Genomic DNA, 288,358 nt, shown 5'->3' with positions numbered 1-288,358 from the left:
CAAACAAAATAGGGTATAAATATCCTATTAAATGTATTGCATTTGTGTTTATCACTGAATCCTCTTTAAAATTCAGACAAATATTTTATATTACCCAGTATTGCCAAGTATTACCCACTAAAACCCAGTAAAACCCGGGTTTTCCCAGTATTTCCCACTGGGCTGGGCAATACTCATAAAACCCGGGTATTTGCCAACCCTGTCTCTATACATGAAAGTTCAAGGCTAAGGTACATAACTATACTTTTCTGAGACTTAAGTTCCCGTGTGGATGATGAATAAATTAGAGGCTGCCAGACTTCTGCTACTTCAAGGTGACAGGCTGCCAGACTTCTGTTACATCAAGGTGACAAGCTTCCAGACTTCTGTTACTTCTAGGTGACAGGCTGGCAGACTTCTGTTACATCAAGGTGACAGGCTAGCAGACTTCTGTTACATCAAGGTGACAGGCTGCCAGACTTCTGTTACATCAAGGTGACAGGCTGCTAGACTTCTGTCACTTCTAAGTGACAGGCTGGCAGACTTCTGTTACATCAAGATGACAGGCTGGCAGACTTCTGTTACATCAAGGTGACAGGCTAGCAGACTTCTGTTACTTCTAGGTGACAGGCTGGTAGACTTCTGTTACATCAAAAACTTTTAATCACTATGAGTTACTATTTGTAGACGCCGCCTACGCCAAAGGAATGTAGGATAGTTATGTCTTGCTTTTTAGACAAAAGTAGAAGCTCAACAAAAATCACATCTCTATATATAATACATGAAAGTTTAAGGTTGAGGTACATAGATATATTTTTCTGAGACTTAAGTTCCTGTGTGGATGATGAATAAATTACAGGGAATTCAGCCTCACCGTAATAACTATTTTATTATGTAGTGATAATATGTTATTACAATGGTATTACAGTTATATATATACATATAATCTTCATCCATTTGTTTATCATTGTATTCTACTATTCTTATACTATGCTAGTGCATGGTGGACATGAACTTCTGTAATAATTCTTTTTCTAATAGATTCGATTGGAGTAGCTATTTCATTTTTTCCTGCATTTGTAGCAAACTACGTTCTTGAAATATTCTTCTGCATGCGTTAACACAAATTCACTGTATTCTTAATTTGTTATTGATGCATATATTTCTCACGACAAAATTAACATCTGCATATCATTTATCTATATTCTTAAAATTTAAGATAAGGAATGTTATTTTGCACTAAATAATATCCGTGTAATTATACAAAACATGTTCGGTTATCAGTGAAAATTAATAGTCACGTGGTAAGAAATGTCTGTGGCAACATAATACTAGAATTCCCTTATGGTCATCAGCTGTAAAAATTGAGAGTTGTCTTTCTTGGTCACATTTAATCAGGTTAAAAAAGAAAATTCAAAATGGTTTGAATAGAGGAACTAGTGGAGATGTTTATTTTCATCTAGAGTTTCTCTGTTACTACATTGCAGTTTTTGAAGTTTAAATTTTCTTCATGTCCACTCATGTAGTTCTAATTTAAGCTTGTGCAATCTAAATTTTCAACACAATTTATTCAATATAAAAACAACACTTTTGGGATTGAAATTAAGGATGATTTGTGTAAATTTGATCAGCACGATTGAGATACCTTACATTCTTTTAATCATTTCAATTAAAAATTGAGTTAGAAAAGGAGTACTTCACCATATTTTGACAAATATTCAGAACAAGTGTTTCTCAACATACTATAATATACTTCCCCTCACCCAGCCTATCCATCCAAGTCCCTGGACTTCCCCCTCTCTCTCTCATCTTCTACCAAGCCCAAATTTTGTGAGCTGCTGTTTTCTCCCCCAACAAGAAAAGGAGTACTTCACCATATTTTGACAAATATTCAGAACAAGTGTTTCTCAACATACTATAATATACCAGAGCAGTGTGCCAATACTGACACCAATACATAACTTACTTCCCCTCACCCAGCCCATCCTACTTCCCCTCACCCAGCCTATCCATCCAAGTCCCTGGACTTCCCTCTCTCTCTCTCATCTTCTACCAAGCCCAAATTTTGTGAGCTGCTGTTTTCTCCGCCTCCTCAATCAAACCTCCCTTGATACCAGTCCTTGGCTTTCCCCAACACCTCCCTACTTTCCCCAAGTCCCAGGATAAGAAGAGATCTGCTGTATTGTTGGGCAAGGGGACAAAGAAAGAATAAATGAAAGATATAACATCAGCAAGCCAGCATAGCTATACATGTTATGTTGTCAATGCAGTGCTAATGGTTGTGTATGGTTGCTGTGATTGCATGCTGAGTGTGTCAGGTTAAATAATATTATACTGACTTGCCATTGTTAATCTCTATTTTTGTAAAACGTTTTAGAATGAGCAAGTTTTGTATTCATGTTGTATTCACATTATAATAATGGAATTTAATTAATAGGCCAAACATAATTGCTAAATATGAAAAAAGAAATTGTTCCTTCAACCAGCCCAAAAAAAATCTAAATTCTAAAATATAATTGTTGGGTGAAGTAGAATTTTTAATTGACATATTTAGGTAAGGGGATCTTGGACAATTAATGGTACATTGAACTTAATATTTCCAGTATGCATTTTTTTTTTTAAGTATTTGAGGACTTTTTGAACTACTGTTATTTCAAACACAGAAAGTAAGGAACATTTAAAAAAAAAATGAAACGATTGTTTTTATTTCTGTCTTTTTATCTTAACTGATATGGCTATATATTTGTTTGCTGTCTTTATGTTTTTAATGACAGGAGAGGAAGAATAAATATAATCCTTTAAATCAATAACATTTTTAATAATTCGTCTTAATGTTAAAACTATGCTTATTTCAAGAAACACAAGTTTAAATTTTGGACTGCATAGTTTACTGTCCACAGAAAGATATTTTAAAACCACTTAATTTTTTTTTTAATTGCAAAAGTGGATATATCTTTTAAGAAATGTTGGGTTATTTTAGGCTTTGAAAAAAAATGTACATGCAGTTAAATTGAATCTTTTAAAGTGTTCAGTTACATATAGTTAATAGTTTAAAATAGGAATGAGTTGCCATTAATATCTTTATATCATTATAAACCTAAAGTGGGGAGAACATTTTATTTCTTTATTCAAACCATTAATTTTTCTTATTTGTTGAGAACTAAAGATAAATAATTATTTTTAATTGAAGCAAGTTTAAAAAGTCATTTAACATTAACATTTAATGGATTTAAGATACAATTGACCTTTAACCTGTGCTTGCTCTAATGACAAGTAATGTGGCATTCTGAAATAAGGCCAATCTAATCTTTGACCCTGCACTAAAGTATTTTTATAATCATTCTACAAAAGATGCAACATTGACCTTGACTTTTGACTTTGACCTGGAAAATCCAATTTGACCATTAGCATAAGTTTTATCATTCATTGTTATGTTGACCTTTACCTTAATAGACCTTAAAACTTCTATCTGTTCACACAAGTTAATATCTGACCACTTTCGAGTTTGTCCATCACTGGAAAAAAACTCGTCAATTATGCCTCTATGACGTTATTTACCAGATAGAGGGGATTGCCTGTATCCCTGCACTAATAAATTACATCAAGCGTCTTAGCGATCGTCATTGTGCAGGATAAACTAGAAATAATGTTTGTTTGGTAGGTACTTGATCATGATTCCCTAATGACAGCAGTGCTGATTGTCAATTATAAGAATTCAATTTGCCAAATAAATCGTGCAAAATAGCATCATTGTTTTCCAACCGATTGCTCCAACAATTTGGAACAGAAGTGACGATGCCCCTAAATGCACGAAATATGTTCACTGAAACCAAAGTTTTTGATGGAAATGCCTCAAACTCAAAAGTTGTCTATTGGACTTAAAAAAGATGATTGTAAAATATAATATAACTTACCATGGAGAAACTTTCTTTGAAGTCTTCATTTACCTTCAGCTACATGTTGTACTACCACATCATTTTCTGTGTTATTTTGATATTTACTATGTAGTCTCTTTGAATTCACTAGTTGAGCCTGAAAAACATTTAAAAACCATTAGAGGATATAATTTTGATCAATCAAACTAGGTTAAGATGTGAAATGTCTTTAAAATATCCCCAAACTTTGCACTATAAATTTAGTCTTTGTATGAGTATCATATATATTCTTGTCACTGTATGAGCATCATATATATTCTTGTCACTGTATGAGCATCATATATATTCTTGTCACTGTATGAGCATCATATATATTCTTGTCACTGTATGGACATCATATATATTCTTGTCACTGTATGGACATCATATATATTCTTGTCACTGTATGGAGCATCATATATATTCTTGTCATTGTATGAACATCATATATATTCTTGACAAGAATATATATCCTTGTTTTCAAAATTCCAATAGGGAACATACCTTTTATAATTGTATAAGTAAACCAATTGTTCAGACGTTTCGGCCATTGGCCTTCTTCAGTTATTTATTATTCCTCTAAACTACATGGCTGACGAAAAAAGAAATGTCAGCCATGTAGTTTAGAGGAATAATAAATAACTGAAGAAGGCCAATGGCCGAAACGTCTGAACAATTGGTTTACTTATACAATTATAAAAGAATATATATGATGGTCATATAAAGACTCAGAGGAAAATAATTGTAAATAGATCTAAATGAAACAATCGTATCTGCAATTAAAATGCAGATCATCCAAATAATGCAAAAACTCATGAGAAAGTCTGAATATCAAAAAAGTGAATAATTTAATAGTTGTGAACAATCTATCATTACAAATGGACTTCAATTCATATTTCTCCCCATCTTTACCCTTCAAAAGAACTATCCCAGAAGTTGTTGATTGAATATAATCTGCATATTTCCAAAATGTTAATGTGAATTTATGATGACATGTGCTAAACTTCTAATTTACTATGGGCTTTGCTCACTGTTGAAGGCCATATGCTGACCTATAGATGTTACTTTTTGTGTCATTTGATCTCTTGTTGAGAATGGTCTCAATAGCACATCTTTTTTTATATGCACAACCTCTAGCATTAAAATAAAGAATAAATTTCTTCAAAGAAGTAAATTTTCTTTTTTTTCTTTTCAAAAATAAAATATGCCTCTATGAAGAAAACGATTAAAGTAGAAACAGTTATCTGAAAATGTTTAGATATAAATGAAATATTTTCTTCATAATCATAATATCAATGTTACATCCTTTTTTTACCATTTTTCTAAAAGTATATAAAGTTCCAGGATACAAGTCTCAAAAGTTCTTTATTAAACATGATGTAGCAAATCATCTACCATGCATCCATTACAGCTTGTAAGTTACCTCTCTAAAAAGCAATACACTAGCTACCATTATCCATACAGCTTGTCAGGAGTCTTTCAAAACAGCAGTGCATCAGCTAGCTCTTTTTACATATTAGTTCTTTCAGTGGTTGATCTACTAAAAGAAATGATTTAAGATATCATTGCATACATAGAACAAGAATGCACACACTGAAATGTCTCGCCTTCTATACTAATCATTGATATTATGTTGATAGTCCTAAGTATAAAGCTAAGCTTTATTACAACTGTCACATAAACTTAACATTAACCAAGATAACTAAACAAAGACCAATGAACCTTGAAAATGAGGTCAAGGTCAGATGAACCAAGCCAGGCAGACATGTACAGCTAACAATGCTTCTTTACAACATATATAGTTGACCCATTACTTATAGTTTAAGAAAAATAGACCAAAACACAAAAACTTAACACTGTGCAATGAACCGTGAAAATGAGGTCACAGTCAAATAAAACCAGCGCAACTGACATGAAGATCATAAAATATTTCCATACACCAAATATAGTTGACCTATGGCATACAGTATTAGATAAAAAGACCAAAACTCAAAACTTAACTTTGACCACTGAACCATGAAAATGAGGTCAAGGTCACATGACATCTGCCCGCTAGACATGTACACCTTACAATCATTCCATACAACAAATATGGTAGACCTATTGCATAAAGTATGAGAAAAACAGACCAAAACACAAAAACTTAACTATAACCACTGAACCATGAAAATGAGGTCAAGGTCAGATGACACCTGCCAGTTGGACATGTACACCTTCCAGTCCTTCCATACACCAAATATACTAGCCCTATTGCTTATAGTATCTGAGATATGGACTTGACCACCAAAACTTAACCTTGTTCACTGATCCATGAAATGAGGTCAAGGTCAAGTGAAAACTGTCTGACGAGCATGAGGACCTTGCAAGGTACGCACATACCAAATATAGTTATCCTATTACTTATAATGAGAGAATTCAACATTACAAAAATTCTGAACTTTTTTTTCAAGTGGTCACTGAACCATGAAAATGAGGTCAAGGTCATTGGACATGTGACTGACGGAAACTTCGTAACATGAGGCCTCTATATAAAAAGTATGAAGCATCCAGGTCTTTCACCTTCTAAAATATAAACCTTTTAAGAAGTAGAGGCATCTATATACAAAGTATGAAGCATCCAGGTCTTTCACCTTCTAAAATATAAACCTTTTATTGCGAACCCTATCTTAGTTTTCCATAGATTCACCTGCAAGTTACCTGTCGATTTAAACTTTTGGCAGTTCTATTGTCCCATCTAACAAATACAACAGGTATTGTTCTCTGTGAAGTTTATTCACTGGGACCTTTAAATTTCTTCTAGGAGAAATATATCACTCATTGATTAATTTACCTGACCAAAAAATTACCTTCTTTTTTTATTGAAATACTTCTATAAACTCACATAAACTGTATGCAATATTATATTTATTCAATATATCATTAATATATTTTCAATCTGTTCAATATAAAATCTGGTTTAATAATAAAAAGTTTATTTCAGACACATTTTTTAGTATTTTCCTATGAATTTACATGTTTTTTTTGTTGTTGTTCATTTATAGACTTATGTTTATAAAGACCTTAATTTAAAAATAATAATATTCATATTTTTAATTATCAAACACACAAAAATATTGAATATTTGATCAGAAATCAACTTTTTATTTTTGAATCAGTATTAATATTGAACACATTAAAAACGAGTTATTGGTATTGAATAAATACAACACCACATGCAGTTTTGTGAGTCCTTACTTAGTATTGGTATAAGTATTTTTTCATCATTGACAGTTCAATTTTTTGTTCAGGTAAATTAATCAATGAGTGATATATTTCTCTTGGAAGAAATTTAAAGGTCCCAGTGAATAAACTACACAGAGAACAATACCTGTTGTATTTGTTAGATGGGACAATAGAACTGCCAAAAGTTTAAATTGACAGGTAACTTGCAGGTGAATCTATGGAAAACTATCATAGGGTTCGCAATAAGAAGTTAGCTAACACCGTCGCCGTAGCCGCCGCCAGATCACTATCCCTATGTCGAGCTTTCTGCAACAAAAGTTGCAGGCTCGACAAAAACTACCTTGACCAAAAACTTTAACCTGAAACTCCCACTTTCATTTTCTATGTTCAGTGGACCATGAAATTGGGGTCAAAAGTCTGATTTGGCTTTCAAATTAGAAAGATCATATCATAAGCAACAAGTGATACTTGTCGAAGGCACGACAAAAATACTGAACTCAATTTTTTTTATTTTATTTGTACTCCTTATAAACAACTTGTCTCCATCTTTCTGAACATATAACCTGTACATGTATGTGTGACCATAAAAAAAAATACAGACTTTTAGCCTCCGTTTGTCTCTGAATTCACAATGTCCATCTTGCCCCCCAAACATATGAACACTATAATTCTAGACCTCAGTTTTGTATTAGAAATTAGTTCGAACTCACTCCATTACTCCAGGAGAAATACTGTAGAAACAAATCTTAATCACAATTAATAGAGCAATAAATAAATAGCTGTTTCGTTATATATTACCTGTGAAATAGAGCAATTGAAGTTTTTATTTTTTGGCGCAAATGAAACATAACCTTGTGGTGCAAATGAAAGATAGGATTTTTCAAAAATTGGAGCAAATGCAATGCGCCCACAATCCCCTTAAAACTATATAATATTATAAAGAAATTAGAATCCATAACAACTGTCTTCATTATTTAATCACTTTTCAGCTGAGACACAGTTGTCAATTCTGATTTAAAATTAAAAAAAAACTAAAATGATTTAGGGAGCTACCATTTGATTTTTATGGGGGGGCTAGGATGAAAAATTTTGTACTGCATTTTTTTTTAGCTGTAATCTCTGTCCTGCCTTTTTATTTTTCACTCTAATCGGTCCTGCCTTTTTTTTTTATTAGTTTATCCTGACTTTTTTTACCTAAATTGTCGTCCTGACTTTTTTTTTTTTGCAAGTGTCACATCCTGCCTTTTTTTTAACTCAAAACTCCTGTCCTGCCAATTTTTTTCAAATTTCATCCTAGCCCCCCCATAAAAATCAAATGGTAGCTACCTTACTTTATGTAGAAAAAAAGTATTTTGTCACTACTAACACACATGCTTTGTTTACTATGTATTATATGCATGTCTAAATTCTCTTCCACAGATTATGAGATAAGACACTAATTTGTAAATTCAAAATGATTTCATGCTAAATAAAGCACTATTTATCCTTGTACTCTCATATTTGGCAATTTGATGACTGATAGATATAGGATTATTGCATGCAGTGCTAGCATTGATTTCCTTAAAACAAGTTTATAAATGTAGTTATTGGTTAAGACAAGTATAAATATGGCCAAAATAAAGTACACCTTTTAGGGTGCGCTCGACTTTAGTGACTCAGCACGAGGTGTTTTGGATTTACAGGTTCCTCAGAACTTTTTGTAAACACTAGCACATCATAGAAAATCAAGTGAGTAATTTATGTTTCAAATTTTATAACAAAAATCTCTGTATTAAAGGCTGTGGATTTTCTATAAAAATCTTGATTTATTTGCCACAAAGTCCTCTTTTTCTATCAAATGCAATGAAACAGTAAAATATAATGCTTTGCATCAAGTTTCCCCTTGGAACATGTACTAAATGGGCTATCTCTATTATTTATTATATCTTTAGTTTTGATACAATTGAGGTTTGAAAAATTTGTACAAAAATGGCTACAGAAGGGTACATTAACCTTAAGACATTGCAATAATAATATGAAACTTTGTACTACAAAAATTCACATTAAGGGTAAGATAAATCAGATAAAACCATTTTCTTTTCTATGACATGTTATTTCAAATCGATTCACACATGCTTACCGGTCTACTCGAATCGAGAAATCCACTTTGGTTGAACCACATACTAATTACAATAACATTATGCATATTGAATGAGGATATCTTCTCTTTAATCTTTTTCATAAATGGATTTTTAATAAAGTGATTACAAGTTTTCGACAGACAACTAAAATTGACATTCGGAAATTTCCGATTCAGTTTAACATCAGAAACATATATATGTCTCTGGTAACATTTAAACTTGATATTTATACTGCGTAACAAATCTAGGTCATAACGTTATTTATAAATAAAGAATAAAACCTACCTTTTTGACGAAACGTTCAAAACAAATGTGTGAACAGCTATTCAGTGTAATGTGTTATAGCAAAATAGATTCATCCGCAAGAGTTGAAAAATTTGAACTATAGAAAACCCGCCGAAAAGTGGCCAATAAAAAACCAGAATGCAATTGATTTAGGGAGCTACCATTTGATTTTTATGGGGGGGGTTAGGATGAAAAATTTTATCCTGCCTTTTTTTTTAACTGTAATCTCTGTCCTGCCTTTTTTATTTTTCAGTCTGTTCGGTCCTGCCTTTTTTTTTTAGTTTATCCTGACTTTTTTTTACCTAAATTGTCGTCCTGACTTTTTTTTTTGCAAGTGTCTCATCCTGCCTTTTTTTTTTAACTCAAAAGTCCTGTCCTGCCTATTTTTTTCAAATTTCATCCTAGCCTCCCCCCCCCCCCCCCCGCCATAAAAATCAAATGGTAGCTCCCTTAGTGAATCGTGAAAGGGAGGCCATAAGGGGTTTACCGACCAGTTAATAATACATTTATTTAAATGACAAAAAAAGGGGGGAGAAATGGACAAATATGATAGAGAATAGAGAATAATGGAGTGCTAAAATATAAACTGAATTATTGGGAAAATGGCGAAATTAAAGAAATAGAAAAATTGAGAGCCGTGGTGTAGTGGCTAGTGCATCGGAATACTAACACAAAGGTTCCTGGTGCGATTCCCGTTTGGGATGAAAACTTTCAGGAACTCAATTTTCGGCTCTCCCTTGCCACCATCTGCGAGTATGGTCTTGAGGAAACGATGATAGTCCGTCGGAAGGGGATGATAAATGGCTGACCGGTGTTAAGATAGAGCCATACCTCTTGCACGTTAAAGACACCCTTGTAGATTTCGAAAAAGAGTAGGCTAATGCCGCTCGTGACAAGGCAGCACTCGCACCCGCAAAGTGGTCAGGGATTAATATGAGTTGCAAAACTTGTTTCCCAATCCACTATAAATAAATATGTTTAAACTAAACTGAATAGAAAAATTAAGAAAATTAAAGAATAAAATAAAGGAGTAGTTCACGGTAAGGCCCCTTTTTGGCCTCAAAATATAGCAGTTTTAGAAAATCGTTTAGATATTTATTGCAAAGTAGAATGCTTCTGCTACATAAATATGGGCTGTTTTTGACAAAACAATGCACATATATCGGGTACTAGCATCATTTAGTCATGCTAAATTACTGAAATCTTCACAACTGTAGCATTTTAGTTAAATTTTAGACGGTTTCCGTCTGAAATGAAAGTGGCCGCATTCGTGTTCATTCATAATATTGAAATGTAAGTTGTATTTGATGATAATACATAATACATATAAAGGTTGAGGATGAACACGGATGCGGGCCACTTTCATTTTTGACAAAAATCATCTGAAAAGTGACGATTTTTGGCATAATTGATAGATTTTTCCTATTTAAGCTTGAATCGGGGCGTTTTAAATGACTTATTAAGTTCATATCTTCCCCATTAACTAATTGAATCAATTGAAATAGACACTTAAGTGTTTAGAAAGTGTCTGAAATCTTTCGTTAGATGAACTTGAAAATTGAGGCCGAAATCGGGCCTTACCGGGCCTTACCGGACCTACTCCTTTATCATTTACAGAAAAGAACATTAGCAACTCCAAATTCTACTGATTACAGAAAAGAGCAATGTCCAGATTAAGTGCTTTATTGATTCATTATATAATCAAACATTTCCCCCACAAACAGGGGTGGGGGTGGGGATGGCTCGAATCGTCCTCTATTTCCATCTTTGTGAAGGCTACTTCTTATAGTTAGACAAAACTTAGCGAAAACACGACTTTAATATTGGAGAAGTGCTTCGAAATATCATAAATTTACACCATTTATTGTTTATGTGTGATTTTTTCTTTCATTAACACTATTTATTAGATTTCGGTTAATTCTAAATATAATTCGGCTTCAGTCGGAGTTACCAAGTTTATCGTCACTGTAAATTTTATAAAAACGAATGAAGCATGCATTCAGTTGCACCATTATGGGAATGCTTCAACTAAGGGAACGCCGGGCCATTCAACTTATAAAAAAAAGGGGGTATGTTTTTTCCTCAAAATATATTCTAACCCCTAATTTAAAGAAAAAAAATGTTCAGCAGATGACAAAAATACAAATACTGTGAATCCAGATTTCACCTTTTTAAGTGTTAAATTAAAAAAAAATATAAGCGTTAATTGAAAACTTTGACACAAATAAACAACATACAACTGCCTTGAAGTAAAGTGCTCTGAAACCTACAATGAGGCAAATCATTGCACCTTCTGATCAAAAAGAATAGCTGAACTTTTAATAAAAAGAAGAAAGAATACATTTTGTCCGCATATCTGTCACCGGGGAAACTAGGTGACTTGTAAGGTCGTGTAACAAAAGCCTGACTGAATGGCCTCTTGTTACTGAAACTGTGTGATGCACCTGATCACACAACGAATGATTGCTGTGAATAGCAATGAGAACTCTGGAACTGAAACTCTGGTGAAACCTAACTTTTGAGACTCTGGAACTAGCGATGAATAAACCAATAATTCAGCATGGAATACTAATACTTTTATTACAGATGGACTGTGTTCAGTGTAAAGTCCTGAGTCCGAATCTTGCTTATAGAAATTATAAACAAGTATTTATACACAATTGAATTAACAAGTATAGACATAACAAATAACAATTAATTTGAGTGATATTGTTCACTGACAAAGATTAAACTATTTTTAGAACTTGAAGAATAGATATTAAATGATAATCTGATTATGACAATTAAGAACATACATTATGAATAAGGTAAAATGTCACTAATTAGCTAACAGATTAAAACATGTCACTCAATGTCCGAACTAAGAATTAAATTGCATATCAAAGCATGTTGATTTTAAGTCCTTGAAACGAAATGTAAATAGAAACGAAAATATAAAATAAAATGAATTATAAAACACAGAGAATTAAAGTCTAAAATATCAAAATTGAGAATTTTATATTAAAGTCCAAAATATTAAACTGAAGCTGCTTTTTCCACTGTCACATATGCCTCTCCTCCCAATTAAGTCCGTCCTCGGACTTAGCACTATCTGAAGCGGCCTCCTCTGCGGTTGTTATAGTGTCTGTTGTTGTTATTGGGACGCTGTTGGTTTTGACGGGATACAAGATGGAGTTCGTGGTTAAGGTCCTGAAGTTGAAAAGTCAATTGAGAAATCGAGTCCGCTTGAAAATTTACCTTTGAACATAGGTCTGCTTTTTCTTTTTCTAACGCTTGTTTTTCATTTTTCAATGATTGGATTTCATCCGAAAATTCGGTCGAACGCATATAGTAAAGATCTTGCACCATTTTAACAGTCCCGTCTTTTTCGATTACTTGGTCCTTTAATTCTTGAATTTGATCCACATATTCCTGTACGTTTATGCGCGAAGCACTTTCTTCTTTCTGTTGACGCAGGTTTTCAAGTTCTTGCTTGAACTGGTCTCTTTCTGATACGATGATTTGCGTATTCTTTAATTGAATTTTGAGTGCCTCGATGCACTTTTGCTGTTCTATATTTGTATTCTTTTCCTTGAAAATTTTCTGCTTCACACTTTTTAATTCTGTTTTGAGCACATTTGAAATATCCAAATATTGAATGAACGGTGAATTACGCATACCAGAGAATGGTAAAGCACGGATAAAATTTTTACACTGAATATAGCTGTTTATCCTAGCTGTATCGCGCTCTTTCTGTTTTCTGGATTTCACACTAACTGATTTACTTTTGCTGTCCTTTGTAACTTTAGAAAAACACTTACTAGAATAATGTCCGAATTTTCCGCACGAATAACATCTCTGATTGATAGAGTTACAAATATAATGTTTGTGAAATTTGCCACACCTCCCACATGCTGGACTATAACCTGACTGGATATTCCATGGTCTCCATTGTGGTCGAAAGCTGTACTCCATCACTGAATATTGTCTACGCAACATGTCTGGGGAACTCGCTTGGCTGCTTGAGGTCTCTGGATCGTGTGCTGAGCATAGAAGTCAGCACGCCGTCGTCGTCCACCAATCTGTCACCGGGGAAACTAGGTGACTTGTAAGGTCGTGTAACAAAAGCCTGACTGAATGGCCTCTTGTTACTGAAACTGTGTGATGCACCTGATCACACAACGAATGATTGCTGTGAATAGCAATGAGAACTCTGGAACTGAAACTCTGGTGAAACCTAACTTTTGAGACTCTGGAACTAGCGATGAATAAACCAATAATTCAGCATGGAATACTAATACTTTTATTACAGATGGACTGTGTTCAGTGTAAAGTCCTGAGTCCGAATGATCAATCTTGCTTATAGAAATTATAAACAAGTATTTATACACAATTGAATTAACAAGTATAGACATAACAAATAACAATTAATTTGAGTGATATTGTTCACTGACAAAGATTAAACTATTTTTAGAACTTGAAGAATAGATATTAAATGATAATCTGATTATGACAATTAAGAACATACATTATGAATAAGGTAAAATGTCACTAATTAGCTAACAGATTAAAACATGTCACTCAATGTCCGAACTAAGAATTAAATTGCATATCAAAGCATGTTGATTTTAAGTCCTTGAAACGAAATGTAAATAGAAACGAAAATATAAAATAAAATGAATTATAAAACACAGAGAATTAAAGTCTAAAATATCAAAATTGAGAATTTTATATTAAAGTCCAAAATATTAAACTGAAGCTGCTTTTTCCACTGTCACATAAACACCAAAAAATATCACCAGAAATATGTTTAATAAAGATCAAACAGTTAAACTTTTGAACTTTTATATTTCAGTTGTCACAAAAGAAACAAATACTTATTGTTAAATGTAAGAGATAAACTAGTCCTAATAAATGTGCCCGGGCGGACAAATATTAACATTACAAAAATGTCCATGGTTAAAGAATTTACTAGTATATTGAGTCCGATGTCAGTAGTTTATGTCCCCAGACTAGTTTTCCTAGGAATTCATGCCCAGATAACAACGTCCATGTTCTTATTTTACTGAGAAAAATGTGAAATTAAAGAAATGATTTACACGTAAAAATGCAATTTCGCCCTTATAGGGATGAGGCGCTGCAAATTTAGCACTTAAAAACTTACAAATTGATCCACATACTTACATGGATGCAAGTTAGTTGTATTTTAAAAGACATAATCATATATCAACTAATTAATGATCATTATTTAATGTTTTTTTCTGCCTTTAGTCGACTTTAAAAAAAATTGGTTGTCAGGTGGAATTTTCAAAAAGTTGAAAAAAAAATTAAACATCCAATTAGGTATTTAGTGGAAGGGCAGACTAAACATTTTCAGATTTTAAAGACTAAAATTCCTAGACAACTCATACGTTAGAATTAAGTTTTTTTGAAGTCGTGCATTTTTTTAAGGTCTGTCGTCGAGTACTTTTAGTAACAATTTGATATTCGAACACACCTACTCTGTTTTTATGACTCATCGTAAAGGTATTTCGCTTGACCCACACATTACATTTTTTAGTACTGTGAGTTTTGAATCATAATAAATAAACCTGTAGCCTAAATGTGTAAAACTAATAATATCTAAAGCTAGATGACGTATTAACTATTTTAAACACGCCTGAACATAATAAGATGTACTCGACTTTTCATTTTTGATGAACTAATTGCCAATTCAAAGGATTGTTTAAAAAAAATAAAGCCGCGGTGGGGGGGGGGGGGGGGGGGGGGGGGGGCAAAGAGGCAACTTCAGATGTATTCTTCTGATGTTTCAGTCTTGTTGAAATGTTGAAATCTCATTCCGAATTTTTCCAAAACTTATGATACAAGTAGAAAATATCAACGAATTTATAAAATTTTCTTTTGTGGCATTTAAAAAAAACTATTGAATTTAGCCTCAAATCTGAATTATTTGAGTATTGATATTTTTGATATATCACAGTATTCGTGTTTCTTGCTACAAAATGCATGCCCTAAGGCTATACTTTTTTTTCACCAGAATCACGCGCGTAGCTTTATTTATATTTGTGGCAAAACGCTGCCCAGGGGTGTAAGTACAATAATTTTGGAGAACAGATTTTTTTTCAATCTAGATAAATCAAAAAAAATAAATTAAAAAAAGTGTTATGTATGTTGGTGTTTGTTTTTTCTTTTTTTTTTTTGCATTTCTGTGTTTCTGATGTTTCGTTGTTTTCCTCATATAGTTAATGTGTTTCCCTCTCGGTTTTGGTTTGTAATCCGGATTTGTTTTATCTTAATCGGTTTATGACGTTTGAAAATCGATATACAACTGGTGCCCAGTGGCGAAGCTGTGTCATTTCAACGTGTACACCCTAACCGTAAACCTCGGCTAGGGGTCTAAGGACCACAAGTGGCTCCAGGTCAGAGCAACGGCTGGTAGTGTGTTCGATGGTACGAAGACCACGAAAGCTAACGAGTTATCGAGAATGAAATACCATTCCGGTCATTTAAACTCATTTATAATAAAATACTTTAGATTTTAAATGATGTAAAATGATAATTGCGTACAAAGTCCGTTATACTGAAAATGAACCAAAAAAAATATTTTCAAAATTTTGCTTCATACATAAAATCATAAAACGCTTCTGATTAAATTTCTTTAAATTCGATGAAGGTTTGACAAAGTATCTGACGTGTAACAAACTTTAACACCGGACTGAAACTACTTGTTAACTGCAAAAAGTCCCTTTATCAATAAAGTACGGGAAAATTTTATAATTCGGTGTTATGTAAAAATGGTTTATTTTCACTTGATGAGAGAAATGGTACTTTAAAAAAAAATCTATACATTGAGATTTTCTTTTCTCTGCCGGTGTATTTGTCATTAGAGAATTCCATTTGTGACTTCTACTCTATTTGCTAGCAAATCTCATGGCAGATGAAGAAAACCAAAGAGCATTCAGTGGAATTAAACAGATATATCATGCTTACAAGGGTTATTTGCAAAAAATACCTGTTAAGAGGTAAAAAAAGGTAAAAAAAAGTACCCTTGCCTAATGGATCTGGAAACTATTTTACCTCTGAACCGGTAAGTTTGACAAAAAACCCTTGTAAGCATGATATATTTGTATATATTTCATCACTATGCTCTGGATACTCTTTTGATCATAAAGAATTTCTATCAAACTTTCGTAAAATTTCACGAAAACTTACTCACAAACTGAACTAAATATTGACGCCTACGACGAAATTTAGGATCGCTATGTCACAGACTCAACCAAAATGCAAACCACATATATATATCGAATCTCAGCAGATAAGGAACAGCTTTAAACAGAAGGAAAGAGAGTAGAATCACAGTGGCGGATCCAGATATTTTCATAAGTGGGGGCCCACTGACTGACATAAGAGGGGGCCCGCTCCAGTCATGCTTCAATGATTCCCTATATAAGCAACAATTTTTTTTTCCAAAAAAGGGGGGCGGTCCCCATGCCCCCCCCCCCCCTAAATCCGCCTCTGAATCAGACTTTGACAGAACAAAAATATGATACCATTTGGTTGAAAAGTTAATTGTGTCACTTTTATTCGCAATTACAAGCCATTGAAGAAAGAATTACAAGGCTTGAGTGCTTTTAATCAGTTCTTTTTATTTAGATTAAAATAAAAAAAAAATATAAAAATTCAAGTGTACGCCCGGGCGTTTTGACGTAAACGTAGCTACGCGCAGTCTGTTTTACTTGATGTTAATAATCCTACTTCTACGTAGAAGAAATGGCTATATATATTTTTTCTATCTTTTCTGACTAAATTATGTCAACTGCACGTCTCACATGTATAGTTTAATGAACCTTCGTTTCATGTCGTCAGAGGTACTCAATCTACATTCCTTTTTTCCGGTATTACGTAAATGTATGCACTTACATTTTTTTCACCTTCCGAGAAGGAAATATAAATGAAAAAAAAAACAATTTGACAAAATGTGCATGCATACAATTCATGTTGGTAACAGTTTCGTCCAAATTTTTCGCCAGTCATGCGTGAATTTCTGATATAGAGAGCCTATATTTAGAAATGCATATATATTGAGTGTCTTAGTCACTTCTGTTATTATGTACATGTATTTTACCTGTAAGTGTATTGACCTCTAATGTAAGGATTGAAATCTATTAATATATGCCTGACATACATAAAGTGACAAAAGTTGAATATTGTAGACAAATTTGTAATTTCCTTCCTAGAAAATTTTAATAACAGATCATAATAAAATTAAAAACCAATTGTTCTCTGAACAATTGAAGGTCTTTCCACCTATCTATTTTGATATTAAAATATTAAAAATCAGTCTAAAATGTCAGTTCATATGGCTTTATGGTGTATAGATATGAATTTAAAGCAAAGGTCAAAATCTAGAACGTCAAATTAACCTATGACCTTGACCTCAATTTCAAGGTCACAAACTTAGGATCTCTAATATGTATGGTTAATAAGTTATATCACTTTACACATAATTTTAGATATGATAGGGGCAAAAACTCCCATTCATTGTCTAGGCACCCTTTCAACTAAAATTATTAAGTTACGACATGTCGCAAATATCAATTTAGTCAAAATAATTTGTCGATATCTTATACGGTTTCTGGAAATGAGTGGAAATAAGCCTAATTCAAAAATAAGAATATGACCTTGACCTTTGACCTTGACCTAATTTTAATTTTTTTGGACCAAGGACCTCAAATCAAAAGATCCTAGGTCTCTATCACTTATGGTGTTCCAGTTTTAAATACATTCCAAAATTTCAGATACAAAAGGGGAAATAACTCTCATATGGAGCGTTCATATTGCTTCGGTCGAAATTGGACAAATCATGTGAAGGATATAACGAGCAATTTTATTAAATAAATTTGTCGTAATCTTTTACGGTTGCGAAGGAGTTGTGGACACAAAGAAAACAGTTTTGGGGAGATAACTCCTACAAAGAAAAGTATTCAGTTACGCAGGGTTAATTTCAAAAGCGCATAAACTGTTCGATATTATATACCAAATATCTAAGCGACATATTGCGAAACAAATATTTATCGCAAGAACAAAATTAGGCGGAAGAAAAAAAAAATAATCAGAAGAGAAACAATAGGTCTTTCCACAGAAAAGTGGAAAGACCTAATAAGAAAGAACATGTGAAGATATGATAAGTCCTTATTTTTGTTTCCACGTAAAAGAGTCTGCCAGGTGGTCTAATATAATTAAAATATAGATCTCTGATTTCGTTATGCTACATATGAGTATAACGAACTCAAATCAGAGATTTATAATTTAATTATATTGCCAGTTGCTCTTTCATTTCTGTATGCTTATTTTTTTTTTACAAATTAGTTAATATTTCTCTAATCTTTATTGTTCTATCAAGTATTTTCTACTCTAAAAATATTAACTCGAGTTAAATAGATATGAATATTAGTGAGATTGCATTTACGTTCAAGGAATTTTCCTATATATATATATATGTCGTGTACAAGTTGCAATTTTGTACAGGTTATAACATGTACAAAAGTTTTGTACATGTTATAATTTGTACAATGCCAAAATACAAGTTATAACATGTACACAAGTACCTCGTACATGTTATAACATGTACAAAATATTGCTTAAAAATGGTTTTAACCTGTACAAAATTTAAGAAATAATAATAAAGCAGAATATACATTCACGATTGAAATTTATCAAATAATAAAGAACAATAATCAAATGCAAAAGAAGGTTCATTATTTACACTATGCATAAAACACCTCATTTTCATACATTTAGAACAAGACAGAGACATGTGACACCTTTGAGTTGCACAAAACTTTCATTCGTCTATATTTAAACCTACCAGACTTACAACTGCCTTTCTTACACTGACAATGCACAAAACTTTGCCCTCCAATTAATGATATCTTACGCACCATCTCTCTCACACTCATATCACTCATTGGGACTTCAGACACATTTAAAGCTGCATTTCCAAGAAATTGAACCTGTTTGTTTACTCCAGTTGTCCAACTAAGGTCTTAGTTCCAATTTTATAGCCACCATGTTCATTAATATTCATCAACATGCCGTCTGTTATGTTTTTTTCTCATCGGCAGGGCCCATATCAATAACAGGAATGGGAATGATAACGCTTTGGGAGAGAACAGTTAATCTAGTATTTGATTTTTTGGCAAGGCTTCAGCTATTACCTACTAACCTGAAAAAGCCCTCTTTCGTTCACGTTTGATATCAATATTTGAAATTTTCGATAAACCCTCACTGGTATTGACAGCAGGAATATCACCACCTAAAAGCGCCCTCTTTTGAGGAAGTATAGCAGTAGATGGTCATGCTGATACTTCCTCACCAACTATGTTAGCATCAATTCATTCAATTACCATTATTTCAACTGTTTGTACATTGTTGTCCATTCAATTCACCGTCAGTTTCAGTGTTTGTGTCAGTATTAATGTCCGTCTCTGACATTGTTTTGTCAGTTTCAATTTAAGTGTCGATATGTTCTGTCTCGGTAAAGGGGTCTTCACTATCAGTATTATTGGATACAGAACGTGCTTCAAATATTGCTTCTAAGTCTTCTTCTGTTTGAATACCAGGTAAGAATACAGAATAATGTTTATTGACAACATGACTTGTTGTGTATTTTAAAGTCTTTAAGATATTAAGTTATTTTAAAAACTTTTAAACTGGTCATTAACTGTATCAAAAAGACACTATCATGAATGGACAATATAAAAAAAAATATGAAAATATCATTGAGGTTGATGGCATGTGTTATAATATTAGAAACATACACATGTATTTTTTTCTTCTTCATTTTGTACAAGTTAAAACCGGTTTTAAGCAATATTTCGTACATGTTATAACATGTATGAGGTACTTTTGTACATGTTATAACTTGTATTGTGGCATTGTACAAATTATAACATGTACAAAAGTTTTGTACATGTTATAACCTGTACAAAATCGCAACTTGTACACGACATATATATATATATATATACAAGGCTGTTAGGGAGACCAACTGAGGAGAAGGTGGACAATATAAGACACTGTATGGCCTTCGCCAATGAGCAAACAATGTCTGTATATAAACTATAAAAGACCCAACATAATAACTTGATTGTGCAAAAAATCAAGACACACGGTCTTCTATTAGCTAACACAAATTTACATATTTGCGTACTGTCATAAAAAGACACATTTTGAGATATTGGTATCAGTATTAAGCGCTTAGCCTTAAAAAGGAATGTTGCTGCAACGTCTATATCTTTCAAGAAAAATGGCAATTAATCGTGTTAAAATATTATCATTATGAGTAAAACTGGGGATCGTATAAAGTTGCGTCAAACTATATGTAAAAATGCCAAACCTTTTAATTTCAACATGGTTGTGACATCACAATGACATCCCAACTCACGTGATACTAAGATTTTGTATTTTCAAGGGCAAATAATCGTTTATATATATATATTTATCACATATTTGTTACGAATACGTCTGGTTTTGCATATGCAATAACCTCAAAATTGCCCGGGGCAAAAAAGAGCATATTGATATTGTGCCCTGATTCTAAATGACGTGACGTCACTGCGTCCTTAACGACACGTTTGTGATAAAATGTTTAAGATTTTACCTTTTATTTTTCATTAAATTGTTATAATTGACCTTTTTTTCTCTTTTCTGCAGAAATTAAAGATGTGATAAAAAGATTATAACATGTCTTTTCCATATTGGCCCTGGTATCATCCCTCGACCCATATCGGCCTTCGGCTAAAGCCTCGAGGCCGATATGGGAGTCTCGGGATGATACCAGGGCCAATATGGAAAAGGGCATGTTATAATCTATACATACGAGTCATATATATATATATATATACGACTTCATGCCTTATATATCATGTACTTTAGTACGCCGCTAGATTAAAACTGACGAGGAAAGGTAACACACGGCCAGCGAAAGCTCTTTTTTTGAGAGCCCAGGTGGTCGTGTGGTCTAGCGGGACGGCTGCAGTGCAGGCGATTTAGTGTCACGATATCACAGTATCATGGGTTCGAATCCCGGCGAGGGAATTCGAAGAACCAAAAATTTGCGACAGCAAATTTACAGATCTAACATTGTTGGGTTGATGTTTAGACGAGTTGTATATATGTTCCAGACCGTATGAGTATTTGGACCGTACGCGTATGGTCTGGACCGTATGCGTACTTTTTCGAAATACTCATACGGTCGGACCGTACGCGTACGGTCTGACTAATATCAAGGAGTTGGTTAATTGTACAAGATACAAATACATATAACAGATCAACATAACTTAACTCTCAAATAAATAGAAAAAAAATCAATTGTAACTGAAATTGAAATAAAAACTTTATATTTTAACTATTTAAAATGTTTGTATAGATGTAACCCATATAATCCAATAACATGTATGGTCAGCTCATACTGGACCATACGCGTATACTCATACGGTCCGACCGTACGCGTATGGTCGGACCGTACGAGTATACGTATACGGTCTGGACCGTACGCGTACGGTCCAAATACTCATATGGTCTGGAACATATATACATTATGTACACAGCCATGTACCACCATCATTGATGGCGATCCGATGGATACATCTGTTGTAGAGTTGTCACTGACTCAGACGTACTTATATATATACGAGTCATATATACATATATATATATACAACTCGTCTATATATATATATATATATATACGAGTCTAAATTGAAAACTACGTTCAAACCTATGATTGCGTTGGATAAAAAACGGAATTTTTATACGAATGCATGTAAAACAAATTTCGTTGTAGAAGGGTCTAAAAACAGCATAAACAACATTTTTCAAAAGACCAAAAAAGTGAAAAAAGTATATATAAACAAAACTCATTTGACTAACAGGTCGAACAACTGATGTTCTTTAACCCTGCTGACTGCCATTTGCGATTGCCAAATAAAATTTATCACAAGATTTAATAAAATATATATATATATATATATTATATGTAGTCTAAATTTTATAAATGTTTTCGTCATAGTATACTTAAATTAACGTGTATGGGAGCAACCTTTTAACTTTAACAAAAAAAGGGGTGTATATAGGTTAAAGTGTATGGGAGCAACCATTTAACGTTAACAAAAAAAAGGGGGTGTATATAGGTTTTTGTCTAAGTTAAAAAAAAAATCTACCTTATCAATCAAATTTATCTTTTTCAAAATTTCACACTAAAGGATTGTGGAAAATCAGGATTCAAAATATTTTTATTTGTCATCTGCTTGACCACAATATTAGAGAAGAGCGGCTTAATTTGTTTTTGTAAATAACCGTTCTAGAAAATTGCATTATTTATATATAATGGAGAGAGAAAATAAACTCTTTGTTTATATATTTGTTCATTTATCTATACATGTAGTATAACGAAATCAGAGATCTATATTTTTATTAGATTGTTCATTTTTTTTTATTGAAAATGTTTATATGTGAAATAAAACAATAAATCACAGTGGAGTGGCAGGGCAGATAGTCATCTCTTTAGAAAAATCCACAAATATGTTCTTAGTACAGATAGTCATCTCTTTAGAAAACATCCACAACTATGTTCTTAGTACAAATAGTTCAATCAGTCTTCTTCCTACTATTTTTTAATAAAGTCGGAGTGGTTTCGGACAAAGGAAGCCTTTTAACAATTTAAACGTTATAGACTTGCATATTTTCTCCTCATTATAAAGGTACATTAACTTTCTAATTAGATATTTCAGTAAATAGAGTTGACTAAAAAAATAATTCTATCTTAAATGTTTTGGTATTTCGAATATTTGAGATGCTTCATCACTAGAACAAGATTTATTCTTTATAATATATCTGGAAACTATCCTTATATATGTATTTAAATAGGGACTTTGTTTATTACCAAATTCTTCGTTGACTCAGAAATAAGCAGTGTTATGGATTCTCGCGATTTGAATTAGAAAGAAAAAGGCATGCATGCTTAATTTCCCTGTATTTGTTTTAGTCACAGGGTTTAAATCTGGAAGTTGTGAAAGTCTACTGGAATTTGAATATTAAGAAGTCTGTTCCGTTTATTTCAAACAATTTTCAACAATTTAAATATTTCCCAGAGTTCTCGAAATCATTTTTCACCTGGAAAATCTGAAGGTTCTCAATATTATTTTTGCTGCAAAGTACAACAATTTACACCGCGTCCTTCACATAAATTTGGTCAAAACCTCGGACCACCACTGTTCGAGAACTCTGCAGTTTGCTGTTGAGGGTATTATCCCTAGATTTTTTTGCTTGCTTTTTGTGAAATGAGGACGTCACAAACCAGAATGCAATTATAATGTATCCGAAAGAAAATGTACAGTTTTTTTTTTATTTCCAACAGAATGTATTTTAGTTTTGATTAAGAATGTGCTTTGAACGTAACAATCTGAAAGACATCATACTGTAGCACCCTACCCAGAAACCTTATTCTGATTTCAAGCCGATCAACCTTTGTTGTGACTGCTAAATGCTGCATGCATATGCTTATCGCAGTGACCCAGTAAGGAACATGTCAGAATTTTTAAGTTTTGCATTGAATAGAACCAATGCTGCCAGTGACATCTTTGAACCTAACAAATACTGGTTTTTGTCATGACAATTGATTCCGAGAACGTAAGAATAGATAACAGAGTAGAATACAATACCTTTTTATTACTTGTCACAATGCCAAAACCACTGATTAATTAAGCAATTTAGTTACAGTGGTAATGGAATATCTCAAAGTGGTTTGAAGCTATAGCATATTAGTTCTAATATATCAGGAATAGTAAAGCGACTTTATTAACTTCGAGAACAGTATGACACAAGTTGTTGACCTTCTACTGAATTAAAAAGTAAGGATATAAAGCGAATATGTGTTGTAAAACATTGTTAAAGTAGGGATATTTCCGCAATAATTAAACAAGTGTTGATACATCTTAATCATATTCACCAATATAATCCCCCTTTTACTTGTGTTTATCTGTATAATAAAAGCACACACACACACACACACATGTAATTGTACTATGTGTAAATGTAATGGTACTGTGGATACATGTAATGTTATCTGGTGTAAATATAATTGTACTGTGTGTAAATATAATTGTATCGTTTGTAAATGTAATGGCACTGTGCGTAAATGTAATGCACAGTACTATTACATTTACGCAGTATAACATGACTGTGCGTAAATGTAATAGTACTGTGCATACATGTAATGATGTGTAGTGTGTAAATGTAATAGTACTGTGCATACATGTAATGATGTGTAGTGTGTAAATGTTATAGTACTGTGCATACAAGTAATGATGTGTAGTGTGTAAATGTAATGGTACTGTGGATACATGTAATGGTGTGTACTGTGCATACATGTAATGATGTGTAGTGTGTAAATGTAATGGTACTGTGGATACATGTAATGGTGTGTACTGTGCATACATGTAATGATGTGTAGTGTGTGAATGTAATGGCACCGTGCGTTAATTTCACGGAACTGTGTTCAAATAGAATTGTATCGTTTGTAAATGTCATGGTACTGTGCGTAAATGTAATGGTATACTATGGGTTAATGTAATGGTATCGTGTTAAAATGCAATGGTAGCTGCGCGTTTATGTTATAATATAATGTGTGTATATGTAATGTTAACTTGTAAAAAAAGTTATGGTAGTGTGCAGTAAATGTAATTGTAAAATCGCTAATGGATTATTCACTTGCAAGTTAATAATTCGACCTCATTGAATACGTATTGTAGTGAAGTTTAATTGCACCCCTTGGCTAGGGATGGACTACGCCGTCCTAAGCGTGATTAACCATTCAAAAGAAAAAGTCAACATTGGAAGTGAAACAAAAATATTGCAACGATATTTATATGTATGAAATATCAAGTACTAATATTAAGATAAACCGGACACGAGCATAATATTATATTATATATACAGAGATTAAGTATGACAATTGTATTGTGTGATAATATTCTTTATTTCATGCATTTTTAAAAGTAGTTTCCCCCAAATGCCGTATTGCTTTTTAGATTTTTGTTTATCGATTAGAACCGCATTATTCCCTTATCCATATACCCAATAAAATTGAGAATGGAAATGGGGAATGTGTCAAAGAGACAACAACCCGACCAAATAAAAAACAACAGCAGAGGGTCACCAACAGGTCTTCAATGTAGCGAGAAATTCCCGCACCCGGAGGCGTCCTTCAGCTGGCCCCTAAACAAATATATACTAGTCCAGTGATAATGAACGCCATACTAATTTCCAAATTGTACACAAGAAACTAAAATTAAAATAATACAAGACTAACAAAGGCCAGAGGGTCCTGACTTGGGACAGGCGCAAAAAATGCGGCGGGGGCATAACAATACGCACATTAAAATTCAGTTCAAGAGAAGTCCGAGTCTGATGTCAGAAGATGTAACCAAAGAAAATAAACAAAATAACAATAATACATAAATAACAACAGACTACTAGCAGTTAACTGACATGCCAGCTCCAGACTTCAATTAAACTGACTGAAAGATTATGATTTCATCATATGAACATCAGGCACAATCCTTCCCGTTAGGGGTTTAGTATCATACCATCATAACATATATGAGAAGAACATAACCCGTGTCATGCCAACAACTGTTTTTAGAATAAATGTCTTTAGTTCCGATGCAAAGACCAATGTCTATCCCCATTAAACAGTTCTAGGTGGCTTAAATATTATACAAAACATTATTATGTTTTTTTTAAGAACTTCTTGATTATTTTATCGGAAAGTCTCTTTAGATAATATACCCGGGTGGTATATTGCATTTAGTGCTCTTCTGAAATGTGTATGTTGTGTGTCTGTCTTTTTATATTTCTTGATTCTGATTATTCGACTTCTGTTCCACTGAATTTTTTTTATATGGTCTGATATATGACAGGTGTTATCCATTCGTTTGATTTGTAGAACCGCATTAATGATTTTGACATTTGACTTTCCTTTTTGAATTTCCCTCGGAGTTCAGTATTTTTTTTAATTTTTCTTGTTTAGTTGTGCCGTGTTATCGATTTTTAAGATCTACCCGAGATAGTCACTACATTTGTTTAACCGTATTTGTATCCACCGAGGATATTAGTCTACTCATGTACATATAAGGAATGGTTCGACACTTGTTCATAAAGCTGAATGGTAACACGTATACAGACAATTTATAAAGAAATGACGCAATCAGTCACTTCCTGCTTGACAGTACTTTGAATTCCCTAAATACCCACTGAGTCAAGGTCTACTGACGAGTGGGATTAAACATTGTATGACATCACATACAACATTTTCTTCTAATAAAATAGTCCCCCCCCCCCCCAACAAAAAAATGAAGGAAAAAATGAAAAAAGTTAGGCAAAACACGTCAAAATAGTATTCACTAAGACTTTTAACTGCCAACCATCATCTAATGTAAAAATGGTGTCGGACCAATTGGTTGTCTTGGAAATCTGGAATAAGGTTGGTCGCGGTTAGCGTTAACTTTGTATAATGCTTTTTTACTTCAATAGATAAATCTGTTTTGAACAATTAAATCGTATAGATTGCACCGAAAGTATAAATTTGACAAAGCCTGTGATGTCACTTGTGTACTTCGCATTATTCATCTATATATTTTTGGTCACTTTGTTCTTAAATCTTCAAAATTGCTTAGAACAGCAAAGATAAAATCTAGGACCTTTCACACCAAGAACACTACATGCAAAGTACATCCGTTATAATTTTTTTCGTGTTTCCGGATAAACAATGTTTCCCTTTCTCAAGTAGTTTCTCAAGATTGTATCATATAGATAGCGAGAAGTATTGTTAACCAATAATATATGTTATTTCCTGATTGCATCCGTCTTTTGAATTCTAGCCAAATTCCTCAGAAATTTAAAATTTTTATTTCTTTTTTTTGCATTTTTCGTATATCTCAACTCCTTAACCTAGCGAACTAACATTTTGTATTGACTCAGTTAAACCGCTTTTGTGGTTACTTGGTAGCTTGCTCGAGAGCCGATATTTGCTGGTTTGGTCCATATATATAGGTCAAACAAAGATAAAAAAAAAAAAATAGTCGTGTTTTCTGAAACGATAAACATGCAGCATTTTTTGTGTACGAACAAAGACGGTTCGTAGTCATAATTATATGTCCTAATGGTTAATGTAGCATGTGCATATAATATGTTGTCCTCCTTTATATGCATTTAACTTCTAATGCACTACATTAAGGAGAATTAGAACAAAAAAACAATCAATCAAATAGTTTTGTCTCAATCATTTACTAGAACACTTATTGTTGTCTCAATCATTTACTAGAACACTTAGTTTTGTCTCAATCATTTACTAGAACACTTAGTTTTGTCTCAATCATTTACTAGAACACTTAGTTTTGTCTCAATCATTTACTAGAACACTTATTGTTGTCTCAATCATTTACTAGAACACTTAGTTTTGTCTCAATCATTTACTAGAACACTTATTGTTGTCTCAATCATTTACTAGAACACTTAGTTTTGTCTCAATCATTTACTAGAACACTTATTGTTGTCTCAATCATTTACTAGAACACTTAGTTTTGTCTCAATCATTTACTAGAACACTTATTGTTGTCTCAATCATTTACTAGAACACTTAGTTTTGTCTCAATCATTTACTAGAACACTTTGATTTGTCTCAATCATTTACTAGAACCCTTAGTTTTGTCTCGATCATTTACTAGAACACTTTCAGTTCCAAAGACGAAAAAAACTTGGTCATATAAAACATGTGGAGCAGGATATGCTTACCCTGAGAACACCTGAGATCGTCCCAAGTTGTTGGTGGGTTTCGTATTGTTTAGTCTTTAGTTTTCTATGTTGTGTTTTGTGTACTGTTGTTTTTTTTTTTTTTTTTTTTTTTTTTATCTTTTTATCTTTTTTAGTCATGGCGTTGTTAGTTTATTTTCGACTGAATGTCTATTTGGTACCTTTCGTCTCTCTTTAATAAACACGTGCACACACATAAAGTCAGATTCTTAACGTCTGTAGAGACAACTGTAGGCTTAAGAGACTTTCGTGCGTACAAAAATAGTACATATTACTTCTTTTCGGTGCAACAAAGGATTCTCAGTACAAGATTTTTGAATATTTTGTTTTCTCGTACTTGTTGATAGAATCATACTACTAGTAATCAATCTAATTACAAATTCAGATCTATCACAACTAGTGTGGTCGTATTATCAGGACAAAGACATCTGAGCTCTATATTTTAATTAGATTGTCTTACTAACTATCCTGCGAACTAGTCTTTTGTTAAGCTATATAACAGACCAACCATTCATCTTATGTAAGTGGGTTTTTTTGTTTTGCTTGTTTGCTTATGTTTTTAAAATAAATTGACTGTGTCTACAATTTCTTTTAAAAGTAATTAAAAAAAATATTTTCTATTGGAGAAAGAATATTTAAAAATATCTCTTGTGTATTATTGAATTACTATTTTTTTTATCAAAGCAAAAACATTGTTTGGTCCCAAGTGGTCGGTGACTTAGTCCCTATCGTTTCAATTGGTTGATGTTGTTGTTGACGAAGAAGAAAAGGAAACATTGTAACACTCTTGAAAGATACCATGCAGCCACTTAATTTACTACACCAGATAATCGTTTCGTCTTTATGTGACTCACCAGAGGCGCTCAAATCCAAACAATTGGAAGGCCTCATCAACTACGAGTTTTAAGAGCATGAAAGACACTAAATTTCGAAAGCATTATGACAAATCCGGTTAAGTCTCTCTAAAGGCTAAAGGATGGGGTTAGAAAATATAAATGTTCGAGTTATAAAAAAACCAATTATTAACAGTAAAATTACCAACAAATAGACCGTTTCAATGATATTTCCTTTCTGCACGGGAGTGTTGAATTCCCTGCTGGTTATATTCTCTCTATGGAAACGTCCACTAGCAGCAGAATATAGACATTTAAAAAAGATTAAAATGTCTTCAATTATAAAATAGAATAGCAATGTCATGTCGTTTAATAATATGACCTTTCTGTTCGCAGTAAAAAAAACCAAGGGCTTTAAGAAACTCAGTTTGAATCTCAAAATTCCAGGAAATACTTTTTTAAGATATATAATTCCAGGAAATACTATTTTAAGATATATAATTCCAGGAAATACTTTTTCTGATTTATGTAAGTCCAGGAAATACTTTTTTAAGATATATAATTCCAGGAAATACTTTTTCTGATTTATATAAGTCCAGGAAATACTTTTCAAAACCTAAAATTGGTGAACTTTTTTCTAAAACAAAAATAAATTATTAAACAGTGACATATCATATTCACTTGAAGACGTGCTAATGATTTGCTACATTTAACCTTTTTTAATGAAGCTCTCATAACTATCTCACCGAACAATCCTGCTCAACATTCGTTAAACAACTATATATGTTGGCTCGGTTCAAGAAATACTTTAGGCCCATTTTAGATCTAAGGGTCCAACAGAACAGCTTTTATTCGCAAAAACCCTAGTCAACCTATGTTTCTTACGTTATGCTAAAAAATATAACGTTTAATTTATTGGCCTAACCGATGAAATCACCTTTGTGGTCAACCGGGCACTGGTTGGCCTAACCATGGAAGCAATATTACTTCCATGGCCTAACCGATGAAATCACCTATGTGGTCAATAGGGCCCTGGTGTGACATGATCTTAAAAAATAAGGAATCGAGAGTATGAAAGCCAACGAGACAACTACCTATGTCAGAGTTCAATGACGTGGATGCAATTATTATAGGTCACCGAACGGCATTCAACACTGAGAAAACCCCATACCATATTGTCAGCTATATAAGGGTCCAAAGTGACAAATTTTAAATAAGTCATTCATTTTTACATAAATTAGGCAGTTAGTTTTCTGGTTTGAATTGTTTAACATTATCATTTCGGGATCTTTTATAGCTGACTATGCGGTGTGGGGTTTGCTCATTGTTGAAGGCCGTACGGTGGCCTATGGTAGTTAATTTCTGTGCCATTTGGTCTCTTGTGGAGAGTTGTCTCGTTGGCAATCATACCACATCTTTTTTATATTCGAGGAAGCAAATATTCCAGTTTAGATGAATACAAGACAATCAATGAAAAAAAAATCCTTTTTTTTATGACAAACATGAACTCATGACAACCACGCATGCACTAAATTACAAGCTCCTGGCTTTGGAGAGTACCACAATTTATATGGACATTGGTGGATTTAAACATATTTTTGAGTGTCCAACTTTCCGTATTTAGGGCAGTTGTGTAACGACACAACAGTATAAGCAGGTGGTTACACATCTAGTGTCGACATAGTTTTAAATGATGTCATTGATAGAAGTCTCGTATTTAAAAAAAAACAACATACAATATGTACACATCAGACTGAGAGCCTTACAATGCATGTTTGAAGCACGCCTCCGGGTGCGGTATTTTCTCGCTGTATTTAAAACCCATTGGTGCATGCCTTTGGCTGTTTTCTGCTCTTTGGTCGGGTTGTTGTTGCTTTGACATATTCGCAATTTTATTGTAAATGATGTAAAAAAATATCTGAAATATAAAGTGAAACGAAAAAAAAAACTTCGTTATTCTTTTTACATCAAGTAAAAAAACAAAAAATGATGTATCATTTTGAAAGATACCGTGAATTTAATTCTATCGGAAATTCACTATTATCCGGCGGACACTAGAACACAAATTTCTAATTGATTTTTTTTTTATTAATAAAAAAATAAGTAAAGATCATACAAAATTTAAATTTGAATTTAATTATAAATATTGCAAATATGTTTTTTTGGCAGACTGTTGGAAAGTAACAGGATAAAATTATTACGAAAAGTAGATTGACTATAGTCACGTGACTATAGTACAAATTGAACTGTCAATAATTTTTTGAATACTAGGATTTTTGGTGTAGGGTTAGCCATGCATTTTTCTTTCAAAGATTGATTAATAAGCTAACACCTGCAAAGTCAGAACACGACAGTTAACCGTCTTCTGTGATTTACTCATACGACTTTTAACCCTTTTGATTTTCCTGGTAACCAATATCTTAAGTGTTACATTTTGTTTTGTATTGAACAACTAGAGGCTCTTAAGAGCCTGTGTCGCTCACCTTGGTCTATGTGCATATTAAACAAGGGACACAGATAAATTCATGACAAAATTGTGTTTTGGTGATCATGATGTGTTTGTAGATATTACTTTACTGGACATTCTTCTTGCTACAATTATCTCTATCTATAATGAACTTGGCCCAGTAATAACAGTGGAAAATATATTCTAACCAGATGTTCCGCAGGGCGCAGCTTTATACGACCGCATAGGTTGAACCCTGAACGGTTGGGGCAAGTATGGACACAACATTCAAGCTGGATTCAGCTCTAAATTTGGATTGTGATTAAATAGTTGACACAGCATAGGTTTTGGACACAGAATGAATGTGGTCTAATGAACTTAAAATATGTTTTTGGTCTTTGAGCAATCACTATGCTGTTGAATATTAATCCTCTCAAAAAAATGTTTGAAGAAATTTTCTTTTTATTTATGAAATCTGAAATGAGAAAAATTAACCCCCCCCCCATTTTTTTTCACATCCCCCTTTCCCTTTTTTTAAAAACTGATCTCAATTCAAATTTCTAATGGAGTTTGCAACAATAACTACTCATTTAAATACATCATAAAATATTAAAATGTATCAAAAAGTGCTTGTTATCACTGAATGGTAAAGAGTGTTTTAATTTATCAGTTGGTAGTAAAAGTGAATATACATTGTGCATTGTATAAAACAATGATTTAAGTTGATTCAACTACTATTCTGGACAAAGAAAGATAACTCCAATCAATTGAAAATTTCCTGCTGTTGCACAATATTGTGCAATTAGATATTTCTTGCTATTGCGCAATACTGTGCAATTGAAAATATTTGCTATTCACAATGCTGTGCAATTGAAGATTTCTTGCTATTGCACAATACTGTGCAATTGAACATTTTTTGCTATTGCACAATACTGTGCAATTGAAGATTTCTTGCTATTGCTGAATACTGTGCAATTGAAAATTTCTTGCTATTGCACAATACTTAATATAATAATTTTGGATCCTGATTTGAACCAACTTGAAAACTGGGCCCATAATCAAAAATCTAAGTACATGATTAAATTCAGCATATCAAAAAAGCCAAAGAATTCAATTTTTATTAAAAACAAACTTAGTTTAATTTTGGACCCTTTGGTATTTAATGTAGACCAATTTGAAAACGGGACTAAAAATTAAGAATCAACATATACAGTTAGATTTGGCATATCAAACCTTTTGTGGTTATAAACCTTGTGTTAAAATTTCATGGATTTCTATTCACTTTTACTAAAGTTAGAGTGCGAAAACTAAAAGTATTCGGACGACGACGACGACGACGCCAACGTGATAGCAATATACGACGAAAAATTAAAATTTATGAAAATGGTTAAAAAATGACTATAAAGGGCAATAACTCCTTAAGGGGTAAACTGACAGTTTTGGTCATGTTGACTTATTTGTAGATCTTACTTTGCTGAACATTATTGCTGTTTACAGTTTATCTCTATCTATTATAATATTCAAGATAATAACCAAAAAACTGCAAAATTTGCCTAAAATTACTAATTCTGGGGCAGCAACCCAACAACAGGTTGTCCGATTTGTATGGAAATTTAAGGGCAGATAGATCATGATTTAATAGATTATTTAACACCATGTCAGATTTGCTCTAAATGCTTTGGTTTTAGAGTTATAAGCCAAAATCTACATTTTACCCCGATGTTCTATTTTTAGCGATGGCGACCATCTTGGTTGGTTGGCAGGGTCACGCCACACATTTATTAAACTAGATACCCCAATGATGACTGTGGCCAAGTTTGGATTAACTTGGCCCAGTAGTTTCAGAGGAGAAGATTTTTGTAAAAGATTACTAATAGTTATCAAAGATACCAGGATTATAATTTAGTACGCCAGTTGCGCGTTTCGTCTGCATAAGACTCATCATTGACGCTCATATCGAAATAGTTAAATTGCCAAACAAGTACAAAATTGAAGAGCAATGATGATCCAAAATTCCAAAAAGTTGTGCCAAATACGGCTAAGGTAATCTATGCCTGGGATAAGAAAATCCTTAGTTTTTCGAAAAATGCAAAGTTTTGTAAACAGGAAATTTATAAAAATGACCACATAATTGATATTCATGTCAACACCGAAGTGCTGACTACTGGGCTGGTGATACCCTCGGGGAAGAAACGTCCACCAGCAGTGGCATCGACCCATTGGTGTTAATAGTTATCAAAGATACCAGGATTATAATTTAGTACGCCAGACGCGCGTTTCGTCTGCATAAGACTCATCAGTGACGCTCCTATTTACGAATTATGGTTAAAAAATGACTATAAATGGCAATAACTCCTAAAGGGGTCAACTGACCATTTCGGTCATGTTGACTTATTTGTAAATCTTACTTTGCTGAACATTATTGCTGTTTACAGTTTATCTCTATCTATAATAATATTCAAGATAATAACCAAAAATAGAAAAATTTCCTTAAAATTACCAATTTAGGGGCAGCAACCCAACAACGGGTTGTCCGATTCAGCTGAGCAGATAGATCTGGACCTGAAAACAATTTTACCCCATGTCAGATTTGCTCTAAATGCTTTGGTTTTTGAGTTATAAGCCAAAAACTGCATTTTACCCCTATGTTCTATTTTTAGCCATGGCGGCCATCTTGGTTGGTTGGCCGGGTCACCGGACACATTTTTTAAACTAGATACCCCAATGATGACTGTGGCCAAGTTTGGTTTAATTTGGCCCAGTAGTTTCAGAGGAGAAGATTTTTGAAAAAGTTAACGACGACGGACGACAGACGCCGGACGCAAAGTGATGGGAAAAGCTCACTTGGCCCTTCGGACCAGGTGAGCTAAAAAAAGAGAAAAAGGAAGATACTTAAAGGATAACCAAGCTCATAAGTCGAAGACAAACTAACAACGACATAGCAAAACAATTTGGAAAACGATCAAAAGACAAACAAGTCTTCAAAATACAACATTTAAAATTAAAGGATTAGCAACACGAACCCTCGGAGCTTTAAGCAGTCTCGCATCTTCTACTGTTAGGTTGCCATTTATATAAGCTAGGAAAAGCATAATTGATTTGTTTACTTTTATTCTACCGTATTTAATACGGTGCATTACATTTAATAATCATGACTTGCACTTGGCTATTGTATACAGAATTTTAAAAAAATAGATAATTTTCTTATCCTTCATTGTTTTGGGGTTCTAGAGAATCGGTGTTTTGGTAGTGAATCGCAAACATATGTAAAAAAAAAAGTGTTAATTAAATGTGGTTTTGTTTTAATTAGGCGAATATTTATGTTACTAGGAAAATTGTAATAAAATCTATGCGATATAATGATTTGAAACAAATTGTCCCTCTGTGAACTGCAGAAAATCGTCTAATGGAGTCCCAACTCCATTTACAATTGCAGGGCCTCTGACAAGTACCCAAGTTATCGTGGCTGGTCCCATCTGGTGATTGTTAGGCAGTGCGTCCCTCCGATATTACTGCTAAAAACGATAAAAACATTGAGTAGGCAATATCAAATAATGATTCCGGACGTTATAATTCCATCACATTCTAATAAAAAAATATATTTTTGATTTCGCGATCCTCCGATAAGAGACGAGCACGCGAGTCTCTACTTGTGTTTAAAAAAATATTAAAACGCTGCATGCAAATATAGTTCACTAAATTGATTTGAATAAAAAGAGATGTGGGTATTTGTCAACCAGACAGAGAAATCCCAAAATTGAGACACATATAGAGATCAACATTTGTACGGATTTCAACGATAGAAAGTCACGGTGTCTACACAATATGTCTTAGAAATTAGCCGTTTAACAAAGATATACCATCGACGCTAACGAAACGACTGAAAACGACAAAATATAAGCAACAAAATAACTGCTGACAAGGTTCCTGTTTTGTGAACAAATTGCGCGGTTGTGTTTATTCCTGATATCCTATAAACTCCTATTTCAAAATTTGGGAAAATGGATAGTCAAAAGGTGCTACTTTCCGCCGAACTGCAAAAATGCAGAATTTATTAAATTGCAGAAATTGCCGGCGTAATGTCACATGAAACTTCAATTTCTTTTAAAGTTGAATATGTTAATTAATATACTTATAATATATATATTTATATACTATTAATATGACAACTTGTTTAACACTTTTATCATGTATTGTATGTTTATTTTCACTTGTGTATTATATTTTTTTATTTTAGTTTTTACTTTAAACAAGTGTACGCGACTTTCTTGTAAAAGAAATCCTTTAAATTATCGAAATCTTCAAAAATGTACTTATATTGGATTATTTTCTTTTCATAAATTAACTCAGCCCGTATGCAGTGATTTTAACTATTGAGATTGTGACCTCTCGCTAGAAATTAGGCCACCGCACAGTGCAAACTGTTTCATTTTATTTTAAGTATATTGCATATAAGGATTGCTAAAGCAGTCATACTTAAAGTCTTTGGTTAAGGCCGTTAATCTGCCATCACCTTTTTACTTTCCTCAGGATCTTCATATTATGTGTGTCCACTTCACGTGTATCAGCGACTAGACTCGCACTGTCGCGAACCCTGGTTTATGGCAAGCCGTTTTGCTGTTTATTCTTACTTCAAGATATCTCATAAACTTTATAAGAAATCTTATATAGTTTATAAGATATCTCATCTAGTTTATCAGATATCTTATCAGATATCTCATATAATTTATCAGATATCTTATATAATTGTCTTTATAAGATATCTCATAAACTATATAAAATATATCTTATAAACTACATGAAATATCTTATAAACTATATAAGATATCTTTATAAATTATATTTAAGATATCTTATATAAAAATTGTTTATAAGATATCTCATATACTTTATAAAGATATCTTATAAACTTTAGAAGATATCTTATAAGAAGTACGATGTAAATCAATATTTTGCTCGCTATTTAGTACCTCCTCGTGTGGTTTAGAAATAACATTAAATCGGTTTGGCCAAAATAGCGGAATCTATAACCGTCATTTCAAGATATCAATTGCTAATTCGTTTTCTTATTAGAACTGAATGACTGGTTGAAATTCTCACTATACCATTTCAACGATTTAATTTGATTTATATAAACTTAGAATGTCTCGAATACACAATTTCTTACTACCTTTCAATATTTCCCCAATAGGCCCCATTCAGGCAATACACACGGAAGTTATGTTAGGATGCGCAGTACTGACATTGCGCATAATATGCAAATCACCCGTGACAACAAATACGTCAGCAGGTGCCCCTTCGGTGCTGTGTGCATCAAGTAGCTCAAATTCTACCTGACTATGTTTTGATTTTGTATTGGAATGTTTACATATGTGTATTTGGTGTCACGATGAAAACAATAGTAAATCGTAAACTTTGGAATGTAAATTTTAATTGGATGATTGCATGATTGTTGAAATTTTAGGATAATTATTATAAATCTGTGTAAGACGTCAGTGCCTTAACTTAGCTCGTTTGATATCCAAAATGGACGTTCAACCTGTGGATATAGATCCAAACTTTGAGCCACAAACTAGAGTCAGGAGTAACACATGGCCATGCAGGCCACGGGAGGTTATAGCCGATGCTCAGTGTTCACCTGTGTCGGACGAATCCGTATCGGGGGATCCACATAAACCGGAGAATAATGGTCTAAAAACAAAATCATCTTCACGTCGAAATGCATGGGGAAATCTCTCTTACGCTGACCTAATTACTAAAGCTATTCAAAATTCACCAGAGCAGAGGTTGACCTTGTCTCAGATTTATGACTGGATGGTGCAAAATGTTCCATATTTCAAAGACAAAGGTGACAGCACCAGCTCAGCTGGTTGGAAGGTTTGTATCATTGTTTACATTTGTGGAGTTTATTTTTAATTATTAGCAAAACACGTGGGAGACTGCGCATTGTTTACATTTTACAACTTAATGTCCACCTGTGAAATGAAGCAGATAATTGGTCGGTAATCAGATTTGTCAGTATTATGTAATTTGTTAATTAATAATATACATGTGTATTGAATAAGGGGGCGTGTCCTATGTCAGATAAGTAATTAGATGTTAGATATTCTGATCATTATCCAACCACACAAGATAAATGTTTTATACATGTACATTGTTCTTCTAAATTCAGTGTTATTTTGATGCATTTGTTTTTTGTTGCCTTGGTTGATATTGGTGTTTTTAGTAAAAAAAAAGTAATGAACACAGAAATTGAACTGTCTTTAATTTTAATTGTGACAAATAATCATTTTTTACAGTTTGACATACAATTGCAAAAAATTAAAATGAGTTATAAATATTTGTTTGGGATAATTACACATGTATAAAGTCCCAAATTGACCTGAATTTATAGAAATAAATTTTTGTGTCTCAATCTTAAGACTTAGATTTTATGTTATTACAAATAAACACGTAGCTCTTTCATATTGACTGAAAGAATTAAAATGACTTGATTGTGATAGATCCTTATTTTTCAAAAATCAAAGAAAAAATTTGTTTACAGTCTTCACGGTTAGCCACTAGTCCAATGCCCCAAACTAGTAAAAAAAAAATCGGGACTGGTGAAAATTTTCAGAATTTTATAGTCTTGTACAAAGACTTAATTAGGCCAACTAAAATTAATTAGTAGAATATCATCTAGATTTTTGAAAAATAGGGGTGGGTGGGAGAATTTTATATTTTTTGTGCCGTCGTTGTTGTTTGTGAAGTAAATGATAACGATCACATTTGGATAAACACATAACAAACACATCTTGGGCAGAATATAATATCAAATTCATAAAATAAACAAGACAATAAGAAAAAATATGTTTTATTTTACTATGAAAGATTGTTTTTATTAATAAAATGAAACATTTCTGTACTGAAGTTTTCTTAAACTTCGTAATGGCGTAACTTCCGGCTTCATTTCCTGTAAAAAAATATATGAAATTATTTCAAAATATTCGATTGTACATGGTTTTCACACATTTTCCATGAATATTCCTATCCAATTAGCCGATATATTCTAATAACCGATATTCGATTATCCGATGTATTTTGACTGAAATGTTTAGGGAATGGTTCGGTGTTTTGAAATAATATTACAATAGCCGATATATATTCGATTAACCGATATCTGATTAGGTGGAGTCTACTGTACCATCTTTGACTCAATGCATATAATGGAATAAAACAATTGCCAAGGAAAAAGGATTTTCTGAACTCATGCATGCAAGGGAATAACTATATCCAGCAACTCGCTGCAGACTGAGAATTTACCGAACTCTTGCATGCAAGGGAATAACTATATCCAGCAACTTGCTGAGACTGAGAATTTACCGAACTCATGCATGCAAGGGAATAACTATATCCAGCAACTCCCTACAGACTGAGAGTTTACCATATCCCAGGGGTCTTAGTCACTTACATGTATATAACAATATTTCAAATATGGCGATTGCAAAATGAGTCAGTGAAAAAGTAAATTGATTAAAATTAAAATCTTTTTAAGAAATGTTTAATAAATATTAAACAAGAGGAATTTATGTACATATCAGATAGATACCGGTATATAATATATATGTAATTAAAGAATTTAGTACAACTGAAAGCTGTGGCATTCTTATACGGTCCTAGAACCTGACTGACACAATCGAATGATTTGGCAGTCTAACATTATTTTTGTCTATGAGGAACTCCTCCGACTTACTACTTTTGGCACAGACTGCATGTTCAGAACCTAGTCAGGAACCTGTAATTATGTAATTGCGATTTGTTACTGTTTATATGTATCATAATTTTACTTTCGTTTTTACATAAATGAGCAGGGATCTCCATACATGTAGATGAAAATTGAACGATGGAGGAACTTTCCCCATTACAAACCGTGTCTACGCTGTACAGTGTAGCGCGATCGGAAGTATTTTTTCCCTTCATACAAGGAATGGTGAACATGCTAATTCATTGATTATTAAAATTATTTTTATTTGAATTTTCAAGTATCAATATTTTCATTTATTGCTGTTTTTAACCATTCAAATGCCAAGTCTTCATGGTCCCCCCTTAGTCGAGAATGACCAAAAGCTGTCATGAAGGTCCCCATGTAGATTTCTTGTATTTTTGGTAATTGTTATGGGGGTTAAAAATCATATGATGTGGAGCTTATTTTTCATGGACACTGTCAAATTCGGAACCCATTACCGGTATGGCTGATTTGCAGCATCAACAAAACGATTCGTACAGGTTATGTAAAAGGTTAAAGAGATTTGTAAAGCAAGCATTGACAAATGAAAAGATTTTTAATTACTTTATCTGGCAAATTGATGCTGTGCAACATGCATCTTTCGAGTCTGAATAGAAACCGGAAACGCGGATGTATCAATTTGATTGTAATATACGAAATGAATTCAGAATTACGATACGATATTTCTTTACAGGAAATATTTAAGTTTTTACTTTTAAACTTAGTACTCGAGTTGTTTGCGATGAAATAATATTTACTGTTTTGCGTCTTATTTTGTACTTCTTAAAAAAGGGGGATTCTGATTGCGTAAGTCAAAATAAAGCACGTGTTCGACTTGTTAAACTGTTTTCTTTGTAACTGGATTATTAATATATTTATTAATCTTAATTATCATAATCATTTGCTGAAACTTAGTTGATTAATTCGACAAATGGATCGTCTATCCTCAGATAGTATTCTCCTGTCTGGTTTGTTGATCTACCTGTACAAGCTCAGGTACAAGTGATTAGCGATTTTAATCCGGATATCTCTCAGGTGTTAGAACTGTATTGGATTATAACACAAAAAGCCTAAGGGTTATGCAATTACATGCATTTGATTATAATTGATAAAAAAAATGGCGTTGGGCTACAAAAAACGATGAAGTTTTGAACGATTGCGGAAGACAATTTAACGATGGCGCAAGACAATTAAACGATGGCACGAGTCATTTGATGATGGCGCAAGACATTTGAACGATGGCGGGGCGCCATCGTTAAACAGGCCACGGAGATCCCTGAATATGGTTGTTGAATTTATTGTTTGATTATAATCCTGGTACCTTTGTCGATAAATATTGGCTGACTAGCAATCATATATACCACTTCTATTTATTTTATACATAATTTGTTTTTAAAGTTGCATAAAAAGAAGATGATGTGGTATGATTATCAATGACGCAACTATTCACCAGATGACAATCGACAACATGTGGATGTAAATGTAGTTAAGCACCAAGAGGTCATCTTACAACCTTCAATAATCAGCAAAAACCATACCACATAACAAGCTACGTATACACGAATAAAAGGCCCAGACATGATGAAATGTACAACAATTTAAACCAGATTTATGTAATACACTATAAACTGGAAATGTGATGTAGTAAGTTTCGAAGAGTTCCTCAAATTAAGAGTTAAGGAGAGGGGTTGGATTTCATCTTGATAATGTGGTATCTTCTATATAAACATGGCAAAATGTGATCTTTTTTAATTTGAAGTCCATAGCTGAAGATGTCCCAGTGAAATTTATACTGAACTGAACATGAAAATTGATGAAAGATAGCAATTTAAGAGCTGATGCTTGATATTTTGGGTATATTTAGTAAAGGTACTTTATTGATGTCTCATCTGAAGTCACCCTTGCAATTTTAAAGAATGATGGGTATTAAAATAATTTCTTGTCAGAGATATACATGTACATGTATGGTGGGTAGTTGTGGATCAGGGTTTAATTTATGGTTACTAGCTATAGGCCAAAAATATATATCGAGTCTTGATCACCTGCAGGTTCTAGTAATATACAAACAACTTTATAAGAGGTTTGTCAGTTATAATCTGTCAGTGTTCAAAGAGACGATAGGTTTAAATATAGTGTGTTTTATTATTTTAATCAATTCTGTGGCATATTTGGAGGAAAGAGTTACTATCTGTGGCAGATGTCAGAGGAAAGTAGCTAGGGTCAGTTGGGAAACTCTAATAACACACAAGTTTTAAATGGCCTTGTGCCATTTTGCATAATCCAATTCAGAAAGGTAAAATGAAACAGATTCATGACGCTTTATTTACTTTTGTATTTATTATATTTAAAAGAGTGGTCACATTATGTTTCCAGTTGTTTGAAAAGTACATACATGTACTTTGCAATTGAGGTTTAAGCCAAATACACAGGTATAATACCACACTTTTAAAATACCTGATTAGCATATAGGTCAATGGTATTAAAAATCTTTTCTAATAATAATCCATTAAAAGGTGGATTGAAATTTGAATTATTACTATATATATAGATAAAACTGGATTCATGCCAATAGTTATATAGACACTCTTATAAAATATAGTTATCTATTGTAATCTTGAAATAGATACAAGCTTTTTTCAAGGTTAATGACAATAATGAATACTGAATGGGTCTTTTAAAAGGTTTGAATTATTAAAACCGTTGTTTAGAAGTGATTATGTTCTTGTTTCATACTAGTACATTAATGTAGTGCAAGGATGACAGTTTAACTGCATTAAATAGGGGCAGAATGTAGGCCAACCCCAAATGAATTAAATAAAAAGCTGAAGTATCAAGAATCTTAAGTTTCTCCTTAGATTTTTTTTACCCAATTCTTGCATGATTGTTTACAGTTTTCCTTAATATAAGCTTGTGGGACAAATGGTCCATAATTAATTTGTCATATTAAGGTGGTTCGTGGGTACAAAAATTTCAGCAAAAAATTAAACCTGTATTTTTTCATTACACATTTTATTTATTACACTATTAGTTATTACTTTATGATATGGTACAAAGATCAACCCCAAAAAACGATTCAGTTTGGCCCCAGATGACTTTTAAAATGTTTATATCATTGAAAAAGCTCCAAATTATCTCCCTTTGGTGCAAAAATGCCATTTTTTGGCATTCAATTTGAAATATCTTTTTTAACTCATCGTTGACCTATATTTTTTATTATTGTTTTCAAATAAGCTGTACACAAACTAAATAATTGGAAAATTTAAGTAATTTCTGTCATTAGGTTATTTTTTTATTTCGATATTATCTCTATTTCTCCTATTAGCTCAACAGAAAAATAGGACATTAACAAACATGTATGCTTCTTCCGGAGGCAGACTGTGTGCTTAAATGAACGGTGACCCTATTTTTTTTATTTCAGTTTTCTTTTGTATATGATAAAGTTCATTTATGAAAAAATATAGCGAAGTCCTATATAAGAAAAAAAAAATTATACCCCTTAAACCTTGAATTCGTGTGACCTTTAATTTTTTCCTTACATGTACCAAAATATATATACACCATGCTTGATGTTAGTGTTGATTTCACTTTCATTACCAATGAATTACAGAGGATTCATTTAGGAGATAACTGTATTGTATTTTAAGCTCCGACAGCATCAATTAGGGATTTGATGGTCGCAAATTAAGTTTACTGGTGACGCGTTAGCGGAGACAGTAAACAGGTATTTGCTACCATCAAATCCCCAATTGATGCCGTCGAAGCTTAAAATACAATATTGTTATCTCCATTCTAATGAAACTGACAAAAAACAACGTTAAAACATGTAATTAAAATCTGTGATATGCCGTCTGCGCTGGCGCATACGTCCAATAGCATCAATTGTCAAAAAAAAAAGTGACGTTGTCCAATCAAAATGAACATTACAAACGATGTTGAATTAGAATTGTTTTTGACAGTACTAATAACTGTGAATTATATTATTATTTATAATTGTATTCTAAATTAGATATTTGATATCACATTTCATAATTCTAGCATATTTGTATTCTGTTGAGCACTGATATTAGCTGAAATTGAATGAAATCCTCCCCCCCCCCCCCCCCCCCCCCCCTTCCCACAAAATCATAAAAAAAATGGTATCCTACAAATAATGAATCAACAGTATGTAAATATGTTTAAAATCATCCTAAATGCCTCACTTTTCCAGCTGAAGTCCCAAAAAAGCAAAATTAAGGTACAAGTGAAATCCTCTGAAGTTTCATCTGCCATGAGTTTTGATAAAGAAATTACCATACATGGGACTATTTAAAGTTCTACAAGTGTATCATTTTCATTTATGCTTAAACAACCACTATGAACAGATTATTAGATTTGATGTCACTCTTTTGTTACATGACCTATATACCCTGTAACCATGTCACTGTTAAGTAGTTACAAATTTACAAGGAAATGTATACATGTATATTAAAAAAAGTATTAGTAGGGTATTGTGCATGTGGTACAAGCTTAGGGAAGCTTAGATTTCAAGTCTCAATAGTAAAAGGAAGTAAGGTAACTTTGGATTGACTAAGAAGGTGAAATTTTAATTTTCAAAAAATCTGACTCTAAGTTGCAATGATTTCTTGAAATGAAAATTGAATAGAATTTACCTTGAGTATTCAATTTTTAGGTTGACTGTTAGAAGCTTAAGGTCAAGGGTCAAGGTCAGTTTCTAAAAAATTGTTCCAAGTATGTAATTCTTCAAAAGCCTAGTTTTTACACGAAGATGGAATCACTCAGACCACTCAGGAGAACCAGTCTACTATTTTTATATGACCGCTAAACTTAAACAAATTTTGGTGGTACAATGTATATTGCTATCAGGTTGTCATTGTCGTCAGCGTAGTCTGAAGACAGATGGTTTCTGGATAATAACTTTAGTATAAGTAAATAGAAATCAATAAAAGTTTAACACAAGGTTTATAACCACTAAAGGAAGGTTGGGATTGATTTTGGGGGTTATAGTCACAACTGTTTAGGAATTAATTTAGGGGTCTAAAAGACAATAACTTGTGTTAAAGTGTATGAATCTCTCTGAAGTTACATGTATAACTCAAGTTTCCATACTACAAAGGGATGGTTAGGATTGACTATGTATGTCATTTTATATTCTAAAACTTTTATGATATATTGAAATGGGTAATTATTGTTGCAAACTCAATAGTTTGAATTGAGATACTGCCCGCAACTCGAGGTAAACAAATTTTTTTTGGAATAAGGGAAAGGAGAGTGGTGAAAAAAATTGGAGGAGGGGAGGGGACAATTTTTCTTATTTCAGATTTCAGAAATTAAAAGAAAATTTCTTCAAATATTCAACAGCAGATATAATATTTCACAAACTAAAAAAAACCAGGGTAAAATGAATTATATTTTTTTTGGGGGGAAGGGCCAATTCTCAACAGCAAAGTGTATTGCACGAAAGCAAAAAATTGAAATAAATTCAAATCATATAACCAATTTGAAGTTCTTCGACTACAGTTATTCTGTGTCAGAAACCTGTTATGTGTCAAAAATTTAATTACAATCCAAATTCAGACCTGTATCAAGTGTGGATATATGTGTCCACTTTGGCCCCAACTTTTTAGGGTTGGACATCTGCGGTCTTTATCCAGCTGCACTCATGTGTATGTCCCCCCCCCCCCCCCCCCCGACTGTATTTTGCATAGACCTTTTATCTATGATATATTTATTTTTGCCTGATCATGAATAAATGTCAGACAACGATCCTCTCATGGTTTGATGTATGTAAGGTGATCAATAAGACTACCTCTTGTTACTTGAGTCTTCTTTGTTTGAGAAACTGGTACCAGTTAGGAGCTGGATTAATTTAATCAGCCTCTTTAACTCTTGTTGGAAAAATAAACATGAAGAAGTCAGAAATAAATTCATGAAAATTGTAATTGATAATTGTTTAATCTAATCAGAACAAGTACTTTGTATATTATATGGAAATTTTGGCTATTCAAGGTTGAGGTTACTGATTATAAACATTAGCTGATTAAAGAGAATTGCAACAAGTGAGCATTTTGAGAGAGCTGGTGATGAGATAAGAAAAAAATGATGGACATTAAAGACAACTGAGTTAATTAGAGCTTAGGGTGGCGAGAGAGTTTATTGACAGTGTAGACATGGTAGAGGGGGGATAGGACCTTTATCAGGACTCCAGGATCGGGTGTTTTTAAGCTGGGGATTTCAGGATTGACCCATTCGGTATCCGGTTATTCTTCTTTCGAATTTTTTGGGATGTTGGGGTTTAAATTTATTTTAAGTCGGGACCTCAGGATTTCGTGTTTTTAAGTCAGGGATTTCAGAATCAGGACCCCTCCTACCCCCCTCTTCAGTGTAGAATTATACAGAGAAAATGAGAACTCAAAAAGAACTGTAGCTGACAGAACTAAAATGGTAGAAGAAAAATTAGAAATTTAATCTAATATAATTAGATAAACTTTATTGGCTTCTAATTCCAATAATGACACGTTTTAAATGTGTTATATGCCCCTGCTGCTGCAGAGTGAGCATCAAGTTTTACCCTTATCTGTCTGTATGTATGTCCATACCTACCAAAATAAGTTTCCGTTCTCTTAACTAAAGTTGCTTCAACCAAATATTATGAAACTTATAGGCAATGCTACCACCAAACACAAATCAAGTCTAATTTTGGTGGTGTAACTTATGCTTATCATGAGTTATTTCCCTTTGTAAAAAGACAATTTATTCAAGCAGGCATCAGTGTCCTATGGACATTTATTTCTTTTATTATGAAGAGTAACCCCCAATTGCTGTCAGTTACTGCACCTTTCCAAATTTTCCTTTGTGATTTTTGTTTTGGATTTGGGACCATAACAAAATGACCTGGCACAACATAATTGTAGTTTTTGCAAGAATTGTTGTGTTACTGCTTTTATTAACCCTTGCCATGCGGGGGCCGTAATATTACAGCCGTACCAAGACCACCATTATTTGGCACCAATGGTGCACAATACATTTGGAGGACATCGTAATGCCATTTAATTCGAGGTGTATGCATGATTCCCCAATCCTTCACTATTGATTGTCATGGTTCTCACTTTTAATGTTCATTTTGAGCTCAAATACAAACTTCATAAAATTGAAATCGAACAAAATTGTTTTTTTTAGAGGGGTGGGCTTACTTTTGAGGTCTGAAGCACAGAGTTATGAGGACTGAAACCTTGACAAATAGTGTTAACCTGAAGGCATATAACTACTGATCGTGTTAATTATCAAAATACGCCATGAAAAACAGCTACTTCTGGTTGCAAGTCCAGTTAAAGTTCAAAATCTGAAAAAAATAATTTTCTGAATTTTGGTGCAAATGACCTTCTTTAGACAGATGTTCCCAGATCAGTTTTACTCCGACCTAACAAATGTTGTAATAAATTGTTCACTGGGGTCCACTCTACATGTAAACTACAGTTTGATGCATCTATTAGCATCCCTCAGACTTCCAGGTTGAGAAAAAGAACAAAAAATGTCAAAATTGACGCTTTTTGCACATGAGGACCAACTTTGGGGCAAATACCTACCCACCCATTCCAGCCTCCTCACCCCGACCTCCCCATTCCGTGATTTCCTATCTCAGATTTAAAGCAATCAATATGCATCAGCATGATCCCATCAGGGTACAGCTCATTTGCATATATTTTGCATATTTTTGCAAATACTCGAAATTTAGACAATTTCTTAGAACAATTTAGCATGGGAAGGGTTAATTACATCTGGTAGATACTCAAATGACAATCCTTGGAATTATATAAATTATTATGCCAATCACAGGTTTGTTTCTTTAATTTGGTTGCAAGTGGATTCAAAACACAACTTATTCCATGAAAAACTTAATAATTTGTGCTCCCTTATGACTGATTTTATATATAAAATTTACTGTCAGTTAATTTGGGACTCTTTTTTTAAAACAGTTTGTAACACTATTAACTTCAGTCAGAATGAGTCCTCTGTAGAAACCAGTTAAAATTTAGAAGAAAAAAATAATTGGAACTACATACAATCTTTCTTTTTGTCAAATAACCTTGGCCTGATGTGTGTATCCTTGAACAATTTTAAAAAGTTGTGTTTTGAATCCACTTGTCCAACCATAATTAAGAAATAAACAGTTGATTGTCATAATCCTAGGAACAAGTGTTACTTTTAGATTATAATTTGATCCAGCTTATGTGGCTGGTGATAATATTACTATAAATAGTACAATTATGTAATCACAGGAATTGTCATTTGAGTATCTTCTAGATAAAAATAGCCACTACCAACATTACTACAGCATAATAAAAATAGAAATTACATTGTCACTGGTGATTACTGATTATTTGGCATCATGGAACAAGTTTTGCTACCGGCTACTGTTATTTTTTAAGCAAATGGCAACCTTCATTTTTCCATTCCCCTGGGTTCTTGATTTTGTTTAGTTATAAAAATATATGTATTAATTTTGTTGTTAAACTTAGTTTTTCATATGTGACTTTTTGTGTTTATCTACTCGTTGGTCGGGTTGTTGTCTCTTTGACAGATTCCCCATTTCCATTCTCAGTAGCAATTTTGTTTATGGGTTGCTACATGTATACCCTATCATCCTATAATCGGTAATGGATCAGGGGAAATACACCCTCTCTCAATCTAATTGTGGGATTCAGACACACATGTATTCAACATTCAGAAGTATTTTTATGCAGGATTTATTGATGTATTGATTGTATATTTGGCTTTTGTTACCAAAAATTGAAAAAAGAGGTAGGATGAATCTCCTCTGTTCTTCTTTCACTCACAGGGCTTATAGCATAAAGTTAATTCTAAAAAGTCAAAATAAAACACTTTTAACGGGAGTGTGTACCGTAATTAAGTTGTTGTGGTTGATTACTGTCTTGATCTGTGATAGTAGTTTGTTTTGTCATACTACATGTAGTGGTCTGTAATAGTAGTTTATTTTGTCATACTACATGTAGTGGTCTGTAATAGTAGTTTATTTTGTCATACTACATGTAGTGGTCTGTAATAGTAGTTTATTTTGTCATACTACATGTAGTGGTCTGTAATAGTAGTTTATTTTGTCATACTACACGTAGTGGTCTGTAATAGTACCAGTAATTTTTTTTGTCATACTACATGTAGTGGTCTGTAATAGTAGTTTATTTTGTCATACTACATGTAGTGGTCTGTAATAGTACCAGTAATTTTTTTTGTCATACTACATGTAGTGGTCTGTAATAGTAGTTTATTTTGTCATACTACATGTAGTGATCTGTAATAGTAGTTTATTTTGTCATACTACATGTAGTAAATAAGACTGGCCATGTGAGATTTAGTAAAGATTCAAAAGCCTTGAAATAAATTCACGAAAAACTGGTTGTTTCTCGTTGTTTTAGGTCGAACTTTGCTTGATGGGGTGATGAAAGAGAGATGTCAAATTTTTAACAACTGATGCATCTTTATAGTATATATTAGGATAGCATGAGATCATCTTTTGGACTTAAACTTAAATTAAAAAGATTGTAAGAGGCTAAGAAATGTATTTCTACAATTTAATTAAATTTTTATTCAAAAGCAATACAGATGGTAGACAAAAGTAAACAACATAATGACAACTTATGACAATATAAGTATACTAATTGTAAGATATTTATATATGGCATAGTGTGACATTAATAATTTGATGAGTATATAATATTTACATGATTACATAATGCAGAAATTTTGCGCTTATCTAAATTATCCTTGACAATTAAGTTATATAACATGTAATATAAATAGTGACATTATTCTGTGTAGATCTCAGAGAAATGATTGCATTTTCCTCGGAGCTTTCATGTATGGATACAGGGTTTGAGGTAAGAAGGGTTCTTTCAAAGGGAATAGGGAGTTAAGTATGTATAAGGAGAGTGTCATGCCCTTAATTAGGATTTTGAAGAATAATTAAACTAAATCTTTGATTGTCCCATGTATATATTTAATATATACTAGGTGACTTTTTGCAAGACAAAATTAATGTCTTAAGCAACCATACCAAATTTGTTTCTTTTCACCCAAGGAGCTGTTAAAACCTTTTGTATTCGAAGAAGTTTTTTATGCATTATCTACGTATTCGATTTATATTTTTTCAAAATTCTTGTTTTTCTCTAATATGCATGGTCATTCAGAAAAATGGATATGGACTGCAATGATTTATAAAATATTTCTATATAATAAACATTAAACAGGTATAGAGGGATATTAGCAAAGATTAGGGCAGATTAAAAGACATTTCATGTATATTCATATTTCATTTTATGGACTGCAGATCACTCTATACAATATGTGGTATACCGTATGAGGGTTATTTTCGAGGTTGTAAAATTTAACGATTTTCATTGATTAAGGTATACAAAATATTGTGGCGGTTATTATTTTGGCAGATATCAAATTTTTCCGACGTAGTCAGTATAGTTTCGGTTTGTGCCCTTTGAACTTAAGGACGCTTAACTATGGCAACAGAATACCCATGCTGAAAAATCCTTCTTGTGATTGGACAAAATGCTGTCACGGTGGGTGATTTGGTTGTGTTTGAAAAAACGTCTCGTTAATTATATCGTGATGGAAAGCAAGTGAAAAACTATAAATATTTCAACTAGATCTTACAAAGATTTATATTTTTATTAAAATAATTGTTTCTCCAATAGCTCTTTGCATCCATGACAGCTGTTTATTCGGGACAATTATATAATTTTTAATGTAAACTTTGTTGTACGAATGTACATGACTTTCAGAACGCACCTACGCATGTGAGATTTCTGCGGGTTTTGGTGAATGTTAACAGAAAGATACGAGTACTGAGAATATTGAACACAAACAGAGAAAACGTTATTTAAATGGTATCTTTGTGCTTCTGAAGGTTATCGAAATGATAGTTTTAAACATATACTCAAATTTAAATACGTCGGATATCTTTTTTTAAGGATAGTTCTTGTTATCAATACCTTTGCATGTACACCTTTAATTTGGAGGAATTTATTTTTGGCGATTTTCTTCTGTCCTTGAAAATAAGTGAAAATTTACAACTCGCAAAAATAACCAGCTATACGGCAATTGCCACAATTCTGTTTCAGTGTTATATGTAAATGTATACTAATGGTCAATATAACTTCAATTTCTACAAAATGAAGTTATTTGAAGCACATAAACATGATATAAAGATGAAGTGATAAAAAACTGATTTGAAATGAGTACAAAAGAAATGTGAAGGTCTTTAGTAAAACATATTCTTTATAAATCTTGACATGTTCTTTGGAAAGAGTCCAGGTATGGGGAATAGAAATCAATGGCGTTTTATATATTATTTAATTGTGTTGCACACCATGCATGTAATTTATCATGTTCACTGTTCATTGACCTACTGTTACCTGTTGAATAAGTATTAAGTCTAAATGTAGAAGTTGTAAGAACAATTGTGAAAAAATGTTCTTTAATTGATTTTATAACTATTCTTATAGCTAATTGACATATATACATTGCCCCCAGGCATTTGCAAGGATGTACAACTTCACAATGTTATAATAGTTGGAATGGGTTTACATGTACATTTTACATGCATATGATATCTATACAATATGTAATTTAAAACTCAGAATTGGTTTAGTTTGACCTATTTTATTACATATTTAAGATCCCCTTTCATGGAGGGATATAATACTTTATTCACCATGTCATCTTGTTAGTCACCCTCCTTCTGTATTATGGAAAGATCTGATATTTGGTAAAAAAACTTTTAAGAAAAGATGTAGAGTGTAAATGATTTTCCGATCTACTACTAGGCAGTCATTTTCATAGTTTCACTTTGGTCAATATCTAAAACTTATAAGGATAACCTTTGAATGACATCACATGCAACACCTTGAACTGATTGTTTTATCCATGTACAGATGTAAATACCGTTTTATATGCAAGACTTTCTTTCCATTTTATTTCTAAGAAGACTGTGTTAGCTGATGTTTAAAAATCTAAATCTAACAGTTACAATGCAAACAGAACTTCGACTTTAACAGTATTTATTTGTTTTCGAGGGGGCCGGGGGAGCCTTCAAGGGGTGTACAAACTCCTCAAACCCAGTGACTACAGGTTTGAATAGTAGGGGACGTTTGCCACACCTACAACAGTAGGGGTCATTATGTCAATATAATGTGACTGTGAAAAAATATATATTTAAGCAAAATTAGAGTAAATGTATGAATTGACCCAGATCTTTTAGGTCACTGAACATGGAAATGTGAAAGGTTACAACAGGTTAATGTTTTTGGTCAAGGTAGTTGTTAGACCATGAAGTTATGGTCACACCAACTTGAAACTTTATACAACTGAATATTATGATGTACATATGTTCACTCTTGAAATACATAAAATCAGATTTGTGGTTCACCATAATATGAAAATGAAATAGATTCTGGTAGGCACTCATTCTTGTTATAACTGAGTGTGTAATATAGGGTTAAACAACTTTTAAACAGATTTTGAATCTGGATATATTGCAAGGAATATGTTTCAGTCATCAGTCAAATTTCAGTTATTTTGCTTCTGACAAGAAAATTCTAAAGTTACATGACTTTGTAAGAGCTGGTTAAAAAAGACCAATTTAAAGAGGCTGGGGTGTAAATTCTAGTGACTTTTGATGATTTTTAGATAGTAATTGTCTTGTCTGTGACCATAGTTTATAAAGGATGCAAGACTAAGACTTGCACTTTGTGTCATTTCCTTTTAAATAAAGTATCAGCAATTGTTAGAGTTGGTGAAGTGTTCAAACAAGCAGACATATCTCTGTGTATACAGTTTATTCAATTCAAGGTAAAAACATTTCTGATATAAAAAAAATGTAGTAATGATGAAATTGTGTCTGATAAAATGTACTTGTGGTGGCCTTGCCAACAGAATTAGTATCTCATTAATCATTGTCATGTCATTACACTTTCCGTATACACATCTCAATGTAAAAATTTCTCCTTGAATGAACAAAAAAAAAAAGCTGTGAAGATCCATAGTCAAAATGATAATGGCTTATTCTTTTTATACATTTTGCTTTGCTCAGTCATTTTGTCAGTTGTAAAAGACTATTTGAGGTTCACCTTGCAAAATATTTGCAATGAGTTGATTTAAAGATTGAGGCAGTCACTGGTAAGGTGAATTGGGATATATTTGAAATTAAATTCTAATTCGTAAACTCAAACAAACATAAAATATTTATCAAATGACCACAAACTCTTACATGGGAGACACCTCTTGCAGAGACAAGCGCACATTTTAGTATAAATATGAGTATAATATTATGGAAAGTTCATATAAATATGCAGTAATTAAGCAGCTTGTACATGTACTGGTTTCCCCATACTAGTGGTCTACAAATCTGAAAATAAACAATATAAGGCCAAAAATAAAATATTGTTTCTTTCTCTTACCTGACCGACCCGGTAAAATCACCACAACCCGAAAAATTTGATTGGCCATTCTTGTTCACTATTTTTATGCGACCGCTAAAATTGAAAATTTTTTGGTCGTATATTGGTATCACGTTGGCGTTGTCGGCGACAGCAGCGTCTGAAGACTTTTGGTTTTCACACTATAACTTTAGTATTAGTGAATAGAAACACAAGGTTTATGACCATAAAAGGAAGGTTGGGATAGATTTTGGAAGTTTTGGTCCCAACAGTTTGTAAATTAGGGGCCAAAAAGGGCCCAAATAAGCATTTTCTTGGTTTTCGCACTATAACTTTAGTTAATTAAATAGAAATTTTAAAAACACAAGGTTTATGACCATAAAAGGAAGGTTGGGATTGATTTTGGGAGTTTTGGTCCCAACAGTTTAGGAATAAGGGGCCCAAAGGTTCAAGAATTAAACATTGTTTGAATTCCTCAAAAATTGAATAATTGGATTTCTTTGATATGCCGAATCTAACTGTGTACCGTATGTAGACTTAATTTTTGTTCTCATTTTCAAATTAGTCTACATTAATTAAGGTCCAAAGGCTCCAAAATTAAACTAAGTTTGATTTTAACAAAAATTGAATTCTTGGTGTTGTTTGATATGCTGAATTTAAACATGTACTTAGATTTTTTATTATGGGCCCAGTTTTCAAGTTGGTCCAAATCGTGGTCCAAAATTAAAACTTTGTTTGATTTCAACAAAAATTGAATCCTTGGGGTTCTTAGATATGCAGGTATTAAGCAGCTTGTACATGTACTGGTTTCCCCATACTAGTGGGGGTTGGTCATTCACTGATAAAATAGAAGGGGTCGGTCATTTTAACATTAAAATCTAAACCTGTATTTATATTTTTGATTATAGGCCCTGAGTTTTCAAGTTGGTCCAAATTGCGGTCCAAAATTAAACTTGTTTGATTTCAACAAAAATTGTATATATGGGGTTCTTTGATATATGCTTAATCTAACCATGTATTTAGAGTTTTGATGTTTGTGCCCGGTTATCAGACATGGTCCCAATAGTTTAGGAATAAGGGGCCAAAAAGGGGGCCCAAATTAAGCCTTTTTGTAATTTTCAAACAATAACTTGTGTTTAAGTGTATGAATCTCTCTGAAATTATACCACAAGTTTCCATACCATGAAGGGATGGTTAGTAATGACTTTGGAGGGTTATGGCTCAAATTTTTTTGGAATTAGTGGCAAAAAAGGGGAAAAACTAGGTTTTTCTGGTCCATGGACAATTAAGACAATTGAAAAGCAGTGTACTGAGGGAGGTAATTCAAAAACAGTTATCATACAATGTTGGATATGTTCGGATTTACCTCTCTTACACTACATGTAAATTATGTGTAAAGAAATGTCAGATTTTGGACTTATTGCAAAAAAAAGGGGGATGGCAGTAGTTTTCAAATTTATTTCTCAAATTCCCAATTTTTAAAATATTGCATAATAGATTTGTAAGATCTTCACATTTGTTTTTGTGTCAGAAAAAGGTTGGATTTTCCAGTTTTTGGACCATACACTTAAATTTCTTAAATTTAAATAAATGAATTCAGCAGTTCTCATAAAACTTAAGTGAATTATTTGTATATCTATTGATGTAGGCTCCCTTTGGATTTTTTATTTCTGATATGACATTAAGAAGTTATTAAACTTAAACTTTATACTTTCAAAACATTATGGGGGGGGGAGGGATAATATCATGCGCTCATGGTGCAGCTGTTTATTAACAATTGTTATTAACAATTGTAGATTCATGGAGTATATATCAAAGGCAGTAGTCTTCTTCTCTGTTGAAACTTGTACAACAAAAATAGAAGAGGTCGGTCATTCACTGATAAAAAGAGGGAGATTTTTAACATTAACTTTTATCTAATCTACCTATGTTGACCTTTAAATGACCAGTGTAGCAATAAAACTTGGCAGGTGAATGTGTGAATGGTCATTATCACAAAAACCAGATTTCTCAATAAGTAGATTTACCATTGAACATGTTGAAAGTTTAAAGGCATATATGACATATAGAAATCAATAAAAAAGGTTATATATATAGGTATTTATAAATAAGGAAATTATTAAGAATATAATTATTTGATTTGATCTGTTTTACAGGTAATTGTTGAACTTGGTTTCTTCTAAATTTTGTGTGGTGTATGAGGGTAAAGATGGGATGTCATTGATTTCTGTAAAATTCTGTAGTTCTTTACATCATTTTTGTCTATTCTCTATTAATTTTACCTTCTTTGTTCCCCCCCCCCCCCCCCCCCCCCCCAATGCCATTATTCCTTTTTCATTATTTTATACCTTAACTTTTACTATTCTCTCAAATGTTATGTTTTTGGTACATTTTTATATACAATTTGAACATTATTCAACCTTACCATACCCACTTGTATTGCTTAAATAGAATGAACACTTCATAAGGCCAAACAAAAGTAGGTTTGTGGTTTACAGTGTTCATCTTGTGAAAAATCGGGTAGGTAGGTTGAATAAGATGGAGTTCTTACTTATTTCAATTTTGAATCTTCAGGATATAGGGAAACGAGCAGTTTTTTATACAATTCACTTCAAAAAGTATCAACAAAATTACATTTTACTCTTAATTGGCCTATAAATGCAAAATAAATTAAGGATATTTGTATCAATCCTTGACACTAAAACTGTACACTCATTGAAAACAAAAGCTGTGGCACAGTGCTGTTATTGCTGCTTTTCAACTGAATTCAAATGACCAGTTTGACCACTAATAGCTTCAAAGAGATATAAGAAGATGTGGTATGAGTATGATAGACATGTTAGCAAACAAATCAAAATTAAAATACAAAATTATAGAAAACATTTCTTAATTATCAGTAGTGTATTCCAGACCTTTTATTATATACACATAGATGCCAACCCCCTTTTGACACAATCAGTAACAAACTATCAAATTTTCCGTATTTTTGAAAAGTTTTCAGTAATCATTCATAAACGTGCATTTACCAATAAAAATTACTGACGAGTGGTTGCAAAGTGATGTACACTAAAATTTGTCATTTAACATGTTGTCTGTAGTATGTATTCCATTCATTAATTTACAGATGTTCTCGACTCAAACATTTTTGTTTTGTCAAGGAGAAGTAGAGAAAGGGGGAAAGCTACTTAATAAAATGCAAGTTTGTCTTTTCGGAAGTCAGTTAGTTACCCAACAATAGGTTGATAACTCCCGAGAAACCGGAAGCATTACATTGGCGTTTCCTAAATACTGGACCAGGACGGAAAAGTAATGATAAAAATCCGCGTTTTACAAAATTGAACGTCGATGATTGGGAATCCGTAACTATTCGACTTTGACCGTAATACTAGCGTAGTTTTTATCGCAAAATCGGAAAAACTACGGAAAAATCGTAATGGTTGGCATCTATGTATACAAGCCATTCTAAATTATTTAAAAAAATGTCAGATAGCTAGTCTATCACAATATGCTTCTTGTAAATCTGTCTAAAACTGGCAAATGTCAGTATCCCCAGTACATTAGGGTAAAATGAGTTTGGAAAATTACATTAAGATGTAGAAATGGAAAAAAAAGTAAGTCAATATTTGAAAATTAGATAATCAGGTCCCTAGTGCTCTATGCTATCTTAGAACTTAGAAATTTTCTCACCATCAAACTGATCAATATAGGAAGCAATAAGTCTACTCCTCTATGTCACTATACAGATGTAATTATCCTCAGTGTCTCGTTTCTTCACAGTTTAGATGACAGCTGTCTGATTGGTGGAGAAGGATTTCATACAACATGTACAATGCTCATTTTGATTAGGTCTTGGTAGTAAATTTGTTTCAACTTGGGAAAGAAGAGACTTTATTTTGTTCTTTCGATTAAAAGTTAATAGAATATAAGTTACTACATGTATATAACTGGAACATAAACATGTAATATGTGCCTTACAATATTTCTGTTCTAGAAAAATGGCCTATACAGACACCAAGCAAACAGAATTAGTTATGATAGTCTTAATTATGAAAATGATAAACATTCAACCTCTTTTGTTCCTTATTACATCATTTGTTATTAAATTTAATTTGTGTTCTTTTCTCTTTCTAGAATTCGATTCGACACAATTTGTCCCTACACAGTCGATTTATGAGAATTCAAAATGAAGGGACTGGTAAGAGCTCATGGTGGGTTCTCAACCCAGATGCTAAACCTGGGAAAACACCTCGCCGACGAGCAGGTAGTATGGAAACTAAAAGTTATGAAAAAAGACGCGGTCGTGTTAAAAAGAAGGTTGAAGCTGTCAGAGCAGCCATGGAAAATATCATGAATGGTTCACCTTCTGGAGATGACTTTTTAAGTGATTCACCGCTTGGCTTTCAACTTAGCCCTGAATTCAGACCTCGGGCAAGTTCTAATGCAAGTAGTTGTGGACGATTGTCACCTATTCAGGCAGCTCATGAACCCGATCTCCATGACAGTCAAGTGCCACCTATGTCCCCCATTCCTTGGGGTTCTGAATTTGACTCTATAGATGACACAATTGGTCAGTATGATGACCAGTTAGTTGACACTTTAGTAGGAAGTATGAAGTTGTGTGAGTCTACCAAGATTGGATTGGGTAGCGATAATAACATTGGTAACGTTGAACAGAATGACATTGAAATGAGCTTCGATGGAACTGTGCCCTTGACACAGTTACTGTCCAGTAGTTCTGATAGGATTAACTTAACTAACGTGCCCTTGTCCCAGTTTAATCAAAGTGCCAACAGAGACACAGCTCAGTATCGTAACCTTCCAGCCCCTCCTGCATATCCCGGTGATTCTATGCGAAGAAGTCCACTACAACAGCAGCCAAGTCTGGAACAGTTAGGTTTACAAAATGGAGGCTCATTTGATTTAGGCCTCCAGAGACAAAACAGTGGTAATTTAGGTATGAATTACGGAGGTCAGCAAAATTCTATGTATACACAGCAAGATTATAATCAGATTCCACGGATGAATTCACAATTGAGTCAACAGTTGAGTCAATTAAATGTGAATACGCAACAACAGATGCAGTCACCTGCTCGTTCCCCACAACAATCACATCAACAAATCAGTCCTAATTACGGCAACCAACGCAGCTACGGGTCTCCTCAGCAGCAGTCTCCGCAGAACAAACAAATTTCAAATCAGCTTCAGAATCAGGCACAGCAACAACAACAAGCAGGTGAAAGATCTCTTCTTCAACGTTGTTTAGAAGCACCCTCAGATTCACTTCTCAGAGCCGCCTTAACACAAAAAAACACTCAGGGTTTCATTAATATGTCAGATAATCTGCCAAATACATCAATGTATAATAATACTGGATATGAAAATCGTCAGATCATGTCACCGGGATTGCAGCTAAATAATAACGGGCTCAATAATAATCTTATAAACATGCCTTTACAACCAAACAGGGTTGGGATGATGAATACATCGGCTGGGAACATGCAGATTTCACAGCAACAAATGCCTGTACAACAAACAATGCAGGTTCAAAAACCAAACTCGTCAAATTCGCTTAATGAAATAGAAGCAGATTTCTTTGAACCTCAAGGCTTTGATATGGAACAGATGCTTCAACATGAGCTCAGTTTAGAGGGAAATCTTGATTTCAATTTTGACCCTACCTCAAATAATACAGATACAAGCCAAAATTTAGTACGATGATGTTATAGATCTATAGTTTAGCTCCAAAGGTTGGAAATTTAGAAAGATTATGAAAAAAAAATGTTATGGAAATGTTTCGTGTGATATTGTTTTTGTTTTGTTTGTTAAAGATCGTCATGTTGTTGTGATATAAATACTTGTTACTGATGAAGTTTCGGTAATTATTGGCAGCATTGGTCAAGCTTGAGCTGTCCAAATACCCAAAAGACAGACAGGAAAGCAGGTCTTCGTAAAATAAATCAAAGTACACATGTTTAACATAACAGAATTGGTTCACTGAGCCTTATATGGATATGTTATATTTTAGTTGTAACTGCATATAAATATATATAAGAAAGTCATGTGATAGCTATTTGATAAATGATTGATTTTAAATGTTTTTCATGGTAGTGATTCTATTGAATGAATGAGTTCATCTGTCATTTTTCTCATCAGATTTTTTTCTAATTTACAATGAGAAATTTTTATGCTTTGATTTTAATAATTGATAAGAGACATAAATTGGTTTGCAAAGTAATCTATATTTATAAAATTTTAAATACTTTTCATCATTTTCCAATAGATATGAATTTCAATGCTCCTATTTTAATACATATTGCAAGAGTCGGCTGTTGTGAAATGTCATTAACAGACGAGTTCTATAGTGTGCAATGCTTCGGAAAGTTTATTGAACTGATCTCTAATGTAGGTCATTGACAGTATCTGCCGAAAGGGGAGTCAAATTGGATTATTTTGTCAATCTTATAATGCATTCTGTCAGTTTAAGTCAAGTATACCGAGCTAGAACAGCTTTTTAAGCATGCATCAATACTAAAATACCTGCATAGCCAAATTGAGATGGATAAGCATATATTTAGGTCATAAACTGCCAACGACCTAAATCATTTATTCTGGTAAAATCTATATAAAGTCAATTTTGCCCAGTCTCAACACAAGGGTTTACTGTAGAAGCTATTGATTATTGTGGAAAAGTTAAAAGAATCGTATTTGAAGTGGGACTTAGGAAACGGCTGAATTGCTAGCTATTAGCATGATTTTAATCTTAGCGATATGAATCAGATTAGAATAAAATTTGTATTACGAAAAGGTGTAAATTGGGATATTCTGAGGGGTAAAACAGTATCAATAAAATTAATTGTAAATGCATTTAAATAATTTTATTGCTAAAAACATTTAAATAGCAAGTTTGTAAGAATAAAATGCAATGCTGTAAGAAACAATATTTTGGCACCTGAATTATTGGAAACTGATTATTTTTTAGTTCACAGAAAAAAATGAAGATCAATAAATGAAATATATTATAGAAGAATTTGTCAAAATTTTGCTGTTTTTTTTTTATTATATTGTTAAAAATTACACTTGAAATGACTGTCTGATGATTTTCTTTCCTTTTAGTTGAAATAGCATTTTGAGGTCTATTTAAGGTGTTGGTTAACAGTTGATGTGAAAGTAAGAATTTACCACCTGTTTTAATTCACAAGTTTTTCAGACATGTGAGTGACCCTGTAGTTGATAATAGTCAATAAACACATAGTCAAATAACTTTTATTGTTGCAATGATTCTGATTTTTCGCCTGCAGCCTCATAACTAAAACGTTAAATTTTCCTTTTCATGATAGCTGTAGATCATCAGAGGTGTTCAAGGGTGTGTTTGAAACAAATTTTTTTCCTTGACAAAAAACAAATTGAAGGTAAAAACCAAGTTGTCAAACTAAATTTTTTTTTTCTTAATTTAAATGGATGAAGTGACAAACGATGAATATCACCTGTTTTTCAAGATGTCTTTTTTTGTGTATTATGATGAATTATAATTGCACTTTTGCAAATAAATTGTATTCCAAAACTTCACTCTGTACATAATGAAAAATGATACTCAAAAACAAGACTAGAAGTACATGTGCACCGATTCCTTTTGTTACAGAGAAATCTGATAATGATGTTAGGCTATGTGAACATTGCAGCATTTTCAAGCAGGGACTTTTATAGATGTACTTTATGTTCGTTTATTTTCTGAAAATGGCAGTTTGAAAAACTTAATGGGCATTGTTATTTGTGTGATTTTGTACTCTTAATTTATTTTTGTAACATGAGAAAGACTTTAAAAGCAGGGCTTAGTCTCTAAAAAACCTGTCTTTCTTATTAACTATTAAAATAAAATTTTCTACCGTATGAACTTAATGTAAGAGTACTTGAACATGTATTCACTTATAACTTAACCTGTTGATTAGGAAGTATTATTATGATTGGAAAAAAAATCTATTTTGTTACTCAGTCAGCTCTGCTATTTTGGTCATTATCTGGGAAGATTGTACATATAAAGTAATTACATTGCACCATTTTTCAAAGTTCATGTCTCAATTAATGGATGCCCAAAGCTAGTTAAATTACTGTTGTGAGATTCACATTAGAAGTTGAAGTCTGTAATATAATCGATCGTAAGCCAACTTTTACAGCATTATATTCTGTCGAAAGATCATTTGTCTGATGGAAGTGAAATAAATTTTCAAAGACACTTATTATTAGTTGGAATTTCTCTCTTACAACGGTTGGAATTGAAATGTGTAAATTTTGTTAAGAAGTCGGTTAATATTCTTAAAGTTCTGCACTAACATGACTAAGATTTTAATTAGAATTTACTAAGAGCGTATTTATCAAATATTTCATTCTAGTTAATTCTAGTTTTAACAGTATTCTGAGAAAAGTACTTAATTAAATACCAGTGAATGTAATTTTCATTTTTTTTTAAATTGAATTTTGAGATGGTTTTCTTCTATCATGTTTATCATTTATTTTTCACTTTAATTTTATATCTATATTTTAAAAACTATGTTTTTTGTACAGAGTTTGCAATGGGGTTGAATAGTCCATTTCTAATTACTGATTTGACTCTGTTTACACACTTTAAATGAATTACTTCCCTTTTGGAATCGTAGACTGGTCCCATACCGGACAAAATTGGCTTTTGCTATTATAAAGCATAGCAAATTGAAAGTGGTGTATCGGCGGTTCAACTAATTTTTCACTTAAAACAATTTCTGATGACAAAAGTATTTAGCTTAACAACAAATTAATGTAATTGAAAGATTTGAAAACCTTAAAGATTACTTACATTACGCACAGGTAAATTTGCTCTTTCTGCTAGCTCTCCATTGTACATAAAAATTAATGTTCCTCATAAGGGAGACAACTTAAAAGGGATCTCTAATAACAGGGTCAATTGACGTAATTGGCAAAATAGCCTATTGTGATAAGTCTGTTCTGTGAACATTCAGTCCACTGGTCATTTACTTTTTATGAGTCAAATGTAAAATTCACTTGACAGTCAATAATCATATGAAAAAAATTGTAATATTCTGTCTAGATTTTTAATCTCACATTTTAAGGTGTTCTTTCCAAAATCTGTCAGTTCTTTCAGCCTAAAATTTATATCTCTTTAAAATGAAAGAAGTGTTTCAACTAGAGTGTAATATGAGTATATTTTTACAGGTTTTAAATAAGAGAAATTGAAACTGATTATGTGATGATAACAGATAAGATTTATGGCATGTATTTATTAAGTGATTCAGACTACTGGTACAAGGTAGAAAGTACACATAGTTAAAGGGGTTTTCTGCTCTAACTGTAATCAAAGTCTTTTATATTCTTTATCTTCAGTAGTATTGTTAAATGCTTCACAAGAGAACCTTGTATGTTTTTTGGCAAAACTAATTTAAGTTTGAGAATCTTATTTTGATACAGTACTTTTTATAAACATTTTTTAATCTTCATGCATCCACTATGAAAATCTGAATATCGGTGAAATTCATGAATTGTCTGGTTTGATTGGCTCCTTGGGGTTTACCACAACCAATCATTCATTAGAAAATTTATGTAGAAAACTGCAATTTTCTTTCCATGGATTAAGATAACAAATTAAAATCCGCAAATAGAAAATAAACTTTTAGAAAGATGCATCTTCAACCAGCTAAAAGTAGTGCATTTATGGTAATAAAATATTTCACATTGTAAAGTTATGAACAGGGAAATATTCATCAAATTTTAATCAGTTAAAATGCATCAATCAGGGGAATTAATTAAAAGGAGGAAACAGATCACCTAATCAGTTGTCAAAGCTTTTATTAGATATTTTGTCATATATTGATAGCATATTGTCTGGCTCTTGAAAGACAATTTTAGTCTATAGAATGTTGTGAATGCAGTCATTGAGACATGTATACAGATATCCATTAAGCCTAGTTAAATAGAGTCAATTCACATTGTAGAATTGCAGGAGAGGTCCCTCCTGTAACTTGTGCTGAACAAATATTTGCCCTGGAAGATTTGTTAATATGTTCTGCAATTTTAAGTGTTTTACAAGCAGAAAAATCTATAATTGCTGAGTAATAAAACTGCAAATGATTTTTTTTTTCATATTTAAATTAACCTCGAATCATTAAAGTACAATTACGTTGAAATTACTTTAACAGAAATAAAATTTCCTTGGATCAGATTAAGATTTAATGTTTTTTTGTGAGGATAGTTACAATGAAATTTATTTGTGAATGTACAGGGTTAAACAGGATGTAAAAGTTTTTATTAAAAGTACATTTTTTTCTATTAAGCCTTATGGTTAAAAACTCTGTAAGGTCATAAATGAGTTAAAATGGCAAGATTATGTAACATTCCTTCTTCAGTACAACTTGCATGGATTCGTCATTTCAAACCATCCATGATAGCAGTAAGCAAAGATTGGCCAATGGGACAAACTTCTGTTAAATTCTCTACCCCAATCTTGTATAGATTGAGATTATCAAAATTTGGAAAAAGCAATTTGAGCTTTTGAAATCAATATTTTAAAATTCAACTGTCAATTACTGATATTCAGATTTTATAAGTACATACTGGATGTTAAAAACTTCAGAACGTAAAACTTTTAATTACAACAAGGAACATGTAAACCTCCTTATGAAGCATCTAACACAGCTTCTGAAAGATGGACAAATGAAGGACTTTCTTCACTATATTTTCCCAACTCTTAAAAATTAGCTTAAATTTAGATATGTTACACTCCCTTTTGATGATGGAAACTGCTGTAATTCTGTAAAACTTTCTGAATTTTCATCTGAAAGTGATGGGTACAGATTGTAATCTTAAGGCGGAAAATTTGTTTAATAGAATATTACAATAAGGTATAAAATAGAATAGTTTAGCAATTATCAACCTATATTGATCCAACTACTTTAGGATGATTCTTGACTTTAGAACATGTCACTGTATCAAGTGTATGTGTTTGTCATGTTTACAATGTTTAATATTAATTGCCAATCATCATACAGAAATTTGCTGTATAAATGATAAAAAGATAAGAAGGGGCTTGAGGCACATTAATTTTTTCATTGTTCAATTTTGTAATCAAGGACATGCTGTTCTTTACACAAGCATTCATTGTGTAACAGCATCTTGCCTGGGAGGATGTCACTTTATCTTTGCCAAGTGCTAATGACACCATCATTGTTGTGCAAGGTATCAATAGTTATACAATAACGTCATTTCTTAGAATGGAAAAGTCAGCCTTTAATGATGTTCAATTAGCTCAGTGAAGAAAAAAAATACATGGATTTTGGCGCTGAATGTCATTTAATATTATTGATTTGATAGCTATGATCAGGAGAAATATATTCAATTCACTGCATATTGTATAACATAGAAATTTGCCTCAGGGGATATTGGTATTCATAATTTTCTCATATTTTATAATCAGTTTTGTAGAGGAATAATAAATAGTTAAATGTAAAGCGAGATTTGTATGATTTTGACTCATCAATTTTTAAATAAAAATAAGGGAACTGTCTTATTTAAAACCATCATGTTAAATGTTACATGTTTAAAAGTTTTGTGGTTTTTATCTCACTCCTGATAAAGGTGTTAAACAAAGTACACAAACCTTGAATACTTTCATCCTTTAAACTATGTATTTACATTATAATGTCCAGAAATAAGAACATAAAAGTCCGCTAAGAAAAGGATGGCCAGTTTGAACCATATCATAAGTAGATAACTTTATGACTTCTGAATAAGTCATCTGACAGAATCGTTTTAATTTAAATGCTGTAAATAGTAGAAAAATCTAATATGAAGATTTATTCAATTTAATTTACAATAATATCTATGTTGACAGTTATAACTTTAACTTTGTTGAATTCCTTGGAAGCAGTCTAGTGTTGGTTTTTCAAAAACATATTATTGTGATCGAAGCTTAAATATTTTTTTTTTACAAATTCATTCCATCAAAATCCAAAAGCCTTGGGCAAGTCAGATTTTCTGTCAATATGAACAGTATGTACCCTAAACAGTGCAGGCAGTCATCTCTAAAATGTTTAAGATTAAATTTGCTTGGTCATACTTAATTCAAGTTCAATTTTATATATTTTTTTATATTCCCACTGACATGAGCAGCTTCAGGTACTTAAAACATTTTAAGCATTATTAAGGATACTATAATGTTGATATTTCGCATTAAGACTTAAAAAAAATATACACAGTATTGTCATGGGTTAAGTTGCAGATACTTTTGATATAAATTGTATGATGTAGTACTTGTATGAAAACATGAATTTCGGAATAACATGTTGCATTAATTGTCTGTCATTTTGTCCATTTGCAATATCAATTACATTTTAAAAAGAGTAAGGACTGTTTTGGAAGAATAAAACATGAAATTTCTTTAATTTGAACACTTTTCTGTTTTAAAAAATATGAATATTGAGAAAAATAACATGTCATTCTAATTATTATTACAGCTTTTTATCAGTTTTATTATTTTGTTTTGTTGTTTGTTTATTTAAATACCAATTCTTATTTAGTGCTTGTTTATTTTTTTTGCTCAATTATACTAGGGGAGGTTACTCTATCTTTATTCAGATGTGCACTTTGTTATCTACCTTGATAAAGGGAAGGCTGTGATTTTAAAATTGTCCGGTGAAGAATAGATTTAACAACATCAATATTTTAAATGATCAGCCTGTTAAGTTTGAAATATATTATATATATATATAGGTAAAACATAGAAAAATGACAGGAGGTCAAGGGCACTATAACACATTTTTTATTGAAAAAATGATGAAGTATCTACTTTTATCTTCTTTACATCTATTCTCTATCTTATTGTTGTCTTCCCTCTTTGTATGACTTTTTCATGATTATGTTTTTGTGCATTGTCATTTTTATTAATTCATGAATGGTCAGTGCTTGTAAGTGTGGAACATTTTAATTTGTATATAGATTGCAGCTTGTATAATTTTATATTCATTTTGCTGTTTTACACATAATATTCATATTTTCTGTATATTTTTGTTTGTTGTATTATAGTGCAATGTTTTTTTTTCTCTTTTTTTATATTAAATTTCTAATTTTTAAACCTAAATGGCATGGGATTTAGAATTGTTTTGTAAAATCTTGATGTTCATTGAACATTTTTATAGCCATTAAAAATGTACTTAATAATAGTTTATTCATTTCTGGTAAACAAATTGATATTTTGTAAAATTTCAAGGTTTTGATAATGATTTTATTAATTTATTTTAGATAACAAAAACAATCATTTTCATCTTGTAATATTTAACATTCTAACAACACATTTTTTTGAAATCAATTAAACAAAATTTGAATTTATACAATTGAAAATTAGCTTAGTATATTCTATTCTTGTTTTAAAAAATATCAATAGGAAAGCTGATTGTATTGTCTCTTTATTTGCTCAATTTATTATGTGCACAGATTTATCAGGAAATTCTGATTGTGAAACTGCTTTTTCTGTTCTCATTAAGGATTCACATTTATTCATGACCTCCCAGAACAATAGCAATAGTCTAATTTTCACATTTTTCATTTTGTTTGATTGTCAAGTTGATTTATGTTATATAGGGCTTAATAATAAATTATTGAAGATATTGCAGCAATGTTATTGTAAGTTTTTTCATCTGTTTGAACTTTGAAGAAATGTACAAGTTCAAAGGTCAAGAAAGGTTCCGTAACTACATGTTCTTCATTAAAAAGTGCAAAAGTAAGAGGTGTGGAAAGTGTTAAGACGATCAGAGATTATTTAAAATCAAGTTTTACACAGACTTTCTTCCTGTCCATGTACTTTCCTTCTAGTACCATGAGATATATGGGGAAAATTGATCATGTAATAGATATTTCTGATTTCTGTATCTATTGTATTTTTTTTGTTGCAGTGTTTTTATTGTTTAAATTTTATCTAGTGATGAGGATGGTACCAAAGTCTATTATAGAAAATGTTTTACCAGTTATCTCTCCTGATTTTATAGAAAAATGTTGAACTCAAATTATTTTATAAATAATACACTGCATTTTGAAATACCATTGAAAGGTTTTGTTTTTATTATTACAGAATATCACAGATTGATTTATTTTTGCAACTCAAAACTTAAATCTGCAGGAAATTATTTAAACCCAAACCATATTGATTTTGTAAAGCAACCGTTTTTGATGTTCTGGTAAGTTTCTTTAATGTTTTCAAAATGTGTAAATACACTGGTACTTTCAGTCTTCAAAGCTGATCACAGGAGTACTAAAATGCCTGGCCTGTTTTACTTGGACATAGAGATAAGCTAGAATCACAGGCTAAAATGGAATCTGTCAAGTCTTACCACTAGAACAAGTGTCAAAAAGTCTTGTCATTCCTACCTGTTGTAAGTGAATTCCCTTTCAATGGTATTTTTAGATACAGAGTAAGTTTGTTACTAATTGTATTAGATTGTTCAAAATAAATTAATCATACATTGAATTTAAGTACTAAATCTGTCATATCAATTGTTGTCATTTTTGTTACAGATTTTGTAAAAAGAAATATATATATATATATATGCATTAAATTTTTGTTTTTGTTTGAACAGTCAATACTTCATTCAACTGATTACCGGTACTAATGATTTTTTTGCATTAAGTAACAATTACTAAAATAAAGGATGTATTTATAGTGTACAGATCATGCTACTCATTCAAACTACTACTTGTTTAAAAATACTGTTAAACGTTCGTTATCTTCAAATTATGAATATGAATATGATTTAATTTGATTCTTTGCCACCAATTTTCACAGTTGAATTAAATGAGTTTGAATTGTATTGGACTGTAAAATATTGTTAATCATTTACAGAGGATTGAAAGAGTTCATGAAATGAATATTCAGAAGTAAATTACCTAGAAATGATAAAAATCACAAAATTTGTAATAATTAATGGACTTTCAATGGGATTTTTAAGCAAGTTGTATCATTAGAAATTGAAATCTGTTAAACATTTTCATAATATTAATGAACAATTTGTGCCAGTAAATTAATCCTATTCCAGCTGTAAAAGTCAGATTGTCTCCCTTTAGCACTTTTTAGGTATTTGTGAAGTTACCTTCCCATAATCATAATGTTGTTAAGTCAAAATAAATTGTATGTAATAGTTTATGTTCATCAGGATATTATTGGCGTATGTTTCTAACTTTTGAAAAAGAAAAAGTGACACATCAAACACAGAAAAATGACAAAAACATTATTTACAAAGTAGTTTTAAGAATCTTATTATTCACCAATTTGACCCCAATATATATTAAAAAAAAAGATGAATGTTATATAAAGCTTCCTTTGCCCATAAGTTTAAAATATTTGATTATATTTCCTAGACACTTTTGAAATTACATTTTTCTCAGAAGTCATGAACAAGTTCAGCTGTCCAAAAGTACAAATTGTCTCATTTTTGAAAGCTACACAATTACTTAATCATACTAAATGGACAAAATGCTAGGCTGGAGGTTAGTGTTGTGATCAATTGTTATTGTTTCATTGTTAAAATCTGTATCATTTTAGCCCTTTGTTGTTTATTTTCATTGTGAATATTCATAGTCTATTTTGAGAAAAAAGTTGTTAAAAATTCATAACTAATTAAAATGTATACCTTGATTATTTCTAATAGAAATACAGTTCAATTAAATCAACTAAGTGGGATTTCAGCCTCTTTTAAAACATTTTTGTGTGCTATGTCAGATTTTGTATCGGTTGCTTTTTGATAAAATATTTGTTCGGTTGTTATCGAACAGATAAAATTTTTTTTTTACTGAAAGCAAGAAACTGAAGAAGCAAAATAATTTTCTGTTTTGTCATCAAGCAAACACCTGCTTTATTCAGAATCTGTTAAGAACAAGATAGTGATAATTATTTCACAGTTTCAAATGTTATAAATGTAATTATATCCACCTCCCAGATTGTATAATTTGTTAGTCTTTTTATTGCACTTTTTCCAACATTGACTGTAAAAAACATCTTCGCTTGGTGGGGTGAACTTTTATTTTAACCTTAAAGATGAACAGTTTCTTCATCTATGCTTGGTGGGGTGATCTTTAGCTTTATTACATGTTAACATATTCAGCTACTTTAACACACCGTTTTTCTTCGAACTCTTCCAAGGTACAATCATATGAGCATTTTATGTCATTTTAAAATTCATAAATTTGCATGTTTAAATGCACATGATGGATTTACTAGTAGATTTTTCTTGATCTTGAAACATTTAAATGCAAACTGTTCAGGTTTTGCTTTTCTTGAAAGTGGCAAATACGCAATTTCATTCTTTACATATTACAAGACATATTGTGTAATTTAATGTGTGAAATTAATGGTAATTTTACTCTGAAGGAGGGGGCAGGTGATGATAACATTGAAATCCCACTTAGTTATTACTTATAGGCGATAGAAAAAATGGTTGATTTTGATTGGTTGTTATTTTTGGCTGCTGTTATATATACCTGGGCCTTTCATTGTGCACTCATTGTACAGTTAATGATCAAGATAGATATCTATATATTATGCTATTATCTGTGTAAATTTTACAAAGATTACTTGTGGAAAGTAAAATAATGTAAAATAATTGTCTTCTATTCATTTTTGCCAGAAAACATACCTGTGATGAAATGAGACAGCAATCCAACAACAATTAAAGAAAAAAAAATGAGGTGTTGAAGGCAAATCTTTGTTGATCTGAATTGATTCCCCTTCTATTCTAGACTTGATGTGATAAAGAGCTTATAAAATAGAAGATGTATGGTTACCAATGAGACAACTCCCCACAAGAGACCAAATGACAAGAAATCAACAGCTATAGGTCTTTAACAATGAGCAAAGCACATCAACATAGTCAGCTATAAGAGGCCCCAAATTACAAATGTAAAACAATTGAAATGAGAAAATTAGCAGCATAATTAATGTACAGAAAAATGAATGGAAAACAAATATGTAACAGCATCAATCTACAACCACTAAAATACTGGCTCCAGATTCAGGACAGACACATGCACATAGAATGTGGCAGGGGTTAAACAAGTTCGCAGGATCCCAACCTAACCTGGAACAGTGGTGTAACAGTACAACATAAGAACGAACTATAAAAATCAGCTGAAAAAGGCTTATCTCATCGGATCATGAGATTGATACAAATAGAAATACATATAACAAAAAAAAAGAGTGGACATGGCCTGTAACTTGTACATCCCAACAACAAAAAGACACTCTTAAGGAAGTTTGCTACTCAGTTTCAAAATAACAAGCTTGTCATTACACTAGTATATATTGATAGGGGTTTAATGAAGGAACCAAAAAAGCAAAACATAAATATAGGTCAATGCGCTTATTTTCGAGATATTAGCCTTTGAAAATTGGGTGGGAAAATGATCTCTTTTGATTTTTCATTGCTTTATCATTGACAAGTTAAAGCTCTCAAAAACTATTAAAAAATAACAACGATTTTATAAGTCTTTTACAGATGGTTTATAATCATGCATACAAAAGATTTATAAAAAGAAAAATGGGGGTCAATGGGCAAATTTTTTAAGGCATTCAAATGGATAAAACCAAAGGATTCCGAAAATTTGTAAAAAATCCAAAAACATGACAAGCGAACATCCTTAAGTACAGATCTGAGAGTACTTGCCATTACTGACATCTTAGCATGTTTTATGGGAACTTGTCAATTGTTGACTTCTAGATATCCTGTTCCATTTAATTATGTTGGGTTACTGTCTTGTTATTATGTATAAAGTTCATCAAACTGTCTTGACTAGTAGCAAAATCTGTGTAAAGCACAATTCAACTGAGGAAACATCTGACATTCCCTTATTTCCAAAATTAACAGATAAACAGTTGAAAATTAACAGTTGTAGTCGACACAGTTCCTTACTTGAGACATGCATATCAATGTGTGTAGCTATAGGTTCACCACTCTCCTGCTTAATTCAAATCAATAGAATTAAAAGGTGGAGAAAACAGACTATAAAAACTTATCAAAATATGTCGGACTTTTTATTTGGTATACCAGATGTCTGCATTAAGTCTTCAGTGGCTCTTGAATCAAAAGCATTATGAATTAGAATCTATACTATTAAGGCATGCCTACTATTAAACGAGAAGACCTCATTTTTGGTGTCGCTTCTCTTCTTTCCAGAATAAATTAATCAACACGCCTCTGTGTCCTATAGGTACAGTGCATAGTCGCATTTGTCATCCATTCATATGATTATTCAGATTGAGTTGTTTTAGGAGAAAAACGAGAAAAAAGGCATCCGGATATTGTCCCGTCATTGTGTGAAATTTTAAGTCAGATTAGACTTCCGGTTTGCGTTTTTCTGTATACTTTGAACATACATATACTACGAATAAAGTGTATTTTCAGAATTTTATCTGCTATCATTTTCAAGTTTACTATCCACGGCGGTCACAGAGTTTATTAAATAGAGAGGGTCTGTATACTATATCAATGATCACCATGGATCGATTAGTAAACTTAGAATTGAAAGTAAATACGCTTTATTTATATAGTAATGAATGTTCATAATATACAGATAAGCGCTAAAATTATTCATGTGAACTTTTGATACTTTTTTTTGAAATTCTCCAGTCATTAAATCTTTTACAAAATTCATTGATTACATAAAAAAAGAAGATGTGGTATGATTGCCATGTTGAGACAACTCTCCACAAGAGACCAAAATGACACAGAAATTAACAACTATAGGTAACCGTACGGCCTTCAACAAAGAGCAAAACCCATACCGCATACTCAGCTTCTAAAGGCCCGAAATGACAATGTAAAACAATGCAAACAAGAAAACTAGCGGCCTAATTTATGTACAAAAAATGAACGAAAAACAAATATGTAACACATAAACAAACGACAAACACTGAAATACAGGCTCCTTACTTAAATAAATGTTCATAACCTACTAAATGTATGTTCATATTGAAATTGATAGAAAACCAAAAATTGGGAACTTTGGAAATAAAGGTGGAGGGTAAAAAAAAAAATTTCCTGTCCCCAATAACCTTTGACTTATGATACTTTTGCTGAAATTCTCCAGTCGTTCTGTATTTTACAAAATTCTTCCAACAACACTTTACATACTTTAAACTACGCTCTGAATGCCCGCGATTTCGCGGGTGTGTTCTAGTATCATTGAAAACAAGAAATTTTCAATAGTTCTTTCAGATATCTGGCTATGGCCATTTTTCTTGGGATAGAAATCCTTTGGGCTCATAGTATGCTTTTAACTTTTTATGAACAGTAAATTCTGAATTGGAAAGAATCCAGGATATTTCACACCTAAGCTGGAATGCTGAGTTCCAACAAAACATGTAAAATAGTGTCTCAAAGGAATTTCTCACAATATGTTCTGCACTGAATAAACTTTGTTGTGATGGATAAATGTAAAATAACTGAAAAATCTTGTCTATACAGTTACACTTAACTAAAATGTTATAATAAGTAAAGCTTATGCTGAGATAAATCATGACATTATAATTGTTTGTGCAACCTAAGCATTTTTCACAATATTGTAAATAAAAAGATTACGAAAACACACCAAAGAGACAGGCACCAAACAACACAAATTGAAGCCTACAAGTTATCGCTTTATATAGTTATGGTACGTATGGAACTTCAGTGCTGAGATATCTTATATACTACATGTATATGCAAATTACAATGTAATCGAATTATTGAGAAATGACGATTTGACAGCAACACAATAACATACGTCTGCCATTAATTAACAGTTTAGTAACACTTTGTATTGATATTTCGTTATTGCTTTCCGACTTAGTAGAAACAAATATCAATTTGACACTATGGACATAATTATAGAAATAGAAATGGATAAATAAAATGATCTTTTTGCCCTTTTTCAAAGCACTGTTAGCAGGTGACATTATAGGAGTCATCAATCTGTTAGTGTTGATGATGTCATGCTTTAATGTGGAATTAATATAATTCAAAGTTATTTTAAATGTTTAGCTCAACAATTTTAATGGAAGTTATGCCGTAGCAAATAAACTGTTGACACAGAGACATGTCACGTATATGTAAATTGATGGTAAAAAAAATGTTGAAATTGAAATTGCAATATTTTTACATGTCAAACATTCAAAGTCTATGAACAATGACCAAAGTGCAGGGCCAAATAATCACAATGGAAATAAGATATCCTAATACACCAAATATCACCAGTGATACTTCTTATACTTGCAAAATCACAAACATTAACCTGAAAAACTCAACATACCATGACTGAAGGGACAGGGCAAAATAATCTCCAAATAAGATTTCTCATTGGCAATCATATTTCATCTTCTTTAAAAAAAAAATAGATTCCATAACTTTACATATCTAAAATTTGACAAAAAACAAAGATGAATCTACTAGTGAACCACCAAAATATCAGAACATAATTTTTCAGAAAATCATAAAATATAACTGTATCTGGTGTCAATATAAAATTTTAGACTGGAGCCAAAATCTCATCTCTTTGTGCAATCCATACATCAGATTTTTTGAGTGGCTCATTAATAGATTTGTATTTGTTTTTTGCCAAATTTTAATAAAATGCTTTGTTGAGCGCAGCCTGATACGACCGCAGATATTGAACCCTGAACAGTTGGGGCAAATTTGGACACAATATTCAAGTTGATACTGTCTGAATTTGGATTGTGATCAAATTTTGACATAATATAGGTTACTGACACAAAATAAATTTGCTCCAAGATGTTACAAATCTATTGCACATTACTGTGCAATTGATGATTTCTTCTTGAAAATTTTCAAAAATTCGAAATTTGAAAAATTTGAAAAAACTCAATCCCAGCCTTTCCTTTGAAGTATGGTCCCTTGAAGTATAATCCAGAGAGATCCATACACTTAAACACAAGTTATTGTCTGGAAACTAGAAAAATGCTTCTTTTTTTGCCCTAATTCCTACATGTTTTGGGCAATTAACCCAAAACTCAATCCCAGCCTTCCCTTTGTTATATAGAACCTTGTGGTACAATGTCAGAGAGATCTATACGCTTGCACACAAGTAAATTGTCCGGAAACTAGAACAAATACTTGCTTTTATGCCCCTTAACTCCTAAACTGTTTGCCCCATAATACTTTAAATAAATCCCAACCTTCTCTTTGTGGTATTAAACATTGTTGTACAATTGTTATTGTACATGCTATTGTCCTGAAACAAGATAAATGCTTGTTTTTGGCCCCTTATTCCTAAATGCTTGGGACCATCATCCCAAAACTGTTTGCTCCACAACACTTAAAATAAATCCCAACCTTCCTTTTGTGGTATTGAACCTTCTTAACAAATTTTATAGAGATCCATTCACTTAAACTAAAGTTATTGTCGGGAAACCAATGTGTCTTCTGTGTCTTCGAACAAGAACGCAGACGATGACAACATCATACCATTATATGATCCCAAATTTTTTTTGGCGGTCGTATAAAAATGTTAAACATGTTTAATCCCACCTCATTCTTTACATGCATGTCTGAAGTCAGGAGACTGTAATCCAGTGGTTGCTGTGTAAAACATTTGTTTTTGTTCATTAATTTGTACATAAATAGGCATTTTCTCATTTGAATTGTGTTATGTTTGCTATTTCAGGGCTTTTTAGAACTAAATATGTGGTGTGGGCTTTTCTCCATGTTGAAGGCCATATGGTGACTATAGACTATTAGTTGTTAATTTCTGTGTCATTTATTTGGTCTCCAACCAAATTATATTCAATTTATTCCACAAGCAATCATTTTCTTGCTTATATTTCGGAGAAAAGCCATACTAAAAATAACAGGAAATGTCTCATTGGCAATCATACCACATCTTTTTACTTTTATAATAAACATCACTTAGGAATCATCTGATTCAGAGAGAATGCTGGTTAGAAACAGAAACATTGCCCAAAGAAAACTTATCACAATAAGTCACCTTTTAAATAGAATAATGTCATAATTTACCTTATAATATTGGATAAAAGTAGAGTATATACATGTACAATTAAAAGACTGTGAAGAAAGTACATGTAACCCTCAGAATCCATTATTCATTACACTTCAACAACAGTGTTAAGTTTCAAGTAAGTCACCTTAGGATTATTGTCTTAGTGTGTGGTGCACAACATCATCATTTTTAAAATCTGATAGTTGAAAGTCCCAAAACTCTGGAATAACTAACCATAAAATTTAACTACAACATGAAGTCTCAAATAAAAAAAAATCCAAGCATACTTAAGCTAGTGTGCGATATTCAAAAATTGCCCAAAACTTTATGGTTCAAGTCACATAATTCTGGAACAACAAACTGATAATTTTTCAAAATTAGCAGGAAGCTTTTTTATATTTCATACAATACTTGAACACACCATTCTATATAGTCATTGAACAGTGTAGAGAGATAGACAACAGTATACCATAATAAACTTGTTATTTCCCTCCCTCTTCCCTTGCCAATAAATTATCACCTGATGTTTATATTGTCATAAGCAAAATAATGAGTATTACTAGTGAGAGCATAAACAGATAACCCTTCTGAAGCTCTCAGGTTCACTACTGACTTTTAATTTGTGCAGCTAATTTTTATTTTTTATCTGTAATGCTTTAAAATGTTTTAAATAAAAATAAAAGTGCAAAAATAAAATTAACAAATGTTTCTTACTGCATGCACAGCATGTATAACTGCAGTTTTATATACATTAGTACATGTATAGTCACATCTGTTATACATTTAACCTTTAAATTAGTATATTTATATCAACAAAACACTACATTTTATATTCTTTTCTATGTAACAGATTTGACACTGCACATGTAAGAGACAGTATTTTAAGAAACTGTTTGTCTTTTGATAAACATGCTGTTCCTGGCTGGTCCAAAGGTAGTGATCTGAAAATATAAAGTACAAATACTAATAGAGTAAGTACAAATACTAATATAGTAAGTACAAATATTAATAGAGTAAGTTCCAATACTAAAATAGAAAGAACAAATATTAATATAGTAAGTACAAATATTAATATAGTAAGTACACATATTAATAGAGTAAGTACAAATAATATTAATACAGTAAGTGCAAATGCTAAAATAGAAAGTACAAATACTATAAAAATAGAAAGTACAAATACTAAAACAGAAAATACAAATACTAAAATAGAAGGTAAAAATACTAAAATAATAAGTACAAATACTAAGATATTAAACTACAAATGGGTCAATAACTTTAATTGTTTTTGCATAGGCGGTAATGGGAGCATTTTTGTAGCTCAGTCCATATCGTAAACTTGGATATGTATGATAGCTCGTTTCGAAGCTGTGACATTTTAACATGTGTGGCAAAGTTTTAGGGGTACCAAGTGAGATTACTTTTTCCGTAAATTTTCAAACCCTAACATACTTTAGTGATGCGACTCCTCGTGTTAAAAAATATTTTTAACGAAATAAGTTCTTTGAAAATTTAATACTTTGAACACATTTAAAGTCATATGAAACCTCAAATTGAAAGAAAATATGCATATGTTTATTTAAAACTAAATGGATAGTTTTCATTATACAACTTATGTACATATACTTTTTTCTGAGGAAAATTCTTTAATTTGTCCACATATAGAAGAAGTTTACTTATTTTTAATTGCTTGCTGCCAGGAAGCAATTCGCCGACATTTTCCGTATGCATAGTGACCTAAGCGTGACCCTCCTCGTAAAAAAACGGTTTTAGCAATACGCATGAATCTGTCATTAAAATAAACAATTGATTGTATATGTTAAACACGTGCTAAATACCCATGCTTTTCGTTGATTATTTACTATAAGGTGACAATCGGTAAACTTCGGCTTCAAAACACGACATTTTAATGAGTAGTCATATTTGTTAAATCATAACAGACAGATAGAAAAAAAATTGACGATTATACGATATATTTGCGTAAAAAATGATAAAATCGTGCACAGAGGACTAAGTTTATGATATATATGTTGTATACAAGTTGTAATGTTGTACAAATTATAATTTGTACAGCATTTTTGTACAAGTTATCAGTGTTTTATGACCTGCTTGATGCAAGCACACAGTCTTTTGCTTTGCATATTTCTGTCAATTTTTCACAACTTCATGATACAGTCTAATACTGAGCATTGATACATAAACATTATAAGACCTCACAAAGATTTTGTATCGATATGAATATGGTATAAGGAAAAAAATAAAATTAGAATTTAAACCATTCAGGTATCCTCATTTCAAGTTTGAAGGCAAGGAGAATAGCACTAAATGTTAGGTTGACGTATATTTTTTTGAATTTAAAACATTACACTGGTACATTTTATAAGTTAAACCTGTATCACCTGTTGCAAGAAGGTAGGTGGTAAAATATAACTTATACAAAAACCTTGTACAAATTATAATTTGTACAAACTTACATTTTGTACACAACATATACATGCATTGGTTCAAGAATTGGATGAACATTATTTTTCACCAGCCACTCGTTTCTAATAGCTCCATAGTTTTTACACATTTATTTTATATTCCTCTACTTAACTAATCACTACAAATGGTTAAGCTCAGTCATTTGTAAACAAGAATGTGACCTAAGTACAAGGATGCCCAATCCGCACTAAAATCTCTAATTTGGCATTAAAATTAGAAAGGTCATATCATATTAATATTTGTACTTAGTATAAAATTCAAGAAATCATATAATAAAGTACACAAAGTGGTACATCTAAAAATGACAATAATGGTAGGTAGTAGTAACTTTAGTCAATTGTTCATGTACAAGTCAAAATAGATTTATTAAATTAAACGTGTTCTTTTATTTGACTGTTTGACTGTTTGACTGTTAGTCTTGAACAGCGGTATACTACTGTTGCCTTTATTTTATACAAGCGAGAGGTTTAGCTTGCTATAAATCCAGGCTGAATCCACATTTTTTTGCATAAGAAAATACCTGTACCAAGTCAGGAATATGACAATTGTTATCCTTTCGTTTAATGTGTTTGAGTTTTTGATTGTGCCATTAGCTTAAGGACTTTCCATTTAGAATTTTCCTTGGATTTCGTTATATTTGCTATTTAACTTCCTACTTATTATTTACAGAGTTTTATGTACTGTAAATTCAGAAATTAAAGTGTGCATTTATTTTGAAACTTTTTGAGAATGGACAAAAAAGCAAGATTAATTATGGTGATTTCAGGAATAATCTGCATACAGATACATGTTTTTATCCTGCAATTGGGTGTCGTACTATACAGATACAGCCCTACAGATATCGCTATGCTGTATCTGTATACTATACAGATATCACTTTAAAGCTCCGCCCACTGCCGGACTGAGTATTGTTTGAACCTGTGTGACCTCAGAATGTGTATTCCAGTTGCATTCCAATGACGATGACAATTGTCGATTTCTAAACTTGAATGTGTATGATTGTGTTACAAAATCAACCATGTCAATTTCAGCATGCATGTTTAGTGAATGTCAAGTCTGAAGCGTAGGACAACTCGTACACTTCTGTTTCAAATTTGTCAATGTTTTGTCATTTGTTTTTACTGTTGAAATTAGTTGTTATGTTAAAATAGATAATTATTCACCTGGAGCGATGTATTATTGTTGACCATTCGAGATCCTTTTTTGCGAACCCGTCTTCAGCGTAATGTGTGATTTTGTTATTACTACGCGGGCCTCAAGGGATTACAAATCGAAAATAAATGCTAAATATGTTAGTTTTTGTGTCTTTCAAAACACAAACAATATACAGAATAAATTTCAGGATAAAGACAATAACTGTTTAGTGTCTTTAAATATCAGCTGTATTTGTACTCGGCTCGAAACAGGTGTAGTAGCTCGCTAAAAGCTCGCATACACCTTGTTTCCTAGCCTCGTACAAATACAGCTGATATTTAAAGACACTAAACAGTTATTGTCTATGTATATGTATCAAGTTAATATGTGGAAAAGAAATCTCTATACAGTAAGTGACTCACTGTCCATATTCTAACTCTGTGAGTCTTGGCTCTTAGCATTATGACAGACAGATGAAGATATGCATGGTTAAGTGTAAAAGGGGGCATAAAAAGTTGGATGCGAAAAAAAAAAAATATTACATGTTATTTATCACAGCTGAACTTACTTGGTAGGTATTTTGTTATGGTCTTCTAATCTTTCCAATGCTGAAAAGCAAAATCAACTTCATTGTACAAAACAATTTTTAATTTAAGTAAAGACCAGAGATTGCTGCAATTAAAGACCTGCCGACTTTTCTAGTCTTTTCTTTCTTGTAAATGACTACCAGTACTACTACTGTACTATTGTGTCTTATTTCTGATGCCAGGAATCCATAATGTGTATTTATGTGTAGTTGTCAACTATATAGAATTAAATGGGAGCCAAATATATGGAAATTTTCTTTAAAGATATTTGGATATGTAAGATAGTGAACAGATATTTAAAGAGTGCTGGAAGATACCAAAGAGATATTCAAACTTATAAGTCAAATACAAATTACTATGCTATGGCAAAAAAAAACCAAGTTAAACTGATGATACCCCTGCCACAACTGGATAATTCTAATAGTATTAAAATATGTAAGTTATTCATAAAAAAACCTGATACCAAATTTCAGAAATCCTTGTAATGTAGTTCCTTAGAAAACTGTGATGATTTCTTTTTAACTTGTATGTAATGTGTAAAATGATGTTAGCATAAACAGGAAGTTGTTGAGTGAAGAATCTGAAAACACATTACAGGGTATAGCCGACTCTGACATGACCAAAAATATTCATGGGACAGACAGACAGATGGCCAGACAGATATGAAACAGTTGACCATCATTTTTTTTAAAGCAGGGTATAATAATGAAAAGACTTAAACAGTAGTCTACAAAACTTAACAAAGAAAACTAAATACTAAATAAAGCAAACATAAACCTCACCAAAATTGTGAAAGGGTACAGATTCTTCTAACAGTGGTTTGATTTACCTGGTTTATTTGCTCATAGATAGGCATTGCATATCTAAATACCAAAGTTCTGCTTGTACTGGTTTAAAGCATATATATATGTATTACCTTGACAAGAGGGATCCTCAATAATGATTGGTGGTAGACTAAATTTTTCCACCACAACTGTTTGTGTTGCTTTATCGGTCACCTACAAGAAAAGTCAGGCATTTTATATTTTGTCAAAACTTATAAACAAAATAAATTTTATTACTTATTCAGACAATTAATTTAACTAGAAATATTCAGAATATATTTGAATTATTAATTGATTGTTGCTTTTTTAAACATTCAGTGGCAACAATTTCATACATTGATTGATGTTTTAATACCACTTTTAAGGGAATACGATACAGTAGCAGGGGCAGATAATAATGTTTTCAAAACTTTTCGTGTTGTTTTCGCGACGTTGGTAACCAGAAGGTTGTAATTTCACGATGTTTCTAATAAGAACGTTAACATTTCGCGACGTCGCTTTAAATGAAGTCATATTTTCGCGGAATATTCACTGACGTCATAATCAGGTTGCGCGAATTTCAAAAAAGTACCTGCTAAAAAAGCGGCCATGTTGTTTCTAAAAGACGGCGAAATCCGCTGAAGAGGAATGAGATCAAAGGAAATACTGGAGATGAACAAAAATAAATCAAATACAACTTTGCATGACGAATTGAAAAGAAAAGGTAAAAGACACAGAAGAGAGTTCTGACAGTATAACATGGAAAGACGGAAGAAAAATTGTGGAGCTTTTTAGTCTGGCAAAAGCACTGAATAACTGCCAAAACTGTACGGCCAAACAGAATCCGTTCAACGTACTAAGAGAAAGAAAAATTGCAAGGATTTCGGAGCTATCCTACTATTCGTTGCTTAAACTATAACAGGCTGAATAACATTTTAACAAATAAGACACATTACGGAACAAAAGAACCTGCTATTTTTGACATCAGCACAAACATGACAAAAGCTGCAATAGCTAATTATGAGTATAGATTTTATATAGATTGGACCGTTGGTTTTCCCGTTTGAATGGTTTTACACTAGTAATTTTTAGGGCCCTTTATAGCTTGCTGTTTGGTGTGAGCCAAGGATCCGTGTTGAAGGCCGTACCTTGACCTATAATGGTTTACTTTTATAAATTGTTACCTGGATTGAGAGTTGCCTCATTGCCACTCATACCACATCTTCTATATATCTATTAATATCTGCTTAATGTCCAGGGGCAAATATTTATATTTTTTATATCCTTTTTTTATTATGAAAAGGTTCCTGTCCAAATTCCGTTTCGTAAATGTTTAGCCTCATGTTTAGCACAAATGTTTAGCGATTTTATGAATAACCATCTTATGAATTTTTATGATAAGTATCAACGCTTTGGAAAACACCTTCATATACTTGACAGCGTAGTCGTGTACGGCGGGAATGATTACACGACGTTGGTGCGATTAAAACTTTATATAACGTAATTTAGCGCCATACTGACAGACGTCGTAAAAATTTAAGGTATATGGCTTTTATTGAAAAAACAAGCACATGGACCCATATTTTTTTCTTTTGGAATCAATCAAGTACTGTTTCAAGAAAACTCCCCCAAAATTTCAAGAAAAAATCAACGATCAATTTTTTTCTGCACTTCCCAAAAGACGCAAAAATATGGTCAATTTCTTCATTTCGCATATATCAATCTAAATCCGGAAAATGATAATTTGGTTTAACCTTAAACTTGTTCCAGCATGTAGCTGCCATGGATCAAGGGAACGCTTTACAAAAAACCCGGTTAAGTTATGACTTTTTGTTCAAAAGTATTGTTACTTTCTTTAAAAGTCATTATTTATGAATTTTCGGGAATTTTCTTCCAAATATGCAAATTTCGAACCAAATTATCTCAAAAAGTAAGTCATGAAGGTACTTTTTTCTTTTCATATTTGGAAAGTACACATTAAAATTGACCTACTATCAAAATTTTAGGAAAAAATCAACGACGGATCTCTACTGTATCGTATGCCCTTAAGCACCATTTTCAGACTGTTTCGTGATGGACAGTTTCTATTGGTGGAGGGAGCTGGAGTGCCAGGAGAAAACCACTGACCTTCAATAGGAAAACTTGCAATTCTAGTCAATTAAGGTTGGAATCAAGTTGACCCGCACGAGCTGGATTCAAACTCACAACCACAGTGTTGCCTGGCTAGTGATTACAGAATGCAACTACTTTTTGCAATGTTAAAGTAAGAGTTATATTGAGTACTTATAGTAGCCGCATCTTGGATATGTGTTTATTTTAATTCAGAATATTATCTTTTTTAGATTTGCAAACATAAAGTAAAAAATCAAAGCCAATGCTGACTTCTAAACAAATTCTGTGATTTTTCCAGGGGAGATAACTAAATGTACGTAGTTTTTAATTCTATAAAAACCCTCATAATTATATGCGAAGTTCGTCAACATTTCAAAATTCTGTCCTATCAATTAGGATTTAACCTAATTCAGCGAGTACTTTTAAGGTACTTTGTATTCATTAGTAGATATATTTTTGATCAGTTACCTACCCCGCCCATCCCTTATTTTTTATTACTGGTACTGTACTAGTGAGTTATTTTTATTTTTATTACAAATTTAACTTACCAGTATGTGGGTTATTTTGGAAGGGCCCGCAAATTTGTATACTTTATTTCATGTATATGTATAAATTATTTGTTAATTAAATGAACTTGTACAATAATTTTCAGCAAAATAAAAATTACCAGTAATATTGTAACATAGCAAGAAAATAAGACTACAAATACCTTTTTTGTCTACAAAGTATTTGATCTAAATAAATCACGTGAAAGTGATTATGTTCTGAAAGATATTTTTTGTTTGTTTTTTATTTGCCGATGACTGATTTTTTTCAATAAGAAATTGTGAAAGTTAAAACCTTCATTTCTAAAAATATGCATTTTTTTTTCAAATGAATTTTGAAACTAATTGTTGAACTTTATTTAAAAAAAATCAAAGAAACTATGTCAATTATTTCTACGTCCATCATCAATTAAAAGTTTATCTTCAAAGGCTTAACACTAGACTTTAATTTGATGTCCAGATATGTGGAATATCTAATCATATATATGAACTGCAGTCATTTTTCTTGGGTATCATTTTTTGTGGATTGAGGAAAACTTTCATTTTTGTGGATATTTGAATTCATGGTTTGACAAATCTTTGCATGCAAAGCCTATTGAAAGTTAGTAGTTTGTTGAACATTTGAACTGGTGGGTTACCCTTACCCATGAAAGTTAGTATCCAACAAATAATGATGAATCCACAGTATCCCATATATTTTCTCTTTTATAATCACCTCAACAGAACTGGGATCTGTGTCTGCTATACAACATTTATCATCATAGGTTTTGGATGCTTTCTTTATGATTTGTCTAACATGCATCCCTTGTTCAGTTAAAAGTTCCTCATATCTATTCCTAAAGAATCTATCTAAAAAAATGTCAATATATTAATCACTAGCAATACAATAAGGTTTATACATAACACTACACTTTTCCTCATTACTTCCCTAGATCTTGACAGACTTAACGTTTGTGTTGCTCAGTTTTCTTATGAAGTATTTCATGCACTTTTTTGCTTTTTTGATGTCATACATTTATTGCCATGACCATGTCAATTTCTCTTTGCCTTAATATGAGTTTCGGATGTCCTCTTGGTATTTTCCAATTTGTATCATGGTAAAAAAAACCAACTGAAAGCAATGCTATCATTAACTAATCTGGCTTATATAAAGTTCATTAAAATTTCCCACCCACTACTGGACCATATGAAGATTATAAGCTGTAATTACAGAAGAGGATTTAGTTACTGTCAAAAGGTATAATCTTTCTAATGGTATAATCTGTGGAATGTGAAGCTTTATTAGAATATTTTTTTTATTGTACTGCTTTTAAAATAAATCTCCCCTAATGAGCCCAAGCTTAAATTTAGCAACATTCTCCTGTAGGCATACCACCATGGTACCATGTTAATAAGTTTTAAAATAGAATGTGTTATAAATGATATGATTGTATTTTAGGGGAGCCATACTTTTTAAAAGCTATGGTGATATTTCATAATAAATAATGGTGGGAACATTGTAATAAATACATGTAGGCTTGCCTTTTGGCAATCTGATCAAAATCAGATTTTTTTGCCCTGTCCGATTTGTATGTTGCTGGTGAAAGTTCTGAAAACATCCTAATTGAAGTCTTGATTAAATAGCTTTTTATGCATTTTTTTAATCAGCCAATCATTTTGAGTGACAACATGGCATTTTGATTATTAACACAATTGGTTGAAAGTTTTGCTGATTTATTGTGTAATCAACTGACATCAGGAGCCTGTAATCGAGTGGTTGATGTATGCTGCTGTGTTACATATTTGTTTTCATTCTTTCTTTTTGTACATTAATTAGGCCATTAGTTTTTTCTCGTTTGAAAATTTAACATTTGTGATTTCAGGGCCTTTTATAGCCGACTATGCGGTATGGGTTTAGTCTTGTATTATTTTAATTTTAGTTTCTTGTGTACAATTTGGTTATAAGTATGGCGTTTATTATCACTGCACTAGTATATATTTGTTTAGGGGCCAGCTGAAGGACGGCTCCGGGTGCGGGAATTTCTTGCTACATTGAAGACCTGTTGGTGACCTTCTGCTGTTGTTTTTTATTCTATGGTCGGGTTGTTGTCTCTTTGACACATTCCCCATTTCAATTCTCAATTTTATTAGCTCATTGTTGAAGGCTGTAGTCACCTATTGGTGTTAATTTCTGTGTCTTTTTGTCTCTTGCGAAGAGTTGTCTCATTGGCAAATATACCAAATTATATCATATTTATATTATAAAACATGAATAAACCACAAAACTATATTGTCTTGCTCAGTTGAGAAATGTTTACCATACGGTTAGGATTACCATGGTAACCATGTCAGGAAATTAAATAATTAAACAAAATTGAAAATATTTTGCATTTTACAGATAATTTTTGTTCTATAGTAAAAAATACCAAAATTTTGAAAGGCAAAGATTTGATTGGATGATAGAAAGTTACTAAACACCACCTCTTATGGGATTGACTTAGTCTAACATGGACAACAAACAAATAGAGTGAAGCAAAGTGAAAGTTCTGATTCTAAACAGATAAGCCTCTAGGTATCAACCTTTTATCAGTATTTTATGGAAATTGTTAAGATAGGAGCATGTGGAGCAGGATCTGCTTCCCCTTCTAGAGCACCTGAGATCAACTCGGTTTATGGTAGGGTCCTTGTTGCTCAGTTTTTGATAAAAAAATTTATGTTGTGTATTGTGTACTGTTGTTTGTCTTTTGATCATTTTCCTTTTCTTTGTCATGGTATTGTCATTGTGCGGTCAACTATTAAGTTTGAATGTCCCTTTGGTATCTTTTGCATATCTTTTACAAAGTCAGAATTAAAATTACCAAAATGAAACAGTAAATCTTCCATTTCATCATCCCCATCAAAACAGTCTTCAGCATACTCAACATCTGTGAAATTTATATTCTGTCCACTGTCTGTCTTTAATGAAAATATATCTCAGTCAACATACATTTTTCATATACATGTACATGTATACATATTATTAGAAATACATAAATACTCAAGATAAGCATGTTTTACAAAAAAGTGCAGGACAAGTACAATTCTCATGAAAATGTATCTATAAGTCAATATTGTATAAAGCTTATGTAACCAAATAAATTGCTTTGCTCAGCACAGCTGGATACAACAGCAGAGGGTCAACCCTGAACAGTTGGGACGAAAATGGGCACAATATAAGCACTTGATACAGGTCTGAATTTGGATTGTGATGATGTGATCATATATTTAACACATAATAGGTTTGACTTTCTGACACAGAAAAACTGTTGTCAAAGAACTTAGAATTGGTTTATATGATTTCAATTTATATTCATTTTTTTTTTGCTTTTGTGCAATACACTTTGCTGTTGCGAATTGACCATTTTTTCTTTTAATTTCTGAAATCTGACATGAGAAAAAAATTTCCCTCACACAATTTCTGGCTTTTTTCTCATTGTTGAAGGTAATACAATGGGCTATAATTGCTTACTAAAACTTAATTTTTTTTCTCCGGTGGATATTTGTCTAAAATAATAGCAATCATACCAGATCCCATTTTATTTTCAATAAACAATCGTAAAATAAATATTAAATAATGACATTTCCATACAACCTAAATTTCAGAAATAACTATTAAAATCTTTCTGACGATTATCAACAAATATCTTTCAGAACCAACATTTGAAAACTACTTACTAGTTCAAAGTCAACCAGTACACCAGTATAGTTTTTACAGTTCAAGTATGATGGTAACATTTATTTTCTCCAGTGGTTTGATTTTGTATGACCATGACATGAAAATATTTTTTTCTCACTTTCCTCAGAATGATTTTTAAGCTGTTTTTTTTATATACATCTTTATGAAACTGTTTACTGTTACAATTTTTTTTAAGGTCAAGACTGAGTGCACACTTATCTTTTCAACCTCAGTTACATACTGAATTATATAACTATAGTTCCAAGCTGTAAGCCTTTTGTTCAATGGTGTGTATTGTCTTTCTAATATTTGTGTTTGTTAAATAATTTATCCTGTAAGCAGTCTGTTATAAATTAGTTCATATTTTGATTTTCAGTAGCATTTATGTTTTACTTTTAGGTAAGGGTCTATTCTATGACCATATTAGCCTAGTTTTACAATCATTGAAAAAATATCCCCATCGAGAATGGTATGTACAAATCAATAATAGTGATTGAAGGGAGCACTTTAAAATAGTTTAATGCAATAATAAATTTAAAAAGTAGTGAAAAAATAACAACTCGCTAAGTATATAAATGAATATTTTTTTCACCTTACAGTAGTTCCACTGAAAACTGTGTTATAAAACAATACCACTATATCTGTTCCTATTGGAACAAATTTTCTGTTATCTTTATTCTGTTCAGAGATGGGTCCGATTACATTCAATGTAATTGATTAAATTACAATTACTTTGTCATTTGTACGATTAAATTAAATTAATGATTACATCATTTCTGAAAGTATATGATTAAATTAATGATTACATTGGCAAAGTAATCATGATTACATCTGATTACAATGAATTTAAAAACAAAACATTTTGAATGATGACTTGATGTGAATGATAAACATTCAAAATAACTATAGCATTTTTGAGAAAGTATTTTATTTGGTTCAATTATAAAAGGATAATTTCAAATTAACTAAACTTCATCTATTTAAATAAACACCAAATTTCACTACATATATAAACATTACACTTTATCACAAATGATCTCTGAATTATTTTGTATAAAATTTAATAAAGATATATCATAATCAAGTGTTTTTTGTTTGTCTTCTGACCTCTTTCATAATTTATATATATATAAATATATGTATTCCAAGCTGCAGTTTATGGAAGTTTAAATATGGATGAAATAAAGTAACCAGTTAAAACTATGTTAAATTTTAATAGAAATGTTTAATCAAATTGTAAAAAATATGTAAGTAATAAAAATCATTGCATTTTACATGTCCAGTCCAAATACAAAAAAAATTAAACAACATATTTGTCCAACTTTTAATTTAGTTTGTGCTAATTAGATAAATTTTCATGTCTGATTTATCTTTTATCATATATATTTCCCTACAGCTATACTCAATTGGTAATTGCAATAAAAACAAACCTTAATTAGTCTCCTACTTGACAATTCAAAAATCACAAAAATCAACAAAAGATTTTCATTTAGGGTTAAAGAAAAGTATTATTTGAATATATAACAGTTATTATCAAATATTGATATGAAGATTATTATAAAACGATGAATATACATGTATGTACAATATCTTTTACCAAGATAAAAGGTATATGATTGTATTAAATGTCTCTGCTTAGGCTAGTGATGACTTTTCAATACTGTAACAGTTTATTTTTTACTGAAGTAGACATGCTTAAAGTAACCAAACCATTTTAGTATGTTAAAAATTTATCAAATATGAATAACAAAGAGGTTCATTTAATGACCAAAAACACAATTTTAGATTTTTTTCATTGTAATCAGAATGTAATCAAAATGTAATCATGATTACAGGGTATTTTGAAAAGTAATTGATTAAATTAAATTACATTTAATCAGATTTTTGGCTGATTAATGATTACACAAATTACTTGAAAAATTGTAATCAATTACAGCTGATTAATGATTACAATTACAATTACCCCAAGTCTGATTCTGTTAGGAAAAAATACAGTAATCTTTGTTCCAGTGGTAGTATTTGTTCCTGAGGAAATAATGTTACAGAAAATTTCTTCTACTTCTAACTAAAATTATGAAGGAAATTCTATTTCATAACGAACATATTCAAACTATTAACAGAGCTTCTGGTATAATAATGAATGAACAGTATTAGATCTAACCTGTGATCCCTGTTGACAGCTACTGCATGCACTATGACTAGAATATCCCATATCTGTATCTCCAGGATCTAATGGTACAGAGAATGTTGGACACCATGGCTGTGTCCCTGACCCACTTGGGTATTGGTGCTGTTTTGGATCATGTTGATTAGAATCCTCATCAAGATCTAAACTAAAGTCATCAGAACATACATTGTTGTTTTTGTCTTGGTCCATGTTTGAAGAAAACTGAAAAAAATATTTAATTAAAATTCATGACAATGTCACAGTTCATATGGCACTTCTTTTGTTTGTTGATAAAGTTTGATTTGGTCAGTTTTTATAGATATCCCCTGTTTGAATTTACCTTCAGTATTTTTGGTATACTTTTCACGTTTGATTACAATGTTGACAGTGGTTAAGAAATGTTGACACCTGGACTTCTCTGTTTGGACAATTAACTGGACTTATGTTGAAAGCCCATCTCATTGTCTTTCCACATCTTCTTATTAAATACTAGAAGTGAAGTTTAATCCACACAAGGCTGAATTTTAGGTGGAGACTTGATAAGTTAAGACAATGTGCAGAATTATGATTTGAAAATGTGAAGGTACATAAACTCTTATTAGTGGTTCTATTGTAGTATCCAGTCCCTATTATGCTTTGATTTTAAAGTACAACATTTTTCAAAGTAATTTCGAACATATTAAAGAAGTATAGTAGAAAAAGTGAATAAGATAAGACAAGTTATCTTTTTTTTCAATAATTTTGTCTGGCAAGGAATCTCATTAGCACTAAACTACTATGTGTATAACCTTTATAGTATTTAATTACAAAAAGGTTAAATAAAACTACAGGGTATAAGATGTAACTTAAGTGTTAATGATTACACTTTCGTAAAGAACAGATAATCATTATAACTCTTAAGGTAAGCATCTTCAAAGGTGCTTTAATATTGACATTAGACATTTTATATAATTTGCACCTATGATGTCAACCAACATCAAACGTCACAAGTTTATTAGCATTTCATTTTATCTAAGTACATGGTGTAAGTATAACGTCACAAACTTTGTTGAAATTCTAACTGCCTTTTATAGACATTCACACTGTACAAAACTGTTCTTGTTGATCAGTCTTTATAGACTTCTTTGTCTTATAGTCGTTAATAGTTTTTTTTGCCCCCTTTTTTTTGTTTCTCTTAGAATTATGAGTTTTAAATTGTTTCTCTGGTACACGAAGTGATCTCATTTTGAAACTTTAAGAAACATTGGTGTCCAAAATAAAATAAAAAATACATAAAATTATCTCCCTTATTCAATTATTTCCCATAGTACCTCTTTTGGATGTAAACTATCAGACACATCTTGTTGGGTCTCTGTTTCAAGTTGTAAAACATCCTTATCATCTTCAATTAAATCACATGAGTTATAAGTTGGTTGGTGTTGACTGCTTACCTCTATCTGAAAGCAAACCAGAAATTTTAAAGATGTTATATCCATTTATACATTTCATGTAAAGTTCCACTTTTCGTAGTCAAATCTACCTAATATATAGTCTATGTAATTTTATCATATTTTACTGTTGCTTTTATAATTTTTCATGTAAGGATTCATTGTTACTTTAAAAAAATATGCATAGTAGTCAACAGAATTCAAATATTTTTAATTAAGAATTACACAGTGTACAAGCGGACAGTGACACAAAACGGAAGTTGCTGATCTGTCCGACGGCGATCGGCTCGTTGTTTTTCAAAAAAATATAGAATATCAACACAAAGTGTCCCATAATGGATTGTTCAGCAGCTCAAGGTAAGTGAATAACTACAATGATGTATTTTTGACCATTTAAAGCTTATTTTATACTTTTAGCATCAACCGTCTTTTTAAAATAACTCCTGATCATGAAGAGGGGTCAAAATTTTGCGATTTTTCGAGTCATAAATCTTAACAAAACTCCGAAAATTCAAACATTTTCAAGATTTTTAATCGATACATAGTTGAATAATCATATTCCGCATACACACACAAAAGTTTGGTTCATTTTTTTTTATTATATTGTCACAATTGAATCTTTTCTATTCAAAGTGTACTGTCCGCCTCGTTGCCACCGTATGTTTTCATACTGTCCGATTCGTTGGTCATATTCATGATCGATATCTTAAGCAAAAGTAAGATTGAAACATGCAATTTATCCACATTCATGACCGATTTCCTAGGAAATATCAACATTTATAAAATGTTACTGATTATTACATATAAAAAGCATTGTTAATGCATGCACATGAAAATTTAATATACGTTTCTCTAGTTTGTTTTAGGAAAATGGGGCACGTAGGTGATTTTTATGGTATATTTATTCATACATTCATGTGGAACATTGTTATTTTTATCACTTAAAAACATAAATAGGGGTAATAACTTTTCATGAAAAATACAACCATGCAACAAAAGTTATTTCTAGGCCTTTTATAGCTGACTATGCGGTATGGGCTTTGCTCATTGTTGAAGGCCGTACGGTGACCTATAGTTGTTCATTTCTGTGTCATTTAATTTGTTCTCTTGTTTAGAGTTGTCTCATTGGCAATTACACCAAATCTTCTTTTTTATATTTATAAACGTTTGACACAGAAAATCAAAACAATAGTTTTTTACACGCAGTTTGCGTCTAATTTCACCAATAATCAAACAAATCTCATGGCTTGGAATTCAAGTCAAAAAGAATCAATTGAAAAGTTACGGTGTACTTGAATGGTCCATGAGTTTGTTTTCCTATTGCCTTAGTAGAGGTAAGAATACTTATATACACACATTTAACATGAAGTATGCGGCGAAGCCTTTCTTGTTAAATTTTTTATCATAACTTGCATTTATTCTGTATGAGTTATTATTCAATTCTTATATGTACAAATCATCGATTAAATAAATTAATATGAATACATTCACGTTACTTAATACATGTATTTGTAATCGCTTAGGCAGTTGCGGATCCAGGCGGTCGGGGGTCCGGGGTTGGGAACCCTAGTTACTTTTTTTTTTAATCTTTCATCTGGGTATGAATTCTCTCTAAACAATTTGCACGAAAACAAGCATGTTGTACAACTATAAGGATTACTAGTACTCATCATGTATATCTGAAAATATAAGCAAAACATTATTTAATTGATGTTCTTAAGTGCGCTGCATCACTCACTATCATCTACTGTTGTTTTAAAATAACTTTTAAACAAGAATGTGACCATAGTACACGGATGCCCCACTCGCACTATCGTTTTCTATGTTCATTAGGCCGTAAAATTGGATCAAAACTCTAATTTTGCATTAAATTAGAAAGATCATGTCATAGGGAACATGTGTACTGAATTCACCATGCATTTATTAGAATATTATATCGGTAGAGAATCTAACAAAAAGGTCCGCAAACGATGAATACGAGCAGCAGACATGAGTAAAGGTTCTGGAAGAGTGACCAATGTCCCCCTTTAATTGACACGAGATCCAAGCTGAATATATAATCTATAAATATTTTCCATATATAATCATAGACAGTATCTGTGTTGAATAAAGTTTAAATGTGGATAAATTGCATGAACCAAACTTTTGTGTGTGTATGCGGAATATGATTATTCAACTATGTATCGATTAAAAATCTTGAAAATGTTTGAATTTTCGGAGTTTTGTTAAGATTTATGACTCGAAAAATCGCAAAATTTTGACCCCTCTTCATGATCAGGAGTTATTTTAAAAAGACGGTTGATGCTAAAAGTATAAAATAAGCTTTAAATGGTCAAAAATACATCATTGTAGTTATTCACTTACCTTGAGCTGCTGAACAATCCATTATGGGACACTTTGTGTTGATATTCTATATTTTTTTGAAAAACAACGAGCCGATCGCCGTCGGACAGATCAGCAACTTCCGTTTTGTGTCACTGTCCGCTTGTACACTGTGAATTAGGAAAATTGAAAATTGTACATAGAGCAAAGAGAAGGTATGATATGGTCAATATTTTGGTTCCTTGAAGTAAAATACCACAAAGTAGTATAATCATAACAAATCTCATTATGTTTACAAATACATCACCACACTCTGAAAAATATATACATTTATCTAAATTAAATCTTACAGCACATTTGTGTTTTCTGCCTAATTGTGACTTCCTGTTGGATTAAATGTGCTGTTAACCTCATAGCCAAAATAGATCCATAAGAAAGTCGAGTATGATCTGGCAAGTAAAAAACATATAGCTACTTTATTTGCCTTATTATATAATGTCTGCAATTCAATAAAAAATATATGTTGAAACTGAAATAGCGGCAGTGCACTTAAAATATTATGCTAAAACAACTGCATAAAAAATAAAATCACAAATCTAGTTTATGTTCTGCCATTGAATACCTTTACATCACTACATTCCATTGAATTTTTATCATGCGAGTGTTCTGCAGCACCCTTTTCATTTGGTAAATCTGCCTCCATCATTCCCTCTAAAGCAGTGTATGGTACAACTTGTTCTGAACTGAAACAAAAAGACCTGATGAGAACTAGAATGTGTCTACTAAATAGCTAATATAATTATACTCCTTGTCTTATCAGAAGCCTGTGTAAATCTTTAATTTGTAATTTATACATTATTGTGTGCAACTGATTATATCATTAAAACAAATATGCTTGAAACTGAGATATAAAGTATGAATACATATCAATTATGATATTTTTAACTTGCCCTATACAAATATATGTTGATATATATTATGAGCATGAGCTTCTCAAACAGCAGAACTGGTTTATTTGCATGATGTTTGAGAACGCAGTCAGATTTTTTCAGATTTTTTTTTTTCAAAACCACATATTTTCTAGAAATATTTTTTTCGCTCCCTAAAGATTATTTTTTAGTCAATTTAAAATCTATACGAAATAGTTCATGCAGTAAAAGAAAAAACAAAAATTAGTTTTTTTAAAGAGAGCCAAATTTTTGGTGCAGATCACACCATCTTCTTTGATATATTTATACACAATATTAAAGTAGTTTCATCATCCAGTATTATGCCACTTGTTATGTTAACTTTTGTTATTACATTGATGCTTCAATTACATGTACATGTACCTGTTAAATGTTTTCTGTGAATGAAAGTTGTCAGGAAAGGGCATTATGTAATGCGGTCATGTAGCTTACAACCTGAAAAAATAGTGATGTAAAACATGTACTGGGCCAGTTTAAACTGGTCTTAATTTATACATATACAATGTAATTCAAATTTAAACTGATCAGTGAAAAAATCAATTACTGTAAAAGTGCTGTGATTTTTTTTAACCAAATAATGATACTTTTGTGGTACATGTGGTAGGTATATTTCTTAACAAAATATGTTTCTTTAAAAAAAAAAATTTTGTCGACAGTCATGACAGTTACACCTGGGATCAACCCAGATTTTAATTCATGTTAGTAGGGTAATTGGTGTTGCTCAGTCTTAAGTTTTCTACGTTGTGGTTCACTTCTCAGTTGTTTATTTGTTTTGTGCTATGGCATTGACAGTCTGTTTTGTGCTATGGCATTGACAGTTTGTTTTGAACTTATATGTATGAGTTTGAATATCCTTTTTTTATCTTTTGCCTCCTTGTTTTCTAAGAACTATCCTGACTATCATTGATTAACTTAAATTCATTTTTCAATATCTCTTAAAATAAAATTCATTTTTCAATATCTCTTATAATAAAATTCATTTTTCAATTTCTCTTAAAACAAAATAAAATTTGAAGACAATATAACATTATGTAGATTCATATTATAGTTAGTCTTAGATACATGTATAAAACATTTGTTCACTTAATTAACAGGAATACTTCCTATATGTAGGCTTTTAGAAGTTGTAGGAACAAATGTCTTTGTGTAAAAAATATTTTAAAGTTATGAAATATTCTTATTTTCTGGAGAAAGAGTGGTATGGATGGGTTGTTTCAAAGACTTTTGAAGGAAGGACCACATTCTGTTATTAAAATAGGGAACAGCCATGAGCTTCACAAAAACTCTTTTGACTTAAAAATGGTGTCTACATGAATAGGTCTAACAATACTAAAGAATACTTATGAATGCAGTTGAAGACATTTATATATATAAACTACATTTTCTTTCAAAAAGTCCAGTTCAAAAACATATCCTAGTGTTATCGGTTCTCAATAGTGTAACAAACTTTTGCTCCGAGGGCCAGTTCAAAGCTGAGACATTTTCACATATGTGGTTAAATTTCTGGGTACAAAGTCAGATTACTTTTTCCGTTAATTAATAAACTCCGAGTATCCTTTTGTAATGCGACTCCTCATGGTAAAATTTCCCATTTTCAACACAATAAGATCTTTGAAAAATTTAATACTTTGAACACATTTAATAGCGCCATAGTTTTACAAATGTACACATTTATTCTGTGTTCCCCTACTTTCTAAATTAACACAAATGGTTAAGCTCAGTAACTTGTTTATCATAGAAAAGTGTCAAATATCACTACACAGTGATTTTTTGTTTAAACGTGACTTTTGAGTTCCTCATTTCAAGGCACATTAGGAATATTGTCATAGTTCTTGATAGTTGTGAAAAGTATAGTATGGCAGGAACATATATATTGAAGGGACTTGACACTACCTGATTGTAGTCGATTTTATCGTCAGGGCCAAAGTTAATACAGATACGATACGGAAATGAACAAGTGTTTAAAACAGATTCGCTGTTATCCTTATAATTTCTAATATTATCAATTTTATGTAACTAGTTTTATCGTGATGCAAGTGCATCAAACTTGTATTCTGTCAATTCAAATTTGATAAAATCGCAAGCATTTGATCACAGAAGTGTGAAAAATGCAAAACCAGGTAATAAAAAAATGGCGGCCTTTGTCGCGATGATTTACAAATTCTGAAACTATTAAACAGCACTTCACATCAAATATATCAAACTTATTTTGGTAATTTTTTATGACAAAATAACTAAATGATAAAACTTGTATCTATTTTTGATCAGAGTTATGTAAAATTGAGAATGGAAATGGGGAATGTGTCAAAGAGACAACAACCCGACCAAAAAAAAAAACAACAGCAGAGGGTCACCAACAGGTCTTCAATGTAGCGAGAAATTCCCGCACCCGGAGGCGTCCTTCAGCTGGCCCCTAAACAAATATATACTAGTCCAGTGATAATGAACGCCATACTAATTTCCAAATTGTACACAAGAAACTAAAATTAAAATAATACAAGACTAACAAAGGCCAGAGGCTCCTGAATTGGGACAGGCGCAAAAATGCGGCGGGTTAAACATGTTTGTGAGATCTCAACCCTCCCCCTATACCTCTAACCAATGTAGAAAAGTAAACGCATAACAATACGCACATTAAAATTCAGTTCAAGAGAAGTCCGAGTCTGATGTCAGAAGATGTAACCAAAGAAAATAAACAAAATGACAATAATACATAAATAACAACAGACTACTAGCAGTTAACTGACATGCCAGCTCCAGACTTCAATTAAACTGACTGAAAGATTATGATTTCATCATATGAACATCAGGCACAATCCTTCCCGTTAGGGGTTTAGTATCATACCATCATAACATATATGAGAAGAACATAACCCGTGTCATGCCAACAACTGTTTTTAGAATAAATGCGTTTAGTTCCGATGCAAAGACCTTATCAGTGACTCAATATTAACGCCAAAATATGCAATCTTTAATGACTTGACAACAGTATCGTAATTATATCCCTTCTTAATAAGTCTATTCAAAGGTTTTGTAAGTTTCTGAGGTGAATACTGACACCTTTGTGCTTTATAAAGAATATTTCCATAAAAAATTGGATGTGAAATACCTGAACGTATTAGAAGTCTGCATGTTGAGCTATATTTACGAATGATGTCTTTATACCGATGATAAAATTTAGTAAAAGTTTTGACTAGTTTGTGATATCGAAAACCCTGGTGTAATAATTTTTCAGTAATACATAAATTTCTCTGGTTAAAATCTAAAACATTGTTACATACACGAGCGAATCGTACAAGTTGAGATATATAAACACCGTAAGCTGGTGACAAGGGAATGTCACCATCTAAAAACGGATAATTAACGATAGGAAATGAAAAATCATCCCTTTTATCATAAATTTTAGTATTCAGCTTTCCATTAGTGATATAGATATCAAGATCGAGAAAAGGGCAGTGGTCATTGTTAGTATTAGCTTTATTTAAAGTAAGTTCAACAGGATAAATTTCATTAATATACATACTGAAGTCGTCATTATTGAGAGCCAAAATATCATCCAAATATCTAAAAGTATTATTAAATTTGTTTATCAGATGTTGTTTCGATGGGTCTTTGCATATTTTTGTCATAAATTGTAACTCATAACAATACAAAACAAGAGGCTGTCACAACGACAGCAAACCGGATTTATTAATATTTTTTTGTGTCCTGGCAATATCACAAGAACCATTACTGATGAATGGTGAAAGTGAAAATCGTCAATATCAAATTTGACCTCCATTTTGTCATCAGTATCAACATATTAAAATTTGAAAAGCTTAGATTGAATGGTTCATGAGTAAATGCAACAACGTGAATGGAAACGCCATTTCACAATCTTTCAAGAACCATAACGTCTGAACGGTAAAAGTCAAAATCGTCATTATTGAACTTGACCTCTATTTTGTCATCAGTAACAACATATTAAAATTTCAAAAGCTTTGGTTGAATGGTTCATGAGAAAATGCACGGACATGACTGGAAACTCCATTTTTTAATCTTTCAAGAACCATAACTCCTGAACGGTAAAAGTCAAAATCGTCATTATTTAACTTGACCTCTATTTTGTCATCAGTAACAACATATTAAAATTTGGGAAGCTTTGGTAGAACAGTTCATGTGTAAATGCACGGACACAACTGGAAACTCCATTTTTCAATCTTTCAAGAACCATAACTCCTGAACGGTAAAAGTCAAAATCGTCATTATTGAACTTGACCTCCATTTTGTCATCAGTAACAACATATTAAAATTTGGGAAGCTTTGGTAGAACAGTTCATGCGTAAATGCACGGACACAACTGGAAACTCCATTTTTCAATCTTTCAAGAACCATAACTCCTGAATGGTAAGAGTCAAAATCGCCATTATTGAACTTGACCTTCATTTAGTTGTCAGTAACAATATATTAAAATTTTAAAAGCTTTGGTTGTACGGTTCATGAGTTAATGCACGGACAACATTTGATTGCCGCCCGCCCGACCGCCCGGCGTACATCCCCAAATCAATAACCGACATTTTTGTCACAAAAATCCGGTTAAAAAGGTCCCCAATAAGTGGTGCACAGTTAGTCCCCATTGGAATTCCGATAATCTGACGATATCCCCAAAGCGAACAAAAATGTTATCTAGTAAAAATTCAAGAGCATATATAGTATCAAAGCATGTCCAATTAACATAGGTTTTTTGTTTATTGCTACTAAAAAATGACCTAAAAGAGTTTGAACATATATATTCACATTCTGATTTTTTGAATGCCCATTTAATTAGGTGTGTGAATTTTTTCTTAATGAGAATGTGAGGCAATGTGGTATACAGGGTAGAAAAATCAAAACTTTGAACAGATTCAAAATCACCAATATAAGCATGCAATTTATCAAGTACTTCCAACGAGTTCTTGACACTCCAAAAGTAATTTATTCCACTATTTTCGAAGGCCTTATTTGAACAATTTATTATCAGGTTTTTAATTGTACCAAGTGTGCTGGTAAGAAGAATAGACAATTTAGTAGTTGAACAATGGCTTGAAGACGAAATAAATCTATATTTGTAAGGGGTTTTGTGTAGCTTCGGAAGCCAATACATAGTTGGAACTTTCATTGTATTTAGCTCTGCTTGTAAAGCGGTGGCTAAAAGTTTATGTTTGTTACAGATTTCGTTTTCTGAAAATGGAGTCAGTTGGAATGTTGGTGAATTGGTGATTTCCTTTTTCAGAACCTCAATGTAAAATTTACGTCAAACAATAATAATATTATTAGCAGCTTTATCGGCCGGGACAAAAACAAATTCCTTGGCTAGTTCTTTTAGTTTATGTTTGATACGAGAAATAGGTTTATTGTGGTTATTGTTAATAGTAAAATGTTCTTTAAAATGTTGAATACGTATATCAACTATCTTCATTACTGAATTAAAAAAAGAGTCCAAAGATTTTTTGTCAGCTTTTTTCCGTTTTATCCATTTCATACAGTAAGTATGGAGTGAGTCGTGGATGATATTACGACACTCATTCCAATTAATAATAGACGGGGGAAGATATTTAGGTCCTTTACTGAAGAAGGATTTTAACTCTCGGTCTTGAACGATGTTAAGATCTCCTGTTATAACATGGGAAATGGGTCCATAAATATATTCGGAATTACTGCAATTACATGAAGTAGGTGTATTTTCACTGATATTAACATCTTTACACAATTGACTATAATTAAACACAAATTTCCGGGTAGATTTCTTGTAAATATAACAAATAAGAGGTAGCTCAGTATTGTCAAAATATCAAGGAATTTGTTCTTTAACAGAATGATCGTTAAATATACCGGCAATATTTACAAAATCAAAGCCTTTATTGACATACTTAATTTTAATAAAATGTTTTTTATGATCTTCAGGGCGATCAATTTTGGGAAATAATTTAGAATAACAATATGCCATAATAATTTGAACAATTTCATACTTAGGACTGCTATATGAAATTGTGCTGCAATCCTCCAAAATTTTATTTAACTTATTAACCGGTAACGAACAGAGTTTAGTTAACAGATAATGTCTGCCGTTGTTTTTTGAAATAGAAATTAGGTCCGAAATATTGGTATGATTGGCCCGAAATTTTATGTAGTTTATTTATTGAGTAGTTCCTATGATATTTCAGTCAGACGCTATCAAAATCCAAAAATCTAGGGAAGTCTTGTAGAGTCCGAGATTTTATCAATTCTATACTGAAAAGCATATCAGATTCATTTCCTGTTAGATAAACTGTTCCCAGAGTATGGTCAGCATGTCAGATATACATTTGTAAAAAGAACATTTAAAATTACGCAAATTGAAGAAAAGTATTCATTAACTATCATTTGTCTCTAGATACATATTTTGTTAATGAATTTTAGCCTTATCGATCAATCAACGCAGCTTTAACCAATACATCTATCCTAGAAATTATCACTGAAGGACCAAAATATGCATTGAATATTTATATTGTTAGTACCTCTGAGCCAGTGACAACTCTACAACAGATTTATCCATCGGATCACCAGCAGTGATGGTGATACATGGCTGGCTGTGTACATTATGTATACAACTCGTCTAAACATCAACCCAACAATGTTAGATCTGTAAATTTGCTTTCGCAAAATTTTTGTTCTTCCCTTGCCAGGATTTGAACACATGCTACTGAGATATCGTGACACCAAATTGTAAATATATATTTTAGATGAGGGTTCGACGATTTACAGAAAAGAGCGATGATTTACAGAAAAGTACTGAAAAGAACCAAAAAGAACCGAAAAGGACCGAAATGAAAATCAATGTTTTTTTGTAATCGAAGGAAATTAGAAAGTTGCAAATCATTGAAAACCTTATACTGTGACAGGACTTATTTTAACTTACATGTGAAAAAAAATTATTCACTAAGGGCTCCTAGTAATTTGTTGGGGCCCCTTTATAGCTTGTTGTCAGTTGGTGTGAGCCAAGGCTTCCTGTTGAAGACCGTACTTTGACCTATAATATTTAACTTGTTCAAATTATGACTTGGATAGAGGGTTGTCACACCTTCTTACATCTACGTAAACAAATATTTAAAAAAATGATAAGATTAAAATCCTTGATGAAAAATAAATAATAATTTAGCATACATATATTAAAAAATATTACTAAAAAAACAAGTTATATTGTTTCTTTTTTGTAAGTTCACATATCCCAATAAATGCACAATCTAAATTTGAAATATAATTACGAAGAATTGTTAACAATATAAAAAAACCGTGTATATATACATTGTTTTAACTTTACATAATAAATATATCCTCTTTTCGGTTCTTTTCGGTCCTTTTCTGTAAATCGTTGGACCGTTTAGATGATTTTAAATTATTGAACCAATTCTTATCATTCAGCACTTTTTTGAGTGATTTTGGCTGTGAATATTTTATAAAATTGTTTAAAGGTTCATCATAACCTTTTAGCTAATATGGCTGTAATTACACCAAATTTTACTCAGATGAACCTTAAAATCTGGAAAAAACCTGTGTACAAGTCCTTTGTAGAACCTTAAAATTGAATAATGCTATAGTAATTCTGTATTCTGTGATATATAGTAACCTCAGTCTTCAATCTCAGCCTTGGGTAACGATAATTTAATGGTGTTCTCTGTAACAGGCAAGATGTAAAAATCTGGAAAAAAAACTGTTTACAACAAGTCCTTTGTAAAACCTTAAAATTGAATAATGCATTAAACAATTACAATATGTTTTCCCTTGGATGACGATAATTTGATGGTATTATTTGTAAGGCAAGATGTAAAGTGACAGTAAGTTTTAAAGTTTTGTTGCTGCTGCTGCAAGAAGCTGCCATTCGTAGTCATTGTAATGTTTGGAATAATAGTCTGTCACTCTGAATAAAAAAACCACTTATACGACCTGGACGAAATGACATTTGGCGGGAAATTTATTCATCCTCTGCATAAATAATACTCTGCATCAAAGTACTGTACAAGTCTCAAACAACACACACACGTTTAAATTCACAAATTAAGCACCATACACATCACAAGTACAATATGTAAAATATTCATTAACTGTGCGTATCGAGATCTTTTGTAAATAATGACACAGGCAGTGAATGTTCACAGTTTATTAGCTCAGATTCAAGGTAAAAAGACATAAGATACAGTGTAGAGGGGGGATAGGAGGGGTCCTGATCCCGAAATCCCGGACTTATAAAAACGAAATCCCGAGGTCCCGAATTTAAATAAAGTAAATCCCGACGTCCCGAAATCCGATAAAAAGGATTCCCGGATCCCGAAAGGGTCAATCCCGAAATCCCGAGCTTAAAAACACCCGATCCCGGAGTCCCGATAAAGGTCCTATCCCCCCTCAGTGTATGTGTTTTCAAAATTTCACTCAACTGGGTTTATTGTGCAAGCTTATTTTAAACAGTAAACTCGTATACAAATAATTAAAATAGTAATACTGCAAAGAAATGGGTTTTCGTGTGTAAACGTATTTTTCATTCATAATCTGTCTCACGACATTATACCCCGCTAGCTCGGCCGTTTACGTTACTGGTAGAGAGGGTTCTGCCTGTGCTTTCGCTCCAGGACTTCTGACAGCATACTGACAATACAACGAAACAGTAAATTCAATAAATGACAGGTATGCGAAACCTAAAAAATGACCAGTGATGATGATTTGCCAAGCAATGTATTTGCTCATATAACAAATGACCGAAATTCATAAAACAGTTTAAAATTTAATAGACAAAGACAATATAAATACATAAATATCGCAGTATATCCATGTGAAATTATCAATTCAGAATTTCAGTACATTTTCGAACTTCACCTTTTTGGACAAACGATGCGGTGAAAAATACAACAATGTACCCATTACAAGTTTACCAATTCAAAGAAGCGTTTGGGCTTAGTGCTATCTAATTGAATAAAATAATATGATACTAGAATTTTGAGGTGTCCGTTTTCTTAAAATATTGAGAGCTGTACACTAGTCGTCTTTAACTAAAATATTATCCAATCAATCAATCAAGTTGTGACGTCAACCTTCAGAGACATAAAAAATATACCCACTGGTTCCCACCGACTTTGTTAGACTAGGTCATGAACCTCATTATTCTAATACTAGGGAACAAAAATCGATCCAGTAAAAAAATCATCGCATTTCTCTATACCTGTACTTATTCAATTAGATAGCACTAAGCCCAAACGCTTCTTTGAATTGGTAAACTTGTAATGGGTACATTGTATTTTTCACCACATGTTTGTCCTAAAAGGTGAAGTTCGAAAATGTACTGAAATTCTGAATTGATAATTTCACATGGATATACTGCGATATTTATGTATTTATATTATCTTTGTCTATTAAATGTTAAACTGTTTTATGAATTTCGGTCATTTGTTATATATATTTAATTTTCAATCCAACCAGAGCAATGTCTGAAAATGTTTTTCAATATCATTGACCAGTTCAAGATCCAAAACCAAAACATGCGATAATACAAAATATTTCAGAGTAAGGCACGAACAATTCCGTAGATTAATGACCGTTACTCCAAAATACCCCTCGGATTAACCATCTGTCTAAATATCGCTATCAAAATGAACTCCATCTCTTTATAAACCCGAAATCATAAAATATCTAGCTAGTGTACTATTCCCTCTATTTATTCTGGAACAGAAACGTAATTTAATATTTTAGAACTGTTTGACTACGAAACCGAAAAGAAATATATCAAATGTAAAGAAATAAATATTTAAGTCAAACATCGAAATACAAAATAAAATGAAATTTAAAGGTCAACTTACCAGTATGAAAGTTTTCCCCAATTTAAAGAAATACTGCCCTGACGAGGTTTAAATATCCAAGTCTGGACATTGAGTTCAAGCACGAGATAAACAATCCCCACGTAAAAGTGACCGGACAACTATAGTTATATATAGTATCTAAAAATAGAAAAAGGGGAATTTACAATGACCCACAAACGTTAAAATACTTATAATAGGAGTGTATAAATGCCCTCAATTTACTGTCTTTAAACATTAAATGACAGGAGAAAGATACCAAAGGGACATTCAAACTCGCAAGTTGAAAATAAAATGACAGCGTCATGTCTAAAAAAAAACACACAAAAAAACTGAAGGACAAACAGACAAACAATAGTACACAAAACATTTATAAGTATAAAGTAAAGGTAGCAATACACAGTTAAAAGTTTAATTTCAAATTATGGCCATGGTGGATTTTTTAAATATGAAAGTTTTTGTACAATAAAACAGATTGTTAGTTAGTCAAAGAATATTGTAGACTTCCAAATAGGTTTATATGAACATTTAGATTGTTTTATCATGTTTTATAGGCCATTTTCTCATTGACAATCAGTATTTTCCTATCTGCAGGCCTCGACAATAACGCTTGTTTGATTGTCCGGTACCAGAGGGAAAAAAGGTCGGACAAGTAAAAGCTGTATCAAGCTTGTCCGTCGGGACAAGTACAATTATTCAGCAGAAAATAAATTTAATCCAACTTTGATGAACAAAGTAATTATAAACAAAAAACAAATATTTATTTGACATGTTTCTGCATTCTGTTTATTCAAATGCAAAACCTTTTTCTTCAACATGTTTACTTGCAATCGTTATTTTTTAAACTGGTTCTTTGTCAGGTACTTTTTAACAGGTAAAAGGTATATACTATTCTGGGAAACCAGTCTTACTGATTCTAATCAATGATGTGCCTTGTAGATAAGGTAACTTTACAGGACAGTTTGTCACCTCGACAGGTTTAGCTCCAAGTTTAATAGACAGTTTTGCTCCGTAGGAGACATATTTAGTAGACATGATTGACAGTTTGGCGAGGCTGGAGACATTTCGGGACCATGACAAATCAGTACATCATTTTGCTACCTTATTCCGTTCCTTATAACAAATACCATACTGGTAATTTTTTCACATAATTTTTTTTTTTATTTTATACCATAAAATTCACAAAATCATATTTGATCAGAAGTAGAAAAAACAATACTGACAATATGGTGACCTATAGTTGTTAATTTCTGTGTAATTTGGTCTCTTGCAGAGAGTTGTCTCATTGGCAATCAAACTTTATCTTCTTTTTATTGATTGCATTTCAATAAACTTTTTTCAAATTAAAAAAAAACCAGGATACTAATCCAATGAGTGTACACGCCTATCAGATGGTGCCTCATGTTTAAAGTCTGATGAGACTGGCATTGATGAAAAACTAAAACCTAAGTCCTGTGATGTCATGACTAGATTCAGTTGTACTTGACTCATATTTTTTAAAAGTATTTCAAATCAAAAGAAATACATCAAATCCTGCCTATTGTTTAAATTCGTTTTATTCCTTTAATCAACTAAAAATGTAAAAAGGTTATTTTTAATAGAAATTTTTTGGACAAGTAACAATTTCATTCGGACAAGTAAATTTTGGTATTTACTAAGTGTCCTACAGGACAAGTTAGAAAAAAAAGTTGTTGTAGATGTCTGAACTATACCGCCCATAGGTCTAGAAATTATTGTAGTGTTTTTCAACAAAGATTTATCGCTCAATCTTTTCAATTCAATTTTATGGAAAAACGAGCAGAAATGCATATGCATTTTTTTGGACCACTTGATAGATAAATGTCTATGGTTTCAGGAAAGGTATCACTCTAACTGATTGAAATTCAGTAATAATAGTCTTTAAGACCCTGGCATAGATGACTTTCGATTCTTACACTTTCCAGTACTTTTCCTACGTCACTTACATGTACGTTACAACGTCTCTATAAGATGAACTCATTTTTAGGCAGTAAAGCTGCCTTATGCGAGCACCCTAGATTTGTGTTCTATCCAATAAATGCTGAAATACGTGCCATTGTTAATAATTAGCTGGATATTATGTTATCAATAACTAATTGAACATTTTTTTCATACTTTTAATTCTGGATTACAAAAAATATGACCAGAAAAACCTTAAATGATCGTCGAATTACCCAAAAGTTTTGAAGTTGCACATAGGAAGTAGAGCACATTAGGAATCCTTATGCAGTTTATTATCCCCTGAGCTTTTGGCTAAGATGTCAAAGAACAAATGTATGAAATATTTAATCGACGAAAATCTCTAGAGACAAGTAGTTTATATTTCCCAAATGGCAAAAGTCGTAGGAATATTGTTTGTCGTCAATACGTAGTCAACTACGTCAGTATTGTTCATGCTGTTGGCGGCAATTTTAAATAAGAAGACAAAATTTTCGTATCTTTTCAATTTGGAGGCAGGGGTTCAAATTAGCGGTGATCCGAGGTCCGTGACCTTCCACTTTTGCAGTCAGACTTTCGACTTGGTTACTAGCTACGCCCGCCATGCCCGACGGACATCCCACTTGAAAGAAAATAAAAAATAACTTTGCAAACCTTTTTACCAAAGTCTCGAAATAAACGATCTCAAAACTTATTTTCATCATTATCATTCATGACAGCGATGTTCATTTTGTTCAACCGCTAGCTTTATACAGAAAATCGCCGAGAAATAATGTCTAAATTCGAGTAAAATCGTATCGGACAGCTGACAAAAACAACATTGAAAACAAAATGGATGCCATTTACAATATCGGATCCGATTCCGGAAGCATAATAAGGATAATTCCGGGTTTTGGCGATCAACCTAATATAAATCCAGACAGGTGACAAAATACATCTATGCATGGTAAATATAAACACTAGAATTGAAAACAAAAAGATATATGTAAAAGAAAGAAAGAGCGGAAGATATTTTGAACAGAAACTAAAAATTACTTTTTGACAAATTTTAATGTCAAAATCCAATACAATGTGACAGCTGGGAACAGTATATCTAACAATATATATGTTCCTGGTGACAGTATAATTTTTTTTATCAGTGATTAATGTTGATAATGCATGTTAGATGCTTTTAAAGGGTAAATGTATTACTGCAATTTCAATGGGTATTTTTTTTTCTCAATTTTGATGGGCCAGTTAAAATAGCTGGAAGTTTCTAACTTTATTTTCACAAATACACCTATTTGCGGCCAAGCTTAGCGAAAGGTCATGCGACAAAATCAGTCAAACAAACTTTATTAGATTAACTCTTTAAGGAACGATCGTTTTCATTGGTTAATTCAAATCTTCGATCCACACCTGTGAAAATAGAACACACGTACTATAACGTTGAATGGACTGATCAATATTCACGTAGCTGGTCAAGGTCGTTTAAAGCTTCCATCGTCGTATTCGCGTACATGAATGTGTTCTTGATTTTCCAATCACAATTCTAGCTTTTATAAATGTGCATGTGAAATTCATTGGTTTTATAAATTTCTGCAATTGATAGTAAAATTGTAAACTTTAAAATCTTAACAGTTTTCACATCGAAATATTAAATTCAAATGTCTCCTCTGGATCAAGGGATGACATCAAAAGTTCAATGTAGGATAAAAAACTCAATTCACATATTTTTTTCATTGACTTCCCCCTCCCCCCAAGTTGCTCATCCTGCCTTTTCGTTTACTCAATGGACTCGATGAATTAGCGTTGTACTTGAAAAATGAAACCGTACTTTACTACAAACACTTTTCATATTCTTTGCCAAGTTTTTGTAATTCGACATAGGATAGTGATTTTTTTTCTGATTCCGTTTACTTGAGAAAAAAAATTCCGAAATTGTAAGTTAGTTCATAACATGTAACCAACCATGCTTTGTTATGAAAAAAAACGGAGATGGCAAACCATGGCACAGGGGAATTAAATGTAGTTGATAAACTCCAACGATATACTTCATGAGGTTTTGCTATTCTCGGTTGAAAAACGAACGTAAATTGTATATTCATAATTGTAAATATGTTCATGTAAATACTTTTTTTTACAATCAGTTTTAAAAAAAAGTCTTTATTCATTAAATGTATTGATAAAAAGGTGAGTTTCTTCTTGCACATGCATTAAGTTTACCTTAATTTCTTGATATTTTGTTTATCAGTTTATCATACATGTTTCGTTTTGTATTTCATTTTAAATACGAATACATACTACACATATACTTGAGCGGATAGTTCAACAATGTTATGCAGCTCTATTCTTACAGTATAAAATTAAAAGATAAATGTTCATCCATTTAAAATCGAAAACAGTACATTTATATTTAAAAAAGAAGATGTGGTATGATTGCCAAAGAGACAACTCTCCACAAGAGACCAAAATAACACAGAAATTAATAACTATAGATCACCGTACGGCTTTCAATAATGAGCAAAGTCAGCTATAAAAGGCCCCGAAATGACAATGTAAAACAATTCAAACGAGAATTGTTCCTTATAAACTACGACATTTCTCACAAGTATTAATTTATTATTTAGTTCAACACATGCAAAAGAAATAATCTTCGCCGATGTAACATTTCAATTTATTACAACAACATGCCTTCACTGAATTCATTCAGGTGCACAAATGATCAATTAAAGTTATTTTGTTTCAATCTTTGGGGGACAATTTCCTCCGTTTACAATACGCTTATAGCTACTGTGTGTATGTTTTATAGCATGAAAATAATAAAAGAGGAATGTCAGTGCAACCCATCATTAATTATTGTAATGGATCAGTATTATGAGATACGTATGATAAGTGACTACGACATTGTTAGGATTATAACCTATCGTCAGTATGAAAGAAATTAAAAGTAGTTCATATATTCACCCGTATAAAAGCGGCACATGTATTTTATTTTATCCTTATATTTCTCATTATGCGGTACAAGATAATTGAGTTGCTGCATGCATAAAGAACTTAGAATATTACTTAATACAAAATATCAGTATAATATTTCGACCCCACTATTTGAAGTTCACAAAATATTTATTTAATTCTGTTGACCAAATGTTTGTAAACTATACAAATCCTTGTTTTTACGTTCGTAGCACTATGGTACACTCCATTGTCCGTCACCTGTGTCAATTCACGTGCAAACTGACTACATTGCTGTTGTTTTTTTATCTTTCGGCCAATGAAATGAGACGTTACAAATTGTTTGTTTATGATACGCCAGAATGTTATCAATGAACTATCAAACGCTTAACTTCACTGCATTTCACTGTATATATAGTGCAACTAGATTATATGATACCTGAATGCAAGCAAATTATATGATATATGGGTGGAGTCCTTTAGGCCACTCTACCCCCTCCTGTTTGATAACTTTGAAATGGATGAGATCCCCACCCCTCAACTATATCCATTCATGTGTGGGACTATATAACTAGTCAAATGAAATATAGGGGAAGTCCCTAGGGTCACCCCACCCTCTCCTATTTGAAAATTTGATAACGGTTGAGATCCCCACCCCTAAACCATATATATTCATGTATGGGAAAATAAAAAAAAGTCAAATGAAATACAGGGGGAGTCCCTGGGGTCATCCCACCCCTCCTGTTTGGGAACTTTGAAACAGTCGAGATCCCCACCCCTAAACCATTTGTATTCATGTATGGGACAATATAATAAATTAAATGAAATATAGGGGGAGTCCCCGCAGTCACCCAACCCCTCCTGTTTGAGAACTAGGAAAAGGTCAAGATCCCCACCCATAAACAAGATATATATTCATGAATGTGACAATATAACAAATCAAATGAAATATAGGGGGAGTCCCTGGGTGTCACCCCACCTTTCCTGTTTGAGAACTTGGAAACAGTCAAGATCCCCACCCCTAAACCATATATATTCATGTGTGGGACAACATAACAAATCATATGAAATATAGGTAGAGTTCGTGGGGCCACTCTTTCCCTTCCTGTTTGAGAATTTGAAAACGGTCGAGATCCCCACCCTTAAACAATATATATTCATGTATGGGACAATATAACAAATCAAATGAATTACAAATGTATAGGGGGAGTCCCTAGGGTCACTGTACACCCTCTTGTTTGAGAACTTGGAAACAGTCGAGATCCTCACCCCTTAACCATACATACTCATGGAAGGGACTATATAACAAATCAAATGAAATATAGGGGGAGTCCCTGCGGTCACCCACCCCTCCTGTTTGAGAAATTGGAAATAGTTGAGATCCCCACCTCTAAATTAAATGAAATATAGGGGGTGTCCCTGTGGTCATCCCACCCCTCCTGTTTGAGAACTTGGAAACAGTCGAGATCCCCACCTTTAAATTGAACCATATACATGTACATTCATGTATGGGACAAAAGAACTAATCAAATGAAATATAGGGAGAGTCCTTAGGGTCACCATACCCCCTTCTGTTTGATAACTTTGAAACAGATGAGATCCCCACCCCTCAACCATATATATTCATGCATGGGACAATACAAAAAAATCAAATGAAATAAAGAAGTAGTCCCTAGGGTCACCCACCCCTCTTGTGTGTGTTTTGAGAACTTGTAAAAGATTGAGATACCAACTACTTTACCATAGTCATTCCAATTTGTCATTTCAAAAAGATTGAATGACATACAAGGTCAATCTCATAGGCGTCACATATGAATATCACTTTGCTAGACATAACCAATGTGTACTAGACTTTGCCCAATGTCAGGCGACCATGGGAATGAATAATTATGGGAGACTTTGTAACAGCATTATATGTTACAACGATTTCTTGTTTATTATAAAATTTTATTGATTGAAAAAAAATAGTAGGTTTAAAGAATTTACCTTAATTCTATTTTGAATTATTTCTGGTCCTATAAAAATTTTAATTTTAATATGGCTCATTTTTAAAGAAAACATATCTTTCAAGCCCAAGAATGTTTGACCAACTGTTTTATAATTACCTGTAATTCTATTCCAAACTTAGACATCATGGACTTGGGGTGAAGGTGGGGGTCATTTACATTTACTATGGGCAGGTCAGTCAGACCTCACCTTTGATCCCAGTAGTAGTACACATTTGTCTGATTTGTGTCTCATAACTTTTGTACTGTAGAACACCAACTCAGTTTTCTTTCCAGTGAAGCAAATCCATTCATAATTTTACAAGCTCGTATTAAAGTCAACTTGAACTACTAACAGTCAACTAATACCAACGTTAACTATCAACTAGAACAACTGCAATCATTGCAAACTTGTACCACTGCAGACTCGTGACCATGAAAAAAATATACTTGATATATGTGTTGCTTTTGATAACCTTAATAAAATATGAATTATTTGCCTTAATGATTAATTCATTAAATGAACATAAATGTGTTTAATGTTTTTATTTTAAAAAAGCAACATTACCACAGATTTCATAATTATGTTTGCTTTGGTTTTTGGTTGACTGCCTACAGCGCTTACAGTGCTTTGATTTATTGTACGATGTGTACAACTACAGGATTGACCTTAGATTAAGCATTTTAACTTAATAAAAAACAACTGAAGATCAATGAAGATTGCTATATAATTTAATTCGACAGTCTAAAAAAAGCTTTTCAAAATACTAAAAACAAAGTTTGCTGACAATTTTACAGGTCATTACTTGTTCTTATTAAACCTTGTAAGAACATAAAACATGTAAAATAGTTTAAAATTCTTCACAGCTAAATGTGTAGTAAAATGATATTATTATTATATTTTTTTTTAGCTCTTTTGAAGGAAATTTGTAGAGATGAATGCAGTGAGAATAGCCAGTTTCATAACTATGCTGAGACAGCTATTGGTATTGCTGAAAAAATTCATGATGTGGATTCAGCCATACTTAAATCCATGAAAGCCGATTCAATGGTTAGTGATCACTTTAAATGCTGCAGTTATTGATGGTTTTTATTAACCCAGAAAAAAAATTCCTGGAGTCACTTTAATTGTCCGTATGTAAGAAATGGTTTCCCTGTGATAACTTGAGATTTTGGTGCTTATAAATGGGAATAAAACCATAGCTGCAAACCTTTGTTTAAATTATGTTGTGCCAAAATACTTGTAAATTCATGGCTGGTCTTTTTGCCCTTAAAATCAGGCTGTTTACTTGGAAATTTTGTTATATTTACAATGCATGTTTAATTTTGGTAAATTTACACTTCATAGCTTGATGCAATATTTATCAGTTTATGTTCATGACAAATACAATCATGACAATTGACAATATGGATTCAGTATAATATTTTTTTTATAATTTTATTCTACAGATATGGAACTTTAAACTTTAGATTATATGTTAAACAATTGGGTGCATTATCATGATTATGCACTGACTGGGCAGTTAGTTTTATTTTTCTGAAATTTTTTACACTTTGTTATCAGACTATAAGGTTAGGGATTGGTTCATTTACAAAAACTATATGGTGACCTGTAGTTGTTTACATCTTTATGAAAATGTGGAATGAGTGTGCCAAGGAGACAACTCTCCATCATGTCATAATGTATTTATAAAGTTAACAATTATAGGTCAAAGTACAGTCTTCAACACTTGTCTAAGTCTTTTTGAATAGAAGTTATCAAATTAGCAATCATACATTTGTGCTTTTAATGAATTATTTTTGCTAAATGTATTTTACTATTTTTTTTCTATAAATAAATTGTAACTATTTTTGACATTCTTTATATTTAAACAGATACTGGTCCAACATGGAAACTACAGGTTTTATTTTATTTTTTCAGTTAGAAAATGCTGCTGTCAATTTATGGAACTTTGCAGTTGGTTTAAAAACCAAAGGAACACTGTCTGGCCTATCTAATGCAAAATGTAAGGTTGATATCTTCTGTTGCTATGGGTATAATTTTAGTAGATTTTATAGTCTAGGCTAAGAAAAGAATGTGTTGCCACTGAAAACTGAAAAAGTGACAGTTACTGTACATACATGTAAGGGTAACAGGATAGTTACTGTACATAAGGGTAAAAGGATAATTAAGAAATAATTCATGGAAGCCATAGATTGTTGGAAATTTACACATGGCCTGGGCCGTGATATTCGAATTTTATCCTGAGCGTTAGCGAGGGATAAAATTAACGAATATCACGGCCCAGGCCATGTGTAAATTTCCAACAATCTATGGCTTCCATGAATTATTTCGATTCTAATAGGACAAATACGGTCATTAAAAAACTGAAGCGAGGGAGGGTATGCTGTGTGTGTGGCTGTTCTTTTTTACTCCCTGTTAGATAAAGCTCAAATATCTTTATAAATATGTAGCTTGCGAAGTTTATTTCTAGAATAACTGGTAGAAAAAATCATTTTAATTCTTTAAATTCTCAAACCCAACATTTGCCATTTTTAATTTACATGTTTTTCTCGTAAGCTTCCGTCAAATCCAAAGTCGACATTTTGTAACTAAGGAGACGCCATGTTGACTTGCTGAAATGAGTAAATATGCGAAAAATGCAATAGAATAGAAAATAAAACAAAACCTACCTCAAAAATTAGTTTTAATACAATAGCATACGAATTCCGATGGTTCACGTAACAGAAAACATTCAACTTTAGCGGTTTCATTTGTATGACGTCATGTTTTGAAATGACTTAAACGCGCCAAAAAGATTAATAAACTTTCGCGGAATTTTATTTTATTTTTATTTTGTTGATTTCCCCGAGCTCTTGTGCATTACTTCCATTTATTATGCATACGAATAAGAATAAAAGTTATTTTGTCTTTTTTTAATTGCACTTTTTAAAACAATAAAATCGGCAAAGGGCCTGCAAATAGGTTCCAATACATGTAGATTTACGTGGGAAGTATATTGTAACAGCTATTACTATGTATATCTCTGAGTCTGCGCTAAGTATATTTTATCGAGAATTTTATCACAGTGTTGTTCACAAAGCTAAAGAAGCACGTCATATTAGAATTAGGCAACATTTATAACTTTTTATTTGAACTGAAACATTGTTTTTGTAGAAGATGTAATTTATTTGATTTTTTTTAATCAATTTATACTATAAACCATTTTATTTTACATGGATATTTTATTTTGCGTTTAGCCCTTGGCCTTTCTAACTTATTTCACAACAATTTAGTTTCAATTTTCAAATTTGTTAGATGTAGATAAATAAGGAAATTTCCCAGTTTTACATGTTTAAAAGTAATTTATTTGCGTCATTTCACTACTGGGAAAAGTTGCAAAATTAAACGCTCCCAAAAATTAGTCACAGGACAAAGATGTTAGTCACTACAACTTAGCAAATACTAAATCAGTATCAACAAAAGTATGGTAGAATGTGTTGAATGTTTAATTATGGATCTTTGATTCCTTAATTTTCAAACTCTTGGTTTTTGATGAACCTGATAACTTATATTTATAAGAAAGGTGCACAGGAACTAATACCTATATATTTTTAATGTTACTTAATGTTCCTTTCTACCATTGTTAATAATATCTATCCAGTACTGACTGTCTACATTTCTATTACAGTAAGATATATATCTTTGCTGCTGGTTGATTCTTATATTGGTGAAGATGCAGATGAGACCATTGTTAAGAAAAAAATTATGGTATAACATGTAGATTCATTTTTTATGAAAATTATATAGATTCACATGAAATTAATATATATATATATTTCCTTGATATCAAATAGAAAAGGTACTGATTATCAGGTTATCTGCTTTTAGTTTTATTTTTTAAGAAATGGCTGGGAATTTTATTATGTTTTTTTTTTTATGGCAAATGAGATAAGCAAACAAGATCCTCCTCAATCTCTGCCTAGTTTCAAACACAATGCTATAAACCACAACACACACAGTCTGTTTCATGTCCTCAGACACATAAACCACAACACACACAGTCTGTTTCATGTCCTCAGACACATAAACCACAACACACACAGTCTGTTTCATGTCCTCAGACACATAAACCACAACACACACATTCTGTTTCATGTCCTCAGACACATAAACCACAACACACACAGTCTGTTTCATGTCCTCAGACACATAAACCACAACACACAGAGTCTGTTTCATGTCCTCAGACACATAAACCACAACACACACAATCTGTTTCATGTCCTCAGACACATAAACCACAACACACAGAGTCTGTTTCATGTCCTCAGACACATAAACCACAACACACACAGTCTGTTTCATGTCCTCAGACACATAAACCACAACACACACAGTCTGTTTCATGTCCTCAGACACATAAACCACAACACACACAGTCTGTTTCATGTCCTCAGACACATAAACCACAACACACACAGTCTGTTTCATGTCCTCAGACACATAAACCACAACACACAGAGTCTGTTTCATGTCCTCAGACACATAAACCACAACACACACAATCTGTTTCATGTCCTCAGACACATAAACCACAACACACAGAGTCTGTTTCATGTCCTCAGACACATAAACCACAACACACACAGTCTGTTTCATGTCCTCAGACACATAAACCACAACACACACAGTCTGTTTCATGTCCTCAGACACATAAACCACAACACACACAATCTGTTTCATGTCCTCAGACACATAAACCACAACACACAGAGTCTGTTTCATGTCCTCAGACACATAAACCACAACACACACAATCTGTTTCATGTCCTCAGACACATAAACCACAACACACAGAGTCTGTTTCATGTCCTCAGACACATAAACCACAACACACAGAGTCTGTTTCATGTCCTCAGACACATAAACCACAACACACACAGTCTGTTTCATGTCCTCAGACACATAAACCACAACACACACAATCTGTTTCATGTCCTCAGACACATAAACCACAACACACAGAGTCTGTTTCATGTCCTCAGACACATAAACCACAACACACAGAGTCTGTTTCATGTCCTCAGACACATAAACCACAACACACAGAGTCTGTTTCATGTCCTCAGACACATAAACCACAACACACACAGTCTGTTTCATGTCCTCAGACACATAAACCACAACACACAGAGTCTGTTTCATGTCCTCTGACACATAAACCACAACACACAGAGTCTGTTTCATGTCCTCAGACACATAAACCACAACACACAGAGTCTGTTTCATGTCCTCTGACACATAAACCACAACACACAGAGTCTGTTTCATGTCCTCAGACACATAAACCACAACACACAGAGTCTGTTTCATGTCCTCAGACACATAAACCACAACACACACGGTCTGTTTCATGTCCTCAGACACATAAACCACAACACACACGGTCTGTTTCATGTCCTCAGACACATAAACCACAACACACACAGTCTGTTTCATGTCCTCAGACACATAAACCACAACACACACAGTCTGTTTCATGTCCTCAGACACATAAACCACAACACACAGAGTCTGTTTCATGTCCTCAGACACATAAACCACAACACACAGAGTCTGTTTCATGTCCTCAGACACATAAACCACAACACACACAATCTGTTTCATGTCCTCAGACACATAAACCACAACACACAGAGTCTGTTTCATGTCCTCAGACACATAAACCACAACACACACAATCTGTTTCATGTCCTCAGACACATAAACCACAACACACAGAGTCTGTTTCATGTCCTCTGACACATAAACCACAACACACACAGTCTGTTTCATGTCCTCTGACACATAAACCACAACACACAGAGTCTGTTTCATGTCCTCTGACACATAAACCACAACACACAGAGTCTGTTTCATGTCCTCAGACACATAAACCACAACACACAGAGTCTGTTTCATGTCCTCAGACACATAAACCACAACACACAGAGTCTGTTTCATGTCCTCAGACACATAAACCACAACACACACAGTCTGTTTCATGTCCTCAGACACATAAACCACAACACACACAATCTGTTTCATGTCCTCAGACACATAAACCACAACACACAGAGTCTGTTTCATGTCCTCAGACACATAAACCACAACACACACAATCTGTTTCATGTCCTCAGACACATAAACCACAACACACAGAGTCTGTTTCATGTCCTCTGACACATAAACCACAACACACACAGTCTGTTTCATGTCCTCTGACACATAAACCACAACACACAGAGTCTGTTTCATGTCCTCTGACACATAAACCACAACACACAGAGTCTGTTTCATGTCCTCAGACACATAAACCACAACACACACAGTCTGTTTCATGTCCTCAGACACATAAACCACAACACACAGAGTCTGTTTCATGTCCTCAGACACATAACCCACAACACACACAGTCTGTTTCATGTCCTCAGACACATAAACTACAACACACAGAGTCCGTTTCATGTCCTCAGACACATTCTCCTTTAATTTTCTTCACATTTTTATAGCACAAAACATTTTATGTTACTTTTCATTTAATTATTGTTTATAACATAATAATTTGATTTTGGATGTAACGCTTTTTCTGATTGGCTGACATTGTTATGTTTATCAGCTCATAGACATAATTTTGTCATGTGACCCTGTGGCCCTGACGTCATCAACGTTTTTTCATGGTTTACTCCGGTTTAAGGAGGTAGACCTAGGTTAAGGGAAATAACTCTTAAAATCATCAGTACGTTTATGTCAACCATTTTTTAAGAATATATTCTAAGCTTCTAGGTTACATAGATTATTTTCAATCTGTTTCAGGTAAATGCTTAAAATACATGGATGAACTTGACTTTTACAAACGCTTAACTGATTTAAAGAGTTATCTCCCTGAACCAAGGTCTACCCCCTTAAAATGGAATTTAGAATTAAATTATAAGAAATGTCAGACTGTAATATTTTCTCTGTCAATTCGCAATAACAAACTACGCGGGTTATTCAGTATGCACCACATTTTTGATGTTATTTCTTCATAGATTATTATTCTAATTCAAAAATTATTACAGTCATTCTTTAAATATTAAAATATTTAATGACACTTTTTTATATAATTTTCAGATGGGTATCAAAACAGCAAGAGGATGGCTTGGTAGGTTTTATTATATGCAGCTTAAAAATTATAACAGTAGCTATTAAAATAGAAAAAAAACAGATATGACTAATGAAAGAATGAAATATTAAATCCCAACAAAAAGTAACTTGTGGTCTTGAAAATATGACATACTTGTTAAAATAGTAAAATTTCAAAATGGTAAAGGATGTTTTATTACAATATTAATGGTATCAAAGGGAATGCATTTTGAAAATGGAGTAACTATCTACAGAAGCACTTTTAGAATTCAGACTTAAAGTTTCATCGTACAAAGTGGGATTTGTCACTTGGATACAACTCTTCTTATGATACATTAGGTATTTATATTTGGAAATATTGTTTCTTGTTTAAAATGTTTTTTTTTAAATTTTTGGGTAAAGATTGCAGGAAATGCACTATGTTAATGACTTGATATCTAAATCTTCCAGGGCTGAGTATCACTACCTTTTTCATGCACAAAATATAGTGTATTGATCCTAACATTCTATACATCCTATCCATTTTAATATTCCAGAAATTTATGGATATAATATATGCTCAGATATTCAAAACACAAAACGTTGTTACACCTGTTAAGAAAATTACACAACTTTTGCAAGGTTCAGGAATCTAATTATAATATAAAACACACCCAAACTGAATGAAAAATAAAGCATATTCCTGACTTGGTACAGGCATTTCCTTATGTAGAAAATGGTGGATTAAACCTGGTTTTATAGCTAGCTAAACCTCACTTTTACATGACCAACATGCTATAAATATATAAAATCAAGGTTTGACATTTCATTTTTTAACCGGATTTTTGTGTCAAAAATGTCAGTTATTGATTTTGGGATGTACGACGGGCGGGCGGCAACCAAATGTTGTCCGTGCATTTACTCATGAAGTGTTCAACCAAACCTTTTAAAATTTTAATATGTTTTTACTGACAACATAACGGAGGTCAAGTTCAATAATGACATAGGGATAGTGATCCGGCGGCGGCTACGGCGGCTACGGCGGCGGCGTTAGCTAACTTTTTAAAAGCTTTATATTTTAGAGGGTGGAAGACCTGGATGCTTCATACTTTGTATATAGATGCCTCATGTTACGAAGTTTCCGTCAGTCACATGTCAAATGTCCTTGACCTCATTTTTATGGTTCAGTGACCACTTGAAAAAAAAGTTCAGATTTTTTGTAATGTTGAATTCTCTCTTATCATAAGTAATAGGATAATTATATTTGGTATATGCGTACCTTGCAAGGTCCTCATGCCCGTCAGACAGTTTTCACTTGACCTCGACCTCATTTCATGGATCAGTGAACAAGGTTAAGTTTTGGTGGTCAAGTCCATATCTCAGATACTATAAGCAATAGGTCTAGTATATTCGGTGTATGGAAGGACTGTAAGGTGTACATGTCCAACTGGCAGGTGTCATCTGACCTTGACCTCATTTTCATGGTTCAGTGGTTATAGTTAAGTTTTTGTGTTTTGGTCTGTTTTTCTCATACTTTATGCAATAGATCTACTATATTTGTTGTATGGAATGATTGTAAGATGTACATGTCTAGCGGGCAGATGTCATCTGACCTTGAGCACATTTTCATGGTTGAGTGGTCAAAGTTAAGTTTTTGAGTTTTGGTCTTTTTATCTAATACTATATGCCATAGGTCAACTATATTTGGTGTATTGAAATATTTTATGATCTATATGTCAGTCCCGCAGGTTTTATTTGACCTCGTCCTCATTTTCACGGTTCATTGCTCAGTGTTAAGTTTTTGTGTTTTGGTCTATTTTTCTTAAACTATAAGTAATAGGTCAACTATATTTGTTGTATGGAAGCATTGTTAGCTGTACATGTCTGCCTGGCATGGTTCATCTGACCTTGACCTCATTTTCATGGTTCATTGGTCTTTGTTTAGTTATCTTGGTTAAGGCTAAGTTTATGTGACAGTTTTTAATAAAGTTTTATACTTAGGACTATCAACATAATATCAATAATTAGTAAAGAAGGCGAGACATTTCAGCGTGTGCACTCTTGTACTTTTACTGTTCAGGAGTTACGGTTCTTGAAAGTTTAAAAAATGTTGTGTCCGTGCATTTACTCATGAACCTTTCAACCAAACCTTTTCATTTTTAGCTCACCTGTCCCGAAGGGACAAGTGAGCTTATGCCATCACTTGGCGTCCGTCGTCTGTCGTCGTAAACTATTTCAAGAATCTTCTCCTCTGAAACTACTGGGCCAAATACTTCCAAACTTTAACTGAATGTTCCTTAGGGTATCTAATTTATAAATTGTATCCGAAGTTTTGATCTATCAACAAACATGGTCGCCATTGCTAAAAATAGAACATAGGGGTCAAATGCAGTTTTTGGCTTATAACTCAAAAACCAAAGCATTTAGAGCAAATCTGACATGGGGTAATATTGTTTATCAGGTCAAGATCTATCTGCCCTGAAATTTTCAGATGAATCAGACAACCCGTTGTTGGGTTGCTGCCCCTGAATTGGTAATTTTAAGGAAATTTTGCTGTTTTTGGTTATTATCTTGAATATTATTATAGATAGAGATAAACTGTAAACAGGAATAATGTTCAGCAAAGTAAGATTTACAAATAAGTCAACATGACGGAAATGGTCAGTTGACCCCTTTAGGAGTTATTGTCCTTTATAGTCAATTTTTAACCATTTTTTGTAAATCTTAGTAATCTTTTACAAAAATCTCCTCCTCTGAAACTACTGGGCCAAATACTTCCAAACTTTAACTGAATGTTCCTTAGGGTATCTAGTTTGTAAATTGTATCCGAAGTTATGATCTATCAACAAACATGGTCGCCATTGCTAAAAATAGAACATAGGGGTCAAATGCAGTTTTTGGCTTATAACTCAAAAACCAAAGCATTTAGAGCAAATCTGACGTTGGGTAATATTGTTTATCAGGTCAAGATCTATCTGCCCTGAAATTTTCAGATGAATCAGACAACCTGTTGTTGGGTTGCTGCCCCTGAATTGGTAATTTTAAGGAAATTTTGCTGTTTTTGGTTATTATCTTGAATATTATTATAGATAGAGATAAACTGTAAACAGGAATAATGTTCAGCAAAGTAAGATTTACAAATAAGTCAACATGACGGAAATGGTCAGTTGACCCCTTTAGGAGTTATTGCCCTTTATAGTCAATTTTTAACCATTTTTCGTAAATCTTAGTAATCTTTTACAAAAATCTTCTCCTCTGAAACTACTGGGCCAAATACTTCCAAACTTTAACTGAATGTTCCTTAGGGTATCTAGTTTGTAAATTGTATCCGAAGTTATGATCTATCAACAAACATGGTCGCCATTGCTAAAAATAGAACATAGGGGTCAAATGCAGTTTTTGGCTTATAACTCAAAAACTAAAGCATTTAGAGCAAATCTGAAGTTGGGTAATAATGTTTATCAGGTCAAGATCTATCTGCCCTGAAATTTTCAGATGAATCAGACAACCTGTTGTTGGGTTGCTGCCCCTGAATTGATAATTTTAAGGAAATTTTGCTGTTTTTGTTTATTATCTTGAATATAATTATAGATAGAAATAAACTGTAAACAGCAATAATGTTCAGCAAAGTAAGATCTTCAATTAAGTCAATTTGACCAAAATTGTCAATTGATCCCTTAAGGAGTTATTGCCCTTTAAAGACTTTTTTCACAATTTGTTCATCATGTTGACTTACTTTAAAAAATCTTCTCCTTTGAAACTGCTGTATCAATTTCAGCCATACTTAAGCTAAATGAGTTTCAGAGTATCTAGTATAAATTTTATATTTTATTTCCTTGTATGTCAAGAAACATAGCTCCTATGGCTAAAATAGAACATAGGAGAAAATGATTATTTTTTTTGGCTTTTGAAGAAAATAGGACGATCCAAAAAACATTTAAATAAATTGAAAAGCCAAAATAATCATTGATGAGAGATTTAACCAAAAGAATTAAGGTGAGCGATTCAGGCTCTTGAGAGCCTCTTGTTTTAGATATTTTCGAAATCCTAGGTAGATGGACTTAGTAATTTTTTCTTACTTTATGCATTAAGGGCACACAGTTTGATTTTTTCTTACTTTATGCATTAAGGGCACACAGTTTGTCCTGCTAGAGGGTCATTTTCTATCTAGTTTATATGTTGTTATTGTTGACAACATGGAAGTCAAGTTTGATATTGATAATCATAAATTTTACCTATTAGGAGTTTTGGTCCTTGTAACATTGATAAATGCCAGAACACAAATAAATGTTAAATAATCCGGTTTACTGTCATTTTGACAGCTCTTGTTTTATTTTGGATATACAAATGCTGTGCTATTATATGTTTGATTGAATAACCCTCACATATTGAATGTTAGTGAATTAGAATTCTATTGTTTTTCATTTCAGACGCTGGTAATACTAAGCTAGCTGCTATTACATTGCAGATAGCAGATCAGGTATAATATTTGGATTGACTATATTTACTTTGGTAGTTTTATTATCATGTTAAAGCTTTGCCTGCACACAATTTGCATTTGAAAGGCTTCCCTCTAATAAAATTAAGAAATGTATTCAATGAATTTTTGTTATAACATGTTCAGTTTACAACAGCAGAAACCAGCATATAATGCACATTTACATTAATAAACCCAAATGAGTGTGTTTTATCTGTTGTGAGCTGTAATTTACATGTGACAACTCTTGTGTAGCTTTTTACTTGAGTGAAAAAATATCTTCATAATAGACAAAAATACATATTATAACTAAGGGCTATTCCAGAAAAAAATGTATGGGGGTGTTGGACGGCAGTTGATCTTTTTTTGCATGGGTGATGGGGGGAGGAGGAATTGAAATTGTGTGGGTAGTTGTTCTCTTACATAACTTAATTAGATGGGTGGTTGTACCTAAAGAGAACAAAATCTCTTTTTCAGTTGATAAAACCTTTAAATATCAATAGAAAACATGTTTTATTCTGCGATTTTGTTTACTTTTTGCGCATGTTAAATCCGTTGGATAATGCCCGAGCGTTTCGAATGGAACTATATATGCATATCGGTGCTCCTAAAAGAGAGAGAGATTCGAAGTGTCAGAGTAGTAACTGGTTTCCAAAATTTCTTTTTCAACTGTTCTCCCCGATATGACATGTTCGGTTACCAGATTGTTTACCTCATGGAAACAGCATGGCAGATGTTATCGCATTTTGTTCCTGGCTACAATTCAATGGATTAGGGAAATTTGAGGACTTTTATTCTCAAATGAAAGAGATTTCATCAATGTTGAGAATTTGATTGGGGTCAGCTCTGATGAAAGAAGGGCATACATTAGGAAAAGGGAAGATAAAAAGGAGGATTCAGTGAAAGACTCAAATTAAGAAAGCATTCTCACATCGTTTGTTAGGAAAGCTGACAGTTATAGAACTTTAAAAAGTACTTGAGAAGTTCAATGTTTCATACACACGACAACAGAAGAATTGAGCTGACATTCATAAATTAGTAAACAAGGAGCTAGAAAACAGAAATCTAAAAGAAGATGACTTATTTGAATAAATTTGTTTAACACAATATCCAACATTATTTAACATCTGACAGCAGAAGATAAGGTTGCATGGGTTTATTTACATGGGTTTACAATACACATGTTTACCAGATAAAAAAGGAAATTTTTTATTGCTGTTTTTCATCTTGATGGCTTTCACAATTTTACAAAAAAAACTGTTAAAACCAAACTTTAATTGTCAACATTCCTACAGACAAAGTTAACAAAGTTGTTTTTCGTTCATTTTTTTACATAAATAAGGCTGTTAGTTTTCTCGTTTGAATTGTTTAACATTGTCTTATCTGGGCCTTTTATAGCTGACTATGCGGTATGACCTTTTTTCATTGTTGAAGGCCCTATGGTGACCTATAAGTGTTAATGTCTGTGTCATTTTGTACTTTTTGGGATAGTTGTCTCATTTGCAATCATACCACATCTTCTTATTTATATTTGAATGTATATAGTAATCACCCAGTGCTTTGGTCTGTTTGTGAATGTAAGCTTTTAAGTACCATTCTTAAACCATATATGATCAATGAAACTTTGCATTTGTCTTATACCACCTGAAGATGTGCATCTGGCAAACTAATCCTGGTCCAATGCATCCAAGGGGAGATAACTTATAGTGTGCAAACCCAACTCCTCCATATGAGACTTGTAACTGAATTTATACATATGTGAACAATATGACAGATGTCACATGTTGGGCAGGATCTTACCCTTCCAGAGCACCTGAGATAACAATGTTTTTGGGGTACATGTTGCTCTGTTTCCATTTTCTGGTTGTGTTATATGTGGATTTCTGTTGATATCTTTTCACATTTTGTTTTCTTTATTTGCAATGGCTTGGCACAGCTATTTTTTTCCACATTTGAGTTTGATTGACCCTTTTGGAATTTATTGCCTGCCTCTCTTTATGCTGGGTTATATTCTGTTACAGTGTTCCACCTGTACTTAGGTACATGTAGTTGAAATTATTATTAAAAAGTTGAATTGAATATTTCCAAAATCCTTGAGCAGAAGGTCCACACCACTTAAATCATTTGAAATTAATGAAAATATACCACAGCTTTTAAAGAAATCACATCAGACAACAGCAATACAAAAAAACATTTAGAGGGTACTCAAACACTGTTTTAAATAATAAATGCAATATGATAGTTTTATATACAGATATATAGTTGTTTATTTTCATGACACTGACAGTGACTAGTACAAAACACATTTATGCACAAATCTGCAATAAAAGTTATTTTTAATGCCAAGAGTATCAGGACAAAATATAAAATGTTAAGCTTGAAATAAAATTGAGAGTGGAAATGGGGAATGTATCAAATAGACAACAACCCGACCATAGAAAAAATAACAGCAGAAGGTCACCAACAGGTCTTTAATGTAACGAGAAAATCCCGCACCCGGTGGCGTCCTTCAGCTGGCCCCTAAACAAATATATACTAGTTCAGTGATAATGAATGCCATACTAATATCCAAATTGTACACAAGAAACTAAAATTAAAATAATACAAGACTAACAAAGACCAGAGGCTTCTGACTTGGGACAGGTGCAAAAAAACCTAGTCACCAATAATTTATATCAAATATCTGATATTGTCAAAAGTGCAAAAAAACTTAAGAATTTGAAAACTTGTTAACATATATACTGTCATCAATATAGCCACTTTCTGGTATCAAAATGCATATAGTTTTGGTTGCTAATTTGTGAACGTGAAAAAGCTAGCTTTTATTTTCAAAAATAATATGGGTAGTGGGGTCAAACTGAAAATGAATTGTATGGGTAGTTGTCCCATGATGAAATGTAATTTAGTGGGTGATGGGTATAAAAATAAAGTGCCTTCCAACCCCCCCATACATTTTTTTCTGGAATAGCCCTAAGATTAATACATGTGATTGTTGAATTTATTCAATATCAATAATGTAATGCAATTTGTTCAATATAAACACTAATTCAATTATAAATGTTGATTTTTAACAAAACTTTAAGCTTTGTTCTTATTGAAATTTGCATTTTTTTGTTGTTTTCGTTTAGTAATAAAAATCATTTATGAAAGCCTTGAATTAAGCATTTATCAGTTTTAATTTGTCAAACACGAAAAAAAATTAAAATAATCAGTTTTCCAGCACTTTTTTGTCATTCTTGAAGATATTGATAATCAGTGAACAGTTTTTTTCATGACAGGTCACAGTTGGAGTTTGAAATTTGTATCGGTCTGATGATTTTGTACAGAATAATGGTCTTTGGAAAATTCCCTCAGAAATTTAATTCAGTTTTCTACACTTTTTTCATCATGATTGAAGATATTTACTTGATATTTGTTATATAGTTTATACTATGACAAGTTATAGATCAAGTTAGAATTTTGTCTTAAGGGGGCTCGCGGGTCTAAATGAAATTTTTTATTTAATATAGGATTTCTCTATATTTTTCTATAAATGAACTTTATCTTATACTTAATAGAAAAATGAAATAAAAAAATGGGGTCACCGTTCATTTACGCTCACAATCTGCCTTCGAAAGGAGCATACATTTTTGTTAATGTCCTTTTTTTCTGTTGAACTAATAGGAGAAATAGCGGCAATATCGAAATAAAAAAAGAACTAAATTACAGAAATCGCTAAAACTTTACAATTATTTAGTCTATGTACAGCTTATTCGAAAACAACAATAAAAAATATAGGTCACCGATGAGTTAAAAAAGATATTTCAATTTTTATGCCAAAAAATGGCATTTTTGCACCAAAGGGAGATAATTTGAAGCTTTTTCAATGACATCTACATTTTAAAAGTCCGCTGGGGCCAACACGAATTGATTTTATGGAATGATTTTTGTACCATATGATAAAGTAACAGCTACTTAAGGTAATCAATAAAATTTGTAATGAAAAATTAATTTTTAATTTTTTTCTGAAAATCTTATACCCGCGAGCCTCCTTAATACAATGAATTTTTAACTGGTAGGGGACTATGTAATGCAATGCAGTTCTATATATAGATTCAATATGCTTTTATATATACATGTAGTAGAAAATACCTGCAACATCACAGATCCCTGACCATAAAAGTACCTACGCCTTATTCACATTATTTTTAGGCTGGATTTTTAGTATTCGTATTCTCATCTGATTGATTATAAGGTGCATAGTTTTCTCTTATCAAAATATTTGTTTGAACCTGTCCTGGTTTTCTTAAGTACCACAACTAAAAAATTAATGTGACAAAGATTGAATTTAGTATTAATTATTGATCCCTGTATAATGATGAAGCTCATGACATTGTTATTTTTAGTATTAAAGATTTTGCAGACAGTAAGTCAATTGGGCAAGCACAAAAAACATATAAGACACAATTCAACAACAGCCTACACATTTGGATAAATTCTCAAAAATTGGCAATTTCTGTGGAAATAAGTTGTTTCAAAGACAAAGTTAGGCAGTACATAAGACGTCATTTAGACGTCATTTCACAAATATTACCAAATTTGTATGGTTTCAGATATGTGGCTCAATGAAATCAGTCTCTTCCTTTAGAAGTGTAGATATTGAAAAGGTATCAAAATTTACAACAATGTTTTCATTTTAATCTTTATCTTATATGAACATGATTTGATTGTGCAACTTTATAAGACAATGTTGCTATTTTGTAGTCTGTTAAGTTTTTAAGAAGAATGATTGTACAGAAAATAAATGCTTATGGTCCCACTGAGGTATTACAGAGACAGAGAATTGAAGCAGAGCAAGATATGTTCAGAATCATCTGTTACAGAGCAGAATCGGTAGGTAATTCACAAATTTCTTTGTACTTGTAATCTTAATTAATAAATTTCACTAATCTTAATTAATAAATTTCACAAAATATATAATTGGCATTATTAATTGTTGCCATGGACACTTGTAACTTAAAATATCCAGTAGACTGTCACTCTGAGCACCTTTTGTTGATCTTCATGCAACTATTGAATATTCAGTGCTCATAGCTTGCCCAAATAATTACCATATTGAACCTATTGAACCTATTTTTTAAAATCAGTGGTTTCATTTGCAATATCATAAACTAGTTGGAAAACTTTAGCAAATGTGTTTATACAAGCAGCTTTCCTTCTCTCTCTGTAGTATACTGCTCAGTACAGATATCAGGAAGCATTAGAGATGACATTTCTGGCTAAAGAAATGCTAGTGAATTTTCCTAAGGAGGTATGTAATTATATTGAAATGTTAAATTTGTATTTATTATTAATGTACATGTTCATGATTGTCTGTATTTTACAGATAAAAAGGCCTTCTGTGACTTTTTTTGCCGAAGATAAAGAATGATTTTTATGGAATTCGAATGAATATTTCACTCATATTACACTACTAGATATAGGAAGATGTGGTGTAAGTGCCAATGAGACAACTCTCCATCCAAATAACAATTTAAAAAAGTAAACCATTATAGCTCAAAGTACGGCCTTCAACACGGAGCCTTGGCTCACACCGAACAACAAGCTATAAAGGGCCCCAAAATTACTAGTGTAAAACCATTCAAACGGGAAAACCAACGGTCTAATCTATATAAAATTAAAAAAACGAGAAACACGTTACATTACACTACTAACATTGATAAGTTGATTGTATTTCCTAGAGCAATTCAGTAAAATTTCCTTTAGTTGATAATTATTAAAAAGATAAGTATGATTGAATTGCCAATTAGACAACTCTTCACAATTAAGAGACCAAATCACACAGAAATTAACAACTATAGGTCACTGTACAGCCTTCAACAATTATCAAAGCCCATACTGCATAGTCTGCTTTAAATGGCAAATGTAAAACAATTCATAGCCTAACAGCCTAATCAATTTATCAGGAAAAAAACCCAGATATTTAACACAGTAACAAATGTCAACCACTGAATTACAGGCTCCTGACTTAAGACAGGTTTCCTTCTACTATACAAACTAAAACTCCTTAGAAGGGTTGAAAACTGGTTTAACACTGCCACTTTGCAACTACAACTCATAGTTTCTGGATATATGGCACCAAGCTTTAGCTAAGTTTAATTAAGCATAGAAATGCCATACTGTTCCTGCAATGATGATGTCCTGTTTTAAAAAATATTATCTTTGTAGGGTGCAATGAATGAATGATAGTTCTTAGAGAATTTTATACATTCCAGTAAACACTTAGATAGATATAGGAAGATGTGTGTCATTGACACAACTCTCTACGTCCAAGTCACAATTTATAAAAGTAAGGTACAGTCTTCAACACAGAGCCTTGGCTCACACCGAACAGCAAACTATAAAGGGCCCCAAAAAATTACTAGTTTAAGACTGGAAAACCAATGATCTAATCTTTAAAAAAAAAAAACAAGAAACGAAAAATACTTATGAACCACTTCAACAAACGACTACTTTTCATGTTTTTCTAGATAACAAAAAATTGGTACTTCTTCAATGTATTTATATTTCCAGGGAGCCTTTTTAGCCATGATGTGCTACAACTTTGGAGTTGATACGTATCAGAAGAAAAAGTATGAAGAATGTACCACTTGGTTGAGAGAGAGTTTTGAACTTGGTAAAGGAAGATCACTTATAGGACCTAAGAACCAAGTTTGTATTTGAGAACTAAGTATACTATATTCAGAAATTTTTGCATGCATTTATGATTGCAACTTTTGTACAATGGACAACATCTTGAAATGCATCATACAGATAATGCTTTCAAACTTTTAAAAAATGTTGAGTTGAAATTATGCAAATCCTTTTCTACTGCAATTTTGGTAATAGCAAAAACATTGAAATTAATTAACAATAGTTAAATGCTTGCTTATTCTAGTTTCATGTGAATTTTGAGCCCAAACTTTCTCCTAAAATGCTTAAGCATTTGACATTTTCTTTGAACTAAATTTACTGTTAAAGTTTGTACAACAGCTGCCAATTTACAGTTGGTCACTTTGATGGAAATATCACTAATCTGCTTATAATCTTGACAACTTGGCAGTATCAAACTTTTGATGAAAGTAGAGAAAGCCGTAATTGATATTTTGTACGTAAAAAATCAAGAAATAAATAAACAATGATAAGTGCATTTATCATTGAACAATACTTTTTTTAAACAAATTAATCTCAAAATGCTCCTCAATGTATAAATTCCAAACCTGCATTAAACAATTAAATAATTCTATTTACTTTAAGATTTAAAATGCGCCTAAATCCTCCTTTAACCCTTTCACTGATAGCTACCCTGACAGAAGCTACTCTGAGATGATGGTTTCCCTGGCTACTATATGACTCAAGTGGGAGTATCAATAAAAACTTGTCTGTAGTTTTTGTCTTTATTTTATTCACTAACATCATGTACAGTTTTTGTTTATGTTTTGATAAACTTTTTTTCATAGAAAATCAAAATTTGATAATTTTTGGCTTATTTGAATGAAAATTTCAAAATTTGACTTTTTGGCCCAAATTGTAATTTTTTAACCCAAAACAGCTAAAGGCGAAAAAATTTAATGAGATTTTACGAAATTCCATACACTGAACGATATCTTTTCAAAGTGTTTAAGTACTTGAAAATGTTGTTTATTTAAAAAAAAAGTATACTAGTCTGGCTTCAAATCTTCCTTATTCCTACAAAAAAAATGTTCTCTGTCAAATTTTGTAAAGTCCATAATTTTATCTGATTTTGACACGATTTTCATCAAACGAAAATGGAAGCTCTATGTATACACTTTCATCCGAAAACTCAACATAGAAAGATAACTTGTGTGTGCAATATTTTGAGCGGTAAATGTAAAAGAGGTATTGTGATTCTGCTTCATTAGGACTCATAGTCAGCTGTCTGAAGCCTGAATCCTGGTAAACCAGGATTCGTCGTCAAAAGGGTTAATCCATGTAAACAAGATATTGGGTGAACACTTTTTATCTGACAGTATTTAAAGATGAAGAAACACTTTTTACACCCCTCAGCTCCTGGATAAAATAAAACTTTAGCTGAAAAAAGTTAATACACATTATGACCCAATATTTTTTTACCAAATACATTTTCACTTTATGAAATTGACAGTTATGCCTTTGTTTAATCATTATAATATTTTCATTGTTTAATTTTTTACCGGATTTTTGTGTAAAAAATGTCGGTTATTGATTTGGGGATGTACGGCGGGCGGGCGGCAACCAAATGTTGTCCGTGCATTTACTCATGAAGCGTTCAACCAAACCTTTTAAAATTTTAATATGTTGTTACTGACAACAAAATGGAGGTCAAGTTTAATAATGACGATTTTGACTTTTACCGTTCAGGAGTTACTGTTCTTGAAAGTTTAAAAAAATGTTGTGTCTGTGCATTTACTCATGAACCGTTCAACCAAACCTTTTAAAATTTTAATATGTTGTTACTGACAACATAACGGAGTTAAGTCCAATAATGACGATTTTGACTTTTACCGTTCAGGAGTTACGGTTCTTGAAAGTTTAAAAAATGTTGTGTCCGTGCATTTACTCATGAACCGTTCAACCAAACCTTTTAAAATTTTCTATTAGGAGTTTTGGTCCTTGTAATATTGATAAATGCCAGAACACAAATAAATGTTAAAGAATCCGGTTTACTGTCATTTTGACAGCTCTTGTTACATATTTACTGGGTTCAAAATTTGAAAATAGATCTTGTTAAGTTATTAGATATTAAAATGTATCTTTGTAATCTTTTTATTGAATTAAATTTTCACAGAATTTCTACCAAGAACTCTAGTATTCAGATGTTTTCTCCCCAAATCAGTATTTAATTACCAGTTCATTCTTGTGAACCTTGACTTTCAATTATTTATATCTAAACCCTTGGTCATGTTGTTCAATTATTTATATCTAAACCCTTGGTTATGTTGTTTAATTATTTATATCTAAACCTTTAGTTATGTTGTTTAATTATTTATATCTAAACCTTGAGTTATGTTGTTCAATTATTTATATCTAAACCTTTAGTTATATAATGTTGTTCAATTATTTATATCTAAACCCTTGGTTATGTTGTTCAATTATTTATATCTAAACCTTTTGTTATGTTGTAGGCCAGAACATTGAGATTATTGTCATGTGCTTACTTGGACTTAGGTCCAGCATACTTCCAGAAAGCACAGAATGCCATTACCTTGGCTAATGCTGTAAGTAGCAAGGGATATTCCCAAAAATATATAGGAGTTTTGAACTTCTTTCTTATCTTTTGTTATCATCGACAAAATGAAATATTCCTACTTGAATTATTAAAAAAATAGACATGTGGAGTTCTGACCCTCCCAGATATTTATTTCTGGAAAGCCCTATCATTCCTATATGGATGATTTCTCATAACATTTTTCATACTTACATTTGAAAAATGTCCTATACCACATCTTATTTCTGTTTATGGTTAGTAAATAGCTATTGATAAAGTTTTAAAAAAAAGACAAAAACACAAATACAGCCCATTGTCATGGAAAAGAAGTTTATACTTTAAAACATTATTTCCAAATAGATAAATTATTCTGAAATACTTTCTCAACTGGAGGAAATATTACAATATTTGTTCCTGATGGAATAAAAGGTCATAGAATATATATTGCAGGTGAATAAAAACCGAGGATTTTTGTCACAACTGTGATGACAGACGCTGACAGCTAGATATAGGGATTGCTTTTCCAGCGATGGTGACAAGAGTAAAAAATTGTTAAGTTTTCTGCTGAAGTTAGTTTGACAGACCTACATGTACTTGTTATAGATCATTGATACTTTTGATATAAAGTTGCATTACTATCAGTACATTTCAGGTTTACGTCTATTTAGAGGTCATTGTCCAGTGATGTTATAAATAAGAAGATGTGGTATGAGTGCCGATGAGATAACTCTTACTTGATATTTAACAATTGAATTACAGGTCAAAGTACAGCCTTCAACACTGAGCCTTGGCTTGAATTAACTAACCATTTTCAATGTTAGGTGTTCTGCTTAAGTTCGATAAGAAATATTTGTAATAAATCAATGATGTTTTGTATGGAGTAGCATTACTATAAAGATATGAGTTTGAAGTATATTTTGAGGCTGTCTTATAGGTCCAGTGACTTTGAATCAATTACTAATTTTCATATATATATATTTTGTTGTCTGTGGATTGGTATTAAAAGTCTGTTAGTCTATTCAAGTTTCCTTGATCTACTTATTTTTATTACTATGCCCCATTTATGGGCATTATGTTTTCTGGTCTGTTTGTCTGTTGGTTTGTTCGTTCGTTCATCTGTTTATCTGTCCCACTTTAAGTTAAAGCTTTTGGTCGAGATAGTTTTTAATGAAGTTGAAGTCCAATCAACTTGAAACTAAGTATACATGTTCCCTATGACTCCAGTTTCAAGGTCCACTGAACATAGAAAAAATGATAGTGTGAGTGGTGGCATCCGAGTACTTTGGACACATTCTTGTTGTAATTTCTTTTGAAGGAGTATCCACATCCTGCTGGTCTTTACATAAACCTGAAAATTCTTCTACAGAATGGAGATACTGATGAGATGGTTAACAGAGGTACATATGTAATTTCTGGCCTGATTAATGTTTCTATACTGCCTCAACCTACATATGTAATTACTGGCCTGATTAATGTTCCTATATCTATACTGCCTCAACCTACGTTTACTGATACACAGGGAACCTCACAAGACTAGAGATAACTAGTTTTAAAAGACAGAAATTGGTTTTAACAGACTGTATTCTTTTTTGCAAGTTGAAAAAGAACCCCAGCAATTTTGAATTAATTAAAGTACTGAAGTACTGAAGATTGGATGACAGCAAGTTATTGGGGATGGTCCGACAAGCACTTGTCTTAGAAAAAAAATCTTTATACCTGAAAGTTAGGTTAATGCACAGATATAAAAAAAAAAATCTGAGACAAGTTGACTTTTATATTGTAGTGATACAAATCAGTATACCGTCTGGTTTGTTGTCATATTGATATTTGTATATTACAGTAACATGTATCTTTTATATATATTTTAATATATGTATTTATCATATGTTTAGTAGTAAATACAGTAGTTTTGCATATGTGATAAATAGCCTGCTGTTTAATCCATATCGCGCAACTTTGATGCGCACCCTTTATCGCATACCCTTTATCACACCCCTACCCTTTATCACATACCCTTTATCACACCCCTATTTTTTTTTTATTTTTTTTTTTTTACATAAAGTCAGTTTTGGTTTTTTTTTTTGCTTAAGAAAATTTTTCCTCAAAATCGGTAAATTTTTTGAATGACATCATTGTTTGGTATGTGACGTCACGAACGTCAAGTTTTCACATTGTATGTGACGTCACGAACGTCAAGTTTTCATATTTTTTGGCACACTAAATGCAACTATGAAAAATACAAAAGACACAAATTAATACAATAATAAACAAAATATTTTTAAAACAACAGCACGCAAATTGTAAGGTAACCCAGGTGCTTCAGATAAGTAATTGAGCAGTTCTTTTAAGTTTTTGAAACAAGACAAAAGTAGAACTGAAGGTAACCCAGTGCTATGGATCAGAAAACAGTTCATATAATATAATACTCTTCTGTTGAAATATATGATAAAGCGTATAATACATGTCAAAATCCGTATCACATGCCATATCACCCTCGACCAATATCATCCCTCGGGCCTAAAGGCCCTTGGGCTGATATTGATGTCTCGGGATGATACGACATATGATACGGATTTTGCCATGTATTATTCTCTATATAATTTTCATTCATTTGTGTATTATTTTATTCTACTATATTAATATCAGTGCAGTGCAAGTGCATTGTGGACACTTTTCTTTAATAATTCAATTTTTCTAATAGATTGGATTTGAGTAGGCATTCATCTGCCCTTTGGTCGGGATGTTGTCTCTTTGACACATTCCCCATTTCCATTTTCAATTTTATTCATATTTTCCCTCAAAATGTTCAATCTTCAATAATTCTGCATTGGAGATTGCAAACGTTCTTGAGATAATTTTCGACATGCGTAACACAATTTTTGTGTACGTGTGCCTGACCGGTCATCGCGATGAAAAAATGAATAATCATGTAAAATGCTTTCAAGGCATTTTCTTGTATCATAAGAGCTCAATCTCACAACTAAATATTGGAGAGGAAATTTCCTTTAGTAAGCTGTTAACAAAATAAAACACTTGGTTATACAAATTTGTTATATAGATGAAACAATTTATCACATTAAACAAGGTCCCATCATTGTGAATACTAGTTTCATGATTTTTCATTCAAGCTTTACATTTTCTAATTTTCATCTTGTCTATTGAAAACTATTTTCATACATATTATAAAGATTTGTAATCAGCAAGTAATCATATGAATGTAATCTTAAAGTAATCATGATTACACATGTTTTTTGCAGTGTAATCGATTACATTATGATTACTTGTAATCAGAAATGGCATGATAACTGATTACATAGGATTACACTGCAAAATATAATTGATTACAGCTGATTATGATTACTGATTACGATTACCCCATGCCTGGTAAAATCCAGGAAGAATTTAGTCCAATATCTTGGTGACATCTGTTTTCATGTCAAATAAGCTACTTATTAACATAAATGATATTTTATTCCCACTGAGATGATAATCTAACAATATCTTTAGGATAAGGATGAAAATAACTTAAGTCACTATATGAACTTCCAAAAATGAGCTAGACCCATACCACATAACATAGTAAGCAATATTCTTTCATATAGATGTAAGCTACGTTTTCTTTTTGAAATGACTTACTAATTGCAATGAATAATTTGATAATTCTACTCAAATACTCTTGATATAAATTTAAACTGAGGACATGTAAATTTGAATTAATGAATAAATCTTTTACTATATTATATTATATACAGCTGTAGATGAAATAGTGAAACAGACAGACACCACGATAGATAGTGTAACATCATTGGTTCAGCTTTTATCTGATTACAAAAGGTATGGCTGGATGTTTGGTTTTATTATTTATAACTGTATCATTAGCTGAAGGTAGAAGGAATGGCATTTTTTCACATTGTCTTCAACAACAAAAAAATTGTCTTCATTTTGATGCCCACCAAAAATTAATTTATGGTCTTCAGAGGAAACTTACAACTAAAAATCAGAAAACAGCAAGCTTAAAAAACAATGAAACCAGAAATGACATGCCACTTAAAGAAGGTGTTCAAAATTAATGTGGTGTCTATACTGTATGTAAAAAGCTTCTGTTGAATTTACATTAGTTAACATGTCGGAGTTTAGTATGACTTCCATTATCACTGAACTAGTAAACATATTTTTAAGGGGCCAGCTGAAGGACGCCTCCAAATGAACATTTGAGAATGCTTTTCAAACTGTTTACACTATATTGCTATACATTTATTTTGACAGAGCTGCTGTTTACCAGTCACTTATACAAGATCAAATTTTAAGATTTGGAAATAGTCCTGATGTATGTAAATTAAAAGGAATCCAATTAGAACTATTTCTACAGACAAATAACAAAGATGGAGCTAAACAATTTGTAGAAAATTGCATAACAGGTTTGTATCCATACTTTACTCCTTACATATTCTGCCTACATTTATCATTGAATATTCTGGTGTTTTTTTTTCAAGATATGATACTTGTTCCAAATGGGCACCATGGCTAAAAATAGAACATGGGGAAAAATGGGGGGGGGGGGGGGGGGGGGGGGGTTAAAAATGCAGTTTTTGGCTTATATCTCTGAAAGTAAAGCATTTAGAGTAAATCTGACATGGTAAATAAGCTTAAAAAATTGAGATCTATTTACCTGGAAATTTTCAGACAACCCGGTGTTGGGTTGCTGCCCCTGAATTGGTAATTTTTAGGAAATTTGGTAGTTTTGGGTTATCTTTAATATTATATTAATAATTATAGATAGAGATAAATTGTAAACAGCAATAATGTTCAGCAAAGTAAGATGTACAAACAAGTCAACCATGGCCAAAATTATCAATTGACCCCTTAATGAATTTTTTAAATTTTTAACAATTTTTTGTATTTTTTTTATCTTTACCAAAATCTTGTCCTCTGAAATTACTGAGACAAATTCAACCAAACTTTGTCACAATCATCATCAGGAAATTTAGTTTAAAAATGTATCGGATGACCCCACCTCCCAACCAACATGGCTGACATGGCTAGAAATAGAACATTGGGTAAAAATGCAGTTTTTATGCCCCCACCTACGATAGAAGGGGCGCATTATGTTTTCTAGTCTGTGCATCCGTTCATTCTTCCGTTTGTCTGTCTGTCCCGCTTCAGGTGAAAGTTTTTTGTCAAGGTAGTTTTTTATGAAGTTGAATTCCAATCAACTTGAAACTTAGTACACATGTTCACTATAATATGATCTTTCTAATTTTTATGCCGAATTGGAGTTTTGAACCCGAACTGAACTTAGAAAATGATAGTGCAAGTGGGGCATCTGTGTACTATGGACACATTCTTGTTGGCTTATATCTTTGAAACGAAAGCAAAAGGATAATGGTTGCATTATTTCATGCATCAATTGTAAACAAAAATATCAGGTGAGCCACACTGGCTCTTTGGAGCCTCTAGTTCCCGTTTATGATACTGGTTCCAAAAGAATCTTGAAGATTTTGTTTCTTTATCTCAACATCTTATTTAGCTCCTCTTTTATTTATTGGAATTATGATATAACATACAATAACTTAATTAGTTATATAGTGTGCTAGTGACTTTATACGATATATTTGGTCAGTAAATTTTATATGGGGATTCCAATGAACCCCATATATATAGTATTAGGTCACTAGCACACTATGTAACGAATTTATCTTACCGACTATCTTAGCATGTAGTATTTAGACTAATGGCCTATCAAAGTGATCAAGTCTTCAATACCTTTAGTATTAAGAACCTACTTGTTGGTCTATACAAAAACAAATGCCTACAATAACAACTTGTTTGCTTTAAATGTGTTTTATGAATTTATTTTAATGGTTCATCATCAATTTCTACGTCTTTAAAAATCCCTCAAGATTTTTCCTTAACATTGTGTTGTTTTTTTATAAAAGGACATAACACTACTACTAACCATGTATTTAAATAAGCCCCGCCTACTAACCCAATATGGAACACTACTAACCTAATATGAAATATACACAGTCTCCACGCATTTGCTTTTAACCAATCGTATTCCTAGATATTTATAGGAGCTAAATTTTAGATAAACAATAATTTTTACTTTTCAAGTTGTGTAAAATTTATTATTCTTGTTTAAAGTTACTGTCTTTGTAAGAAAGAAAAAGTGAAAACTAGAAGACATATTTTTTCATGGCTAAAACAAACTGATAAATTTTGAAGTTGTGTATGAAGAAATAATTATTTTGTATTCATTGTAGAGCACAATACAGGAAATCCTTTGGACAAGGAGGTGCTGAAACGATTTCATATCTTATTATGGGAACAAGCAGCTGAGGCCTTTGAGGTCAGATTGAAATAGTAAAATAATTTTGTAATTGAATCATTAGTTAAAGTCATATGAAACGAGTGACTGGTGAAAAATAATGTTTATCGAATTCTTGAACCAATGCATGTATGTATCATAAACTTCTGTGCACGATTTTATATTTGTTTACACAAACATTTCATATAATCGTCTTTTTTTCTTTCTCTCTGCCTGTTATTGTGTGAAAATATCGCAGCCACTTAATGGTCGTGTTTTAAAGCTGTAGTTTCCAATTGTCAACTTAAAGTAAACAACCAACAAAGAAACATTGATATTGTGTATAGCATGTACAATCAGATAATAGTTTATTGAAATGACAGATCCATGTGTATATCGATCACCGATTTTTACTACAAGGGTCACACTTAAGTCACATGCATACCGAAAATATGTCGGCGAATTTCTTCTTGGAAGCAAGCAATTAAAAAAAGGTAGACTTTTTTTAAATGTGGACAAAGTAAAGAATTTTTTTCAGAAAAAAGTTGATGTTCATAAGTTTTATAATCCATTTAGTTATAAAAAACATATGCATCATTATTTTTTTTTATGCCCCACCTACAATAGTAGAGGGGCATTATGTTTTCTGGTCTGTGGCTCCGTTCGTCCGTCCGTCTGTGGTTCCGTTCGTCCGTCCAGGTTAAAGTTTTTGGTCAAGGTAGTTTTTGATGAAGCTGAAGTCCAATCAACTTGAAACTTAGTACACTTGTTGCTTATGAGATGATCTTTTTAATTTTTAAGCCAAATTAGACTTTTGACCCCAATTTCACGGTCCACTGAACATAGAAAATGAAAGTGGGAGTTTCAGGTTAAAGTTTTTGGTCAAGGTAGTGATGAAGCTGAAGTCCAATCAACTTGAAACTTAGTACACTTGTTGCTTATGATATGATCTTTCTAATTTTAATGCCAAATTAGATAATTACCCAATTTCACGGTCCATGGAACATGGAAAAGGATATTTCGAGTGGGGCATCCGTGTACTTTGGACACATTCTTGTTAATTTGAGGTTTCATATGACATAAGGGTTAAAGGTTTATTTGAAAATTTTCTGTTTTAATGGTTTGAAGTCCATGAGAATACCTTAGTCTATCATTTTCCATGAAAGAGATTCAAGAAGTCAACAAAATTACTACTTTTCAAATGGTAAAACTTCAGAGTAACATAAAAGTTACATAACAATAAAATAGATGAAATTTTGATGAAAATATTATTGGAAACTTATAGATTCCTGACTGTGGGAGTTATAATTTCTTTTTCTGTGATATCTTATCTGCCAAAATTATACAGCAAAGTGTAAATAGTTCTATTATAGTTAAAGGGATAATTCGCGATTTTTCACTTTTCATCTTATTATGTTCATAATACCATAAAAAACATATTCACCAAGTTTTATTTTGATATGAAATCTAATAAAGAAGAAAATTGGGAATTATTAATTTTATTTCTTGAAGCTTCCTGACTTATGTGACGTAGTTTAAGTCTTTGATGCATGCCGGGAGTGAAAATATCTCATTTAAGTCTTGTTCGTTAACAATCTAATTACGCGATTTAAAGCGCATCGACGACTTTTGGTGTAGCTATTAACCAACGAAAAATAAGTGATAGCCATGCAACTTTTAAAATTAGATCGTGTGGATATTTTAAAACGAATTTTAATAATAAAATTAATTCATACATAGAACATTTTTATGATTTGTTTTGTACAAATACTTTAAACAAACTTATGAAATTGACATGATCAATAGTGTATTAAAAATACATGTTTGTATTCTGACGTTTTTGCTTCATTACAGCAAACATTTTCACTTGCTTGTACGGTGGAAATAAAATGTGTATTGTTTTGTGACACCTAAAGAATGTTGAATGCGTAGGTTAACTCAAGGTAATTAAAAGATTAGCATTATGTAATTCTAATCCTTTGATCCTCATTCAGTGAAATCTAGGCGTCACGGTTCACTGGCATTCAGGTGTGAACAACATAATTGTAAACGGGACTCCGACAAAATTTCAGACACATGAATGTAAAAAAAAAATTAAAACTAATTAACGGGAATAATAAGATCGCACAATAACTGGATAGCTGTTGTATATTTTTATATTTTGCATAAGATCACTTTTTAATGAATTATGACTTTTGATTACTTTAGTAACGATAAAACACTGAATTATTTTAATTGAAGAATTTATAAATAAAAATAGCCTTCTAAACACGAGTTTATGAACTAAAAATTGTACTATTTCAAATAAGGATCGGCAGCCTTAAATATTTCAAACAGATCATTAACAATTGCAATTATATATTTTAGTCCATCCAAAGTGATCTTTAATTACCTATTTAGAAATTAATGTGCTCATCAAAATATTTTAAATCTGACAACACATGAAGACTTCAGATATTTAAAAAGAAAAATGTTTAAAAAAATTGACAGGAAATTAAAGGATCTAATTGGAATGGAATCGACAAATTACGAACAGATATGCTTTTCAAGTGTGAAAAACATCAACAAAATTTATACATAATCGGGAATATGTCCTTCTTAAAATACTCTTCGTCTCACACCGTAACTATATATAATACTTTAGCTATTTGACCAACGATGTATAAAAAAGACAACGAATTTAATGTCATCCTTTTCTATTTTTTAATGTAATTATAAGTCTGTTTCAACTGGCAAGAATACCACTAAAGCGGACAAGCAGTTTCTTTAAATTGCTGTCATTGAATATCTAGAGAGAAAATAAATCCCGAAATTGATTTGAAACTTTGATACTTTATAGTTTTCCCGGAAAATATTCACATCCCTCGGTATAAGTGTACTTCCAGTGGCGTATATGCATTTTGGAACAATTGTGACGAAGACGAATTTCGTCCTTTTTTCGAGAACAATCTAATTGAATTATAAATGTCCATAACTTCGATGAGCCAAATAAAGTTATATATCGACCTGTGTTTAAATCTCTTCTTCTTCTCCTTCTTCGTTTGGTATACAATAATCTATCGACATTTGATGATTACTTACTGTTGGCATACGTGGACTTTTCATTTTACAAAACTTTTACCCCAATTTACGCAAAATATATTATTCTTTCTTATGTTCTGTGTATAAATGTATATATTTTAATTTGCGCTATAGTTCCGTAACTTATAATCCAGGCGTATATACGAATGGTCGACAAGTGCGTACCTTTTTTTAAATCAATATATTTCTGGTATGTTCCAATCTGTCCTTCACCATTGACAACGAGTATATATTACATTTTACCAAATTTACTCTTGGATTTTTTTTTTATTTCATCAGATCTGTTGTTTTTTTTGGTATTATTTATATTTTTATAAATAATTTTCTTTTAACCAGAAATGTTATTCATAAACAAGCGTATATGTTTAGTAATGACTATATATTATATCACTTTCGGACACGCAAGATAGAGATGTATATTATACACCAATGGAAAGTTATAAGTTATCGGCCGTGTACACTTATCAATACACTAAGAAGTGAAACGATGCATGAATTTGCAAACTCGACAGGAAATCGCTTGAATACCTGGACGTGTCACCTCACACCCCCTACAATACCTTTGGGAGTAATACCTTTAGCCATGCGGGTGATCAGTGGAGCGAAGATCCTAATTTATTTGAATAAAGTTTATTACATAAAAGAATTATGAACTAATTAGATTGCCGAAAACAATTCAAGTTTCACGGAAGACTTATTTATGATTTGAAATTTTGACTTTTTCACTAATTCCTATATTATCAGTCTTAAAATAACAGATCATGGTTATTAAAAAAAAAAAGAAAATTTTCCGTATCAAGTTAACTAGTCGGATAAAACAACCGTACGATTGACGAGATATCGACACGCAATTACGACTACATCGGGTTACTGTAGTTCTGGTCCTTAGACATATCGCGACTGCAAATCGGACAAGGTGACAAAATGGCCGACCGGAGAGAATTGATACTCTAAATTTAAAATCGATGGTGATCTCTTATCTAGCAGAATAAAACTTTAATACCTATGAATTTGAGCATTTTTATACAGAATAAACATAATATCAATTTTTGATTTTTTTGCGAAGTTTCCCTTTAACGCATTTAATAGCAAATGGGACATGTATTTAAAATATAATTAATATCATTAAGATAAAATTACACAATGCCTTGTCGTGTTTAATTGAACAGATGAAAAATATTTATGCTTGAAATAGTTTGACTAATTATTATTAAAAATAGAGATTTTAAATCTCTGTTTAAAATCTGTTGCATTTGGCTGGTTTTGCTACATTAATGTTCATGCATTTTCTTTTTTCTTTGCAGGAAAAAGACTTTAAATCTGCACTAGAGTGGTACAATTATTCTTTAAGTCTGTATGATACTTCACAAATTGGTTTCAAAAACCTGGCTAAGCTACACAGAAATAGAGCTAATTGTTACATGTATCTTCAACTCAATGAGAAGGTTGGTATAATGGGAAACAAATGTTGTTACTAAAGTTGAAGCAAATTTTAAAACCATTTTAATGTTGAATGGTTTAGAAAAATTATCCGACATTGGTTAAAGTGAAAAAATGGAAAATGTTTTAAAACCCTATAGGATAACATTCATTTACAAGCTTTGTCAAAGATTCTTATTTACAACTATAATTATGGGAATCAAAATTGACAGGTTTTGTAGCCTCATTACCATGCTTTAATCTTAATTATCTGTCAGACTGATAAGGAGAATGCCAGGGGTTGGGGTTAAGGATTTTTGATTTGTGGGTTCACCACACAAAAGTTAAACTATTTTTTCCTTTACAATACAAATAATAAAGATAATCCTCCACCATGGTAAATATAATTTTTCTGAGTTCTAACCCCCCTTTGTATTTTTTTTCCTGAAACAACCCTTCCTTTACCGAAAAACAAGCCCTGTGGCAAACATTTGCCGCAAGTTTGCAGCAAACATTGCCGCAAACTTACTGCAACCATTTTACCATGCAAATGAAGTTTGCGGCAAGCTTGCTGCAAACATAATTATGCAAATTATATTTGCCGCAAGCTTGCGGCAATTGTTTGTTGCAAACTTGCAGAAACTACACATATTACTAATGTCATGTGTGAAGACACATTCAATTTATCTCTTTCAAAAATTACACAGCAACATTTTTAAAAAGTCAATTCCTGTCTTTATACAAACTGTCATTGGAAGAATTCTTGCAAACTCATGAGATTTAAGGAAATGCATACATGCATTTGAGTTTTGAAAAAGGGGCAGGAGTCATTCTCAAATGACATAATATACCTGTTTAAAAAATGAACAAGGTAAAATCTCAAATGTGTAATGAGACTATAAAGCTAGGTAATAATTTCTTTACAGAATTTAACTTAATCTTAATAAACATGATCATGATGGTGCAGTTCATCAGTTACAAACTCAAACTTAAAATGGCTTAAGTTTTTCAATAACAGATACATGTATATATAGTTGCTTACTTAATTATGTATGATGATAACATTACTTACGTATTTCATTAAAACATGGAAGTTCTATGAATCATTTGTACTTACAAAATTACATACTGATTATCCCATATTATTGAACCAAAATGCCTCCTTAATCTCTTATATATGTGAAATGCATTTCCAAACACAACCAACATGACCTAGCCACAATTTCAAATTGTTAGCATCCAGAAAGTGCCAGCTAGGCATGCCCAGTCAATATTGTGTAATTCCTGCAATGTTCTGGCAAACACATAGAATGGTCAAAGTTTTCTGCAATCTTGCGGCAAACATATAGAATGGTCAAAGTTTTCTGCAGTCTTGCGGCAATCATTCTTTATTATTTTAAACTTTCTGGCAATCTTACTGCAAACATTGATGTTTCTGCAAACTAGCCGCAAGCTTGCAGCATTGTTTGTCGGAAGTTTGCATCTAGCGGCAAACATCTGCAAACCCTTTTTTTGTGTTCCTGCAAACTTTTTGTTTGCCGCAAGCTTGCAGCAAATCTGCTGCAAGTTTGCGGCAAACAATTCAGTTTCATAAGGGTTATACATTTTAAATCCTGATATATATTATGTGTGGTTCTATTATTGATAAGAGAAAATTTGTTTTCTACAATCTACCAGATGAAACTAGCAAAATGCCTCAAGTTGTAAGACCTAAGGATATCTTTTTTGCCATTTTTCCTAGGCTATGTGAATGACCTTGGATTAAGACATTACCATGTCCTAACTCCTCTACTCAGAGAAAATCCCACATCATTTAAGTAGCTTGAATTGTAAATTTAATGCACAAAAAGATGAAAGGATTTTATAAGATGATATATTTATATACTGTACAGGCATTAGATGCACTGAGTGAAGCAGAGAAACATGACCCTGGATCAATACACACACAGTTTAGTTTGTACAAGTTGGCATTAGCAGAATCTGATGTAGAAAATGGTTTGTATTAGGATAAGAGTTAGCATGATTATCAATGGTGTATAAACATAAGGAGATGTGGTATGCTTGCTTATAAGACAACTAACTATCCATCAGAGATCAAATGATATAGGAGTTGGTTAAAATGTCTCTTCGTATGAGTTAAAAAGAATAAAAGATAGCTGCAATACATGCAAACTACTATAGTAAGAAATCCTTATAGTGCTAACATGTATATTTTGTATTACTGACCTGTTTCTGGTTATCTTCTAACAAAAGGAGATGTAAGGTAAACCTCTACGAGACAGCATACAAAACACTTGATTTTTATGGGCATTATGTTTTCTGGTCTATGCGTCTGTTTGCTCGTCCATCCGTCCGTTCTTTTGTCCGTCTGTCCAGTCCAGGTAGTTTTTGATGAAGTTGAAGTCCAATCAACTTGAAACTTAGTACACATGTTTCCTATGATATAATCTTTCTTATTTTAATGCCAAATTAGAGATTTTACCCCATTTTCATGGTCCACTGAACATAGAAAGTGATAGTGCGGATGGGACATTGGTGTACTATGGACACATTCTTGTTTGTGTTATTGGACAAAGAATTATTCATTGCACTCCTGTTGGCTCAACAAATAAACCTCACAAAATTGTTTCACTGTTTGAAAATGATGATTATTCCCTTCAAATATATGAGAAAATACAGAGCATTCCCATCCAACGTAAGTGTTTAAACCGGAAAATTTTGTTGCTAAATGAAGCAGTCAACAATTAATTCCTCATATGTTTCTAAGAAGACAAAATCAGAAAAAAATCTTTTGATTCATTCATGTTATGTGAAAGTGAAATGGATAAAAGTTATGGGTTTAAAAAACTTGATTATTAGGCTGTAGCAATGTTCATGGAGAAAATTAAAACACGTTAATTTTCAAGCATGTATTTTTTTTAGAACTGTTAATTTAAAGGTGTCATTGCTTTTAAGGGCTGTTTCAAATACTTTTCAAGTGGGGAAATAAGACCAACTAAAATTAATAAATATTGGTGGTTGCAAACTATTCACAATTTTGCAAGAACTGCATGTAAATTGATCACTTTTATTTTATGGTTGGTGGTCTTAAAGAAAAACCCCCCATATGCTTAATTCTGGAACAGCCCTATTAAGATTCTGGATTAATACCAGAAAGAATAGAACTATTGCACCATTTTTTCAAGTCTTATGTATAATTGGGAAATATTTCAGTTTTATCAAATCATGTTGACATAATGATTTTCTTTTTAAGCAAGACAAGCCTTACATAAGATGTGTGAAATAGCAGTACAAAACAGTTCAGAAGATACAGATGTGCACAGTCTTATTTGTCTGGCAGCACACATGGCTTTTGAGGTATTTGTCAGAATATCCCTTATAAGCTATACACTAAGAAAATACTTAATCCAGGATATGCATGTTTATCGCTATTTTAAGAAATTTTCCTTTGATCTTGCTGACTGATAATTTCCTTTCTCAGCGGAGTGGAGTGATATGATAATTATCGCTAGAGACTAAGGGGGTACGTTGCGTTGCTAATGAAATTGACATAGGTAAAACATAAACAGATTATCATTGGTCATCTCAACTTGATTGCTTTTTTCATTTTCGAAGTCCCGGCTCAAGCGAGAAAATCGATCTCCTTGAGATGATCAACGATAATCTATAAGTATCTGTATTACTCCTGTGTACATACCTGGAATTTTTTTTAATTCAAGTTTGGGTCATGAACTAATTGTCTAAAGAATAACTGATAACAATCTGCCTTGAGAAGTATGAAACTAACTTATTAACAAATTCTGAATATACTAATCAAATGCCAAATACTTAACTTCTGGAAAAGACTTTTTTTGACAAAATTTTCATGTTTTTATGCCCCACCTAGAGGCATTTTGTTTTTCAGTCTGTGGATCCGTTTGTTTGTCAGTTTGTCTGTCAGTTTTGCTTCAGGTTAAGTTTTTGGTCAAGGTAGTTTTTGATGAAGTAAAAGTTCAATCAACTTGAAACTTAGTACACATGTTCCCTATGATATAATCTTTCTATTTTTGAAGCCAAATTAGAGTTATAACCCCAAATTCACAGTCCACTAAACATAGAAAATGATAGTGCAAGTGGGGCATCCTTGTACTAGACAAATTCAAATTCCTTGCAGCAACATCACCAGTCGACTGCATCTGCAGCATTAGAATGTTTGGCTAACACAAGTCCAGATCATTTACAAGTTTTAACAGCCCTGAGGTGTTTGATTAGAATAAAACTAGGAGAAACAGAAGAAAAATGGTAAGTGAAATGGAACAAAGAAATGTCTGTCTTGTAGAACATACTGTACACTCATTATAATTTGCAAGATAGTAATTATACCAATTTTCATGTAAGCAGGTGAATCACACATTTGAATATTCAATGAATTTAAAAAAAAATTGTAGGCTTGTAGTCCGACTTTTTCAAAACTACGAAATAAAATATCTTTGAAAGTGCAAGTTTTCCTAAATCCACAAAATATTGATATCCACCAAAAAATAAAAGAATCAGTACAGTAGGAACAATCAGAAGACATAATGGTCAGCAAAAGGCTAGAGTTCTCTACTTGCACTAAATATAAAGGATCAGTGTTCAATATTAACATTTCCATTTTCGTGCATACACTTGTTCACTTGACCACAAATTTAAGTGTAAAATTCATTAAAATATGTATTCACAAACAAGATTTTCTTCTGACCACAAAAAATTGTAATACTGAGAATAATTAAAATGACAGTCTGTATTTAAAAGTAGATTATAAATGTAAGTTTTAGAAGCAAAAGATAAATGATTAAATTCAATCCAATATAGAGCACAAACAAGGCACTATTAGAAAACTAACAAATTATTCAACTAAATGTCAAAACTTACAAATAAGTGTCAGGAGTATTCAAAGTGAGATATATGATTGTGGATTGTGCAAGCAGCTGCATAGAACTTTTTAATTTTTGCATGAATTGTTTTATGTAAAAAGTAAATATTTGTGATTTTTTATTGACAATAATTTCTGAATTTTATTTTTCTGTTACAAATTCAATTTAGTTGAATAGTTTATGTTCTATTTTTATGGTCTACCTTCGGACTTTTAGATTTTTAGGCTGTGCATCCAATAATTTGTCCCCCCTCAGGTAAAAGTTTTTGATAAAGTTAAAGTCAAATCAACTTGCAACTTGGTACACATGTTATGTATGATATGATCTTTCTAATTATATTAATGCCAAATAAGAGGTTTGATCCCATTTTCACAGTAAACTGAACATAGAAAATGATAATGCGAGTGGGGCATCCATGTACTATGGACACATTCTTGTTTCAGTGTTGATATTGAAAATATAACTACTCATATAAGGACAGGTAGTAGATTATATATGCATGGGATTTTTGTTGATTTGTTTATATTTAGTTGATTGCCTGAAAAATGTTTTATATTGTCATTGTTGAGAATTAGAAGTTCTTTTCGTGTTTTTGTTGTTTTTTAAATTTTATTTGAAGTTTAAAATAAAAATATTTGGGCGGAAATCTGAATTTTTTTATTTTTTTTTTTATTTGGGCTAGAGGATGTATTTTTTCATACTTAACATTTTGATATTGCAAAAAATAAGGAATATTTTTAAATTAAGAGAAGGCAGAGTTTGTGAACTAGTAGATAAACCAAGAAGAATAAATCTTTGTTGTGATAACAGTTACATTGTAAAGTTATAAACTTAGTTTCTGGTGCCTAGATTATCCACTTTTGAAAAACATGCTATGTCATGTCCACTGCAACCAATATCTAGTATTGTATCTGTAGAAAAACTTACAATGGTGAAATTTGAGTGACGCATGTCTCTTAAAATCTTCAATATTTTTTTGTCATTTAATGTTGTAGGTTACAACAAGCTGTTACAGCTGATAAATGATAGAAAAGATTTAACAGAGCAACTTAACGATGAAGCTAACTGGTTCATGAAAATCTGTAAGTATATTTATTTACTATTTGAAGAAGGCTGTACGGTGACCTATAGTTATTAATTTCTGTGTCATTTGGTCTCTTGTGGAGAGATGTCTCATTGGCAATCATACCACATCTTCTTTTTTTTTCATACTTAAGCAATAGGAATAAGTGGTTGCAACAACTTATAGACCGTGCACTCAATGTTTGGTACATTCTTTATAGGATCTGTTCCATAAAAACATACATGGGACCCAGGGAAGGCTCTTTAAAATCTCCACTATATGTGTAAATGTCAAGTAAAGTGATATATGTATTAAACTGAAATTTTTTATTTGAGTCTGGGTGCCATTTTAAAAGGTTTCTTCCCTATGTACTGTCTATGTTGGAATGGAACAGTCCTAAGGATTTTTGTCGAGCCTGCAACTTTTGTTGCAGAAAGCTCGACATAGGGATAGTGATCCGGCGGCGGCGGCGGTGTTAGCTCACTTCTTAAAAGCTATATATTTTAGAAGGTGGATGACCTGGATGCTTCATATTTTGTATATAGATGCCTCATGTTACGAAGTTTCCATCAGTCACATGTCCATTGTCCTTGACCTAATTTTCATGGTTCAGTGACCACTTGAAAAAAAAGTTCAGATTTTTTGTAATGTTAAATTCTCTCTTACTGTAAGTAATTGGATAACTATATTTAGTATGTGCGTACCTTGCAAGGTCCTCATGCCCGTCAGACAGTTTTCACTTGACCTCGACCTCATTTCATGGATCAGTGAACGAGGTTAAGTTTTGGTGGTCAAGTCCATATCTCAGATACTATAAGCAGTAGGTGTAGTATATTCGGTGTATGGAAGGACTGTAAGGTGTACATGTCCAACTGGCAGGTGTCATCTGACCTTGACCTCATTTTCATGGTTCAGTGGTTATAGTTAAGTTTTTGTGTTTTGGTCTGTTTTTCTCATACTTTATGCAATAGGTTTACTATATTTGTTGTATGGAATGATTGTAAGGTGTACATGCCTAGCGGGTAGATGTCATCTGACCTTGACCTCATTTTCATGGTTCAGTGGTCAAAGTTAAGTTTTTGAGTTTTGGTCTTCTTATCTAATACCATATGTCATAGGTCAACTATATTTGGTGTATGGAAATATTTTATGATCTATATGTCAGTCGTGCAGGTTTTATTTGACCTTGACCTGGTTTTCACGGTTCATTGCTCAGTGTTAAGTTTTTGTGTTTTGGTCTATTTTCTTAAACTATAAGCAATAGGTCAACTATATTTGTTGTATGGAAGCATTGTTAGCTGTACATGTCTGCCTGGCATATGGTTCAACTGACCTTGACCTCATTTTCATGGTTCATGTTAAGTTTATGTGACAGTCTTAATAAAGCTTTATATTTAGGAGTATCAACATAATATCAATGATTAGTAAAGAAGGCGAGACATTTCAGTGTGTGCACTCTTGTTATTGATTATTATGATTTCAAGAAAGATTCTGGTAATTATAAAACATGAAGTAACCAGCTAAACAAAAGATTGATGTATTTTCCAACTGCTACACATTTAGGAAGATGATAATTATACCCCACGCAACGAAGTTGCGGAGGGTATAATGTTTTTGACCCGTCCGTCCGTCAGTCCGTCAGTCCTGTTTCTTGTCATCGCAACTCCTCTCAAACCACACAACAGAATTTCACGAAACCTTTTCAGATAATAAGGACATACCATGTAGTTGTGCATATCGACGGGAAATTGTGATTCAATTTTTTTTCTAGGAGTTACGCCCCTTTGAACTTATTTACTTTAATGTACTACTGCAACAGTTTGTCATCACAACTCCTCTCAAACCACACAATAGAATTTCACGAAACCTTTTCAGATAATAAGGACATACTATGTAGTTGTGCATATCGACGGGAAATTGCGATACAATTTTTTTTCTAGGAGTTACGCCCCTTTGAACTTATTTACTTTAATGTATTACAGCAACAGTTTGTCATCATAACTCCTCTCAAACCACACAACAGAATTTCACGAAACCTTTTCAGATAATTAGGACATACTATGTAGTTGTGCATATCGACGGGAAATTGCGATTCAATTTTTTTTCTAGGAGTTACGCCCCTTTGAACTTATTTACTTTAATGTACTACTGCAACAGTTTGTCATCGCAACTCCTCTCAAACCACACAATAGAATTTCACGAAACCTTTTAAGATAATAAGGACATACTATGTAGTTGTATATATCGACGGGAAATTGCGATTCAATTTTTTTTCTAGGAGTTGCGATCTTTGAACTTATTTACTTTAATGTACTACTGCAACAGTTTGTCATCGCAACTCCTCTCAAACCACACAACAGAATTTCACGAAATCTTTTCAGATAATAAGGACATACTATGTAGTTGTGCATATCGACGGGAAATTGCGATTCAATTTTTTTTCTAGGAGTTACGCCCCTTTGAACTTATTTACTTTAATGTATTACTGCAACAGTTTGTCATTGCAACTCCTCTCAAACCACACAACAGAATTTCACGAAACCTTTTCAGATAATAAGGACATACTATGTAGTTGTGCATATCGACGGGAAATTGCGATTCAATTTTTTTTCTAGGAGTTATGCCCCTTTGAACTTATTTACTTTAATGTACTACTGCAACAGTTTGTCATCGCAACTCCTCTCAAACCACACAACAGAATTTCATGAAACTTTGTAGATAATAAGGACATACTATGTAGATGTGCATATCAACAGGAAATTACGGTTCAATTTTTTTCTAGGAGTTATGCCCCTTTGAACTTATTTGCTTCAATGTACTTTTGCAACAGTTTGTCATCTCAACTCCTCTGAAAACACACAACAGAATTTCATGAAATCTTGTAGATAATAAGGACATACTATGTATATTGACAGGAAATTATTATTCAATATTTTTTCTTATACTTATTTAATTTCTCCAATGACAATGTGGGGACGTGGGGTATGTGAGCGTGCTCTCTAAGGTTCTTTAATTATCCATGTGTCCTTTTGGACTACAAATGATGTTGTCTGTGTAGTGTTTTCATCATGTGAGCATTCTATACTTTGTGATGTGTTTTCACAACAATTGCTCTTCAACCTTCTGTTTACAAAACACTTATATATTTTTAATTATAAGGTTATATTGTTCTGTGCAAAGTCCGGAATGTTAGTAATTAACATACAAACATGAATATCAGGAGATGTGGAGTATTCATCAATGGAACAGCAATCCAACACCCTGAAAAACCAAACTAGTGTTTGTATACGCCCGTCGTCTTTTAGACGGGACGTATTATGGTATACCGTTGTCCGTCCGTCTGTCCGTCCGTCTGTCCGTCCGTCGTCCACACTTAGGACAATAACTCAAAAACACTTTCACCAATTTCCATGAAACTTAAGTGAATTGTTTATATCTATTGACGTAAGCTCCCTTTCGTTTTTTTTTTATTTCCGATTTTAAGTTTTGGATTTATGGGGCTTTATTCATAAAAAAGGGGGGATTTTCAACACTTTGGACAATAACTCAAAAAGGCTTTCACCAATGTCCATGAAACTTTGGTGAATTGTTTATATCTATTGATGTAAGCTCCCTTTCAATTTTTATAAATTTCAGATTTTAAGTTTTGGATTTATGGGGCTTTATTCATAAAAAAAGGGGGATTTTCAACACTTCGGACAATAACTCAAAAAGGCTTTCACCAATGTCCATGTTTATATGTTTATATCTATTGATGTAAGCTCCCTTTCAATTTTTATAAATTTCAGATTTTACATTTCCATGTTATGAATTTTTATGCTTAAAAAAGGGGGGATTTTCCAATTTTGGGACAATAACTAACACTTTCACAAAATTTTATGCAACTTTAAGCTCCCTTTCCATTTTTATAAATTTTAGATTTTACGTTTTCTTAAGTAATGAATTTTTATACTTAAAAAAGGGGGATTTTATGAAACTTTGGAGAATATATTAATGTAACATCCCTTTTGATTTGTATATATATTTCTAGTTGATCATATAAATTCATTTAAAGCATAAAAGGCAAGTTAAAAGAGCAACGGGCGTATCATGCGCTAAAGCGCAGCCCTTTATTTGCCTTGTGGCACAAACATATGTTGTTAGTGCAAACCCATAGGACAATAATTAATAATAAATTTACATAGTAAAAAATATTTATTTCAGCATGGAACATGGCGTTGCAAAGTGAGGAAAAGCCACATTGTATGAGGGATTTATTCACTCTGTGTTGCCAGGTGAGATTATTTTTCTGATATCAGTTCAGGTAAAAAAATAGTGTGTTATTATTGTCAAGATTCTAATATTGAGCTAAAAACTACATTATTCTCCTCTACATCTTAAATGATGTATGCCCTGTGAAAACTATCAAGAATCATTCAAAATTTGAAAGAATGGATAAAAAGAGGTATATGTACATGAAATGCAACCCCCAGAAAATAGGATAATTAACTAAAGAGACAGTTTTCAAATTTCACTGACTTTTTCATAGTACAAAAAATGTGTTTGATAACACCCATCACTGTGAATTTAAAATGGTCTCTCTGTGTCTAGCATATATTTTATGGAGAGTCCATATTGGTATATAATTTCCGTAAGGTAGTTTAAAGGGGAGATAATAGAAAATTTGTTTCGAATGTAAATTGTCGGGGTTGAGATGTTATTTTCTTGAGCATACTTATCAGTATCTAAAGTATTTTTTAGCTGTCAGCATTGAGTGGCGAGGACAGAAATCAGATGACCAGACAGAAAACCTGTAGATTAATGGCAGCTGCTGCAAGTTTACAAGTGGCAAGAAAATGTCTAAATGAACAAGAACAGGTATTTACATAGTATAGGATACACTAATGAAAATAAAAGTAACATTATTTTACTTTTAGCAATTTTAGGAAAATGAGCAAATTCGTATTGAAATCTGTTAATAAAAGGGTCTTGTTTAAACTGTTTAGCATTGATTCCCAGGTCAAAAATTGGTTTATAAAAATTGTGAAAAACAGACTTGTGGTATAAAATTTAATTTGTGTTTAAATTCAAAGAGCTTTAAATAAGTCAACATGACCAAAATCATTAGTTGTCTAAGTATTTTTTCCCTTGAAGGAAGATTTTTACCCTCATCAAGTTTTTATTGAGATCAACAAAAAATTGTGCATGACAGAAATTATAAGTTGACTCCCTATTTGTAAGAGTTATTGCTGTTGGATGACAATTTATACACATTAGTTGTAAATATTTGCGTCGACAAAGGTACAATTATTTTTTTTACATTTTATTTATAATTCATATAAGGTAAAGATGTTAATGTGTGTTATACATTTCCTTTCAAAAATTTTAAAGGAAAATAATCATGCTTAGATGAAATTTTAAATGACTTAAATCTATTTCAGAGAAATGCCCTTGAAGATGCATTATATCATGTTGAAGAATGTAAAAGGCTTTGTAACCAGCTTGAGATGAATATGTTATCTGCAGCAGGTAGGTGCATTGTACTGAATTTAACTATTTAACGTAAAACAATGCAGAGATGATAGTCACAGAAGAAAATAACTCCATTTCAAAACATAAATGACCAATATATAGATAAGAAGATGTGGTATGATTGCCAATGAGACAACTCTCCAATGGAGACCACATGATGAAGAAATCAGCATCTATAGATCAATATTTGTCCTTTCATAATGAGCAAAAACCATACCACATATTGAGTTATAAAAGGCCTTGAAATGGCATTAAATGTCTTTTTTGTTGAGCCTGCAACTTTTGTTGCAGAAAGCTCGACATAGGGATAGTGATCCGGCGGCGGAGGCGTTAGCTAACTTCTTAAAAGCTTTATATTTTAGAAGGTGGAAGACCTGGATGCTTCATACTTTATATATAGATGCCTCATGTTACAAAGTTTTCGTCAGTCACATGTCCAATGTCCTTGACCTGATTTTCATGGTTCAGTGACCACGTGAAAAAAAAGTTCAGATTTTTTGTAATGTTGAATTCTCTCTTATTATAAGTAATAGGATAACTATATTTGATATGTGCGTACCTTACAAAGTCCTCATGTCTGTCAGACAGTTTTCACTTGACCTCGACCTCATTTCATGGATCAGTGAACAAGGTTAAGTTTTGGTGGTCAAGTCCATATCTCAGATACTATAAGCAATAGGGCTAGTATATTCGGTGTATGGAAGGACTGTAAGGTGTACATGTCCAACTGGCAGGTGTCATCTGACCTTGACCTCATTTTCATGGTTCAGTGGTTATAGTTAAATTTTTGTGTTTTGGTCTGTTTTTTTTTATACTATATGCAATAGGTCTACTGTATTTGTTGTATGGAATGATTGTAAGGTGTACATGTCTAGCGGGCAGATGTCATGTGACCTTGACCTCATTTTCATGGTTCTGTGGTTATAGTTAAATTTTTGTGTTTTGGTCTGTTTTTTTCATACTATATGCAATAGGTCTACTATATTTGTTGTATGGAATGATTGTAAGGTGTACATGTCTAGCGGGCAGATGTCATGCGACCTTGGCCTCATTTTCATGGTTCAGTGGTCAAAGTTAAGTTTTTTGAGTTTTGGTCTTTTTATCTAATACTATATGCCATAGGTCAACTATATTTGGTGTATGGAAATATTTTATGATCTTTATGTCAGTAGCGCAGGTTTCTTTTGACCATGACTTCATTTTCACAGTTCATTGCACAGTGTTAAGTTTTTGTGTTTTGGTCTATTTTTCTTAAACTATAAGTAATAGGTCAACTATATATGTTGTATAGAAGCATTGTTTGCTGTACATGTCTGCCTGGCATGGTTCATCTGACCTTGACCTCATTTTCAAGGTTCATTGGTCTTTGTTAAGTTATCTTGGTTAATGTTAAGTTTATGAGACAGTTGTAATAAAGCTTTATACTTAGGACTATCAACATAATATCAATGATTAGTATAGAAGGCGAGACATTTCAGCGTGTGCACTCTTGTTTTTTAAAGTAGAAAAAACTGTAAAACTCCAGCAGTGTGGAATTTGTCTTGTCAAAAATAAGAATGGCTATGTTATACATATCAGTTCAGGTAGTCAAGAGGTTATTTCTTGACCAGTTTAAATGGAAGACTTTGAAATTGAAAGTTGCTGCTCTTCTGCTAGGTTTTATTGGACTTAATTTGATGATTAAAGAAATAATTTGGTTTTCAGTATCTTGCAAAATGCTTTTATTGCCTCATATTTTTTTTCAGAAAGTAAAACAAAAGACACGACAGAGATTTTACTGTTGCTGTATGAGTTTGAAGCTAGAGTAAAGTTGAAGGATCAGCATGTTGAAGAGATTTTAGAAACAGCACTGAAACTTCCTAATCCAGATCCTAAAACATTTGAAACCATTGCAGGTTTGTAAAAAACTGTTGTTTTTGTTGGTAAATATTCCACAATATAAGAATGTCTATTAGATTTAAGTGGATATGCTTTGGAAAACTTGATACATTGCAGTCACTTACTATTTTTTTGTAAACTTGTACGCCCCAATCCCGCCTGTAGTCATGATAACAATATATCACTCTCAGGCCGATAACAAGTACAGTTGTGGTTTGTTTACCTGGTTCAATGGCCGATCACGTCTTTTCTCGTGGTTGACACCACTCTAAAAGAACCACTCCAATTGGTTATTTCCAGAATTTAAAGAATACTGTCCAATAGAAAAGGATTTAACATGTCATTGTGTGAAATTTATTTATTTTAAGTGCAAAGGTTATGCGGTATTAAGACATTCTTGTTACACCTGTGTACGCACAGTTTTCAATAAAAATGTTGAAACAATGGCTGAAATTTATTATAGTAACAAGAGTGAAAGTGAGTTTGATCACTTTGAATTAAGGGATATAAATGCTACAGAAGAAAGATATTTACAGCATATTGTTGCATTGAAAATTATTGATTCTGGTAAGACAATGTTACACTTGCCGAATTGCAAGATGGGATGATGAACTTCCCCCGGTTCAAATAAATGATTTTACAGGTCCACAGCTTGGTTCTACCACTGAAATGGACAAGGAAAAGACAGAGATGGATTTTTTTGGGATACGATTGCTATCAAGACCATTGACTCCTTTCCAATTCTGCCCATGCCCTCACAGTAACCGTTTTGTTCTAAATATTGAAGAACATCTCATATTCTTAAGATTGTCTTGCTTTAAAAGGTAAAACCGAAACAAAAGAACTGAATTTAAACAACTTTCCTATAACTTTCTTCTCATAACCTTAATGTTTCAATGTTTCCCTTGTTTTTATATGCGTGTTTTTTCAACACGGAAAATCAGAATAAATCAGTACTTATATTTAGTATTTTTATATACATGTATTTAGAAACATGTCACAGAGGGAATTCTGCAGTTTTGATAAAATGCGAGAGTTCTCTGAATTCAGATAAAGCTATTTCTGTCAGATAAGAACTGAAGCAGAGTTTTTTTTATATGTTCACCGTAAGAAAATGATATTTGATATTGAACTTCCATAAAAAAAATGGAGAACCATCTAGGTCGTTTAATTAACATTTAATATACGTCCTTGCTTGTTTAAGTATGCGCATGCGTATAGTTTTCTTGACAAGTTCATGGGTATCAGACTGAATGGTTGCTCTTCATTCCCCACTCAATTGATTAATTTGAAACTCATGGGATCATTTCTATGTCTGTCTGCATTGAAGGTTATTGTTGTTGCATAATTTTAAATCATTTGAATTTTAAAAAAGTAGTCAATAATGAAAAAGTGTAATTAGAACACCCCTACAGCCAAAATGGAGTCTTCCATATTATTGCTTCGAGTTGTCGCCCTTTTAGTTCCGTCAATGTTAGAATAAAAATATGACAATACGTCAAGAAAAAAATAACCCTGTTCTGTCAATAGACGTCAAATTATATTTAAAGCGATGACAATTTAAACAGAGGAATGTGTACAGAGGAGTCATGCCCACTGACATAAAGGAAATTAAATATTTACTGAATTAGAAATGGGGTTCCTCCTAGAATTTACCTAAGAAAATAGGTGATGAGGTACGAAGTGTGATACCTTCTCTCACTCTCAGTGACTGCTGTGGAAAGTTAACTTGGAATTGTTAGTACAAAAATAAAACACAATAATTACATTGTTTTGAGGATTGGCTATTTTTTGGATTTGAAAAACTTCAGATTACGTAAATTAAAAAGAGAACACAGGTACATTTTACATGTGCAGTTGAATTATTTTTAAGGGGGCTCGTGAGTATAAATCAATTATTTTTATAAATATAGGAATTTTGCTATATTTTTCTATAAATTATCTTTATCCTATACTTAATAGAAAAATAAAATAAAAAAATGGGGCCACCTTTCATTTAAGCTCACAATCTGCCTTTGTAAAAAGCATACATTTTTGTACAGGTATTTTTTTATGCCCCACCTACAATAGTAGAGGGGCATTATGTTTTCTGGTCTGTGCCTCCGTTCGTCCGTCCAGTTAAAGTTTTTGGTCGAGGTAGTTTTTGATGAAGCTGAAGTCCAATCAACTTGAAACTTAATACACATGTTCCCTATGATATGATCTTTCTAATTTTAATGCCAAATTATAGTTTTGACCCCAATTTCATGGTCCACTGAACATAGAAAATGATAGTGCAAAGTTCAGGTTAAAGTTTTTGGTCAAGGTAGTTTTTGATGAAGTTAAAGTTACATCAACTTGAAACTTAGTACATATCCCTATGATATGATCTTTCTAATTTTAATTCCAAATTAAAGTTTTGACCCCAATTTCACGGTCCACTGAACATAGAAAATGATAGTGGGCGTGGGGCATCCGTGTACTATGGACACATTCTTGTTTCTGTTGAACTAATAGGAGGAAAAGAGGTAATAATACTTTTGTTTGTTTTATTTCATATTCAAATTTCTGTATTTTGCAGCATTAGCAGTTGAAGAACCAGCACAAAATAAAAGTATGAGCGTCAGAGCATTGAAAGTAGCCATCAGAAAACATCTTCAGATGCCAACACCAGATTATATCAGATGCAGGTAACTTGTTGTGCAGGTATAAAGTGAGCAGAACTCACCAATTATTGAAAACACTTTTAACCTTTTGTAGATAAATGGTAAAATCTAGTTTTGCTCTGGAAAAATTTCTTCTGATAAAAGGATAGAAAGAGAGGGATGGTCCTGTTGAAGAAATGTTGGTTGATTGATTGATTGATTGATTGATAGTTGTTGAATGGCACTTTAAACACTATTGTTATATTTTGTGGTAGTGACTTTTAATTTGTGAAGGAAGCTGGTGAGAACTCGGGTAAGAAAACTGACAATCCTAGTCAATTAAGATTGGAGTCCAGTGCACCTGTTGCATGCAGGATTCAAACTCACAACCTCGATGTTGATATGTTGAGATGCTTGTGAAACAGTAGTTGGACTACTTAAACCACTTGGCCACTGATGTGGTAAAGGAGAAGTTGTGTTTCAAAGTGCAATTTAAAGAATGATACTGAAAAAAATCACTACACATTCTCCAATATCTAAAGGAAAACTTTAAAGTTTTAAATAAAATTTGAGTGCCTAATGAAAATGAATATAGCTAGTAAGAAACAACACTGATCTTTATTGCAAACAATCATTACAGTGGAACTGTTTATTAAATATGTCTTAGACAAATTTAAAACCCATGTATATGTATGAAGAACTTGAGTTCATATTTTCTGCATCTCAAGTATTAATTAAAGGAGTATATTGAGGTATTGAATAAACCAGGTTCTAATTATGAGCTATGACATATTTCAGTAAGTTATTCCATAGTTTGATACAGCTGGCATTGAGTAGTGGAGTAGAAATTAGTGGAAAAGATGAGGCTTGGAATTATTTTGTAGAAGTGATTGAAGTTATCGATAAGACAGAACAGGTGAGTTTTGCCAGATTGTGAATGCAGATGTTTGTCGACTTTATGAACTCAGTCTCAATATACGGTCATAGATTTAACAAGTTCCTGCTAGTGCCAATTTCTTTAATCCAGTTATGTTTTTTATGCCTCATTTATGGCATTATGTTTTCTGGCCTTTGAGTCAGTTCGTCCTGCTTCAGGTTAAAGTTTTTGGTCGAGGTAGTTTTTGATGAAGTTGAAGTCCAATTAACTTAGAACTTAGTACACATGTTCCCTATGATATGATCTTTCTAATTTTAATGCCAAATCAGAGATTTTCCTCCATTTTCACGGTCCATTAAACATTGAAAATGATAGTGTGGATGGGGCACATGTGTACTGGGGACACATTCTTGTTTTACTAATGTGTGCCACCATTTTTGTGCTTTGGAAATCTTCCACGGTCCAAATGTCCCACCACAAAGTTGTTGCATAAATGAAAAAATCCACAGTTTTCTCATCACTCAAATTGTGACATACCAAGGTTTGCGTTCTTGGACCCATTGTATTACTAGTAACCCGAATATTTCATGCCCTACTCGTAATCAATCTCTATTCTCAATAGATTAAGTTGTCATCATAGAGTAGCAGAATATGTCGACTCATCATTTTGATAAGATATCTTGAAGAAAAATGAAAACCGCACATTTGAAATAATAAGTTTTTGAATGCAACAAAACTATAGACCGTTTCCGGTAATTGAAAATAATAAAATCCAGAAATTATAAAATATTTAAATAAAAAAATCGGGGCAGGATGATTTCAGAGGGACTGGCATGGATGAAAATCTATCAATTAATTTTAAATGGTCTTATGGTTGTGGCCTATTTCTTGCATAAATAGATATTTCTGTAATAAAAAAGTGATACGCAAATCTGCATTAATTGAATAAGCGTGATTTGAAGCGTATAAAAAGTCTAAGCATGTCCTATAGTCTAATGTTTTAAGTTTGACACCTGAAACATCATACAAATAGTTTTAACAACTTGTGATATTGGAACATCATGAACTTCACAGAAGAATTTCTCACAGAATCCTAAATAACAAGAATTAATGTCTTCTATTCCACATAAAATATATTTGATGTTAAACATTTCATATCAAAATTTCAAATCTAAAATGAATCATGGTTTCACATTTCTTTTTAGGAGCAGTTTCCTGAAATAGAAATATTATGGCTTATGACCAAAGCTTGGAACTGTGGAATCAATTTTTACAGGTATCTTGTACAGCTTTCTTGAAGGATAGATATATTAATAGAAATTTACATATTATGTTAAGGGTTTGATTTTAATGAGGCTAAAAAAAAATCTGATTCTGAGGCTGATTTAATTTACTATTTCTCTCTTGTTACAAAAAGTGTAAATCTGGACAATGCATATTGGACAATTCTGCTATTTAGAAATTTTGAATGAGAAATTTGTAATGCAGATTTCAGGCATAGATATAAGAGGATGTGGTATGAGTGCCAATGAGACAACACTCCATCCATGTCACAATTTATAAAAGTAAACCATTATAGGTCAAAGTACAGCCTTCAACAAGGAGCCTTGGCTCACACCGAACAGCAAGCTAAAAGGAGCCCCCACAAAATGACTGGTGTAAAACCATTCAAACAGAATATCTATATATAATAAACAAGGAAACACTTGTGAACCACATCAACTCACACAACCACTGAACAAAAGGTTCCTGACTAAGGACAGGTACAATAAGATGCACTACCTTAATCAGATATGCATAATTAATGATTTCAGAATTCGTTCTCATAACAAAATTATAACACAAAAACCCAATAGATATTAAGTTGTACTTTTCAAAAATGGGAGGCTCCTGAATTTGTCAAGATGATTTTTACCCGGTATCTCTTGAAACCCCCCTTAGGTTAAAGTTTTGGTTAAAGTTTATGGTCGAGGTAGTATCTGATGATGTTGAAGTCCAATCAACTTGAAACTTGCACATGTTCCCTATGATATGATCTTTCTAATTTTAATGCCAAATTAGAGATTTTCCACAATTTTCACGGTCCATTAAACATAGAAAATGATAGTGCAGATCTGTGTACTGGGGACACATTCTTGTTGCCTCTGTAATAGTGTAATTAGATTATGAAAATGACATGTTGACATATATGTTTTTGGAAAATTAAAAATTACTATGCAAATGTATACAAACATCAGATATCTAGTAATCTAGACCTCTGATAAAAGCAATAAAATGACTTCCCTTTTCTTAGATTTAAAAAAAATCTATTTAACAAAATAGAAACTTTGAAATAAAAATTGACATTTTTTTTCAGCTCTGGTAGATATGAGGAGGCTGAGAAATGGTGTGCTACTAGTATGAAGCTTTTTCAGTATCTTGGATCAATGAAAAGTAATTATGAAGATCATGTAAGTGACAGTAAATATGTCCAATACTTTTGTCATGTATTATTTCAACAATGAAATATGTTTAAACTAAAGTAGTATTCAAAACTGTACTGATAAGACAGTGCCATGGTATGTCCATTATACATTTGTTGTAGGAGTTTGCTCTGTGATAATTTCTTGCTCCAAGAAATTAATTGTTAGATATTTTGTTCAGATTTATATGACAGAACCATTTACTGAAAACAAATTATTTTTTGGGGCGATTTATTTTTTTCGTGAGTAGAAAATTAATGTGAAAATAAATCGTCATGAATAAGTAAAACTAGGATCTCTCCTAATTTAACTAAATAAAATAAATTTGAAAATGGCTAGATTAAATCACTGCAAAATAGGCTTGAAAGGTTCAAAACATGAATTCTAACATGACCTCCTTCAAACACTTTGAGTTACACACCCGTGGTAAAATATGAATATATTGGCAGGGCTGTTCTGATTGTACTCCCACGTCATATGCTTTTTTTATGAATAAAGTACCCAATGTCATAGAAAGATGACATTAGAATAGGCATTTTACGGGAAAATACACGCTTGTGAAACAGAAAATCATCACAACAAAGAAACGTAAACAAATGATGATAAAATCTGGTATAAGCCAATTATTTTTATACAAATAATACATTTAAGTAAATTATCATTTAAATTCATCTAATACTATCTAAACACGTTGTTGAAAATAGTTTAAGCATGTAACTTATTCAATTTACTCCGTTCTTTTATGCCAATTTAATAGTGCGTTTATTTATGGGAACAGCAAATATTGACCTCCACCTAGAGGGCTGGGACTAAAAGAATTGCTGTATTTGTCCTATTAGAATAAAAAAAAATCATGGGGGGGCTTGAATATATTGTGATTTTACCCCGGGTCGTCCCTTTATGCCGATATTTTACCCCTCTCTATCGCTCAGGGTAAAATATTTGTCATAAAGGGCCAACTCGTGGTAAAATCATGATATATTCAAGCCCCCATGAATTATTTCTTAAATTAAGTATCTGCAAAAATAAGTTGGTTAACAGTAAATTCTTTATTGCCTTGATAAGACATTTCTAGTGCACCATAATTTTTAACCGGATTTTTGTGACAAAAATGTCGGTTATTGATTTGGGGATGTACGGCGGGCGGGTGGGCGGCAATCAAATGTTGTCCGTGCATTAACTCATGAACCGTTCAACCAAAGCTTTTAAAATTTTAATATGTTGTTACTGACAACTAAATGAAGGTCAAGTTCAATAATGGCGAATTTGACTTTTACCGTTCAGGAGTTATGGTTCTTGAAAGATTGAAAAATGGAGTTTCAAGTCGTGTCCGTGCATTTACGCATGAACTGTTCTACCAAAGCTTTCCAAATTTTAATATGTTGTTACCGATGACAAAATGGAGGTCAAGTTCAATAATGGTGATTTTGACTTTTACGGTTCAGGAGTTATGGTTCTTGAAAGTTTGAAAAATGGAGTTTCCAGTCGTGTCCGTGCATTTACGCATGAACTGTTCAACCAAAGCTTTTAAAATTTTAATATATTGTTACTGATGACAAAATGGAGGTCAAGTTCAATGATGACGATTTTGACTTTTACTGTTCAGGAGTTATGGTTCTTGAAAGATTGAAAAATGGTGTTTCCAGTCGTGTCCGTGCATTTTCTCATAAACCATTCAACCAAAGCTTTTGAAATTTTTATATGTTGTTACTGATGACAAAATAGAGGTCAAGTTCAATAATGACGATTTTGACTTTTACTATTCAGGAGTTATGGTTCTTGAAAGATCGTAAAATGGTGTTTCCATTCACGTTGTTGCATTTACTTGAACCATTCAATCTAAGCTTTTCAAATTTTAATATGTTGATACTGACTACAAAATGGAGGTCAAATTTGATATTGACGATTTTCACTTTCAGCATTCATCAGTTATGGTTCTTGTGATATTGCCAGGACACAAATAAATGTTAATAAATCCGGTTTGCTGTCGTTGTGACAGCCTCTTGTTGTAGGGTGAATTGTTGAATATCCTGGAAATTGTTTTGATCCTTATTTCCTAAAACCAGGTTTAATCGCCATTTTCTACTTAAGAAAAATGCCTGTACCAAGTCAGGAAACTGGCAGTTGTTATCCATTTGTTTGATCTGTTTGAGCAATTTGGTTTTGCCATTTGATTTGAGACTTTCCGTTTTGAATTTCCTCTGAGTAAGGTATTTTTATTAATTGACTTTTTTCTAAATTTTTGTTGGATGACAAAGAGGATCATTTTCTAGATTTTCATAGATATAAGAAGATGTGGTACGATTGCCAATGAGACAACTCTCCATCTGCCAAGTCACAATTTAACAGGCTATTATTTGAACTTGGAATTATTTTTAATTATGGAATTTGCATAATTTCTTGTGTTAAATTTTTTTAATAAATTCCATGTTTATTTGGTATTATAATCTTTTCAGCAGTTAATAACACTTTCCATACAATGTATTTTGGTTAGATAGTGTTGTGCGCGGCACAGTACATTCTATTGAAAATATACTATTTTCTTTGTAATAGAAAGTGTTGTGCGCAGCACAGAACATTTCAGTACAGAATAAACATGGAATTTATTAAAAATTTCAATAACCAGAAATCAAGCAAATTCCATAATTAAAAATAATTCCAAGTTCAAATAATAGCCTGTTATTTGTAAAAGTAAACCATTACAGGTCAAAGTATGGTCTTCAACACAGAGCCTCACACCATTGTCTTAAAACAGCAAGCTATAAGATATACAAAATTGCAGGTATAAAAAAAAAAATGAAAATTGGCATGAACTTTTTAAAAGTTAAATATGTTATAGTTACAATTAAGAAAGTTTTACATTTCAAGTATTTTTTGACAATTCACAGTAATTATTTTGTTTCTTATTTTCAGATGAACAACACATATGCAGAGATCCTGGCAAAGATTGAAAGTGCAAAACCAAAGAAAGTGTTTAAAGGACAAGAGGAATAATGGATTAATGGATACTCATATAACTAGGACAGAAACCATGAACATAATCTGAACATGATAAATTGTTTTCTTGTTTATTTCATTTATTTTAAAGAAATTAAATTATGGACTAAAAATTGTTTTATTTGTATAAAATGAATATTTATAAGATCCATTGTGGTCAATTCTTTGTATACCAGTTATTAGGTATCTTTTTTCAATGTCAAGCAATACTGTAAATTCAGAAATTATTGTGATGTTTTTATGATTGCAAAAAATGTAATGTAAGGTTATAATCGCAATAATTTAAATTTTTTATATGAATAATACTGGCTTTTTCGCAAGATTTTTCAAAAATTAAAATCGCATTCTAGTCTAAATGATAAAATCACAATAATAAATGCACGCAATAATTTCTGAATTTACAGTACAGTTAGCTTCAATTTTTACCTGTAGACATCTTTCACACATTTGTTTAGTCTTTGCAACTTTAACTGCCTTCAACACAGAGCCTTAGCTCTCACCAAACAGCAAGCAATAAAGGACCTAAAAATGACTAGTGTAAAACATTGCAAAAACAGGAAAACCATTCCTGTTTTTGCAATCTATATAAACAAGAATGTGTCCTTAATACACAGATGAGCCACTTGTATTATTGTTTCCATGTTTAGTGGACTTCATCAAAAACTTTAACCTGAAGCAGTAGAGACAGACAGACAAACAGATGCACAAATTAAAAGACTTAATGCCTGAAGGTGGTGCTTAAAAACGAGAAGCACTTGTGAACCACACCAAAAATCATATTTTATTGCAAACCAAATGAAAGTTTACCAGAGTTGTCTGCTCTTGATCAAGGTATTTAAACTTTTGCAATTTCCCTGTCCCATTGAATCAATACAATAGCTATTGTTCTATGTGTAGTTTATTCACTTGAACATTAAATTTATGAAATCTATCACTCATTGATTAATTTGCCTGACCAAAAAAATATCTTCTTTGTTGATTGAAATACATGTATAAACTCACATAAACTGCATGTGATACAGTATTTATTCAATATCAATAATATATGTTCACCGATACTGCATGCATTTATGTTTCAAAGAATTTGCATGTTTTTTTGTGGTTGTTGAATGTTCAGTTATAAAGAATACATTCATGAAGACCTCTATTTAAACATTATCATTTCAAGTTTTTATTGGTGAACAGACTAAAAAAGAGCAAATTTTAATAGATAAAATGTTGAAATTTGATCAGAAATCAACTTTTGATTTTTAAATCAGCATTTATATCAACAAATTGAAAATGTGCTATTGATTGAATAAATACAACATCACTTGCAGTTTTATAATTACTTATTTGTACATGTATTTCCATTATTGACAGTTCAATTTTTTGTTCAGGTCAGTGAGTGATAGATTTCTCTTGCAAAAAATTTAAAGGTCCCATGGAATAAACTAAACAGACAACAATAGCTATTGTATTTGTTAGATGTGACAATAGAACTTACAAAAGTTTAAAGATGGGTTGTTGGGTTCTTACTCCACTATCAGCACACTTGGCTATATCTTTTTGTTGGTCAGTTTGAATTCTTGGAGGAATCAAGAATACCCTCTCCCTTCCTCTCCCCCCCCCCAAAAAAAACCCCAAAAAAAACCATCTGAATTAAAACTCAACTCTTTATTAAAAATCTTGTCGAACACACATTGCCATGAGCAAGCTAGCTAGTGTTCATTATAGATGAATTACCTACATGTTTACAACTTTGCCATTTGGATGATAAAGAGCTTGTCATTATGTAAGAAACTTGTGATCTTTTGAATTTTTTGTAAGGTATATGAAAATACCTGCTGAAATTTCAGGTTATTTTTACTGGTTTTGCAAAAAGCATATTTGATTTCTGCAATAGTAAGTGAAACATTTGCTTCTATAATAACCAGAACCAGGTGCATAAGACCAAAAGTTGGGAAAGTCAGTAATATGAAAAAAAAGGAAAATCACAAAAATACTGAACTCAGAGGAAAATCAATTCGGAAAGTCCATAATCACATGGCAAAATCAAATAACAAAATGCATCAAAAACGATTGGACAAGAACTGTCATATTCCTAACTTGGTACAGGCATTTTCAAATGTAGAAAATGGTGGATTGAACCAAAATGTAGAGCACAATTAGTTGAAGGGTATACAGGATGTCCCATTAAAACAGGGAAGGCACTTTGAATAAGGGAAGCTACCTACTGTGGATTCATTTATTTTCAATGAACATTGGAATTCGTGGTTCACATGTTCTCACGAAACCCATGAAAATTGGTATCCAACAAATAATAATGAATCCACAATATTTATAAATGTGGGCAATTTTATAAGTTAAGGTACATGTTCACTGCATAAGAAAGAATTTGACATCCTCATATATGAGATTTTGAAGTCTGCATTTCTTATGGAACAGCCCTAAACTGAGAAAAATAACCTCGAGTCAACTTTGCCTACAATTAAAGTTCCATCATAATAACATATTTTTTTATATGAAGTGGATGATTATACACAGACAATATTTATTGGAATTGTGTCAAAACAAAGGAAGGGAATTTCTTCACTGATATTACTTGTAGGATGAGAAAAAGAAAGTAATTATTTATAAATATTTTATTCAGCACATTCATCGAACCAACCATTTGTCAGTTGACAAATTTGTGTACAAAAAACAAATACAAACATATTTCACAATCATTAACTATATTAAACAATAACACTATAATAAAAATGCCTTCAACATTTCATTATGAAATGCTATGTATTATATTCTTCTAGCTTTATTATCAATTTCAGAATTCTCTCCCTAATTGTAACTGATAAAAAGTTAGCTTTCTTTTCCACACTATATTGGGAGCAGTAAAGATTATCATAACTAATGGATAATGAAAGTGTTTTTCCAGATTTATCAGATAGTCTATTTATTTTAACCATAGAAAAGTCAAGTAATCTTAAATTTGAAACTAAATACTCAAATTGATTAATAAAATGCAGATTTTATTGTATATAACAAAATCATTTGAAGATCATATTGTGATATATTTTTTTAAAGATTCATACAAAAAAATTGCCAGCCACACAAGTATCAACTCAAATGTACATGAAAATATATCAATTAGAAATGTAAGGAAGCTTTACTGAGGACTAGTTCTATGCTTGAAACTTAATTGAGGCTTAAATGAAATCATGATGAGGTTCATCTATTTCCCCGTAGATATTAAGCCAAGTTCATTTTCAATGAGAAGTGACAAATACTTTCATACCTATGCCATAAAATGAAAAAATAAAATCTTTGTATTTAACAAAAATATACACACGCCATTTTAATTTTTGCACCACTGCTGAATGATAATGAAATGATGATATGTAAATGATAATTACTATCCTAATTCAATTCTGTGGATATTTAATTATTGGAGGGATACCAACTTTTGTGGTTTTCTTGGATACAGGTGACCCATGAATTCAAAATGTTCACACAAAAGTACAAATTTTTAACATAGGCTTTTATAAAGAAGTCTTTCGTAAAACCACAAAAATAAAATATCCATGAAAATAAATTTGTTTCCCTTATCCATGAAAATGAGACAGTATAGAATCCACAGTACCTAATTATGCACTTTCATTTTCATAAATCCACACCTTTCATACATTCTACTCTATAATCTTATAGATTGAACAAAAACCTATTCTTGTATAACAATAACTTCAATTTTTATGAAAAGATAAAAATATCAATGAGAAATGTTATGAATGTAACCCTTTTATAAATTATATCAAATGTACATGTATGGAAAAAAGTATTAATTAGCTAACTCAGTAGATATACATGGTAGTAAAATTTGAAAATTTGAGTGAATAACTATGTTTACAATATTTACTGACTATAAAAATAGTCTCCTTGAAAATGAACACCATTTAATGCCAAGCTACAATTGTATGCAAGTATGGCAGACAATCCCAAAAAATACAATTTTAGGGGAAAAGTTTTAGTCGAAAAAGGCCCTAAACTCAAATTTTTTGCATAACTGCTCTAATAAATCTTTGGAATATCTATAAAAGATTGTGGGTAATACCAACAGTCACTAACTCATTCCCTCAGTCACCCTACCCTGTCTCTCACATTCAATTGAAAACAAAAAATTGAGCAAATAAATTGAACAAAACCGTTAAAATGCAAACATATTAAAGTTCAAAATGTATCTGCCCTGTTTCAATTCTGGAGAAAACAATACTGTTCAGAATTGAAGAAAAGACATCACAGTTCTGTACTTCAAGGAAAACTACAACATGAAAATGTATTGAGCTGCAACCATACTTTTTTAATCTGTTTTTTTGGTTTCTAAAATATTACTTCTTGAAAATAAGAAAGTTTGAACAACTTATAGTTATCCCTTAAAAAAAATATTTTTGACCGACGGATGATTTATTTTATCAACACAACTATGATGTGCTTTGTTCTGTGAAACCAAATGGAAATATCAGTGCCTTGTGCAATCGGAGGCACACAGAGGTAAAAACATTCTTGTGTTTCTGTGTTTGGACGGCATGACTTTGATGATATAATCGAATTGATAATTCTCAATTTACGATTCACTCTGCACTGGTCTACCATTCCTCATGTAGTTTATCCAGTTTGTACTCAAACATTTTGGCTCCTGAAAATATAAAACATAAATCTATACACCAACAACTATATAACAAGTTTGAATATGTAATGTTTTACATGATATGTAGGTACTTTTTCAATGATCTGTATATTAAAATAGTTCTGTAAAACATTATGATTGCCTTCATTTGTGACATCACAATGGCGTGACATCACAATGGCGTGACATCACAATGGCTGTATGTGACATCACAATGGCTGTATGTGACATCACAAGGGCTGTATGTGACATCACAAGGGCTGTATGTGACATCACAAGGGCTGTATATGACATCACAATGGCTGTATGTGACATCACAAGGGCTGTATGTGACATCACAAGGGCTGTATGTGACATCACAAAGGGCTGTATGTGACATCACAAGGGCTGTATGTGACATCACAAGGCCTTATTTTGTGTTGTGTAATATTTAGCTGATTTTGTGTTGATTCATCTTCACAATTTTGTAAATTTGTTTGTGTTTTTATACACATGAATAAAGAGAAGATCCAAGTTAGACATTTGTTACAATTTATATACATTTTTATTCTACTCCAGAAATCTGTGAAAACAAATCATTTGTGAAAAGTAGTTGTTTACAGTATTCTTAATAAAGTTATAACTTGAAAGAAACCAGAGAGTTGAGATCTCACTAAACATGTTTAACCTCACTACATTTTTGTGCCTATGGTCGGGATTCCTCTGGGGTTTGTTAGTCTTATTAGTTCATTTATATGTTTTGGAGTTAAGTATGACATCCTTATTCACTGAACAAGTGTACATTTTTATTTAGGGATTAGATGAAGCCCACATCTGGGTTTGGGATTTTCTCACTGTGTTGAAGACCCATTGTTGACCTTGGGCTGTTATCAGCTCTTTGGTCTGGTTGTTGTCACTTGTGCATATTCCCCATTTCAGTTCTTAACTTGATCAGATAAATGGTTTTGCTATATAGTGATAACTTACAATAACTCTAGTTTTCTGTCTGATTTCCTCCAGAGTAAGAGATATAGGAGGAGTTGCTATATAGTGATAACTTACAATATCTCTAGTTTACTGTCTGATTTCCTCCAGGGTAAGAGGTATAGGAGGAGTTGCTATATAGTGATAACTTACAATAACTCTAGTTTTCTGTCTGATTTCCTCCAGGGTAAGAGGTATAGGAGGAGTTGCTATATAGTGATAACTTACAATAACTCTAGTTTTCTGTCTGATTTCCTCCAGAGTAAGAGATATAGGAGGAGTTGCTATATAGTGATAACTTACAATAACTCTAGTTTTCTGTCTGATTTCCTCCAGAGTAAGAGGTATAGGAGGAGTTGCTATATAGTGATAACTTACAATAACTCTAGTTTTCTGTCTGATTTCCTCCAGAGTAAGAGATATAGGAGGAGTTGCTATATAGTGATAACTTACAATAACTCTAGTTTTCTGTCTGATTTCCTCCAGAGTAAGAGGTATAGGAGGAGGTGCTATATAGTGATAACTTACAATAACTCTAGTTTTCTGTCTGATTTCCTCCAGAGTAAGAGGTATAGGAGGAGGTGCTATATAGTGATAACTTACAATAACTCTAGTTTTCTGTCTGATTTCCTCCAGAGTAAGAGGTATAGGAGGAGGTGCTATATAGTGATAACTTACAATAACTCTAGTTTTCTGTCTGATTTCCTCCAGAGTAAGAGGTATAGGAGGAGTTGCTATATAGTGATAACTTACAATAACTCTAGTTTTCTGTCTGATTTCCTCCAGGGTAAGAGGTATAGGAGGAGTTGCTATATAGTGATAACTTACAATAACTCTAGTTTTCTGTCTGATTTCCTCCAGAGTAAGAGGTATAGGAGGAGGTGCTATATAGTGATAACTTACAATAACTCTAGTTTTCTGTCTGATTTCCTCCAGAGTAAGAGGTATAGGAGGAGTTGCTATATAGTGATAACTTACAATAACTCTAGTTTTCTGTCTGATTTCCTCCAGAGTAAGAGATATAGGAGGAGTTGCTATATAGTGATAACTTACAATAACTCTAGTTTTCTGTCTGATTTCCTCCAGAGTAAGAGATATAGGAGGAGGTGCTATATAGTGATAACTTACAATAACTCTAGTTTTCTGTCTGATTTCCTCCAGAGTAAGAGGTATAGGAGGAGTTGCTATATAGTGATAACTTACAATAACTCTAGTTTTCTGTCTGATTTCCTCCAGAGTAAGAGGTATAGGAGGAGTTGCTATATAGTGATAACTTACAATAACTCTAGTTTTCTGTCTGATTTCCTCCAGAGTAAGAGGTATAGGAGGAGGTGCTATATAGTGATAACTTACAATAACTCTAGTTTTCTGTCTGATTTCCTCCAGAGTAAGAGGTATAGGAGGAGGTGCTATATAGTGATAACTTACAATAACTCTAGTTTTCTGTCTGATTTCCTCCAGAGTAAGAGGTATAGGAGGAGTTGCTATATAGTGATAACTTACAATAACTCTAGTTTTCTGTCTGATTTCCTCCAGAGTAAGAGGTATAGGAGGAGTTGCTATATAGTGATAACTTACAATAACTCTAGTTTTCTGTCTGATTTCCTCCAGAGTAAGAGATATAGGAGGAGTTGCTATATAGTGATAACTTACAATAACTCTAGTTTTCTGTCTGATTTCCTCCAGAGTAAGAGGTATAGGAGGAGTTGCTATATAGTGATAACTTACAATAACTCTAGTTTTCTGTCTGATTTCCTCCAGGGTAAGAGGTATAGGAGGAGGTGCTATATAGTGATAACTTACAATAACTCTAGTTTTCTGTCTGATTTCCTCCAGAGTAAGAGGTATAGGAGGAGTTGCTATATAGTGATAACTTACAATAACTCTAGTTTTCTGTCTGATTTCCTCCAGAGTAAGAGGTATAGGAGGAGTTGCTATATAGTGATAACTTACAATAACTCTAGTTTTCTGTCTGATTTCCTCCAGAGTAAGAGGTATAGGAGGAGTTGCTATATAGTGATAACTTACAATAACTCTAGTTTTCTGTCTGATTTCCTCCAGAGTAAGAGATATAGGAGGAGTTGCTATATAGTGATAACTTACAATAACTCTAGTTTTCTGTCTGATTTCCTCCAGAGTAAGAGATATAGGAGGAGGTGCTATATAGTGATAACTTACAATAACTCTAGTTTTCTGTCTGATTTCCTCCAGAGTAAGAGGTATAGGAGGAGTTGCTATATAGTGATAACTTACAATAACTCTAGTTTTCTGTCTGATTTCCTCCAGAGTAAGAGATATAGGAGGAGTTGCTATATAGTGATAACTTACAATAACTCTAGTTTTCTGTCTGATTTCCTCCAGGGTAAGAGGTATAGGAGGAGGTGCTATATAGTGATAACTTACAATAACTCTAGTTTTCTGTCTGATTTCCTCCAGAGTAAGAGGTATAGGAGGAGTTGCTATATAGTGATAACTTACAATAACTCTAGTTTTTTGTCTGATTTCCTCCAGGGTAAGAGGTATAGGAGGAGGTGGAGGAGGTAGCTCTTTTCCTAACTTCCGTCGACTGAAAAATAAGATTAATACAGCTGTTAAAGGGATCATACATGCAACTAAGGGCATTTTGATATCTCAAGTATGGTTTAGTATTAAAGACTATTTTGTATTTTGACAAGGTATAAGAAATTCTTAAATTGTCTTTATTTTACAGTTGACTAAACTTAATATGAATGTATTTGTTTTAATTGAACAGCCCTTAAACCTTTAACACATAGTTAGTTTAAAGGGAAAAAAATCAATTTTCATAACACATAAATTATATTACCAGCTGAACTTTGAAACATAATTATATCCAGATTAATCACTTGTGATAAGTCAATGGTACCTAGTATTAAGTTAAATAAGAATTGGTATTTCTCATTTCCATAGAGGTTATTTGGCCCTTCACCTTCAGTCATGGTTCATTCACTTTAACTGATTTGCAGAGTTCATATGTTTAAATATTGCCATTTTTATTTCAATATTTGCATTATCACATGCTCATATTATAAAAATCAAAAACAACATTTAACCATATCTCTGAGTCAACCGTTTATTATCTATATTTCCAGTTGTATTTTTCAACTGACCTAGGTACATGACCTTCTTAATCATATACATACCTAGATTCTTTTCTAAATGAACCTCTAGACGCTAGACTTGTTCTAGATTCCCTGCTGACTAGTGACCTAGGTTTTGAACTTCCCTGGCTGACTGACGCTCTTGGTGGGGGGAGAGCAGGATACACAGATTCTGGCATCCGTAAGTCCTCCTCCGATATATATTGGTCTTCTGGGGCAGGCAAGATTGAAAGCTAAAAAATGAACAATATAGATAATGAACATTTCCAAATGGACTACACCAAATCAATTTGCTGTTCTTTGAAGTTTTTAATATTGTTAATTTCAGATTTTAAAACAATTAATTAATAGTATATTTAAATTTCATTTTTAGTTTTAATGATTTTATATAGGAGTAAACTTTTTGTTTAAAAAGTCCAGATTTGATTGAAAAAAAGATCTAAAACTATGAAATGCTAGATGACAAATTGAGATATTATTTTTTTCTGATTTAAGCCTAGAATTTGAGAATTTCTGAAGAACAACAAATAAAGTTTGTGTGGCCTATTTTTATTATTTGAAAACAATTCTGGTAGACAACTTTTTATTCATACTGTTGTTGACAATTTTTTTTTTTAAATCAAAGAAGCTTGACATGGGGGTATTATTTGTTCGGACAATTGTCCCCCTGTTAATCTTTATTGATATGCATAAAGGTAATGAAATGAAAAAAAATAATAAGTATTAAATATACATGTATAATGCAATTTAGAAATAATAAAATATATCAAAATCTTTTCAAGAAGCAGAAAATTAAATAAAAGATTAGATGAGTAAAACAAATGTGTTTGGAAACTTTGAGATCACTATACAATAGTTCTTTTCATTTATAGTTGTAGGGCATTTGAAACTTCCTCTATATATAGTTTCAAATACATATATTTTTACTTATCATAAATTAAGTTGTTAAATTGTAAGTTCTCAATAAATTAGGGAAAAAACACTCATTGCCATGTATTAGTTGTAAAAAAGAGCCACTCATGAAATTAAATAGCTGAAATAAAAAAACAGGTGAATCATAAACATAAGGTTTGACTTTTCAAAATGAGAAAAACATGTATAAAAGTTATTAAAAATGGAAGGTTATAAAGCTTGTACTATAAAAAAAAACAAAGAAAAAAAAGAGATAGAAATCTTAATACTTATTACTATCCCATGCAGGGATAATTTTCCTATATTGTTATTCAAAATTCATAAAAAATATTTTCCTCAAGGAATGGTAAATACATATACAGATTTCCTAAACATGTTTGTAAAGTATATTTATGCCCTACAGTTTTCTTGATAAAAAAATAAATACTGTAGCAGCTGTATCTACTTTTCTAGATATTTAGGGAATATTAAAATATTTTGTGTTATTTGGCCTAGTTTTTCACTGATCTTTTTGTTGAAGAACATTCTATGCATGTAATGTAAAAATTCTCCTGTGTTGAAAGTATTTTTGAAAAGAAGACAAGAATTTAACACTTGAGCAGAAAATTATACTGAATAACTTAACTTTTAAAAATCCTTTAACAATAGACCAATTAACAACATAACATGAACAACAAAAACAGAACAGCACAATATCATATGTGTGTTTCACAATGTTATCATCTTGTGCAAGAAAAATTATATTTATGCAAAACTCATTGAAATACAGATCACACATTGACCTACAAGATTGGTCTGCATTCCGCAATATAAAGATTTCTGAAATTAAACATCATCATCATGATTTTCATGTTTACAATTTGTGGTGTATTGCTACTCTTATATATGTCTTGTATAAAGGGTTCTAATCCAGTGGTGGACTGTTCATATGAAAGGGTTTATCTATATTATGCAAAAGAAAATCCACCATCACCTGAATTTTGTTTAGCGTTGTTTAGCGTTGTGACAGAAAATGATAGTTATTTAAAAAAATAATGACCTTTTCATAGATGTATAATTGTAAAATTTTGGTTGCAAAAAAGCCACCCAAACATTAAACTCTCAAAATACAATTAACTTGAAGTTACTTACATGAAAATATTAATCATAAACAGAATATTGTTGACCATTACCCATATTATTTGGTTACAGGGAAGATTTTGTATCATGCAGGTAGTGGACAATAAACATGGAATGGTAAATGTAAGGTTATTATCTCCCTTTAAAGAGAATTTAATTCTGGGGAGGGGAGATAATTCTCTAGTTCTAATGATACTTACCACATCTCTGAGAGTATTTCCTTCCAAAAAACTTGATAATTCTCCATGTTTATCTAAAATTCTGAAAATGATGCAATATAATATAAAAATTGAAATTCCTATGAGTGTTTTGCTGAAATATATTTAAATTTTATCATAAATTTAAAATTGAAACTTTTGAATATTCAATATACTAAGGAAATAATACAATTAAACTTATTCTATTTTTATTTTTAAAAACAATATATTCATTTTTCTTTATTTCTGTGTAGCTTCTAGAACAAATGTGTGAGGCAGAAAAATCTGTCACACCTTTTGAAAAAAACAATATTTCCAATTCAAATATTATGAAAAAAAAAAATTCACTCAATGATACTCTACAAAGTTATAGAATATTCATATGTCATATTTAATATATTTGTAATGCATAAGAGAATAATATCAGGTTAATCTTACATTATATTATATTTAATATTATAGTATTGGCTTGAGTACCTGTTGGTTGCAGCATTGTTTGCCATGGCCATTTGATGCATTCTGTGTAATTTTCGTAAAAATCTCTTTCTCTGTTTTATTTTTACTTTTAGTTCTGCTTCTCTAGCCAGCTACAATAAATAAAAAAGTCTATATGATATGTAAAATTAAAAAAAAACAAAAAAACATAGTCAACTTTTATATTGAATCAAAAACTGTTATGGTATATTTATGTTGGAAGCTTTTGAGAATAACTTTTGATTTGTTTTGTGATGAACTATAAAGAATTAGAAATGTGCAATTTTTTTTAATGAGCCCATGTAATGAATCAGGCAGAAAGAACCACATAAAATGGCATACAAGTGAGAACTTCCAAAGTTGGACATTTTTTCAATATATGTACTATTAAAAAAATTAAAATGTCCTGCTATATTTATTAATGTAATATAAATATGTGAATACTTTTTTTTATTTTTTTCATGTAACTTGATCTTTTTTTTTTAGTTTGATACCGGTATGTTACAGCATATTCAAGAGGTTTTTTTTCATAATTTTACTGTAACCCACAATATTTATATTTTTGTTATGAGTTTTAAAGGGTACTTTTTGCTTATAAAATGGTAACAATTCCCTCTGAAAATGTTGACCATAAATCATATTGACTTTTATTTATAGTTGATATATCATTTTTTATTTGTTTTATTTATTTCATTTCCCAAACTTTTGGACTTGCACATAATCCTTTTTAAAGTAGTGGTTCTCATTGTTCTTGACTCTGTATTTTCTAAGATTTATGTTGTTACCTGTTCTGGATCAGGTGGTTTTTCTCCAAGGTCCATTGTAAAGCAGTGTAACTGTGGCATCTGTGTCTGCAAAAAATTATAGAATAAGATGCAGGCTTTATGGTATAACTTTTTATTTACACAAAAAGTTCCACCTCCTTTATAAAATCTCAATTCACTTAACAAATTGTCTTCTTGATTTTTAAACGACACCATACTTTTAAAAAGAACCTATACATTAACTCATTAAGTTAAAGTAATGTACCAAATAAGGGCATGTGTCATCTGCAGTTAATTACACCTAATTTTCAGGCAGAATCAATTTGCGCCAATTAAAGTTTTGAAAAGGTATCAATTGCGCCACTCTTTAATTTTCTGATGGTATCAATTGCGCCAATAAATAGAATCAAATTGCACCACATTTACCTGTACATTTTTACCTACAGCATACATGTAACAATGTTATCTAATGTAACATGAACTACGAATAACCTAACAATTTAGATTAAAATCAACATTCAATCACTAAGAAATAAATTGTTCGGTAATGACGTAAATACGTTTGATTTATCGTTCAAGAAAATAATGTCTGAAAGAGGAAAACCTGACTGTCATCGTTGTCAAAGACCTCAACTTTCGTCAAGTGTTTGTTAAGAAAAATTGAGAAATAGAAGTAGCTGTACAGTTAAGTCGTGGTGTACTAGGATTTTTACAGATTAATTTTGTATGGTCATTTTGAGTGAGGAAGGTAGATCATTTACATGAAACTAATTCTCAGAAACTAGAAAGACAGATTCTGAAAACATGCTGCAAACAAAAAGTTACCAACAAATCAAGCAGAATTTCACAGAATTCTTGATGGTATTGGTGTTGAAGCAAAAAGATTATGACTTTGTTTTGGCATTGGCGAAAATGATGCAAATGATACCTACAGTTTTCAAAATGAAGAGGCGCAGAAGTAGCATTGGCGCAAATAAGTTGTGGCGCAAATGAGTTCATTTTTGGCGCAAAACGATATCGCATTAATTTTCAGATTGCCAGGCACGTGTGACCTAGTGCAAATTATACAATAATACTTCCAAGAAATGAGAGAAAAAGTAGATTTTAGTAAAAGAAGTATAAAAGTGCTGCCAGTGTTTTGTTCTAGCTTTGTATTGAATAATGCAAACAGTATTTTACTAAATGACAGAACTATTTTACTTTCAAAGGTGTATTTTTGTATGTTATGTCTATATCCTTTTTCTCTTTGTTTTTTGGTGAATTTGACTTTTTCTAGCACAAGTGATATGTCATATAATCATTTATCAACAAATCATATCTTTTTGTTGAAGAATAGTAAATAATGTTATGAAAAACTGCAAACTTCAAAACACTACTTGAAACATACTACAGTTTAAATGACCATTTAATCAAAAGACAAATTTCTGTTGAGAAAAGGATGATAGTAGTAGTTTAAGAAATACATAAGTTCCTACAACAAGTTTCCCAAAAAGAGTTTTTCTAAACATTGTAGTATGAATAGTCGTAACCTTTACCTTTGGAAATTTCTTCTCTAAATCTGTTGTTCTTGACTTTACTGGGGATGCAACCTTTGTGTGTGAGGAGTGTTGCTGAAAATATAATATCACAAAATTAATACACACTTTTATGTTCATCAGCAAATTTTATAAAAAATTGAACTTCATGCTATGACAGGTGTATGAGCATTTTGTTATCAATTTATTTTTAAGTTAGTAGACCTTGTTGAAGGGACATAACTCTGTAAAATCACTGTAAGTTATGTTTTTATGAAGCATTTTCATTCATATATATATAAATCTGAGCCTTTGGGTAACATGGATTATTTCATTTCTATTTTGGCATGAATGCCTAAAAAATTGAAAACAACACCTTTAATAATTCTATGCGTCCGAAGCGCTTTTCTGGATATACCTTCATCCGGACGCTCAAAGCATTGATGTAACTGCCTATTACAAATGCATTTTTAATTTAAAGAGCTATCTTCCTTAACCAATGTTTATTCCCTTAATAACTAATAGTTTTGACATGTTCTTTGTCTTGACACTTGCTACTGGAAATTAGTTTAAAATGGCTTTTTCAAGTCATGCATGTATATATAGCAGAAAACACTCAATCTACTGACACACCACATGTTGAGTACAGTAGTGTATATCCTATTTCCCTTGGTTTCCTTTCAATGTTGTCGGTTATTGAAAAAATAAGTTTGGAAATGATTTTTGGTAAATAATCTAATATAAAGGAGTAGGTCCGGTAAGGACCGATTTTGGCCTCAAATTTCAGTTTTATCTGACGAAAGATTTTGACCACTTTTTAAACACTTAAGTGTCTATTTCATATGATTCTATTAATTTATGTGAAAGATTTTAACTTTATTAGTCATTAAAAACGATCCGATTAAAGCTCAAATATGAAAAATCTACCAAATATGCGAAAAAATGTCACTTTTCAGATGGTTTTTGTCAAAAACGAAAGTGGCCGCATCCGTGTTCATCCTCAATCTTTATATATGTTATGTATTATCATTAAATACAACTTCCATTTCAATATTTTGGATGAACACGAATGCGGCCACTTTCGTTTTACACGGAAACCGTCTAAAATTTAAGTAAAATGCTGGAATTGTTAAGATTTCAGTAATTTAGCATGACTTAATGGTGCTAGTACCCAATATATGTGCATTGTATTGTCAAAAACAGCCCATATTTATGTAGCAGCACCATTCTACTATCCAATAAATAACTAAAAGTTTACATTTTAACAATTTTGTAAAACTGCTATATTTTGGGGCCAAAAAGGGGTCTTACTGGACCTACTCCTTTGTTATTTACTACTCATGACCATAATCTAAATATGTGAGTGTGAATGAAAAAATGAGTCAAAAACGCTCATGTTTAAAGTTTTAGTATTTAAATGTTTTTGCATTATGAACTTATTAGATCTTTTTATACAGGATTTTTTATGTTTTTTTCCCCCTTTTCATTCTTACATGTTTGAACTGTTAAGTGATTGCCTGGTCCTGTGTATAAACTTACATGTTTGAACTGTTAATAGATTGCCCAATCCTGTGTATAAACATGCATGTTTGAACTGTTGAGTGATTGCCCGGTCCTGAGTATACAGAGGGGGATTTAGGAGGGGGGCCCCTTTTGAGAAAAGGATTTATTGTTGATTATATAGGGAATCATTGAAGTGTGACGGGAGTGGGCCCCCTCTTAGGCAGCTAGTGAGCCCCCACTTATGAAAATTTCTAGATCCGCCACTGGTATAAACTTACATGTGTGAACTGTTAAATGATTGCCTGGTCCTATGTATAAACTTACATGTTTGAACTGTTAAGTGATTGCCTAGTCCTGTGTATAAACTTACATGTTTGAACTGTTCAGTGATTGCCCAATCCTGTGTATAAACTTACATGTTTGAACTGTTAAGTGATTGCCAGGGCCTGTGTATAAACTTACATGTTTGAACTGTTAAGTGATTGCCCAATCCTGTGTATAAACTTACATGTTTGAACTGTTAAGTGATTGCCCAATCCTGTGTATAAACTTACATGTTTGAACTGTTGAGTGATTGCCCAGTCCGGTGTATAAACTTACATGTTTGAACTGTTAAGTGATTGCCCAATCCTGTGTATAAACTTACATGTTTGAACTGTTGAGTGATTGCCCGGTCCTGTGTATAAACTTACATGTTTGAACTGTTGAGTGATTGCCCAATCCTGTGTATAAACTTACATGTTTGAACTGTTGAGTGATTGCCTAATCCTGTGTATAAACTTACATGTTTGAACTGTTGAGTGATTGCCCAATTCTGTGTATAAACTTACATGTTTGAACTGTTGAGTGATTGCCCAATTCTGTGTATAAACTTACATGTTTGAACTGTTGAGTGATTGCCCAATCCTGTGTATAAACTTACATGTTTGAACTGTTAAGTGATTGCCCAATTCTGTGTATAAACTTACATGTTTGAACTGTTAAGTGATTGCCCAATCCTGTGTATAAACTTACATGTTTGAACTGTTGAGTGATTGCCCAATTCTGTGTATAAACTTACATATTTGAACTGTTGAGTGATTGCCCAATCCTGTGTATAAACTTACATGTTTGAACTGTTGAGTGATTGCCCAATCCTGTGTATCTTTGTACAATCCTGGAACAGAGGATCTTTCTGATATCTGACTGAGTGAACGGCCAGGATAGTCTTGTAAAGCTGCTACTGTAGAATGGGATTCTACATTTGAGCGATTCAATGAACTGGTGGCTGATCCAGAACCTGAAAATTATAAAAATGACTGGTTGTTTAATTTCCATCAAAGAAACGATGTGATTCCAGAATTCAAATAATTCCTTGTTTATACATAGATATAGGAAAGATGTTGTGTGAGTGCCAATGCAAAAACATATGTACATTAGCAGCATCTTATTTAACAGTTGAACACTTAACTTGAATAGGCACAATAACATGTCTCAAATCTTTTAATCTCATAATTGCAAAAATAATTGCCATTACAATGTTAAACAGAAATCATTAATTGACAGAGATGTGTCTCTTTTAGCTATGGACAGGGCCTTGAATAAGTCACCAAACTGAATTTACTGACAATATTGCAACTTTATACAAAATATCATTGATCTATCACAAGTAAATCTTATAACTATAACTGATGTAAGCAGAAAACAAAACATTGAATATTGCTTACTGATTCAACGCCACAAGACCATGACCTAGAGGGTCAATGTTGCTGATAAAACACATAAATTGTCTCAGTTTCCTTGACTTACGTCACAGATGACACGAAAAACAAACTTAGGTTCAGAAGAATTTTATTTTTCTCTTTCAAAAGGTTAATAAAGAAAATTGACCTTCTGCATTCCTGAGGTTTGGTATTATAGATTATCCATTCTAATCTTTTATTAATTTTTAACAAACAGAAGTAAACCACCTGGATTAATCTCTAATATAACCGGCTGCTTAAAAGATTTTTGTAAATACCTGTTAAGTTCATGGACTAATATCTAAAACTTCCTTAATTGTAATTTCTATGTTAGATTAAGTAACTTTAAAAAGAAATTTTGCCACCCATATTCATACTTAGATTATGTTAATAATAATTTACAATCATGCTATTAAAGAAACCTAGTCTACAGGGCAGAGTATATCTTTGTATGTTAAAGACAGCACTGCAATCTAGGACTTGGTGATAAGGGTGAAGGTTTGGTACCATTAAAATGTTTAAACCTGCTGCAAAATCAGGAATCTGATGATCAGTTGTTGTCATTTGCTTCATATGTGGTTCATATGTGTTTCTCATTTCTTATATAGATTAGGCTGTTGGTTTTCCCATTTGAACGGTTTAACACTTAGTTTAGTAATTAATTTTTGGGGCCCTGTATTCATATAGCTTACTGTTAAGTGTGAGCCAAGGCTCCGTGTTGGAGACTGTACTTTGACCTATAAAGGTGTACTTTGACCTATAATGGTTTACTTTTATAAAGCGTAACTTGGATGTAGACTGTACTTTGACCTATAATTGTTTACTTTTATAAATTGTGACTTGGATGGAGAGTCATTGGCACTCATACCACATCTTGTTTATGATATAAGTGTTGCAGATTCAACAAGAATGTGTCCTAAGTACACGGATGCCCCATTGCCACTATCATTCTCTATTTTTAGTAGACCGTTAAAATGGGCTAAAATCCCTTATTTGGCATTAAAATTAGAAAGATCATATAATAAGGAACATGTGTACTAAATTTCAAGTTGACTGGACTTCAACTTCATCAAAAACTACCATGACCAAAAACTTTAACCTGAAGCATGACAGAGGGACGGACGCACAGACCAGAAAACATTATGCCCATAAATGGGGATAAAAATATGTTTCCATTTCAGCTGCAACAAACTATATATATATGTATAACCTGAAATATAGGAATCAGAACATATGTACAAATTGCTGTTTATAAGGGATATCTTTTTGCAGCAAGGATATTAGTTTGGCAAATGGTAGTAGTCAAAAAAGCTTTGCCACTGAAATTACCTTCTGAAGAGAGAATTATAAGTTCAGATCACATAGCTTAAGATAAACTTTTTTTTAGTTTATAATGCAAGTTAAACTGTTTCATACAAAATCTTATGAAATGTTACCCATCATATTTTAGTACAAAAGGACTTAAATTAGTATTGTTTTATTATAGGAGTTTGGCTAGTTTTGTGGTTGCTCTAAGAGGCATTTCATGTTGTCATGATCAGAATGTTTCCAGTGTATGTTCCTCTCTTGGTTTAAATATTTTTTTTAAGAATTTTTCTATAAAAACAGGACATCAAAATAAAGTATATACCTGATGCTTGAGTCTGCATAGCTGGTTTGAAATATGACGAATATACATCTGGTTTCTTGATGTCCTGCCAAAATCTGTCCACTTCTGCCTGGGTTTTGAGTTTTCCTTCTTTCATCAGTTTATCCTGTAGTTCTATAATCTGTTAACAAAAATTTTTAAAAAGTTCATGCTTGTGTCCTTGATCACAAAATTATGAATAGATTTATCAGCCATAAATTAAAAGTTACTATCTCAAGTCAGGAATTCATCTGTTTAAAATATCTACTTGCAAATCTTTATTTGGTTGGATAGTGTTGACACTATGTTATGCACATGATACATGCTATAAGACTTTCACAAATCTGAAGATGTATTTGTTCTCTCTTGACTTCATGAATATGAAAACTGTGACAAACAATACAAATTCTCCAAAAAACTTTCTACAATTAACTTGTCTTTTACACATTATACGTGCGAGCATTGAATTTTGCATGGTATATATACATGAACATCAAATTCATAGGTGTTTTAACACTTTTAAAAATATAACTTAAAATGCAATAAAATCAACATGGATTTTCAATAATTACCTTTGCCGTTTCTGTTTTAGGAACTGTTTTGAGAAAATCTGTATTTGTTGACAATTCATGTCTTTTTAATTTCTTCTTCATACAGTTCTTTTGTGACTTCTAGAACAAACAAAAAACTACATTGTATAAAAGAAAAATATATTTCTGTAGATGTACTTGAAAATAACTAGGAAAAGTACAATGCTGTAAAGTAGGGGAGCTTTAACTAATAGCCTTATCTTATTCTTTATACCACTTTCTCAATACTATACTACAATCACCTCTTTCTTGTATAGGCCAATGATTTATGTGATCACTATAGAATTCTTTGCAAAAAAAAATCCATATGCTTCAAATCTGAACTTAAATGCCATGTTTTTTACAAATAAGTACCGGTAATACTTTCTGGTCTCAGTGACTTAAAGGTTCACAGTTCTTAATTATCAAAGCAATAAAAGTTAGCAATTTAAATAAGGGGAAAACATGCTCAAAAGCAAGATAATAATGAATTGATCTAAACAAAATAGCTGAGGACAAGTATACTTTAGGAATGCACAGTTTGTTTTGAAAGACAAAATTGCTTGTATCAGCAACAACTTTAAAAGGAAATAATGATTTAAAAATCTTAAAAATACAATGACTTCACTATTCAGATAGAAGTGTTTGCAAAATGTCCAAAAGTAAATGTAGTTTAAATTACAAAATAATTCTATATACTAATTGCCAAAGAAATTAATACATCACATGTGAATACCATAAAATTGAAGGTGACTTATACCATATTGTGTAGTGAATTAAACTTATACAAGTACATTTCAAGAAGATAAAATCATGAACGTAATTTGATAAAATCATCCCTCTTCTAATATAATTTTGTTGTTATCTGATACAAAATGGACACCAAAAAAAATAGAATATGAAGTGCCAATCAAATTATCTTTCAACCTATATATATTTCATAATTACAAGGAAAATTTATTGCATTGTGCAGTTCAAAATCCACTTTTAAAATATAAACATAGTTTCAGGGACTGTGTTAGAGGTTGTTAAGTTATCTGAACAAAGATTCAGAGAGTATTCTTTAGGATGAGGAAGGGTCAAAGAGGTTTGAAAGGATTTTATGGAGTGATGTCTGGTTATTGACAAAAGGTTCAGGGATAATGTCAAGACAAAATATCCACAGTTATGGGGTGATGTCTGGCTATTGACAAAAGGTTCAGGGATAATGTCAAGACAAAATATACACAGTTATGGCGTGATGTCTGGCTATTGACAAAAGGTTCAGGGATAATGTCAAGACAAAATATCCACAGTTATGGGGTGATGTCGGGCTATTGACAAAAGGTTCAGGGATAATGTCAAGACAAAATATACACAGTTATGGCGTGATGTCTGGCTATTGACAAAAGGTTCAGGGATAATGTCAAGACAAAATATACACAGTTATGGCGTGATGTCTGGCTATTGACAAAAGGTTCAGGGATAATGTCAAGACAAAATATCCACAGTTATGGGGTGATGTCTGGCTATTGACAAAAGGTTCAGGGATAATGTCAAGACAAAATATACACAGTTATGGGGTGATGTCTGGCTATTGACAAAAGGTTCAGGGATAATGTCAAGACAAAATATACACAGTTATGGCGTGATGTCTGGCTATTGACAAAAGGTTCAGGGATAATGTCAAGACAAAATATACACAGTTATGGGGTGATGTCTGGCTATTGACAAAAGGTTCAGGGATAATGTCAAGACAAAATATACACAGTTATGGGGTGATGTCTGGCTATTGACAAAAGGTTCAGGGATAATGTCAAGACAAAATATACACAGTTATGGCGTGATGTCTGGCTATTGACAAAAGGTTCAGGGATAATGTCAAGACAAAATATACACAGTTATGGCGTGATGTCTGGCTATTGACAAAAGGTTCAGGGATAATGTCAAGACAAAATATACACAGTTATGGGGTGATGTCGGGCTATTGACAAAAGGTTCAGGGATAATGTCAAGACAAAATATCCACAGTTATGGGGTGATGTCTGGCTATTGACAAAAGGTTCAGGGATAATGTCAAGACAAAATATCCACAGTTATGGGGTGATGTCTGGCTATTGACAAAAGGTTCAGGGATAATGTCAAGACAAAATATCCACAGTTATGGGGTGATGTCTGGTTATTGACAAAAAGTTCAGGGATAATGTCAAGACAAAATATACACAGTTATGGCGTGATGTCTGGCTATTGACAAAAGGTTCAGGGATAATGTCAAGACAAAATATCCACAGTTATGGCGTGATGTCTGGCTATTGACAAAAGGTTCAGGGATAATGTCAAGACAAAATATCCACAGTTATGGCGTGATGTCTGGCTATTGACAAAAGGTTCAGGGATAATGTCAAGACAAAATATCCACAGTTATGGGGGTGATGTCTGGCTATTGACAAAAGGTTCAGGGATAATGTCAAGACAAAATATCTACAGTTATGGGGTGATGTCTGGCTATTGACAAAAGGTTCAGGGATAATGTCAAGACAAAATGTACACAGATGATGTCTAGACTAGAGGGATGTTCAGAAAATGCTGAGTGGACAAAACTGGTTTTCAAAAATTGAAACATAATCAACATATACAGTAACAACAATACCTTCACTCTGACAAGCTGTAAATTACAAAGATTAATTTGAGTAACTGTGAGACCATATCAAGACAAAATTATTTCCTCCAAATTTTACATTTTCATCTTTAGAAAATATGTAGAAAATCTTTATACAAAAATATATTTAATAAATCAAAAACAATCACAGACACACTGTCATTATGAATCTTAACAGCTGTCCTACTGCTTTCACATCTGAAGAGATTTATGTTTTTGCAAACTTAAAATTGCTTGCAAATCCTTTTGAGAATGTTACATGCTTATGATAGATAGTGATATTATTATTTATATCAGTACTGTATAAAAAAAAAAGAAGCACAAAGCAGCTTTAGGCATAGGATATACTGAATTCAATTTTTTTCTCTTGCTTTTCTATGGCTGAGTAATTTTCCAAATCTTGAGGATTAAAGAATGCTTAGTAATTATTAATAACCTGCAGGGGACATAAAAAACCTCTTTTCATTGCCAATGAAACGTATGAAATAAGTTATATGCATTTCATATTTTCCAGAAATGTAAAAACTCTTGTCCACTTATTAAAATAAATGAAAAATAGGTTTCAATTCTAAAACATATCTTAAATATTTTATATCTATTTAATTTATGACAGAAGGTTGATATGATTTGTGCACCAACAAAAATAGGTGAATTAATACATATGTAAAAATACCTTCTCTGGGATTTGCTGAAAAGCACAAATATGAAATCTTTTATAGCAAAGTAATTCAGCAATGTTATCATGTAAATTCATGTATATCAGTTCTATAGTTAATTAAAATAAAATGTACCTTGAGAACAATCTAAATGAAATAAAGATTCTTTGTCCATATTTGTTTACAAGGATCTAAAAAAAACTCTTGTAGTTTCTAATTTGAATTAATTTTAGTAAATAAAAAAAAGATATACAGCAAGCATTTCAGAGTTGCCACAAATTCAACAATTCATGTGCACTTATAGTTTAATTTGATATTATAAACTGTTGAAATGTGTAAATTGCGTTTTATTCTCAAATAGTTCCTAATTTTTACTATTTTTTCATTAATAAATATAAAATTATATTATAACTGAAGAATGTTATGATTTGTGGACAAAAAAAGTTTAGGTGAATTAAATCATTAATAAAAATACCTTCTCTGGGATTTGCTGAAAAGTACAAAAATGTAAAATTTATAGCAAAGTACTTCAACAAATGTGTTCATGTACATTATGTTATCTTAAAGTTTTATACATACTCGTGTACTTCCCTGCTCTTAAACTGTCTTGCAATAAAAAACCTTGGATTTTAAACTTGAATTCATTTAGTATAAAAAATAAGGTATATGCATCTTGAAATTGTAATAAATGTAAAAATGCATGAGCAATTTGTATAACTGTTAAAATATTTGAATTGAGTTATATTCTGTAATATTTCCAACATATCTTTTTTTTCCTATCATAAACATATATTAATACATGACTTTGGCAATAGTTTGTTAAAACTTGTGGATAAAAAAAAGTTAAGGTGAATTAAAACAAGTGTAAAAATACCTTCTCAAGGACATTTGGGACTTGCTGAAAAGCACAAAATTTTTTTTTTTTTTAAAGCAAACAGCTGATTTATCATGTTTATTCATGTTGTGTGAACCTGAAATAAGGAAATGCCTATGTATTGCCATGCTTTTATTTTCTTTTTAAAAAAGGTGTGCAGTTTTAAACTTTAACGCATTATCATTATTGCAGATATTCTTTGATCAAGAAAGTTACACCTTTAATTAAGGAAAACATGGAGAGCTGGATGTTGTCTACGTCAAAGACATATCAATTAACAGGAATTGGAATTAATATTAAAATCGTAATAAATTTTCAAATTTCAAATAGGAAACCATTGATGCCAATTAAAGATAAGCTAATTCACCGGATTATTTTTTTGTATAGAATTCCACGCAGATTTTTAATTTAGAGTACACAACACCTTTAATGGTGGGCACTTTAACGGATAGAGGCTTATACACACCACATTATATGTAAACATTGCAAAAATTTCACATTTTTATTGAAAATACTGATGAGTCTTTTGTAGATGAAACAGGCGTCTGGCGTAAATGTTAAAATTAAATCCTGGTATCTATGATGAGTTTATTAATCTCAACACTTGCTTAATTTATGTGCTTTGCTAAGAGAGCACAGGTAGAGCAGCTATCAGAGCATAAAAAAAGTCAGCAAAACATGAGACATAATTTGGATAAGACTGCATTTTTTGTAAACCTACTTTTGTTTCTTCTTCCTCTTGTCGAGGTGTTCTTGGTGTCCTTGGTGTTTGTGATCGACTATCAGACTGTGTTTTAACTCTAAGTGCCAGACCAGAAACCTTTTTGGAGTAAAAATTTCCACCGTCTTCTTGATTTTCCATAATTTGTTGATATCGCTGAAAAATAATCATATTAAAAATCATTTCATAATAAATAGATGAATATACCTATGGTTTTGTCATTTGCATATATTTTGTTTTTCTTGATAATTTTGCAAAATTAGTATAATATTTTTCCCATATCCTTAGATAAAGACAGAACGTATCATAGAGAACAATCTTTTGCCATTTTGACGAGTAAAGAAAATGTCTTCAAATCATAAATAATGCAATTTTATTATTGACAATGTATTTATCTTTTTCTAAATGATGAATTAATAGCTTTTAGAAATTCAATTTTGTAGTTATTTAATTTTTATGGTAAGAAATCACTTGGCAGGAGTATTTACAACTTTTTATGGGGAATAATGCATCCTCATTTCTTTACTTGGCAAAATAATGGCTCTTCTCATACCTCATCTTTATCTTAACTTGTACACACACATATATATTACTGTTAGATTATCAAAATTATTGATAGTCTCATACTGCTAACAAAATTAATGACAATTTCCTAAGTTAATGAACAATAAAGATTGATGTTAAAACGGGAAAAACTTGTTGGTTAATAAAATAAAGGCATGTTGACAAAATATACAAATTATCATTTTTAAAAGTAAAGTTACCCTCAGAAATGCGAATAAAGCTAAACCTTAACCTTTGTGATCATTAAAATCATGCAAGAAATGTGCATTTAGACCAAGATTCAGCTAACGTGCATACATGTCTATGCTAAATGACATACAATTTTCTTTATATTTCTTGTTTATCTTTATATCAATTTTCATAAAATTCAATACTTCAAACACACATAAAACACTCAGCTTTCAGGAAAGTTCATAAAAAAGGTAAGAAAAGCACAAAACTTTAAAAATAAATGTTGAGCATGATTTGTATTTGTATGTGTCTTTGTATACTTCTTTCAAAATCAGAAAAACAAATACATAACAAAAAAATATCAATACTTGTTGTTCAATAAGAAATCTTTATGTCTGTTTTAAAATTTTTCTATACAATCTTTGAATCAGTTTAATGTGGTACCTAACACCTTGATTAATTTGGCTCGTTTGATTTTCAGAAAATTTTGACAAAATATTTACTTTGACCTTTTGACAAAAATGTAAAAATTTCAAAAAACTTGAACCAATCATTTTCTCAGAAAAATTTGGTTGGATATATAGCAGTTTGAAAAACACTTATTTTGATCATTGAGAAGCTTAATATTACCTTAACTATACAACATAATTAAAACGTTTAGCTGATATTACAGAGTTATCTCCCTGTAGTGGTAGGTACTACCTTAAACTGATTCTGAAATGTATTGTATGTGACTGAAGATGGATAAAGATTAAATCTTCTACGTTCTCTAAAAAATGATCTTGTTTACTTTTGTGTCTTCTTTTAACTTGTAATCTCTTCTTCAGCTTAGTTTGTGTCATTATGGATACAGTCACCAAACATGTACTCTCTTAAAGATTGAGGCATGAAAATGACCTTGAGATGTCATACAATATTATTTTTACTTTTCATTTAACTACATTTTTTACAAATTTGGCAGTCAGTAAAAATCAACCCCTAAATTTGACTAGTACATGTTTTAGGAATAACCATTAGATATACCACCAGACTAGCCATAGATGTTTAGGTTCATACAGTTAAAGCCAGGAATAGGGAGAGGGCTGTGTCAGTAGAACACCCCTTCCCATAAAATGATAAATATCATTAAACACTTAAAAACTTTAGATTCAGATTTAAGTTTGAATATACAGAGTATGATGCCCCTAAATAAAAAAAACCTTAGAGACGTTCAGTCTTTGTTTGTAGATAGGATTTGGTAAGTAGAGCTAAAACTAATGTGAGCTATCAATTTTTCACAATCAGAGCATACATGTAGATTAAAATTTCACATCACAATTACTTTCATTGATCACATTTTAGTGATACAATACAATTATCTTTCATGCTGAAAAAGCTTACTTTTTTAATTTATCATGCAGGTTATTTTTTTCTTTTATGAGAGTTTGGGTTATCACACTTTCTTTGAAGCTACTGGTTATTCACAAGTGAAAATATGTCAATTTGATGAGGCTTTCAGCTTAAACATTTCACTGTATTGATTAGGACATTGTCAATATTAATGTTAAGAATTTTTTGGGGTTGCAAATTTTCATTATTCTCTAGTTTTTCTAGAGTTGTATTATACGGATCAAATTCAGTTAACTCATTCAGCTGTAAATAACAACAAAAAATGAATAAGAAAAGTTTCTGATATGATGAAAGGTATAATAAGGCTTTGCTGACCAAAGTTTAAGACAAGAATAAAAGCAAAATTGCTCTTCACGAATAAGAAATAGAAAAAGTTGTAAAGATCCATGTTCAATTGGAAAATAAGCAAAATGTAATAAAAATCTTCACTTGTGATTCATGCAGTTTGTGTATGTAAAATCTGCTGTTAAATCTCCTACCTCAGATGATGACCGATAGACAATCTAAATTTATACATACATCACATTATAAATATAAAATCATATCACAAATAGACAATCTAAATTTATACATATATCACATTATAAATATAAAATCATATCACAAAATACTGTGATGGTTTCATAGTCATGCAAACTACAGTGCATAGACATAAATATATGATTATTTAATTAAGACTTTTCAATAAATATTTCAAGATTTATTTACATGACCAAACTGAAAAAATGATCTTAATTATTTCTAAGCCTCACATTTGACCATGATATTAAATCAGTTCACTAAAAATCAATCATTTGATCATGAGGACAAAATATGTAGTTATCAATTACATGTATATGAAGAGCCATTGTGTGATCAAATGTGACTTTACTTCTGCGAATGACATCAACCTCTAAGAATGATTGGCATTACATTTCTATAACATTTACCTGTACAAATTAAGTATATATAAATAGAAACTTCATTTAATTTTCAAAATATAAAATGCTGTTGTTATCTGGGCTCCATTTTCCTAACTATTGAATCAATATTCAATTTCTTAGGAATATTTACAATATATCATAAAGTGCTACTTCATTGTTGGTAAATGAAAATTGATGCTGATGAAAACAAGACTATAAGCATTAGAGAACCATCTCTTTGAGGAGATGTACAAGACGAAGTGCATCCACTTTGTTGCTTTTTGCTAGAAAAACCACAGTGCACTGGCAACATACTAAGCTAAGAAATGTAATGCTTAAAATAGAGACTAAATCTTGAGAGCACAGTTTCACTAAATCTTAGAACTTAGTTGCTGTAGATAGGATGTGTTCTATTGAACTGCAGTGAAGGTCAAAATATTTTCTGGTAAATGACAAATTTAAACATTTAAATGTAATGAAAGTGATGGTATTTATAATCTGTGCTTTAATTATTAAAAGTCCTTAATACATATCTGGAAATATGAATCAAGAATACAAAATTAAAGCAATGGATTTCCAATCAATTGGAGTCTAAAATAATGAACATTTTTCCCTTGGTTTGTACAGGATTTATGCAAAGATCAAAGATAAAGAATCAAATAATTAGAAGGTTTAACATTATATATACATTATATGGGTTGCTACTGACCCCATAAAAAGTTAGTAAAATGCATAGGGAGTGAGGCCAAAGGCCGAAGCTCCAATGAATTTTACTCACCCTCTATGGTTTATCGAATATATCACACACAGTACTTTCCTGCTGCGTTTTGTAGAAAAATAAACAATGAAATACAACAGCTGCAATAACTATTAAAATAGACGTGACGTCATGAACCTAATTTGAAATTTACTAACCCAGGTCCCCCTTCAGATCCATAGGGGGTCACCACATGATGGCTTAAACCAATTAATATATTATAATCAATGTCATAGTTATTGTATACTTTCAATTGAAATCTATAAATAATTTTGTTTTTACTTCATATTATATACATGTATAAAGATAGTAATGATCTACACTAATGAAGAATCAAATTACCTGGTCTGCAAGACACGAAAATTGCTTCAAACTTCAGACAATCAGTTGCACATAATTTTATGTACATTATGAAGAATTGTCAGATGCCAATTATACATCAGACATCTTTTCAAACATTTGATTGTCACACCTTAAAATTGCCCCTTATTATGATAAATGCCTTTATCTTGTTCTGATTTAGAAGAAATGTGCTAATTACTTTTTTAAATCTGAAAGATTATGGGTGTGTTCATTCTTTATACACCAATGTCAAATCCTCATCACTTCATTGGCTAAATATCAGGAGTATAAGAATTTCTTAACCAATGAGAGAATGCTTTGGTGCATAATTTTGATTTTTTTTTTATCTTGAATGCCTCAGATTCAGAATTGGTGAATCAATCAAGCAATGCAACCTTTGCCAAGTTTTATATTACCTTTCTTCTGTTCTGAAATATTTGTGTTACATCAAAGAATTATCTTTTTGATACAATTAAAAAACATTTTTTAGATGGCATAAAATCGTTTAATCTTCTCAACTAATAAACTGTTAAAACATTGACATATCAGAACTGACTTATTTGAAGAACTTTCTATTGTACAATATCTGAATATAAATGCATTATTTGCAGTAATAGCATGCAACGTACATTGTATATCAAGTGTTGCATGCCAGTTTCCATGCAGGAAATGTACAGGAAAAAAAGTGATCACAAAAATTAAAGAAGGGTCACCGATATATTCTCTGAAAAGAAATTTCTAACTAAACTGAACAGAAAAGATATTTCCTGGAACTTTATAAACAAAAACAAACAGATTTTTTTTTTAGAATAATTACAATTGCTGTATCCTATAAAAGAGAAATCTGAAAGCTACATACAATTTTGTACTAAGGAAATACTAATATACTGTTACTGTATCTACAGCTATAAAAGGTAAGAAGATACATGTAGCTGACAGTGTTCCAGATAGGATTTCAAAAGGGTAGGGAGCCAATGATGAAAAGGACACTTTATCACAATGATTGATATTTCAAAATGGGCATGTCAACATTGTCTTATGTAAACTGCAGGGGTTTCAGCTTGTAGTTTGAGGGGGTTTAGTCACTTTTATGCTAGATGAAAATCGACTTTATTTTGGGTAACAGCATTAACGGTACCAAGGACGTATATTTCTAGCCCAGCCTTCAATAGATTTTTTTTTATGCATGTTGGGTCTAAAGGTTAAGTTGTAATGCAGAGGGCAGCAGCTTTTTGTAGACTTATTTTTATGCTTGTCAGTTAAAATACTACACAGAAATCTGCAATACATGCAGGAAAAATACCTAAAATTGTCTCCAGGGGCCAAACTTTTTTCAAGGACCCAGTAGAATTTTAAGGCCCTACCAGGGTATTTTTACTACAGGTACATTCTTAATAGTCTTGAATGTTCTTATAAAGGCAATAATAGATGTTTGAAAAGCCTAATACATGTAGCTTGTTTCTGATTGTATATACATGTACAATGTATAAAGATATCTATTAGATTTCGATAAACAGAACAAGAACATGTAGATGTAAATCAATTAATTACTACAATATGAAAAGAAAATTGAGGAAATAATAAGAATTTTTGAAGGATGAATAGGAATAAAGTTATGTAAATTCAAAATTATTGCTTGCATTTATTATTGTGATTTTTTTGATTCATATAAAAAAATTTCAAAATGTGCATTTTTTGCAATAATAAAAAACATTGTAATAATTTCTCAATTAACAGTACTCTATGATTATTTTAACTAAATGATTTCCGTATCCAACTCCATAAAAAAAAAAACTAGGCTTTGGAAGAAATTGTATATATATACATTTGTAGTATATTACTGGTATTCACTAAAGTTTTGTCTTTTTCCTACCTCTTCCCTTTTCTTTTTTCTCTTTTCAGTATTTCCATCCATATCATGATCATTTTCTTTTTCAGATCTGATCTTTTTCTTTTTTCTTCTGCCTTTTTCCTGAAATATTAAAAATGTGTATCAATAATATACGTATACATGTATATATATAATAAGATAAACAAGAATGTGTCCCCAGTACACGGATGACCCATCCACAATATCATTTTCTGTGTTCAGTGAATCGTGAAGATTGGGAAAAATCTCTAATTTGGCATTAAAATTAGAAAGATCATATCATAGGGAACATGTGTACTAAGTTTCAAGTTGATTAGACTTGAACTTCATCAAAAACTACCTCGACCAAAAACTTTAACCTGAAATGGGACAGACAGATGCACAGACGGGCGGACGAACAGACAACGCACGAACAGACAGATGCACAGACCAGAAAACATAATGCCCATAAATGGGGCATAAAAAGTCAGAACCAATGACAACTCTACGACAGATTTGTTTCCATCAGATCACGAGTGATGGCAATACAAGGATGAAAACACATTCTGTATATATAATTTGACTAAGTTAACAATGTTAGATCTGTGAATTTGTGGAAGCAATGTTTTTGTCCTTCCCTGGCTGGAATTCGAACCTCATGCTACTAAGATATCTTGGCACCAAAATCGTCTTGCTCTATGCCCGACACGCTAGACAACTAAACCACCTAGGCTATTAATTACAGTCCTGTTATTTTCTTGATTACAAATTCAAAGAAATTAGCTATTGTATGTTGCATATTTAATTGAAAAGATTGTCATGATACTAGAGTGTTGTTGGTTATGGAAACATTTTTAACATAAGAATCTATCAAAGTATAAAACTCAAAACAAAACAGTAAACACCATCACTAAATTATGTCATTTACCACATGGTAAAAATTAAATTATTTAATGCCCAAAAAGGCGCAAGCCAGGGCTGACCGTGCAAGGGCTGTATAGCCAGTCAAGGTCGTTAAAAACTTCCATATATATAAACACCATCCATGACATTATTATGTTTAATACATCAAGTTGAGGGTATTTTGAATACATCCTATGTTCATTAAATTCATAAATGAGTAAGATGATGTATTCAAGTGAACACTTTGTTTCTTGTAATTGTAGAATCCTGGAAGTTCATGCATAATTCAGACATAAAATATATTACTTTTGTTTTATCATCTTCCATTCCATAATCAGTTAAGACAGATGGTAAGTTTGATTCTTTGTGAGTTCTGGCTGAGTATGCACTCCTGACTCTAGTCAGATCTATCCTCATGGACTGAGGTCGAGATGACTCTCCTTCTTTATCAGTGTCAGCGTCTGTGTCTTCATATTCATCCTGAAAAAGTCATTTTAATTATATCTTGTAACTTGCATCTTTTATATAAGCTTTGGATTTCAAATATTTTGGCCACGAGCATCACTGAAGAGACATGTATTGTCGAAATGCGCATCTGGTGCAACAAAATTGGTACCGTTAATTTTATTGCATATAAATGGGCACACTACATGTAGCTAAACATTATGTTAATTACACAATATACATGCTCTTGAAGGTACAAATTGCAAATGAAAATAACAAATTATAAGAGAACAGATTTTAATACACTGTTACAGCATAAAATTATCAATTTAATAAGAACTGTCAAGGAATAGTTTAATTAACAAATGGGAACACATACATGTAGAAAATATATAGCTCTTTCAATTCACTTATATGTTATGCTTTTCAAGTGTTCTGTTTCTATTGTTTATCAATATCTCTATCTAGTAAACTTTGGCAACAAAAGTTAACAATCTTTAGTCAGCAAGGTTTTTTATATAGGATAGCAATTGCCATTGACAGTAAAACCTTGTCTGACCCACAATCCCTCCCGTTAGGGGTTTAGTATCATATCATCATAACATACATTGTATATGAGAAGAACATAACTGATGTCATGCAAACAACTGGTTTTTAAATAAATGTGTTTAATTCCGATGCAAAGACCCTATAAATGTAAGTGAATCAATATTAAGGTAGATGGGGTGTCTAAATTATAATCCATAGAATTTTTTAATAATTTGCCAAAATGTAGTTTATATCATGCTTTAAACAAAAAAAATTGGGTCACTGGGCTTATTTTCACGCTTCAAGGTGTTCAAAAAGTAATTAATTCCACTACTTTTAAAGGCCTCATTTGAACAATTTATTATCAGGTTTTTGATTGTACCAAGTGTACTGGTAAGAAGAAAAGACAATTTAGTAGTTGAATAATGGCTTGAAGACGAAATAAATCTATATTTGTATAAAGGTGTTTTGTGTAGCTTCAGAAGCCAGTACATACATGTAGTTGGGACTTTCATTGTATTTGGTTCTGCTTGAAAAGGGGTAGCTATAAAATTTACGTTTGTTACAGATGATGTTTACTGAAAATGGAGTCAGTTGGAATGTTTGTGAATTAGTGATTTATTTTTTCAGAACCTCAATGTAAAATTTACGTCATACAATAATATGTTCAGTGGACTGTGAAAATGAGGGAAAATCTAAATCTAAAATTTTGCTTTGAAATTGAAAAGATCATATCATAGGGAATATGTATACTAAGTTTCAAGTTGATTGGACTTTAACTTCATCAAAAACTTCCTTGACCAAAAACTTTAACCTGAAGCAGAACAGACAGACGAACGCAGAGACTAGAAAACATAATGCCCATATATAAATGGTGCATAAAAATGTGCATGCAAGACTTATTTAGAACATGTATATATATATGTATTGGTTATTGTATGCATGCATTGGTTCAATTATACTTCAATAATCCTAATAAGAAAATAAAATTTCAGGAATCTCATTTCATATGACTCTAAAGATAATTTTATAAACTTGAATGGCTAAGTTTTACTCTGAAAGAATTTAGAAAATGGTCAGCAGTGACTAAATTAGCTGTATTTATTCAAGTTAAAAAAAATGTACATGCACAAATGTATAAGGATCATCATGCAGAAATCAGTCTTGCTGCAAACTGCATCACATATGAATTTTTACATTTGATATGGTAATACATGTAGTTTTGTTCTACAGACTGACTGGAATTTTAATGGCTAAAAACAGTCTGAACAATGACATACATCTGTAATACCTTACCCTGGCTACCCAGACTGGTACATTTTTATTTTCACCATTACAGCGTTAGGCGGTATACGTAGCAGACCAGTTCTGCTTCTCTTTCAAGTGCATGATTGTATACTTGCCAAGCAGATCATTAGCAAATACTAATTTTAAAATATTAGTCTTAACCGCGTCAGGGATCCAAATCACGACCTAGGACTCGAGGCGATCAAGCTATGAAGCTACAATGTATTGCTAACCAACGAGGTGCAAATTGATTCAATAAAAATAACTGCCTGCAAAAGATAACATTATGATTATGTGTTGCCATTCTATCAGTTCAAAAAGGGACCATTTTATTCTTAAAACATACTTCATTATTTTTCGATGATTTGTGATCTCCTTCGGGGGTTTTGATAGTAACTTGTCGAGGAGATTTATTTTCTTCCTCCATATTGTTGATGTTGTCTTGGTATCAACTTCGTTTCCGGTTCCTAATTTGATACTAAATTTGGTGATATGACGGAACGGAAGCAAGAAAATTCCGATTAATTTTGTGCACTCGTTCTTAATAAATAATAACTGAAGCGATAAGCGATTACGATGAACCAGGTCTTGAATTAACATTACACACGTAATATTAGTACTTTTCGTAAGTTTAATTGTCATTAAATTGACAGGGAAAAGGGGGAGGGCATAATTATCTGTGACATATACAAGAGATCTCAAATTCTAACTGGATTTTCAAACTATTTGAATCCTTAGACTTGAAAAAACGTTTTAGTTGATGAAAAAGTATATATGTATTTAGAAATATGAATGTGACAGGAAATTAACTATTAAGGTGGTATGGGAGTCTAAAATAAAAATGATAGAATTTGTTCATACTTTGCCAAAACGTTGTATCTATTGATACATGTTGAAAAATATAATAAAAATGATAGGTCACCGCGCATTTTCTCAAGCTACAGGACGGGACAAAATGACACATTTTGTATGGATTATGTATACAGGAAAAACACCATTTTGTGATTAGAAACTAAACAAAATGATAGAATTGTTAAATACTTCAGGAAAATATAGCTTTCAGACACTGCTTTTAGAATGTCAAAAGAAAAGATATGGTCACCGTACGTTTTTTCCGGCTAAAATACAAAATAATGATACAGAATCCTTCAGAAAATGCACTTTTTTAGTTACCTCCCCTTAAAATGCCAATTAAAATAAAAAAAAAAAAAACAACCAAAAATAATTAACATTTGCAAAAATATCAATATTTAGAAGTTATATTCTTATAAATTGGTACTTTTAAAGGAAAATGCACATTAAACATCTGCATTCCTGCATCAAATTTTGCTAACTTGATGGAAAATCTGGACCTTTGATTCTCTGTTTTTTACAATCCAAGATGGAGGAAGACACCTTAAAATTAATAGTCGCACAGCGAGGTATGAGCTTACGAGAAGGAAAAACGACTAGATACAAATGTCTCTGCAAAAACCTATGATGTCTGAGATAGTGACAATTATTTGGAGAGAAGATTAAAATTGTGAAGTCCTCCATATAAATTTCTGCTGATCATTGGATAAATATAAAATAAATAAAAAATCGTGACACTGAATATTTCAGTTGCAGGGCCGTAAATTAAATAGAGGCATGTAGGCAGTTGCCTCCTATTGTGGGCTGACAAAAAAAATGGAGAAAAAAAACACTGGAAAGAAAAAATTGGTTAAAATCATGCATTATTTTTATAGCACTGGTTGTAAGTTAAAACAAAAAGGTGGTTAATCATAATGGCATGCAGGTGTGTTCAATATTTAGATCTGAACGGTCGGTACCCAACTCAACTCCTTTGCACACATAAAAGTTTCCCACCAAATACTACTGCATCTGCATACATAGAAGTGACAATGTTGGCAATATTGAATGCATAGAAGTGCTAAAGAGATGGGATTCGTCCCGAGTCAGAAAAAATCACCTTAGCATTTGACAAAGCCAGAATAAAACGTTTTGGTGTATACAAACATTGCTACGTTTTAATAATTTGAACTTGATGGATAAAGTTATGAGTTATTGAGTATGCATTTTCATTTTAAGGTTTGACAATTGTGTCTTTGAAACGAAGTCAAAATTCGTTCGATTTGGACAACCAAATAAGCCGGATTAACAAAAAAAAAATTACCAACTTCAGGGGGCTTTCATTTTAAGTCTTTGCAAATTTTCCCCAAAACTAAAGTAAAAGTAGCTTGTAAAGAGTCATAAAGCAGGATAAAGCGAAAACAAATCTTACTCTACCGGGACACGTACTATAACTCTGGTTTATAACTATTTTTAATATATTCCCAGGCGCATATTTATTGAAATGTAACAAAAAATTAACAAGTCGTGTATTCTTGGAAGGTACATTGCATACAAGGAAAAGGCCCGAAAAAATATCCTTTTCTGCATAAAATGGGTCCAATTTTTTTTACAGGGCAGGTAATTTACGGCCCTGCAGTTGTAAGCTACCAAAAATAATTAGTGTATAACTATTCAAACTGGAAAACCAACGGTCTAATCCATATACAAAAATCAAGAAGCAAGAAACACTCATGAACCATGGCCACATCAACCGTGAACTTCAGATTCCTGACTTAGGACAGATGAACTTGAACAATTGCAGCGGGTTTTAATGTTTTAATGGTACTAAACCTTCTCCCTTATCCGAAACAATAGTATAATATCACACCATAGAAAGACACACTTTAAAATATCAATTAAAATGGCAATGTGAATCAAGTGCTTTTTCTAAAATTAATTTTGAACTTTATCGTGCGTTATTTTCTGTACCTTATATTTTGCGCTAATGTAAAAAAAATGTAAACAAAAACAAAAACAAAAACCAACATTCATCAATAAATTCATATAAAACGAGGTGTTCACTATAATTATATGCAGCACCACGTGAGACATAAATATATAGTTAAATGACGCTAGTATACTCTGCATTTTTAGTATGGAAAGCCCCCTCCCTTTACGAAGCAAGCCATCAAATCAAGGACAAATTTAATATTTTACACTGTAAATATTAGCAATAAGTTTTATAAATTATCCATGCAGAAGACATCTAATTTATTTTTTGTCGTGACTTGCAATACTGGGAAAGGATAACAGCTGTTTGTTTTAAAAACTCTGCCATAAATGGACCATTTAGATATATCTGGATTGCATGATCATGTTCATATAAAATGTCTTCAGGTGAACTACAACTTCAATTTTCAATGTGTGTATTACACAAGCAAGCAACAAAAGCAAGGCACGTGGTTTAATACATCAAAACCGAGGATTCAAAATGAAGTAAGTCAGTCAAAATATTGAGATTAATAACAACCATTAACACGATTAAGCGCATGATTTTTTTAAATTTTGTAAAAATCATAGTAAAGAAAGAAAGAAAATAAACAAACTAATCAGAAATAACAGTAATTTATTCAATTATATAATAGCGTGAGAAAGAAAACGTTAGGCTTCCTGCTTATTTTATGCGGCTAACTATCAACTTTTTGTTTGCATTCCAATGTACATGCATCAAACAAGCTGAGCCTCGTCAGCAGTTGTTATTATAGGATTAAACGCCTTTTAAAGGAATTTATTGGTGTATAAACTCGACCAATTCACTCACAAACAAATAAAAGTCCGAAGGGCATATATTTTTCCACACTCGTTACCTCTATCACACGTAAATTGTATATTCATGTCATTGAATAGGCTTCTAATATGACGTCCTTATTACGCTTTGTAAACAAAGCCGTGTTATAATGAAAACAAAATATGTTTGACACATGCGCACGAACTTACTGTGTATACTAACGTTATTTCCATCGTTATCCTTTAAAATATATACATTTAAGTAGCTAACATAAACTTTTATTATATATTTTTATAAACAACATATATTTACCCTGATATAGTTTTTAAACTTATCAAATATGAAATGTAATACACAGAGTGACTCCTCAAGGAGGAAACGGGAAAAGCCAAACATTTTTACGGTATTTTCGTACGCTTTCCGACCTATAAAAATACTGTATTTGTCTTATTAGAATCGAAATAATTCCTTCATGTCATGCTCTATGCTCATTTTAACACTCAGTGTAAAATATCGACAAATATAATGCCTACCCATGTTAAAATGAGCATAGAGCATGACATGAAGGAATTATTTAACAGGACACAGGCATGAAAATACGTAACTTCGTTTCGTGTGTATTTTAGTCAAGAGGCAATCTAATTAACTGTCGAGTTGACCTCTAACGTCATCCGATTACCATATTTATACAAGCGATGTAAACAAAAATATAGATATGAATAGATTTAAAAGCAAACTCGTGCAGTTGGACTTTGTCTATGTCTATTTGATTTCATATAATAGATGAAAAATAAATGTTAATCACCGTGTTTACCTGTATAAGAAAGAGTTTTTGTGGATCGAATCAGTCATAACCCGCCGCAATTTTGCGCCTGTCCCAAATCAGGAGCCTCTGGCCTTTGTTAGTCTTGTATGATTTTTAATTTTAGTTTCTTGTGTATAATTCGGAGTTTAGTATGACGTCCATTATCACTGAACTAGTATACATATTTTTTAGGGGCCAGCTGAAGGACGCCTACAGGTGCGGGAGTTTCTCGCTACATTGAAGACCAATTGGTTGCCTTCGGCTGTTTTCTGCTCTATGGTGGGGTTGTTGTCGCTTTGACACATTCCCCCATTCCCCATTTCCTTAATCAATTTTAATCAAATGATTTACCTTTGTTTCACTTTCAATGTTGACATTCTTATGGGGTTATATTGAAGTTCACATGAATACAGGTTCAATGAGGTCGAATTATTCCCTTTCAAGTGATAAAATATGTATTCAATGAATCTTTGCGGATGCTACCACTTGTTTCGTTTTTCCCCCGTTTCTGCTGATAATAAATGTCCGCAATGAAAAGCCGGTAGTAATGAAAGTGGCATTAAACACCAAAAAAAAAAGCAATGCAATAAATCAGGGTTTATTTTAGACGTGTCCTACATCGTATTTTGGTTTGGCAAACAAGAACATGTTGAAAGGATTTTAAATTGTCTGAAAGCAATGTTTTGCAACAGATACATGTTACTCTCTTCTTGTATTTTGACTGATATATTTGTCGCTGGACATGAAGCAGATTCACTGATGATTAAAAGTTCTTCTTGAATGCCTTGTAGAATCTGTTAACTGGAATTTCAATTTAACTAAAGCAATGTTTTGCAACACATACATATTACTATCTTTTTGAAATATGACTATTATATTTGTCGCTGGACATGCAGCAGCTACATCAAATACAAATAATGCATCAATGCCTTGTAGAATTGATTCATTCGTTGAAAAACATATTGCTTATGTCAGTTATATGCTTGATAAACACAAGCATATGACTAAGAAGGGTAAGAAGACTTAAGAGAAAGGAAAAAGGGTTAAACACTAAACATAGGGCCTGCGTTTATAGGTCTTTGTGTCCACATATATATGGTGTGGAGACCTTTCAATCTTAACCTTGCATTTAAAGTTTTAATTTTATAATGGTAAAGTATGTTCATTGTGTAACTTTAAAACGACACCTTCATATATATAGAATCTTTTTTCTTACTACGAAAGGGTGTGGTTTATGTCCAAGAATTGCGAAATTTTTGAGAATGTATTGCACAGTCATTATTTGGACGCAACATTCTGTAGCTAAGTAGACACGTCGTTGGAAAGCACAACTGTGCGACAGTGGCTGTGTCTGTAAAGATTCTATATGCGAAAATTCAATAGCGTTACGTCCCTGCTAAACTGAAGAGTGTAGGTTTCAGCTCTGGAGATCCCAGTGAAGACATTTTTTTATTTTCTTTGCAAACACACATTTAAGATTTACAGCTACTATTGAAAATAAAACAAAAGTTTAAGTCTGTAGTACATCTTGACACGAACTCGTGTGCTTACTTGTTTATAATAATTGTTTATAATAATGACATGAAATAAAGTCATTAGACACATGCATGTGAAAAGTCGCACTACTATTAAATCTACGATTCATTAATTATTGAATTTCTCCTTTATTACTGCACATTTAGCGATAAAACTTTGTGAATATATATATTATGTCATTATGAACATATTTAAACCATAAGAAAAAAATCGCGAATTTTCCCTTTAAACGATTTATTATCACCTTGATAGAATTAACCTATGCATGGTCAGTGATGTGTTTAAGCCATTGTTGAAGTATTGCATGTTCACCAACATTTAAATACTTTTTTATTGCATGTATTATTCCTATCCATTTAAATATAACATTTAAACATTATATTTTCAAAAAAACGGAATTGATACATATCAATTCTGATGTATCAAATTCGAAATCGATGAAGCTCTAAAGTAAAGACGGAACAAGTAATATGACTTTGTTTTTATTCCTCTCATTTATCAATCTTTACAAAACCGTCCTCCATTACAATAAACATCTGACTCCGCCTTTTGAATATAGAACAGACCTATTGAACTATAATGTTGATGACTGTTTGGAAAATCCACGGCTCTAGTTACAATCGTGATAAAACTTCCAGTTGCAAAAAGGACCTTAAGCAACCATTTAAATAGTCAGCATACTTGTGTTTTACACTTCTATGGGTATAAACATGACAATGAAACTTTGTGTGTATATCTTAAACCCGGAATATATAGTTTAACAGTATTCTTATCGCTGCAGCTGAACATTGATTACAGTCTAACAATGATTTGGTGTGTCTTTTCTATTATTTTAATTGTTCAATCAATAGAAAACACGAAGTTTGAGACATGGGAAAAGTGGATTCCGCCATTTGTTAGAAAAACTGATCTACTTTGCCCGACCGATATTTGTACGATAGGTTGGACACTAAATGTTACATCGAAAGATCGTTGCTGCACTTGTTTGGCTAAACCGTCTTGGAAATTTAACCCATGGATTTATGATTTAGTTTTGAAGTATACGCGAAGAGGGGGTATAGCTCAACTCATAGGGGAAACAACAGTAAATTCAAGATTGGTACATAACAATGGATTTTTATCACATTTACCATACAATTTATGCAATTTCGTGAATATCTTAGAAATAGAAATCACTTACAATGAAATTTCATCGATTGGGAATATATCATGCTTACAGATGCTCGATAAGCTTGATTTGAGTCATAATTCCATTGAGTCAATTGGGAATAGCACGTTTAAGCATTTACCTTTATTAAGAGAATTACGTTTGACTCATAATGGAATAAAAACCGTAGAACCATATACTCTGGCGGGAACAACGATAGCTATTTATTGGGTCGATTTATCCTGGAACAATATGACGAAACTTGATATAAGTAATGTGTTCTCAGAATATTATTTCTGTCGGTATGATTTCTCTTCAAACAAAATTGTACAAATGGTAAATGAACAAAATTTTCGTTTTGATGTCAACAAAAATTATAAGGGAGGATTCCTTAATTTGGATTCAAATGATATGACACAATGGTTTGACTTCAAAGATCTAGGAATACAAGATATAAAAATTTTAGGAAAAGTCTGGCAATTCCGATTATCTTTGCAAAATTTGAAATGGACTTGTGATTGCCGAATGGAACCGTTCTATGAACTTTCACAAGATGCGTTAAAAAGAATCTGGCGTGATTACTTAAATGTTACATGTTGGGATCCACCTGAATATCGGGGACTATCGATTATAGACCATTTTTTGAAAGGGGACAAACTTGATTTGCTAATTTGTAATAAAACGTCTGCTGATAAATGTCCGAGAAAGTGTCACTGTTTTTATCAACCGAAAAACAGAAGAACTGTGGTCAATTGTACTAGTGTTGGATTAACTGCATTGCCAAAGCTTGTTCCGGAAGGAGATAACTTGACTTTGCTATTCGATGGTAACAATATAGAGTTTTTAGAACATCGACAATATTTCAACAGATCGTCTGTCATTAGCATATCAAATAATAAACTAAATAGCATAGCAAGCAATGCCATTGGATCTATAGGCAGTAACACAGTTCTTGATTTGTCTGGTAACGGTATACATGAGTTGCCTCGAGATATTCAATCGTTTGATCCCTGTATAATGAAATTGGGAATTATAAAAATATCTTGCAGTTGTGATGATCATTGGCTTGTAAACTGGGTGAAAAACAAGCGTGCAGAAAAATGCAAAAATATCACTGAAATTATCTGTTTTATCGACGATGGGTATGTTTCAACTATTGGTTTAGATTTAGGAAAATACTGCAATGATGACTCTAATTTGACATTTTTTAACATCTTATTTGGATTAATAATTGCTCTGCTCTTAGGACTTTGTGGTTTAATGTATACATTCCGCTACGAATTGTTTATTTTAAAGAGAAAGTTTGTCAATCAGAAATCTTCGAACATATACCCATTACTAAAATACGATGTTTTCTTATCTTTTGATGACAATGACACTGAACTGCGTTTTTGGGTAATGAAAACATTGGATTCCTACTTGCAAGGCGCATGTTATAAGACTTTCATACCGTGTAGAGATGGTAACATCGGGGAAGTCAGAGAAGAAGCTATGATTGATAATATAAATGTTTGTAAAAACTATATAGTCATACTCTGTGACAAATATCACACTGAAGATACGTTTTGGACAACCATTGAATGGAAGTACATTTGGCATAACTTTAAACAAAATAAGGAAAGACAAATCATACTTATAAATTACCATCAGTTAGAGTCGTCAGAGGTCCGTGAAATTAAACTCAAAGCTTTTATACGAGTTGGTACAGACATTGACTTTTCAAACAGGAAGCATACTTTGTTACAGGACATTCAAGATAGATTAGGTTCCCCAATTCTTACAACCAATTGATTTTTTTGGGGTTAAAATACGATTTTTAAAGAAAAAATCGCTTCTTTTGCTAAAAATTTTTGGTAAGAAAATAATACTCTGCAAATAAATTGGGCAATTTTTTACCTTTGTCTAGTGTTTCTAATTTCATTCTTTATTGAAAATACATTATATTGTTTCTTTTTTTTTTATGACTAGTATACATTTCGCAAAATATGTATTTACTAGCCCAACGCGGTTAAATGTGACGTATTAAAAATACATGTTAAGAATAATTAAATGCTAAATACACAAACAGATCATAGTTTAACTAATAAATTTGAAAAACTTGAACACTAACACGTATGTAGGCAAATGTACTGTACATTAATATGTAAATTAAAGAATAAATCCTATTTTTTTGGCAAATTCTTGAAACAATTTTTTGAGAGGGGAGACTTTTGAATGTAGATATCGCTGAAATTTTCACAGACTCACTGTTTACAATGGGTCAGATTTGTTTTCAGATGTCGTTGAGATCAATCTTTTTTGTTAGACATATTAAAGAATAAGTTAGTCCGAATTTATACCTCCTTCTTGTTGAAAACGGAAATGAAAGAGTAGTGAAAGTTACTAATGGAAAATTCAAACTCATAATTAGTCGAACAGAAACAACGCCATGTCAAAAAAAGGAAAAATGACAAACAACAGCATACAAAACACAACATAGAAAACAAGGAACAAGTTAGTGGAAAGAGTAGCATAGCTGGTTCTCTTGGAAAACCGATTGTTTGTTGAAAAAACACGTCCTTCAAACATAGCAAAAATATCAAAGTTTGTATGCCCCTTCTACGATAGTAGAGGGGCATTATGTTTTCTGGTATGTGCGTCCATTTGTCCGTTCGTCCATCCGTCATACCGTTCGTCCGTCCGTCTGTTCGCTCGTTCGGCTGTCCCGCTCCAGGTTAAAGTTTTTTGTCGAGGTAGTTTTTGATGAAGTTGAAGTCCAATCAACCTGAAACTTAGTATACATGTTCCTTATAATATGATATTTCTAATTGTAATGCTAAATTAGAGTTCTGACCCCCAATTTCACGGTCCACTGAACATATAAAATGATAGTGCGAGTGGGGCATCCGTGTACTGGGGACACATTCTTGTTTGTTTTACTATCCACATCTGACGTAAGCCACCTCTAGGATATGTAATTGCATATAACATTTGAAGTTAGGCTTTGATCATTGATAAAATTGGTGTTTACAATTAAGAAAGAGGTATAATATATGTAAGAGGTGATTATTAAGGACCTTTTGGCCAAACCTGATAAATGCATTAATCTAAATGATGTCGAACCCTTTTGTGGAACGATTCTTATATTGTGCCAAAAAAACACGTTAAATTGTATGATTTTGATTTGTTTTCTAGTTTTTAGAATAATCTAGTAAAGACCTTGTCAAAAACCAAAAGATGATCATATGTCATGTGATCAGGTTGTACAAACATAATAAGTCGTCTTAAGATCAGTTACGTATTTAAGGGCCTCGTTTAAAAAATACAAGTCTATAATATTCAACATTATGGTTATTTTAATTTCGTTTATGCAATGTGGCTTATACAATATGTTCGTTTTAAATAGTACGATTTAAAGGGATATTTCATAATAAAATCAACAAAAAATGTAACATTAGAATATTTATACGACATTTAGTTCACATGCATGTATTTTTGACAGGTATTTGATAACGATTAAGGAAAATACGGTAGTCTCCATGAAATGACATTGCCGAATGTGAATTCTATAAGGTACTGTGTGCATCCCATCAGATTATAAGTACTGATGTCGTTAATAATCTTAATCTGCGTGATAAAGTGTTCATTATTTGTCTTGGTATATCTTAAAATTTTACTCTTTATAAATATAACACGATCTGATATGAGGGCCTATGAGACAACTCTATCTCCAAGTCATAATTTGTAGTGGTAAACCATTACACGTCAAATCACGGCCCTCAACACGGTACCTGAGCTCGCACAGAACAGCATGCTGTAAAGGGTTCCCAAATAACTAGTGTAAAACAATCCAAACAGGAAATCAACGGTCCAATCTTAATGTGATTGGTTAACTGCGAGTGATGTTTTTTTTTATATGCAATGAAATGTTATGTGACATTTTTTCTTTAATACTGGACAGGATAAAACTGTACTCATTCCAAGTATTTATTCAAACAAAAATGAATTCTGTACAATTTTGTGAAAAGTACAAATTTAACAAAGACGTATAGAGAAAATCTATGGTGGTATTACATCTAATCTAAATTGTGATTCGTAGTGCAAAAAGTCAAAATTAAAACAATTACGAACTACGAGGAACATTCAAAACGGTTTAAGTCCATAACAAATATGTCGAAATCGAAATCTAAAATACCTCAAATGAATGACTTAAAACTGTCATATTTTCTGACTTCCTGGCAATTCATCTTAGCCAATCCACTTCGAATATTTAAGTCTCATTATGATACCACATCCTCTTATTTGTATACTTACATGTCTCCATGATTTTCAAGTGATATTAGTATATGTTTTACAGCATAACAGTATAAAGACATGTTCATCAAGAAAAAAAACATACAAAAATGTGAAGTTAAAGCTTACGTCGATGGTGGTTAGGTATCTCATTTAGAATCCTACAACATCTCTGCATTTCCATAGTAGTCAATTAATCTTTATAAGTGTTAAAATCAAACTCATTTATACAAGTGTGAAAGAAGATGTAGCAAGTGTAAACGCAAAAGAGATAGCAACCAAACGATAACAGTAAGCAACAAACAACCTTCGACAATATACAAGTATGCATAAAATACAACAACATCATGCTTGAATGAACCTATAAGAGATATATAGAAAAATTAGAATGTGTGGTATATCTGCCAATGATACATCTCTCAAATAGTGACCAACTTACATAAAAGTAAACAAACATAGGTCTTAGTACGGACGTCAACATGAGCAAAACCCATGCTGCAATGTAAGTTTATAAAAGTCAACAAAATGACAACTGAATAACAATGCAAACGAGAAGAATAACGGCCTAATTTATGTACAAAATAATAAATGAAAAGCAGATATGATACACAGCACCAAACCACTGAATAACAGGCACCTCACTTGGGACACATCGTTTGCTGACGTCAAACCCGCTCCTATAACCAGAGACAGTGACGTAACAGCACGAGATAAGATCAAGCTATAAGTCTCAGTTGAAAAGGGCTTAACTCATCATGATCGATACAAAGCACATAAAACACTAACAAAAATATATAGACTGAAAGTACAGAAAAGAGAGGAATCGAGGTTTCTGAAATTTCATAACAACTAATTAGAATCTAACTTGGAATGAAGACAAATAATTTTCTTATTTGGTATCACCATTGTTCATTTAATATTGTTCATTACTGTTTCATTTTGTACACAATCAAGGTTGAGACTGTGAATGGATAACTGAAGTTCAGTACATTGATTACTTGATTGTTTGTTTTTGCTGAAAATAAGACGAAACTTTCTAAGGGGATTAGAAAACTGAAATTTTACTTTCTAAAGATATTTGGATGTCTTAAAATTTAAATGAAGAGGTAAAGCCATTGCAATTCCCCTGTTCTTGTTTTATTCACTTGGTAAAAAAAAAAGAGTTGTCAAATTCTACTAGCAAATAAATTCCAGCAGATATGTGCAATATATGAAAATGTGCACTTCGTGTTTAAAGCACAAATTTAAAAAAAAAAAAATCAATCTATACTCTCTAATTTTAGATATGTAGGCAAGCTAGAAAAATCAACTTTTTTAATTTTCTTTCAGAAAGTTTAGTTTTAACCTATGACAACTGATGTTTTAATTCGATCAGAATCACACAAGATGGTTATCAGTCTTATTTGATAATGTCGAAGCAGCAATAGGTGGAGTTTGGTCCACTTCCGGTCGCAACATTGTGTCTTATTGAAAGGCATCCAGAGTTTCTAATGAAGACGAGTCTAAAAAAAAGGAAGAGACACTATGATAAGTCATGGTGTCGCATTGGATTAATTAATCAGCTACATTAGCATTAGTATTTAAGATGTCAGACCTTACAACGGTTTATTCTGGTCGAATTAGGAATCTAGGAGTTGACATTGAAGGCAGAGTGCACAGTACAAGATTAAAGAATTGACTTCTTGAGTATTCCCTGATATTCAGGCATAGGTAGAGAGCTTATTTGCTTTCAAGGATTATATAGAACCCGTTCTTTAGAGAACATGGGATGATGACCTTGACTCAAACACATGCAGATTTATAAGAAGTAAAAATAATTAAAGATAAGGGCTGTTAATGTCGAAACCAATATTTTGCCATTTATCAGCCGATTCATTATTCTAATGTATGATCGAAAAAATATATCAGAGAAGGTAAATGATGCAGGAAAATATCTTTTCGCTCGAAAAGGCAGGTCCATTGAAAGTATTCCACCAACGCAATTAGCCCTTTTCCAGCACACCAAACGTTCTATCTATCTATCAATGTGTATGGGCCTCAACTAGAAACCACAATGTCCTGCCCTCCCATGCACTGCCTTGTGATGGTGATTGTGAATGACAAGTCTCTCAATATGTTAATTTGACAAAAGAACCATAGTAATATCAGATCTTCAAATTTGTTTTATTGAACATCTTGGACATTATTGCTGTAAAACATGCATTTTTGTGATATTTAAAACCGGAAGTGACCAATTCTGAATAAAATATCCTGAGGTCTTCCACAAAATGTAACCATATATACATCAATGAATACACAATAATATTATCATATGCTAAGCAAACTAAGGGAGACGGATTTATATAAGTTTTTCTTGTTTCCGAATCCTTGTATTTATATTGTATAACTATATTTCATGCACTTTTTGAAATAAAATATTGTTAAATTAAACTAAGCAAACTTTGCCTACCAATTGTGAAAAATAAAAATCCATATCAAGTAATCAAATGCATGTCCGCCATTTTGATGATTAAACCGGAAGTTGATAAAATTAAGCTTGCCTCTATATCTAATTTGTTTACCATGGTCCAAATAATGTTTCTAGAAAATTTCACATTTATTCACCTATCTGCTGGACTAGTATGGTAAAGAGCCAATTCGTATGCTTAAAATAAACTTTTTCCAAACAAATCAACCTTTTAAAAAAAACCTCAACACATAATGAAGAGCTTTATGTTGTCGTTGAAAGCATGGTGTCACAAAATTAACAACTGTACATGTTTTGTCAAATTTGGCATTCAAGCTCAAATCTGAGGCGTTGGTAACAAATATATCAGTCATATTTCAAAAAGATAGTAACATGTATGTGTTGCGAAACACTGCTTTAGTTAAATTGAAATTCCAGTTAATTGATTCAACAAGGCATTCCTTGAAGAACTTTTAATCATCATTGAATCTGCTTCATGTTCAGCGAAAAATATATGTGGACACAAAGACCTATAAACGCAGGCCCTATGTTTAGTGTTTAACCCTTTTTCCTTTCTCTTAAGTCTTCTTACACTTCTTAGTCATATGCTTGTGTTTATCAAGCATATAACTGACATAAGCAATATGTTTTTCAACGAATGAATCAATTCTACAAGGCATTGATGAAATATTTGTATTTGATGTAGCTGCTGCATGTCCAGCGACAAATATAATAGTCATATTTCAAAAAGATAGTAATATGTATGTGTTGCAAAACATTGCTTTCAGACAATTTAAAATCCTTTCAACATGTTCTTGTTTGCCAAACCAAAATGCGATGTAGGGCACGTCTAAAATAAACCCTGATTTATTGTATTGCTTTTTTTTTGTGTTTAATGCCACTTTCATTACTACCGGCTTTTCAGTGTCAGAGATGTATTGAAGGCAACTCTCCAAATTATCCAAAATGAAATAGCTTGCTTCAAGTTACATTATACGAAATCTTAAAATGCATTTATGATTTCAGTAACTAAGTTTTATTTGTCTAATATTTTACATTTATAAGTAATATTGAGATTGTATTTACTCATTGCTAATCAAAACCATTGTTTGATTCGGTATCGTTAAATGGATAAAATAAGAACATAGGACTGAAATGCAAGTTTTATCTATTATTTTTTAAAAACGAAATAGTATCTGTCAGGAGCAGAATCAATCTACAGTTAGGACAATATAAAGGAAATTGTCCGACGTCTCATTTGAATTAATGCCCTTTAATGACGATCTTTGCTTGAAAAGGGGGGGGGGGGGGGGGGGGGGGGTGGCTACCTTACATAAATTAATAAAAAAATAATAATAGATAAATATATAATTTAAACACTAAAAATGATTAGCAATGCACGATCTACTAACAAGTCAAATTTTGCTGATATAGGTAGTACACTGACACTCTTCATAGGAGTGATTGGCCTCTTAAATGAGGATTTCTTTTAACTTACTGTGATGTTTTGAGCAAAAAACTAAAGAATATAGAGAGACACTAAACAGACTAAATGATCAGCATTACAATATCAACAATCAGGGGCGGGTCCAGGTAAGGGCGTACGCCCCCCCTTTAAAAAAAAAAAAAAAAAAAAAAAAAAAAACTATCGTTATAATCTGCTAGTATTGTATTGAATGATGGCAATTTATCATATTCATTGATTAAACACATACTCTGATTTCTTTTTATACGGATTCCCCAATTTGATGGGTCATCATCAACCGTAAAATTTCGTTTCTCGGAGTCCGGCGTGTTCGACTCTGCGATTAATATCCATTGTTGTTGATGTGATAAAGAATTCGCAAAGATGTCGATGTCAAAAACAAAACGTCAAAAGACCTTAAAATCGTATCAAGGTGTCTTGGACACCTTTTTTAAACAACCAAAACGGTAAGTAAATCAGTATAATACATGAATTTTGGTTGTTTTGTGTGACACTAACTTCGATTCCCCATAGCCATTCTAAATATACCGGGGGGGGGGGGTTTATTACTATATATACGATACTGGGTATATTCTGACAAAAGGGGTTGTATTTTCAGCTAAATTGTCTAAAATGGGGTTATTTTTTTACGCGTTGCCTTGGAAGGGGTCACTCAGATTTGACTATGATATCCAGAACGGGGTTCAAACCTATGATTGCGTTGGATAAAAACCGCAATTTTTATACGTGTGCATGCAAAACAAATTTCTTGGTAGATTGGTATAAATACAGCACACCGTATTGAAATGTTAAGTTACTCCTTATACCCTTGAGTTTAGAATTTCTCGTTATTGGTCTACTGCTGTTAAGATCCATCCAATCATTTTAATATACCATAGACAATTAATGAAGAAAACTCGGCATAAAAAATGTCACACCCTGACACTTTAACTATAAAATATACATGCTCCAAGTCAGGAACCGTTACATTAGTGCAATTCTCTATTATTTTATGTTTTTAAGCCAAAAAAGGTCCAAAAAATTTTTCGCCTCGCTTCGCTCCGCGAAATAATTTATTCTACGCCCCCCCTTTCAAATATCCTGGACACGCCCCTGACAATATAGAGAATATATAGCTTGTAGACGAAACGCTCGTCTAACGAACTAGATTAAAGGAGGCATGTTATCTTTAGTTTCATACGATGTATTTTCTAGTTGTGTGATAGTATTATTTTTATGTTTTGTTTCTTTTTTTATATATCAAGTGTGTGTCGGATAGGAATGACGTGGTGAGGAGAGAGTAAGTATTGGCCTTTTGATTTCTTGACAATCCTACAAGGACGCATTTGTTTGTCAGTTTTGGCTACAGTTTTGCCTTGTCTTTATTGCTTGTTGTTTCGGTATTTTTTTGGTTGTAAAAATCAATTTATAAACATGATATTCTTTACTAGTTCCTATCATGTCTACCTGTTTGTATCAAGTTATCTTATTTTCAAAGATAATCTCGGCGTTAACAGGACATTAACAACGATTTATACACACACACAAAAAATAATGATTGTTTTTGTTTTATTGTGAAAAATAAGAAGATGTCGTATGATTGCTAATGAGACAACTCATTGAATCCGTATTCATGTGAACTTCAATTTAACCCCTTAGCTAGAGATGGATAACGCATTGAAAGTGAAACAAAGGTAAATCGTTTGATTGACTACTTCGATCCACAAAATATCATTCTTATACAGGTAAAAACGATGATTAACATATATTTTTAATCTTTAATATGAAATTAAACAGACCTAGAAAATTCAATTGCACGAGTTTGTTTCTATTTATATCTATATTTATGTTTATAACCTTTATATGACGTTCGGAGGTCTCCGGAGGTCAACTCGATAATTGATTAGATGGCGTCTAGACTAAAATACATACGAAACGAAGTTACATATTCTCGAACCCATGCCCTGTAAATAGTTTATTTAAGACTTTTTATAATATGGATAAAAGTTTTACAAAGTTATAAATGAAATGTGAGAACTTGAGTTAAATAGGTGTTCCTGAATTTGACAGCTAGTGTCCTTTTAAGCATTGCATATTTCGATGTTATTTTTGAATATATGTATAACACTGTCAACTATTCGTTTAGCTTACTAATTAAATTGATTGCATTTAGTCTTAGATGCATGATTTTTTTAGTAGTTGTTAGTGTCTTTGAACTAGCTGTCAGTAACTGCGAGTACTCTCATATCTGTACTTAATGTCGAAATGTTGTTGGGATGTACAAGTACCCGGCTATGTCCACTCTGTGTAGTATTTGTATTTGTATCCGTCTGATGAGTTAAGCCTTTTTCAACTAATTCTTATGTTGTACTGTTATACCACTGTCCCAGGTTAAGGGAGGGATGGGATCCCGCTAACATGTTTAACCCCGCCACATTCTGTAGGTATGTCTGTTCCAAGTCAGGAGCCTGTAATTCAGTGGTTGTCGTTTGTTTATTTGTTACATATTTGTTTTTCGTTCATGTTTTTGTGCATAAATTATAGTCGCCGTCAGCTGAAATTCGTAGCGGTTATCGGTAAAAATAATCTAAACTATCAATCGCGTTCACTCGAGATATAGTTTTTCACATTCCATTCAAAAATCGTAAAATAAAAAAAACACTACTGACCTACCTTTTAAGTGATCGCACTGTAATAATCCTGACCTTCACATTTTCCAGAATGTTTTCCATTGTAATTCCGCCATCTTCGTTTCTATGAGGATCATTTGTTTACATATGACATTCGTCACTTACGCAGTTTCCTGAAATGTTTCATTGATACTAGAACATACCCGCGAAATCGCGGGCATTCAGAGCGTAGTTTAAAGTATGTAAAGTGTTGTTGGGAAGAATTTTGTGAAATATTGAATGACTGGAGAATTTCAGCAAAAGTATCATAAGTCATAGGTTTTTGGGGACAGGGAAATGGTTTTTTTTATCCCTCCTCCTTTATTTCCAAAATTCCCAATTTTTGGTTTTCTATCAATTTCAATATGAACATTACGGTGGCAGAATGAGGCCATGAAAGAAATATTTTTAACTTGTTCCCACAGCATAATATTTTGTTCCCACAAGATAATATTTTGTTCCCACAAGATAATATTTTGTTCCCACAAGATAATATCTTGTGCCCACAAGAAAGTATTCTTGTTCCCACAAGATAATATGTTGTTCCCACAAGATAACATGTTGTTCCCACAAGATGATATCTTGTTCCCACAATTTAATATATTGTATCCACAAGATAATATATTGTTCCCACAAGATAATATATTGTTCCCACAAGATAATATATTGTACCCACAAGATAATATATTGTTCCCACAAGATAATATCTTGTACCCACAAGATAACATGTTGTTCCCACAAGATAATATGTTGTTCCAACAAGATAATATGTTGTTCCCACAAGATATTATATTGTACCCACAAGATAATATATTGTTCCCACAAGATAATATATTGTTCCCACAAGATAGTATATTGTTCCCACAAGATATTATTTTGTTCCCACATGATAATATATTGTTCCCACAAGATAATATCTTGTTCCCACAAGATAATATCCTGTACCCACAAGATAACATCTTGTTCCCACAAGATAATATCTTGTACCCACAAGATAATATCTTGTACCCACAAGATAATATATTGTTAAAGAAGTGTTTTATTCATAATATTGTGAGTTATAAAAAGAAACAAAAAGAGGTTCTCAAGAGCCTGAATCGCTCACCTGGTAAACAATGCCATATAAACTATAAAAAAAATCTGACGGAGTAAAAATGTTCAATAGGTCAAGATCTAACACTCCTGAAATGTTCAGACAAATCGAACAACCCATTGTTGGGTTGCTGTCACTAAATTGGTAATTTTAGGGAATTTTTGTAGTTTTTGTTTATTATCTTGAATATTATTGAAGATAGAGATAAACAGTTGACCACAGTTGTTCAACAAAGTAAGATCTACAAAAAAATTTATGACCAAAAGTGTCAATTGACCCCTTATAAGCAGTTATTGCCCTTTAAAGACAATTTTATGCTCTTCAACTTTGTATTTGTTTGGCTTTTTAACTGTTTCGATCTGAGCGTCACTGATGAGTCTTATGTAGACGAAACGAGCGTCTGGCGTATTAAATTATAATCCTGGTACTTTTGATAACTATTTACACAATTTGTTTATCATCTTTGCTAACATTTAAAAATCTTCTCCTCCGAAACTACTAAGCAAAATAATTTCAAACTTTAAGTGAATGTTCCTTAGGGTATTTAGTTATAAATTAGGTCCGAAGTTTTGATCCATAAATAAACATGGCCGCCATTGCTAAAATAGAACATACGGGTCAAATGCAGTTTTTGGCTTATATCTCAAAAACTGTGGCATTTAGAGCAAATCTGATAAGAAGTTAAAGTATGTATGAGGTCAAGCTCTACCTGTCCTCAAATTTTCTTAAGAATTGAACAACTAATTGTGGATTGCTGCCACAAAATTGGTACTTTTAAGGAAATTTTGCAGTTTTTAGTTATTATCTTAAGATAAACTATAAACAGCAAATATGTTCAGCAAAATAAGACCTACAAAAAGTCAATCATGAACAAAATTGTCAATTGATCTCTTAAAGAGTTATTGCCCTTTAAAGACAATTTTAAACAGTTCATCATGTTTGCTCACACTTAAAAATCTTCTCTTCTGAAACTACTGGGCCAAATACTTCCAAACTTAAACTGAATGTTCCTTAGGGCAGGGACGTATATAGATTCTATATAAGTCCTTGCTTAGAGTATCTTGTTTAAAACTATATCCAAAGTTTTGATCCATCAACAAACATGGCCGCCATGGCTAAAAATATAACATACATGTAGGGGTCAAAATACTGTTTTGGCTTATATCTCAAAAACTATAGCATTAAGAGCAAATCAGACAAGGAGTTAAAGTATGCATTAGGTCAAGCTGTACCTGCCCTGAAATTTTCAGCTGAATTGGGTAACCAATTTTTAGATTATTGCCCCTGAATTGATGATTTTAAGGAAATTTTGCAGTTTTCGGTTATTATCTTGAATATTGTTTTAGACAAATATAAACTGTAAACAGCAAATATGTTAAGCAAGTTATCTGCAAATAACTCAAATGACAAACATTGTCAGCTGACCCCTGAAGGAGTTATTGCCATTTAAATTTTTAGTCACTATGGCTAAAGTAAAACAAATGGGTAAAATGCATTTATTTTTTTTTGCTTTTGAAGAAAATATGACGGATACAAAGAACTGTTAAATGGCATTTTAAGCCATCATTTATATACATCGATAAACTAAAAAGAGTTCTTGATGAAAGATTTAAGCAAAAAATTATAAGTGAGCGATACAGGCTCTTGAGAGCCTCCTGTTCCAAAGTCTGGTTTTTGGACTTTATGGTAATTTTTTTGGTCAGTCAGGGGGGGGTCATTTGTGTCTTCTGTAACAGCAAGTGTTACATTTTCAAGTTGTATGCCAACATCACTCACTCACAGTTTGTCAAATCTAAAATATGTGGAACTATACTAATGCATATATGGCATAGCAGAAAAAGGGGTGGGGGGCATTGTCCATATCTAGTTTTGACTGGAATGATATTATTCAGATTGAAATATAAAGAAGGAAAAAAACTTGTAGAATTTGGGATAAATATATCAAAGTTCAAGGTCATTGTTAGGAAAATATGAATTAAGTTTGTGTAGGGATAGTTTCACACAGGAATTTTACCACATATACACGGGTGAAAAAATAGCCAGACTTTGCATGTTTATATGACCCAAATATACTAGTACGAATGTATTTTGAACCCTTAAAAAAGTGTTTCTTTTTATAACAGGGCAGTTTAGGGAACATCCATCAATTGACAGTGTCAGCTTTTAATTTGTTAATTTTGACTAGACATCATTTTTAGCTCACCTTTCCTAAAAGGAAATGTGACCTTTTCCCATCACTTGGCGTATGTCGTCGTCGTCTTTAACAATTTTTCAAACATCTTCTTCTCTGAAACTACTGAATGGATTTGAATGAAACTTAGCATGATTGTTCCTTAGGGTATGCACAAAGTTTATATACCTCGATTTTTGATCCGTCGAAAAACATGGCTGAATCAATTTTTTTTTTTGCTATTTTTTCCTGAATTATAGAAGAAAATAAAGATGAAAGCTTTAAAGGTAAACATGGTATCCTGAGGTGAATGGTGATGGTGAAAATTTGTTTTGGGCAGAATGGCTGCCATTTTCGGGCCAATTTTTACATTTGCTCGGATTTCAACAATATTTGGTTTGTAAAGTAAACATGGTATCCTTAGTTAAAAGGTGATGATGAGACTGTTGTATAACCATGTTTAAACTTTAACAACAAACATTAATATATTAAATTAGTTTATAGGGCATTGTTTACCAGGTGAGCGATTCAAACTCGCGAAAGCCTCTTGTTGTTTCTTTTTATAACTCACAATAATATGAATATAACACTTCTTGAACAATATATTATCTTGTGGGAACAATGTATTATCTTGTGGGTACAAGATATTAACTTGTGGGTACACGATATAATCTTGTGGGTACAAGATATTATCTTGTGGGTACAATATATTATCTTGTGGGAACAATATATTATCTTGTGAGAACAAGATAATATCTTGTGGGTACAAGATATTATCTTGTGGGAACAATATACTATCTTGTGGTTACAAGATATTATTCGTGGGAACAATATATTATCTTGTGGGAACAATATATCATCTTGTGGGTACAATATATTATTAACTTGTGGGAACAATATATTATTCTGTGGGTACAATATATTATCTTGTGTGAACAACATATTATCTTGTGGGAACAACATATTATCTTGTGGGAACAACATATTATCTTGTGGGAACAACATATTATCTTGTGGGAACAACATGTTATCTTGTGGGTACAAGATATTATCTTGTGGAAACAAGATATTATGTTGTGGGTACAATATATTATCTTGTGGGAACAATATATTATCTTGTGGGTACAATATTTTATCTTGTGGGAACAACATATTATCTTGTGGGAACAATATATTATCTTGTGGGTACAACATATTATCTTGTGGGAACAATATATTATCTTGTGGGTACAATATATTATCTTGTGGGCACAAGATATTATCTTGTGGGCACAAGATATTATCTTGTGGGAACAAAATATTATGTTGTGGGAACAAAATATTATGTTGTGGGAACAAGTTAAAAAATATTTCTTTCATGGCCTCATTCTGCCACCGTAGAACATACATTTAGTATGTTATGAACATTTATTTAAGTAAGGAGCCTGTAATTCAGTGGTTGTCGTTTGTTTATGTGTTACATATTTGTTTTTCGTTCATTTTTTGTGCATAAATAAGGCCGCTAGTTTTCTGGTTTGAATTGTTTTACATTGTCAGTTCGGGCCTTTTAAAGCTGATTATGCGGTATGGGCTTTGCTCGTTGTTGAAGGTGACCTATATTTGTTAATTTCTGTGTCATATTTGGTCTCTTGTGGAGAGTTGTCTCAACATGGCAATCATACCACATCTTCTTTTTTTTGTAATCAATGAATTTTGTAAAAGATTTAATGACTGGAGAATTTCAGAAAAGGTATCAAAAGTTCACATGAATATTTTAAGCGCTTATCTGTATATTATGAACATTCATTACAGTTACTATATAAATATAGTGTATTTACTTTTAATTCTAAGTTTACTAAATCGATTCATGGTTGTCATTGGTATAGTATACAGACTCTCTCTATTTAAGTGACAGTCTTTGTAAGAATCAGGCAATTTAGGTAAAAATTGAAACATGATAAGAAAAAACCCACCGAGTTAATCATGCTATTTAATACTAACCATCATCCTGAGTTAAAAAGTATTAGTCTTTCGTTTGTGTGTGTCTGGTTATATCAAATAACTTGGTTAGAAAATTGGTTAGAATGATAGCAAATTACAGAGTTATCTCCCCTTATTCGTTAATTTCTAGTGCATTTCAACCAAATTGTATCTTCTATTACCAGAGCAGAAAACAGAAATGAATGTTATTTTTGTGCATAACTACATATTATGAACTAAGATCAATGTCAAATTGAGTGGGGTTTTTTGGTCATGTTTTCACCACTGCCTGATTCTTAGGCAGACTGGTACTTTAAAATAAACTCTGTGACCGCCGCAGATAGTAGATTATAAGTAAACTCTGTGACCGCCGTAGATAGTAAACTTGAAAATGATAGCAGATAGAATTCTGAAAATACACTTTATTCTTTGTATAAATACGTTCAAAGTATACAGAAAACGCGAACAGGAAGTCTAATCTGTCTTTAAATTTCGTCCAATGACGGGACAATATCCGGATGCCTTTTTTCTCGTTTTTCTCCTAAAATAACTCAATCTGAATAATCATATGAATGGATGACAAATGCGACTATGCACTGTACCTATAGGACACAAGAGGCGTGTTGATTAATTTATTGTGGAAAGAAGAGAAGCGACACACAAAATGAGGTCTTCTCGTTTAATAGTATAGATGATAAGGTTTCCCGCGCTTCATGCAAATTTTATGAAATTGAACTGCACGAAAACACTTCCGGTCAAAACAATGGCGGATTCAACCATTCAAAATCGTCTTGGAAAATGTGAAGGTCAAGAAGTTTTTGAAAAGTCATTGAATCTTAAATACTGTGGATTCATTATTATTCGTTGGATACCAATATTCGTTGGTTTTGTAGGTACAGGTTAAACACGAATTCAAATGTTCAACAAATTACATATTTTCAATAGGCTTTGTATACAGATATTGGCAAAACCACGAAATCAAATATCAACGAACATGCAAGTTTCCAGCAATCCACGAAAATTGTTACCCACGAAAATAAATGAATCAACAGTTACCTATGAAAGAAATTGTTAACATGCAATATTAAATAATCTCTCGTACAAATAGATTAACCACGTACCAAACTGTTAATTAGCTTGATAAATTTATTTGTTGTCGCTATAACCATTGTCGATACTGGTGAAGCACTAACATAGTAAGTTATATATAGTTTGTTAACGTCTGTAAACATACTGATTAAAAGTTATTTCGAAACCACAATCGTAGTTAAATCGGAAAAAAAGTTTATAATAACCTTGTTATTTGAAACTAAATTAATGTCAAATGAATATTGTTTTATTTTCATCGTTTATTGAGAGATACATAAGTTTAAGCTTTTTTTAAATAAAGCATTAAAATTAAATTGAATAAGTAAAGTAACATGTCAAGCAACACGATATCACAAAATTAAACAACATAATAAGCACTTAACTTTTCTGTATGTAAAGTATTGACATCAGCTACCATTCCATATAGATATAAATGTTCCGAATGGAGTCGGACCGGAGTTTTGAGTAAAAAAAGGCAGGATGACAATTTATGTAAACAAAAGTTAGGAAGAAACTAATAGTAAAAAGGCAGTACCGAATAGAGTGGAAAAATAAAAAGGTAGGACAGAGATTACAACTAAAAAAAATGCCGAACACATTTTTGTATCCTAGTCCCCTCCCTAAAATCTAAAGGTATATCTGCTGTCTTGTTATACTTACAACTTCAAAGTGTTTGTGCTATTTTTCAATCTATGTAAATACACAGTTGAAAAGGTTTTTATATCTATCCATCGCAACTTTCCGACTTTAATTGAAGGGAATCTAAATTTTTCTCGCAGTTCTGTTTAAATTTGAACAGTATTTTTCCAATGGCTAAACAGGAAAATAAATACTGTGGCAGACAATCTTATGCATTTAGAATTGCAGCTCCAATTTAAAATTCATCTGGTGCCTTTTTCCAGTGTTCTTTCGACATCAATAACCAATTGTAAATGCTGATTAAAATAACATAAAAATCAATAAACTAAATAAAATCTGCTTTTAAAATAAAAAAGAAAAGCAACACATTAACTGGACGGTAATTTTCGTTTTCCATTATATCATCTTTCTTAAATAATGATTTGAACAGAGCAACCTTCAGCTTTGAAAGGAAAACTATCGTCTCGATAGATTTGTTCATTTTATTTTATCATTGATATAATAACAATCATGAGCTTTGATAATTTTATAAAGTTTGTTGCTTTACCACGATATCATGTAACCCTTTTACTATTCCCCTTTTTTTTGTTCACAAGTTCTTCACTGATAGTTTTAAAAAGAATACCGTCGGTTACAAACATTTTATCATTTACTATAAATTACCCCCTTTTTTAGTTTTACTTTCTGGTGTATTTTTACTATTAAAAACAAAAAAATAAATGGAAAACGATAAGATCATATGGTAGTTAGTTTTTTTCTACAATTTTTTGGCTTCTTTAAAGTCATATGAAACGAGTGAGTGGTGAAAAATAATGTTTATCCAATTAACCAATGCATGTATATATCATAAACTTAGTCCCCTGTGCACGATTTGCTATTTTTTTACGCAAATATATCGTATAATCGTCAATTTTTTTTTCACTCTGTCTGTTATGATTTAACAAATATGGCTGCTCATTTCAAAAATGCCGTGTTTTGAAGCCGAAGTTGACCGATTGTCACCATATTGTAAACAAATAACAAAAAGCATGGGTATTACGCACGTGTTTAACAGATACAGACAGATTATTGTTTATTTTAATGACAGTTCCATGTGTATTGTGATTACCGGATTTTTACGAGGAGGGTTACGCTCAGGTCACTATGCATACGGAAAATATGTCGGCGAATTGCTTCCTGGAAGCAAGCAATTAAAATGAAGCAAGCTTCTTCTAAATTTGGACAAATTAAAGAATTTTCCTCAGAAAAAAGTATATGTACATAAGTTGTATAATGAAAGCTTTCCATTTAGTTATAAAAACCATATGCATATTCTTTTTTAATTTGAGGTTTCTTATGACTTTAACTTAAGGATGTAGTGAGGTGAACTTTTCTTGGCTGACATCGAGACGAACTACGGGAAGTAACTTTTATTGTTTGTGGAATAGGCTCCTCTAATGGGCCTTGTCATATTGCAATCCTATCTCCAGTTTGGCAGTTTGTTAACATAAACTCATCATAGATACCAGGACTAAATTTTTTATATACGCCAGACGCGCGTTTCGTCTACAAAAGACTCATCAGTGACGCTCGAATCCAAAAAAGTTAAAAAAAAAAAAAAAGCCAAATAAAGTACAAAGTTTAAGAGCATTGAGATCCAAAATTCCTTAAAGTGTTGCCAAATACAGCTAAGGGAATCTATGCCTGAGGAAGAAAAGCCTTATTATTTCAAAAAATTCAAAATTTTGTAAACAGTTAATTTATGAATATAACAATATCAATGATAGTTCATTTCAGTTCAAAAAGAGCTGACTACTGGTCTTGTGATACCCTCGGGGAAATAAATCTCCACCAGCAGTGGTTGTAAATAAACTCATCATAGATACCAGGACATGTTTACATATCGGAGTCGTTCTCTGAAATGTTTTAGAATAACACATGTTTGTATATACCCATTCAGTGCTCTACGTATCTGTCCATCATCTGCTGAGATCTAGAGTGGTACATCTATGACACGAATCTTAATAGTGCTCTACGTATCTGTCCATCATCTGCTGAGATCTAGAGTGGTACATCTAAGACACGAATCTTAATATCAGTTGAGTTTTCATATGGTATAGATCTTGAACTTTCCGAATAGACTAATACTGACCTAACACATCTATTGCAATTTTGCAAGACGAAAACATTCGGTAACATATGAAGATCGTATCACCATTGTTTCTGTCATCATTAAGGTCCAATAAATAATTTAAATCAAACGGGTCAAGTTGAAAAAAGTGCGAATGTAACCATTTAAAAATACCTGAGATATATTATTCTCCTACACGTGTATATAAACTCATCATAGATACTATAAAGCACGATTTGTAGTTATGGTCTGCACATGTGTCGGACTACTAGGGTGTCTGACTAATTGGCGTAGCTTGCCCGTCTGTTTTTACCGAGCCATCGAGGTTTTTGTCGAGCCTGCGACTTTTGTCGCAGAAAGATTGACATAGGGATAGCGATGTGGCGGCGGCGGCAACGGCAGTGTTAACTTACTTCTTAAAAGCTTTATATTTTAGAAGGTGGAAGACCTGGATGCTTCATACTTTGTATATAGATGCCTTATATACATGTTTTTGGTGTGTGGAAGAACTGTAAGGTGTCATCTGATCTTGACCTCATTTTCATGGTTCAGTGGTTATAGTTAAGTTTTTGTATTTTGGTCTGTTATACTTATACTGTATACAATAGGTCTACTATATTTGGTGTATGGAATGATTGTAAGGTGTTCATGTCCAAATGGCAGGTGTCATCTGACCTTGTCAATGACCTCATTTTCATGATTCAGTGGTCAAAATAAAGTTTTTGAGTTTTGGTCTTTTTTTCTAATACTATATGCAATAGGTCAAATATATTTGGTGTATGGAAATATTTTATGATGTGAATGTCAATGTCGCAGTTTTTATTTGACCTTGACCTTATTTTAACGGTTCATTAATCAGTGTTAAGTTTTGGTGTTTTTCTTAAACTATAAGCAATAGGTCAACTACATTTGCTGTATGGAAGGATTGTAAGCTGTATATGTATTTCTCGTTTGGTTTATATGACATTGACCTCGTTTTCTTGGATCATGCTAAGTTTATGTAAAAGTTGTAGAAAGCTTTCTATTTAGGATTATCAACATAATATCAATAATAAGAAAAGAAGGCGAGACATTTCAGCATGTGCACTCTTGTTACAATTTCGACAAGAAGAATCTATTAAAAATAAGAGTTGTCAATTAATTTCATTTCATCATAATAATGTTAATATGCCTAACACTAAAGTTATACTACTGATTATTTAGTTGATTTCTAGTACCTGCATCATTTTCAATGTTCCGATTAATACATAAATCAAAAGCATTTACCACTTTTTCAAATCGAATACTTTCAGTTAACTTCCCTGATTTAAAATTCTTCACGGATAGAGGAGATGGATCTGTCAAGTTCAAAGTTGTTCTGCGTCTGTAGACAGTTGTGTATGATTTAAACCGATACTATCTAATCTACGATCAACTCAAAGTTTTAAAAATGACAAAAGACGTGAAGATATCACAAAGAACAACCACTAATAAGTCAGTTTCCTGAGTTGCTAGCAGTAACTGAGAGCCAGCTTAAACGCCAAATCACTCAATATATTTCCAAGCCGTCGTACTCTCTAATAAAGGTGACTGTACCTCGATGTGACATATGATTTAACGTCATATCAAAAGAAAAAATGAACTTGTTCGATGGACAGAAGAAATCTGTACAGAATTTTCAATACAGAAAAGCAAACGCAACCGTTAAGGTTTATTTGAAATAATTTTAGTGATGATCATCAACTCATTTGGTCATGGGTCACTAATCAACGAATTATATAGATAATCATCACAAAACGATGAACGGATTGAACAGCAGAATTTCTTGATAGTTTTTATTTATAGTGGATTGGGAAACAAGTTTTGCAACTTATATTAATTCCTTTCCACTTTGCGGGTGCGAGTGCTGCCTTGTATTGGCTTTAGCCTGCTCTTTTTCGAAATCTACAAGAGTGTCTTTAACGTGCAAGATATATGCTCTCTCTTAACACGGGTCAGCCATTTATCGTCCCCATTCGACGGACTATCATCGTTTCCTCAAGACCATACTTGCAAATGGTGTCAGGGAGAGCCGAAAATTAAGTCCCTGAAATTTTCATTTCTTGATAAACAAGGGGATACACACATGCTGAATTATAAGTGCAAAACGGTACTTGTATTGTTTTTCGTTCTGGTACTCTTTGGAAGGTCTTCAAATTATTAAATGGTTTTGAACTTTTTTAAATTGACGATGAAAATGACAACTGGCGAAGTACTAACATTTACGTTACTCTGAAGTCTTCATGATAAATGAAAACAATATTTGGTTGAAATGTTTATATATGAACTGACATTATGTATTAACTAACAGACATATAAGAAATATTTCTCTGGAATTAGCGACTCCTTTACATATTTCAAATTCCCTACTAGTGAAAATATAAAATTTAAAATAGCGAGAGTAAAACTTAAAAACCGCAAAATGTAAAATATTTTCTGTGCATGTTGATTGATGCATATTTTATTTTGATTGATACCAAAGTCAATGAAACTCTGTGTATTTGAAGTTCTACATGTAAGGGGAAATGTCAACATGCATGAGGGTCTGAATGCTCAGAATGGGGATTTCAAATAATTATTTTTAATTATTTTCGCCAAATATTTTGATTTTCCTTTCTTTTATTATATTTTATCTTCATTTTAAATCTCAGAGTCTATTCGATTAAGTTTAAATTAACTTAATGGGCATTTTCCGTTTTCTATAAAACTCATCCAGACCCTCATATATATAAGAAATTATTCTAATACAAAATTAAATAAGTTACCCGATTCAATGGTAAAGTGATTCGATCGGGGAAGTCTCGTGTGTGGGTTCATCATCTATTCTACTGATTTTGCTTAAAATGGGGTAGGACAAAAAAAAATCTCTATTTTTTTTACTCCGACAAATTTAGATTACAGAAAACTACCGAAAAGGGGATATCCAATTAGAGAAGAGAAATATTTCCATAAGTCATGAATTCGCAATTAGGGTATGAATCAATAGCAGCAACAAGACAAAACAAGTCGGTATATTAGCGTTTAATAGCTAGTGTGCTGCATTAGGTGGAAATCTTTCAAAAGATTATACAAGAATTTTATTTTTACCGTTGCCTCGGTTGCCTCAACGTAAGCTACGCCAATGATTGGGTGTCGGACTGATACGGTGTTTTCGGCCCGGTATTTGCTTTTTGTCCGATAATTTGGCCATTTGTCCGACACTTTTGCTATTGTCCGTTGCTTCCGGTCCGTTTTGCTTTTTGTCTGATTATTTTGCTTTTAGTCCGATACTTTTGCTTTTTGTCCGGTGCGTTCGGTCCGTTTTGCTTTTTGTCCGACACTTTTGCTTTTTGTCCGTTGCTTTTTGTCCGACACTTTTGCTTCTTGTCCGTTGCTTTTTGTCCGATTTACTGTTTGTCCCATGATTCTGTTTTATATATACATTTTGAAAATAACGGTCGGATTTGTTCAAACTGTCGTAACTACAATCCCGTCCCCTTTTTCACGAATGTGACCTACCGAATTAGACTTATGACCGTATTTGAACTAACATGAGCAACATGACGGGTGCCACATGTAGAACGGATCTGATTACCCTTCCGGAGCACCTGAGATCACCCCATGCAGTATTGGTGGGTTTCGTGTTGCTTAGTCTTTAGTTTTCTATGTTGTGTTTTGTGTAATATTGTTTATTTATTTGTCTTTTTCTGTTTTAGTCATGGCGTTGTCAGTTTATTTTCGATCTATGAGTTTGAATGTCCCTTTGGTATCTTTCGCCTCTCTTTTATTTCTAAACAGATCACCAAATTACAATTGCCTGATGATAGCTCATAACCGCAATTTTGAGTATTTATCACATAAATGTATAAAAAGATCTTAGTTAGCCAAAACTAAACTCTTTGATATTTAATTTCCAGTAGAATTGGACAACTTTAAGATGTTGGCCTTTTGAATGAAAACAAATACAGGGAAAATAGTTCGCTTTTAGACGTCGACAAATGAAACTATATACTTCACGTTAAAATGCAAGATTTTGATTTGCTAATACGAGGGAGATAAATATCTCTATTTCATGACTCAGCGGGAGACAATTTTTTGAATGTCACCCTCTTGTGTAGACCAATCAAACATCGATGGTTAAATGGTATAGAATCGAATGTACCCCTTTACAAAACGACACTGCTCAAGTTGTACGTTTTGGCCGCAAGACTTTTTCACAGACTGCCTAAATTAAAAAAAAAGAGTATTGCTTCACTTTTGTGTGTGTGTTTTTTTATAACTGCAACGTTGTTATGTACATGCCTTCATAGTTAAGTTCTTTCAATTTAAAATTTAAAAGATAATAATGATAGATACGAAAGCCTATTAGGGTCACAATTTGTTTTTTTATTTATCTCGTAATTACGAGATAATTACGAGATAAATATCTCGTACTTACAAGAAAACTATCGCGTAATTAACAGATAAGAAGTTTTTTATCATCTCGTAATTACGAGAAAACTATCTGTAATTACGAGATAAAAATTCATTTGGCCAATTAAGTAGATTAAGAGGAGAAGATCTTTGTAAAAGATTACAAAAATTTACTTAATTGCAGAAATGACTTTAAAAGGCAACAACTCCTTTAGGGGTTAATTGACAATTTTGGTCATTTGACTTATTTGTAGATCTTACTTGGCTAAAAAAATGTGTTGCTACAGTTTATATCTATCTATTATAATATTCAAAATGATAACCAAAAACTGAAAAATAATCATTAAAATTACGAATTCAGGGGCAGCATCCTTACAACGGGAAGTCTGATTTGACTGAAAATATGTACACTGTCATATTTGCTCTAAATGTTTTAGTTTTAGAAATATAAACCATAAACTTCATTTATGTATCTGTATAGTAGAACACCCAATTGCAGAATAATTAATATTATCCTGCAATTGGATGTCCTACTATACAGATACAGCCCTACAGATATCGCTATGCTGTATCTGTACTATACAGATATCGCTTTAAAGCTCTGACCACTGCCGGACTGAGTACTGTTTGAACCTGTGTGACCTCAGAATGTGTATTCCAGTTGCATTCCAATGACGATGACAATTGTCGATTTCAAAACATGAATGTGTATGATTGTGTTACAAAATCAACCATGTCAATTTCAGCATGCATGTTTAGTGAATGTCAAGTCTGAAGCGTAGGACAACTCGTACACTCCTGTTTCAAATTTGACAATGTTTTGTTATTTGTTTTTACCGTTGAAATTAGTTGTTATGTTAAAATAGATAATTATTCACCTTGAGCGATGTATTATTGTTGACCATTCGAGATTCTTTTTTTGCGAACCCGTCTTCAGTGTAATGTGTGATTTTGATATTACTACGCGGGCCTCAAGGGATTACAAATCGAAAATAAGTCCTTTAATATGTTAGTTTTTGTGTCTTTCAAAACACAAACAAGATACAGAACTAATTGCAGGATAAAGACAATAACTGTTCAGTGTCTTTAAATATCAGCTGTATTTGTACTCGGCTCGAAACAGGTGTAGTAGCTCAACTGTTTCCTAGCCTCGTACAAATACAGCTGATATTTAAAGACACTAAACAGTTATTGTCTATTTATCCTGCAATTGGGTGTTCTACTATACAGATACAGCCCTACAGATCACTATACCCATATATACCCACTGTCGGACTGAGTATTGTATGAACCCGCATGACCTCAGAATGTGTGTAGAGGTCATATTTTGCTTTAGGGCCGACCCTTATGGGCCGACTTGACCATTAAGTAGTTCACTACGTTGCTTTCCCCACACCAGAAGCATACCTATTTTTGATTACACGAGGTTAAGATGCATTTATATGTACTGAGAAATTTGGTTTAGATACTTCTGCTTTGTTTATCGTAACGAATTAAAGTACGCATTAAACATATTGAAGTTATTTGTCTTCTCTGGCCAGTACATCATAAACAAAACAAAAACAGATGCAAGACGCTGAATCTGTAGACAGTCGTGAAAGGAAAATGACTGAAAAGGGTTTGTTGTACAACCTGGAATTAAAGCAAAAGGAACGAACAAAATTGGTAAAATCATTAAATGGAGTATGCGATGAGTTCGAACAACTTACGTCAGAAACAAAGGATACCGATGCGGTGAAACAAGTCTATACAACATGGGTATCTTTATATGAACAATTACTAGTGTCGCATGAACAATTTCAAAAGCTTCTTGAAGTTGATCATGATAGAGAATTGGATGACGCGTGGTTTCAAGAGAGAAATAAAAACTTTATTATCCTAAATGACAATGTTCAACAGTGGTTTATATCAAATCAAGTTCCGAAAATAGTTGTGACTACTGCTCAAGAAGATAGTATGTCCCGGATATCACGAGGCAGTAGACGCTCAAGAACTAGCTCGAGTGCATCTAGTCAACTATCAACTGCAAGTTAAAAGAAGAACAGAGAAAGGCAGAACTGATAGCAAGAGCAAACTCTTTATCAGGTAAAAAAGAGTTCGAAGAAGCAAAACTACAACTTAGAATGAGAGAAGAAGAACTTGAAATAAAGACAGAAATGCAAGTGAGTGAAGCCAAAGTAAAAGTCATAGAAGCTCTCGAAAAGAGCATGAGGGAGGATCAAGAGCTAGAAGAATCTCTCATTAAAGATGAAATTGTAACTAAACCCAAAGGTTTACATGTTAAATACAAATTGAATCCAGATGTACCTGAGTGGGTTCCGAAAGAGAGAAAACTAGACACGACAGTAAAACAAAAGGTATTGTTTGGTACGGATACAAATAACAACATTGAAACATCTAAAGTTAATGTTCATAGTTATGAACAAAAAAGTGACATAAACCAATTAAACACTATTTCGATAGCTCGTGAGTTAAACAAGCCTAAAGCAGACATTACAAAATTTGATAGTAGCCCCATGGAATATAAAAGTTTTTTGAGACAATTTGATGCTAGAGTAGTAGCAAATACTGATTCTTATGATGAAAGACATAACTCTTTATTACAATTTACTATTGGAGAGCCACATAGAATTGTGAGTGGATTTTCTCACTTAGATGCTAAGAAGGGTTATGAAACAGCTTTAGAAGAATTTAATGATCGTTATGGATATCCTGACATCATTGCTCATGCGTACGTCAAAAGAGCGTTGGATTGGTCAGTGATTAAACCAGACAATGCTAAAGCCTTGGATGACTTTTCGATATTTTTACGAGAATGTCTCTACGCTGTTGAGAATGTTGAAGCAGCAAGAATCCTAGAAGACTCTGAAAATCTAAAACACCTTGTAAAAAAATTGCCATACTACTTACATGAAAAATGGAGAAACATTGTCTATGATACAAAGGGAAGAAAGGAAACAGTTAAATTTGCGCAACTAGATAATTTCGTCAAGAAGGAAGCAAAGAAAGCGATTGACCCGATATATGGTAAAGAAGTGTTAAGCGGAACAATCTTAAGTGGTAAAAAGGCTGACAGTAGCCCAAAGGCATCAGGAAAAACTTTTGTCCGTAAAAAAAGAGGGACGAAAGATACCAAAGGGACAGTCAAACTCATAAATCTAAAACAAACTGACAACGCCATGGCTAAAAATGAAAAAGACAAACAGAAAAACAATAGTACACATGACACAACATAGAAAACTAAAGAATAAACAACACTTTGCAACAGGAATAAAGGAGTCAACTAATGAACAAACTACACAAAGAGGTAATATAAGGGTTGCATTTGTGACACCATGCTTATTTTGTCAGGGAACGAATCATTCGCTTGACAACTGTAAAATCTTTGTAAAAAAGGATTTAAAGGAACGTTTCAATTTCTTGAAAATAAAAGGACTCTGTTTTGCCTGTCTTAAGTCTGGTCATCAGAAGGCTGTCTGTCAACATAAGGCTACCTGTGCCAACTGCCATAGAACTCATCCAACAATATTACACATTAACCCACGGCAAATTGTTTGTCTTTTTCATTTTTAGCCATGGCTTTGTCAGTTCATTTTCGATTTATGAGTTTGACTGTTCCTCTGGTATCTTTCGCTCCTCTTTTATATCGATCTATAATGATATTCAAAATAATAACAAAAAACTACAAAATTTCCTTAAAACTTCCAATTTAGTGGCATCAATCCAACTATGGCTTGTTTTATTCGTCTGAATATTTCAGGGCTTATAGATCTTGACCAATTGAACAAATTTATCTCATGTCAGTTTGCTCTAAAAGCTTTTGTTTTTGAGATATAAGCCAAAAACTGCATTTGACCCCTATGTTCTATTGATATCCATGCCGGCCAGGTTTGTCGATGGATCAAATCTTCTGGTACAGTTTAAAAGCTAGATACCCTAAGGGACATTTGATAAAGTTTGAAGGTATTTGACCCAGTAGTTTCAGAGGCGAAGATTTTTTTTAAATGGTTTAAGACGACAGACGATGACAGACAGACGACGACGGACGCCAAGTAATGGCTCACGGTGAGCTAAAAGAGCTGTCCAGGAACTATCACACAAGGGATTTAAGGTCCTATTTGCTTTAAAGGTAAATTTTCTAACTTTCAATCCATCCCTGTTAATTTATCATGTAACCTATTTGATGTCTTAGTAAGACCTGTTCTATTATATACAAGTGAGGTCTGGATTATGGACGATTATTTATTCATTTTCAAAACTTTGAAACGATCAGAACAACATGGTACTGTTTGTGTGTGATACTTTGTCTTTCAATTAGAAGATAAATCTTGCTATGAAATGATTCATAATAAATACTGTAAATCTGTCCTAGGACTAAAGAATATTTTTTGATTGAGTTAAGCCTTCCAATTGATATTTTATCATGTGTTTTTCTATGTTGTGATGTTATACTATTGTTTTAAAAAAGGAAGAAGGTTTGGTACCATTAAAACGTTTAATCCCGCTGCAAATGTTTGCACCTGTCCTAAGTCAGAAATCTGATGTACAGTAGTTGTCGTCTGTTTATGTAGTTCATACGTGTTTCTCGTTTCTCGTTTTTATATAGATTATACCGTTGGGTTTCCCGTTTGAATGGTTTTACACTATTGTTGTTGGGGTCCTTTATAGCTTGCTGTTCGGTGTAAGCCAAATCTCCGCGTTGAAGGCCATCCCTTGACCTATAATGGTTTATTTTTATCAATTGTTATTTGGATGGAGAGTTGTCTCAGTGGCACTCATAACACATCGTCCGATATATCTGTGTAATATTTTAGCGCAAAAAGAAGTGGGCGGATTTTTTATGGCTTCATGTATTAAACAACAAGTTATGCTATATGTGTGTAGATTTCATACCAATCATATTAATCCTCTGTTTAAAGAAACCTATGAATTAGGTAAGTCACTGCATAATGATGGTTTTCATAGTTGGTATACATTTTCTCTAAATACACTTAAAGAGACCGGTTTAAATGCGGAAGATTTTGAAAATTATGATACACTATACCAAAAAATTACATATTCATTAAGGATGAAGTGTAAACAGGTACATGTATCAAATGAAATTTGTACAAAAAAGATCTTGAATAAACTTTCCTATGTAACGGACAGTTCAAAACTATTTCTAAATACATGTAGTCAAATAAAATCTGAAATAAAAATTGAGAATTATTGCTTAAAAGAATCAAATTTTAAAACCAGACAATGCTCTATGTCGCTTTGACACATTCCCCATTTTCATTCTCAATTTTATCTTATTAATTTCTAATAAAGGGTTAGTGACCATGATTTATTCCCGATTGTCCTGTCATAACCTAGATGTTGAAATGGGAAGATATTAAAATGTACCCAGAGATCAAAGGTTATGTAAAGTAAAAAATTAACCGTTTCCAAAATTTTAAACTTTTGAAATACTAAGGCTTTTCTACCTCAGGCATAGATTACCTTAGCTGTCTTTGGCAAAACTTCTAGGAATTTTGGTCCTTAATGCTCTTCAACTTCGTACTTTATTTGGCCTTTTTAACTTTTTGGATTTGAGCGTCACTGATGAGGCTTTTGTAGACGAAACGCGCGTCTGGCGTATATACAAAATTTAGTCCTGGTATCTATGATGAGTTTATTTGTAATAATCTTGATTATGAATACCTTTTTTTTTCTATATTGCAAATTGAACTAAACTTTGAGAGATAATAACTTATTTTCAAAGATTAATGATAGAAACCTGATAATACAAATTATCAACACCTTTTGGAGCTGAAACAACTTTTAACAGAGGTTTTGACAAAGTTGGTGAGTTTACAAAGCAATCTTTAGAATTGCAAAAAAATAGTTCCATCTCCGTTAAAGGTTCCATTTAATTTACAATTTATAACTATGTTTTTATGTTTATATTTGTAATTCTTCACATTCTTATTTGTGTTTGCTTGACCCATATGGGTGAATTTTGCAAATAAAGTTATTATTGTAGTAAATATGTTCATTGTCATCAAATTTGAAATGCAATTAAAACTAGAAACACTGTAATTTGTCTATGCTGTTGTACACAAGTTGTATTAATTCAATGTTTACATTTTTTTTTACTTCAAGTCTCTACAGAGTCAATCCAAACTTAATTTAACCCTACAACATTTGAGTAAAAGATCTTTAATCAAAAGGAACTTTTACTTTATATTTATTTCATCACCATATTCAACCACAGCATGATCAAATTTGTTTTCTATGACAATACAATACTCCACGTTTCCAGACAGATATCGAGAAACTGGATGAAACATAGTTTTATTATGCAGTTCACGTATTATATTGGAAAACGAAAATATTTCGTGTAGCTCTATTTGTTAGTCATTGTCATTTTATTTGGTGTAAAAATTAAGTATAATATTACTGAAGAGATTTTAGAAACATTTTAGGGAAAGTTAAAACAAATGAAATGTGTACAACTGTTTCGATGTGCGGGTGTTAAGCATACACCATTCTTGAACTACACAGGATTACCAGCAATGAGATTATTTCGACGTGAAGTGATAACTTCGTTATAACAGTCTGTGGGATATGTTGGCATTAATAAGGAAATAATTCAAGGTAACTTTAACCTTGTTTCAATTTTTTCGGATTTGGATAGTTACGTAACTGTATACAATTACAATATATTGTAGTGATATTTTGTACGTCATCATTTGTATTGGATATACTGTGTAAATAACTTCGGTAGTGTTCATCCTTGCATTACAATCAAACATATTCTTTCATTTGACTAACAGGTCGATTAACGGATGTTCTTAAACGGATCACAAGATGTAACAAAATGGATCTTTATTATTAATTTAATAGCAAACAGAAAACAATAAACTTGCGGAAAAGATGGTATACCGCAAACATGAGGTGCAAACATTTGAACACCATATCAGGATTTCGACAATTGATGTCTCTTCAGTGATGTTAGGAATCGAAGTGGTGTTTGGAAGGCCATATAGTTTAGCCCAATTTACGATTTACTCTTGAATTTTAAAGAGTCGACATAGGATGAACGTCTCATATAAATCCGAAGGCAAATATGATACAAGCCCAAACGAAAATATATAAATAAGTATAAATTGAAAACAACATTCAAACCTATGATTGCGTTGGATAAAAATCGCAATTTTTATTCGTGTGCATGTAAAACAAATTATTTGGTAGAGGGGTCTAAATACAACACAAACAACATTTTCCAAAAGACCAAAAAAAAATGAAAAATAATATTTAAACAAAACGCATTTGACTTACAGTTCGATCAACGGATTTCTTAAACCCTGCTTACTGCCATTGGCGATTGACAAATAAACGGATCACAAGATGTAACAAAATGGATCTTTATTATTAATTTAATAGCAAACAGAAAACAATAAACTTGCGGAAAAGATGGTATACCGCAAACATGAGGTGCAAAAATTTGTACACCATATCCGGATTTCGACAATTAATGCCTCTTCAGTGATGTTAGGAATCGAAACGGTGTTTGGAAGGCCATATAGTTTACCCAAATATAGGATATACTCTTGAATTTTGAAGAGTCGACATAGGATGAACGTCTCATATAAATCCGAAGGCAAATATGATACAAGCCCAAACGAAAATATATAAATAAGTCTAAATTGAAAAAAACGTTCAAACCTATGATTGCGTTGGATAAAAACCGCACAATTTTTATTCGTGTGCATGCAAAACAAATTTCTTGGTAGAGGGGTCTAAATACAACACAAACAACATTTTCCAAAAGACAAAAAAAGTGAAAGGAATATTTAAACAAAACGCATTTGACTGACCGGTCGATTAACGGATGTTCTTAAACCCTGCTGACTACCATTGGCGATTGACAAATAAACGGATCACAAGATGTAACAAAATGGATCTTTATTATTAATTTAATACCAAACAGAAAACAATAAACTTGCGGAAAAGATGGTATACCGCAAACATTAGGTGCAAACATTTGCACACCATATCCGGATTTCGGCAATTAATGTCTCTTTAGTGAAAATAGGAATCGATACGGTATTTGAAAGACCATACAATTTACCTCAATTTAAGATATACTCTTGAATTTTGAAGAGTCGACATAGGATGAACGGATCATATAAACCCGAAGGCAAATATAATACAAACCCAAACGAAAATATTTAAATAAGTCTAAATTGAAAACAACGTTCAAACCTATGATTGCGTTGGATAAAAACCACAATTTTTATTCTTGTGCATGCAAAACAAATTCTTGGTAGAGGGGTCTAAATACAACACAAACAACATTTTCAAAAAGACCAAAAAATGAAAAAGAATATTAAAAACAAAACGCATTTGACTAACAGGTCGATTAACGGATGTTCTTAAACCCTGCTGACTGCCATTTGCGATTGACAAATAAACAGTTAATAATGCATGATGTAAAAAAATGGACCTTTATTATTAATTTAATACGATACAGAAAACATTAAACTTGCGGGAAAGATGATATACCGCAAACATGAGGTACAAACATTTGTACACCATATCCGGATTAACAATCTCTGTCTCTTCATGAGTTCGTGTCAAGATGTACTACAGACTTAAACTTTTGTTTTGTTTGCATCGCTAGGTTGCTGTCTCATTGACGTTTAACCACATTCTGTTTTTTGCACACTACATATTTTCAAACATGCAGTTAAAGTGTTATTAGCATGTATAATAAAGTGAGAAAATGCAGAAGAAAAGATAAAAGGACTTTCTCTTTTTGAAATATTACTATTATATTTGTCGCTGGACATGCATCAACTACATCAAATACAAATAATGCATCAATGCCTTGTAGAATTGATTCATTCGTTGAAAAACATATTGCTTATGTCAGTTATATGCTTGATAAACACAAGCATATGACTAAGAAGTGTAAGAAGACTAAAGAGAAGGAAAGGAATGGTTAAGCATCAAGCATATAGGGCCTGCGTTTATAGGTCTTTGTGTCCACATAAATATGGTGTGGAGACCTTTCATTTTTAACTTTATATTTAAAGTTTAAACTTTATAAAGGTAAAGTATGTTCGTTGTGTAACTTTAAGACGCCACCTTTATATATAGAACATTTTTTCTTACAACGAAAGGGTGTGGTTTATGTCCAAGAATTGCGAAATTTTTGAAAATGTATTGCACAGTCATTATTTGGATGCATCAATCGGTAGCTAAGTAGACATGTCGTTGGAAAGCACAACATTACTGTTCTTCACTGGCTGTGTCTGTAAAGATTATATATGCAAAAATGTCATAGAGTTACGTCCCTGCTAAACTGAAGTGTGTAGGTTTCAGCTCTGGAGTTCCCAGTGAAGACATATTTTTGTATGTTTGCAAACACACATTTAAGATTTACAGCTACTTTTAAAAATAAAACAAAAGTTGAAATACGTAGTACATCTTGACTCGAACTCGTGTGCTTTCTAATTGAGAAGTTTTGCTTATAATAATGACATGAAATAAAGTCATTAGACACATGGGAAAAGTCGCTCTACTTTTAAATCTACGATTTTTACGCTGTTTAAGTAGACAGAGCTGCCTTTCATACATCTCTGACACTTAATCCAATAACGCCAACTGAAATAGTTAAGATTTAAAGAAATGATGATACACATCACTATCAAACAAATAACATAACTATCAATTTTGAGCCATACATTTTCCCCTAAAAGACACAGTTCTTATAGTTTACATTCATAAAACTGACATGGACTATATTTATAGACAACTAATATACAAGTGACCAAACAGGTCGTTTTTGAAGAAAACAAAATATCATTTCTTCTTTTTCTATTAAGTCCTTTTATCTTCTCTTCTGCATTTTCTCACTCTATTATACATGAAATAACACTTTAATTGCATGTTTGAAAATATGTAGTGTGCAACAAACAGAATGTGGGGTAAACGTCAATGAGACAGCAACCTAGCGACGCAAATAAGCAAACGACACGAGCACGCTGAATGGAGAAAAAAGGAGATGCGAGTTTCCCTCAATGAGACAGCAACCCAGCGACTACAGATATATATGAATGATATATTCACTTTACTGCTGCTACCACTTGTTTCGTTTTGTTTTCGTTTCTACTGATAAAAAATGTCAGCAATGAAAAGCCGGTAGTAATGAAAGTGGATTAAACACCCTCCAAAAAAGCCATACAATAAATCAGGGTTTCTTTTAGACGTGTCCTACATCGTATTCTGGTTTGGCAAACAAGAACATGTTGGAAGGATTTTAAATTGACTGAAAGCAATGTTTTGCAACACATACATGTTACTCTCTTCTTGTGTGTTGACTGATATATTTGTCGCTAGACATGAAGCAGATTCAATGATGATTAAAAGTTCTTCCTGAATGCCTTGTAGAATCTGTTCACTGGAAATTCAATTTAACTAAAGCAATGTTTTGCAACACATACATATTACTATCTTTTTGAAATATGACTATTATATTTGTCGCTGGACATGCAGCAGCTACATCAAATACAAATAATGCATCAATGCCTTGTAGAATTGATTCATTCGTTGAAAAACATATTGCTTATGTCAGTTATATGCTTGATAAACACAAGCATATGACTAAGAAGGGTAAGAAGACTGAAGAGAAGGAAAGGAATGGTTAAGCATCAAGCATATAGGGCCTGCGTTTATAGGTCTTTGTGTCCACATAAATATGGTGTGGAGACCTTTCATTTCTTACTTTATATTTAAAGTTTAAACTTTATAAAGGTAAAGTATGTTCGTTGAGTAACTTTAAGACGCCACCTTTATATATAGAACATTTTTTCTTACAACGAAAGGGTTTGGTTTATGTCCAAGAATTGCGAAATTTTTGAAAATGTATTGCCCAGTCATTATCTGGATGCATCATTCGGTAGCTAAGTAGACATGTCGTTGAAAAGCACAACTGTTCTTCACTGGCTGTGTCTGTAAAGATTCTATATGCAAAAATGTCATAGAGTTACGTCCCTGCTAAACTGAAGAGTGTAGGTTTCAGCTCTGGAGTTCCCAGTGAAGACATATTTTTGCATGTTTGCAAACACACATTTAAGATTTACAGCTACTTTAAAAATAAAACAAAAGTTGAAATACGTAGTACATCTTGACTCGAACTCGTGTGCTTTCTAATTGAGAAGTTTTGCTTATAATAATGACATGAAATAAAGTCATTAGACACATGGGAAAAGTCGCACTACTTTTAAATCTACGATTTTTACGCTGTTTAAGTAGACAGAGTTGCCTTTCATACATCTCTGACACTTAATCCAATAACGCCAACTGAAAAAGTTAAGATTTAAAGAAATGATGATACACGTCACTATCAAACAAATAACATAACTATTAATTTTGAGCCATACATTTTCCCCTAAAAGACACAGTTCTTATAGTTTACATTCATAAAACTGACATGGACTATATTTATAGACAACTAATATACAAGTGACCAAACAGGTCGTTTTTGAAGAAAACAAAATATCATTTCTTCTTTTTCTATTAAGTCCTTTTATCTTCTCTTCTGCATTTTCTCACTTTATTATACATGAAATAACACTTTAATTGCATGTTTGAAAATATGTAGTGTGCAACAAACAGAATGTGGGGTAAACGTCAATGAGACAGCAACCTAGCGACGCAAATAAGCAAACGACACGAGCACGCTGAATGGAGAAAAAAGGAGATGCGAGTTTCCCTCAATGAGACAGCAACCCAGCGACTACAGATATATATGAATGATATATTCACTTTACTGCTGCTACCACTTGTTTCGTTTTGTTTTCGTTTCTACTGATGAAAAATGTCCGCAATGAAAAGCCGGTAGTAATGAAAGTGGATTAAACACCCTCCAAAAAAGCCATACAATAAATCGAGTTTCTTTTAGACGTGTCCTACATCGTATTCTGGTTTGGCAAACAACAACATGTTGGTAGGATTTTAAATTGACTGAAAGCAATGTTTTGCAACACATACATGTTACTCTCTTCTTGTGTGTTGACTGATATATTTGTCGCTAGACATGAAGCAGATTCAATGATGATTAAAAGTTCTTCTTGAATGCCTTGTAGAATCTGTTAACTGGAATTTCAATTTAACTAAAGCGATGTTTTGCAACACATACATATTACTATCTTTTTGAAATATGACTATTATATTTGTCGCTGGACATGCAGCAGCTACATCAAATACAAATAATGCATCAATGCCTTGTAGAATTGATTCATTCGTTGAAAAACATATTGCTTATGTCAGTTATATGCTTGATAAACACAAGCATATGACTAAGAAGGGTAAGAAGACTGAAGAGAAGGAAAGGAATGGTTAAGCTTCAAGCATATAGGGCCTGCGTTTATAGGTCTTTGTGTCCACATGAATATGGTGTGGAGACCTTTCATTTTTAACTTTATATATAAAGTTTACACTTTATAAAGGTAAAGTATGTTCGTTGTGTAACTTTAAGACGCCACCTTTATATATAGAACATTTTTTCTTACAACGAAAGGGTGTAGTTTATGTCCAAGAATTGCGAAATTTTTGAAAATGTATTGCACAGTCATTATTTGGATGCATCATTCGGTAGCTAAGTAGACATGTCGTTGGAAAGCACAACTGTTCTTCACTGGCTGTGTCTGTAAAGATTCTATATGCAAAAATGTCATAGAGTTACGTCCCTGCTAAACTGAAGTGTGTAGGTTTCAGCTCTGGAGTTCCCAGTGAAGACATATTTTTGTATGTTTGCAAACACACATTTAAGATTTACAGCTACTTTTAAAAATAAAACAAAAGTTGAAATACGTAGTACATCTTGACTCGAACTCGTGTGCTTTCTAATTGAGAAGTTTTGCTTATAATAATGACATGAAATAAAGTCATTAGACACATGGGAAAAGTCGCACTACTTTTAAATCTACGATTTTTACGCTGTTTAAGTAGACAGAGCTGCCTTTCATACATCTCTGACACTTAATCCAATAACGCCAACTGAAATAGTTAAGATTTAAAGAAATGATGATACACATCACTATCAAACAAATAACATAACTATTAATTTTGAGCCATACATTTTCCCCTAAAAGACACAGTTCTTATAGTTTACATTCATAAAACTGACATGGACTATATTTATAGACAACTAATATACAAGTGACCAAACAGGTCGTTTTTGAAGAAAACAAAATATCATTTCTTCTTTTTCTATTAAGTCCTTTTATCTTCTCTTCTGCATTTTCTCACTTTATTATACATGAAATGACACTTTAATTGCATGTTTGAAAATATGTAGTGTGCAACAAACAGAATGTGGGGTAAACGTCAATGAGACAGCAACCTAGCGACGCAAATAAGCAAACGACACGAGCACGGTGAATGGAGAAAAAAGAAGATGCGAGTTTCCCTCAATGAGACAGCAACCCAGCGACTACAGATATATATGAATGATATATTCACTTTACTGCTGCTACCACTTGTTTCGTTTTGTTTTCGTTTCGACTGATGAAAAATGTCCGCAATGAAAAGCCGGTAGTAATGAAAGTGGATTAAACACCCTCCAAAAAAAAAGCCATACAATAAATCAGGGTTTCTTTTAGACGTGTCCTACATCGTATTCTGGTTTGGCAAACAAGAACATGTTGGAATGATTTTAAATTGACTGAAAGCAATGTTTTTCAACACATACATGTTACTCTCTTCTTGTGTGTTGACTGATATATTTGTCGCTGGACATGAAGCAGATTCAATGATGATTAAAAGTTCTTCTTGAATGCCTTGTAGAATCTGTTAACTGGAATTTCAATTTAACTAAAGCAATGTTTTGCAACACATACATATTACTATCTTTTTGAAATATGACTATTATATTTGTCGCTGGACATGCAGCAGCTACATCAAATACAAATAATGCATCAATGCCTTGTAGAATTGATTCATTCGTTGAAAAACATATTGCTTATGTCAGTTATATGCTTGATAAACACAAGCATATGACTAAGAAGGGTAAGAAGACTGAAGAGAAGGAAAGGAATGGTTAAGCATTAAGCATATAGGGCCTGCGTTTATAGGTCTTTGTGTCCACATATATATGGTGTGGAGACCTTTCATTTTTAACTTTATATTTAAAGTTTAAACTTTATAAAGGTAAAGTATGTTCGTTGAGTAACTTTAAGACGCCACCTTTATATATAGAACATTTTTTCTTACAACGAAAGGGTTTGGTTTATGTCCAAGAATTGCGAAATTTTTGAAAATGTATTCCACAGTCATTATTTGGATGCATCATTCGGTAGCTAAGTAGACATGTCGTTGGAAAGCACAACTGTTCTTCACTGGCTGTGTCTGTAAAGATTCTATATGCAAAAATGTCATAGAGTTACGTCCCTGCTAAACTGAAGTGTGTAGGTTTCAGCTCTGGAGTTCCCAGTGAAGACATATTTTTGTATGTTTGCAAACACACATTTAAGATTTACAGCTACTTTTAAAAATAAAACAAAAGTTGAAATACGTAGTACATCTTGACTCGAACTCGTGTGCTTTCTAATTGAGAAGTTTTGCTTATAATAATGACATGAAATAAAGTCATTAGACACATGTGAAAAGTCGCACTACTTTTAAATCTACGATTTTTACGCTGTTTAAGTAGACAGAGTTGCCTTTCATACATCTCTGACACTTAATCCATTAACGCCAACTGAAATAGTTAAGATTTAAAGAAATGATGATACACATCACTATCAAACAAATAACATAACTATTAATTTTGAGCCATACATTTTCCCCTAAAAGACACAGTTCTTATAGTTTACATTCATAAAACTGACATGGACTATATTTATAGACAACTAATATACGAGTGACCAAACAGGTCGTTTTTGAAGAAAACAAAATATCATTTCTTCTTTTTCTATTAAGTCCTTTTATCTTCTCTTCTGCATTTTCTCACTTTATTATACATGAAATAACACTTGAACTGCATGTTTGAAAATATGTAGTGTGCAACAAACAGAATGTGGGGTAAACGTCAATGAGACAGCAACCTAGCGACGCAAATAAGCAAACGACACGAGCACGCTGAATGGAGAAAAAGGAGATGCGAGTTTTCCTCAATGAGACAGCAACCCAGCGACTACAGATATATATGAATGATATATTCACTTTACTGCTGCTACCTCTTGTTTCGTTTTGTTTTCGTTTCTACTGATGAAAAATGTCCGCAATGAAAAGCCGGTAGTAATGAAAGTGGATTAAACACCCTCCAAAAAAGCCATACAATAAATCAGGGTTTCTTTTAGACGTGTCCTACATCGTATTCTGGTTTGGCAAACAAGATCATGTTGGAAGGATTTAAAATTGACTGAAAGCAATGTTTTGCAACACATACATGTTTCTCTCTTCTTGTGTGTTGACTGATATATTTGTCGCTGGACATGAAGCAGATTCAATGACGATTAAAAGTTCTTCTTGAATGCCTTGTAGAATCTGTTAACTGGAATTTCAATTTAACTAAAGCAATGTTTTGCAACACATACATATTACTATCTTTTTGAAATATGACTATTATATTTGTCGCTGGACATGCAGCAGCTACATCAAATACAAATAATGCATCAATGCCTTGTAGAATTGATTCATTCGTTGAAAAACATATTGCTTATGTCAGTTATATGCTTGATAAACACAAGCATATGACTAAGAAGGGTAAGAAGACTGAAGAGAAGGAAAGGAATGGTTAAGCATTAAGCATATAGGGCCTGCGTTTATAGGTCTTTGTGTCCACATAAATATGGTGTGGAGACCTTTCATTTTTAACTTTATATTTAAAGTTTAAACTTTATAAAGGTAAAGTATGTTCGTTGAGTAACTTTAAGACGCCACCTTTATATATAGAACATTTTTTCTTACAACGAAAGGGTTTGGTTTATGTCCAAGAATTGCGAAATTTTTGAAAATGTATTCCACAGTCATTATTTGGATGCATCATTCGGTAGCTAAGTAGACATGTCGTTGGAAAGCACAACTGTTCTTCACTGGCTGTGTCTGTAAAGATTCTATATGCAAAAATGTCATAGAGTTACGTCCCTGCTAAACTGAAGTGTGTAGGTTTCAGCTCTGGAGTTCCCAGTGAAGACATATTTTTGTATGTTTGCAAACACACATTTAAGATTTACAGCTACTTTTAAAAATAAAACAAAAGTTGAAATACGTAGTACATCTTGACTCGAACTCGTGTGCTTTCTAATTGAGAAGTTTTGCTTATAATAATGACATGAAATAAAGTCATTAGACACATGGGAAAAGTCGCACTACTTTTAAATCTACGATTTTTACGCTGTTTAAGTAGACAGAGTTGCCTTTCATACATCTCTGACACTTAATCCATTAACGCCAACTGAAATAGTTAAGATTTAAAGAAATGATGATACACATCACTATCAAACAAATAACATAACTATTAATTTTGAGCCATACATTTTCCCCTAAAAGACACAGTTCTTATAGTTTACATTTATAAAACTGACATGGACTATATTTATAGACAACTAATATACGAGTGACCAAACAGGTCGTTTTTGAAGAAAACAAAATATCATTTCTTCTTTTTCTATTAAGTCCTTTTATCTTCTCTTCTGCATTTTCTCACTTTATTATACATGAAATAACACTTGAACTGCATTTATGAAAATATGTAGTGTGCAACAAACAGAATGTGGGGTAAACGTCAATGAGACAGCAACCTAGCGACGCAAATAAGCAAACGACACGAGCACGCTGAATGGAGAAAAAGGAGATGCGAGTTTCCCTCAATGAGACAGCAACCCAGCGACTACAGATATATATGAATGATATATTCACTTTACTGCTGCTACCACTTGTTTCGTTTTGTTTTCGTTTCTACTGATGAAAAATGTCCGCAATGAAAAGCCGGTAGTAATGAAAGTGGATTAAACACCCTCCAAAAAAGCCATACAATAAATCAGGGTTTCTTTTAGACGTGTCCTACATCGTATTCTGGTTTGGCAAACAAGAACATGTTGGAAGGATTTAAAATTGACTGAAAGCAATGTTTTACAACACATACATGTTACTCTCTTCTTGTGTGTTGACTGATATATTTGTCGCTGGACATGAAGCAGATTCAATGACGATTAAAAGTTCTTCTTGAATGCCTTGTAGAATCTGTTAACTGGAATTTCAATTTAACTAAAGCAATGTTTTGCAACACATACATATTACTATCTTTTTGAAATATGACTATTATATTTGTCGCTGGACATGCAGCAGCTACATCAAATACAAATAATGCATCAATGCCTTGTAGAATTGATTCATTCGTTGAAAAACATATTGCTTATGTCAGTTATATGCTTGATAAACACAAGCATATGACTAAGAAGGGTAAGAAGACTGAAGAGAAAGAAAGGAATGGTTAAGCATTAAGCATATAGGGCCTGCGTTTATAGGTCTTTGTGTTCACATAAATATGGTGTGGAGACCTTTCATTTTTAACTTTATATTTAAAGTTTAAACTTTATAAAGGTAAAGTATGTTCGTTGAGTAACTTTAAGACGCCACCTTTATATATAGAACATTTTTTCTTACAACGAAAGGGTGTGGTTTATGTCCAAGAATTGCGAAATTTTTGAAAATGTATTGCACAGTCATTATTTGGATGCATCATTCGGTAGCTAAGTAGACATGTCATTGGAAAGCACAACTGTTCTTCACTGGCTGTGTCTGTAAAGATTCTATATGCAAAAATGTCATAGAGTTACGTCCCTGCTAAACTGAAGTGTGTAGGTTTCAGCTCTGGAGTTCCCAGTGAAGACATATTTTTGTATGTTTGCAAACACACATTTAAGATTTACAGCTACTTTTAAAAATAAAACAAAAGTTGAAATACGTAGTACATCTTGACTCGAACTCGTGTGCTTTCTAATTGAGAAGTTTTGCTTATAATAATGACATGAAATAAAGTCATTAGACACATGGGAAAAGTCGCACTACTTTTAAATCTACGATTTTTACGCTGTTTAAGTAGACAGAGTTGCCTTTCATACATCTCTGACACTTAATCCAATAACGCCAACTGAAATAGTTAAGATTTAAAGAAATGATGATACACATCACTATCAAACAAATAACATAACTATTAATTTTGAGCCATACATTTTCCCCTAAAAGACACAGTTCTTATAGTTTACATTCATAAAACTGACATGGACTATATTTATAGACAACTAATATACGAGTGACCAAACAGGTCGTTTTTGAAGAAAACAAAATATCATTTCTTCTTTTTCTATTAAGTCCTTTTACCTTTTTATCATAAAACATCTCTTTAAATCTTGTTTTCTATAACGAAAAGATTTATGAGTCACGTTGCATAAACGAAAACAAAATAACCATCATGTTGAATGTTAAATACTTATATTTTTCAGCGAGACATTTAAATACGGAAGTGACCTCTAGATGGCTAGATAGATGAACGTTCTTGTACAATCTGATAAAAAAAACCACAACACTTCTTTTCCGAATCGTTGTTTCATGTATCTAAAATAAAATCTTGAACAAAATAAAAAAGTCCCAAAATGTTTACATTCTTTTTAAATATTTGTGTTGTGTCAGCATGTCCTTTCAATAACATGATAATGATTTTTATGTATATGTCAGGTTCACTAAACAATACAATTGATTCAAATGGCTCTGTACTTAAATATCCCGGCGTCATTGTGTTATTGTACTACGGTAAATTTGTGTATTCTTGTCTTTAATTTTTGCTAATATGCTTTGTCTTTATGCCATTCTGTGCTTCTTTGTTACATATTTGATTGTTTTTAGTGATTAAGATTGTAACACAATGTTGACTACTGTATTTTGACGTTTTTACTTATTATGTCTGTAAGTTTTATTCACGCATCGTTGTCAATATAATGGACTTTATTGTCATACAGTGAGAGGTTTAGTTAGATATAAAACCACGTTCAATCCACCAATTCTACATAAGAAAATGCCTGTATCAATTCAGAATATGACAGTTTTTATTTATTCGTTTGATGTGTTTGAACTGTATATTTGCCATTTGATAAGGAACTTTCCGTTCTGAATTTTCATCGGAGTTTAGTATTTTTGTGATCTTACTTTTTTATTCTTTATACATCGATTGCAAATGACGTTTAAATATGTTTGTAGAACTTCAAATTTATAAAATTACAGTACTTTGCTTTTATTATTTACTGTTTTTATATAAATGATTGATTCCGTGAGTTCTGGTACATTTGTTAGTGAAAATAAATGATTTAAAGAAAATATTTTGGGTCTGTGATAACAAGTTGGTATTTTTCGGTCGAGTTTTCAACAATTTTGATATCAAATAAGTCATTGAGACTTTACAACTAATAAGCGATCCTGTTTGGAGGTAATTGGTAAAATAATGATCTTTTGCAGTAAAATACTTAGTTATTAATAATTAAAACAAAAACAAACTATTGAAATAAACACGAATATCCTAACTGTGAATTTTATAATTTTATTTTAGTTTTATTTCGAACGGATAATTTGTTATTGTAGTATTCGCTCAAGAAGAATATGAAGTCATGCTGATTGTTGTTGTACAATTGAATCCTTTTTTTTACTCACTGGTGACTATCAGGAACTGTTAGTTTTCAACATCTAGGCTTTCTTTTTGCATAAAAAATGACGGTAAAAACGTCCACCTCACTACGCCATACATTTTTTTTTTTTTTTTTTTTTAAAGATATTCACTGAGGAAAATAAGAGACCGAAATATTGAGACTCTACTACAATAAACAACTTAAGAGTATCCATTCTGACTTAAAACAAGAGGTTCTCAAGAGCCTAAATCACTCACCTGTTATCTTTTTGCTTAAATCTTTCAATGATTATTTTTGATTTTTTTAATATATATTAATATGTGGCTTAAAAATGCCATTTAAATGTTCATTGTATCTGTCATATTTTCTTCAAAAGCAAATAAATGCATTCTATCCATATGTTCCATTTTAGCCATAGTGTCTATGTTTCTTGGCGTACAGGGAAATGAAATACAAAAACTTTTACTAGATTCATTTGAGAATAGTTATAAAAGGTACCAGGATTAAAATTTAAAACGCCAGACGCGCGTTTTGTCTACATAAGAGATTTTTAATGCGTTCTATACATTCGTTAGAAAACGGATTTCAAATGTCAAATTAAAGATGACACTTTATTTTCAGCGAATGCATTTAAAAAAGAATAAGTACATCTCTGAACAAGTAATGTTACAGTTTTATTGTTTATATATCTAGCATGAACATCTCCTGACTGTGCAGTGATTTAGCGGTAAATTTTATGTTTGCACATTTTAGTCCATTGTTTGTAAGAATCGGGGAACCTAATCTTTCATGAATGTCCTTGAACAAATGATGCTTCCTGTTTGAAAAGTCAATGTCTGTTCCAACCCGTATGAAAGCTTTAAGTTTTTCTTCACGGATTTCTGACGACTCTAACTGATGGTAATTTATAATTATGATTTGCCTTTCCTTATTTTGTTTAAAGCTATGCCAAATGTATTTCCATTCGACAGTCGTCCAAAACGTATCTTCAGTGTGATATTTGTCACAGAGTATAACTATATAATTCTTACAGCTATTTATATTATTAATTAATGCTTCTTCTCTGATATCCCCGAACTTTCCGTCTCTACAAGGTATAAAAGTCTTATAACAAGCGCCTTTCAAGTAGGATGCCAATTTTTGCATAACCCAGGAACGCAGTTCCGCGTCATTATCATCAAAAGATATTAAAACATCGTATTTAAATAATGGGTAAATTTTCGTAGATTTCTGATTTATGAAACGTCTTTTCAAGATGAACAGTTCGTAGCGGAATGTATACAATACACCGAAAACTCCCAATAGCAGAGCAATTAGTATTCCAAATAAAATGTTTAGAAATATCAAATTAGAGTCATCATTGCAGAAATTCCCTAAATCTAGATCAATCGTTGAAACATATTCATCCCCGATAAAGCAGATAATTTCAGTTGTGTTTTTGCATTTTTCTGCTCGCTTGTTTTTCACCCAGTCTACAAGCCACTGGTCACCACAACCGCATGATATTTTTATTTTCCCCAATTTTGTTATACAGGGATCAAATGATTGAAAATCTCGAGGTAACTCATTCATATTGTTGTCAGACAAATCAAAAACTGCGTTGCTGTCTATAGATTCAATGGCATTGCTTGAAATTGTATTTAATTTATTATTTGAAAGTCTAATGACAGACGATCTGTTAAAATATTCCCGATATTCTAATTTTGTAATATCGTTTTCATCAAATAGCAAGGTCAAGTTATCGCCTTCAGGAACATAGGTAGGCAACTCAAGTAATCCAACTCCGGTACAATTAACCACAGTTCTTCTGTTTTTCGGTTGATAAAAACAGTAACATTCTTTTGGACATTTATCAGCAGACGACTTGTTACAAACCAGCAAATGAAGTTTATCCTCCTCCATAAAAAAATCCGTAATTGACACTCCACGGTATTCCGGTGGATCCCAACATGTAACATTGTAGTAATCACGCCAGATTCTTTTTAACGTATCTTGTGAAAGTTCAAGAAACGGTTCCATTCGGCAATCACAGGTCCATTTCATATTTTGCAAAGAAAATCCAAATTGCATGACTTTTCCTAGAATACTAATGTCGTCTATTCCTAGATCTTTGAAATCAAACCATTGTGTGATATCATTTGAATTTAAATTTACGAATCCTCCATGATAAATTTTGTCGACATCAATTTTAAAATTCTGTTCATTAACTATTTTAACGATGTTATTTGAAGAAAAATCATACTGACAGAAACGGTTTTCTGGAATTAAAATACTCATATCAATTTCCGTCATATTGTTGAAGGACAGATCAGCCAAAAAAATTGACATCGTTGTTCCTGCCAGAGCGTATGGTTCAACTGTTGTAATTCCATTATGAGTTAATCTTAATACCCTTAATAAAGGTAAATGTTTAAACGTGTCCTTCCCAATTGAATCGATGGAATTATGACTCAAATCAAGTGTATCTAGTATATGTAAACACGATATATTTCCTATCGATGAAATTTTATTATTAGTGGCTTCTATTTCTATCAAATTCACAAACTCGCATACATTGTTTGGTAGTTTGGATAAGAAACCTTTGCTATGTACAAAACGCGCATTAGCAACGGTTGTATCTCCTATCAGTTGAGCTGTACCCCCTCTACGTGTATACTCCAAAACTAAATCATATGTCAACGAATAAAGTTTCCAAGATGGTTCAGCCCAACACGTGCAGCAGTCATTTTTCGTCGTAACATATAGTGCCGGGTCTCGTGTACAATGATCAGAAGGGCAAAGTAGATCTGTTCTGTTAATAAACGGTGGAATCCACTTTTCCCATGTTTCCGTTTTTAAGTTTTGTATGCATTGAGCAATAAACAAAAGCGAAAAAAAATGATTAAACATTGCGTGTCTGGCAGTTAATGTTCAGTTGCAGCTATCTGTATACTATATGTGTTTAACTATATTTTCCGTGTTGACAATACAATACATCTTCATTTGTTATATTTCAACCAATAGAAATGCTAGATATAAGTATGCTGAACATCTGTATAATTAGTTAAATGTAATTCGTTCTTGCAAAAGGTAAGTTATATCGCGATTACTTATACAAAAGATTAAATTTAGATTGAACAATAGCTTTTAACTGTGAACAAAAGAAAAAGATACGTCAAAATATTGCTTGTCACGCACTTTCTGTTCAGCTTCAGCGATATCAAGTTAAATGTAAATTACTTTCGTTATCCAATAGTTGCATGATTGATTATTATATATCAAAGGATGGAAGTTACATACACATGTCCAATGTTTAGAAAGTAATGAACATGCAATGCTTTTTATATAGATATGCCACTTCTTGTCTTTGCAGTACCTATTATGTCGGTTTTTTTCATTAAAATTTCAAATATTGTTGAAAAAAACAAAGGAAAGTTTCTTCTTGACTTAGTTCAGTAACGTAATGTAAACTGTGCATTTATCGTAATACAGTCGACCTCGTTGTGTCGAAGTCGAAGGGACCGGACCAAAGTATTCGACTCATCCGAGATTCGACTCATCCGAGGTCGAGTGTGTCGTCATAAATTTTGAATGCATGAAATACGGTATGAGATGTGTGTAAATTAGATAGAATGAACAGTGTGCCTTTTTTTTTCTCTCAATATGACACTTTATAATTGTGTATTCAATCTCCATTTTTGGTCCTTCGTTATAATCAAAAACACAAGTACAGATACAAATCATGGACAAACAAAATCAATAGTCTACACAAATATTTCATGTATTTACAAAGGTCAGTCGCTATAAATTATAAAAATCACCCGCGGCACGAAATAAGTTCTAAACGGTCTCTGATTAGGTCGTCGGCTTTACATTAAAATATCATGAATTTACTATAAATGTCCTAATTCTTTTATATATTGTAATTAATGAGTTTTAACTCTAACGATTCATTTAATCTCGGCTTGGGTCATTTAAATTCGTTTCGTTTTTATCTCAGGTGAAAAATGTTTAACACACTAACATTCCGCTTGAACGATCAACAAAGGTGTTAATTAACGGTCACCATCAACATGTCATTTTAACTGTTATACAAACAAATATGTTTACTCAGCTTTAATCTCTTTTGAAAATGATTAGTTGACATAAGAAATACATCAGACTTCAATTTTTATCATTAGGTCTGCATCTTTCGAAAATTCTTACTTTCGAAGTTAGAGACATCGGGGTCAATAAACATTATTTTTTTCTTCGACGGGACTATAAAGTTTACTCGACTTAACCGAGTATTCGAATCAACTGTATTAAACAATGTCAAGCTGTAATTGTGGATTTGTTAAAATAACAGTGTCATGTCTTTTTGTGTATTTAAAATAAAAAGAATACAATGACGATGAGCTGATTTAAAAACCCATAAATTTACAACGTGCACTAAAATTGTACGTTAACTCTGTCATGGTTGTTGGGATCATTGAAAACACGGATATGAGGCAGATGAAGCAGTTTGTGAATAGCATATCGAATATAGTAAGCATTTATATACATTTGATTTAAAAAAATTGATGTTAACGATGCAAAAACTATTTCAGATCTGAAGATGCAAGAATAAATTTGAATAATTTGATTTCAATTTCGAAAATTTACATCCTCTCTATAAATTTACATTTCGGTGCATTCACGTACACATAATTTTTCATTTAAATGCATGGTATATCCATCAAAACAGGACTTAAAATAAAATTTAAAATCTTTTTCAAATATACCTTGAAGCGAGACTTATGTTACTGCAACTGACCTCGATTTTTTTTATTAACTGGTGTCATGTACCACCTTGTCTGTAAACAGTCTATTTAGGTGCCAAAATGAAATTAAAACAACGCACTTTACATTAGAATTACACATACTATTGGTTTAAAATATCTTCCAAAGTCATTTTTCAAAGACACGTTAAATAGCTCTCCAATTGCTTCGGGTCTTTTAAATCATTGGCTTTTAATCATCTGGCTTTTGAGCGTTCCTGATGAAGGTAAATCCAGAATAGCGTATTTGTATTGCCTGATTGCACAAGTGTTGATTTCAATAAAAAAAATCTTCAAGCATGCTGATTGGAAGACAACTTTTGAAAAACATATGCAATCGCTAGACGGAAAATATTACACTTTTTTCATTCAGATAATTTACCACATGTTGTCCATGTGTAACTTTTGAAGCATTTTTTTTTCTGATTATCCCTATTTAATAGCGATCAGCGATGAATTATGTTAAAAACCCAAGTTATATGATTGTTTGGTTGATTGTCAAATTAGGAAATCAACCTTCAAACTTTGTACTTATTTCAAGTTTGATGACATCACATTATTAGAGTAATTCAATCAAGAGTAGGTTCAGGGCATAAAACAAATCATCTCATCCTCGGTTGACAATGATTTGATTTTGAAAGTTTACAAACTGGTCTGTCGACTTTCTATAAGATTATATTTTTTATTAACAATCATTCTCATATTTTAAAAGCCCCATCTTTTTGGGTGCAGAATGGAAAAATACAGAAGCAGTTATGAACTTTCGGTTTTTTAATGGTAGAAAATAACTGAAATATTTGAGAATCTGAGGTTTTTACATATTAGAAAACAATTCTGTTTTGTAGTTTTTACTTAATATATTTCTGAGAGTCTATATTTTTACCTCATGTTTGAATTTAAGATTTGAAAGTTAGTGTCACAACATGGACAAAATCGTACAAGTAGTCTTCAGTTGCATTTCTGTAAATATTGATAATGCAATTTCCCATAGAAACTCCTTTTACGGCTAAAACTGTACTACTTTTACTATGAAGTTTTGAAAAAAATCTTCTCCTAGAATTGAAAGTTCATATGCACTACAATTTTTTTCAAAGGTCATAATATAGGGCATATTTTCAACGTTTATTTGCCCTGAACTTTTCAGAGTTTAAACTAACACTAATTTTCTTAACTACCCCTACCTCGAATGAAGGTTTACCACAGATTTCAATGTAAACAATTTTGCACATGTATATTTACTGGTAACTTTCTTAAGTTATGTCTCAATGAGATGGAACACAGAGAGCATAACTGGGAACCAGTATGTAAACAAAATTATTTTTCTATAAATATTAAAGATCTCCCCAAAAGAGGTTAGTTTTAAGAAACAGCTGTATTTACAAAGTGCAACCTATAGAAAGACAAAAACACAGCCAATTGACTAATAATTAACTATTTTATGTAAGTTCACTCTTTACAACTTTATTCGGTTACAATTAAGGTAGATAGGGTGTCTTCCTCCATTTTGGATTTTGAAATACTAGAAAACAAGGTCTAGATCTTTGATGAAATGTGCAAATTTTTATAGTAGTAGATAATTCATGTGTAAGAATTTGCATTATAATATAGAAAATGCCATGTTTGATCATATTTATGAATGTATTTTACAAAAATAAGAATTCTTTTGTTTGATTTATTTTTTTCCAACTTTGTCAAATAAGGGGAGGCAACTCAAATGCAAGGGCAAATAATTCAGATAGTGTTACTTTTACAATAGAATGTGTTAGGAATTTACCCATTTTTACACGTAGCAAGAAAACGAAACCGGTGACCCCATTTTTTCTTTTTCTTATCTGAAAACATAATATTGCAGCTATCTTCTCATATTTTATCTCAAAATTCTATGGTGTGGTTTGCGTTTTATGGCGGAAAAATGGGTTTTCCATGCATAATCTATACAAAATCTTGACATTTTTGACAACCTGTAGTGTGAAAATAAGTCCGGTGACCCATTCTTTTTATTAATGTTTTTAAACAAGCAGGATATGAACTACATTTTGGCAAATTATTAAAAGAGTCTATGGATTATAATTTAGACATCCCATCTACTTTAACGTATTACCTAATTATTTATCTGGAACACTACAGTTGGTAAAACTTCATGTAACACAATACTACCCTTTTGTTCCTTTTTTATACTAATTGTTTGATTTTACGCATATTTATTTAATTTAAAAACATTCTTGGTGATCCTTTTCAATTAACAATTTGTACAAATAATCTTCACATAGCATCTAGTCAAATATACTTTTCAAAAGAGGGATTTACGCACCTGTTTTTTTAATGATAAAAATCTATCGCAAAATGCATCTACTATGGATATATTTATTTTCATGGGTACCAGTTTTCGTGGATAAAGGAAATCTTGTGTGTTCGTGGATATTTAATTTCGTGGTTTTGCCGAGGTATGCATACAAGCCGATAGAAAATGTGTCACTCGTTGAACATTAAATATCGTGGTTTACCTGTACCAACAAAATTCCCTAAATTTGGTATTCAATTAGTAGGGTATTTTTATATGAAGGACCATTATACATAACATTGTTAAGTTTGAAATTTTCTGCTCAATCAAAATCGCTTAAATGAGGATTATCTTGCTACACTTGATACCCAACTTTAACCCATCCTTCTGCATCATTACCCAACTTTTACGCATCCTCCTGAATCATTACCTTACTTTTACCCATCCTCCTGCATCATTACCTAACCTTACCTATCCTCCTGCATCATTACCAAACTTTAACCACCCTCTTGCATCATTACCAAACTTTTTCCTATCCTCCTCATCATTTCCCAACCTTAATAGATTTTCTGTATTTAAAAAATAACAAATTTACTATGGTTCAACAGACAATTTGTGTAACATAACCTTGATATATCGAAAACTGTCCGAACAATTTGAGAACTAATATTTGTTAATCTAAATGACAATTCTTTTCCTTTCTTTTCACACCTATCACCTGATTAACCGTTTTTAATTTGTTCACAGTTGCATAAAATAACCAATCAACAAATCCCAATATATTGAATAAATAAAATTTGATATTCACCATGTTATTTTGAAAATGATCTACATATGATGAGGTAGCAATACACAGTTCGGAGTTCAGTTTCGCATTTTGGGCCCTGTGGATTTTTCAAATAGGAAAGTTATTGTGTAATAAAATAAAAGCAATGAAAAGGGGATGGTAAAATTCATAAGGGCAAATTTTAGTATTTTTTCCTAATTGTTTATTGCTACCTTATGGCATACTTACCAAGCTCAGAATTGTATACTTTAAGACTTTTCATGCCACAAATCTATTGATATTTAGATTCTAAATCAATATCTGAGAAAATTAAGTGTTTAAGAATGACAATATATGTCAATTTTATTGTTTACAGTCCTTAGCAACCAAAATTAGACATTTTGACACAAGGCTTATATTTGTACTCTATCGGCTTTACTCTTGCTTCTGATGGATTGGGCTGCATGTAGTAGCCGAAGTATTGAACGTGTTGGTTTTTTTCTTGCGAATATATCAAATTATTGTTTTTATCAAGATTTCATGTTACATTTTGGCATATATCAAATGTATAGTTAAATCAGATGTAAGAAATTGATTCGCTATCACCAAGTTTTTTAAACAAGTCTTTGGTATGCAATAAGCATAAAGATTAACATTTTTATGCTTGAAATTGCTAAATTTTATACAATGTTGCATCATCAGAGATCTTATTAAGATATTCAACATTAAAAAACTGACAAAAGAGGTACAGTTTTTAAGATTTGGCTAAAAATTGAGGTAGAGACAAAATTTTACACTTTGACTTGGCACTTTTCTTTAAAATCAGTTTTTGTCGCGTTTCAGTGTCAACTGCTAACCTTCATAAAATATTCATTACTCAACCAATTTTCAAAAATAAAAAGCCATTTTACTCGTATTAGCTAGCAGAACTCAGAAAATGAGTTAAAAGGGGAATTTAAAAAGATATTTACTATTAAGGTAGCAATACACAGTTAGGAGTTTAGTTTCGCATTTTGGCCCCTGTGGATTTTTCAAATAGAACGTTATTGTGTAATAAAATTCATTTTTAGACAGGTGAGTGCTAATTTAGCCTTCAAAGATGGTTTATAAGAGCATCAAGATTAGTTTATACATGTTTTATGGGCTGTTTTCTGTTTGAGAATCCGTATTTTCATAGCTAGACCGGCCATCGATCCAGAAATTAATGTACTGTTTACAAACATTCTTTTTCTACACGAAGTTTTTGACGCATTTTTACAAAAAAAATAAGACGAAAGAGATATGATTTTCATTGGATTTGCTGAATGATATATATACACAGTTTCAGAAAAGGTATTACTTCAAGCGATTGAAATTCTACTTTTAGTAAAATTTGGGGAAATATGTGACATCTTTCCCCCCCTTTTTGCAATATTTTATAACAAATAAATGCAGATTGTTGCCATGGATACACCGAAAAGAAATTATATTTTACCATTTTATATACTGGATATAAAATCTATGGAAGATTCTGATTACAAACATATGCCCATAAATATGACACAAACAGTAAGCTTGATATTGCAAGAAAGCAATGAAAATGGGATGGTAAAATTCATGAGGGCAAATTTTGGTATTTTTTCCTAACTGTTTATTGCTACCTGAGAGACATTTATATTGAAATACTGATTTTTGTTGTTGTTGAGGATTGCACATTTTCAGTAGTTGATTGCATATTTTATCAGTATCCTGAAACATGTTCAACACTCTATATATATTTTAGATGCAGTTCGACATTCTTCCATGATAAACCAATACTGAAATCAAAAGCTAACCAAACATTTAAACACATTTATTCGGAAATGATATATTTATAATACTTTGTGAGGTCATTAAGGATTGCATATATTGGTATTCATATTGATTCACTTATAGGGTCTTTTTTTCATCGGAATTAAACTCATTTATTCTAAAACCATTTGTTGGTATGATACGGGTTGTGTTCTTCTCATATATTTTATTATAATATGATACGAAACCCCTAAGGATATGGATTGTACTGTATTTTCATATGATTAAGACATAATATTTCAATCAGTTTAATTGAGGTATAGAGCTTGCATGTCAGTAACTGCTAGTAGTCCTTTGTTAACTTATTATCATTGTCAATTTGCTCAATTTGTCTGTTACCTATTCTGACATCGGATTCGGACTTCTTTTAAACTGAGTTTTAATGTGCGTATTTCTATATTTTATTTATTCTACATCAACTAGAGGTATAGGGGAGGGTTGATATCTCATTAAATATATTTATGTATTTATACATATGGTATTGGTGAGTCTTATGTGCTTTATTAATTTTAAGTTCATTTAAATGTTTTGGGTTTAGTGTAATGTTCATTTTCACTGAACTAGTACATAATTTTATGTAGGGAGCAGCTGAGGACCACCTCTGGGTGCGGGATTTTCTCGATGCCTTGAAGACTCATCGGTGGCTTTCAGCTGTTGTCTGCTCTTTGGTCGGGTTGTTATCTCTTTGACATATTTCCAATTTCCATTCTCATTTTTAATAATTCTTACTATCCTCGAGAAGATATTCACTGTCTTGATGCATTGTTTCATTGGCATTCATACCACATCTTCTTATATCTATGAAAATTGTAAAATTATATTTTCAACAGAATACCAAATACACATATTTATGAGAACCTGTACCGCTATAAAGTTTTAACTGCTTTTACGTCATGGTCGTGTTCACCAGTAGATTCTTAGCCTACAAACAAAATGTATTTTTACCTGTGCATAAAGTGATAATGCAATAGCCAAACAGATAAGCAGAAATAATTTTAGCATAACATATGAATTTTTTCATATATATATATAAGATAATAAGATAAAACACCAAAAAGATCAATAAAAAATAAAAAATGAAGATAAGAATAAGTTAAATGTAGTATTGCTTTATATATGATGGTATAGTATATTGTTTAAAAGAACTACATTTTATATATATGAAAATGGATAGTAGTTGCATATCTGTTCTCCAAACTATATAAAGGTCTTGGAAAAAAGGAAAGGCAATAAAAATGATGTTAACAAGAAAAGTGCAATATGCTATTCGCATGGGAAACTCACTGTGCACAATGTTATGTCAATACTTTAGGGAAAAGCATATCACAGCCGAGGTAGTTGTAATGCTAAAGTAGTATCAATTTTATCAAATAAAATGACTAGATTTTTTTTTTGAATTTTATCATAGAATGTTTGTAAGATAAAGAAGGCAAAATTGTTTACTTAATACAGATATCGATATTTATAACAATAATTTTACATAACTAAATAAAAATCTATATGCTTCTAAAACAGAAAGAAATGGAAAGGCATATTTAGAAAAAAGAACGCAACAGAAGCATACTGTCTATTAATTGAATAATTGTCAGTGATAATAAATGAAACATTAACATATAAGGACAGAAAATGTAAACTTATAGCAAGAAAAACAGAAAACTTGTGAAACACAATTTCAAAATTGGAATCGGAGTAGATTATTTTCTAACAAATTCTGACATGAAAATAAGTACAGATATCCTTCCATCAGTAAACATCTGCTTACACTTATTTCCTAGTTGCAGTCAAAGTTTCCTGTTCGTCATCACTATCACGCATCTTTGAATTATTTGATTGCTATTTTAACGTGAACAAAGCATTATGTGTACGTCCTTATTTCCAATGCACGTGTCTGCGTTCGCACTCATCCTAAAGGATTTTTTTGTTTATTTCATTCCTTTGCTTTCTTAAAAGGCTCGAAGAGTTGTTTATTTTACAACTGTACATTTGCCTCTGCATCTCATTCCCTTAAACCATGTATTATTTCAAGGAGTAGGCAATGTCCGTTATAATTATCTGTTATAAAATATTAAATCCTGTGCAAAATCCCTCTCAATCGACTCTCTTGCAACGGAACTACACATACTGACACGTTTTTGTTTTCTTCCACATACACTGTAAAATAATCTGTTGTAACAAATCGTCTTTCTTCAAAAATTGTTAGGAACATTTGAATTTTAAAATGTTTTAATAGATTGTCATCAGCCTTATTCCCCGTAGCAGTTATTTTGCTGATGATAGAGGCTAACTAGTCTTTAGTTATCTATGTTGTGTCTTGTGTACCATTATTTGACTGTTTGTCTTTTTATTTTGTAGCTTTGGCGTTGTCAGTTAATTTTCGATCTATGAGTTTGACTGTCCCTCTGGTACCTTTAGTCCAACTTTTACTAAACTTTCAATGATTGAGAGGAAATGAATTCAACTTAAATCTGACTAAATCAATGTTACATTGTCATGATCGAAGCATTTGGTGGGGGGAATGTGTGCATCTTTATCTCTATTAAATAGGGAGTATTCTGAAAAAAATATATAAAACCATGTTTGATATCTAGCATGAGAAACGCTTATGTTCGGAAGTCTGTTTTGATGCATAAATGCCTTAAGAATGAAGCCCCTGTATATCTCACTGAAAAGTTTAAAGAAATGCCAGAAATAAACCAATATCGTTTGAGAAATGCCTCTTGCAAAAATTTACAAGTTCCAAAAGCCAAAACAGAGCTTTATAAGAAATCTTTTATATATTCAGGATCTATTTTATGGAATAACTTACCAATATCCCTGAAAAAATCAACCTCAAGTACAAACTCATTCAAAAAAGATTTAAAAAATTACTTGATGGAACATTAAGAAGCTGTGCATTTTTTATATGCATAATAAGTTTCACACACTTACTCAAACTTATGATGTTGTTGATGCCAATACTATACATGTCATATATGAATTTGTAACTTTTACCTGTTTTGAAAATTGTATATTTCATAACAATTTTTTATTTCATTATTCATGTATGTGTGTCTGTTTGATATTTTGTAATTGTTTGTTATATTTCATTGTATTTTATGAGGGCCTCAGGGAAGATTAGCTTTACAGCTAACTGTGTAACCCTCTTTAAATAAAGAATTATTATTATTACTATTATTACTATTTAAAGAAAACTATACTTCCGAACATAAGCGTTTCTCAACATGGTTTTATATATTTTTTCAGAATACTCCCTATTTAATAGAGATAAAGATGCACACATTCCCCCCACCAAATACACTGACGAATTACATAGTTTCGTCCCCTAAAAAATCTAAATTGATGAACAAAGGCCTAAAGCTTTTTGCAACTTTACACTCAGATTTTGATCTTTACCTTCATATTGTTAAGCCATATAATTACCAGCGAAAATTGGTGTTTCAATAACTTCGTTGTAAACAATAGCAAAATTCAAATACCTTATCAGTTGGGAGAATTATATTCTCCAAACATATAGGAGCTATAGATTTCCCCCCCCCCCCAATTGTTTACAATGAATTGAGCTAAGAAAATTTAGAGATTAGGATAAAGTTTAACTCGTTAAAGATTTTTGCATTTCTTTACGTTTTTAGTTTTTTTGAATTTCAATAAACATTTATTTCACAGATATTCATATATTCTATACTGTTACACCACTGTCTCAGGCATGGGAGAGGGATAGGATCCCTCTAACATGTTAAACCCTGCCACATTCTTGTATGTGCCTATCCAAAGTCAGGAGCCTATAATATTTAGTGGCGGTCGTTTGTTGATGTGTTACATATTTGTTTTTCGTTCATTTTTTTGTATATAGATTAGGCCGTCAGTTTTCTCGTTAGAATTATTTAACATTTGTCATTTCGTGGATTTTTATAGCTGACAATGCGGTGTGGGCTTTGCTTATTGTTGAAGGCAGTACAGTGATCTATCATTGTTAATTTCTGTGCCATTTGATATCTTTTGAAGACTTGTCTCAATAGCAATTATACTGCATCTTGTTTTTTTTTACATATACTACTACTTTACAACCTAATGTCGTAATCATAAACCAACAGACGTACTTTAATTCCAAGTATTAAATCTTAAATGCATTTGATGAAAGAAAATTAAATTCCCAAATTGAATATGAGTTGCAGATAGTTGCTTCAAGGAGATCTTTAATATATATCGTATCAGATCAACAAATAGGAAGTTAAATTGTTCTAAATCTGTACCAGTTGAATATTCATTCCAATATGCATTTTATTGACCCGATAAGATCTCGTAATAGGACAAGTGCAAATTGTGTAACTAATATCATTTGTAAGTCACCCTTGATGCCACACAAATAACATAGGAACGAACGGGCACCGGTAAGGTTCTACTTGTTCCCTAACCTATACCGATAAATACCCAGTTAAAGTAAGAAAAACAAGGAATGGTTAAACAGAAGGATTTTGACACATATAAGGCACTGCATGTATGTTTCACCATACTGGGCCTTACCTCTCGAAAAACCTGTAAACCTTATAATCAGCATGTTTTTGTTTTTTTAATGACAATATACAAATACTTAAAAAAAAACAGGCTTTAAATCACACGTATGTACATTCCAAAAGGTTAGGCCGTATTACGTAAAATCGACGAATCAAGGATTCATATTTATATATGACAATGGTGGATTAAACGATACACCATTCCAGGACCTTTTGTTTTACACAGAATTAATGGTACTAACAATTAAAAAGTTCCAGGCCGACGGATTCAGACAGAAATTGTTTTAATGTAGAGAAAAATGTGCACCTTATAATCGGTTTGACTTTATCAGATGACAATTCGAATACAAAGAGATCAGGCTAAAATTTAGGCGTAGATATTTTAATTCAGCATCGTACTAGTGATATTTCGGCTGTGTTCTAGTATACTACTACAATTTAACTTAATATCTTAATTTGAACATAATATCTGCGCAGACGTAATTTAAATTTCAAGTAATTAATAAAATGACATTTCTATTTAATAAAAGAAATTAAATACCCATGTTGAATATGAATCTCATATAGTCTTGTATGTTTTAAAGAGACATTCAATTCCATAAAAGATCAAAGGGAATTTTCAATTAATAAGGGGGAAGTTAAAATGTTCTAAATGTGTACCAGAAGACAACCATACCTTTTTTTTACGATTTTTATCTGTTGAATGCTGAATTAAAGGACCATGTTTTGTACAAAGATCGAAATAATTAAAGAAATATTCCATTGAATATTATTACATGTATTTGTTATTCATTATCATATGAACATAATGTTGATGCTGATCTAAAAAATCTAAACAATTAAATATTATTGTATACGTACACCTGGTTTATGTCAAAACCATGGATCACAAATATGTATTGTTCATGTACAATTAACTTATTTTAAAATAATGACATGCACACCAAGATTTAAATTACAAGAAAATACAAAGAAATGAATAAAAATCGACAATTTAACGAAACGGCTAAGATCGGCAGAGAAGTTATCGTTATATAAATATCAACCCAACAAACACATATTGTTCACTATAAAACGACCTGGAACGGTAATTCAAATATGACCTATGCCGTGTCGTTCATGACAATCAAAACATGTAAAGATGATTCATATACAGATATGTTATATTAGTCTAGAAAAGGACGCAGAATTGTAAGAAAAATAGGTTGAATTGTTTCATGAATAAATACAAATCACAAGTGACAGATATTGCATTACGGTAAACCAAATCATACCTGCTTCTGCAAGACTTTCGAAGTGATGACTATTAAATTACTAGCAAAAATAATTGGTTAAATACTTTCGTCAAATGACATCATGAAATCTATTCATCATCTAATATGTTGAACACAATACATTTGTATGCCCCACCTACGATAGTAGATGGGCATTATGTTTTCTGGTCTGTGTCTCTGTTCGTTCGTTTGTCCGTCCATCCGTGCGTCCGTCCGTGCGTCCGTTCGTTTCAGGTTAAAGTTGTTGATCAATGTAGTTTTTGAAGAAGTTTAAGTCCAATCAACTTGAAACTTAGTACACATGTTCCCCATGATATGATATGATCTTTTTTTTTCTAATTTTAATGCCAAAATATAGTTTTGACCCCAATTTCATGGTCCACTGAACATAGAAAATGATAGTGCGAAGTTCAGGTTAAAGTTTTTGGTCAAGGTAGTTTCTGATGAAGTTAAAGTTACATCAACTTGAAACTTAGTTCACATGTTCCCTATGATATGACCTTTCTAATTTTAATTACAAATTAAAGTTTTGACCCCAATTTCACGGTCCACTGAACATAGAAAATGATAGTGCGAGTGGGGCATCCGTGTACTATGGACACATTCTTGTTTTAATTTTTTTTATTTTAAATTCAATGAAAATTTATTTTACAAATAACACATTTATATATGTCTTAGTTCCAATACTAGGTTGGAACAGATGTACTAAAATTCAAATTGTCAAAACTTTAAAATAGTGACGAAAGAAAATCAAATAGTCATATTGAATATGGATCTACGATAGTCTAGTATGCTTTCAACACGTCGTTTAATGACGTAACATATCTAAAGATGACAAGACAAATGTTCCCACATAACCATATCACAACACATATGATTAGAGATTAATCATGCGGTTCGGTGTTTACAAGATTATGAATATAAAAATTTGGGAAAATATCAAATAATTTAGAGCTTACATCTTTTGTACACACTAATATCGTTCACAAAAAGGGTCATCATTTTTAGAACTATCTTTCATTAACATATCAAAATGTTTATACCTCCACCATGTTTGTGAAACGACCCCAAATAATAAATGTTTCATTTATTCTTATTTCAAAAAAATTGATGTAAAATTTGAAATTCTTTTTTTCTCAATTATACATCTTATACTTAAACAAAGAAGAAAAGTTACACACATTTTTTTATATATAAAACTGCAATATCAATTTAAGATGGCATACTAAGTAATCAGTTTTTTTTCAATATTTTATTGAATTACATAGTGATTCAAGAAAAACGATGACATTGCCTTTTCAATCGTTTTCATTTTATATTTGAATCATAATTTACGTTATGTATTTCTTCTTAAAGTACAGTCTTGCCTCACACTGAACAGAAACCTAGGAAAGTTGCAAATAAAGGCAATTTACTCATTTTGACCTTTAAGGATGTACTTAGGTGAGGTTAGGTGAAAATTAATGAATTAAGAAGTTAAAGTTGATACTATAAGCTGGTAGAGCATCAATTAAGGATAAACATAAGTTAAAAATATTGATAGGTCATGGACCTCCTTTTCGAGATATTTGAGAATTAAAATATGGCGGGAAAAGGCTGACTCGGACTTTTACCTTATATTTGCATTGGTATAATTGGGTCTCAAAACAAAAAAGAAAATTAAGAATCTTCTAAAATTTTGGTAAATGACCTTTCATGAGCTATTTAGTCTTATGTGAAAAAATAAATGGGTGTTATGGGGCAAAATATTTTACATTGTATTGTATGGAAAAACACCAAGGAGTCCGAACATTTGTCACAAATTCTTTTGTCTATGTGACTATGTCGTTTTCTATATAGGAAATCGTTCATTCGATGCACATATCGTGGTAAACTAAAAACAATTTCTTGAATTCTCTTTAAATTATTACTGATCCAAAGTCGCTTTACAAATAGAGTGTGATTTAATTTATAGCGGCTTGTAAAATATTAGAAAATCAGAGGTTAAAGAGACTTGTTTTTGTTTTAACCGAGTTAAAGAATGATGCAAATACCCCAGTTGTATGATCGAAAGTACTGAGAACCCTTTATTAAAACATCATAGGTAATGGTACAGCAATATTTACACTGCTGTGTTAACATTTTTTTTATTGAAGCAATTCAGTCTTTTTGAATTGTATAACTTTTTCAACCAAATAATGATGATTTCAATCTCTAGAAATTGATGAATTATGTTCCTCTTGATTAAAAACAAATTGCACTGAAAATTAACATGCATTTTAAAAACTTGTATATCAATATCCCAATTTTATTTTGCAATTTAAGAAAAACAAACAATTTTTAAAGTTTATGGTAAATTTTGTTATGTATTATATATTTAGTGCAAAAAGCTCATTATTGTGTAATGATCTTGCAGCGAATTTTGTTTTTGCACATTTGAGTCCATCGTTTGTACGTATTGGTGAACCTAATCTATCCTTAATGTCATTGAAAAGATCATGCTTCCTGTTTGAAAAGTCAATGTCATTGCCAACTCGGACAAAAGCTTTAAGTTTATTTTCCTGCACTTCCGAAGATTCTAATTGATGATAATTTATAACTATGACTTGCCTTTCCTGGTTTAGCTTAAAGCTATGCCATATGTGTTTCCACTCGACAGTTGTCCAACAGTTTTTTTCTGTGTGATATTTGTCACAAAGTATGATTATATAGTTCTTACATATATTTATTTTATCTATCAACGCGTCTTTTCTAACGTCCCCAAACTTATCATCTCTACATGGTATATAAATCCTATATCCAAAATTTTGCAAGTATGGTGCCAATGCCTTCATTACCCAGATTCGAAGTTCCTTATCATAATCATCAAAAGATATAAAAACGTCGTATTTGTGATATGGATACACTTTGGAACTTCTCTTACTTATAAACCGTCTCCTTAAAATAAACAATTCGTAGCGAAATGTGTACAATATACCACTAATTCCCAAGAGCAGAGCAATCATTATTCCAACTAATATATTAAAAAACTTTAAATTTGTGTCATTATTACAAAAATTCCCCAAATCTAAATCAATCGTTGAAACAGACTCATCTCCGATAATGCAGATAATTTCAGTTGTGTTTTTGCATTGTTCTGCTCGTTTGTTTTTGACCCAGTCTATCAGCCATTCATCACCACAATCGCAAGATATATGTATTTTCCCCAATTTCGTTATACACGGGTCAAATGATTGAAAATCTCGCGGTAACTCGTACATGTCATTGCCAGACAAATCAAGAAATGCGTTGTTGCCTATTGATTCAATGGCATTACTTGAGATTGTATGTATCTGATTGTTCGATAAACTAATGGTATACGACCTGTTTAAATATTCCCGATATTCTAAAGATTCTATAGTGTTACCTTCAAATAGTAAGGTTAGGTTTTCTCCTTCCGGGACATATTGCGGTAATCGAGTTAATCCGACTCCAGTACAATTCACAACTGTTGTCCTGTTTTTTGGTTGATAAAAACAATGACATTCTTTCGGACATTTACCAGCAGACGTTTTGTTACAAATGAGCAAATGAAGTTTATCCCCTTTAACAAAATGTTCAGTTATCGATAGTCCACGGTATTCTGGTGGATCCCAACATGTAACATTATAGTAATCACGCCAGATTCTTTTAAGCGCATCTTGTGTTAGTTCGAGGAATGGTTCCATTTTGCAATCACAGGTCCATTTCATCTCTTGCAAAGATAATCCGAATTGCATTATTTTCCCTAAAATTGTAATGTCATCAATTCCTAGGTCTTTGAAGTCAAACCATTGTGTGATATTATTTGCATCTAAATCAACAAACCCTCCGTGATATATTTTGTCAACATTAATTTGAAAATTCTGTTCATTAACTATTTCGACGATTTTGTTTGAAGAAAAATCATACCGACAAAACCGATTTTCTGGAACTAAATTACTTAAATCAATTTTCGTCATATTGTTCGAGGATAAATCGGCCCAAAAAATTGACATCGTTGTTCCCGCCAGCGCGTAAGGTTCCACGGTTTTTATTCCATTACTAATTAATCTTAGCTCTCTTAATAAAGGTAGATTTTGAAACGTACTATTCCCTATTAACTCAATGGAATTAAAACTCAAGTCAAGTGTATCGAGCATCTGTAAACATGATATATTGCCAATAGATGAAATTTTATTATAAGTGGCTTCTATTTCTACTAAATTCACAAACTCGCATACATTATCTGGTAGTTTGGATAAGAATCCATTGCTATGTACCAAACGTGCATTCGTCCTGGTTGTATTTCCTATCAGTTGAGCTGTACCCCCTCTACGTGAATACTCTAAAACTAAATCATATATGAACGGAAAAAGCTTCCAAGAAGGTTCAGCGTGGCACGTGCAACATTGGTTTTTAGTGGTAACGTACAGTGTCGGATCTAGTTCACAGCGATCAGAAGGGCAAAATAAATCTGTTCTGTTGACAAATGGCGGAATCCAATTTTCCCATGTCATGAACGTAGCGTAACGAACAAATTGAGCAACGAGCAGAATAATAAACAAACGTCGACACATTGCTAGACTTACATTTACTGTTTAGCTAAATCCATAGTTAAACTGTTTTATACCATCCTCGTTCTAAAAGGGAATATTACATAGTTCTATTTTAACCAATGAAAATGCGAGATATATAATATTAATGACCATTTAAATGCTTACGTACACGAATGTATAAAAAGCATTTTAAAATACCATTAAATATGTTCTTACAAAGGGTTATTTCTATCAAGATTGTTCATTTATTATAAGCAAATCATTCACAAATCAAATACCAAGTAGTCGACGAGTTAACATATTTTGCTATTCTACCTGGCGATTTCGGGGTATTGGTACTGAGTCAAATATTACCAGGAAGTTGTGTTATTATTTACAAGAAAATCCTCACGGATAAATATAAATAAACAATGTCAACAAGGTTCAGGTTTTGAATTAAATGTACCAAAAGCCCATTCGTAATGATTGTATTTCCTGTCAGTATATTGTGTTTATTATTTCACTTTTACATATAATTGTTTGATATCATTTATAATCATCACAAAATTTTTAATTTAAAAGATCCTATATTAAATGACTTAAAGATATAACATATACTTGTAGTTTTATTCATTTGTGTAAAAACGTTTTAAAATCTTATATACCTATTGAAGAACCTTACAAAATTCTTTAAAAATTATTTCACTTAATCATTTTTATATTGTCTGATTGAACGATCTTCTCCAAAAGGAAGAAATGTCCATCTCTCATGAACTAATCTCGGGTTTATTTATTATTTTTAAATGGTCGAATATTATTAAAAAAAAATATTGAATATACTTTTACTTTTAACCTTATGTAGACAAAAAGGCCGTGTTCACTTTCAGGTTAACTAGTGTGATGCAAATTGAATACTAAACACTTAAACTGATCTCTACTATATTCCTACCGACAGACACAATATTAACATTTACAATGACGCCGTTTAAATCTTTTTTTGACTACATGTAGTGGACAGTGAATGTACTCCTTGTTTGGATTACATGTACAAAAAACTTGCTATTAAAAGGGCACTAGCTACGAGATTTATAAAAAAAAATTGAAATTATGATAGTGAAATATTGAAACAATAATTCAATTAAAACAGCCAGTATGGTTCAAATATGTCAAAATAACTAAGCTATAATAATATATAATATTTTATATATATTTAAGGAGAATGTATTGACAGAAGTTAAAGAGTGTACTAACAAATAGAACCAAATAGAATTTCAAATTTTAAAATTAAATATAGCAGTTATGTTACATGTAAATCCACAATTAAACCCTTGAAATTAAACTTTATTAAAGGGTATTTATCCAACTCAATTAAAAAAGTCGTACACAATATTGATTTCTAAATATTGAGACGGTACTGATCTTAATAATTATAGGGGTATATCTCTCCATTAATTGTGTTGCGAACTTTTTAGCTCTGCATTAATTAATAGATTTATGCATTGCATTATGAAAACATTTTTGTTGATCAACAGTTTGGATTTAGGGTCAATCATAGAACCACAGATAGTTATACTAAAGATTTTTAATTTCAAAATATGTAAACAAAAAGAAGGAAAAAATGATATTTGCCTGCTTTGTTGATTTACTCACAGCATTTGACACTTTGTGGCATAATGGGCTACGATACAAACTCAAAGAAAATGGGTTAGGGAAATTTTTTTATGAGGTAATTATATATATAAAGTGATGTTTATAACTCAACAGAATCTTCTAGTATCTAAATTGATAATAAAACATGAAAATTTCTGAATCTTTCACATTGAAACGATGTGTAACGCAAGGGTATAGTTAAAGCCCACTATATTTAATTGTTTTATTGATGATAGACATCCGATTTTTTACAATACTTTAAACCTTTAGTCCTTCAAAAATCTTAATTGTCAATTAACCCCTTAATGAGTTATTGCCCTTTAAGGAAATTTACACAAGTTGTTTATGTTTTTAATTTTTTATCTCAATTTGCTGAACATTTTTGCTGTTTCCAGTTTATCTTTATCTTCAATTATATTCAAGATACTAACCAAAAACAACAAAATTTCCTTACTATAACCAATTTAGTGGCAGCAACCACATAATTGGTGTTCGGTTTGTTTGAAAATTTCAGGGCTGATAGATCTTGCCCTTTTGAACAATTCTACCCCATGTTAGATTTGCTCTTCATACTTTAGTATCTGAAATATAAGCCAAAAACTACATTTAACTATGTTATGATATTGTAATTATTATATTTATTTATGTTGGCCTGATTTGTGTTGTGTGGCCTGATAGTTGTTTACAGAATAATCTTAGAACTGTGCAGTTTAGAAATCACTGGAACAATTACAGAATGATTGGAACTTTCCAGAATGATCCTAATAAAAGATGCGTTATATAAACTTCTACATTTTACTAGAAACTTCTGTTGGAACTTTCTAGGATGTTCCATTATAGACTGTTCTAGAATCTTCCATGACAAATATATATATATATATATACAGACACTAAAGTTAAACTCACTCTAGTACTTACTCTTGGACTAAGACTGAAACATCGATAGACATTAGTATTCACCGCATTTGGATTGACACTTTAATTCTACAAACAACATCATACTGGATTGTGGCCGTAGTAGTGAATATAATATTCAGATTGGATTCCGAAAGATATCCGGATACAGATACAGATAAAAGATTGGACTCATATTTTGACAGTTAAGTTGACAGTAATATTTGTGTAAAACATCTTGTAAACTTTTGTATAATAAATATTGTTAAATTTTATTATTGATTTGTGTCTTTTGTTGGCTACAATTCTGGCCGTAACAGAAATTGAGGGCTCGTCCGGGAGACTGAAAATATCTTATTCAAAATTTGTTTAGTAATTTTTATTATAACTAGCCAACAAAATTCTACAAAATGGCATTTGATGCCGGTAAATTTTTGAAAACGCCAGACCTGGAGGGGTTTGATAATTTAAAGAAAGAGGAATTAGTGTTGATTGCTAAACATCTGAAATTAGATTTTAAAGTATCCATGAGAAAACAAATTATAAAAAATTTGGTAATAGACATAAATTTTAGGTGAAGAGGCTCTTGAACTTAAGGTGGAAAATGTTGACGCCTTTAAATTAAAACAGCTTGAATTAAAACATGAACTTAAATTAAAAGAACTAGAAATGAAGGAGATGGAGAAAATAAAAATAAAAGATCTTGACATGAAGGAAAGGTTGGAAATGGAGAAAATAAAAGAAAAAGAAGATGAATTTAAATTAAAACAAGATGAATTTAAGTTAAAACAGGCAGAACTTGAAATGAGGGAAAGACTAGAGATGGAGAAACTAAAACTTGAAATGGTCAAAGAAGAAAGCAACACTAAAGTCCAGTCGAAATCAGAATATTTTGATGCAGCAAAAAATATACGTTTGGTTCCCAAATTTTGTGAAAAAACAGTCGATAAATATTTTCCACAGTTTGAGAAAATTGCTCATAATTTGAAGTGGCCAAGGCCATATTGGACTACAATGCTACAAAGTGTTTTTGAGAGTAAGGCCGCTGAAATATACTCTGCACTTCCATCAGAAAAAAGTTCCGATTATGACACGTTGAAACAAGAAGTTTTGAAAGCTTATGAGCTAGTACCAGAAGCATATAGACAGAATTTTAGATCTTATAAAAAGTTTGATTCACAAACCTATGTGGAATTTGCTCGGGAAAAAGAAGATCTATTTGATAAATGGCTTACCTCAAAGAAAACAGATAACAATTTTGATAACCTAAGACAATTGATGTTATTAGAAGAATTGAAACAATGTGTTCATTTAGACTTAAAAACACATTTAGACGACAAAACTGTTGGGACAATACATGATGCAGCTGTAATTTCAGATAATTATACCCTTTCACATAAAAGAAGTTTCAAGGGTCAAAATGTTAATACTTCAAGTGGAAATTACAAAAATCAAAGCACTGAGCGTACTGATAGTAAGCCTGTTGCACAGAACAAGAGTCAGTCCAGTTATAATATGTCTAGTCCAAAATTTGATACTTTTGAGAAGAAGTCACTGATTTGTGCTTATTGTAAGAAAAATGGTCACCTGATGGCTGATTGTTTTAGACTTCAGAAGAAGAATGAACGAGATAATAAGCCGAAGTCCAGTGCTTGTACGACACCTTATATTACCAGTACGTTGGAATGTCCTGCGAGTCAGGCTTTTAAGTCCAGTTTTTGTGATTACATGGAGGAATATAAACCCTTTATGTCTGATGGGTTTATTTCTATTGTTGATGATACCACTCTTCAGCCTATTAAGATTTTACGGGACACTGGAGCTTCTCAGTCTTTATTGTTAGAAGCTTTAAGGTGTGTTGCATTTGTCCGAGAAGACTTCTGTTGGTGCCTCCGTTTTGTTACAAGGTGTAGAGTTGGGTTGTATAGATGTTCCTCTCCACCGTATTTATCTGAAGTCAGATTTGATAACTGGACCAGTTATTGTGGGTGTTCGTCCTAATCTCCCTGTTGAGGGTGTTACGTTATTGCTAGGAAATGATCTAGCTAGGAACAAAGTGGTTGCTGAACCAATTGTTACCAGTGAACCGGTGGTGGATGTTAAATTACCTAAAGATGATGCTGAATTGTATCCAGCTTGTGTTGTAACTAGGGGGATGGCTAGAAAATAACAAGATGAGGATTTGCAAGAAAACCAGTTTGATTACATGGACCTTTCTGACACTTTCCTAGCAGACATTGAAGGTCCTGGTAGCTCAGAAAAGGCCATAATAAGACCAACTTATGTTAACAAGAATGTAATTATGCCATGGCCAGACGTAAACAGCCATTCATTAAACAGAAAAAACTTTTTGGAAGAACAAAATAAAGACCCTGAGGTTCTTCAGCTCTGCAAGAGGGCTCAACCACAGGAGGAAGCAGACAAAGTGGCTGAATGCTATTTCCATCAGGACGGCATTTTAATGAGGAAGTGGAGGCCTCCTGATGCTACCCCAGAGGAGAAATGGAGAGTGGTATACCAAGTGGTGGTGCCTAAAGTTTATAGGCAAGAAATGATTGGTCTTGCCCATGACACCCCCTTGGCTGGACACTTAGGTATAAGGAAGACTTGCCTTAAGATCTTGCAACATTTCTACTGGCCAAGACTTAGAAATGATGTTGCAGAATACTGCAAATCATGTCATATATGCCAGGTTGTTGGTAAGCCTAATCAGAAAATACCAACAGCACCACTTCTGCCTTTTCCAGCCTTTGACGAACCTTTCAGCAGAGTTCTAATTGACTGCGTTGGACCTTTACCAAAGACCAAAACTGGAAATGCGTATTTATTGACAATGATGTGTACATCCACTCGCTTTCCTGAGGCTATTCCGCTAAGAAATATCAAGACACCTACTATTGTCAAAGCACTTATAAAATTTTTCACATTAGTAGGACTTCCTAAGTCTATACAGTCTGACCAGGGATCAAATTTCATGTCAGGTCTATTTCAGCAAGTCGTGTACCAGTTAGGGATTGCTCAGTATAGATTAAGTGCGTACCATCCAGAATCTCAAGGTGCCTAAGAACGTTTTCATCAAACATTGAAGAACATGATTAGAACTTTTTGTCTTCAATTTGACAGAGACTGGGATGATGGAGTTCACTTTCTACTTTTTGCAGTTCGAGAGGCTGTTCAAGAATCCCTTGGATTTAGTCCCTTTGAGTTGGTATTTGGCCATACTGTAAGGGGACCGTTAAAATTGATTAAGGAAAAGTGGCTTACTGAACATACTGACTTGAATCTTTTAGACTATGTATCTAGATTTAAAGAAAAATTGTATACTGCTTGTCAAATTGCTCAGAACAACTTAAAAAATGTACAGAACAAGATGAAAATTTGGTATGATAAAGATGCCAGGGATAGAGTTTTTGAGCCTGGTGATAAGGTACTTGTATTTTTGCCAGTCCCTGGACATCCTTTACAGGCTAAATATTGTGGTCCTTATACAATAGGGAGTAAAATCAATGATTTAAATTATATTGTAAAAACTCCAGGTCGGCGTAAACAAAACAGAGTGTGTCATATTAATATGTTAAAACCATATTTTGAACGTACTAATGAATGTGAGAGTAAACCAGTTGCCACTTTAAGCATGGTTAAATTTGAGAACAAACCAGATGTAATTGAACCACCCTTTAGTTCTAAAACTCTGGAAGAGACAGTTAGATTGAAAAATTCAGAAATTTTGTCAAATTTAGACTCAAAACTTGCACATCTGTCTTTTGATCGTAGAGAAGAAATAAAAACTTTGGTATTTTCTTTTAGAAATCTTTTTCCAGATGTGCCAAACAAAACCACTGCTGTTTGTCATGATGTTGATGTAGGAGATGCTTCTCCAATTAAGCAACATCCTTACCGGCTTAATCCACTCAAACTTGAAGCTATGAGAAAAGAAATTAAATATATGCTTGACAATGATATTATTGGGCCGAGTAACAGTGAATGGAGCTCTCCTTGTCTCCTTGTGCCAAAACCAGATAAAACCTTTCGTTTCGTGACTGATTTCAGAAAAGTAAATTCAGTCTCAAAATCTGATTCCTATCCGATTCCAAGGATAGACGATTGTATTGACAACATTGGTCAAGCAAAATTTGTGAGCAAATTTGATTTGTTGAAAGGTTATTGGCAAGTTCCATTGACACAGAGAGCTCGTGAAATATCAGCTTTTGTTCCACCAGATGGCTTATTTCAATATACTGTAATGCCATTTGGCATGAAAAGTGCACCAGCTACATTTCAAAGAATGATCAATAATGTTATAAAAGATTTAAACTGTTGTTATGCTTACATTGATGATATAATTGTATGTAGTGATAGCTGGGAACAGCATTTAACACATTTGTATGATACTTTTGATAAATTGTCACAATCAAATTTGACTGTTAATCTTGGTAAAAGTGAATTTTGTCAGGCCACTGTTGATTATTTAGGGCATACAGTTGGCCAAGGTCAAGTGAAACCTATTATGGCTAAAGTGGAAGCTATTTCCAAATTTCCTCCTCCTACAAATAGAAAACAACTTATGAGATATTTAGGCATGATTGGATTTTACAGAAAATTTTGTTCGAATTTTGCTACTGTGGTTCAACCACTGACTCATCTTTTACGAAAAGATTCTAAATTTATCTGGAGTGAAAATTGTCAAAACGCTTTTGAAAATAGCAAATCACTTTTAATTAATAGTCCGGTTCTGATTACTCCAGACTTTGAAAAACAATTTAAACTTGCTGTTGATGCAAGCGATGTAGGAATTGGAGCTGTTTTATATCAAGAGACAGATGATAATGTTGAGAAACCTATATCATATTTTTCCAAGAAACTAGATAAACATCAGAAAAATTATTCAACTATTGAAAAAGAGTGTTTTGCAATGTTGTCAGCACTTCAACATTTTGATGTATATTTGAATCCCACTGTATATCCTATTCTTGTTTGTACTGATCATAATCCTCTCACCTTCATACATAAAATGAGAAACAAAAATCAGAGGTTGACTGGATGGAGTTTATTGTTACAAGAATATGATGTAATTGTAAAACATATAAAGGGTAAAGATAATGTAATAGCAGATGCTTTATCTAGAGTTTATTAAATCACTTTGTATATATTATGTATTTTTGTTCATATTATTCATGATAAGTTTTTGTTACACTAAAACTTCTTTTAAGGGGGGAGGTGTTATGATATTGTAATTATTATATTTATTTATGATGGCCTGATTTGTGTTGTGTGGCCTGATAGTTGTTTACAGAATAATCTTAGAACTGTGCAGTTTAGAAATCACTGGAACAATTACAGAATGATTGGAACTTTCCAGAATGATCCTAATAAAAGATGCGTTATATAAACTTCTACATTTTACTAGAAACTTCTGTTGGAACTTTCTAGGATGTTCCATTATAGACTGTTCTAGAATCTTCCATGACAAATATATATATATACAGACACTAAAGTTAAACTCACTCTAGTACTTACTCTTGGACTTAGACTTAGACATCGATAGACATTAGTATTCACCGCATTTGGATTGACACTTTAATTCTACAAACAACATCATACTGGATTTAGTAGTGAATATAATATTCAGATTGGATTCCGAAAGATATCCGGATACAGATACAGATAAAAGATTGGACTCATATTTTGACAGTTAAGTTGACAGTAATATTTGTGTAAAACATCTTGTAAACTTTTGTATAATAAATATTGTTAAATTTTATTATTGATTTGTGTCTTTTGTTGGCTACAATTTAAAGGCGATTTCTGGCCGTAACAACTACAATTCATAAACTAAATTCTTAATCAACACTATTTTAAAGGTAAGAAGTATTAGAAACAGTAGTTTCAGGGGAGAAGACTTTCAAATGTAAGCAAACTTAATGAACAAATTGTGTAAACTTGTCTTTAAAGGGCAATAACTCCTTAAGCGGTCAATTGACAATTTTGATCATACTTCTTTTTTGTTAGATTTTATTTTGCTGAACATTATTGCTACCGAATTATTTACCGGATTTGTTATAACATGAGCAATACGACTGGTGTCACATGTGGAGCAGGAACTGCTTACCCTTATGGAGCACCTGAGATCACCCCCAGTTTTTGGTGGGGTTCGTGGGGCTTATTCTTTAGTTTTTTATGTTGTGGCATGTGTACTATTATTTTTCTGTTTGTCTTTTTCATTTTTAGCCATGGCTTTGTTAGTTTATTTTCGATTTATGAGTTTGACTGATCCATCCCTGTTAATTCATCATGTAATCTATTTGATGTCTTTGTAATTCCGATTATATAACAGTGAGGTCTGGATTATGGACGATTATTTATCCATTTTCAAAACTTCTAAACGATTAGAACAACATGGTACTGTTTGTGATACTTTGTCTTTCAATTAGAAGATAAATCTTGCTATGAAATGATTCATAATAAATACTGCAAATCTGTCCTAGGGTTAAAGAATATTTTTTGATTGAGTTAAGCCTTCCAATTGATATTTTATCGTGTGTTTTTCTATGTTGTGATGTTATACTATTGTTTTAGAAAAGGGAGAAGGTTTGGTACCATTAAAACGTTTAATCTCGCTGCAAATGTTTGCACCTGTCCTAAGTTAGGAATCTGATGTACAGTAGTTGTCGTCTGTTTATGTAGTTCATACGTGTTTCTCATTTCTCGTTTTTATATAGATTATACCGTTGGTTTTCCCGTTTGAATGGTTTTACAATAGTAATTGTTGGGGTCCTTTATAGCTTGCTGTTCGGTGTGAGCCAAAGCTCCGTGTTGAAGGCCGTACCTTGACCTATAATGGTTTATTTTTATCAATTGTTATTTTGATGGAGAGTTGTCTCGGTGGCACTTATACCACATCGTCCGATATATCTATGTAATATTTTAGCGAAAAAAGAAGTGGGCGGATTTTTTATGGCGTCATGTATTAAACCACAAGTTATGCTATATATATGTGTGTAGATTTCATACCCATGATTTTCATCCTCTCTTTAAAGAAACCTATGAATTAGATAAGTCACTGCATAATGATGGTTTTCAAAGTTGGTATACATTTTCTCTAAATATATTTAAAGAGACCGGTTTTAATGCTGAAGATTTTGAAAATTATGATAAACTATACAAAAAAGTTAAATATTCCTTAAGAATGAAGTGTAAACAGGTACATGTATCAAATGAAGTTTGTACAAAAAAGATCTTGAATAAACTTTCCTATGTAACAGACAGTTCATAATTATTTCTAAATACATGTAGTCAAATAAAATCTTGAGAACTTTTGCTTAAAAGAATCAAATTTTAAAACCAGACAATGTTCTATGGTCGGGTTGTTGTCGCTTTGACACATTCCCATTTTCATACTCAATTTTATCTAATTAATTTCTAAATAAAGGGTTAGTGACCACAATTTATTCCCGATTGTCTGTCATAACCTAGATGTTGAAATGGGAAGATATAAAAATGTACCCAGAGATCATAGGTTATGTAAATTTAAAAATAAACTGTTTACAAAATTTATAAAATATTTGAAATACTAAAACTTTCCTACCTCAGGCATAGATTACCTTAGCTGTCTTTGGCAAAACTTTGAGGAATTTTGGTCCTTAATGTTCTTCAACTTCGTACTTTATTTGGCCTTTTTAACTTTTGGATTTGAGCGTCACTGATGAGTCTTTTGTAACGAAACGCGCGTCTGGCGTATATACAAAATTTAGTCCTGGTATATATGATGAGTTTATTTGTAATAATCTTGATTATGAATACCGTTTTTTTTTTCTATATTGCAAATTGAACTCAACTTTAAGAGATAATTACTTATTTCAAAGATAAGAAACCCTGATTATACAAATTATCAACAACTTTTTAAGCTGAAACAACTTTTAAAGCCCGAGTCAGAGGTTATGACAAAGTTGGTGAGTTTACAAAGCAATCTTTAGAATTGCGAAAATGAGGTCCATCTCCGTTAAAGGTTACACTTAGTTTAACATTTATAACTATGTTTTTATGTTTATATTTGTAATTCTTCACATTCTTATTTGTGTTTGCTTGACCCATATGGGTGAATTTTGCAAATAAAGTTAATTATTATTGTAGTAAATAAGTCAATGTTATTAAATTTTGTAATGCAATTAAAACTAGAAACACTGTGATGTGTCTATGCTGTTGTACACAAGTTGTATTAATTCAACGTTTACATTTTGTACTTCAAGTCTCGACAGAGTCGATCGAAACTTAATTTAACCCTGCAATATTTGAATAAAAGATCTTTAATCAAAAGGAACTTTCTACTTTATATTCATTTCATCACCATATTCAATCACAGCATGATCAGATTTTCTTTCTATGACAATGCAATCCCCCACTTATCCAGACAGATATCGAGAAACTGGATGAAACATAGTTTTATTATGCAGTTCACGTGACACGGTATTATATTGGAAAACGAAAACATTTTCGTGTACAGTGTAGCTCTATTTGTTAGTCATTGCCATGTTATTGAGTGTACAAAACTAGTATAAAATTACTGAAGAGATTTTAGAAACATTTTAGGGGAAGTTAAAACAAATGAAATGTCTACAACAGTTTCAAGCATACACCATACATGAACTACAAAGGATTACCAGCAATGAGATTATTCAGACGTAAAGTTATAACATTCTGTGGGATATGTTGGCATTAATAAGGAAACAATTCAAAGTAACGTTAACCTTGTTTCAATTTTTTCAGATTTGGATAGTTACGTAACCATGGTAACTGTATAAAATTACCATATGTTGTAGTGATATTTTGTACGTCATCATCTGTAATGGATATACTGTGTTAATAACTTTGGTAGTGTTCAGCCTCGCATTACACATTGTTACAATCAATCATATTCTTTCATTTGACATTGGCGTGTTTCGGATAGTATTTTTTTATGAAATGACGGTACTGTAAGTGCGATAATTTTCTTGAAGTTTGTTAACCTCAATTGTGCCGTTTAGTTTTAATACAGTTGATCTACATAAAGGAACAAAAATGCATCTAAAAAAGATATGTTTCGCATTTGTAAGTATTGACGTTAACAAACCTCGAAGTAGAAATTAGTGGCCTAGTACTTTGATTGGAGTTTTCATTTTTGAACTAGTTCACCCAAGAAGGCCAACTTTATTATTAGCATTCCAATTGAAAAGTGTTTCTTCCTTTTTACCAATGCACGTGATTTTTCTATAAATCAACCTTGCGTACATAGAGAAGCATTCTTTAAGGTATTTTGTATCTGTTTCTAACATACTTTTAAGTATTGTAAACGTTTGTGGCGAATTGAGGCGACGATCGCGAAGATGTAAAAAGTGTGCGATTTTCAATTTTTCATTTTTTGCAGTTGTGAAAGTTGATATATGCTTCGGACAAAGCGACACAACACCGATCTATATTGGTTAGAAGTGTATGTGTTTTATAACCAGGGCTATTATAAAAAAGAAGATGTGGTATGATTGCTAATGAGGCAGCTGTCCACAACTGTCCACAAAATTATGTTCTCTTTGTTACCCAATCGAAAGAGAAAAAATGTAACAAAATTGAAAACTCGAAACCATAACGATATTCAAAAAATTATGTAAAGCAAAACATTCCAGCAGCACATGCATACGGAGTATATATCTCCCAGTTATTTCCTTGATAGAAGGTTGATGTTGCTAACCCTTCTGGAGCACCTTAAAGGTCTTCTCAACCTACTTTTATAACAAGGAAACAAAACAAAAATGGTTGTATGGCCAATACCTAAACGAAGCGAGACATATTAATTGAAGCTAACCCAAATTCAGTCCATGATAAAAATATTTATCAACAGGGAAATTCTTTTTCGAGCAATGTAATTCCACAAAAATCTTTTAAATCTTTATAACTATTTTGATATGAGCGTCACTGATGAGTCTTATGTAGACGAAACGCGCGTCTGGCGTACTAAATCATAATCCTGGTACCTTTAATATGATAACTATTTACACCACTGGGTCGATGCCTCTGCTGGTGTACGTTTCGTCCCCGAGTGTATCACCAGCCCAGTTGAATTTTTCGAAAAACTAAGGATTTTCTTATCCCAGGCATAGATTACCTAAGCCGTATTTGGCACAACTTTTTTGGAATTTTGGATCCTCAATGCTCTTCAACTTTGTATTTGTTTGGTTTATAACTATTTTGATATGAGCGTCACTGATGAGTCTTATGTAGACGAAATGCGCGTCTGGCGTACTAAATTATAATCCTGTTACCTTTGATAACTATAAAATGCAGAATATAAAACCAATATTTAACATTTTCTCGAAGCCTATTTCATTGATATTTCCTACGTGGCATTAAATGATTGAGTACTTTTAGGAACATTGCCCTAAGTTTATAGTCCATTTAACATCAGTTATACAATTTTTTTCCAGATACTTCAAGGACAATTTTTTGCTGCTCTTTTTGCACCGACTATAACTTATTTAGATAAGACAAAGACAGACGACTGTGACGTCACCAATGCGACAAGTTGTGGGTTGAACAAGTGTTGTATATATAAGGTAATCATGATAAAATTCCTTTCGGATAGACTCTAGAAACTTTAATTTGACCGAATTTAATCTTATACTTACACACGAAAAGTACAATTTTAAATCTTATATTGAATATGAATGAAATGGAATGAAGAATTTAGGATAATGACAACAAAGCAGCAATTCAATAAAATCAAAATAAGAACAAATAGCTTCATCAGCTTCGGTACGGACATGATTTTTTTATCAGACTAATGTCATAAATGGGAACTCTTAGTTTGTTTGTATAGTACATGACTTTTTATGTTCATTAACATGTGGCGGGGTTAACCTGGATTTTGAACAAGCAACCTATCTGCTTTTGATTTCACTTTGTAACTCTTCATATCAATGCATCTTGTTTAAAGGTATACCAAGCCTCGTGATTTTCCCTGCCTGGCATACAATGATTCAGCCTAATGAAATGGCAAATTGCCCTTAGTTTTGTTCTTTTAAATTCGGTTATCCATTATTTTAAGTGCATTTAGGACACATTTATGATTTTCTTTTTGCACTGGTTGTACCTTATCTAGATTGACATTTTTTGAGACAGACAAAGCAGTTCGCGTATGTTCATGTTTGAAAATCATGTCTCTCTGCACTCAAATTTGCATTGCAGTGTAGGAATGCCTTATTTGATATCAACATGACATGTACAAGTACTTTAATATAAAAAAAAAGATGTTGATTGACAATGAGATTTCTCTCCACGAGAAAACTAACGGCGTTTAGAGTGCTTTTTTGTGCTCACCTGTACTTTTTGCTTACCACTGATCGAGATTAAAAGGGTTTGAAATATAAAAAAAAAACAAATATCAGTTCTATATAACATTGGCAAGTGGCTATCCCATGCAGGTAGGTACCTTGTCTGTGGTTTGTTGTTTAATTTTAATTGTTTTTGTCGTTTGGCGTTGACGGTATATCTTTATACAATCTTTATGAAACCTCGACTTGAACCGATTATATTTTGATATAGATTATTTAGTAAAAAACCGAATGTTGACTATAATTTGTGTTGTTGGGTTATTGTCTCATTAGGAATGACCCCACATATTGTCTTATTCATAAAAATTCATAGCACAACAGTACACTAACAATGGCATTGACGCATTTGCTTATGTGACTAACATCACATCTAATCCCCAAGTAAAATAATACTCATTTCCGTCCCGTGTTACTGGACTTGTTTTTTTAATGTACAATTTAGTCGGATTTTTAGAAACAAGTTCACAAGATAATGGTCTACAGGAAGACATATGTCACTGTCGTACTTTTTATTCCGATTCTGGTACGCCTAGTCGTAAGGTGAGAAGAAGCTAACACTAAGTATTAGGCACTTCTGGTCGATAATATAACTTTTTGTGAAAACGCACTTCAAGTAAACAATGCTTAGTCAAAATGCTAAGAGCCAGTTGTTTTAAACACAAACGTTTAGTCAAAATTGACGCGTATGAAATTATGAATAATTTACAGATGAACAAATTGATGATTTTACATACGATGTGTTTATATGAGTTCTACTATTTTCATCTATAAAAGGATTATAATAGATGCGTCGAATTTACTGCACAGCAAAGTAAATAAACTCGTCTTAGATACCAGGATTGAAATTGTGCATTTGCGCCAGACGCGCATTTTGACTACAAAAGGCTCATCAGTGTCGCTCGAATAAAAAACAAGTTAAAATAAAGTACGAAGTTGAAGAGCATTAATGACCAAATACAGCTAAGGTAATCTCTTCCTGAGGTAGAATAGCCTAAGTATTTCAAAAATTCTAAGTTTTGTAAACAGTTATCCCTTTGTTTCTTTTACAGATTATTATCAACAGGTCGCAAAATTCTATTGTAGAAAAGAGACAAATATGCCAGTCAACCAGAATGGACGGGGAACTATGTTTACTAAATACAGATCATTTGATATGTCCTTGTCGTGAAGAATACATGTGCAAAATAGAAAATAACAACAATTTTGGACATTGCAAATAAAAAAGATCATAGTTTAAATGTTCGAGCGTTAGTTTTGAAATCCAGTTATAATTATATACCAGAACTTATAAAAAAGAAGATGTGGTATGATTGATAATGAGACATCTCTCCACATGAAATCAAATGACACAGCAATTAACAACTAAAGGTCACTGTACGGCCTTCAACAATGAGCAAAGCTCATACCACATAGTAAGCTATGAGAGACCCCGACAGATGTCAAATAATTCAAACGAGGAAACTAAATGCATGTACAAAATAATGAACGAAAACAAATATGTAACTCAACAAACAACGACAACTCAAGTTCTGTTTAATGAATGAAATACAGATAAGATAAACAACAACACAGGCTCCTTAGTTTGGACATGCACATAACAATTTTGGGGTTAAACAGTTTGAACACTCTTTCCTCTGAATTTCCTATTGTGACGGTTTGAAAAAAGACGACCATGCCTAATGACGTCATATAGAAAGAACACATTTTTTTCAGATCATTTGAAAAGAATGAATAAGTTTGCCTGCATATTGTTAGAAAATCATCAGAGAAACAAATTCCACCAACAAATACTGTAGAACTCCTTTATCTTATTTATAATATAACTAAATTATAATGTTGACCTTTCGTATAGAGAACAAGGATTTGTATGGGTGTCACTAAACTATCCTTATATGGAATTTGAAATAAAAATGATGCCAGTACGAGTTTTTATTGCAACAGATTTTTCAACGTTTCATGTGTTTTCTTACCACCTAATACAACTGATTTTAAAATAAGAGCCTGATGGTGCTATAGACAGCAGGAATTGTTCTTGCACACAAGCGCCATTTCAAATCTTACAGAAAGTTTACACTATTAACCACGATTATTGCTTTCTCAATAGTCAGTAAATTTTAAAAAATAACAGATTTTTTAATACAACTCACATAAGGAATATAACATTCGTTATTGCATAATTTACGATATTCTTCCATGGAGTTCTGTCCACATAATGTTAAATTAAAATGCTTTTCTTTATTCTCAACTAGTGTTTGAAATTTTACATATCAATCTATTTTTTTCTGATTATTTTCTGTTTTTATAAGCCTTAAATAAACGTAAGCTTCTCCGATTTGTTTTAAGAGGCGTTTGTGAAGTGTTCCCCTTCAGAGATGATGAAACTGATTTAGTAAATGTCATAGCACTTGTTGTTTCGGTATTCATATTTGTTATACTGGATGATGTAGTGGTGGTTTCTGGTGCTCCAGTCGATACCGGTACAGTTGTATATAGAGGAGATAATTCAATAAGAATGTGAACATCTAGTTTTGCAATATTGTTCAATTGTGGAAAGCCATCATCCTCACAGTCTATAAATACTTGGAAAGTTTGCGGCATTAAAGTTCGCAAAGAGGATTTGACAATTATTTCAAAACTATGGGGCGTAAACTTTGTAATACCAAAATATGGTATCTGAAGAATGGAACAATGAATATTACCCCTGTCTCCTCCATCTCGGTCTGTGGCTGTAAATCCAGTGATATTTGTTCCCACGTTTGTATCTCTTGAAACATAAATACTATGATTTCTTAGATGTATTTGAGGTGGATGATTGTTCGAGTGCACCCGAATTGTTGTTGTTGGTCTTAATGTTGTTGGAGCTCTATCAATTGTATCATTGTGACAATGGCCGTAAATTGACGTGAAGGTAGAACTAGTAAGGTCAGTCTTACAGTAGAGACCTTTTAAACATGGACAGTCCTCTTCTGAATGAACTGTGGTACACCTATCATTAAGTCTCCCATAAGGCTTACATAGTATATCTTCTAATAAGAAGTCGTCACGAGCACAGCAGTATAGATGAGGGCATGATGTGTGTCGATGGTTGATGTCACAAACAGTAGAACCCTAAGTGAAAAAAATATCTAATGAATTGTTAAAATATATCAAATATGAATCACTGCACATTAAATTTGTTAATGCGTGTGTTTAATTTTCGGTGAAAAAGCTCATCAGAGCTTAATGACTATGTACCCTTGTGTTGATTCAATGCTAAACATATTGAAATTTTATAGAAAAAATCCACAGCCTTTATCCTTATACTCTCATATTTGGCAATTTGATGGCTGATAGATATGGGATTATTGCATGCAGTGCTAGCATTGACTTCCTTAAAACAAGTTTATTAATGTAGTTATTGGTAAAAAAATATGGACCAAATCAAGTACGCCTTTTAAGGTGTGCTCGACATTAGTGACTCAGCACGAGGTATTTTGGAATTTACAGGTTCTTTAGATTAATTGTACAAAATAAACAATAGCACATCTTTTTCTATTAAATGCAATGAAACAGTAAGTAATAATGCTTTGCATCAAGTTTCCCCTTGGTAAATGTACAAAATGACCTATCTCTAAAATTCATTATATCTGTAGTTTTGATACAATTGAAGTGTGAAAAGTTCGCACAAAAATGGCCACAGAAGGGGTCATAAACCTTAATTAAGGATGCTCGTTTTCATTGATAGTTAATAAACAACGGAACTAAAAAATGAAATCAATGTAAGGTCAGTGTCCTTGTTAATGAGGTATATGCCATTGAAAAGTTGGCGGGAATTGATTCTCTCTAGACTTTTCATACATTTAGCATTAAAACCTTATTTCTTTGAAAGACTAATTATATATTGCAAATAGCAATATTGGAAGAGAAAATGAGTAGGTTAATAAAGATGTTTGGTCCTTTTGCATTTTTTGTGATTTGTTTTCAATTCAAATGCTGTGATTGGCTGATACGGACTTCAAAATTTAATATTATACCCTTTTCTTTTTCATAATTAAAATAACCCTTAATTAAGGAGGCTCGCGGGTATAAGATTTTCAGAAAAAAATTAAACATTTATTTTTCATTACAAATTTTATTTATTACCTTTAGTAGTTGTGACTTTATCATATGGTACAAAAATCATTTAAAAAAATCAAATCGTGTTGGCCCCAGGTGAATTTTAAAATGTAGATATCATTGAAAATGCTCCAAATTATCTCCCTTTGGTGCAAAAATGCCATTTTTTGGCATTACAATTGAAATATCTTTTTTAACTCATCGGTGACCTATATTTTTTATTGTTGTTTTCGAAGAAGCTGTACATAAACTAAATAATTGTAAAATTTAAGCGATTTCTGTAATTTAGTTATTTTTTTATTTCGATATTACCGCTACTTCTGCTATTAATTCAACAGAAAAAAGGGACATTAACAAAAATGTATGCTTCTTTCGAAGGCAGATTATGAGCGTAAATGAACGGTGACCCCATTATTTTATTTTATTTTTCTGTTAGGTATACGATAAAGTTCATTTATAGAAAAATATAGGGAAATCCTATATTAAATAAAAAATTTGATTTAGACCCGCGAGCCCCCTTAATACAGCAAATTCGCCAATAGGAATGAACTGATATGACATAAAGTATTGTGAACTATTATACACGTTAATCTTGTTTTTACAACATAAAAAAGAACTGATGTACAATATAAATTTTATTTTGCTGACAAAATACGCTTATTCCCATATGCTTAATGTAATTCTGCCATTTTATTTTTCTAGTCATTTGTACGTGTCACGAGGTTTCCCTACATCAAATATTCTTCTTTCTTTTAATCCAATGTATTTATATATTAACTATAAAATTTAAGTAAAGATCAAAAGATCGACCACTTATTCATCTCCTACTCGATAGTAATACAACATAAAAAAAGAAGATGTGGTGTGATTTCAAACCTGCCAACATTTAAAATGCCCAGGGCGGTTTTACGTGCAAGATGGCACTCATTTGTCCAACAAAACCTTTAAAGGGGATTTTAAATGTATTTCATGAATGTTTATTTGCTTTTTCATACTTTTACAATCATATATTACCAATGTTATTTCAACTGATCGGGCGGAGCTTACGTTTTAATTTGCATAAGGACAGTCTACTTGAAGATGTGTGTGATTAGGATGATTGCCGTTATAATTATTACTGATTTCTAATCACCTATCAGTGTCACCAAAGAAATTTACAAAAGAATGACTGGACACTTCATAGATGAGTTTATCCTAAAACACCTATCTATATGGACTGGTTTATTATGAGCGAACCGGTTAAACTCCGCCCAGTCAAGTGAAATAAATCGTGTAAGTAACCAGTTCCAATGGTAAAATTTATTGTTTTGTTTTGATTTGTGGACAAATTCCTCTTTCAAAATTTCCAGGAAAATAGTGACAGTCGGCAATGTGTGATTGCCAATGAGACAACTCTTCACTCTTTACAAATATAGATCACCATACGGAATTCAAGAATGAGCCAAGCCCATATCACACAGTCATCCATGCAAGCAGCCATTGAATTTGGTAAATTAAGTTTCGTCCCCTATTACCAGATGTGACAAAAGATAAAATTCAGTCCAACTTACCCTCTGATCTTGTGATTTAACTATCACCAGACTAAATCCAATTAAATATTGAACCAAAAGCATGTCTTAGATGTACACAACAAGTATACGTACTATACGGGGCTTATCAGATCGGAAATTTGTCTGCTGTGTAAATTGCGTAATGGGGTTAAAGGAAATATGACCTTGGTTTTTGTTTATCACGAATGTAAACATCTGATGTCTCGTCCGAAAAGTGCACCTGATAATATGCAAACCGTTATATGATTTATGGCATTCCTATTATCGAAAGTTTGGTAATAGTCTGTTGAGGTATACAGTTTGTTATTTGTTACAGTGAATTTTTAAAATCAGGGATACAGCTGATGGACTCAAAAACAGGAAATAAGGGGTTCAATCTGGGTTTTTTTTCAAAGTTTTATCACTTTGTGTTTGAATAAATATATGAAGTGGTATGAGTGCCAATGAGACAACTTTCCATCCAAATAACAATTTATAAAAGTAAACCATTATAGGTCAAGGATCTCCTGTAGTTGGTGATCGCAATACTGGTATACCAGTATTGTGCATAATACTGGTATAAAACTTTTGTACCAGTATTGTACATTTTGTTTTAGAACAACAATACTGAGACCTAACTGATATACCAGTATTGTAGATGTATTGTAGATGTATTGTAGATGTATTGTAGACATTATTTTAAGGTGTATGATGTACCAAGTTAATTTGAAGTGTATTTTTCATATAGAAATATTTCCAGACTTTCCTATTAACGCAAATGTCTGTTTTAGACAGAGTACACATCATTGTAACCAGAAACAACAACAATTACTTCATGCACTGGTCAACAGAACAA

General features: G+C 32.1%; 8 protein-coding genes and 3 long non-coding RNA genes across 24 annotated transcripts in view; 5 read left to right on the top strand and 6 right to left on the bottom strand.

Moving 5' to 3' along the window:
- LOC139491663 (uncharacterized) overlaps window positions 1–9,596 on the bottom strand; it is a 13,994-nt gene extending 4,398 nt beyond the window's left edge. The window contains exons 1-3 of one of the 3 annotated variants that reach the window (XR_011656607.1): window positions 9,521–9,596; window positions 5,209–5,433; window positions 3,894–4,011 (exon numbers count right to left, since the gene is read on the bottom strand). This is a non-coding gene — a long non-coding RNA (uncharacterized lncRNA). Of the gene's footprint in view, window positions 1–2,029; window positions 4,012–5,208; window positions 5,434–9,520 lie in introns of those variants that run through there. The other 2 variants (XR_011656605.1, XR_011656606.1) reach the window with 2 other exon arrangements.
- A 27,310-nt stretch (window positions 9,597–36,906) lies between these two features.
- Window positions 36,907–61,113, top strand: LOC139491662 (forkhead box protein O-like). 2 transcript variants are annotated; one of them, XM_071279452.1, is made up of 2 exons: window positions 36,907–37,528; window positions 57,011–61,113. In XM_071279452.1, the coding sequence occupies exons 1-2, from the start codon at window positions 37,178–37,180 to the stop codon at window positions 58,595–58,597; spliced, it is 1,938 nt and encodes a 645-aa protein (XP_071135553.1). In that variant the 5' UTR covers window positions 36,907–37,177; the 3' UTR covers window positions 58,598–61,113. The 2 variants fall into 2 exon arrangements, with proteins under 2 accessions (XP_071135553.1, XP_071135554.1); XM_071279453.1 differs by lacking the exon at window positions 36,907–37,528 and adding an exon at window positions 49,188–49,309.
- Window positions 61,114–75,602: 14,489 nt separating this feature from the next.
- On the bottom strand, window positions 75,603–101,024 carry LOC139491656 (uncharacterized). Of its 2 annotated transcripts, none has more exons than XM_071279447.1 (10): window positions 100,903–101,024; window positions 93,500–93,571; window positions 92,791–92,911; window positions 89,730–89,855; window positions 88,414–88,641; window positions 85,396–85,492; window positions 83,274–83,407; window positions 80,015–80,096; window positions 79,080–79,119; window positions 75,603–75,837 (listed from the first exon to the last, which is right to left on the bottom strand). In XM_071279447.1, the coding sequence occupies exons 2-10, from the start codon at window positions 93,541–93,543 to the stop codon at window positions 75,717–75,719; spliced, it is 993 nt and encodes a 330-aa protein (XP_071135548.1). In that variant the 5' UTR covers window positions 93,544–93,571; window positions 100,903–101,024; the 3' UTR covers window positions 75,603–75,716. The 2 variants fall into 2 exon arrangements, with proteins under 2 accessions (XP_071135548.1, XP_071135549.1); XM_071279448.1 differs by lacking the exon at window positions 100,903–101,024 and adding an exon at window positions 100,761–100,886.
- A 64-nt stretch (window positions 101,025–101,088) lies between these two features.
- On the top strand, window positions 101,089–163,906 carry LOC139491650 (testis-expressed protein 11-like). The gene is made up of 29 exons (XM_071279439.1): window positions 101,089–101,309; window positions 110,762–110,901; window positions 111,772–111,856; window positions 113,522–113,601; window positions 116,986–117,016; window positions 121,407–121,456; window positions 126,197–126,325; window positions 126,663–126,743; window positions 128,006–128,143; window positions 130,597–130,689; window positions 131,995–132,076; window positions 134,432–134,513; window positions 134,946–135,097; window positions 136,943–137,028; window positions 141,372–141,512; window positions 143,379–143,481; window positions 144,740–144,843; window positions 145,640–145,767; window positions 146,825–146,862; window positions 147,377–147,463; window positions 151,648–151,718; window positions 152,185–152,301; window positions 152,865–152,952; window positions 154,701–154,850; window positions 157,394–157,502; window positions 158,256–158,373; window positions 159,540–159,610; window positions 160,691–160,784; window positions 163,710–163,906. The coding sequence occupies exons 1-29, from the start codon at window positions 101,264–101,266 to the stop codon at window positions 163,788–163,790; spliced, it is 2,775 nt and encodes a 924-aa protein (XP_071135540.1). The 5' UTR covers window positions 101,089–101,263; the 3' UTR covers window positions 163,791–163,906.
- Window positions 163,907–166,402: 2,496 nt separating this feature from the next.
- On the bottom strand, window positions 166,403–197,423 carry LOC139491642 (uncharacterized protein DDB_G0284459-like). Of its 9 annotated transcripts, XM_071279420.1 has the most exons (19): window positions 197,307–197,423; window positions 195,008–195,181; window positions 193,823–193,921; window positions 190,428–190,451; window positions 187,825–187,980; window positions 187,104–187,127; window positions 186,705–186,719; window positions 186,247–186,261; window positions 182,939–183,037; window positions 182,370–182,508; window positions 180,125–180,297; window positions 177,537–177,611; window positions 176,023–176,088; window positions 175,241–175,350; window positions 174,767–174,827; window positions 174,234–174,266; window positions 172,578–172,768; window positions 171,895–171,982; window positions 166,403–168,462 (listed from the first exon to the last, which is right to left on the bottom strand). In XM_071279420.1, exons 1-19 carry the CDS (start codon window positions 197,385–197,387, stop codon window positions 168,391–168,393), a joined length of 1,695 nt encoding a protein of 564 aa, XP_071135521.1. In that variant the 5' UTR covers window positions 197,388–197,423; the 3' UTR covers window positions 166,403–168,390. The 9 variants fall into 9 exon arrangements, with proteins under 9 accessions (XP_071135521.1, XP_071135527.1, XP_071135523.1 ...); XM_071279426.1 differs by lacking the exon at window positions 174,234–174,266; XM_071279422.1 differs by lacking the exon at window positions 186,705–186,719.
- A 6,131-nt stretch (window positions 197,424–203,554) lies between these two features.
- LOC139491641 (toll-like receptor 6) lies at window positions 203,555–206,227 on the top strand. Its single transcript, XM_071279419.1, has one exon. It carries the CDS (start codon window positions 203,708–203,710, stop codon window positions 205,838–205,840), a length of 2,133 nt encoding a protein of 710 aa, XP_071135520.1. The 5' UTR covers window positions 203,555–203,707; the 3' UTR covers window positions 205,841–206,227.
- Window positions 206,228–218,584: 12,357 nt separating this feature from the next.
- LOC139492892 (eukaryotic translation initiation factor 2-alpha kinase 2-like) lies at window positions 218,585–219,358 on the bottom strand. The gene is made up of 2 exons (XM_071281044.1): window positions 218,960–219,358; window positions 218,585–218,629 (listed from the first exon to the last, which is right to left on the bottom strand). Exons 1-2 carry the CDS (start codon window positions 219,356–219,358, stop codon window positions 218,585–218,587), a joined length of 444 nt encoding a protein of 147 aa, XP_071137145.1.
- An 11,136-nt stretch (window positions 219,359–230,494) lies between these two features.
- LOC139492891 (uncharacterized) lies at window positions 230,495–246,897 on the top strand. The gene is made up of 2 exons (XM_071281042.1): window positions 230,495–231,479; window positions 246,851–246,897. Exons 1-2 carry the CDS (start codon window positions 230,495–230,497, stop codon window positions 246,895–246,897), a joined length of 1,032 nt encoding a protein of 343 aa, XP_071137143.1.
- Window positions 246,898–248,676: 1,779 nt separating this feature from the next.
- Window positions 248,677–250,984, bottom strand: LOC139491640 (protein toll-like). Its single transcript, XM_071279418.1, has one exon. The coding sequence runs from the start codon at window positions 250,910–250,912 to the stop codon at window positions 248,705–248,707; it is 2,208 nt and encodes a 735-aa protein (XP_071135519.1). The 5' UTR covers window positions 250,913–250,984; the 3' UTR covers window positions 248,677–248,704.
- Window positions 250,985–251,985: 1,001 nt separating this feature from the next.
- Window positions 251,986–283,112, top strand: LOC139491638 (uncharacterized). 2 transcript variants are annotated; one of them, XR_011656601.1, is made up of 3 exons: window positions 251,986–252,529; window positions 280,973–281,101; window positions 282,928–283,112. It is a non-coding gene; the product is annotated as an uncharacterized lncRNA (long non-coding RNA). The 2 variants fall into 2 exon arrangements; XR_011656600.1 differs by lacking the exon at window positions 251,986–252,529 and adding an exon at window positions 279,038–279,605.
- Window positions 283,113–283,792: 680 nt separating this feature from the next.
- Window positions 283,793–287,727, bottom strand: LOC139491637 (uncharacterized). The gene is made up of 2 exons (XR_011656599.1): window positions 287,524–287,727; window positions 283,793–284,986 (listed from the first exon to the last, which is right to left on the bottom strand). It is a non-coding gene; the product is annotated as an uncharacterized lncRNA (long non-coding RNA).
- Between the last annotated feature and the right edge of the window lie 631 nt (window positions 287,728–288,358).

Source organism: Mytilus edulis, chromosome 10, assembly GCF_963676685.1.
Source record: "Mytilus edulis chromosome 10, xbMytEdul2.2, whole genome shotgun sequence".
Taxonomy (NCBI): domain Eukaryota; kingdom Metazoa; phylum Mollusca; class Bivalvia; order Mytilida; family Mytilidae; genus Mytilus; species Mytilus edulis.
The sequence above is the reverse complement of the archived record's forward strand: the minus strand, read 5'-3'. Positions and strand labels throughout refer to the sequence as shown.

What these genes read in the sequence shown, in the direction of transcription:
- LOC139491662 (XM_071279452.1), top strand. Translation starts at nt 37,178, where the DNA reads ATGGACGTTCAACCTGTGGATATAGATCCAAACTTTGAGCCACAAACT. An exon ending in CCAGCTCAGCTGGTTGGAAG is followed by an intron (nt 37,529 to 57,010) that starts GTTTGTATCATT and finishes TTCTCTTTCTAG; the next exon opens with AATTCGATTCGACACAATTT.
- LOC139491656 (XM_071279447.1), bottom strand. Translation starts at nt 93,543, where the DNA reads ATGCCCTTTCCTGACAACTTTCATTCACAGAAAACATTTAACAG. An exon ending in TGGAATGTAGTGATGTAAAG is followed by an intron (nt 89,856 to 92,790) that starts GTATTCAATGGC and finishes GTTTGCTTTCAG; the next exon opens with ATAGAGGTAAGCAGTCAACA. An exon ending in TGAGGATCCCTCTTGTCAAG is followed by an intron (nt 79,120 to 80,014) that starts GTAATACATATA and finishes TTTGCTTTTCAG; the next exon opens with CATTGGAAAGATTAGAAGAC.
- LOC139491650 (XM_071279439.1), top strand. Translation starts at nt 101,264, where the DNA reads ATGACACAGGCAGTGAATGTTCACAGTTTATTAGCTCAGATTCAAG. An exon ending in AAGCAGCTGAGGCCTTTGAG is followed by an intron (nt 137,029 to 141,371) that starts GTCAGATTGAAA and finishes TTTTCTTTGCAG; the next exon opens with GAAAAAGACTTTAAATCTGC. An exon ending in CCAGATTATATCAGATGCAG is followed by an intron (nt 157,503 to 158,255) that starts GTAACTTGTTGT and finishes GACATATTTCAG; the next exon opens with TAAGTTATTCCATAGTTTGA.
- LOC139491642 (XM_071279420.1), bottom strand. Translation starts at nt 197,387, where the DNA reads ATGGAGGAAGAAAATAAATCTCCTCGACAAGTTACTATCAAAACCCCC. An exon ending in TCTATCGGTCATCATCTGAG is followed by an intron (nt 187,981 to 190,427) that starts GTAGGAGATTTA and finishes ATTATTTTTCAG; the next exon opens with CGATATCAACAAATTATGGA. An exon ending in TAGAGAAGAAATTTCCAAAG is followed by an intron (nt 176,089 to 177,536) that starts GTAAAGGTTACG and finishes AATTTTTTGCAG; the next exon opens with ACACAGATGCCACAGTTACA.
- LOC139491641 (XM_071279419.1), top strand. Translation starts at nt 203,708, where the DNA reads ATGATTTGGTGTGTCTTTTCTATTATTTTAATTGTTCAATCAATAGAA.
- LOC139492892 (XM_071281044.1), bottom strand. Translation starts at nt 219,358, where the DNA reads ATGTTGTACCCACAAGATAATATATTGTTCCCACAAGATAATATGTTG. An exon ending in TATCTTGTAACCACAAGATA is followed by an intron (nt 218,630 to 218,959) that starts GTATATTGTTCC and finishes TTGTTGTTAAAG; the next exon opens with TTTAAACATGGTTATACAAC.
- LOC139492891 (XM_071281042.1), top strand. Translation starts at nt 230,495, where the DNA reads ATGAGAGAAGAAGAACTTGAAATAAAGACAGAAATGCAAGTGAGTGAA. An exon ending in ATCAGGAAAAACTTTTGTCC is followed by an intron (nt 231,480 to 246,850) that starts GTAAAAAAAGAG and finishes TATATTTTTCAG; the next exon opens with CGAGACATTTAAATACGGAA.
- LOC139491640 (XM_071279418.1), bottom strand. Translation starts at nt 250,912, where the DNA reads ATGTTTAATCATTTTTTTTCGCTTTTGTTTATTGCTCAATGCATACAA.